Genomic DNA, 249930 nt, shown 5'->3' with positions numbered 1-249930 from the left:
ACCTGGATCATCACGAGCTGTGTTGCTGGAAAGCTTGGGAGATTCCAAACGGTCCACTCGTCCTGGAAGAAGGAAGGCCTCAGAGACACCTTTGAAGAGTACTTTCTGCTTGGAAAGTTAAATTTTGCTCAGCAACGCTGGGCTGGATTCCTCCGTGGTGGGAAGCCCTGGGAAGTGAAGCTGCCTCCCCACTGGGTGTCAGGGCCCAGGTCTTGACACCCCACAGTGTCTTTGCATCCTGGCCTGGAGTGACCCACCCTTCAAGCCCTGGCCCTGTTCATGGCTCCCCGACAGGAGGTTGAGGCCTGTGTCCAACGGGGGGCTGCAGAGATTGGGGGGCATCCCCTGCTCACGCCTGCTGTCCTGGGGACACCATCGCACTCAGTCCCCAGGCTCCCGGGCTTGTAGCCCAAGGTAGCCTGTGCCTTGCAGCCTGGCACGGAAACGGGGGCAGGGGGAGGGGACTCAGCTACACCCTCCAGGCCCACATGCCGGAGACAGCCCCAGGGCGCCGACTGTTCAAGCTCAGAGGTCTGAGGGAGGGGTCGGGAAGGGGAGCCCTTGGGGTGGGCACCCAGAGCTGCCCAGTGGCCAAGGCTGGCCAGTGGAGCGGGTGGTCCGCCCAGTAGCTGTGTGGAGGGCAGGGCCAGGAGCAGGGGGACCAAGCCCCTGCCGGCCCTCCGAGGAGTTGGGAGAGTTCGGCTTTGGCATTGAGGTTAGAGGGAAAACACCCGTAGGGCACAGCATTCAGAAGTCCTGTGTCTGGAGAAAGGCCACCCACCCTGTTGACTCCACATCCCAGTGTCCCTGTTGCCTGTTTATTGTATTTTCCAGAGTTATTCTACAACATACAAGTAAATACATCTGTAAGTACTCTTTTTTAATGTTTTCTCTACAGAAAGGCAGCATAGATCACTTCCTGTTCTGCGCCCTGCTTTATTCCCCCAGTCTGTTTAGAGGTTGTTGTGAATCAGAAGCTGAGCCTCTGTTCTCTTCCATCACTGTGTCGTGTTCCTTGAGGTGGATGTGCTGTCACTTGGGTAACCACCTGTTATTGGTGGGTATGTAGGTCCTTTCCAATCTCAGGTGGGCAGATGCATTAAAGTGAGTTCCTCTGACTGGGATTGCTGGGTCAAAGGCTCTGGGCACTGGCAGTTTTCAGAGCTGTCGCTAAATTGCCCTCTTATAGGGATTGCCTCAATTACACTTTCGCCAGCGATGTATAATATATGAAAATATAGCATTTTTACAAACACTCTGTAGATACCTTGTTTATGGCTGAACAATATTCTACTATGTGGCTGAGGCAGCTTATACTAGCCCATCTGTCCTGGCGTGTGGAAGTTTTTGCCTGTGGGTTTTTTTTGTTGTTTGTTTGTTTGGCTGTATTGAGTGGCTTGTGGGATCTTAGTTCCCTGACCAGGGATTGAACCGGGCCCTGGCAGTGAAAGTGCCAAGTCCTAATAATCACTGGACTGCCAGGGAGTTCCCCCAATGTTTTGATGATAGGAAATCCTCAGGTCTAAGTAAGGGCTGCAGGGGTAGGGCCCACCTTCCAGCTCCTGGGCTGACTCTGGTACAGTCCTTGCCCCAGGTGCCTCCCGGCCCCCCTGCCCCCTGTCCAGTGCCAGTCCTAGTTGCTGGTATTTTTTCCCCAAAGACACATGTGATGAAAACCCCTAGCCCGCTCCTCCTTGGCCTATGAGATGCCTCCATGCCAGGCTGCTGCCCAGAGCCCAGCACTCGAGCCAGACTGGACTGACACATTCTGAGTCCCCAGAACTGGCCATCTTACCTCCTTGTCTTTGCCACACACTTCTCCTGCGTGGATGCCCTTCTCTCTGCTGAACTCCAAAGGGCTCATCTGTCCTCGGCTCCTGCCACCTCCTAGGAAAGCCCCCTGACCTTCCCTCCCTCCATGGGGACTGGAACTAGAACTGGTCACCCCTGAGCCTGGAGACAGGACAGGACTCACGACAAACCAGCAACTTGGGGAGGGTCGAGGCTGGGCTGAAACAGGCTGGTGGGAGCCGGCTCCACGGGGTCGGAGAGCCCCCGAGGACCCTGGGGGTGCTGAGACATGGCAGTCAGGCTGTGTAGACCGACCTGGGATGTGGGCAGGGAGGCTGGGCTGCAGCAACCAGAGCAAGCCAGGGAGTCAGGGGTGAGGCCGAGAGTGGAGGGGTGGGGACGGGCTTAGCCCAGGCTCCCCGGCCTGGGGATCCCCCAGCGTCTGCCTCCATAAGAATAAGTCGCGGGGTAGCTGAGGGCACCATTCCCGCCCATCTTGCCCCTCAACACAGCCAGCCTCAGCTAGGATGCTGGCTGTGCTATATCAGCCCCCCCAGCATTTCCTGGGGACCAGTCAGTCAAATCGAGGTCTCCCCATCTGGAAATCCACCGAAGTCCCCAGGGAAGAGTCCACTCTCTGCCCTCTGAACCCCAAGGCTCAGGGTGGGCCCTGTGGACTCTCAGGTCGGCCTCCAGGGGGCGCCAGAGTCAATCCCAGTGTTAGAAGTTGCCGTTCTCTCACTTTGTGGCCTAAAAAAGGACAGCCCTGCACGGCAGAGCTTGGAGACCCTAGGCTGAGAGGAGTGGGGAACAGGGATGGGTGTGAGGAGGACAGGGACAGGCTTGCATGCTGGGGGGCCCAGGGATCACCCCTTCACCTGCTTCTCACACCTTGGCCTTTGGAGTGTCTGCTGGGTCTGTGTATTGTCAAGGCCACTGGGATGGACGCTACCACGTTGCCAGAATCATCCTCGGGGCAAGATCAGGACCTCAGGCTGCCCAAGGCTTGGAGGCATCCTAAGTCTCCCTGGGTCCCGGTGTCCACACGCACCACCTCCGAGCCCGGGGCTTTGGTGAGGCCGCCCACCCACCTACCTTCTGTTTCAGCTTTTGCTCCATGAGGATCTGGTCATTTCTGCCCCACCATGGGGCAGCCAGAGCCTCAAGTCCATCCGCAGGGTAGAGGCGGCCACAGTGGACTCGCCCCATGCAGGGCATCTCCCCAGGTTGTTGGCCTCCTCACAGCCCCCACACTGACCTGTCCCCTCAATGTCATCTCTGGCATCCCATGCTCAGCAGCCCCCACCCCACATCCTGCACGCCTGCTGTGTCCCGTGCTGCCTCTGCACCTGTCCTGGTGTCCTGGAGGATCCCCAGCTGGAGGCACTGCAGTTACCCCCAGATTCTTGGGGAATCCGGGGCAGAAGGGGCTCACTGACTCAAAAAGGTCACAGATCAGGACTCAAAATCTGCACTGGAGACGTGGCAGCCTTGGCCGAGCCTGACAGGCCTCCCCCCTCCCTCTCCCAAGCTCCGCTTTGTAAGCCCAGCACAGCCAGCCAGCCAGGACCCACGTCTCCGCCATTCACCAGCAGCGTGGCCTTGGGGAGTCCCTAACCTCTCTGAACCTCAGCTTCCACATCTGTAAAATGGAGATGACACAGAGGACCTTCCACCTCAGGCTGTTGTGAAGAGCAAAGGAATAAATGCACATAAAGCCACAGACACGTTTCTTTACAGGGCACAGTGTCTTCCTGGCTGGGGACTGGGGGGTGAGGGGCAGGGCTGCAAGGTCAGCACAGTGTGGAGTAGGGGAAGGCTGACTAGAGGCCAAGGGCACAAGGCCAAGCAACACCTTCTGCCCAGTGACGGGGCCTCTCCTGTGGCAGTTGGCCACCCCGAGCGGTGGACTGAGGGGTGGACGAGTGTGACCCATTCAGGCCCTGCTCCTGCCCCTGGGCACCACCCAGCCTCCCCGAGCTTCCCCATCTGTAAAATGAGGGGAGATGTGCTTGCCCTCCTGGGCAGCCTGGGGCATAAAGAAGGACTGCCTCAGAGGCCGGTCAGCCTGGCATCCTAACCAGAAGGGAGCGAGGCCCAGAAAGGGGGGAGATGGCAAAAAAGAAGGCACGACACCAGCCACTGAAGGAGACAACAGTTAGTGGCTGATGTCGGGCCCAATGGCCCCATGTGCTTAGTGACAGATGAGACACCACTTCCCTGGAATGTGCCCTTCATTCATTTCCCACACAGTCATGAGTCCCAGTTTGCTGGAGGGACAAGCCCTGCCTGACCACAAGGCAGAGTCTGGACAGTCAACACAGCGAAACCCTGGGAGGGGCCGGGAGCTGGAACAGCAGGGCCAGATCCAGTCTGGGGAGGCGGCTTAGGGAGGGCTTCGTGGAGGAGGGGACACAACACCCACCGGGGTGGACCATGATTTATGGGGACCCAGGAAGTTCTCCCGGTATAATGACATGTGGGAAAGAGAAAATGTCATAAAATATAAAGTAGAACGTTTTGATGTGGAGAGAGTGGACGGAAGGACGGAGCTGAACCCCCAAAGCAATCAAGGTGTCAGGCAGTCAGGCGCAGTTTGGGAGGTTTCTGCGGGTGATTCACCTGCCCCCAGCTCGCTGCCCGCCTGCCCCTGGTTCCAAGACTCAGGAAAGAAAGAAAAGGAAAAACACTGAGACCCGGCGCGCGGCCCAGCCTGGAGCCCCGCGGGGGTCACAAGGATGCTGGGAACCCAGACTCCGCCCGGCGTCCAGGGCCAGAGGGCCCCGCTGCCTCCCACGGCCTCGCATCCCGACCCGGGCCGCTCCCACCTGCGCGGCCGCCCGGCGGTGCTGGGGCCTCGGGCTCCGGCCGCATTGTCGCCGCAGCGCCGGCCCCGCCCCGCCTGCCCCGCCCGCCCCGCCGCAGCCCCGGCGGCTCCAGAGCGGAGGTCCGCGCCGAGCGCAGGTGAGCCCGCGGGTCCGGGCCGACTCGTCGGGGACTGGGGGCCTCACCGGGGAGAGGGCAGGCCAGGCAGAGAGCCCTAGCTCTCCCGACGCGCCGCCCGCTCGCCGCCTCGGGGCCCCGCTGTGTGCGGATCCCCTTCCTGGGCTGCCGGTCCGGTGGGGGGACCCGGCCCGAGGGAGCGGGAAGGCAGCTGGAAGGACTTCCCGGGGAGACGGGCTGCACATGCAAAGCAGGAGGTTTGCCTCTAGCCCCGTGGGGGAGGAGGTGCGGGCCACAGCCCCCCGAACTTGAGGGCCGGCTATGGAGCTCAGATGCCGTCCCAGGAAACTGGAAGCCACTGGGGGCGGAGCTGAGCAGGAGCCCCTCGGGTGGGTGTGGGAAGGGCCCACGGGATCCCTGGTGAAGCGTGGGACCCGGAGGAGTGGGGAGCCTGCACCAGAAGAGGCCTTAGGGCTGGTCCGGTGGACAGGACGCAGGCTCCTGTTAGGTGGTCAGCACTCACGGACTGTTACAACTTTTGCATTGGGCAGTTTGTGGACAAGGGACAGCACTCTGCCAAAACTTGGGGTGCCCTCTTGCCATGCCCCTGGCGAGGACCTTTGCCTTGAGTGGGGGCGTCTGGGCCTGCAGGAGGTAGGAGGGCTCCACGCCAGCCTGGCACACAGTAGACCTGGAGAAGGTTCTGTCCCCAGCAAATCTCTTTCCATGCCCAAGGCCCTGGAAGGTCTGAACACCTGGGCACCTGGGAAGGGAGGGAACAGCCTCGACAGGCACCTGGTGGCAAGTTGAGGTCCCACCTTTTCTGGAATCTGTGGCCCAGTAGGTGAGGCCTGAGGCCAGGCAGGAAGGAGGTGGGCAGGGCTGAGCCAGAGGGAAAGCCAGGATCTGGGGAGGGGTCTTGTGCCCAGGTAGGGGGCAAGTGGGCAGGTGGTGGCCAAGTTTTACGGACCTGCCTTGGCAATGAGTGGGGGAAAGAGCATGGGTATACCCAGGTGGCCTTCAGGTGCCACTGCCTCCGCACCTGTGACGGCCCTCTAGGGCAGGTGAGACCAGGTGCTGGGCAGTAGACAGTCCCTCCCCAACCTTTTCATCTGGTTCTCAGCCCCCTTGCTCTTAAGCACCCACCCAGGGCCCTTGCTGGGATCTGGGCAAAACCGAGTGGGCCTCATCCACTTAAACTCCAGGAAGAACTTCTGGGGGAAGCCGCAGGGATAACAGTGGGGTGGACTGTGGGGAGGTCAGTGTAAACAAGGCAGCTACACCTTTGTCCTGGGCCTTCCAAAGTCCAGTCTGTAAGCTGCATGTTAAGGAAGGCTCACTCTGTGGCCTTGAGGGCTCCTTGGCTGCAGGGACCTCTTTGTTGATGGGGTGACCCCTCCCCCAGCCCCATGGCTTGCAGGGTGATACAGGGGCTTCCTGGATCCCTGTCCGTCTTGGAAGTAACTAAGGTGGGAGGGAGGTGGGACACCACCTGGTTGCCCCTACCTGCTGCTTGATCTTGGCAAGCCCTTGGCCCCTCAGTTTCTCCATCTACTGTTGGGCATGACCTCAACATCAGGGGCTTTTGGGAGGAGCAGGAGAGGGGGTGGGAGCCGGAGCTGTGTGCCTGGCCTCCCTTTCCTCCAACCCCACCAGGCCCGGGCTGGCCGCCCACTTCTGTTCACATGGAGCTGGGTTTCCCTGGGGACCAGTGGACTGGCCCAGCCCCGCCCCCATCCCCTCCTGGCCACAGCTCACACTGGGGGGAGGGGTGGAGGCTGGGCCGCCTCCTGGACCCCTGCCCCCTTGCCCTGCCTTCCAGGGCCAGGCAGCCTCCGTCCACTGTTGGGCTGGGAGCAAGAAGCAGTGGCTGCCCTTGGAGAGGTGGGTATCCAGGGCTGCCCACCAGGGTGGGAGCAGGGGGGAGAACTAAATGTTGCCCCGTTGAGGAGGGAGAAACCCCGAGGACCAAGAAGGCTCTGGTCTGCCAAGGTAACCTGGGTTTGACCCCAGGCATGGTGGCCTCCCTGGAGAATGGAGGGTCCCAGGGCTCCAGGCTGCAGGATTTTGAGGGGGCAGCAGAAATCGGGGAGCATTTCCTGGGCCTAAAAGGTGGCTGAGGTTAGGGCAGAGGGGCCCAGGCAAAGGGGGAGGAGAGTGAGGGTGCTGAGCCTGGGGGCCTGGAAGGGAGGTGCCGTCCATGGTGCCAGGTGCCATTCCTCTGGGACCCGGCTCCCATATGCATGAGGGTTCCCAGCTCCAACGCAGCCTCTTTGAGAAGCCCCCCTCTCTGTCTCTCTGTGTCTCTACCCACAGCCCTCATCAAAGCCCTGGTCCCCATAGAGGCTCCTGTCTCCCCGCAGGCAGCTCCAGCTGGGATGGCAGCTCCAGCATCTCTAAGGGCCTCGGGGGGTCCAGCCCCCCAGGGGGCACCCTAGGCCTCCCACAGCCAGCCGCCTGTGTGCCTGCCCCCCACCCATCTGCGGGCCACTCACCATGGGTGGCTGCTTCTCCAAGCCCAAGCCAGGTACCTCCTCTCTTCTCACCCTCTCCCTTCCCCCTCCCTCCGTCACTCGCTCCCTCCCTCCCTCTTCCTGCCACCTTCCTCCTGCCCCTCCCCCTGTCTCCGAAGTAGGTCAGGCTGGGCTGCAGCCTAATGTTAATGCTGTGGGCAGGAGTGGGGGGGCTGGAGCCCTCTTTATTTGGGGCTTAGGGTGCTGGTGGTGGGAATAACAGTGGAATCTTTCTCGGAAAGGGGAAGGGAGGGTTCCTCCTGCTGCTGGGTCGGGGAGAGGAGTATCTCCCTCAGCGCTGGGGAAGGGGGCTCTGGGGACACCCTCAGCCACTGCATGACCCAGGACATGCAAGTTACCCCTCTGAGCCTCACCTCCTCCCCCTAAAAAATAAGCCTGACCTCTCAAAATTGCTATGAGGTGGAGTAGACATGTCCTAGCCCTTTTCACCTCTTCTGACCCCGTGTGACCTTGGGCTGCCTCCTGGGCCTCTCTGGACACACTTCCCCATTTGTAGAGGAAATCCCCAGCCTGCCTGGCCCAAGCAGTCCCAGCCCAGGGCTGGGGGGCGGGCAGGGTGCTGGGGGACGCCTAGGTCTGCTCTCCACTGAGACCCTTGTGTGCCGGCTCTCCCTCCAGCCCCCACTTTCCCTCTTCCCTCCTCACAACACCCGGAAGGCAGGGGTGTGCAGGCCTGACCCAGATGAAGAAACCAAGGCTGAGAGAGGCCTCTGTAGTGCACCCAGGGATCGCCGGCCAGCTCGCCCCAGCTCCCCTTACCTGATACCCATCAGCTGCATTACCTTGGAGCCCATGAGCCTTTTCTCCTTTTCCTGGGTCTGAGGGAGAACTTGCGGGCAAGAGGAGACCCGCGATGCCCTGCCAGGCAGAGGGACCCACCTGCGCCTGCCCCACGACTCCCATGCTGCGGACACCCAGCCCTCAGGCAAATGATGTCCCTTGTCTTGACCCCAGCTCTCTCCCGTCAGAAGCAGGCAGGAGGATGCTGGCTGCCCCATATCAGGCTCCTGTAGGACTGCAGAGCTGACAGGAGGCCCTGGCAGAAGATGCCACCTGTAGGTTCCTTTAAAGGACCCCAAAGGGCTGGTCTGCCTCAGACCCCTAGCTCCAGGACCCCCGGCCCCAGGACCCCTGGTATAGGGCTGGTCACTCTTACCACACCAGGGGCAGTGCTAAGAATTTGAGCTCTTGAGCCCAAATCCAGCCCTGCCTGTTCCTGGCTATTTGGCCTTGGGCAGGTGACTTCACCTCTCTGAGCCTCTGTGTTCTCATGTGTGAAATGGGACTCATAGTTGTGCCCCTGTGCGGGCTAGTGTGCTTGGCACGGGCCCGGCACGTAGGAGGCACTTACAGGGTGTTATCCCCTCTCTGGGGGGCTGGGCTTCCTGTGGGCTGTGGCAGGAGGGCAGGAGCTTGGGCCCCCGGTGCCCATGGTGGCAGGTCTGGGGTGAGGCTTGGGGAATTTCAGGGTGTGGGAGTGAGAGCGTTCTGGCCATGAGAGTTCAGTGAGGGTCAGGAGGGGCCACAGGGAGACCAGAACGAGCAGAAGAGTCTTCTGCAAACTCCTCACTTTCCACCTCACTGGCTCCTGTGGCTCAGAGCATGTTAGAACAGTCTTCCTGAGCCCCCTCTGTGTGCCCTGTGCTCCAGGGGCCCCATGTTCCTCAGGAAGTGTTCCAGGCCAGTCCTTTGTAAGCTCAGAACTAGGAGGTAGTGCAGGTCTCTTGGCATCTGGTCGCCTGCCTTTTATTAGGCCACTAGTGCTACCTAAAGGCTTTCCCTCTTTGTCATGGCAGCCAGGAGGCTCGGAGTTAACCAATAAAACACAGCTACCCAACTTCACCTATTGAGCATGTACTCTGAGTTAAATTTATTATTTCCTTCAGTATCCACTGTCCCAGAAGAGGTAGGCACTGTTCTCTCCATTTTATAATGAAGGCGTCTGCCAAAAGGGGCTAAGGGATCCACCACAGCTCCTGAGGCTCCTGACCTGACGGTCTTCCCCCGTTAGACTACACCAGCGAGCGCCTCGGGGCCTTCTGGAAGGACGTAGAGGATAAAAACAGCCTGGCTTGGCTGTCCTCTGGGACCCTGCCAGGCTGCTCCTGTGAGCTGTCTCTCTAATTCTTCTGAAAACATTCTAACACCATTACATAAAGTGTGGAAAATGAAGGAAAAAACCCACCCCACCCATAACCCCCCACCTGACACAACAGCCTCAGCGTGATGTGTTCGTGGGCCCTTCCTGCCCAGCTGGAATCAGGGAGCCACCTTCAGCCCTGTCCCTTGCGTGCCTGAGCCTTAGGGGAGGTGGCGGGGTGGGGGTGGGGGGCTGGGACAGGAAGGATGAGGGGCCAGACCAGGCGGGGGGAGAGGATGGGCAGGCGTGAGCTGCCCAGCTTCCCAGCTGGGAAGGGCAGGACAGCAGCCCAGGCCAAGGGAACTGCAGGGGCTAAGGCCCGGAGGTGTGAGCCAGGTTCTTTGTTTCTGGAGGGTCAGGTCTGAGGGGGAGGGGCCTGGAGGCTCAGGGGCCTCGGGAGTTAGGAGGGGGCCTCCTGCCCAGGCCTCGGCCCTGGCCCACGCTGTGCCCTGGGCTCAGCTTCCACGCTCAGCTCGCTCCCTGCAGCAGCAGCCCGGGAGGCCGGATTATCACTGCTAAAAATTCTGTTTATTGTTCCCTTCTAATTAGAAAAATACCCCAGGCACATGGTAGGGAATTTGGAAAATGCAGCGAAGTATAAAGAAGAAAATGATAATCTCACTAACTACCCCCAGAGGAGGCCCCACTGGTGGGGGCGGCGCTGTGCCCTCTGCATGCACCACCCAGTTGGGGTTCACCCCCAAGGCCCCTGCACCCAGCGCCTGGCAAATAATGAAGGGTTCTCAAACTGGAGAAAGCAGCTATCTAAAGTTGAAATTATGGTGCATACACTTTTTTTTTTTTAATTTTGAAAAAATTTCAAATCTCTGGAACCCTCGATTCCCCCGTTACCCAGATTCACAGGCCATGAACTGGGCTGCGTCCTGCTTTGGACGCGCTGTTTCTCAGGCCCCAAACGTGCCCCTGAGTCCTCAGGGATGACGCAGTCCTCCATGGGTGCCACACCCTCAAGGTCAGCAAGGCTCCAGCACTGAGTTCTCACCTCCACGTGGATTCCTGGAGAAAGGGCAGCTTCAGGGTTGAATGAGCTTTGTTGTGCCCCCTCACTAATTCTGTTAGGGGAAAAGAAAACACGCAGAAATCAATTTAGGCTCGCCCAGGGCCCCCCTCACCCCCCACCCCCCGCGCCCTGGCTCTGCCTTTTGCTGGTGGTGCAGATGGCTTTCTGGAGGCCCGGGGAAAACCGGCACTCAGAGCTCATTGGGTGGGCCGGGCTGGGGGCTCACCGCTCCCCCCCCCGCCCGCCCGCAGTGGAGCTCAAGATCGAGGTGGTGCTGCCCGAGAAGGACCGGGGCAAGGAGGAGCTGTCCGCCAGCGGGAAGGGCAGCCCCCGGGCCTACCAGGGCAACGGCACGGCCTGCCACTTCCATGCAGAGGAACGCCTGCCCGCCCCCCACCCCTACCCCGGCGCCCAGGACTGCGTGGAGGCTGCTGTCTGCCACATCAAGGACCTGGAGAACGGCCAGTGGGTGCTGGGCCTGGGAGGGGGTGGGAGGCCGAGGTGGGAGGACAGCTGGGAGGCCTGGAAGGGACCCATGACCGGCTCCATTGGGGCCACCGCCTCTGTGGCTCCTGCTGGTCTGGGGCTGCTCTCCAACCTCTGACCTCTGAGGGCAGCCCCTCCCCTCCCAGGATTCGGGAAGTGGAGCTGGGCTGGGGGAAGGTGTTGCTGGTGAAAGACAACGGGGAGTTCCATGCCCTGGGTCACAAGTGTCCACACTACGGTGCGCCCCTGGTGAAAGGTGAGCTGTCGGTGCCCACGGGGGCGGGGCGGGACCTCCCCAACAGGGGCTTGGTGGCTCCCCCATCACAAGGGATGCTCAGCCCCTGCTCCACTGGGCCCCAGGCCCCCGTCTATTAGTGGGGTGTCCTGGGCTGTGGGGAAGGGCCAGTGGTGCTGGATACATGGGTCCTTGGAGAGGAGCTCTTGCTGGTGGCCCAGCCCAGCACTGCCCCCTCCCAGGAGTGCTGTCCCGTGGACGGGTGCGCTGCCCCTGGCATGGCGCCTGCTTCAACATCAGCACCGGAGACCTGGAGGACTTCCCTGGCCTGGACAGTCTGCACAAGTTCCAGGTGGGGCCAGGCATGCAATGGGGTGGGAGCCTGGGGGTGCAGGGGCTGGAGCACCCCAAAGCCCAGCCCTGAGCAACACAGCCCTTGCAGGTGAAGATTGAGAAGGAGAAGGTGTACGTCCGGGCCAGCAAGCAGGTGAGGGGGGGGCTTGGGGCTCAGGCAAAAGAGAGAGGTGAGAAGGGCCTCTGGGCCCAGAAAACAGCATGTGCAAAGGCCCTGTGGTGGGAGGGAGCCTAGCGGGTGTGGCAGGGGAGCAGAGTGAAGGGCTGTGTGGTGGGGATGAGGTGGCACTGGAGCAGCAGGACCTGGCCTGCTGGGATGGGCACAGGGAGCCTGGCAATGACCCCAGCTTCCAGCTGCCCCCCACTCACTGGCCACCCCCAGGCCCTGCAGCTACAGCGAAGGACCAAGGTGATGGCCACGTGCATCTCTCCAAGCGCGGGCCACAGCAGCAGCACCAACGTGCTCATCGTGGGCGCAGGTTGGTGGTGGGTTGTGAGGGGCAGGGTGGGGTGGGGTAGAGGGGGCTCCTGACCCACTGTCCCCTCCGCTCAGGCGCAGCTGGCCTGGTGTGCGCAGAGACGCTGCGGCAGGAGGGCTTCTCAGACAGGATCGTCCTGTGCACCCTGGACCGGCACCTTCCCTACGACCGGCCCAAGCTTAGCAAGGTGGGTGAGCGTGAGCGGGGCCAGGCAGGGCCAGACCCATGTCCCACTGGGCACAGTTAGGTCCACTGGGACCCTTGCTTGCCGCCCCTTGGGGGTCTGGCCAGCTGCCCTCTCTGTTCGTGCCAGGCCCATCTGCAGTGCCCCTGAAAGATCTGGTTTGTTGAGCTCTGTCCTGTAGCTCCTGTGTGACCGAGGCTGCCAGCCCCCAAGACCCCGAGGCCCTGGTCCTCGGTTATAAAATGGGTCAGTGGCCACCTGGTCACTGTCCAGGTGGGGCCGGGCCTGCAGAGGGGTGGGAGCCTGGGGGTGCAGGGTCCTGTCTCAAGCCGGCATCTCCTGCAGTCTCTGGATGCACAGCCGGAGCAGCTGGCCCTGAGGCCCAAGGAGTTCTTCCGAGCCCATGGCATCGAGGTGCTCACTGAGGCCCAGGTACGGACAATGCTGGGGAACAGGCCTGGGGAAGGCTTCATGGGCACCGTGAAGGGCGTGAGGCCGCTGGAAGTATGGGTGTGCTCTGCCCTCCCGGCCCCGCTGCCCAGGCACCAGGGGTGTTCCAGGCCTGGGGGGTCATGGGCCCCAGTGTGAGGGGCCACGGACCGTCTGCTCAGGGCTGGGACTTGGGAGCATTAGGAGGACTTTGAGGGGGAGGTGGTGCCTGAAACTTAAAGGGTCAGGAGGGGTTGCCAGGAAAGGGAGGAAGGTTCATCCAGGTGGCAGAGCCTCGCAGAGGGCCTCGTGGGCGCTGGGCGTGGGGCAGGACCCGGAGGCCTCGCTCTGCCCGGCGGGGTCACAGGTGGTCACGGTGGACGTGAGGAACAAGAAGGCCGTGTTCAAGGATGGCTTCAAGCTGGAGTACAGCAAGCTGCTGCTGGCACCCGGGAGCAGGTGGGAGGGGTCCCCACGCCCCTGCCGGTATTCGGAGGGCTCGGGGTGCCAGGATCCCCTCCCCGACTCTTGCCGTGTCTCAGCCCTAAGACCCTGAGCTGCAAAGGCAAAGACGTGGAGAATGTGTTCACCATCCGGACGCCCGAGGACGCCAACCGCGTGGTGAGGCTGGCCCGGGGCTGCAACGCTGTGGTCGTGGGAGCCGGCTTCCTGGGTGAGCAGCTGGGGGTGCAGGCTGGGCCCAGGGCAGCGATGGCCCTGGGAAGTGCAGGGTGCCAGCCCTCCCTGCCTGGCCCCAGGGATGGAGGTGGCCGCCTACCTGACTGAGAAGGCCCACTCAGTGTCCGTGGTGGAGCTGGAGGAGACGCCCTTCAGGAGGTTCCTGGGGGAGCGCGTCGGTCGCGCCCTCATGAAGGTGAGCCCCCCACTCAGAACCCACCGCCCCGGGCACCCGCCCTGCCCCCACCTGGCTCTCACCCCTGCCCACCCACCCATCCACCTGGCAGATGTTTGAGAGCAACCGGGTCAAGTTCTACATGCAGACGGAGGTGTCGGAGCTGCGGGCCCAGGAGGGAAAGGTGGGCACTTCTCCACCCCCCGCCGCTTTCTGTCCCCTTCCCTGTGCCCGGGAGCTGCTCACTCCCACTCTCCGCAGCTGAAGGAGGTCGTGCTGAAGAGCAGCAAGGTCTTGCGGGCTGACGTCTGCGTGGTGGGCATTGGTGAGTGGGGGGCAGGCGGTGGCAGTGAGCATAGTCACCCGCGCACGCTCGACGGTGAACTTGGGCCAGTCCCTTCTCCTCCCCCAGCCTGTTTGCACTTCTATAAAATGGGGACCCCAACCGTACCCCCTTGGCAGGGTTGTTGGGGGGTGATGGTACCAGCTTAGCCTGGCCCGGCATGGAGGACGCTCCCAGTGACCCCTGTCCAGTAACCCTGCACAGCCGCAGGACACAGAAAAGCCTCTAATTGGTCCCTGCTCCAGCTGAGGTGCCAGTCCAGGGAGGGACAAAGCTGGGAGGTGGCAGCATGGGCTGGGGAGGCTCGGCATGCCAACCCCCACCAGGGGCTTCGTGGAGAGCTTCTCAGAGGAGACGATACCTGAGGCCTGATGGGAAGCCCCAAGGTCTGTGGGGCTCCAAGCAGAGGAGAAGGCACATGAAGGCACAGGGTGTGCCACCTGCTGGGTGATCAGTCTGGGCTGGACTGTGGGAGTGAAGGGCGTGGTGGTGCAGAGCAGTGAGGCAGGAGGAGGGAGGGGCCGGGGAGTGGACACAGTGGCCCCTGTCCTGCCAGGTGCAGTGCCCGCCACGGGCTTCCTGAGGCAGAGCGGCATAGGTCTGGATTCCCGAGGCTTCATCCCTGTCAACAAGGTGGGGCTGGGTGGGGAGGGCGGGCAGTGTGCCGGGCCGGGGGTGGTGGGAGGTCCCGCTCAGGGCGCCAGTCCTACCTACGAGCCCCGGTTCCCTCCCCACAGATGATGCAGACCAATGTCCCGGGAGTGTTTGCAGCTGGCGACGCTGTGACCTTCCCCCTGGCCTGGAGGAACAATCGGAAAGTGAACATCCCACACTGGCAGATGGCTCACGCCCAGGGTATTGCCAGCCCCACGGCAGCTTGGGGTGGGAGGCTGTCCCAGGGTCTCAGCCTTCCCCAGGCCCACCCCCTCAGTTGCTGGCCTTGGGTCCTGCTCACTGGGTCAGCCATTCAAGGCTCTGTGGCGGCCTGTCCAGCCAGCCCCATGCAGGTGGTCAAGGCGGCTCACAGAGACCTCCCATCTCAGACCTCTGTCCAGTGCCCTCTTGACATCCCATTTCACCAGCCACAGCGCCCCACCTCGCTGGTCCCTCCACCAGCCAGCCTCTCCTTTCCTTTTGTCCTCAGAGACACATGTTCTGCAGAATTCCTCACCAACCTGTGCAGTCACCCAGGGAGGGAGAGAGGGGTTTAGTAGAACCCAGGCCAGCTCCCCACTCTCCCCTTTGAGCCACTTGACTGGCTCTGTGAACCCAGCTGCCTCGTGCAGGCCCCTGGGAGGTGGCCGTCTGGGCCTGGAAACCTGGGCTCAGTGGGGACCTGCTGTGCTCTCTGAGGAACAACCTTCCCCCTCCCCTTGGGCGGTCACTGTGCACACCTGGTCTGGGCCCCTCAGCTGCAGGTACAGCCAGTTAGCTGCCTCGGAGGGAGGACGGCCAGACCCCCTGCACCCTCCTCCCTTCCCTCGGCCTTCACGTCATCTGAGCATCTGTGCCTGAAACCCCACTCCTGGTACCAATTTCTGTTCGGGTCCAAGGTCTAAAGTTGGTGCTAGGTTTGAAGGAACCAAAAGCTACTCATCAGCTGAGTATAATTAAGGTTTAACTGGGAGGGTCCAAGGACTGTCACAGACATCCAAATACAGGGGTTCAGAGGGGCCTTGTCCAAACTGGGGAGCCACCCACCCTATTCTGTCTTGGGCTCTGAGTGAGGCTGTCATCCCTGCTTCCCTGGACACTGGTGCCCCATTCGCCCGCCTCCCTCCTCTGACCTGACCTGTCCGGTTAGTTGTCTGTGTTACATCTGAAACGGTCCCGGGAAGCCAAGCCCTTCCAGACCCAGTCCAGGCACTTCATCTTAGTGGCCAGTTTTGGGCCTGGTGTCCTTCTCTGCACCCATTATCTGCAAGCAGCGGTGGACAGTGGGTTGGGCAGTGATTTACCTCTGGGGTGGGGGGGAATAGCCCCACCTGTCAGGCATCCCCAGAGAGCCGGGGCAGGCAGTGGAGGGGTGGTGAGGGCTCGGGGCGGGGCTCTCACGACCCTGGGACCCGCAGGGCGCGTGGCGGCCCAGAACATGCTGGCGCAGGAGGCGGAGATCAGCACGGTACCCTACCTGTGGACCGCCATGTTCAGCAAGAGCCTGCGCTACGCGGGTAACAAGGGGCCCCGGACAAGGGCAGGGCCCAGGTGTGGCAGAGTGCGGAGGCGGGGCTTGGATGTCGGGGCGGGGCTAGAAGCATCCAGGGGGCGGGGCCCTGACGGCTGCAGGTGGAAGCAGAGAACTCCCTGCGGACGGGGCCAGGACCCCCTAAAAGGACCGCGGGGGCGGGGCCTGGGGTCCAGGGCAGAGTTGGAAGGGCACTGGGCGCGGACCCCGTGAAGCCCAGTCCCCTCCTCCCGGCCCGCAGGGTACGGAGAAGGCTTCGACGACGTCATTATCCAGGGGGATCTGGACGAGCTGAAGTTCGTGGCTTTTTACACTAAGTGAGAGCAACGGGGTGGGGCGGGGGCGCGAAGCACCGGGTACTCAGTCCGGAAGGGGGCTCGTCCCGGAGAAGCTCTGCTCCGGAGGAGGGGGCTTCCCTGGATGGTGGGCCGAGTGGCACGGGGGGCAGCTAGGCAGGGGCCGGTCAGGAAAGGGGAGGAGGTGGGGACAGCTCTTGGAGGCGGGTGTTGACACCCTACTTTTACACCGAGGAAAGTGACACAGGTAGAGAGTGGGGATCTCAGGACAGGTTCCAGCCCTGAACCCCACTGGGCAGGAAGGCTGGAGCCTCTATGGGGTCCTGCAGGAGCAGAAGCCGTGCTGGGCGCTCAGGACATTCCTGAGCGAGAGCCTCCCTGGGCCCCAGCTGGACTCGGGTCTCCAAGGACAGGGCAGTCCTGCTGCTGGGCAGTCCTCAGGCTCGGCCACCTCTCCCTGCAGAGGCGACGAGGTGATCTCCGTGGCCAGCATGAACTACGATCCCATCGTGTCTAAGGTGGCGGAGGTGCTGGCCTCCGGCCGCACCATCCGGAAGCGGGAGGTGGAGTGAGTGTGGGCACTGGGTGCCTTGGGGAGGGGGGAGAAGTCCCCCGAGGTGCTGGCTCTAGCTGCCCCCACAGCCCTCCAGTGTTCTCCCCCCCCACCCCGCCCCCCCCCCCATCAATCAGCCTGAGGCTCCCAGGGCTATGGTGTGGTGTGGGGCAAGGGTTGTGGTTTGGGAGAGGGCTGGTTATTTGTGCTCTTGGTGGGTAGAAGGGAAAGAGGCCGTGTCCAGGGCAGAACCAGTGCTGCAGGGAAGGGTTAAGACCCACTGCTTGGGCAGTCACTGAGCCTGGGACACCCCACTGCACATGGTTGAACACAACCATGGGGAAATGCAGCTAGTGTTGCCCCTGGGGACGCCCTGACAGAGTCGTGGGGTGTTGTTCGGGGTCTGAACGACACCGGACACCAGCCATTACCCTCATCCTGGCATGGTGCCACTGGGAGTCACCCTGTGGACTCACTGGCCTACAGAACCCCCCCCCCCACCACCACCAAAGGCTGAGGAAAGCCTGGAGGCCACAGGACGGGGGGGGGCCTCAGACTGGAAACGGAGAACCAAGGGGGGACAGGAATGACACACTCTCTCCCCAGCCTTCTCTGTCTCTCCCTCTTGCCTTCGCAAAGGCTGTTTGTGCTGCACAGCAAGTACGTGTGTTCTCTCCTTCTTCCGAGCCTTTCCCACCTCAGCCCAGAGCCTGCGCCTGGTGGTCTCCCCCCTCTGCCCAAGTGCACATCCCTGCTGGGCACCAGGGCCTCGCACAGCTCCCTGCTGTCTTCAAGGGCCAGCTGCTCTTGGTGCCCAGAGGGGAACCTGCTCCCTTCTGCCCTCACTCCTCCTCCCTCATTCCTGCAGGACTGGCGACATGTCCTGGCTCACAGGGAAAGGATCCTGAGCTTGCACGCAGCGGACTCGGGCAGGCATTTTGGGGCGTCAGGGACAGAGGCCAAGCCTGGGGGGCAGGTGCCAACCTCCAGTTCCCCAGGAGCCCCCAGGGCAGAACCTGAGCCCTCTCAGTGCTTGCCTTCGGCTGCCTGGCTCACCTCCCGAGAGGCCTCAGCGGCCTCCAGGAGATGCTCAGCCCCCAAGACGTCCAGTGCCACTGATGGCTGGCAGTGGAGGCGGGACAGACCCTGCCTCTTCTTCCTCTGGGACTGGTCCCCTGTAGGACCCTGCAACATATTAGACATTATCTTAAAATTAAAACACACATTTGCAGATCTGTGTGACTTCCACTGTAATTGGGCAAACTCTCATGAGGGAGAAAGATGATGAGACAGGCACGACCACAGACCACAGAACGCTCAGTGTCACACCAAGGAAGTTTGGTCTGTGAGTGCCCAGAGGAGGGAGGAACCCCTTTGCTGCCCCCGGGGTTAGGGAAGGCCCCTCAGACCAATGTCTTGGATCTGGATTTTGAAGGAAGGGCACTCCAGTTAGAGGGGACAGCACATGCAAAGGCTTTGAGGCAGGAAGTGCTTCTTCAGAGGTCAGAGGCAGCTCGGGCTTGGCAGTTTGGCGGCGTTGGCCCAATCAGTACTGAGGACCGGGTCCCAAGACAGACCCACGCTTCTCATGGCAGCCTGAGCTTCCTGAATGCCCATTTCGCAGGTGAAGTAGCTGAGGTTCTGCTAGACTAGGACTGAGAATCCAGAGCCTCTGCGCCACGCTGCCTCCCAGCCAAAAGGAACGCCGAGGGGAGACGCGGGGAGCGGGCCGGGGACACAGCAGGAAGGGGATGGTGGGGCGGCCCGCGGAGGCCGCTGCGAGGCCGGAACCCTCCGTCCGGGATCCCGTGCGCGGCGGACGATCGAGGCCGAGCCACGCGCACAGGGCATGCCGGGAGCCGCGCCGGGGAAGTGCGGGCCGGGAGGGGCTGCGGCCGGGGGCCTGCGCGCGCTGGAGGGGGTACAGCGCGCCCGCACTTCGCGGGAAATGCTTCTCGAAAGACTAGGAGCTCGCTGCACAGTCGGGCCCTCAGAGTCACTAGGACCCCAAGGCTCGCCCAGAAGTGAGGGCGGCCCAGAGTGCGCCACCGTCCGGAAGTGCGGCGCCGTCGGTGCAGGGCTCGCCGGGAAATGTAGTCCCTCGGGGGCGGCCCGGGGCGGTGGCTGCACGTCCCGCGGACCTGGTGGCCCATCGGGCGTGGACCCGGCATGGCGGGGCCGGGTGGCTCGGGCGGCCCGATCGGGTCCGGGGCCCTGGCCGGTGGCGCGCGGTCCAAGGTGGCCCCGAGCGTGGACTTTGACCACAGCTGCTCGGACAGTGTCGAGTACCTGACGCTCAACTTCGGGCCCTTTGAGACAGTGCATCGTTGGCGGCGCCTCCCGCCTTGCGACGAGTTCGTGGGGGCCCGGTACGGCGGGGCGTGGGGGTCCTGGGGAGGGGGTGTCTGAGGAGGTCCCAGGCGGGGCGCTGGGGCGGGGCGCTGGGGCGAGGCCGGGCCGCCGTGTCCCAGAGCGGGACCCGGTAATGGCGGGGGGTTGTCCACGGCAGGGGAGGGGCTTCCGAGGGAATCCCGGAGCGGGGTGGCCCCGGGCAGGGTACTAGAGTTAAGTTGTGTTTGTGGGTCTCGAGCTGGGGCCCCAGGTGCTCGACAGGGGGGTGGGAGTGTCAGGGGTCCCCACATGCAGAGTCCTTTGGGGATACTGGTGGAATTCAGGAGTCTCCATCGATCTTGGCAGTTGAGAGGAGTTATCCGACTTCTGTGGCAGCCTCAGTGCCAAGTCTCATTCCTTGGGTGCCCCCAGGAGGGTCCTGGCCTGACCGCCACCCACCCCTCTCTTTCCAGGCGCAGCAAGCACACAGTGGTGGCATATAAAGATGCCATCTATGTATTTGGTGGAGACAACGGGTGAGTCTGGATTGAGGAGGGAGAAGCACAGTGGTGGGGACTGGGTCTCTGCAGCTCCACTGCCATCTCTCCAGATATTAGCTAAGCACTCGGCATCAGCTTCCAAATCAGTGAGGCTCCCTCAGCAGTGCATCCAGCGGGTGGCACACTCAGGACACGGAAATGTCCCTCTTGTTCTGAGTGAGTGGACACAGCCTTGAAAGAAACACATCTGCCATGGCTCCCACCCCTGCCAGGCACTTCTCCTTCCCTGTGCCTCCCTCTGGGCCTCATCCACATGCTCACATGGCAGTTGAGAAGGTTTGGAGGATACCAATTTATTTCCTTCCCCCATTTTTCACTTTTTTAAGGGTTTTCCCACATTTTGCTGTACACTCCCAGCAAACAGCTTTTCCTGACAGCGTATCTCCATCCCACGAACAGTTCCCAGTTAGGTTGTGGCTGGTTTCCTTTGGTGAAATAATGGCCGAAGTGAACCCTTGGTTTGTGCAGCCGCATCCTTCTCCTGGCATGTTTTTCCCAGGAGCTGGACCACCCCAGAGGGAAAGAGCTGTCTTAGCGAGGGCGGGACCACATCAACTGCAGGGTGCAGGCACAGCAGGCAGGCTTGTTCTGCACCAGGAGGGGGGGTCCGGTCTGGTCCGGTCTGGTCAGGGAAGCCTTCCTGGAGGGGCTGATGACCTGAAAGATGAGTAGGAGTGAGCCAGGCAAAAGAGGAAGAGTGTCCCGAGCAGAGGGGTCAGTGTGGGCAACCACCCAGCGGTGGGAGAGCGCAGAACTGTGCTGCCCGGCATCCACTGGGCTTCCGTCCCTCGTCCACCCCTTGATGTGCTCAGGAGAGGCTAGGGATGCCCACCAGGGCTCTGGAGGGTTGGGAGCCTGCTGGATGTGGGGCTGAAGTTGGGCTCCTGGACAGACAGGGCTCAGTTCAGGTTACAGCTTTGTGGTTTGGGGCAGGTGGCTTAAAGCCACCAACTGCACCCTGGTCTCCTCTGTAGAAGGGGGTGGGCCTCTGCCCTGCTTTTGCAGGGTGCTCCTGAGGGTCAGTGAGCATAGGGCTGTGAGAGGCTGAGGACAGAGGTGTCCCTGTGCTGAGGGTGTGGTGTTGGCACACAACTCATCCTGCCCTTGAGTCCTGTCCCTGCCTCTCAACCATAGGCTCTGGCCTGTAGCCCCGGCAGGGCTGGCCTCTGATTGGTGCTGCAGCCATGGTCCTGCAGGATTCCCTGGAGGAGCTGACCTGGGGCTGACACAGTGGGCAAGCCCCCGTGGGGACCTTCAGACTGGGTAGAAGGGTCTCTTGGGCGTGGCCCCTGGCTTCCAGCCTGTCTTCCTCAGTCTCTCTCCCCATGTGCAGCCAGCTAGAGTGTGTTCCTTCTTGAGTCATAACCCTGGGATGGTTCCCTCTGAGTAAAAATGCAAGCCCTCTTGGCAGTTTGTGAGGCCCTGCCCGCGTCTGCACCCACGGCTCCCCTGCCTTTGTCTGTGCTGCACTGGGTGACACCTCTGCCTTGCGGTGTTCTGATTACACCAAGCATCCTCCTGCTCAGCCCCTCTCGCTGGCTGTTCCCTGCTTCCCACCCTTCCTGCCCCTCCTCTAAATCTCCTGTGAGTGAGGCATTCCCCCACCCCTTGGACTAACCGGACCAGCCAGCAGCCCCCACCTCCCCTTCTGCACCTCTTACTGGCTCCATTGGCCCCCAGGGCACACAGATGTTTCTTGTCTGTCTCCTCGGCCAGGGCTGGACCTGTATTCCAGCACCCAGACAATTCAATAAATGTTTGTCACTTGAAGGAATAAAATGAGGAAGAGGCATCTGCCCACAGATGTTTACTGCAGCCTTAATGAGAATCCCCTGAACCAGAAAAGGCCTGGTGTCCAGCGCAGGGCAGTGGGTGGGGACATCCCCCTGGAGTGTTCTGTAGCAGGTGGAGTTTGAGTGACAACTGTGTAGCTAGAAGCAGAAACATTTTCTCTACAATGTGACACTAAGAAACAGGATAGGAATTTGTCTCATTCTAGTTGCAACTTTGTACAGACTGACTGGCTACAAAGATGCTCATGTAGCTGGAGGGGGGGGCAGTACAAATGAGAAAGGGGAGGGACTACAGTCATGCCTCTGCTTCCCAGCCCCAGCCCCCTGGCTCCGTGGCCTCAGGCAGGCCCTTTGGTCTCCCAGGCTGTTTCCTGGAGGCGGAGGCTAAATGAGGCGGCTGGGGTGCTGGGCTCCTGTTGGGTGGACGCCCTTCTCCCTCTTACTGATAAGGGCTGGGTGGTAACGTGCGGGTCTTTTTTTTTTTTTAATTTATTTATTTATTAATTTATTTATTTTTGACTGCGTTGGGTCTTCGTTGCTGCGTGTGGATTTTCTCTAATTGTGGCTAGCGGGGGCTACTCTTCGTTGTGGTGCGCGGGCTTCTCATTGTGGTGGCTTCTCTTGTTGTGGAGCACGGACTCTAGGCGCGCGAGCTCAGTAGTTGTGGTGCACGGGCTTAGTTGCTCCGCGGCATGTGGGATCTTCCTGGCCCAGGGCTCGAACCCGTGCCCCCTGCATTGGCAGGCGGATTCTTACCCACTGTGCCACTAGGGAAACCCTGCTTTATTGTATCTTTAAGGTAGTTATTACATTAGCTTTGCAATAAAGAGGTGGCAGGAAGAGAGAGAAGGCAAGGGGCCTCCTCTGACATGTGAGCCAGCGTCTGCGTCATATGGCGCAGCCTCAGAGAAGGGGCGCTGCAGCCCATGAGTGGGTGTGTGGGTGGGGATTCTGGAGTGGGGGGTGAGGCGTGAGGAGCCTGAGATCATGCTTGAGTCCTGACCCCAGGCAGGCTGGTCCCGCACCAGCTGGGGAGCTTCCTTTGGGGTCACCTCTCTGGTCCCTCTGGCATCAGCTGGTTGCCTGGCCCTGGCTGAGTCCCCCAAACAGCTGCCCCCACCCCCGGGCACAGTGTCCATCTCCCGGGTCCCTGGCTGTCTTTCAGGAAGACGATGCTCAACGACCTCCTTCGTTTCGACGTGAAGGACTGCTCCTGGTGCAGGTGGGTGTCCCCGGTTCCAGCCCCGCTTTTCTCCAGACACGGAGCACCACTGGGGCCTGACTGCCAGCCAGGTCCCGCTCGTGGAGAGCTAGAGAAGCTTCGAGGAGGAGATGACAGCGCCCAGGACTGCTCTTAGTGATCCCCTCTATTTCCTGGCTTCCTTTTCTGGCCTGTGGCTGAGATTGGTTTTTCTGGATCCTGTTATTTAAGGGGATCTATTTGATCCAGCTGTGGGTCCTTCGATTCTGCCTCAGGAGAGCTCTTCAGTCACCAGGCCTGTCTCCTGGAGCCAACAGGGGGACCATGGGCTGATGGGGCGTTCCAGGATGGTCTCTGCTGCTGCAGGGGGCCGCCCAGGGGCTGGCAGCAGCGGCTCCCCTGCCCTCCCTGCCCTGTGGGGCCTATCCTCTGCCAGGAGACCCCACACAGGCAGTGGGCAGCCTGTAGGTCCTGGCTTCCCTTCCCAGCTGTGTGGCCTTGGGCATGACACCTGCCATCTCTGAGCACTACACATTTGTGCCCATCTGCTCCAGTCCAGCCCCCGCTGGGAGCAGCTCACAGCTGAGGAGAGAAAAAGATACCAGGATTAGGAGGTGCTGGGCTTCCTTCTGAGCTGTGCCAGCTCCTTGTGCAGGAGCCCCTTGGCACCAGGCTCTGCAGCAGCTCTGGGCGCTGCTCTCTGGGGTGGGGTCTCACTGCCCCCCTTCGACAGAGGAGGATGTCCAGGCCCAGGACTCACAGTTGCTGAATGTGGCCCAACAGGTGGCATCACCCCTTGCCCAGACACCCGGGTGGTGCTGGATTGCTTTGGAAGTTTATGTGTTGTTTCTCTCACACTTGATTGTAAAATGTGTCCAAGAGTTACAGATTAATTTAAAAGTCACTCTCAAGACGTTATAATTCTTTGTTAAAAATTGCTTAAGTATAAAACTCTGAAAAGGAGCAGCCCCAGGAAAGCAGTATAAACCGGTTTTTAATTCAATAAATAAGATGTGTGGACCACCCATGCTGCAGAATATGGTGCAGCTGTGGGGATGCCGGTGTGGATGGTTCCAGAGTAGCAAGGACATCTACCACATGATTCCATTTAAAACAATTACTCAGACATAAATATGCCTGGGAAAGGTGGTGGGGAGGCACGCTCAAGGTGTGGATGGTGGTTTCTGGCAAACGAATTATACATATGTTTCAGCGCTGTTCTTTTGGTTTTTCTTTATTGGCAATTTTTTAAGGTTTCTATAACGAGACAGGTATTACCCTCAAAATACAAAAGCAAAAAGAAGTTTGGGGGTGAGGGGGGCTTCCCCCTGCTGACACCCACTGCCCCTTCTCCCCCCACCAGAGCCTTCACCACTGGGACCCCTCCTGCTCCCCGCTACCACCACTCGGCCGTCGTTTATGGCAGCAGCATGTTCGTCTTTGGTGAGCGGCCCTCCTCCCATCAAGTCTCAACCATGTGCTGTGCTTGGCCAGCCTCTCCGTGTACTGTCCTCTGAGTTCCTGGGCTGGGTTGAGGCCCTCTCATGGGCCCCTTTCCCTGACTGTCCTGATCTCCTGAGGGTGGAACCGTCTGCCTCTGTGGCCAGGCTGGTGTCCCCCAACCAGGGGCAGGACACGGGGTTCTGCTCATCTGTCACCAGAGCCTCGAGCAGGGGCAGGCAGGCAGGAGGTGCCCCCCAGGGTCAGAGGGGTCCCAGAGTACATTTTAACTGAGGCCAGATCCTGCCCCCACCCCCTGGGTTTGATGACTGATTTGCTGCCTTTGGATGTGGCAGCTTCTCACTCTCTTTACAGGGGGCTACACTGGGGACATTTATTCCAACTCCAACTTGAAGAATAAAAATGACCTCTTTGAGTACAAGTTTGCAACTGGCCAGTGGACGGAGTGGAAAATTGAAGGACGGTGAGAGACTTTGCTGAGACGTTTGGGGTTGTGCAGGCTGCCGCGCTGGGTCTCACGGGGCAGCGGGCCTGGATCAGCTCTGTAGAATTACAGATGAAGAGCCCGAGACCTGGAAGAGAGGGCTGCCCCCATGGCGGCCAGAGCTGGGAGTGGGCGTTAACTGCCAGTCGCTCCTGTCTGCTCCTCCCCCGGCTCTTAGATACCCTCCTTCCAGAGGGTAGAAGGGACAGCTGTACTGCGGATGGCACTTCTCTGGCCCTGTTTTGCAAGCACCCCCTTGATATTGGGTGGGAGCTGGGAGGGGGCTCTGTGCCCTTGGACATGTGAATCCTTGTCCAGCTGCCCCGGCCTCGTGAGTTCAGCCTCTGCCACTGTCCCTTATTCCCAGCGGCCCAGCTGGAGTCCCCAGAGTTCGGGTCAGCAGGTGTGGGCATGGCAGCCCCAGGGCCCGGCGGCACTCGCAGGCTGTGGCCCTGGCCTCGTGGGGCCATGAGGCTCAGATCTGCATGGGGCGGCCTCCCTGCTCACCCCCTCCTCCTGCCCCAGGTTGCCAGTCGCTAGGTCAGCCCATGGCGCCACAGTGTACAGTGACAAGCTGTGGATCTTTGCTGGCTATGACGGCAACGCCAGGTAGGTGGCGGCCCGGAAGTGCACCGAGGCACAGAGCAGCCTTCCTGCGCTGGGGAGGGAGGACTCGAGCTGGGGTTTTCTCAGGAGGGTGGGTGTGTAGACAGGGCTGGGAGAACAGGAAGATGGGCAGGACGAGGGCCACTGAGTGGAGCCCCCGCCCGACCCTCACAGGGAACAGAAGTTCTGGCACCCCTGAAGCCCCCTGGGGCGACTGAGGGGGTGGCGAGCCCACCCACGTCTGTGCAGCTGGCCGAGGATGTGCTGGCTCCACAGCCCCGGGGCCACAGCTGGGTGTCATCAGAGCCAGGGGTCGGGTGGTGGCCCCTCGAATGGCTGGGGTGAGGATACTCGGGCCCACGGTGAGCAGTGACCTGAGTGAGCAGGAGGGTGGCAGCGGCAGGGCTCAGACCCGGCCCGCCTCCCCATGGAGGGCAACAGGGGCGCCTGCCTGTGTCATGGGCCCTTTCCTCCTTGTTGTAGAACATTGGCTTTGCTGTATTTTTCTGATTACAAAAACAGCACACGCTCATTCCCCAGGAATTCAGCGTTACAGAAGCTCCAAGTGCTGCAGGGTTAGTGGTGGCTTCTGTGAGGGCCTCTCCTGGCTCCAGGGGGCCCGGCCCTGCAGGGATTCAGTGCAGCCCCCAGCCGAAGCCCCCACCCTGAGGCCGCTCCATAGTCCCCTGGTCAGAATCCCCCTTGGTGCGTTGTCCTCTGGGAGCCTGCCCTCCTGGCTGGGCCCAGGCCCACCCTGACCGCCAGCCCAGCTGTGGGGTCCCAACCCCTCTGTCCTAATGCAGGTTAAACGACATGTGGACCATCGGCCTCCAGGACCGGGAGCTAACGTGCTGGGAGGAGGTGAGGGGCACGGGGCCGGGGAGGCCGCTTTGTTCCTGGCCTCGCCAGGCCCTCCTGACATCCGGCCCAGCCCTCTCACAGTCCCCGCGGTGGTTACCCAGTGACTACGGGCTCCGAGCCTGTGACTGGTGCAGTTTGGGGATGATCCACCCTTCTTTGGACACAGTGGGGGTGGCTACTGTCGGGGTCCTGGGCAGTGTGTCTAACCACTGCCCTGTCTCAGCTGTAGTGAGGACTTCAGCCCCAACTGTTCAAAACTGGGCCCATTCAGATGGGGGCTTTAAGCTGTTCCACAGAAATGGACCCATGACCCCTCACTCACGGAAGGTTCAGGAGTGAACGTAGCCCTAGCTCAGCAGGTTGGCCCCGGACCAGGAAAAGGGCTCATGGCTTCCCCAACCATGCAGGTGGCCCAGAGCGGCGAGATCCCGCCCTCCTGCTGCAACTTCCCGGCGGCCGTGTGCCGGGACAGGATGTTTGTCTTCTCAGGCCAGAGCGGGGCCAAGATAACCAACAATCTCTTCCAGTTCGAGTTCAAGAACAAGACGTGAGTGCCCTGCTGGTGGGGCCCCTGTTAGCACACCACACCAGTGCCCGGGGCTGCCTGTGTGGGCTCCACACACAGCCAGCACCTTGGGAGCGGGGCCGTGAGGGCCCTTACGCAGCCTGGGCCTGAGACCCCGCAGGCCCCTCGGGGGGTGGCTGCAGCCCAGCATCCCGGGGCCTAGGCGGCCTCCCTCCTTGTCCCAGTGTGAAGACAGCCAGCCACCCCTTCCAGCAGCTGCCTCGCCGGGCAGGTGCCACCCTCCTGCCCTGCCCCTGCTACCTGCTCCATGCTGGGGGATGAGGGTGAGACAGGACCCCATGATGGGCTGCGAGGAGCCAGGCAGGGCTGGTGCCAGGATGAAATGGGGTGGGGGGCTCAGAGCCCAGGTGGAGGCTGCAGGGGAGCACGAACCCCCACCCCATCGCTGGTTCACACGCAGCGTGAACACACATCACAGGTGGACACGCATCCCCACTGAGCACCTGCTCCGGGGTTCTCCGCCGCCCCCGCAGCGGCGCTACGGGCACACCATGGTGGCCTTTGACCGCCACCTTTACGTGTTTGGGGGCGCAGCTGACAACACACTCCCCAACGAGCTGCACTGCTACGACGTGGACTTCCAGACCTGGGAGGTCATTCAGCCCAGCTCGGACAGCGAGGTGAGTGCTGCTGGTCCACAGGTGGGCGGGGCCAGGGCCAGGGGCTCCAGACAGCCAGCAGGAGCAAGGCTGGGACACCCGGGGCCCTCAGCCCTGGACATTGCCCTGGCCCGACCCCGGCCTGGGCCCCTCTGGCCTGTTCTCCATCTTACCACCTATGGGCTAACACTTCATGGCCCAACATTTGCGCTGTGCTGGGGATGTTCTCCCGGGATGCGTGCCTTGACTGCAGCCAGGCTCCCATCTCGGCCGTGCTGGGAGCACCCTCATCCTGTGTCACTTTCCCCCCACACTGTCCCCACAGCACCCATCCCCACCCCAGGCGGGACAGCAGCGGTCTCTGGCCACCTGCCCGGCCCTTGCTGAGGGGCCGTGCACCCGCGTGTCTCCCCCAGGTCAGCGGGGCCGAAATGCCCGAGCGAGCGTCCGCTTCCGAGGAGGCACCTGCCTTGGGCTCCGAGGAGCGGGGCGGCTGCAAGAAGTCCCGGGATGTGTTCGGCCTGGACTTTGGCAGCACCACCACCAGGCAGCCCACCCTGCCAGCCTCAGAGGTGAGGGCCGGCACCCTCGTGCCCACCCCTCACGCCCTGAAGCTGGTCCTGTGATGAAGAGGCCGAGGCTCAGGGCTTACACAGCACGTGAGGCGAGGCCAGGAGCCCATGGCCTGCTGGACGGGCTACATGGGTGCAGCACATGACACCCAGCGCCCTCTGCCACCTGGTGGGGCCACAGGGCCTGTCCTGTCTGCGGGCCCACACAGGCCCCGCCTCCCCCCCACCCCCCCGCATGATTGTGCGGGGGCGGGGGTGTCCTGCCCTGTAGCCCCTCCTTCCAGGCCACCGGTGCCCTTGCCCTCCTTGCTTAGAGCCTGGCCGCGGCCAGGCCTCAGCCAGCCCCGCTGCTGGACACCCCGCCCTGTCCCTTCCCCTCCAGTTGCCCAGCGGAAGGCTCTTCCACGCGGCCGCCGTGATCTCCGACGCCATGTACATCTTCGGGGGCACCGTGGACAACAACATCCGCAGCGGGGAGATGTACAGGTTCCAGGTGGGGCAGCCCGAGCTGCCGGCCTGAGGCGGAAACTGGAAACCAAGCCCCTGGGGGGCGGGGCTTTGTGGGGGCGGGGCTTGTCCAGCGCCAGAGCCGCGGCTGCACCTGGTGGGCCCGCAGCCCCTCTGAGGGGTCGGGCGGTTGGGCCGGGGTCCTCTGGAACCTGAGTGCGGGCGGGGCCGGGAGGGGGGGGCCCCGGGGGGGCCCCCCGCAGAGCCCGTGGGGGGCTGGCTGGGTGGACCCGTCCAGCAGCGTGGTCTCTGCCTGCAGTTCTCCTGTTACCCCAAGTGCACGCTGCACGAGGACTACGGGCGGCTGTGGGAGAGCCGCCAGTTCTGCGACGTGGAGTTCGTGCTGGGCGAGGTGGGTTCCCCTCCTGTGCCCGCTGGCGGCCCCCGCCCCCAGGGTGAGGGTCCCCCGCCCTCCACCAAGGTGTCCCTCTTCCGGCAGAAGGAGGAGTGCGTGCAGGGCCACGTGGCCATCGTCACGGCACGCAGCCGCTGGCTCCGCAGGAAGATCGTGCAGGCGCGGGAACGGCTGACCCAGGTGAGGGCCGCCTGCCGCCTGGGCAGAGGCTTCCGTGGGGTGTTCTTGAGCGCCCCTTCCTCTGCCCACAGAAGCTGGAGGAGGAGGCGGCCCCGGCACTCAGGGAGGGCCCCGCTGGGGCCGCGGGTGGGGCCCGGCCGCCCCTGCTGCGCGTGGCTATCCGCGAGGCCGAGGCACGGCCCTTCGAGGTGCTCATGCAGTTCCTCTACACAGACAAGATCAAGTACCCGCGGAAAGGTCGGCCTGCGCCGCGGGCGGGAGGGAACGGGATGGGGTGTGGGCAGCCCTGCCTGGCAGGGGGCAGCCGGGGTCTCCGAGGCTTCGCCCCGCCTGTGGCTGAGCCACCTCGTTGCGGAGGGAGCCCGGGCCCCCCCCCCCAAAGCCCCGCCGGAGGCTCAGGGGGTTCTTGGGCGCAGGCCACGTGGAGGACGTGCTGCTCATCATGGATGTGTACAAGCTGGCACTGGGCTTCCAGCTGTGCCGCCTAGAGCAGTTGTGTCGTCAGTACATCGAGGCCTCCGTGGACCTGCAGAACGTGCTGGTCGTGTGCGAGAGCGCTGCCCGGCTGCAGCTGGGCCAGCTCAAGGTGCGGGGCGGGGTCCGTGGCAGCCTGTGCCCCCTCCCCGCCTGCTGTGGCAGGCCCGGTGAGGCCTGACCCGGTGGCTTGCGGCCTGTCTGTCCAGGAGCACTGCCTGAACTTCGTGGTGAAGGAGTCCCACTTCAACCAGGTGATCATGATGAAGGAGTTCGAGCACCTCTCTTCTCCTCTGATCGTGGAGATTGTGCGGCGGAAGCAGCAGCCGCCTCCCCGCGCCCCCTCGGACCAGCCTGTGGACATCGGTAGGGACCCACCTGGTCCCCGAGAGCGGTGGACAGGGCGCAGCCACCTTGGGCACAGGGTCCTACCGCAGGCGGCTCAGGCTCGGGCAAGGCACAGACCCGCTCAGCGGGCTGGGTGCCAGGGCGGCATCTCCCAGGCCCATTCCTGGGGGAACACGGGCCTTGTCCAGCGAGTGCTGCCCTGACTGGGACGCCAGGCATGAGGGTCTGCAGCGAGCAACGAGCTGAGGGTCCCATGATTAGTTGCCCAGCTTCTCTTCTAGGTGGGCCCACATCTGGGCCTGGTGAGGGGTGGGCACAGCCCTCAGACGCTCGGCACCTCCCTGTCCCATCCCCACCCAGCCAGGAAGGGACCTCACAGACTCCTTCACCCCCTGGCCCTGGGGCCTGTGCTGCCTCGGCCATGGGCTCCAGGTGACACAGCCGAGGGGGCTCCAGCACTGGGGCAGGAGAGGGCTCAGTGGGCCGAGTCCGGGAGAAGGTCAGACTCCGGGGGGACAGAGCCTCAAGGGCCAGAGTGAGGCCTCTGACCTGGGGGTTTCATTCAGGGGGGGCAACACGGGCAGATGCACAGGAGGCGGTGCCCTGGGGTCCCGCATCCTGAGTCAGAAGCCGCCCTCCGGCTCAGGGCCCCTCTACACCCCCAGGCACGTCTCTGATCCAGGACATGAAGGCATACCTGGAGGGGGCGGGCGCGGAGTTCTGTGACATCACGCTGCTGCTGGATGGGCACCCGCGGCCAGCCCACAAGGCCATTCTGGCCGCCCGCTCCAGGTGGGTGGGGTGTGGCTCGCAGGCGGGTGGGTGGGCAGCTGGGCACTGGTCAACTTGCTGAGGGCCGGCCCACCGTCTGCAGCTACTTCGAGGCCATGTTCCGGTCCTTCATGCCTGAGGACGGCCAGGTGAACATCTCCATCGGGGAGATGGTGCCCAGCAGGCAGGCCTTCGAGTCCATGCTGCGCTACATCTACTACGGCGAGGTCAACATGCCACCCGAGGACTCACTGCATCCTCACCTCTGGGGCTGCCGGGTCATTCCCAGGACAGCTTTGGGCCCTGCTGGCTTGGCCTGGCCAGGCGATTTCCTGAGGACTTCTTGGTGCCCAGTCTCTTCCGGGTTCTCTGGAACAGTCGGTTGGCTGGCTCAGAGAGGTTTGCAGCCAGGAGAGACGGGAGGGTTCAGAGGAAGGGGTCATGGCTCCATGTGGGGTGATTCCTGGCCAGGTCATGTCTGTGGGGGTCTGAACATGGGGGGCCAGGATGCCCTTCAGGGCTCTGAGGCCGTGGATGTTTCAGCAGATGGACATGTGGGTACTTTCCTGGGGAGAGGAACCTGTGGTTTTCTTTGGATCCTGAATGGAGCCTTGGACCCCTGAGTGGTTCAAAGCCCATGTAGAGGCTCTGCCTGGATGGGAGCCCGGCTGTTGTGGTGGGTGGGGACCCCTTGACCTGAGCAAGAGGCAGCAGCCCTGGTTCAGGGCTTCTCCATCCCTGGTGGCCCCCCAGGCGGAAGAGGGCAGCTGGGTGGGAGGAAGGCTCTCTTGGCCCACAGCTCCTTAACCAGCCCTCAGCTACCTGTTCGCGGCGCCCTACTACTACGGCTTTTACAACAACCGGCTGCAGGCGTACTGCAAGCAGAACCTGGAGATGAATGTGACGGTGCAGAACGTGCTGCAGGTAGCTGCCCTGGCCCTGGGCCTCTGTGCCTGCGCGGTGTGCGGGGCAGGGGCAGCGCCTCAGGGAACCTGCCGTTCCAGATTCTGGAGGCAGCAGACAAGACGCAGGCGCTGGACATGAAGCGGCACTGCCTCCACATCATCGTGCACCAGTTCACCAAGGTCAGGGCCCTCCCACCCAGCGCGCTGCCTGCCCCGTCTGCAGGACATACTCCCCTTGGCAGTGGCCTGGGCCAGGTGGGAGGGGCCCTGGCCGCCTTGTGCAGCAGTGGGTTCTGGGGATAACCGGGCAGAGCTGTCCACCCACTGGCTGGTCCTCATCCCGTACTCGTTGGTCAAGCCCCCAGAAGACTCCTTGGCCACGTGGCCCTGGCGAGAACACGGCTCTATCCTTCTGGCCTTTGGTTGCCTCCGCAGGTCTCCAAGCTGCCCACGCTGCGCTTGCTGAGCCAGCAGCTACTGCTGGACATCATCGACTCCCTCGCTTCCCACATCTCAGACAAGCAGTGCGCAGAGCTGGGTGCTGACATATGAGGGCCCACGTGGTGCCGCCCCGCCCTGCCTCGCCCACTGCAAAGACTGTGCTGGCCATGCTCGGGCCTGCGGCCGAGGGGTCGGGTGCCCAGGGCCTCCGAAGGGAGCTAAGTGGGGGACTCCAAACGCCCCATCTCACTGCTGAGGACACAGGTCCCACAGGAAGCGGACGGTGAAGCGGGATCCTGGCTGGCACCCTCTCCCGGGGTGGAGGTGTGGGTGGGAAGCCAGGGCTCAGTGGTGAAGACACTGCAGGAGGAGGCAGGGGTCCTGGCCAGGGCCCAGTGAGGGAGATGAGCCCACCAGGGAGCTGGCTTTGGGCCCCCTACACAGCAGGGACGCAGCATGGCTTGTGCATCCAGCCACTGGGTCATGTTGCCAAGACCCCTCAATGTGGGGGCCGCACAGTACCCTCAGACCCTCATCAAGGTTGGTGTAAGGGTTTCCTCCTGCCACCCAGAACTTGGGTAGATGGAGTCCAACTGCAGGTGAATTTTGAGGTGTGAAGGGCCCTAAGGTCAGCTCCCAGCCTGCAGGGTCAGCCACTGCGGACTGGGCCAGGCATCCAGAGGGGCTGTGGGATCCCACCCACCTGTGTGTGCATGGGGGCCCTGGGCTGCGCCAGAGAAGTCAGAGGTGCCCCAGGCCCGCATCTGTCCCTAAGTATTTATTGTCATAGGCTTGCCTCCATTAAAGCCCCAGCAGTCCTACCTGCAACCAAACCTCACTGCGCAGTCCCCACTGGTGGCTCCAGCCCTCTGTCCTCCTGGAGCTGAAGCTGGGCCATGTGGCCCGATGGCTCAGGATAAGCCAGTCTTGCCTGGTTCTGTTCATGCCAGCAGCTCTCCACCCCCACCCAGGGTGCCCCAGTCACGTAGTGGGAGGGCTGGTGGGAGGAATGCAGGCCAGCCTCTGGCCTCTCCCCACCTGAGGGGAGCCCTGGGGGCCCGGAGCTGGCTCTCCTGGCTCCTGGGCTGCCCTGTAGGCTCCTGCCTGGGCTGGGAAACTGAGGACAGGTCACTGAGTCCTTCCCTGTCCCGACAGAAGGTGCCAAGTCCACCCCAGTGGGGAAGGCACCATTCTGCCTCTCTTCTGGGAACAAGAACCCTTCTGCCCTGGCTGCCAGGAAGCCACTTTGGGGGAAACACAGTCCCTCTCTTCTGAGCCTTAGAGCTCGTTTCCTGCCTCTGGTTGTGCCCCACGTAAACGCAGCATCTGCCACTCCTCAGGCCTTGCTGAGAAGCCCCAGGTGGACATTCTTAGGCAAGGGGTGCTCACCTGTAGGCCCAGCAAGCTAGGAAATGGCCTGTGAAAGGTGCACCTCGGCCGGCCCGCAGGCTTGGGAACCACCTGTGACCCTGCTCCGTGTCCGCCTCCTGTAATGGCCATTTGACTCTCCTGTGCGTAACGTGAATAAATGAAGTTTTACTCCAAGGGCCCGAAAAAGCAAACCCCACAACACAGTGTGGCCTTTTCCAGGACTAGAAAGAATTCAGCGGTGCTCTTGTGGCCGCTGTGGCTGAGGCCCAGCAGGGAGGTCAAGTGTGTGGTTAAGTGCCTCACACACGGAGCTGCTGATCACAGGTGCAGGGAGGCCTGCCACGTTCCAGGTGAACTGAAGGAAAATGAGGACGCAGGCGACGCCAGGACTGCTGCCCACATGCCTGGCCCTCTGCTCCCCACACGCCTCATCCCAGACCTCTGGGGATCAGAATGGTCACTGTGGGGCCCTCACTACTTGCCAAGCATAGCAACCCCAGGTCAGTAATCGCCTTTCTTGTCCGTTTTTCAGATGGGACAGGCCTGGTGGTGAGTGGGGGGCTGACCAGCAGCTGGAGCTCATGCCAGGTCTGACTGCTGGGCAGATTGGCTCTGGGGACGGACGCCTGTTGTTTCCCTGAAAAAGAACTGAGCCTGGCCTGGGTTTCATGGGTGTCTTCAGAGGCTAGCTGGCTAAGTCAAGGCTGTTTCAGGTACCAAGGAAAGGGTGCCCAGTGTTGCCCCCGAACCTCTACTCACACTATCCCTCAGAGAGCCCTGTGGGACACAGAGCTGTACAGTGAGGGCTTTCTGCTCTCCACAGCCAAGGGCTTGGACTCCAGGGCCTGAGCCCTCCAGGCGCTACAGCCAATTTGGGGAAACGGGCCTGGTACCCAGGGGAAGGGCCCCAGCCCCCAGCTGAGCCAGAGAGCAGGGCTTCTTTCTAGAATCCACTTTATTATGGCATCTGGCAGGGCTGGTGGACGCAGCTCAGATCAGATCCTCTCCAGGTGGATACTGAGGGAGAAAGAGGCTGAAGCCCTGCCGGGCGGCCCTCACTCAGGCCATGCTGCTACTCAGCTGCATGGCAAAGTCCTGCACGTGCTCCTTCAGAGTCTGGCGGGCATCGGCCTGTGCCCGCTTTTCCCGTGCCCGCTCCTGCTGCAGCTTGGTCAGCCGCAGCCGCAGCCGCTGCTCCCGCCGCTTGCAGGCCTGCAGCTGGCGCTGGGCCTTGTCCAGGGCATCGAGTGCAGCCTCAGCCCGCCGCTTCCAGAGCAGGGCACTGCCCACCTGGTAGCTGTGCTCATTCTGGATGTAGGCTCCGGCGGGCGGCGGGAGGCGCAGCATGTAGGCCGAGGGTGAGACGGGCCTCGGCTCCAGCGAGGACGGCTGTCGCTCTGGCTCCCGCTCAGGTGAAGGCTGGGTGCTGCAGCCTGCTTCATCTGCCTGGGCACCCAGGGGCCCCAGGAGGTCTGAGAAGGGGCTGCTGAGGCCAGGCTCCAGCCTCCCGGTGGGGGAGGCAGGCAAGGCGGCAGGTGCTGAGGCCTCTTCCACAGGAAAGCAGGTGATGTCAGCAGGTGGAGGTGGGCAAAATGGAGTTGTGGGCCCTCGGCCCTCAGAGCAGCTGGGGGAAGAGAGAGAGACTGACAGGCCAGGCTCAGGGCTCGCTGACCCCACTTCACCAGCTCATCTAACCCCCATCCCTGAACCCACTCCACGGGCTCAGAACCCTGTCCAGCAAGGCTGCTGTCAGGCACCCTAAAGCCCAGTCTCTCAGACCTGGGGTGCAGTGGGGCACCTCCCCCTCCGTTGCAGCACGTACCGCTTCCTGCATCGCCGGAGCCGGCTGACGTCAGGGGTGCCAGGGGGGTAACTGTGCCCCTTGGTCTTGGTTGTTCGACGCAACTTGGAAAAAGACTCAAATATCGTCGGAACTGCTCCCTCCTTCAGCCTGTGATACCCACTGCGGGGGAAAGCAGTCTGGATGAGGTGGAACAAAGCCCTGCGGCCCCAGCCGACCCGCAGGGCGTGTAGCCAGCAGGCCCTCCAGCACGCCAGCAGGCTGTCGCGTTAGCTCTGTGGGAGGTGGGAGGCACCCTGCCAACAATGAGTCTGGGGAATGCCAAGTTAAGGCCCCCACCAACCTCTTCCCTGCAAGACTCCTCAAGAGTTAAAGAGTGTGGAAAGGCTCCACCAGAACGGGGTGGCGCAGCCAAAAGAACTGATTCCGTTTGTGCACTTGTAGGGAGGGCTGGGATTGCAGGGAGCACGCTCTGGCACAGTGATCCCTAGGGGGTGGGTCTCACTGCCCAGGTCTGTCGAGAGAGGAAGCTGAGGTTCCCAGCTGGAGAAACCAGGGCTGCTGCTCCGGGGACCTCCCCACTGGCCGGCCGCCACCCCACTGCCCACGCCCTACCCACTGCCAGCTGCCAGGAGGCTCACCTGATTCCCACCAGTTCAAAGCAGTTCTCCTCGAAGTGCTTGGAGCAGAAGTAGATGTACTCGGACGCCGGGTCCCACAGGCCCTGGCCACTGGGGTCCAGCCGCTGGCAGTTGGCCAGCCACAAGCCCCGCCTTGGATTGTCCTTTTTGGGGAGCCTGCGGGGCCACAAGCCCGTGAGCCCGACGGGAAAGGCCGGCCCCGCTCATGCCGCCCCCAGACCTCGCGCTGACACTGCCTGCGCACAGACAAGGAAGCTGAGGCCTCCAGAGGAAAAGAGACTCGCTGAACATCATCACGTAGGTGAGACTCGAAGCAGCTGGCCCGAGCAGGCTGACCACCCCTCTTCCCCCACCCAGCCTCCCACTCAAGCCCCGCCCCGACCACGGAGGCGCGTGCGCAGTGGCTCCGCGAGGCGGCAGGACGGACGCATGCGTAGGGGGACCCTCCGCGCGCCGGCGCGCACGCGCGCTGACCTGTGGAAAGAGATGCCGCGGTTGCGCGTCTCGCGCGTGTCTCGTGTGCAGCAGCCGGCGGCGGAGCAGTGACGCGGCATCTGGGGAAGAGGCGGGAGCTCGGTCGCGGGCGGCCGTCAGGGCCCGGAGGGGCTTCGCGCCCCAGGCTGCCACCCCGCTGCAAGCGGCCCCGGCGTGGCGGGTCTTCCCCGGCCCGATCTCGCCCGAACCCCGTCCCAGCCTGTTCTCCCGACTCCCGCTTGCGGCACTCACGGTCTCGCCATTGCTGCGCCGCCGAAGTATCGCGAGGTTTGGCTCGCGGCGGAAGTCAGTACCATAGAAACGCGGAAGCGCGCGGCGTTCGCCGAGGGGCGGGTCCTGGAAACTGCAGAGCGAGCCCGGGGAGTGGCCGCGGGGGTCTCTCACGCCGCCCGGGTCGGGAAACGCCTACGACGGGAACGAGCCCGGCGGAGCCGGCGCGCACGCTTCCTGCGGGAGAGGTGCCTCTTCTGGGCCGGGCGGGAGGTTCCGGGGCAGCTCCTCCGGGGTGGGGGCGCGGGAGTGGGTTCGTGCGGGGCGGGGCAAACGCGGCGGGCCCGCGACTCCGACGACCAGAACCGGCCCACTTCCGGCCCCCGAGGAGCGCCTTGGCCGGCGCGAAGGACTACAGGTGTTTAGGCGGAGAGCGCTTCCCGGTTCCCCGCCCCTCACTCTCAAGTCTTTTTCGGGGGGGTAACGCGGAAGCTGACTGCTCTGTGTAGCAAGACAGACGTGCGGATCTGCTGCATCTTTTCTGTCCGGGAGGAACATAGTTTCCTTAGAAATTCACTTGGAAAAGGAAGGTATCTGGCGTGGGAATTTGGTCGAAGTGCAGCACAGGGCAGACTATGCTCAGTACAGAAACTTTAATAGGTAAACACATCTGTAAAGTGACAGTCGGGGGACAGGGGGCCTATAGCCGCGCCCTCGCATTCAGTACTCTTCCCCTTCCTCGGCCTCTGCTTCCACCGAGTCCACGCCCACCTCTTCGTAATCTTTCTCCAGCGCTGCCAGGTCCTCCCGGGCCTCCGAGAACTCGCCCTCCTCCATGCCCTCCCCCACGTACCAGTGCACGAAGGCGCGCTTGGCGTACATGAGGTCGAACTTGTGGTCCAGGCGGGCCCAGGCCTCGGCGATGGCCGTGGTGTTGCTCAGCATGCACACGGCCCGCTGCACCTTGGCTAGGTCTCCCCCCGGGACCACCGTGGGGGGCTGGTAGTTGATGCCCACCTGCCAGAGAAGGGGAACATGGTGAAGTTTATTTATTTTTTAATTTATTTATTTTTCATGGTGAAGTTTATACTGTGGCCTCAGAAATTGTAGGTTGTTTTTAAAAATGGGGGCCGTGTTTAAAAACAGGCCGTAAATTATGCCCTGTAGGAATTGATACTTTGTTTTGTACCAGTATATGCTAACATTTAATATCCTTTGACTTCATATTTTCACTTTGTGAAGCGCTATCTGAAATGGCAAAACTGGAAACAAATGTCCTTTGTGGAAACTAGTTAAATTATCATACACTCCCTACAGTAGAACACTGTATGATCATAAAAAAGAATGAGAAATCTGTCCTGGCATGTAAATATGTCCAAGGTATACTGTATACTTGGTAAAAAGAAAAGCAACTTGAATTCCATTTATGCTTTAAAATACCTGTAGAGTAATAAACACCAGCTAGAGTCTTTTGACAGCTCAGGGAACATCATGCTGGAGGAGGACAAACAACGGGGAGAGGGCTGACGTTGTGACCCCTCCCTGCCCTAGTGAGCAGCTAGCAGTCAGCAGCAGCTGGACACAGCCAGTCTCCAGAAGAGCTGGGATGAGCAGGGGGAAGGGCACAGGGGGTTCTGACTTGATAGAGGGGTGGGACTTGACACAGCGCTAAGGTCAGGCCAGCCAGCCCCTCCCAAGTGGGAGTGCTGCTAGCTTCCGTTTCTGTTTGGCCATCTGTGTGCAATGAGTGGTCTGTCACCTACCTTTAAAGAATGTTCTTTGCCCATGTCGCTGGCCCCTTTCTGTCAACGTCACCCGTATAACAAGAGGTGTAACGTGAATATGCATAGACTATCTCTTGAGAGACAAACAAAGCTCTGGAAGGGGAAGAGGACTTCAGCTTTTCAGCCTTCTGCGTCATTTTAATATTTTGCCACATACACACTTTTATAATGAAAAAACTAAACATAAACATGGGAAAGACTCCTTGACAATAGTGCACCCCTGAGCAAATGGTTATTAAAGAACATATGGTGAAATCACACTCAGACTGACAAAAAGGAACTTAGAGCAATGAGAATTCAACGTGCTCCATCTGAGGGAGAACTATCTTCTGTGGGGACAGAAGCTGTGACTTCCTGTACCTCCTCACGAGACCGGCCTCCCCACTGGCTCACAGAGACTCAGCCAGGAGGGAAAGCCCAGGCACAGGGCACAGCACCCCCCAAAGTGCCACCTAGCTGCGGCTGCCTTGGATGTCCTTGCCTTCCGAAGGTCATGGTGAGATGACTGAAAGGAGAAGTCAAGAATGGAAGGTTTCAACCCCCACCTATAACCTCTGAGGTCTGCAAACCTCTTACGGAAGGTGTAATGAATATTTCCAGATCAGTGAAACCTGTTATAGACTTTAGTCTTTTCTGTGAGTCACTTTGCATCTGTCGGTCTTACACCCTCAGAGATGGTCTGTGTCAGGGTGTCTTGAAGTGGGGCTGACAGAGGCCAGGTGGGTGCAACAACTTGTCTGTAGTCAGAGACAAGCTCTGGCCTTTGCAAATGGGAATAGGATGACACACATATTGCTGCTACTTCTCTTCATTTTCAATCTGCAATGACCCTGGAACGTGCAACTCCCCAAACACCTCAGGAACTCATCAGGGCTCACGAGTGCAGGATCTAGCACTTTTTCTAATGTGGAAGATCAATTGTGAACAAGGACTTTTAATGAAGAAGAGGGGGCAGAGTTAACGATCCCAGGCATGGCGAGGCACTTAGCCTGGTGATCACAGTAGGTCTAACATGTTACTTGGCTTCCAGATACATGTTGCTTTTCTCTGGGTAGACGTTGCATCGTGACACTAAACACGGTTGAAGGAGCCACCTAATTATCAGTGTGATTTTGTGTGCGAGGCAGTGTTCCAAGTCTGGTTTGTAGTAACAGCAGTGAACCACCCTTGGCCCCACAGAAAACACTGCATAATGAATTTAAAATTCTGTCTACAGAAACATAAATGTTGCCTAAAATGCAGTGAAAACTGGTGACTGAAGTAATGTGAAATCTAAAAATCATGATTTCTAACACAAAATGATACCATAGACCCTGACAAGCTTCTTGAGCAAGAGTGGGAAAATGTGGAAGACAGACGTGCTGCAGTCAGACGTCCCTGAAAGCTCCCTCCATCACTCGCTGCCCCTGAGGCTGTTAGATACTAAAAGCTGTCTCAGCCTCAGTCTCTAAACTGTAAGATATTAGTAGTATTAGCCCATGAGTGTTACAGGTTGGTTATAAGAAATAAGGGTACATAAAGTCCTTGCTAAAGATCAAGGCACCTAGCAAATTAATTACTAAACTTGTTCTCCCTGCAGTGCAGCTGCCCTAGAACAGGATACCCTCCACGAAGGGGCAGCACCCCGTCCCAGGATCTGCCGCGGGCGGAAAGGTGAACACGCGTTACCGCCCAGCCTACCTTGAACCCAGTCGGGCACCAGTCCACAAACTGGATGGTGCGCTTGGTCTTGATGGTGGCGATGGCCGCATTGACGTCTTTGGGGACCACGTCCCCCCTGTACAGCATGCAGCAGGCCATGTACTTGCCGTGGCGAGGGTCACACTTGACCATCTGGTTGGCCGGCTCGAAGCAGGCGTTGGTGATCTCGGCCACGGACAGCTGCTCATGGTAGGCCTTCTCGGCCGAGATGACCGGGGCGTATGTGGCCAGGGGGAAGTGGATGCGGGGGTAGGGCACCAGGTTGGTCTGGAACTCCGTCAGGTCCACGTTGAGGGCGCCGTCAAAGCGCAGGGAGGCCGTGATGGAGGACACGATCTGCCCGATCAGACGGTTAAGGTTGGTGTACGTGGGCCGCTCGATGTCCAGGTTGCGCCGGCAGATGTCATAGATGGCCTCGTTGTCCACCATGAAGGCACAGTCCGAGTGCTCCAGGGTCGTGTGCGTGGTCAGGATGGAGTTGTAGGGCTCCACCACGGCCGTGGACACCTGGGGGGCCGGGTAGATGGCGAACTCCAGCTTGGACTTCTTGCCGTAGTCCACAGAGAGCCGCTCCATGAGCAGAGACGCAAAGCCCGAGCCGGTGCCGCCCCCGAAGCTGTGGAAGATGAGGAAGCCCTGCAGGCCCGTGCACAGGTCCGCCTGCGGGACAGCAGAGGCCGTGAGGCCACGCCCGCACGAGCCGTGCCACCGCCCCCACGGGCCCCCACGGGCCCCGGTCACGGCACACTCTTCCTCTGCAGGTTCACTATACGGGTTCAACCCATCCACAGGGAACACGCGTCACACTTAGCAGTTACAGACGTGGACGCACTGCGGCCACACCGGAAAGGAAGACCCTGCACTCATGGTTCTGCTGGGTTTTGCCAAAGTGATGTCCCGGGGAGATCCCGGGCCTCCCCTCCTGTCCAGGAGGCCTTCCCAGGGCCCTTCTCACCAGTTTGCGGATCCGGTCCAGGACCAGATCGACGATCTCCTTGCCGATGGTGTAATGGCCTCTGGCGTAGTTATTGGCCGCGTCCTCCTTCCCGGTGATCAGTTGCTCCGGGTGGAAGAGCTGCCTGTAGGTCCCCGTGCGCACTTCATCTGCAGAGAGGACAGTGTGCCCGAGACTCTAAGGACGGTCGCTGACTCACCGGGATGGCCAGGTCCGGGGAAACCTTCAATTCTACAGGCACGTGCTGCGCCTTGCAGGCCAGCAGCGTCAGCGTCTCACAGAAAAAGTCTCCGTGTGATACACATGCCTTATCTGCCGTTTATGGCTCCGGGAAGGTCCAGTCAACCCGGGGAACAAATGCCAGTGTGGCCAGTTCCCAAAGGCGGGGGAGTGCTCACACCGCACAGGCGGTTCTGCGCGTGCATGTTTCGTTCACACCCACAGCTATACCCGGGGTGTTGCTGAAATGGCCCTGACATACTAGACATCAGCGTGACTTTTGCTGGGCGCCCTCTGTGGCCTGGGTCTCCCGGGCTCTAGGGTGACATTCTGTTGTCTCCTGGGTGGCCGCCACTGAAAGGTGCTCTTTCCTGGCAGCTCCCCTTGGAAACTACCTCGGGCTTCTGATCTGGAGGAACCCAGCAAAGGTTCTGTGCTTCCCCTTCTAAGTCTCAGGGTACCTACCGACCACGGTGGGCTCCAGGTCCACGAACACGGCTCTGGGCACATGCTTGCCAGCCCCGGTCTCACTGAAGAACGTGTTGAATGAGTCATCCCCACCGCCGATGGTTTTGTCGCTTGGCATCTGGCCGTCGGGCTGAATTCCATGTTCAAGGCAGTACAGCTCCCAGCAGGCATTGCCGATCTGGACCCCCGCCTGCCCCACGTGGATAGAGATGCACTCGCGCTGGGAACCAGAACATACATGTGAGGCCCCCCAGCTTCAAGGCAGTTGTCACTATGTGGCACGCAAATGAGACCCAACGTCTTAAATTAATATCTCTAAAATCTTTTGGTTTCTTAAGGTCTTATCAGACATTATTGTCCCATGAGCTTCCAATGATCATTTTATGTCTGAGCATGGATGGAGACACACTTGAACTGTGAATAGGAATACAGCCATCATAAACATCTTCCCAGCGAGACTTCCCTGGTGGCGCAGCAGTTAAGACTCCACACTCCCAATGCAGGGGGCCCGGGTTTGATCCCTGGCCAGGGAACTAGAACCCACATGCATGCCACAACTAAGAGTTCGCATACCACACCTAAGGAGCCCGCCTGCCACAACTAAGGAGCCGGCGAGCCGCCACTAAGGAGCCTGCCTGCCACAACTAAGACCTAGCACAACCAAATAAATAAATAAATAAATAAAACATCTTCCCAGCAATCAATAAAAAACGTTAAAAATTTATACAAAATAAGCAGTCAAGCCATTTTATTTCCACCTAAGGCTGTATTTACCAACCTGATATAAGCAATGGCTTAGAAAAAAAACATGAAGTAACACTTTTCCGTCATTAGACAACAGGTAGCAGAAGACAGTAAGTGATTCCTAAGAGCACGGAAACAAGGCAAGCCCTACAGATGCCCCAGAAGGCTGCTGGGGAGTGTCCAGGCTGCAGCCGAGAGAGGAGAAACCCAGGGATCTCCCTGAGTTGAGCAGAGAGAATCCTGTGTTGAGAGAGATCGAGGCAGCTAGAAAGCCTGGTGCTGGCTTTCTATCTGGAGGAGAGACAGCTGCATGGAGAGAGCTCAGGGAGATCAGCAGGGGGGGCCCCGAGTCCTCACTGTGGGCTGCTCAGCACAGGTGGGGAGGGACCCCTGAGCTCACACCTGCCATGGCAGAAAGACATCCTAACTCACAGAGCACTGGGTAGAGTCCTCAGTAGTGGGGCCAAGTGAGGCCAACCCTAAAGGCTGGTCTGAACCCACTTAAGAAAGCTGAAAAGCAAGCCTCAAAAGGATCAAATTGTTCCCAGGTATACAAATAGCATCCCCCAAAAAGCCTAGAAACAGTTGAAAGAACACCCAATAATGTAAAATTCATGTCTGGTATCCAATCTAAACTTACCATATACACCAGAAAATTAAAAAATAAAACCTAGAAAAGTCAGAAACTATTACCATATGAAGAGAAAAAGCAATCAATAAAAACAGACCCAGAAATGACAGATGATAGAATTAGTAAACAAGGACATTAAAATAACTATTATATATCTACATGCTCAGGAAAGTACAGGAAGAAATGAGCATGATAAGGAGAGACATGTTTGATATAAAAAAGACCTAACTCAAATTGCTAATGTCTTTTTTTATCAATGTCTGAAATGAAAAACACGCTGGATGAGATTAACAACAGATTATAAATAGTCTGTAGTAACTATAAATGAAAAGTGTACTTTAAAAATTGTATAAAAGGGCTTTCCTGGTGGCACAGTGGTTAAGAATCCGCCCACCAATGCAGGGGACACGGGTTTGAGCCCTGGTCTGGGAAGATCCCACATGCCACGGAGCAACTAAGCCCGCGTGCCACAACCACTGAGCCTGCGCTCTAGAGCCCGTGAGCCACAACTACCGAGCCCATGTGCCTAGAGCCCATGCTCCGCAACGAGAAGCCACGACAATGAGAAGCCCACGCACCGCAACGAAGAGTAGCCCCAGCTCACCCCAACGAGAGAAAGCCCGTGCACAGCAACGAAGACCCAACACAGCCATAAATAAATCAATAAATAAATTTATTTTTAAAAAATTGTATAAAAAATAAAAAACAAAAAACCCCCAGCAGATTATATACTAAGAAGATTTGAGAATGATGAAAAAGTTCTGGAAATAGTGCTGATGGTTATACAACATGTAAATGTACTTAATGCTACTGAATTATACACTTAAAAATGGTTAAAATGGTAACTTTTGTCATGTGTAGTTTACCACACACAAAAAAGGAGATACTCAGCAATAAGAATGAACTGTGTTGCAACAACATGGATGAATCTCAAAATAATTATAGTGAGTGAAAGAATCCAAACAACAACAAATTAACTCAATGATCCCATTCATATAAAATCCTAGAAAATACAGAAATGTGGATTAGTGGGGGAGGGAAAGGGGGTGAGGCAGAAGGGAGGATTTACAAAGGGGTACCAGGTAACTTTGGGAGGTGATGGATATGTTCATTATCTTGATTGAGGTGATGATTTCATGGATAATCAAGATGTTAATAAATATTAAACCTTGTCAAATTATACACTTTCAGTGAATACTTTATGTCAAGTATACCTCAAAAAAGAACTAAAATAAAAGGCAAAATGAAGACTTTTTCAGGCATTCAAAAGCTGAGAGAATTAATCATTAGCTGAGAGTAGTAGTCACCACTACAAAAAAAAATGTTAAAGGAATCTCTCCAGGAAGAAGGAAAATCATACTAGATGGAAAATTGCAACTGCAAAATTGGACTGAAGAATGACAAAACTGCTAAATATGTGGGCAAATATAAAAGACTTCATACCATATTTTAAAAATATAATTGAGCCCAGCACTTACTTCTGGATGACCACTTCTGCAAATTGGTGCACACAGACTTTTTACCTGATCTGATGACCAAATTAATGGAAAATGATGCATGATCTAGAGAATGATCTAGGGAATTTTTACATTGCAAATAAACAAGGATATTCTTACCGGAAAAACGAAAGTCTCCTGAGACTCTTGGTGACTGACACTATATTTTATCTGCACACTGAAACAACATACTAATCAAAGAGAAGAAGAAAAATTACTAGAGATTTGATCTCCTTTATAGCTTCTAATAATAAAAAACACTGTATGGGGCTTCCCTGGTGGCGCAGTGGTTGAGAATCTGCCTGCTAATGCAGGGGACACGGGTTCGAGCCCTGGTCTGGGAGGATCCCACATGCCGCGGAGCAACTAGGCCCGTGAGCCACAACTACTGAGCCTGCGCATCTGGAGCCTGTGCTCCACAACAAGAGAGGCCACGATAGTGAGAGGCCCACGCACCACGATGAAGAGTGGCCCCCGCTTGCCGCAACTAGACACAGCCCTAGCACAGAAACGAAGACCCAACACAGCAATCAATCAGTCAATCAATAAATAAATCTTTAAAAAAAAAAATACACTGTATGATCAGTGAACCTGTCAGTTGTAATGGGAAGAATATGTAACAAGTAACTGTGTCACTCACTTGTGATTTTTATCTTTAATAAATTCAGCCATGTGTAGTGTGATAAGATTAACTCTTTACACGTTTAAGGTAATGCTATAAAGTTAAAAACTGAAAAAAAAAATTGAATGTTAAAGCAAAAATAAAGATTTATTATTGTGGGGTTTACAACTCATATAGAAGTAACATACAACAAACAATAGCATAGGACTTCCCTGGTGGTGCAGTGGTTAAGAATCCGCCTGCCAATGCGGGGAACACAGGTTCAAGCCCCGGTCCGGGAAGATCCCACATGCCGCAGAGCAACTAAGCCCGTGCGCCACAACTACTGAGCCTGCGCGCTAGAGCCCGTGAGCCACAACTACGGAGCCCGCATGCCACAACTACTGAAGCCATGCACCTAAAGCCCATGCTCCGCAACAAGAGAAGCCACCGCAATGAGAAGCCCGCGCACCGCAACGAAGAGTAGCCCCTGCTCACTGCAACTAGAGAAAGTCTGCGAGCAGCAACAAAGACCCAATGCAGCCAAAAATAAATGAATAAATAAAATATAAAAAAAAAAAAGTTACTTGAGAATCAGCTGGTACAAGAAGAACACTCTGACCCTTTGCTCCCCTGAAAGCAGGAAACAAAGCTCCCATGGGGAGGCATCCTCCCTATGCCAGGAGAAAGGAGGGCAACATGATCCCTGGAGATAGGGAATTTAAGGCTGAGAAAGCTGCATAAACAAACTTTGTTACTTCTTCATTAACTTGCTAGCCCAAGCAAAAACCCCTTTCTTTCCTCAAATCTTCATAAATTACTGATTCTTTGTCTAAAAAGGTATATAAACAGCCTGCTTTGGTCAATTCTTAGATCCTATACTTATAGGACTTCCATATGTACAAAATTAAATTTGTTTTTCTCATGTTAATCTGTCAATCAGATTATTAGACCACCGAGAAGAACCCAGAAGAGGAAAATTTTTCCTTCCCTGCAAACTCTTCCAGGAAATGGAAGAGAAAGGAACACTTCCCAGCTCATTCCCTGAGGCCAGCATTACCCTGATACAAAAACCAAAGACACTGGACTTCCCTGGTGGCACAGTGGTTAAGAATCTGCCTACCAATGTAGGGGACACGGGTTCGAGCCCTGGTCTGGGAAGATCCCACATGCCTCGGAGCAACTAAGCCCGTGAGCCACAACTACTGAGCCCCCATGCTACAACTACTGAAGCCTGCGCACCTAGGGCCCGTGCTCCACAAGAGAAGCCACCGCAATGAGAAGCCCGTGCACCACAACAAAGAGTGGGCCCCACTCGCCGCTTCTAGAGAAAGTCCGTGCGCAGCAAGACCCAACGCAGTCATAAATAAATAAATAAATAAATAATACAAATAAATAAAAAAAAAAACAAAGATATTCAGTAAGCAAACTACAGACCAATATCCCTCATGAACTTAGACACAAAAGTTTGTTCAAAAATTTCAAATTCAATGACCTAAGCTTCCACCTTAAGAAACTAGAAAAAGAGCAAATATCCAAATTATGCAGAAAAAAAGCAAATAATAACTAGCAGAAATAAACTAAACAGAAAACAGGAAAATAAAAAGAGAGAAAAGTCAATGAAACCAAAACCTGGTTCTTTGAGCTGAACAATCAAACTGATAAGCCCCTGGCCAAACTGACCCAGAAAAAGAGAAGACACAAATTACCAGTATCAGGAACAAAAAAGAGGCTATAACTACCAGGATATTAAAGGGATAAAGGAATATTATGAATTCAACAAGACAGATGAAATGGGCAAACTCCTTACACACACTACTGAAGCTCACTCAAAAGGAGATAACTTGGGGAATTCCCTGGTGGTCCAGAGGTTAGGACTCCGCACTTCCACTGCAGGGGGCACGGGTTCAATCCCTGGTTGGGGAACTAAGATCTCTCAAGCTAAGATCCCGCAAGCCATGTGGGGTGCGGTCAAGGAAAAAAAAGGAGATAACCTGAATGAAGAGAAAATAGGCCATCAAAATGGCCACATCATGAAACAGATAATTCTAAACATGGGTATTATCTTCTCATCATACAATTACGATCACATCCCAGATTTATAATCTCCTAGCCCTTAAGAGAGATGGTCTGGAAGCCTAGAAATTCAGCTTCTAGTCTTATCCTTGAAAGACAAGGGGCCAAATCATAGCTGATAGTCTAATTCTGATTCCAACCAAACTGCAATAGTGAGCCAGAAAAGATTTACCCTTTGAGGCTGGGCAGATTCTCCAGAAGGTACTCAACTTTGTGATGAGGCTCTAGGATGCATAAAGTAGGATTTAAAACAAAATTTCTACTGCTGGAATTCCCATTAAATTCATCTTGAGACACAAACCGTTCTAATACAAAGGGAAGGCATCTGTAATAGACAACATTTTCTCAGAGATCAGTGTAATTTCTTTTAGGTTATCTTCACACCAACTCATCACCACCTCCCCCTCACTAGACGTTTCCTAATTTAGTTGGTTAAACTAAGTACTGTGAACTTAGGCATTTCAACTTGAGAAGACCCTGTTATACCAACAAACAACGGCTGAACAGCTCTTCTAAAAGTATTAACCATGGTATTTTTCTTATTTAAGACAAAGGCTTTGCTAAAAATAACAGCTCCTAAAAAATGATGAAATGCACAAATTTCTTCTAATCCTGAAGCTTCCTTTTATCTGTCAGGTAATAGCAGATACCTTTTCTTTATACTTGTAATAAATCACCTCTACAAAAAAAAAAAATTTGAGCAGCTTGATGTCATGTTGTTCAATAACCAATAAGAGAAGCCTCAAAACCAACTTTTGCAAAGAGAGAATGCAGATGTTAGTGAGTTATTATCTAGTTATTATCTAGTACTCTTCATAGAGTTTGGAAGCTACCACAGTGATGAGAAGAGAACACAGAGGCTGGGATGACATCAGCCTCAGTTAACTGGGAACAAGCAAGACGTGAACCAGGCCAGGTAAAGCCCTGTCAGGGGTCATTCCAGCCTCTCTCCACATAAAGGTGACTGGTTTTAGACGTGCACAATGACAGAGGTGTTGGTTGAGTTCCATTGGTGTGCAAACTATTAATGTAATTAATTCAACAATTAACCAAATCCCTATGACTTGAGGACATAAAAATGGACAAATTAAAGGCAGAAGCCTACCCTGCTGTGGGAAAACAGGAATTCTCATATATGTGTTGCTGATGGAAGGGAATCTGAAACTATCTACCATTCACTTGTGGTATCCAATATACACCTACACCAGTGAGAAACTGTGCAGGCATAGATTCCTCATTGCAACTCCATGCATAAAAGACTGGAAAACATCCACACGTCCAGCGACTCAGACAGGCTGAAGACGTGGAACACCACCCTGGAATACTACATGGTAGTAAACAAGGACACAGGTCTTTGCACGCTGGCACGGAGGGAGCCGGACTGTTTGCACAATGAAAAAACAAGGCACGAGAAAGGGGGGATATAAGCCTACCTATTCCTGTTTGCTTAGTTTTGCTTAAAAAATGGGGGGGGGAGGGGGAATTCCCTGGCAGTCCAGTGGTTAAGACTCTGAGCTCTCAATGCAGGGGGCACAGGTTCGATCCCTGGTGGGGGAACCAAGATGCTGCACGCCACGTGGAGCGGCCAAACAACTCACAACCCTATCTAATGGAGGAAGCAATTTTTTCAGCATATACAGTCTTCTATCACTCTTATTTAAAGGCCTATTTCTGTAAGTGCCCTCATGAGCTCACAGCACAGCTGAGAAAAATGAGAGAGCTCAAGAGCAACCCTTGACCGTTGCCTCGAGAAGGAAGAGTCCAGAAGAGCGAGGGCAGGGGCTGCTTACTGCATCTGCGGAGTGAGCCCCGCGCCTGCCCCTGACATGCACACTCCGGACACTACCCCGCCACCTGGGCTCGTCCCCCAAGGCCCCACTGCCGGTCCAGGCCCGTCCCCCAAGGTCCACCGCCTGTCCAGGCCCGTCCCCCACGGTCCCGCCGCCCGTCCTGGCCCGTCCCCCAGGTCCCGCCGCTCCGTACCATGGTGGTCACCACCTGGCCTCACTACGATCCAACTTCCTCTCAGTCCGACGCCACGCGCCCAACTGCCGACCCGCCGCACCACACGCCGTGTCCTGATTGGCTCGCCAGCCACGCAACTGCCATTGGCTCCGAGCACTTTGGGGGCGGACCCCAGGCCAGGACCCCAATGGCGATTGGCCGGTTCCTGAAAGGGCGAACTCGCTTTTGATTGGTCGTCACTTTGGGCGGGAAATGGCGACCGGAAGGTCTCGTGCTGCGTTGGCTGGAAGCTGCGGGCTGATCCCTGGTCGCTGGGGGCTGACACCTGGTCGCTGCGGGTGAGGGAGGCTCCATAGTTTGTCTGTAAAATGCGGTCTTCCTGCAGAGCTGCGCGGGGTGTGAGAAGGGACAGGGCTGGTAACTGAAAGGGATTTGCGGACTTGGCAGATACCTGGAAAGACTATTCGGTTAGCAGCCTGTTACTGGTGCAGACGTCAGTACCCCCGACTTGCGCCAGAGCATGTTGTGCCAACCACGTGATAGACTCCCAGAAGGAGGTGCTGTGAAGCTGAGGAGGGTAGTTCCGCCTTCAGGAAATGGGACTTATGCGTGGGTCTCAAAGTATCGCGAGTTTTATAAGCAGCCAAGCAGGGTGGGTGGGCAAGGCAGGCGGGGGACAGGGAGGTCCGAAAATTGCAGTGAAGGAGGTGGCTGACCGCAGCCAGACCGGGGGGCCTGGCTTTTGTGGGGTGGGGAGCCAGCTGGCAGCAGAGGCGGGTTGGCTTGGCCATTTTTAGGGGGAGGATGGGGCAGGAGACTCCACAGGTGGTTATTGCAGGAGGCCAGAGAACTACCCACCCACAGACCTTGGCGAAAGGACACAGAAATTCCCAGGTTCCCGGAAGGGGGACTGATATCCTCAGTTCACCACCTTCCCAAGATCCCCCCACTCCTGCTTCTGGTTCATGGGAGAATCTGTGTTTACACCACAGAGAAGAGCCCCTTCTTGGCTCTTCTAAGCACAACCTGAATGAGCTGGAATCTTCGTGGAGAAGGGAGGACCAAAAAGGGGTTAAATAAAGAGAATATAAATAAATACAAATTATTTATAATAATTTATAGACATACATTATATACTAATTTAAAGTAAACAAATTTAAAAACGTAGATGCAAAATGCAGGTTTCTTACCCTGCCTACCACTGCTAGGTCAACAGAGGCCTGGGGTAATGTTCATAGTAGCAGATCAAACGGTCTGGGTTTGAGCAACACACACCACCACCATGGATTCAGTGGGACTAACTTCAGCTCCACTCCTCCCTTGCTCTGGCAGATTTCAGAGAGTGCTATCTGGGGGTTAGAAGGGTTGGGCAGCTAGCTAGGGAAAAACCAGAAGCCCTCCTCTTCCCAGGGGGGTCCAACAGGATCGGTGCAAGGAACCAGGGCCACCCTTGGCCAGAGGGGCTGACAGGAAATGGGGGAGAGAATGCACCCCTGGTAAGGACTGGAACAGGTGGGGACAGACATGACTGCCATTGCCAGGGACGGGGGACATAAAGAAGGAAGAGAGACCACCACCTGGTGGTCCAGTGACTAGGACTCCATGCTTCCATTGCAGGGGACATGGGTTCTATCCCTGGTCTGGGAACTAAGATCCGCAAGCTGAGAGGCTCAGCCAAAAAGAAAAAAAAAAAAGAAGAAGGAAGAGCTGGGAAACCAGTTCATGGTGAGGAGTAATGGGGGTCATTTTGGAAAGGTAATATGCGACAACATGCTGGTGGACTTTGAACGGTGGAATTTGGGCTAAATTTGGCCCTGGGGAGAATAGCAGACTGGGGGAGGGGGCTGCCAGCATGCAGACAAGAGAGGACAAAAGCTGCAGGAGACAGACAAAAGTGGAGGAAAAGATAGCGATGACATGGGAAAAATGTAAGATTTCTTTTGCCCCAACCCCTTCCCCCCCAAAAAGCTCCTGGAAGCTGGGGAGGGCCTGGATACCTGAGATAAAGGAGCTATTTGAGCCACATCACTCGGATGCTAACAGAAAGGGGAGCTCCAGGAGGCAAAAGGACGTAGGGACATCTGGGTCACATGTGGTACGTAGTCTCAGTGACTAAGAGTAGGTGGGAGGGTAATGCCTTTACCTAAATCAAGCAATGCAGAAGGGGCCAGTTTAGGGGGAAACAATGGTCTCCCAACTTCTTAGTCTGTTCCTCTGTGTACCAACCAGAGCAACCAGAGGCTTCATCTCTCTCTGGCCACTCAGCCCTTCCTGTCCCTGGAATTCTTTCTTGCAAACAGTTTGGTGCTTTATCTTTTATTTATTTAGTTTTAAAATATTTATTTATTTATTTATTTATTTGGCTGCACCAGGTCTTGGTTGTGGCACACGGGATCTTCACTGCAGCACGCAGGATCTTTAGTTGTGGCATGCGGGATCTAGCTCCCTGACCAGGGATCGAACCTGGGCCCCCTGCATTGGGAGTGCAGAGTCTTAACCACTGGACCACCAGGGAAGTCCCTTAATCTTTTATTTTTATGACAACTTGATTCACATACCATAATACTCACCAGCTTAAAATGTACAGTTCTGTTTTTTTTGTATCCACGTAATTGTGCAACCATCACCACTATCTAATTTCAGAACATTTAATCACCCCAGAAAGAAACCCTGTACCTGTTAGCAGTCACTTCCCATCCCCCAACCCCCAACCCTCTGGAAACCATTAATCTACTCTTTGTCTCTATAGATTTGCCTATTCATGCAAATAAAATCAGACAACATGTGGTCTTTTGTAACTGGCTTTCACTTAGCATAATGTTTTCAAGATTTATCTGTATGGTATCACCACTTTATTCTTTTTTTTTTTTTTTTGGCTGCACTGCGGGACACGTGGGATCCTACCCCGACCCGTGCCCCCTGCATTGGAAACACGGAGCCTTAACCACTGGCCAGTGGTTTTCCAAAGCAGCTGCACCAACTTACCATTCCCACCAGCAGTGTACGAGGGTTCCAATTATTCCACATTGTCTTCAACACTTATTATTATCTGACTTTTTGACAACAGCCATCCTAGGGGGTGCATCGCACTGTGGTTTTGGTTTGCATTTCCCTAAAGACTACTGATGTTAAGAATCTTTCCATGTGCTTATTGGACATTTGTATGTCTTCTTTGAAGAAATGTCTATTCAGATCCTTCGTGCATTTTTAAATTGGGCTATTTATCATTTTGTTGTTGAGTTGTGAGAGTTCTTTATATATTCTAGATACAATCCCCTTATCAGATATATGATTTGCAAAATTTTTCCTGTTCTGTGGATTTTAATCTTTTCCTTTTTTTTTTTTTTTTTTGGCTGAGCCACGCAGCTTGCAGGATCTTAGTTCCCTGACCAGGGACTGAACCCTGGCCACAGCAGTAAAAGCGCCGAGTCCTAACCACTGGACCACCAGGGAATTCCCTCTTTTAACTTTCTTGGTGGTATCCATTGAACACAAAAGTTTTTAATTTTGTTTTTATTTATTTATTTTTTTGGCCACACCGTGCAGCATGCAGGATCTTAGTTCCCCAACCAGGGATCAAACCTGCGCCCCCTGCAGTGGAAGCGCTGAGTCTCAGCTGGACCGCCAGAGAAGTCCCCAGTTTTTAATTTTGATGAATTCCAATTCATCTATATTTTTCTTAGGTTGCTTGAACTTTTGGTGTCATGTTTGTGGAACCGTTACCTGAAAACTGCATTTCCCCCTTGGTGGGTATCTAACAAAAGACAACACCAAGTCAAAGAGCTGGAGAAGGAAGGATTTATTACTTGCAGCAAGTAAGGAGAACACCAGGGTTATTTCCCAAAGCAGAGTCTCTCTGACCAGCAAAATTGAGGATGACTTAAGCTGAGGGTGCATACATGTTCATGAAGGGGCTTGAGCAGAGGAGAATTCAGCCTAGAATTGTGGCAAAGGTTGACAGAGTCCAGGCTCTAGCTGATTGGATCACGAGGGTCAGAAAAAGTCAACACCGTCATTCCTTAGGTTCCAGTTAATCTGGTTCTGTCAAGAAATTATGTCTGGTTCTCTTCCTTCAGGGACCTCCTACCCTATCTGCCTACAAAACCATTGCCTAATCCACAGTCATAAAGAGTTACTCCTATGTTTTCTTGTAAGAGTTTGTTTAGAGTTTAGCTAAACTACTAGATAACATTGTTGTCTCAGGACCCATTTTGTGTGGCCAGGCAGCCTGCGGGGGGTCTTGAACTGATAATAACCCCTCCCAAGAGTGCATGCCCTAGATAACAGCCTACAGACTCACAGGTAAATAATGTAAGTTCCTGATATGAATTCCTCAACTGTCCTCCTGATAAGCATTCTCTCCCACCTCCCAGGAATGGCCCCTTGTGTGATCCTCAGATAAGCTTGCCAGAACCCCACTCTTTTTGCTTTGAACTGACCAATCCAAACTCAGCCGGAAACCCCAAAGCACTCTACCTGCAGACCCTAATAAAAGCCTGTCCCCCAGGTCCTGCCATGCTTTCTGCCTGCACTATGCCTTAGCCTCCTGGTGTGGCCCCTCACAGTGTGTGGTGTACTTCTTCCAGAACCTGTAACAAACTTCTCTCTCAATTCCTTCCTGGTCTTTTGTGGATCAGAGATTCCTCACCCAACACCCTCAGGGCTCCACTTAACAAATGTTAATTTAACAAAGTCACAACAGCATTTTTATAGTTTCAGCTCTTATATTTAGGTCTTCGGTCAATTTTGAGTTAATTTTTGTATGTCATGTGAGGTAGGGGTCCAACTTCATTCATTTATTTGCATGAGGATACCCTGTTGTTCCAGACTATTCCTTGCCCCATTGAGTCGTTTTGGCACTCTTGTCAAAAATCGACTGGCCATCAGGAGAATAAGAAGACAAGCCACAGACTAGGAGAAAATATCTGCAAAAGATGTATCTGATAAACGACTGTTACCCAAAATATACAAAGAACACTTAAAACTCAACAATAAGAAAACCAGGGCTTCCTTGGTGGCACAGTGGTTAAGAATCCTCCTGCCAATGCAGGGGACACGGGTTCAAGCCCTGGTCCGGGAAGATCCCACATGACACGGAGCAACTAAGCCTGTGCGCCAAAACTACTGAGCCTGCACTCTAGAGCCCGTGTGCCACAACTACTGAAGCCCCCGTGCCTAGAGCCTGTGCTCCGCAACAAGAGAAGCCACCGCAATGAGAAGACTGTATACCACAACGAAGAGTAGCCCCCGTTCGCCACAACCAGAGAAAAGCCCGTGCGCAGCAACGAAGACCCAACACAGCCAAAAATAAAATAAATAAGTTAAAAAAAAAGAAAAGAAAACCAACAACCCAATTAAAAATGGGCAAAAGATCTGAACAGACACCTCACCAAAGAAGATATACAAATGGCAAATAAGAATATCAAAAGATGTTCAACATCATATGTCCTTAGAGAATTGCAAATTAAAACAACAGTGAGAGGGCTTCCCTGGTGGTGCAGTGGTTGAGAATTTGCCTGCCAATGCAGGGGACACGGGTTCGAGCCCTGGTCTGGGAAGATCCCACATGCCGCGGAGCAACTAGGCCCGTGAGCCACAACTACTGAGCCTGCGCATCTGGAGCCTGTGCTCCACAACAAAAGAGGCCGCGATAGTGAGAGGCCCGTGCACCGCGATGAAGAGTGGCCCCCACTCGCCACAACTAGAGAAAGCCCTCGCACAGAAACGAAGACCCAACACAGCCAAAAATAAATAAATAAATAAATAAATTTTAAAAAACCAAAAAAAACAAAACAACAGTGAGATACCACAACACACCTATTAGAATGGCCAAAATCCAATACATTGACAACAACAAATGCTGGTGAGGATGTGGAGCAACAGGAACTCTCAGTCAGTGCTGGTGGGAACACAGAACATTCTGGTGGGCTACCTTGGAAGACAGTTTGGTGATTTTTCACAAAACTAAACATATTCTTATCATATGATTCAGTAATCACACTCCTTGGTATTCACCCAAAAGAGTTGAAAACTTACTTCTGCACAAAAACCTGCACATGGATGTTTATAGCAGATTTATTCATACTTACCAAACTTGGAAGCAACCAAAATGTCCTTCAGGGGAATTCCCTGGTGGTCCAGTGGTTAGGACTCCACACTCTCACTGCCGAGGGCCTCAGTTCAATCCCTGGTTGGGGAACTAAAATCCCACAAGCTGCTCAGCACGGCCAAAAAAAAAAAAATGTCCTTCAGTAGGTGAATGGGTAAATAAACTGTTGTACATCCAGACAAGAAATATTAGCACTAAAAAGAAATGAGCTATCAAGCCATGAAAAGACATACGACCAAAAAAAAAAAAAAAAAAAGGACATAAGACAACCTTAAACTCATAAACTCATATCTGAAAAGGTTACATACTGTATGATTCCAACTGCATGACATTCTGGAAAAGGCAAAACTGTGGAGCCAATAAAAAGATCAGTGGTTGCCAGAGGTTAGTGGGGAAGGAGGGATGAATAGGTGACGCACAGAGGATTTTTACAGTGCTGAAACAATTCTGCATGATACTGTAATGGTGTATATGTGTCATTATACATTCTTCAAAACCCATAGCATGTACATGACCGAGAGTGAACCCTGATGTAAACTGTGGACTGGAGGTGATAATAATGTGTCAATGTAGGTTCATCGATTACACCCAGTGTACCAATCTGGCAGAGGATGTTGATAGTGGAGGAGGCTGTGCATGTGTAGGGGCGGGGGTATGTGGGAACTCCACCTTTTGTTTAATTTTCCTGCAAACTTAAAACTGCTCTAAAAAATAAAGTCTATTTTTTTAAATCAAAAGGCCATAAACTGGCCATAAATTTAAATTGGCTATAAATTTTTAAAAGTTAACTGGACAGGGCTTCCGTGGTGGCTCAGTGGTTAAGAATCCACCTGCTAATGCAGGGGACACGGGTTCGAGCCCTGGTCCGGGAAGATCCCACATGCTGCAGAGCAACTAAGCCCGTGCGCCACAACTACTGAGCCTGTGCTCTAGAGCCCACAAGCCACAACTACTGAGCCTGGGTGCCACAACTACTGAAGCCTGCGTGCCTAGAGCCTGTGCTCTGCAATGAGAAGCCACTGCAATGAGAAGCCCGCGCACCGCAATAAAGACCCAATGCAGCCAAAAATAAATAAATAAATTTATTTTAAAAAAAGTTAACTGGACATATTTTTGGACTCTCAATTCTATTTCACTGATCTATAGGTCTATCCTTATTTCAATAACACACTTTTTTTGTTTTAATATTTATTTATTTGGCTGCACCGGGTCTTAGTTGCAACACATGGGATCTCCATTGCTGCGTGCAGGATCTTCGTTGTGGCATGCGGGATCTTTTGGTCCCGGCGTGCAGAATCTTTAGTTGCGGCATGTGGGATCTAGTTCTGTGACCAGGGATCGAACCCAGGCCCCCTGCATTGGGAGTGTGGAGTCTTAGCCACTGGGCCACCAGGGAAGTCCCTGTAACACACTGTCTTGATGACTGTAGCTTTGTAGTCAGTTTAGAAATAAGGAAGTGTGAGTCCTCCAACTTTGTTCATTTTCAAAATTGTTTTGGCTATTCTGGGTCCCTTGCATCTCCATATGATCTTTAGGATCAGCTTGATAATTTCTGCAAAATAGGCAGTTGGGATCTTGATAGGGATTGCAATGAATATGCAGACCAATCTGGGGAATATACTGCCATCTTGACCATATGAAGTCTTCTAGTCCATGAACATGGGTTGTGTTTCCACTTGTTTAGGTCTTCTTTAATTTTTTTCAATGATGTTTAGTACATTTCCATGTACAAGTCTTGCATTTCTTTTGTTAAATTTATTCTAAGTATGTTTAAAAATAAATTTATTCTTTTTGATGCTATGTAAGCAGAATTGTTTTCTTAATTTCATTTCTGAATAGTTCATTGCTAGTGTATAGAAATGTAATTGATTTTTATTTATTTATTTATTTATTTATTTATGGCTGTGTTGAGTCTTCGTTGCTGTACGCGGGCTTTCTCTGGTTGCGGTGAGCGGGGGCTACTCTTCGTTGCAGTGCGCGGCTTCTCATTGCGGTGGCTTCTCTCATTGCGGAGCATGGGCTCTAGGCACGCAGGCTTCAGTAGCTGTGGCACGCAGGCTCAGTAGTTGTGGCTCGCGGGCTCTAGAGCACAGGCTCAGTAGTTGTGGCACACGGGCTTAGTTGCTCTGTGGCATGCGGGATTTTCCCAGACCAGGGATCGAACCCGTGTCTCCTGCATTGGCAGGCAGATTCTTAACCACTGTGCCACCAGGGAAGTCCCTGTAATTGATTTTTTTATATCAATCTTCAATCCTGTACCTTTGCTAAACTTGCTTATTAGTTGTAATATTTGTGTGTGTGTGAATTCTTTAGGATTTTCTATACATAGGGTCATGTCATCTGTGACTAGAGACAGTTTTCCTTCTTCCTATCTGGATTCCTTTTATTTCATTTTCTCACCAAATTGCCATGGCTAGAACCTCCAGTAAAATGTTGAATACAAGTGGTATTCAACATTCAATACAAGTGAGAGCGTACATCCTTATGTTCCTGATGGGAAGGGGACGCTTTCAGTCTTTCACCATTAAGTATAGCAGCCGAAGGTTTTTCATAGATGGTCTTTATCAGGTTGAGGACAGTCCTTCGATTCCTAGTTTGTTGAATATTTTTTCTGTCTGTTGAGATGATCATGTGGTTTTCGTCCTTTATTAGTATGGTGTATTACATTGATTGATTTTATTTTATTTATTTATTTATTTATTTGGTTGCACCAGGTCTTAGTTGAGGCTCCCGGGCTCCCTAGTTGTGGTATGCGAACTCTTAGTTGCGGCATGCATGTGGGATCTAGTTCCCTGACCAGGGATTGAACCCAGGCCCCCTGCATTGGGAGCACGGAGTCTTGTCCACTGTGCCACCAGGGAAGTCCCTACATTGATTGATTTTCATATGTTAAATCAATTTTGCATTCCTGGGATAAATCTCACTTGCTCCTTTTTATACTTTCCTGGATTCGATTTGCTAGTATTTTGTTGATAAATTCTGTGTCTATATTCTCTCTCTCTCTCTCTCTCTCTTTGTTTTTTGACCGAGCCCACAGCATGCGAAACCTTAGTTCCCCTACCAGGGATCGAACCCATGCCCCCTGCAGGAAGCACAGAGTCCTAACCACTGGATGGCCAGGGAATTCCCATCTATATTCTTTTTAATACGTTTATTTATTTTTATTTTTGGCTGTGTTGGGTCTTCGTTGCTGCTCATGGGCTTTCTCTAGTTGAGGCAAGCGGGGGCTACTCTTCGTGCAGTGCGCGGGCTTCTCATTGTCATGGCTTCTCTTGTTGCAGAGCATCGGCTCTAGAGCACACGCTCAGTAGTTATGGCGCACGGGCTTATCTGCTCCGCGGCATGTGGGATCTTCCTGGGCCAGGGATCAAACCCGTGTCCCCTGCATTGGCAGGCGGATTCTTAACCATCGTGCCACCAGGGAAGCCCCCCATCTATATTCTTAAGGGATATTGATCTGTACTTTTCTTGTGATGTCTTTGTTGGGTTTGGTGTCAGGATAGTCCTGGCCTTGTAGAACGAGTTGGGAAGTGTTCCCTCCTTCTTCTTCATTTTTTGGTGCTTTATTTTCACTGCATCCTCCTGGTGCTCCTCTGTGTAACTGCCTTGCTCACAGGGGTCCCAGCCATACCCTTGGAAGTTTACAGTTCACTGCGTCAATTGCGCTTGGCGTCAAATATCCATTGGGTGTTAGTGCCTATGGTAAGAGCGTTTCTCTGGGTAGATACAAAGTCAGTGCCATGAAGCACTGCACACCACCTCTCAAGGGGTCATCGGTAAGGCCTCTCGGGACCTCCTGTTACAAAACTGCCCAACCCTCTTGGTTTGAAATGCATTTTTCTGGATTTTTGTGGAGGCATTTCAGAACAAGGAACACCTGCTCAGTTCTGTTGAGGCCACATGGGAGAAAAGCGAGGGGGACTTCTTCCCTGCAGGAAGTGGGACCCCATCTGAAAAGCTCCTCAAGACATTATCAGCCAAATAACAGAAGGGAGCAAGGGGGCTGGCTAAGGCAGAGTGCTCCAAGTGGCACCATCTTACCAGGGAGTCCACCATCCTGTCACGAGCCCACTGAACCAGACAGGTGGCAGGTGCCCTTAAAATCCTATTCCACAAACCACATATAAACCTGAGAACACGTACAAAGTTCTGGGAGAAAAGGCTATCCATTTTGGTTTTGGTTTGCTTGGATGGATTGTCATCATTCTGCTGTGAACAAGTAAACACCCTGTCACACCCACCTTTTCATTTTCAAAGAAGTGGCAAGAGCAGGACAAAGACCCCTCAGTCCCAGGAATAAACATGCCTTGTCACGTGATGGGACGCGGGGACTGTCCATGATGTAGGGCCAGGCATGGTGTAGGTGCTCAGTACACCGTGCCTCTCACTGACATCCATGAGTGGGGGGCTGCTGTGGGGTCCCCCAGGGTCCTCCTGGCCTGATGCAGGTGCTCCTTGGCTAGGAGGGGCCCGAGGGGCATCCTGGGCTAGAGGGCTGTGCGTTGTCTCCAGGAGACTGCTTCCTCTTTTGGGGACATTGTCTGTAACAAGAAGCTCAGAACAGCCAGCGTGCATTCTGCCAATTCACAGGACATTCCTAAGCCGGGCACTCTTTCGTCAATGTGTGAGGTGGCTTCCTGCCATCCCACTGTGCGGGGGAGGTCAGGACTGTCCAGGGCCACTCAGCCAGACCTCTACCCTCAGCTTACCACGGCCTGCCTGACTCCTGCGCCCCCACACCCCCAGAGTTGGGGGTGGCTGGATGGTGCCCAGCGGGGTGGAGTGCACATGTGGGGAGGAGGGATCAAGGAGGGTGTCTGCCCCAGTGGAACGCGGGTGGGCTCCAGACCCCCACCCCCAGACCTGGACCTTAACCTGCACCTGGCTGCGAGGCCACTCTGGTGGCCTGGGCTTCCTTATCTGTGAAGCAGACACAGTGATAGGGCATCCCTAGGACCTGGTGAGTTAAGAGGGGGTGGGCTACCTGGGTGTTTGTGACAGCGAGGTGGGGCCCGGTGCTGGGTCTGGTGCCCTGGGGGTTGGGGCGGGCTCTGTGCGCAGACCTCACCCGCAGGCGGGGCAGGCTCAGCGCGCAGAGCGGCAGCGACGGCAGCGGCGACAGTAGGTGGGTCGCAGAGTCCTGCGGAAACAGATTCAGGCCCAGGAGGAGGCGAAGGCTCAGGTACCTGGGGACAGGGTGAGGCGAAACTGGCTCCAGGGGCGGCGGCGGCATGTTGGGGCCGGCAGTGCAGCGCCGAGCCCGGGGATCCGGCGCCACGCCCAGGGCGCCCCGGCTCACCTCAGGTGCGCTGTTCCTCCAGTCCGGCGGGGCGGGGAAGGGGGGAACCGCGATGTCTGGGGCCAGGTGGCCGCCTGGGCTACGCCCAGGGCTGCAGCTCTGCTCCTGTTCCGCGTCCTGGAGGCCTGGCCCAGCTCCCGGGAAGCCTCGGGTTTCCACCTCGCTCTGGGATCCCAGATCACAGAGGCTTGGCTCCCAGCCATGCTCCCTGGGGCTGCCCCCTCCTCACCCTCAGGGTCCACCCCCACCCCCACCCCCACCAACAGGCCCAGATTCGGCTCCACCATGGAGCCCCTGAGGCAGAGAGGGCCTCCCACCCACCCCTGTCCCAGCCCTGCCCTCCAGCAAGCCAGTGTTAAGCGCGCTCACTACCCCTGGGTGGGATCAGAGGGAGAATGGAAGGCTGGGCAGCCTGTCACTCCCCTCTGGCCCTGGTAGGTGCCAGCAGCCGGCTTGGTGCTCCTCTCAGCTGCCTGCAATGGCTTCAGGACTGCCCAGCACTGCCGGCCTGGCGCGCTTCTGCCAGAAGCTGAAACGGCTGAAGCCGCTGGAGGAGGCCACCATGGAGACATCGCTGCAGCGCTGCCTGTCCGCACTGGACCTAACCCTGCTGGGAGTGGGGGCCATGGTGGGCTCAGGCCTCTATGTGCTCACCGGCACCGTGGCCAAGGAGATAACCGGCCCGGCCGTGACCGTGTCCTTCACTGTGGCCGCCGTGGCCTCCCTGCTGGCGGCCCTGTGTTACGCGGAGTTTGGGGCACGCGTGCCCCGCACAGGCTCTGCCTACCTGTTCACCTACGTGTCCATGGGCGAGCTGTGGGCCTTCCTCATCGGCTGGAACCTGGTGCTCGAGTACGTCATAGCTGGTGCTGCTGTGGCCCGCGCCTGGAGCGGCTACCTGGACGCCATGTTCGACCACCACATCCGCAACTTCACCGAGGCCCATGTGGGCATCTGGCAGGTGCCCCTCCTGGCCAGATATCCTGACTTCCTGGCTGCCGGCATCCTACTTTTGGCCTCCACCTTCGTCTCCTGCGGAGCCCGTGTCTCCTCCTGGCTCAACCACACCTTATCTGCCATCAGCATGGTCGTCATCCTCTTCATCATCATCCTGGGGTTCGTCCTCGCCCGCTCACACAACTGGGGCAAGGAGGAGGGCGGCTTTGCGCCCTTCGGCTTCTCCGGTATCATGTCCGGCACCGCGACCTGCTTCTACGCCTTTGTGGGCTTTGACGTCATTGCCGCCTCTAGTGAGGAGGCCCGGAACCCGAAGCGAGCCGTGCCCCTGGCCATTGCCATCTCGCTTGGCCTCGCGGCCAGCGCCTACATCCTGGTCTCCACTGTGCTCACCCTCATGGTGCCCTGGCACAGCCTGGACCCTAATTCAGCGCTCGCTGACGCCTTCTACCAGCGGGGCTACAGCTGGGCTGGCTACCTCGTGGCGACTGGCTCCATCTGCGGTAAGTGGGGTCCTGCCCTGGCCTCCTGGGGAACACATCTCCAGCTGGGCCTCAGTTTTCCCAGTTGTATAATGGACGTGGGAAAGGGCTAATTATTAGACTCCACCCAGGCTTGTTAGCAGAGACCTACTCACCCCGCTCCCCGTTGTACATGGTATGTCGGTCTGGGCGTTTGCTTCCGTGTCCTTTCCTGGACAGAGGTACTCAGCCTTCACCAGATTCCCCAATGGCCTGTGACCTAAACTGAGGTGTCCCACTCCTGGGTTGGGGGAGTGACAATCCTGCACCCCACAGGCACTCAGGCTCACCCTGAGAACCCAGACAGACTCATGCGCATGCTCCCGAGGTGCCCCAGCCATGGCCCCTGGGGTGCCTATGTGCCGTGCTGACCAGCCCCCGCCCTCTGCTGCAGCCATGACCACTGTCCTGCTCAACGGTCTCTTCTGCCTTCCCCGCATCATCTACGCCATGGCCGCCGATGGGCTCTTCTTCCAGGCGTTTGCCTACGTGCACCCCCGGACACAGGTGCCTCTGGTAGGCATCCTGGTGTTCGGGGTTCTCACGGCTTTGGTGGCGCTGCTGCTGGACCTCGAGGCATTGGTCCAGTTCCTGTCCATCGGCACACTGCTGGCCTACAGCTTCGTGGCCATCAGCATTATCGTGCTGCGATTCCAGAAGGCCCCTCTGTCCAGTTCCCCAAGCCCAGCCAGCCCCCGCCCTGCGGCCAAGGAGTACAACTCCTTCTCAGACCACATAGAGCTGGTGGGCACCGAGCAGGTTCCAGCCCCCGAGCCTGGGCAGCTGCGGCCAGCCCTGAGGCCCTACTTGGGCTTCCTGGATAGGTGCAGCCCTGGAGTGGCCGTGGCTTCAGCGATCTGCGTCCTGGTGGCCTCAGCCATCACCCTGGGCTGCGTGCTGATCTTCGGACACTCAGCCCTGCACCTCCCTCGCTGGGGCTACATCCTGCTGCTTCTGCTCTGCGGCATCATGTTTCTGCTCAGTCTCCTTGTCCTGGGGGCCCACCAGCAGCAACGCCAGCAGGACACCTTCCAGGTACCTCCCTCCACTCCCAACACCCACTTGCTGTCAGCCCACCAGCTCCCTTCTCCCCCGCGTCCTCCGCTGCAGCGAGATGACCACGGCTCACAGGCTGGGGAGGCAGCATGCACATCCACCTGTGTCCGCGAGCGGGCCCTGGTCTCCAGAATCTCCAGAGGCAGAGAAAGGCTCTGAGGCCTCTAGAGCAGTTGGGCCCTGGGCCAGCAGCCTCCCCTGCAGCCCAGCCCAGCCCTACCCTTGCCCCTTCAGATCCCCATGGTGCCCCTGATTCCAGCCCTGAGCATTCTCCTCAACATCTGCCTCATGCTGAAGCTGAGCTACCTGACCTGGGTGCGCTTCTCCATCTGGCTGCTGATCGGTGAGTGGGGGGCCAGGCTGGTGTCCTGGGCCGGCTGCAGAAGGAGGGTGAGGAGGGCGAGCAGGGCTGGGACCTGCCGTTCATGCTTGCGCCACCCCTGCAGGACTCTTGGTATATTTCGGCTACGGCATCTGGCACAGCAAGGAGAACCAGCGGGAGCTGCCGGGGGTGACCATCACATGCTATGTGGTTTTCCCTAGTGGCAGCCTGGAGGAGACAGTGCAGGTCGTGCAGCCCCCCAGCCAGGCGCCAGCCCAGGAGCCCAGCAGTCCATGAGAGCTGCCTGCCCTCCATCCAAGGCAGCTCCGGTTTGCGGGCCTGCCCACGCTAGGGGGTCCTTTGGACTGTAGTTCAGGGGCCGAGCTTCGAGTCTTTGGAGCCGGTGTGGCCAGCGCTGGTGTGGTGGACTCTTTGCGCAGTGCCTTCCAGTTTATGACCAACTCCAGGAACCTGGGCAGGTGGGGTAGGGCGGGTGGGGAAGAAGCCCCAGCCTCAGGGATCCATGATAATAACTGCTTAGCCAGCCATGTGGCCTGTGTGTCCATTGTTCTTTGCGGCACTGAGTCCTCACCTGTCCCCAGGAACCACGCGATTGTCCCCAGTGCAAAGCAAAGGTGCAGAAGTTCTGCAAGGGGGAGATGCCAGCCCTGGGACAGCCCTGGGTCGAGGACACTCAGGCCAGTGCCCTCTGCCCTGCTCAGAAGGCGCTATACATACACCCATATGCACCAGGTACAGAGGGGCAGTGTCAGGTTCCCCTCCTCTGGAGGATGGGTCCAGACAGAAGTGCCCGGGCCCCAAGGAGGCCACCTAGAAAGGGCAGCAGAGTTCGGGGTCCCCTTGGTTTCTCCAGAGCATGGCATGTGCCTGAGGCCTGCCTGGGGAGGCAGAGGCACACCCACACAGGCACACACACAGCTTCAAGCACATATCCACGTGCCCGCGCGGCTACTCTGGGGTGCGCACTGTGTGCAGACGGAGGCAGCAGCTGTTTCCAAGCTCAGACCCTGGTGCTGCTCTCCAGCTGCCCCAGGGGATGGGTGCGCAAGAGCCTGAACCTGCCCCAAGTGCCTTCCAGCCCCCCTGGTCCTTGGGGTGGGGTCCCCAGGCCCACCCTGCACTGCCCACTGGTCTCCCAGGTGGTGCTGTGCCCACCACAGGCACCACTAGCTCCCGTCTCTGCCTCTAAGAAGCATGCAGGAAGCTGCTGTCGACAGGCTTTACTCCCGGACCCTGAAGCCATACATCAGCTTTCTTTGGGCCCAGTACATGGGACCCCGCCCCGGTAAAGACCTCAGGGCCATGTTCTCTCACCCTGACCTTTGTGGCCTGCCTCCCCAGGGACACTGCTCTGGGGATTGAGAGGCAGCAGGGACCCCAAGGCTTTGCTGAGGCTCCAGATGCCAGATGGTTCCAGATGCTAGCCCAGCCTGAACCCCAACCCTGCCCTCCCCAGCTGGCCCATGTCACTGCCCCGGCAAGCGGCCAGCATGCCTGGTCACCGGGCCCCGTGAGAAAGCAGCCCCTCGCCTCCCAGGTGGGTACTCCCAAACCCCTGCCGCTGCCCTGGAGCCAAGACAGGGTCAGACCCCTGCAGCCAGTACCTCCCTCCCAGCTGTAGGCTCCCTGCCGCATGGGGAGTTCTCCAGTGGGCAGGACTCAGACCCTGTGAGGATGTCACAGCCAGATCCAGGCCAGCCTGCCGGGGCCTCTGGAATTTGTTTGGGGCATTCCTTCTGGCCACTGGGCTCCACCCGAAGCGAAGGACAGGGCCTCATTCGAGCAGTTGCCTCGGGCTGGTTCTTAGGTGTGTGGCCTTGGGTAGCAGTGAATTCCAGATATACATTCTCCCCACCCCCACAAGTTCCAGGAGGTTGGGCTGGGTGTCACCAAGGAGCACACAGACGGTCCCAAAGGACCCAGTGACCACCAACTCAGCTTCTCCATCCTCTTCTCCCAATCCCAGCCCTCCACAGTCTGAGGGCTGCCACCGGGAAGGGCTGGTGCATGCGCCATTGCCGGGTCCTAGTGGGTTGGGTCATCTGCCTGCCCCAGTATGAATTCCATGGATGACTCCCCAAACTGGGTGGGGACGAGCCCCAGGCACCCAGCACCAGAGCAGCAGAGACAGCCCTCTTGTCAGACCTCTTTCTACCCTGCTCTATACTATGGCAGCACAGACCCTGGAACAGCGCTGAGAGGGTGGGGGCTCTACCTACAATGGGGGTGCTGCCGGGGGAGAGGGCTGGAGTCTGCACAGCCAGTGGAGGGTCTGTGCTGACCACTGGTGAGTGGGCCGCTGCTGGAAGCCCTGGTGACAGAGCTGGGAGAGAGTTCTCCAGACACAGCTGGAGCCCTTGTGACCAGCGCCCTGGGACATGTTCCGCTGCAGGTCTCTGTGCAATAGCGGCTTTTGCTGCTCCCTGGGCAGCACCCTGCCGAGGCCAGAGTCAGGGTAGGGACAGTGTGCCTGGGAGTTGAAGGATGGAATTCTCCCACTCCCTGCCCTGGTCCTGCTGGGGCTCCATCCATGAGGTTCCCAAGGCGAGGCCCCTCCCTTCCCAGCCCCGACCCCCGACAGCAGGGAACAGGCCTCAGGAATGGGCCAGCAAGCGGGGGCCAGGGCCAAGGCTTTGGTGTCCAGCTCCTGGTAGCAGCCCTGGCCGTTGGTACAGGCGCTGGGCCCCCTCTAAGGAGCCTGGGCAGCCAGGTGCAGGGGTGCAGATGCCGGTTTTGTCTGCTCAGGGCTGGCAGTCACCTTTGGAGCTTTTGCCTGCAGATGAGGACAGCAGGTCAGGGCTCAGGCCGACGTTCCCCAGAAGTGTAGCAGAGCCCAGGGGCCAGGCAGGCCGGCAGCTTACCTCCTCATACTTGGTCCTCCAGTAGAAATGAGCTTCTCCATCCACGTACAACAGCAGCAGGTCACAGAGGAAGGTGATCTGGGAGAGGCAGGACTGACCTGTGTCCCGGCCCCCAACCCGCCCTCCCGCCACCTCCCCAGACCTCCCCGCAACTAGACCTAACGTCAGGGGGCTCGGCTGTGCCACTGGATGGGCCTGGGCCCATGTTCACCGAAGCCAGAGGGAGCCCACTTTAGCCAGACTCACCACGCCCAGCCAAGCTGCTCCTGTGCCCAGAGTGATGAACGTGGGGATGAGCCCGAACTTCCCTGCCTGAGAGACCTGGGTGAGCCTCTAAGCCGTGCCTGTCACCCCCCACCCACCCGCCCCTGCCCACCTACCCGCCCAGTGACGAGGATGTCAAAACGGATCCCGTAGAGCTTTAGCAGACTCCGGGCCTCCACACCCGAGGCCTCCCACCAGTGAGTGGCCGTCCTGGGGGCAGGAGAGAGTCTGGTGGCCTGTTCTGCCTGCTTCCCGGCCAGGCTGGCCCTCCCAGGCCTCCATCTTACTCACCCACTGACTCCACAAACCCCCAGCCCTAACCTGAGTCCTGGGTTGTTTGCTGAGGATACAGGGAAAGAGCAAGCAGGACCCGCCTCTCAGGAGCTCCCTGCCTGCTGAGGGGATGGGGCAGAGAGGTCTCTAAATAGACACCTGCAGTGGGGGCGGGGGGAGCTGGGGGGCAGGCCCAGGGCTGTGAGGGTCCAGAGGGGGGAGCTCACTCTCCCCTAGGAACCAGGGAAGGCTTTCTGCAGTGGGGGACACGCAGGTTGGTTTTCCAGGGATCAGGAAGGAGTTCTAGACAAAGCAGCACCAGCGAGAGCACAGAGCTAAGGGGAGCACAGCATGGGTGGGGGCCAGCTCCATATAGCTGCAAAGGGCAGGGGAGGTCAGTGAAACCAGTCCAGGCAAGGTCCGCTCGTGTGTGTGCGCGAGCGCACACGCGCGTGTGCTCGCGTGTGTGTGCATGCAAGTGACGAGGGGACATGAGGTGGCAGAAAGATAGGATCCCACTGGGCAGCAGCAGGGGAAGGTCTGCTTGGGAGACTCAAAGGCATGAGAATAAATGCAATGCAAGTTCCTTGAGTACACCCTGGATTGGAAAATAAAAAGATTTCGGACTATTATTGGCACAATTGGGGAAATTTAAATATTAGATTCATTCTGCCAATGTTAAATTTCTTGAATGTGACAACAGGACAGCGGTCACTTGGGAAAGGTCCTTATTCTCAGGACACCCTGGGGAGGGGTGAGTGTCTGCCGGACATCTGCTCGTTACTTTCAAAGGGTTTGGTTTGAAATCTATCTAAATATATCCAGCTCAGTCTAGAGAGGAGAGAAAAAGCAAACGTGTCAAAATGGTAAAAACAAAAAACAAAAACCCTGGTGAACCCAGATGACAGCTATATGGGTGTTCACGGTACTAATCTTTGAACTTTTCTATAGATTTTTGTAAATTTTTTGATAAAACCTTAAGGGAAAAGTAAAAAAGAAAGCCCCCTGTGCAGTGGAGGGAGGTGCTGGAGGCAGGATGGGGGAGGAGGGGCTGGGGGAGGGGTCCCAGCAGCAGCAGGGGGTGCGGGGTGGAGGGGGTAGGGCTCAGGAGGGAGGCTGGATGGAACCTGTGTTGGGGGTCGTGGAGCTGAGACCACCTCCTCCTTCCCTTGGGCCCCCCTCCCACACACAGCGGGCATCCAGAGTTCTGGGAGGGGTGGTCTGTCCTGGCCGCCACAGGAGGACAGGCAGACGAGAGCCTGGCTCGGAGCAGGTGGGCAGTGGGGGCCGCACCTGAAGTTGTAGGTCCGCTCCTGCAGCTGGAAGGAGTAGTGGGGCTGGCAGTCAGAGCCCCTGGAGTCCAGGTCGCAGTTCCAGTGGACGTGGACGCCCATGGCACCGCCCTGCACACAGCACAGCACTGCTCCACCGGCTTGGGGCCCAGGGCCCTCTCCCAGCCCTCCCAGAACCCTGCCCCCTCCACAGACCCACCAGCAGCGCCAGGTCCTCAAAGACCCCTCCAGCTGCGGCCACGAGGTCCCCGATGCGGAACACAGGGCAGGAGGGGCTGGAGCGCGGGTCGTAGCGGCAGCGCTTGAAATATGTTGGGTCCTGGGTGTCCAAGGCATTGGACCTGAGAGGGGCAGGCAGGGGTCAGGCCAGGCAGGGGACACGGAGGGTCTTCGGCCAGCCAGGACCCCCCCACCTTACTTGGAGAAGTTAAACTTGCTGAAGGTGATGGTGTTTTTGATGAACAGCGTGAAGTTCTCGGCCTGGACCAGCAGGGGCTTCCTGCGGGGTGGGGGGGGCGGGGGGGGTGGGGGGGAGGTGAGTGGCAGGCTCTGTGGTCCTAGGGCAGGGGTGGAGGATTGGGGGGAGACTTACACGGGCACAGCACCACTCTCCACTGGGCACCAGCCCCGGATCTCACAGGTCCTGTGGGTCCCGTTGAACACTACGCACTGGCCCGTTTTTATGCCTTGAAAATGCAAGACAAACTCCAGGCCCTCAAATCTCCATGGGGCCTGGGGAGGGGTGGGGAGGGGGCCGCTGACAGAGAGACGCAGAGGCACCATGTGCACTGGTGAGCCACCCAGGGTCCCACCAGGCCCCCGGAGCCCCCACTCCAGTGGAAGCACTGCAAGGTGGGGGTTGGGGGGGCCGGTTACCGTGGCTGTGGGTCCCTGTCTCCTCTTCAGGACAGTCCTGGTCGGCCCAGCAGCTAGCCAGCGGGATGGAGGGGTGCTAGGGGTGAGAGAGCAGACTTGCCAAGGGCCAAGGGATGCCTCCTCCGTGACCTGCCCTGCAGTCCCCAGGGACACGCCCCTCCCTGCCTTAGCCCCTCAGGGATCCCTGAGTTTGGGGGCACAAGAGAAAGCTGGAGGGTGCAAATGAAAGGGGGGGGCGAACAGCCCCAGCCGGGTAGGGGTGCGATTGCTGTATTCCAAGGCCGAGCAAGACTCCTGCCCTGCTACTTCTGCAGGGGGCAGAAGTGGTTCATCCAGGGGGACTTCCCTGGTGGCGCAGTGGATAAGACTCTGCGCTCCCAATGCAGGGGGCCCAGGTTCAATCCCTGGTCAGGGAACTAGATCCCACATGCCGCAACTAAGAGTTGGAATGTCTCAACTAAGGAGCTGGCGAGCCGCAACTAAGACCCCACACAACCAAATAAATAAATAAATATTAAAAAAAAAAAAGAAATGGTTCATCCAGGCCCAGCTCCTCTGGTCCAATTCAGAGGACAGAACAGGGAAGATGGCAGGACGGTGGGGAAGGTGAGTTCATGCCCGGGCGGAGGTGCTGGGGGCCGACCAAGGGGGCGGCCCTGGTAGGAGGGGCCTGGGAAGTACACAGGCTCCTCCCTTTCCTGCTGGTTCTTCTGTAAAACAGGGACATAGGTGCCTGCACACAGAGTTCTGGGGATCAGCCAAGAGGGGAAGGTGGTGAGCTTTCCGGGGGTCCCAGGCCCCGAAAGGAAGGCACAGCCTCACGGACGCAGTTCTGTAGTTCTGTCCCGGCTGAGGCTTGACGCTGCTGCCCAGGGCACCCAGTTCAGGGGCAGCAGGGGGGACACAGCATCCGGTGGTAAGAAGGGCTCAGGGGCTCTGAGCCAAATGTGATTAGAGGGCAGAGGACAGTGTGGAGCCACCTGCTCTGCCTTGCTGTCCCTACCTGTGTCCTGAATCTGCCCCTCTTCTCCACCCTGGCTGGGCCACCATCTCCTTTGTCCAGACCCCATGGTGACCAACATGGGTCCCCATCTCAGCCTCATCCTCCTCCATCCAGCAGCCCGAATCGTCCCTCCCAAGGCACAGAAGATGAAGCGCCCCTCCCCTGAGCCCCTCTGCGCCCCCCATGCTCCTGTGATCAAGCTCAGCTCCACAGCAGGGCTCTTGGGGCCCTGATATCTTGGGCTCCACCCTTTCCACTCCAGTCCAAATAGAGGCTCCAACCCCACTGAGCAGCAGGTGACCCCAGAGGTGCCTCACCCCATACAGCAGGGGCCTTTGCCCATGCAGCCCCCTCTGCCTGGACAGCCTCAAGATCCTGACTGAGCCTCTGAGTCCAGTGGGAAACCCTTCCTGAGGCCCTGGGCTGGCAGAGGAGGCGCCTCCCTGGGGCTCCCAGCTGCAGCCTCTGCCCCTGTCACAGGACCTGGCATTGTGGCTGGGCTGTCTGTGCAGAAGCTCCTTGGCGTATGCGGGCTGGACTTCTGCAGCCCCGGGGGAGGCTCAGCAGGTTTCTGAAGCTCTAACACTACAGGAAGCACAGTGGGTGTGCTGGGAGGGACCAGATGACCAGGACCCTCAGAGGAGCTGCTCTCAGGAAGCCGGGTGGGCAGATCTGGTGGTCAGTTTCATGGGACAAGCCAGAAGCCGGGACACAGGGCAAAGAGGAATCCCATGGATTCCAGAAAATGCAGAACCATGGCCCCAGAAAAATTTCAGGACAGTCCACACACTGAACAATAAATAGGCGTCGTCTGAGCATTTGGAAAGGGAAGGACATCGTGAGTTTGCCCAGTGCACACACATCACCTCCTCTGAGGATGGGGCCGACCAGGGACTTGTGACATCCCCAGCAACTGTGGTGGGACCAACAACCAGGACTTAGGGGCAGGGACCACACAGTTACTCTCCAGCCCAGCAAGCGATTAACTTTTAGCCTCGATTAAAGAAAGATGTCACCATGGAGGTAGGCTTCCAAGGCTATGTCCTGGTTCCTGACTGTTCAAACAAAATCCACAGCTAGGAAACTGTACACTTAAAAATGGTTAAGATGGTAAATTCTAAGTTACATGTATGTTATCACAATTTAAAAAATTGGAAAAAAATCCACAGCTGGAGAGAAGAGTCAGTGGGCTCTGTGACAGAGGCTGGATCCCTGGGACATCCCTAGGAAAGGGGAAAAGGTGAGATTTCAGGGGGAGGATCTGCATTTCTGGATAAGAAATAGATCTGAAGATGGCAGGAAGACGGGCTTGACCACAGTTGTAGTGAAAAGTACCCAGAGACCATAAGGGACCCTGAGCACAGCATAAGCAGGAGTGTGTTGTTTGTGCACAAAAATGGAAGCTGCCCCAGCACACGTTAATAGAGGCTGTGCGTAGAAAAGGGCTTGCCTGGTTTTTTTTTTGGGGGGGGGGGTCTGCACTGGGTCTTCGTTGCTGCGTGCGGGCTGTCTCTAGTTGTGTCGCGCGGGGGCTACTCTTCATTGTGGGGCGCGGGCTTCTCATTGTGGTGGCTTCTCTTGTTGCAGAGCATGGACTCTAGGCACGTGGGCTTCAGCAGTTGTGGCGCGTGGGCTCAGTAGTTGTGGCACAGGGACTTAGTTGCTCCGCAGCATGTGGGACCAAGGATTGAACCCGTGTCCCCTGCATTGGCAGGTGGATACTTAACCACTGCACCACCAGGGAAGTCCCCCAGCTTGCCTCTTGCTATTATAAGAGCCCACCTGAGCACTGTGCCCCATTCTGGGTGTTACCCTGACAACCTCCAGAGTGCCCAGAGGTGGGATCAGGATGGGGAGGGGCCTGGACACCTCACGGGGGACAGCAGCAAGATATTCTGGAACTAGGGACCCGCTGGGAAGCCCTCAGGCAGCCTTACTTCTGGGCATCTGCCCTGAACTTGTTCTGGCGTCACAAGAAAATTGGTCACCAAGAAGAACACGTTTTCTCCCTAGAAGACAAGTGTCAGGGTTGGTCTCTGCTCCCTGCTCCCATCGGGAGATGCCAGAAGCCGGCAGCTTGGCTTGTGTGGGAAGGGGCCCTGGCCCCATCAGGTCATCAGCCCTGAGCCCCAGGAAAACGCTCTCCAGTGAGGCAAGGGAGGCAGAGATGGGAGGTTGGCTGGGCTGCTGGCCATTTCTGAGGCCATGTCTGCCTCTCACGTTCATTTAGTTGCTCAACCAGAATTTTCCAAGAGCCTCCTGCTTCCAGGCACTGAAGATCCAGGCTAGTGGGGAGGTGTGCCCCTCACTGCAGGCATGGCCAGGGGCCAGGGGAGCCGGACGTAAGCTCTGTCTGGACAAAAGATGACTGGCACCTGTGTGCTGCACACGAGAGCTCAGCGGGTGTGGGGGATGCATGCCCAGGAAGGGGAGACGAGGGCTGGGCAGAGGCAGAGGCAGCGGGCGTGGTGGTGGTCAGGATCTAGAGGGGCTTGGTGGCCACCATCATGAAAGGAAGCTTCCTAAGGGTCAAAGGTAAGGGCTGGCAGGCTCAGCCTGGCTGCCGCATGGGGACCCACCAGAAGACCTCAGCCATCCAGGGATGGCGTGAGCAGTTGTGAAAGCTGTTAAGAAATGGAATGAACAGGAGGGAGGGACGGTAAGGCATCCAGCAGGTCCAGCCTCGGCACTGGTGGATGTCATTGGATGACAAAAGGCCACACTGGGAGAGGGAGATGATTTCTCTTTGGATGTGGTGGGTGTGCACCCAGGAGGCAGCTGTGCTCAGGGCAGGTGGTCACCGGGGTTAGAATTTGGGCATCAGCAGGACACAGGAGGAAACTGAGGTTGTGGACAATCGGGTGGAGGGATAAGTTGCCGGAAATGCAGCATGGGAGGGGCAGAGGAGGAGCACTCGACAGCAGTGTTCCAGGTCAGAGAGGAGGCGTCCAGGAAGCTCCAGGTCCTGGCACCCTGCACCCCTCCGACCCCACCCTCAAGCTCAAACCTTGAGCTCCTAGACACTCCTCTCCTTTCCAGATGCAGACTTTTAATTTATTTTTTTCTTTTCCATTATGGTTTATTACAGGATACTGAATATAGTTCCCTGTGCTATACAGTAGGACCTTGTTGTTTATCCATCCTGTATATAATAGTTTGCATCTGCTAATTCCAAACTCCCAATCCATCCCTCCCCCACTACCCTCCCCCTTGGCAACCACAAGTCTGTTCTCTATGTCTGTGAGTCTGTTTCTGTTTCATAGATAAGTTCATCTGTGTCATACTTTAGATTCCATACATGAGTGGTATCATATGGTATTTGTCTGTCTCTGCCTGACTTACTTCACGTAGTATGATCCTCTTTAGGTCCATCCATGTACCTGCAAATGGCATTATTTCATTCTTTTTTATGGCTGAGAAATATCCCATTGTATACATGTACCACATCTTCTTTATCTATTCCAGATGCAGACTTTGTAAATGCATCCCTCTGGCCTGGCTTCCCGACACATCGCCTCCTCCACACGGAAACCTCTTACACATCCTTGAAAGCCCTGTCCAGACACCACTCCTCTGTAAGGCCCTTCCCGAGCGTGGCCCTGTGACAGCATCAGCACCCCCTCTGGCATCACATGCCTCTCTCGCACACACTTGGTGCAGGGGTGGTATCAGAGGTGCCAGTACCTGGCAGCAGCACCAAGTCACCCACCTGTGGCGGCTTCACGAAGTCAGCCACATCCCACAGCCGGTTCCCCAGCTCCTTGATCTGGGTTACAGAAACCCCTTTGAGTTTGGTGATGACAGAAATCTGGGGGTCCAGGTCCTGCTCCTGGTAGCCTTTTTTGGCGAGGAGGGCCCACCTGAGGAGGCAACAGGCGGTATGGTATGTCCCCGGCACACGGCAGATCTGGGACCACCTGCTCAGTCTCTCCCCCCATACCCTCCAGGCTCCCAGGCCAGCATTCGGGGGCCCCACCTCCTCCCCACCTCATTTCCCACACCAAACACCCTGCACAGGCCAGAGGCTCCGGCCATGCATAGGAGAGCCAGTACCCTCACCAGGCACCCATGGGCTTGGAGATGCCCACCACCACCTCCTTCACCAGCCAATCCCCTCCCCCTGCCCCGCCTAGATCCAGCTTCCTCTTTAAAGACTACCCCGACCCAGCTTAAACTGGTGGTCTCTACTGGGGGCCTTAGTGCTTCAGCTCTCACAAGTGTCAGGGACTACCTCCTGCCGGCCGGGGGCCTCCTGTGCAGGGATGGGGGCCCATCCTGCTCTGTGCCCAAGCCCAACATGGGGCTGGGAACAAGGCACAGGAAAGGATGCAGGTGGGCACCCAAGCACACAACCTGCTCTTACACCCCACTGGCCTCTAGACAGATGGAGAGCCTTCCTTCTGCCCACCTCCTGCCCTGCTCCACAACCACCAGCCCAGCCCCTGAAGAGTCAGACCCTCACCCCTCAGCCCAGCAGGACCAGCCGTGATCCCTCCGGCTAGCACGCCCAGGAGCCGTTCTCTTACCCCACCACGTAGACCATGACCCCCAGCTGCAGCAACCTCTGCAAGGCGCCCACCCGCCAGTTCCGGGTCTTCACGTACTTTTCCGTTTTGTAATCCAGAAGCCCCCAGCCCACCACGGCCCCTGGGGAGCCCATGCTCCCAGATCCTGTCGGCGGCTGGGGCGCGTGAGTCAGCACAGCAGCTGCAGCCACAGCTGAACGGGAGGTAAAGCAGGCGCCAAGCTGGGCCAGGCCAGCAGCTATTAAAGGGACACTCTGGACAGGATTCAGCCTCCACCTCCCAGGCCCAACCCCCAGTTGCCCTGGGCCTCCCATCCGCTTCAGACTCCCTCTGCTGGGCCCCGGGCACGCAGAGAGGAGCAGTCTCTGTCCACTGCCCTCTGGCCTCACCTCCTTGGGGTGATGACAGGTGGGATAGGTATTGTGAGAGGGCGGCATGGGCCCAGAGGAGGACAAGGAAAGCTTTAGGAAGAAGCAACCTCTGAACTGACACTTGCTGATCTTAAGTTCAACAAGCAGCATTGGGGAGGAATGTTCTCGGTGGAGGGAGCAACATATGCGACACTAGAGCGTGTGAGAGCTGGGACCCACAGAATGGGAGCGTGACCCTGGCTCCAGAGAGGAGGTGGCCAGGCCCTGCAAGGTCCCCCAGACTCCTCTGCGACGCCCCCGAGGAGCTGCCCCACCCCCAGGCTCTGGAGTGGAAAGGGGGCGATGCTGGAGCCGCCTACGGCGACGGGAAGACAAGCCCGCCACGCGCCAATCGGTCCTGGCTGCGAGCGGGTCAAAGTCAGCCCGGGCCCGCAGCGTTGTCCGCAGCAACCAACAACTCGGGGTCGCCTGGGCAACTGCCGCCCGGGAGGCTCTCTATTGGCTGCAGCGGGCGCCTGTTCGCCATGCGTCGCATCCGATAGGTCGATGCACCGGAGGGTCCGCCCACATCCCCTGGCCTCGCTCCCGACGCAGCCCTCGCAGTCTCGGCCTCGGTGTCCGCGAGTGCAGAGTGGAAGTAACCATGAGGGGTCCCTGCGAGGGGCCTGGAGAGAAGGAAGAGCTGGAGGAAGGGGCGGCGGCGGCCGCTGGGCGTCCTGCAGGGGTCCCGGAGGCCCAGAAGGGTTCGGACGCGGATTCGAACTCCGACCAGGAGAAAGAAGGTGCCTACGGGCCGTGGGGCAGGCTGGGGCCAAGTAGGCAGGGGACCCCGTCCGGCAGGAGCGCATCCCTCCGTGGACACCTTCGGGGCAGCCGGCGGCCGCTCCAGCCCTGTGCCATCTCCGTAATGCTCCTGGAGGCATCAGGAGTTCCACGATTAGAACAGGCTTCCAGAATGATGTTAAGATGCAAAAATCCTGCCAAACACTGTAAGAAGGGCTGTCCCACCCTGACATGGGATCAGGGCTGGGTTTTCCCAACCCTCAGGAGAAACTAAAGTAATGGATGTATAGAACTTAGAATTGCTTCAGCTTCCTTCCCCATAAAATGTTCATAAAGCGTATGTGGCCTGCAATCCAGCGGAAGAGACAGCATGCACTTTGCTGTCAGACAGGCAGGGTAGGGCCAGGATCAGCTGCTACAAGCTGCATGACTTTGGGGAAAGGATTTGCATTCTCTGAGCCTCAATGTCCTCGTCTGTATGTGGGGGCAACAGTCCCTACTAGCAGGAGGAAATGCCTCTGGAAGGAAAACAAGGCTGCGTAGTGATGGAGGCAGGGGAGGGGTCCACATCCATCTCTGTCTCCTATCAGGCACCCATAAGCTTGGAGAACTGGGCAAGGACACCCTCTACCTGAGGTCTTGCTGGGCCCACAGCGTCGTGCCTGCTTCCTGCTTTCTGCGCCAAGGGAGCACCCCAGAGCTCAACCTGCAGCACCATGGCCTGGGGCCCCAGGTACCCCTGGAGGGATCCTGGGGCCAGGCTTGGAGGGCAAGGACCTGGGAGCAGCAGCCATGGGAGTGGTCCCTTCCTGAGCCCATCCACATACTCCCCGGCCTTGCTCTGTACCAGGCATGTCCCATCCCCCACAATGGGTGACAGGTGGGATCGGGGCTATGACAAAGTTCAGTACAAGGGCTGGGGAGCCTGCAAGGGGCCCCTAACTTGCTGGAGAGTCAGCGAAGCTCCTGGGTGGAGCCTATAAGGAGAAGCAGGTGTCCCTGGGCCTGTGGGAAGGGGAGGTCCTTCCAGCTAGAGAGCACTGAGTGGGCTGAGCCCTGCAAACAGAGCCTGGGTACTGGCTAGCTATCTGGGGCCCTCAGCTCTGGGAAGGGCCAGGCCCCTCAGGCCCCTCTCTGCCCCAGGGGGCCCGGGCTCTGGCTTCTGTGTTGACCTCCAATCCCTACATCAAGCGGCTGGAACTTCGGGACAGCGGGCTCTGTGGGGCCGGCACAGAGGCCCTGGCAGGTGCTCTGAGCAAAAGCAGTATCTGTGGTAGGTGCTGTGCCTGGGACAGGGGGGCAGGCTACCCCCACACCGGGCCTTGTCACCCCCCCGACCTGCTGGTGTTGCTGGGGGCGGGGCCTCATCACAGGGTGGGGAGGGTGGGGTGGAGTTAGACCCTCTGTGGTGCACCCAGTGCTGGACCCCTCCTCTACCCTCTTCTGCTAGCCAGTACCCCTGCATATGTTGTCCTCCCAGTGCCTGAATGCAGGTGGGAGAGTGCGGCACAGAGGGTCAGGGGCCGGGCAGTGCGGGGGGCGGAGTGCTGGAGTTTGTCAGGGCTGGATCCAAATGCCATCTCTGCGGCAGGGTGACCCTGGGCAAGGAGCCAACCTTGCTGAGCCTCAGTTTCCAATCTGTGAAGTGGGCCCAACAATGCCACTTAGACCTTGGGTATGTGGGGAACATATGCTCAGCGGAGCGTCTGCTCACATATGAGCTCCACGCACAGCCACCTGGGCTGTCACTGCCAGTCCCCGGAAATGTGGCAGTGGGGGCTTCTGTGGGTGGGCTGTGTTATGCCAGGCACGAATCATCAGCGGGGTGGCTGCATCTACATCGCAGATGTCCTCCACAGCCCCACAAAGCAGGTGGTTTTAGCCCCTTGACAAAACTCGTGGAGACATGGAGTGGGGGTTGAGGTCTGGGAAGCTGCCTGGGGCCAGAGGGGACCCAGCTGATGGGTGGCAGACTCACCATCCACCCCTGGACAGTCTGACTGCAAGGCCCCTCCTGCTGTGTCAGGCCTGGAAGGTGTGCAGGAGGGAGGAGGGTGATGCCTGGCTTTGGATCCCACCACTAAGGAGTGGTGCCGGCCCCCAAATGTGGACCTGTCGGAGAACCAGCTGGGAGCAGTGGGAGCCCGGGCTGTCTGTGCCACCCTGGCGGTGAACCTGGCTGTGCAGAAGGCACAGCTGGCAGGGAATGGCCTGGAGGAGCAGGTGGCCCAGTATGTTGCTGAACTCCTGCATGCCCACACAGGCCTGAAACCCCTGGACCTGAGCTATAACCAGCTGAATGACCAAGCAGGTAACATCCGGCCACTGGCCAGGGCGACCATGGTGGCACTTAGGTCCATCTTCCTGGGGCAGGGTGGGTGGAGGCAGGCAGGACCACTCTGAGCATCCATGCTGTGGATCCTGCTCCCCCCCCATCCCCGTACAGAACTCTCGGCCCATTCCCCGAATGTCTTACTGCCCACCACTGCATATGCTGGGTGCTGACAGCCACTAGGGATCCAGCCATGAAGTATACTAAGTCCCTGCCCTCAAGGAACACACATTAACAAGATAACTCTCCATAATTATTGTGTTACAAAAGAAACAAACAGGGCTTGATTCTAGAGACGAATGTGGAGCCCCTCCCCGCTTTAGAGAGGTGACCACTGGGGAGGACTCTGTGAGGAGGAGATGTTTAAGCTGAAATGTGCAATGGGGGAGGAATCAGACATGGCAAGACCAGAGGGAGAGCATTTCAAGCAGAGGAACTATTTCCCAGGCACACAGACACCAGTGTGACTGGGCTACTGAGCCAGGAGAGAGGGTCCAGCTGTGGGATGGAGAGACAGCAGGGCCGCAGAACTACACATCATGGCAAAAGGCATGAGGATTTCATTCCGAGTGCTGTGGAAGACATCAGTGGGATTCCTTGATCTTACCACTTTCTCTCATGCCCCAGGGCCTTTGCATGGGCTGGCTGCTTTGCCAGGAACATACAGTTCTACCTGCCTGTCCTCAACCACCCCAATCGATTTTAAGAATCACCTGGGGGCTTCCCTGGTGGCGCAGTGGTTAAGAATCTGCCTGCCAACGCAGGGGACATGGGTTCGAGCCCTGGCCTGGGAAGATCCCACATGCCGCGGAGCAACTAGGCCCGTGAGCCACAACTACTGAGCCTGTGCGTCTGGAGCTTGTGCTCCGCAACAAGAGAGGCCACGATAGTGAGGGGCCCGCGCACCGCGATGAAGAGTGGCCCCCGCTCACCGCAACTGGAGAAAGCCCTCGCACAGAAACGAAGACCCAACACAGCCAAAAATAAATAAATAAATAAATAAATAATAAAAATAAAGGAATTCCTTTAAAAAAAAAAAAAAAAGAATCACCTGGGACCCTGGGTTAGGAATACAGATTCCGTGGCCCTGGGCCTCCTGAACCTCTGTATCCTCTTGGGGGAGATGCGGGTGCATCTGCATTTTAACAGGTGCCCCAGGAGATTTGTCTGATCCAGAAAGTTCGGGGATCACTGTTCTGACTGCTTAGTGTGAGTGGGGGTGGCGCCAGCCTTGGCTTGGGCGAATCAGCCCTAGAGTTTAACTGCCAGAGAGACAGTCTGCCTTCTAAGAAAACTGTTGTGAAATCAGTGAAATTAAAAGAGAAACTCTCCCTGATGGTAAGAATCTGCCTGCCAATGCAGGGGACACGGGTTCGAGCCCTGGTCCAGGAAGATCCCACATGCCGTGGAGCAACAAAGCCCGTGCGCCACAACTACTGAGCCTGCGCTCTAGAGCCTGTGAGCCACAACTACTGAGCCCACGTGCCACAACTACTGAAGCCCACGTGCCTAGAGCCCGTGCTCTGCAACAAGAGAAGCCACCGCAATGAGAAGCCTGCGCACTGCAAGGAAGAGTAGTCCCCACTCGCCACAACTACAGAAAGCCTGTGCGCAGCAACGAAGACTCAACACAGCCACACACACACACACAAAAAAGTAACTATAAAAACATTAGTTCAAAAAAAAAAAAAAAGAGAAGCTCATTTAAGACTTTCAACAAACTAAGGGTAGGCGTCCGTCTGGGCCTGCACGGTCAGAGCGTTAGCACAGGAGAGGCAGTGATGATGGAGGGGCTGGAAGGCAAGGCCCCACGAAGGCTGCATGGCAGGGATGGGCTGTTTCCCCAAGTGGGGATCTGTGGGTGGGACAGACCCCCTTAGGGGTCTCAGTCTCCCCACCTGACCCAAGGCAAGGGTGGCACCTACCTCATGGGTTGGCTGCAGGGGTCATGAAGAACAAGCATTGGAACTACAGGAGGCCGATTCATGGGTATAGAACTTTCTCACCCTCCAGCTGTTCAGCAAAGTGGCGGACCACCGCCCTCCTCTCCCAGCCCTGGAGTGTCTGAGGAAGAGCAACGTACATGTCTGAGAACCAGTGGGTGTCAGACCCAGGGCTGGATGCGGGGTGTGAGCCCCCTTCTCTGGGAGGTTCCTTGGGAGGCAGCCCAGGGAGTCCTCACTGTCCTGCAGGGAGCTCTCCTAGGTGCTAACACTTCTGTGGAACTGGCGGCTGAGCCCTCTGCTCTGGGCATTTCTTCAAACCAGCCTGTGCTGGGTGCCAGCACCATAGACAGGGGTCAGATTCAGATCCCCCGAGGGGCTCCCAAGTGTGTGGGAGAGATGGGCCAGGCAGAGAGGTCTAACAGCCAGAGCCTGGAAGGATGGAAGCACAGTGGACGTGGGGTCCACAGTGGCCCGGCCCAGCCTGGTGGAACAGGCAAGGCTTCCTGGGTGAGGATGAGGAGCTCTTATCCAGGTGAAGAAAGGGATCAGCAGGTCCACACGGGGGGCAGCTGGAGGCTGAGAAGTGGGAGCAGGTCAGGCCAGCTGAGTGTTGACAGAGTGGAAAGCGGGGCAGGTGGGTAGGGCTTCTGCCCATTTTATGTGTGAAATATCTCTCAGCTTTCTTACCCACCCAGCCCTGCTCTTTCCTTTTCTACACCATTGCCTCCTCCCTGCCACAGCTGTGCTGGCCCTGTCACCTCTTGTGTAGACCATGGCACAAGCCATCCAACTGGTCCCCCAACCTCGTCTCCGCCCCCTCCCACCCACCTTCTCTCTTCTTAACGCATCTCTCGAGTGCCCGTCACTCCCACCTCCTTCCACTGGCTTGCCTGGCCGGCCCAGCGCCAGGCCTGTGTGCATTTCCGCAAGCACATCCGCTCCTCCCCGGGTCCACTCTCCACGGTGCCTGCCCACATGCACGGTGCGTCCCTCAATCTTCAAGGTTCTCTCTGCTTTCTTGACCCCCTAGGCAGGGTTGGCCCCCACTCTGTCCCCACACCTCCCTGTTGTGGTCTGTAATAGCTAACATCCCATTAATTTATATTTATAGCTTCTCCAATAAATGTGAATTCCTTGAGGGCAGGGCAGACCCACGTGGGGTTCAACGCCCTGACGCTGGTGTGCAGCAGAGACCCCAGCCCACAGCGGGCATCGGTATCACTTTTTGAAGGAATGAACAGAGTGAATAAAAAGTCTGTCTTGGTGTTTCTGAAGGGGAGATGCTTGGACCAGCCCTGGCAGAAAACACAGGACTCACTGAGCTTAACATAAGCTGGAATCACCTGCGAGGCCCAGGAACTGTAGCCTTCGCCAGGGGACTGGAGGTATGAGGCCTCACCCAGTAAGCCCCTCCAGCCTGTCCTTTGGGGGCAGGTCTCCCAGGGGCCAGCCCCCCATCTTTCGCAGCTCTTCAGAAATAAGCCTTGGATCTTTTCAGCAGAGCTCAAAGAATGTTTCTTCAGGTGATTTTCATTTTCCTGGCTCTACTTAATGACAACATGTGGTCTCCCTGTGCCCACTCTCATGTCACTGAGGGGTCCACAGCTGAATGTCGCACACCTTCTGAGACATCACAGACACGCGGCCTGTGGGGACACTGTGCAGTCCAGTGACACATGCTCACCGCTGGGCAGATGCAGATGCTTCCCTGAGAAGACAGCCTTGCGCCCTGGGATCCCAGCACACACTCTCAAAACACCCTGCCTGCTCCCTTGGGTCTTTGGGTTCGTAGGACTTGGGAGTGGGTAGCACAGGCGCCTGTGATGCTCCCGGTGGCGGCTGCCTCTGTGGGATCCTCCTCAGGGAACGGCAGCCGCTGCCTTGCCCTCTGACAGGGCTGACCTGGGGTCCTGCCCCACAAGGTGACAGATCAGGCTCTGTGTCCCCAGGGCACCCACGAGCTCCCACCCTCCTCCCCATCACATTTCCCTGGGTATGTTTCATCCACTAGCCCTTCACTGGGGTGCCCTCTGGGCCCTGGGCTGCGCTGTGCCTCAGGGGCCCTGCCCTTGAGAGGTCCCCACTCGGGGCGGGGGGGAGCTTGATCATTGTGTCTCTGGGGCCTGCTGCCCGAGGAAGATGGCCCAGTCCTGAGGCTCATTCGCATCCACACCCACCCTCTGTGCTTGCTTCTGGTCTTTCCACTCTGCCAGTCACCATCGTCCAAGCCCCAGGGCTCTCTTCTGGAACCTCTGTGGTCTTCTGCTCTCTGTCCATGCTCTTTGCTCCTCGGGCCTCCTGGGCTCGGAGGCTGGGGACTGGCTTCCTCCACCTTCACATGTGGTCCCATGGGGTTGCTGCTTTGCGTCCCAGGCAAATATCTTCCTGAAGGTCTTGGACATCTCGTATAATGGCTGTGGGGATCCTGGAGCCTCCGCACTGGGGGAGGGGCTCAAGACCAACAACATGTTGGAGGAGGTCTACATGAGGTGAGAGCACGGGGTGCCCCGCCCCTGCCTCCAGGCCTATGGCCACCCAGGGACTGGGGCTCATCTTGCTGCTGTTTACCACTTCGTGCCCAAACCTGCCACACGCACTCATGGTGCGGCTGCAGCCACAGCCCAGCTCCGTCCTTCTCACTCAAGTTCCTCCTTTGTAAGTTGGGACTTGTAATGCCTACTGCGAGACCAGGTGCTGGGAAGTGCAAAAGTGTAAGGCATCTTCAGCAGAGCCTGGTGCGGGGGTGGGTGGGGTGTGTGCTCCACACGAGTTTTCCTCCGTTTCAGGAGGAGTGGTCTGCTCTGCTCAGCACACGGCTGCTGAGGGGGCCTGCCATGGGTGGGCTGCTCCTCCAGGCCCTGGCAGGGTCCCAGGCCTCCTGGGGAAACCAGAGCGGGAGCCACAGCCCAGAGGGAAGGGAAGAGGCAGAGGCCAGACAGGTCGTGGGCTACTGCGGCTGAGCCTCACACCGGGGCTGCCGGAACGAGCTGGGCCTGCCTGCCACTGGCAGGGACATGTGCTCCATCCTGCCCACTTTTCCTCCTTATGGAAGGAGCCATGGCCAGAGGAGAGATGCTGAAATTCAAGGCCAAGCTGGGGTCTAAGTTAGAGGGACATGGGGCTGACTGTGGAGACAGAGTGGCCGAGAAAAGTGCTGAGGCCTGGAGTTTGTGCCCATCAGCAGCAGGAAGAGGTGGGGCGGGAGCTGGGTGGCTGTCATGGGGATAGGTACGGGGTGCCAGCTGGGGCAGGATGCCTGGGAGCACCTGCTGAGTGCTGAGGGCCAGGGAGCAGCAGCTGGTGCAGGAGGTGGGGGGAATAACACTCTAGGTGTGTTTGCTGGGCAATCTCCCTGAACACTGGAGCCTCCGATGAAGCTTTTACACACTGACCTGCCCAGGGCCCCCAGCGTTTGCGTGAAGCTGGACCTGGGGGCTGCACTAGCAGCTCCAGCCAAGACCCTGGGGGCAACCTGGCTCTGCACAGTTGTTTGCAAGGCAGTACCATGCACACGCCTTTCTGTTGCAGCAACAACCGCATCTCTGCAGTGGGAGCCCTGAGCCCTGGGCCTGCAGGTGAACCAGACACTGAGGATTCCTGTTCTGAGTGCTAGCCTGATGGGGAAGGTCCTGGCACAGACCTGCCTGTGCCTGTCCACACAGACCCCTCCCCCACTACATCTCCTCACCCCAGTGGCAGTGGGTACATGGGTCCCAGAGCCCAGGTGGGGCAGGGGGCCCCCCGACTTCCTCCTGCAACCACTTCTTCCGCTTGTCATTCACTCACCCATCTCTGGCCTGACCCAAGAACTCCTTCAGATTCCTCCCCCTCCATCCTTCCCTCCCAGCTGCCCCTCCCCCTCCCCCTCACAACTGGAGTTGTGCTCTGCTGAAGATGGCCGGGGCCACCTGGCTTCCCCTCACCTTCCCCTGCTCTTCCCCTGGCCTTGCTGGAACCCAGGGGCCGCCCAGGTGTTCTGTCTCCAGTGGGGAGGGTGTGGCTGATCACTGAGAGCAGAGAACAGAGAAGGGAGGGAGGAGCAGGCCCACAAAGACCACTGTACCAGCAGCTCTGGGGGCATCCAGCCCTGCGTGGCCCTCAGCTGGCACAGGAGCCCCCAGCAGCACCCCCTTCCCCAGCCTGAGGCTCACTCCTCTCCTAGCCCCGGCTGAAACCCAGACCTCTCTCTAAGCTCTGGGTCCCCATTTCCAGCCACCTGCTGGACCAACCCCCAGATGGGAATAGGCACATTGGATTCTGGGAGTCGAACCTGAACGTGTTGTCCCCCTGAAGGGCTGCCTCTAGGTGGGGGCTCCTTCCCACTGAGTCAGAAGCTGGGGCCCCAGCACAGACCTGCCTGGGGCCCAGTGCTGAACCCTCCCTTTCCACATCTTCCCTCCATCTCACCTCCTGCAGAACAGTGTGGGGAGGAGGGGGGAACGGGGCTGCCTGCTCCTCCTTCTCACCACCTCCTGTTCACCGTCTTGGCCCTTCCTTCCCACCTGCTTCCAGGTGATCTTTCTACACCAGAAACATGCCCCTGCTTTAAATCTGTTGGGCACTCCCCTCTGGACAAATCCAAGCTTAGCGTGTCATTCACAGCATGTGGGCTCTGGGCTCTGCCAGCAGACCCCCCACCCCCCGCCTTGAGGCACATCATTCTCACCCCAACCTGCTTGCAATTCTCCTACCACACAGTGCAATTTCTCAGCCCTGCTTTGATCCTGTGGCTCTTCTTACTGAAATGCCCAGCTCCACCCACCTCACCTGTAAAGCTCAGCTCAGGGGTTTTATCCCCTGCCCACCCTTTACCTCCCAGGGAGGGTTGGTGCACCCGGTCTCATGGCACTCTTCACATTATACTTTTATGTTTCCTTTCCTCTCCTCCCTGCACCGGTGAGTTCTTTAAGGGCGGGGTGTGTCTTGTGTGTCTATGTCTTTGGCTCCCAGCACAGAGTGGGCGAAGGGTGGGGGCTCAGTGTCCATTCCCTTCCTTTCTTCCCTGACTCCAGCCTCACCAAGGGCATCATGTCTGAGAGAGGTGCCTTCTGAGCTGAGGGAGCGGGGCCGCCCAGAGCCACATCAACAAAGATGAGGGATCCCTTCCTCCTCCCTGGGCTCATCGTCTCTCACCTGTGTGTGTGTTTCTCAGGTGTCCAGGAATCCCATGTGAAGTGAAGGCTGCTTTGGTGTTCTCAGGTCTGTCTGGGCTAATCCACTGTTTGCCCTAGAGCTGCTGGATTTTTCTGTAAGAACTTCTCATAAACCTCATCTCTGATCCTCCCAACAGCCCTAGGAGATATAATTTTCCCCATTTTAGAGGAAAAAAAGTGGGGATTAGAGAAAGAGTGCCCAGCGCAGATACACGGCATGGCCACATCCAAGTTCAACCTGGGTCATGATGCCACTCAAACTCGCCTCCCAGCCCTGTGTGGGGTATCACGGTGGTCTCACCTCAGACCCCTGCCTGGGTTCTTCATTGGCCGAGAGAGAACAGGTGGCTTAGGGGGCACAATGCTCACTGCTCACCAATGTTTGGATTTGCAGGTTCAGCTCTTGCAAGGCGGCCCCTCTCCCTGTCCAGTACTGGCTGCAGGTGGATCCTAGCGCTGGAAGATTTACTTGGGGAACTGCACAGGAGATGAGAACGCCTTTTCACTCAATTTTGCCTTTTTAATATAGAAAAAATGTCACTCTTTTCTAAGGTGGTTAAACATTAAGGAGAGAATCCCCAAATACAAATTATGAAAAGAGTCTAGTCACAAATCACTGCTTATCCTACCTCTTTTCTTTTCAACCCAGGCCTGAGTCAAAGCCTTCCCAGAGATGTGTTCACAGTTTCAATCCTTCAGGCTTGGGACAACTAATGCCCTAATAAGCTTCTTTGATACCTTCGGTACATAAGTAAAACAGTCAAGTTCTCAGAAAGTGATAACGTACAGACTTGTAATGGGTTTCTCCTCAGGATATCCATGTGAACAGAGAGTTTAATGACCTCACCAGGTCAGTGAAGGTCATTCTTCCAGGGCTTTGCATAAAGACGGCTGCCCGCAGAGTGGAGTACAAAAAAGAATTCCTGCCCGTCTTCAGACCGTCTGAATGACTGTGTTGTGTAGTTTCCTCATCTCTCCCATCGGCCACTTCAACTTTGAGATGCCTTTCAACACATGAGTCTGCACCGAGTCCCCATGTCAACTGGGTGTAAGTCCTACGGAGTCGGCCTTCATAGTGACTCAGACACTGGTACTAATCGGGGCCTTCCTTTGCTCTCACTCATTCGTGTAACACTAACTTGTATTATATGTTGCACACTGTGCTGGGCATGGGGTCAAAGATGCCCAAACAAGACCCTGCCCTGGAGACCTTTGGACACATTTAAAATATAAGGCGGTCTGCAACTGGCATTCTCAAAGTCAACTTGGGAGAAGGCAAATGGACACAGCCTTTTTGGAAGGCAATTCATCATCATGCACCAAGAGCCTTAAAACTGCCTGTCCTGCGATCCGAAGTTCTGACTAATCTGCTCCACAGAAATCACCAGAGATGCATGGAAAACCGGATGCCCAACGATGCACATGAAAATGCTGTTTATAATATGAAAATTGGAAATAATCTAAATGCCCAATAACAGGGGATTGGTTAACTACAATTTGGAATTCTGTAAACATTAAAAGTCAAGGGTTCGAAGAACATTTAACAATTTGTGAAAATGCACATGACTGATGTTAAGTGAGAAAATCAAGATAAAAAAATCACATGGTTTTTCTGGCAGCTCCTCAAAAGGTTAAACATGGAGTTGACCATATGACCCAGCAATTCCACTCCTAGAGAAATGAAAACATATGTACACACAAAACATCTGAACCATATGAACACAGATGTTCATAGCAGCATTGTTCATAATATCCACAAAATGCAAATACCCACCAACTGATGAGTGGATAAACAAAATGTGGTATACCTATACAATGGAATATTATTTGGCAATAAAAAGGGATGAAATCTGGGGTGATGGAAATGTTCTAAAATTGATTAAAGTAAGGGTTGCACAACTCCACTGACATACTAAAGGTATTTGAATTGTATACTTTAAACAGGTGAATGGTATGGTAATATGAACTATGTCTCATAAAGTTGTTTAAGAGAAAAAGGAATGAGGGACTTCCCTGGCGGTCCAGTAGTTAAGACTCCGAGCTCCCAATGTAGGGGGCCTGGGTTCAATCCCTGGTTGGGGAACTAAGATCCCACATGCCGCATGGCGCCACCTAAAAAAAAAAAAAAGAGAAAAAGTAATGAAGTACTGACACATGTGACAACATGGATGAACCTTGGAAACATTATGCTAAGTGAAAGAAGTTAATCATAAAAGACCACATACTGTACGACTCCATTCATATGAAACGTCCAGAATAGGCAAATATACAGAGACAGAAAGAAGATGAGAGGTTGCCTAGGGCTGGGAGAGGGGAGGAATTGGGGATTGACAGCTAAAGGGTATAGGTTTCTTTGGGGGATAAAAATGTTCTAAAACTGATAGTGGTGGTGGTTGCACAACTCTGTGAATATACAAAAAAACCATTGAATTGTGCACCACTTTAAATGGGTGATGTCTGATACGTGGATTATATCTCAGGAAAGCTATTAATAAATAAATAAATAAATAAAATCATGTTGTTTGGCCCAAATTGTATGGATAACAGATGTATACATGTATATACTAGCAGGAAAAACAAACAATACAACCCTGGCATATTAACAATGTTTGTCTCTAGGTTGTGGCTTTATAGATTTTATTTCCTTTCTGTTTTTCTGCATGTTCCACACTTTCTACTCTAAATATGTGTTACTTTTACAATCAGAAAAATAAATCGTACTTAAGAAATGGCCGGTGGCAGAAGCTACAAGTCAGCTGCGCGCGCTACGGCCTGAAGGAGGGCACCCCCATCCCCAGGACGAGGCCCTAACGCCCTGAGACCTTCGGAGCCGGGAGGTGACTGAGGGTAAAGGCCCCCGACCCCGCGGGATAAGCGCCCCTGAAGCCTGCTCTCCCCGCCCCACGCGGGGCCGCTCCGGACGGCGACCCTCCGGCCTACAGAGCGGTGAGACGACCTCGCGGTTTGAGCGCGGGACCGGACCAGGGGCGGTGGGACCCGACCAGGGGCGGCGGGACCCTCTCCTGCTTCCCCGGAAGACCCTGCCTTACTCCAGCCTGTCGTTACGCGACTGCCCGCGCCCTGAAGATAGGACACCGAGCGCAGCCCAGCCCGGCACCTCCCTCCCCGCCCCGCCCTGCGGGCTCCCTGCGGTGCCCCCCCCAGCGGCGGCCCCCCCCGCAGCGGACAACAGCCAGGTTCGGCTGCGTAGACAAGGTTAAGCCTCCCGGAAGCCGCCTAGCTAGCGTAGACAGAACAGGAAACCGGAGCGCCACTCCCACCTTAAGGCCAAGGTCTCGCGGGAACACCCACCTGCGCTCTTCCTTCGGCGACCCCGCAGCCTTCCCGCCAAATCCACGTCCAATCAGACCGCGCCACACTCTGGGAGTCGCATGCTAGCCAATCGGGAGCGGGATTCCAGACCTTGGCCCGCCCCATGGTGCTCCAGACCAATGGGTGTTGGCGGCGGCGCGTCCTAGGAGCGCGCGGCGCGGCAGCGGCAGTTGGGCGGCTGCAGCCGTTGAGGTCGGAGTGCGGTGGTGGCGCTCACCATGGTACAGCCGGGAGGGCGGGAGGCCTGGAGGCCGTGTCCCGGGCAGAGGGGTGGGGGCCGGGTCTGAAAAGATGCCCCAGGAGCCTCGTGTGGGCGTCCGCCCCCCGATCGCGCGGCCAGAGCAGAGGTTGAAAAGGAGAAACTGCGAAGGCGGCATTCTCGGCCGCGGAGCCACAGTTCCCACGAGTAACAACGTCCGAGTCCGAGAGCCGCGGCAGTTAGCTCGCCTCGGCACGTCGTCCCTGGGCTCAGGGGAGGCGGGCAGTCCTGGCTGCGGTGGTCGGGCCGCCCGGCGCGTGGACAGCGGGCACAGCGGGCAGGGCCGGCCTCCGGGGGTGGCGGGGGGCCGTGCTGGGGAAGGAGGTCATCTGCTGAGAAGGGGACACAGGACTTGGTCTTGAGGAACTTTCAGAGAGGAAATGGAGCCGAGTACAGAAATGTAGACAAACTTCAGCAATCCAGGCGAGGTCGGCAGTACGCTCGCTTTCTGTTGACAGCGAGGAATGACTTCCCCGAGCACTGCAATTCCTTTCATTGTTAGACAGTCAGATGGACGTGGCCTTACAAACCACGGAGCTCCCCAGCCGCATTTTGTAAATGAAGACATTGGGGTATTTCTTCGGATCACAGCTGGCTCTGATCACACTGGGGCTGAGCGAGTAGAATGACACATCAGGCATCCTGTGAAATACAGTGGATCTGGATTCAAAGCGAATAGTGTGCATTTGAAAATGGTGCGGTTGGGTGGATTTCAAAGGACTTCCCAGGGTGCCGATGGAGTCCTCCTCTGGGGGAGTGATTTCGTTGTCATTGGAGATCTTTCCCGAACCGAATGCTTCCCTCTGGGATGATGTTCGGGGATTGCTGCGTCAAGCTGGTCTCTCCTGCTCTGAGATTTGGTGCTTGTATAACAGAAAACAGGACTTCAAGTTCTGAGGACTGTAAGTCAGAATTTAGTGTGGGTGGCACACCTCAAATTTCATGTGATGTCCTCTGTGTATATGTAAGGATGATGTGTCTAAAATCAGACATGTGATTAGGGACTGTAGAGTTACATTCCCGGCAGGAAAGAAATGGTACATTCAGAATAGGTACTCACAGGACAATCTTTAAGAAGATACTATTTATAAAGATACGGGCAGGGTTTAAGGAAACCACCAAAGGACAGTGCAGTATCCCAGCACTTGTGCCATCTGGGAGCCATTAACTCCTAGGCTGGAAGAGGCGAGGGGATGGAGTGCTTATGAGAAGCTCAGAGGGTAGGTTTATGACAAGCGCTGACTGCTGACACTCTGTGCCCTTGTAAAGGAACTCAAGTGACCCAAGGCAGCCCAGCAGGGAGGGAGCCAGGGTCAAGCACCCTGACCACACCTTCCTCTAACCTCCAGCTCTTGCTGGTGCCTGACATTGGCTAAAGCAACCAGAAGCCAGGGGGCACAGTCCACATGGGTCAGCCTCCTTGAGCACAGAGCTGGACAGAGAACAGAGGCTAGACCTAGAGGGGCAGATGAAACACACACAGTGACCACCCATGCTTGGGCCACGGTGGCCTCTGTCCCAGTCCACTTTTCCTTTCCCAACTCTATTACCACTTACCTTATCATTTGGTCAGGACACAATAAAAACTGCTATATTCTTCAGAGAATTACTGTGACTAGCCATAACATGGAGTTTATTATTGACATTATACAGCTTGCAAAATTTTAAATAACCGAATTTTTGTATAGTAGCAAACACTTAGGTTCTGGGGCTAATTCTGGCATTCACTATCAGCTAGGGTGGTTCAGAGCAAGCCAGTTTTCACAGGGATAAAAGGGTCACATAAGCCTCCTGGAAAAGAAAATAAGGTATGAGAAAGCCCCAGACACTCTGAAGCACATACAAACATTAAATTATATTTTGCCTGCCACATAGTGACAACTGCCTTGAAGCTGGGGGGCCTCACATGTATGTTCTGGTTCCCAGCGCGAGTGCATCTCTATCCACGTGGGGCAGGCGGGGGTCCAGATCGGCAATGCCTGCTGGGAGCTGTACTGCCTTGAACATGGAATTCAGCCCGACGGCCAGATGCCAAGCGACAAAACCATCGGCGGTGGGGATGACTCATTCAACACGTTCTTCAGTGAGACCGGGGCTGGCAAGCATGTGCCCAGAGCCGTGTTCGTGGACCTGGAGCCCACCGTGGTCGGTAGGTACCCTGAGACTTAGAAGGGGAAGCACAGAACCTTTGCTGGGTTCCTCCAGATCAGAAGCCCGAGGTAGTTTCCAAGGGGAGCTGCCAGGAAAGAGCACCTTTCAGTGGCGGCCACCCAGGAGACAACAGAATGTCACCCTAGAGCCCGGGAGACCCAGGCCACAGAGGGCGCCCAGCAAAAGTCACGCTGATGTCTAGTATGTCAGGGCCATTTCAGCAACACCCCGGGTATAGCTGTGGGTGTGAACGAAACATGCACGCGCAGAACCGCCTGTGCGGTGTGAGCACTCCCCCGCCTTTGGGAACTGGCCACACTGGCATTTGTTCCCCGGGTTGACTGGACCTTCCCGGAGCCATAAACGGCAGATAAGGCATGTGTATCACACGGAGACTTTTTCTGTGAGACGCTGACGCTGCTGGCCTGCAAGGCGCAGCACGTGCCTGTAGAATTGAAGGTTTCCCCGGACCTGGCCATCCCGGTGAGTCAGCGACCGTCCTTAGAGTCTCGGGCACACTGTCCTCTCTGCAGATGAAGTGCGCACGGGGACCTACAGGCAGCTCTTCCACCCGGAGCAACTGATCACCGGGAAGGAGGACGCGGCCAATAACTACGCCAGAGGCCATTACACCATCGGCAAGGAGATCGTCGATCTGGTCCTGGACCGGATCCGCAAACTGGTGAGAAGGGCCCTGGGAAGGCCTCCTGGACAGGAGGGGAGGCCCGGGATCTCCCCGGGACATCACTTTGGCAAAACCCAGCAGAACCATGAGTGCAGGGTCTTCCTTTCCGGTGTGGCCGCAGTGCGTCCACGTCTGTAACTGCTAAGTGTGACGCGTGTTCCCTGTGGATGGGTTGAACCCGTATAGTGAACCTGCAGAGGAAGAGTGTGCCGTGACCGGGGCCCGTGGGGGCCCGTGGGGGCGGTGGCACGGCTCGTGCGGGCGTGGCCTCACGGCCTCTGCTGTCCCGCAGGCGGACCTGTGCACGGGCCTGCAGGGCTTCCTCATCTTCCACAGCTTCGGGGGCGGCACCGGCTCGGGCTTTGCGTCTCTGCTCATGGAGCGGCTCTCTGTGGACTACGGCAAGAAGTCCAAGCTGGAGTTCGCCATCTACCCGGCCCCCCAGGTGTCCACGGCCGTGGTGGAGCCCTACAACTCCATCCTGACCACGCACACGACCCTGGAGCACTCGGACTGTGCCTTCATGGTGGACAACGAGGCCATCTATGACATCTGCCGGCGCAACCTGGACATCGAGCGGCCCACGTACACCAACCTTAACCGTCTGATCGGGCAGATCGTGTCCTCCATCACGGCCTCCCTGCGCTTTGACGGCGCCCTCAACGTGGACCTGACGGAGTTCCAGACCAACCTGGTGCCCTACCCCCGCATCCACTTCCCCCTGGCCACATACGCCCCGGTCATCTCGGCCGAGAAGGCCTACCATGAGCAGCTGTCCGTGGCCGAGATCACCAACGCCTGCTTCGAGCCGGCCAACCAGATGGTCAAGTGTGACCCTCGCCACGGCAAGTACATGGCCTGCTGCATGCTGTACAGGGGGGACGTGGTCCCCAAAGACGTCAATGCGGCCATCGCCACCATCAAGACCAAGCGCACCATCCAGTTTGTGGACTGGTGCCCGACTGGGTTCAAGGTAGGCTGGGCGGTAACGCGTGTTCACCTTTCCGCCCGCGGCAGATCCTGGGACGGGGTGCTGCCCCTTCGTGGAGGGTACCCTGTTCCAGGGAAGCCGGGCTGGGTCATGGATTAGTGAGCTGGGGGACAGTTCTCATTCCTTCACTGGTGTCTCTAGAACTTCCTTCCTGAGTCATCACATGATACAGCTCTGTGAGCGTATTTTTTACAGAAATTATCTGGAGGAGTTCTTGGGTGGAAAACATAGGTTGATTTAGAAATAAGATGTTTTTTCTTATAGTAATTTTTCTTAGAATAGAAATGTAGGAATTTTCTGGGCGTTTTGGTAGTTTATGGGGATATTTGAACTTGGGGCATTACTGTAAACTGACTGTTGTCTCTGAATTCCACTTGATTCCATCGGCATGTAAAAATTACATCCAATTTAAGTGTCGTATGGAACGTTTGGTTTACAGCACTGTCATGAATCCTTCTGTGGAGAAGTGGAGATTGGGGAGCCTATACAGTGTGTCCTGGGTTGTCCTCAGACCCAGCTTGCTCCGACCTTCCACTGGACACAGGACAGAAACCTTGCACCTTACTTGATTCCCAACCTTCCCTCTGGGAACGGAACTGTGCTTCCCTGAGCCTTGCTCTTAGGGCCTCCCCTGGCTCAGACCCCCGCTGCTGCGGTGGGTTCTTACCTAGGAGTCTGGGTTTCTTCCTCTGGTCCAGGGCTCAGCACAGATGGCCGACCCATCACCTGGTTTTGTGAATGGTTTCATGTGCGCACAGCCGTCCCCGCTTATTGGCTCATTGCTGTGGCAGCTCTTGTGGTGCGAAGACAGGGTTGAGTATCTGTGACAGAGCCCCTATGGCCCAGCAGCCTAGAACGTGTGCCGTAGCCCCCTTGACAGACCCTGTATCTCCTGCCGAAACCTCTGGTCACGTGATCCCTGGTCTGAAGCTTGGACTGCCTCTCCCTTGGTCCCAGTGCTGGGATCTCGATCCCTCCCTCTTACTTAGCGCTCATGTGGGCCGCGTCCATGGCAGTGGTCACAGCGTCAGGGACCTCTGACAGTGTGCTTGTCACTCTGCTATGTGTACACTGTTTGGTGGGAAAGCAGGGGGTGTGACCTGCCTTCGTGATTCTGCCACAGTTGTGTTCTCTGAATCTGCCTGGGTGGAAAAGGCTCAGCTACAGACATTAATCCTCATCTTGTTGAACCCTCTGGAGAAAATAACATATGAAGAATCCCAAGCAGTGTCCCTTCTTAGGGGGAATATAGTCCTATCACCTGTGTACCTATCACGTGTCACAGTTGCTGGGACACAGCCTCTCCAGCAGCTTGGGTGTGAGCCAGGGTGGCAGGCTCTGGGGCTCCTCTTTCCGTTTTCCTTGTCTGGAAACCAGAACCCTGCTTTCCTGGCACCTTGCCTGGCACACAGCTGGGCCCAGAGTACAGGGTGGCCCCAGCCTCCCCGGGTCACCAGCGAGCACCTCCATGCCTTCTGTTTCCACGAACGCAGCCACCATTCCTGGATTGACGGAAGCTTCACGCAGTGCTTTCTCCCCTTCTTTGGCAGGTGGGTATCAACTACCAGCCCCCCACAGTGGTCCCAGGGGGAGACCTGGCCAAGGTGCAGCGGGCTGTGTGCATGCTGAGCAACACCACGGCCATCGCCGAGGCCTGGGCCCGCCTGGACCACAAGTTCGACCTCATGTACGCCAAGCGTGCCTTCGTGCACTGGTACGTGGGGGAGGGCATGGAGGAGGGCGAGTTCTCGGAGGCCCGGGAGGACCTGGCAGCGCTGGAGAAAGATTACGAAGAGGTGGGCGTGGACTCGGTGGAAGCGGAGGCCGAGGAAGGGGAAGAGTACTGAACGGGAGGGAGCGGGCTAGTGGCCCCCTGTACCCCGCCAACTGTCATGTTACAGATGTTTATCTACAGTTTCTGAATTAAACCTCTGTTGTGCTCACCTGGAACATGCTCATCTGTCCACAGGAGCAGGGAGGACCCCTCTGCTGGGCCATGTGGACGGCTGTCCAGCTGCTTGGGCTGCGCTGCTGGGGTGGGTGGACCTACATCTGTGAGGAGCCTCTGCTTATGTGACGTGACCCAAGGGCAAAAAGTCAGTGTTTCCAATCCAAGGTTTAAAAACAAATAATTCTAGGAAAACTGAGTTAGGTTTTTCAATTGAATTTGCCATTTTTCAGGCTTCTTTATTGATGGGACAAGTGGACTAAGGTGTAAAAGCTTAGAATTGGAGTTTGAAAACCTGAGGTCCACGTAAACCTGTAAAACTGGGTCAAATGTGGAAGGTCAAGACATTTTGGGGGAAAGGGTTTTACTGGATTCTCTGTGGCATGCATGACCCACAGAGGGTTAAAAGTTCTAGGTCACGGCCCTTCTGTCCTCAAACCCCTGCTGCACCTGAGCGCCCTGGGAGGGCCTCAGTGAAAACGCAGAAGACCTGGTAATATGCACATTTTCTCACAGGCTCAAAAATGAGGTCTGGGAGGTGGGGTCACTGGTTGAAGTCACTTGGTTGGTTCAGCTGAAGCGTGACGACCAGCACACAGAACTAATTCTAAATCTCTGTGCCTTAATATATTCAAAAGGTAACAGAAGACATCTTGAACAGACCCTCATGTTTTCAAAGAGGTTTATTAGCAACGGGAGGAGCAGCCTGTCTGAGAGGCTGGCAGCCCGCGGTGGGCCCATGCGAATCCTCTTGCTCAGGTGTTGCTCCGCGTGGGGCTCTTCCCCGGCCCGCCCCCCTTGGGCAGCCTGGTGGTGCTGGGCTGGCGGGGCATCCTCTGGCAGGATCCTTCCCGGACGCCGCGTTCTGGCAGCACCGGGCCTCCGCCAAGGGCACCACTGCCTTTGTTTCTCCCTGAGCAGACACAGAACACAGGCATTAGCAACCTGGCAGAGGCCACCTCGCAACACCTATTGTCTGTGTCCCGAGAGCAGTGCCAGGGGCAGCTTGGCGTGTCGACCCCCAGCAACTGCCCTCCCTGTCAGACTGGTGACGCAGGAAGCATGTTAGTCAGGCTTCTGGATTTGGATCTTGGAAGCTCTTCCTCATACATTTTCCTCCCTCTCCCCTCAGTGTTCTACAAATATTCAGGTTCACCGGGTCCTATGACTGGGCTCCTGCTGAGGACGCGCCCTGTCCATGGGGCGGTCACGCTCAGGTGCAGAGCACAGCTCCGGCCACTCCCCCACTGATAACCTGCCAGCTTTAGTCTGTCTTGTGCCGACAGCCAGGAAGGTCTGCAGTCATGCCTGGGCCAGTGCCTGTGGCATCAGCAACAGAGAGGACCCCGGGGGACAAGCGTGCCTGGGCCACAGTCCCTCCCCGCTGGGCCTGCCTCAGCCTGGGCTCTCCTCCGGCCCGCAGCTCTGACCCCCAGCCTCCATCCCGGTTTAGTCCAACAGCCTGCAGTGGGGAACCGGGGGCTCTTGGACAGAAGACATGACAGTTTCCTAGGGGCTTGTTAAGTCGTTTCTGCTCACCCCTTGCCCAAGGCTGTCACCTTGGGCAAGGGGAGGGACCTGCATTTGAGACTCAAGTCCGTGCTCTAATCCTCACACCTAGCTTCTCCCCAGGACTCCTGCAGGGATAGGATGGCCCTTCTCAAGACACTTTCTGGGAAAGTTCTTCCTCAGAGAGCAGGAGGTCTGTGCTGCCTGGCACGAGGTGTGTGTGGGGGGGTGGTGGTGGGTTGCAGTGGCATCAGCTTGGAACCCTGACAGCTTGGGTTTCCCTGGCGTTGCTTCCCCCTCGAGAGCCCGTGTGTACTCGATTTGACAAAAGTGTAGTAGTAACGGGTTCGCCAGTGCCGGGCGGAGTAGACAGGAGTGTGGTAGGGTGAAGCCGGGCCAACTCTGTCCCAGTGACTCCCGGAGACAGAAGCAAAGAGAAACATCACCCCTCATCTCTGGTACAAATGCTAATCTTCTGGTCCCCACTGATTGGTCCTGTGAGTGCATGGGCCCCACCACCCTGCAGGGTCTCCCAATGTGCCAGTGCCCTGCTCAGGCCATGCTTCCTCCTCTCCACCAAGGCTGAGCCGGGCCAAATCAGGTCCGTGGAGCCCATGGCCTAGCCCTGGGTGCCGGGTGCTCCCAAAGCACAGCTCAGGCGTAGCTCCACCGCAAGCAGCAGGGCGGGTCCCAGCTGCAGGCCTCACTTTGAAGCCAGCTTTGCTTTGGCTTGCACATGTGTGAGTTTCCTCTCCCCCTCAGTGTAATGACCAGGGCCCCTCTAGACACTCAAGGATGAGAGGAAACTAGAAAAGAGCAAGTAATGTTCATCTTTAAATCTGATGAGGCCGATAAACCCTGGAAATAAGAAACATGTAACTTTGAGTCATAGAAGGTGTCAAGAAAACTATCTAAGGATGCAAGTAGCCCATTTATCCAGCTCAGTGTGATTCTTAGAACCCTAAAGGAATCACATGCTTTGGGCGTTCTTGGGGAGACCCACTCAGGCCTCATTTTACACGTGGCTGTGGAGGTCAAGAAGGTTTGCAGGGCCCAGTGGACCCAGCAAGGGGCATCTGGGAGCTCGTCAGGCCTGCTCCAGTTCCCTCCTGACGGTAATTAGGGTCTGATGGAATGCAGTGAGGACTGCGGCTGAGCCAAGGGTGACCACAAGCTGTGGTGGGGGTGGTGGGGACATGCTCCCAGGCCTGGTTCCTGTGGGGCCCTCTTTAAGGGTCAAAGACTGACAAGGGTGTCTGTTAAAAACCGTCTGGTTTACCCCCCTACCCCTGAAACCAGCTGTGGCCACTCAGTGTTGGATGCCCCCTAATGAAGCAAATGCCCCCAATTCACCAGCCCATTGCCACCTGTGACTCAGGGGGGCCCCTGAAGCTGGGGAACCACCCAGACCCGGTAGGACCCACTCTGCCATTGACCTTTGGAGTGGCCCCCGGGACCCCTGATCACCCACCCTGAGAGCTCTGCCGCAGAGCTGGGCGGGAACGAGAATTATAGAAAGCCCCAGAGCGCTTTCTCCTGGGTGGTGGGCGCACCCCCTTGTGGAGTCACAGGCCAGATGGCTGCCGAGGCCAAATGTCAGTGACCGGCTGTGAGCCAACACGGAAGGCATGTTGTGTGCGGAGTGGTAGGGGAACGGGTGGGTGAGAAATGAGAGGGAAAGAATACACCACAGCCCTGCTATCTGCAAGGCCGGCTGGCGGGGTCTGGTGGCCAGGATGAGCGGGCGGCCAGGGGTGTGCAGAGCACACAGCAGGGGCTTGATCGGTGCTTCCAGAACAGATACACACAGCACAATGCACAACACGGACTGCACGTGTGCGCTTTAACCTTTAACTCAGCCCACACTTCTGGGGAGGTGATCCCCACATGGACGTGCCTGTGACTCCTCCAGGCACACGGCCCGATGCCATGTTGGGGAGAAGCTCGGCGTGAGTGCTCTGCAGCTGCACTGCCGCCAGAGACGGGCTGCAAGCCACCTGCGTGGTCTTTAGCTTTTTTAAGAGCCATGTTAAAAAGTTAAAAGAAACAGGAAATTGACTTAAATGTTTCAATTAACCCAAACATCCAGTATGTCATTTTAGCGGGTAATCAGTATAAAAGTTATCCGTGAGGTGTCCATTACCTTCTGGTGCCAACGCTCGGGTACCTGTCCTCATGGCTCCGCACACCAGACTCCACCTTATGCTTTCTGGGGGGGGACATCTTTTTAGAATGTGTGGTTTCCCTAAACTTCAACAGCACACAACTGAACCTAACTCCGCGTCCTTACCAAGACAAGCATGACCCCCCTGAGCTCTCAGGACAGAAATGGTGAGCCTGACAGGCCCCACAGGGCACCTGGATGGCCAGGGGACAGGAACCCAGAGAGCCAAGCCCTTGAGTGGGGCTCCAGCCCTTGATCTGGGTCAACCTCACTCCGATTCTGAGGGAAACCTAAGGCCAGCTGGCTCCAACGTTCCCAAACCCCCACCACCAGCCTAGACCACCAAGGTCCCCCACTGCTTACTCTGTGACAATGCTCCTTATTTTCTCTACCCAGATCCTGCCATTAACCAGGTGACCAGAGATCTGTGTGGACAGATGCTATGACATGCAGCCTCAGAGATCTATCTCATTGGTGGCCTCTGCCTCTGGCCTCAGTGTACTCCTGGCACGGCCCCTCATCTGCCCTCTACCTCCACTGGGCATCTCCCCAGGGCCTCAGTGCCCTTGTACCCTGGCTGGTGGCCGCCCAGCCCAGCAGGACCTATGGCCTGAGCACTCAAGGGGAAACGACCCTGTGGGGCCCAGTGCCCCATGCCTCTCCAGTCCCTGGCCCAGGGCTTCCTCCCCACCTCCCATCCCTCTATGCGGTGCTCCCAGCCCCGCACCCCAACACACCCTTGACTGCACCCTCTCCCTCCCTCCCCCCACACCCCAGCTCAGCCCCCTCCCAGGGGCTGCAGCAGCGCACAGGACTCTGCAGCTGGTGCAAGGGCCCTGCCCCCAGCTTGTTTAACGCCTGCTGCTCCAGCAAGGCCGGTGCTGTCCTTCGAGACTGGACGCCCGTCACTGTCGGTATGTCTAGCCACTGGATAGACAGCATGTCCACCTTTCAGCCCCACTGTGCCCTCAGCACTGAGAGCAGGCCTGGCACTGAGCAAGGGAGGGAGTGGCAAAACCCCCGAGTGAGGGGATCTCTCTCCTTTAGTCCCCACGCTCCTCAGGCCCCCTGTCCAAGCTCCAGGCACACCTGGAACAGCAAGGTGGGTGATGTAGGGAGGGGCACGTGGGAGGGTGCAGCTAGAGCTCCCATGGGATTTCACACTCTAACACACCAGCCTCATCGTGCCTGGCAGTGCCTGGAAGGCACCCCCAGCTCAGGAACCAGGCAGTTGAGGGGACCCATGGTCTGATCCTCCAGGCAGCCAGTCCAGGGGAGTGATGGCATCTAAGAGGCCCAGGTGCCTGTCACACCTCAGGCTTTGCTCTCCACAGCACACCACGCTGTCCCTTCCCCGCCCCTTGGGTGTCCTCCTCTGGGCTGGGGGCAGCTCTACAGAGCGCAAGTCTCACCAGCAGAGTTAGCCTTTGGGGACGGGATGTGGGCCTGTCCTGTGAGCACTACACTTGTCTTTAATGAGCTGAGCTGTGAAATTGCGCCCTCAGTCCCTAAGCTGCGAGGCAGGGATGGCCCACTGGGTCCTGCCCTTGCAGCTCAAAGCTGCTCTGCCTTTCTGGGGGCCACAGCAGTTTCCACGGAAACAGGAGAGAGTACCAACCCCCAGAGATAAACCAATAAACGCAACCTGCAAAAGGAGAGAACAGGCAGCAAGAGAACCGGAGGGAACCGGGGGGCCCCGGAGAAAGAGGCGAGTGCGAGGCAGCTGGGCCGTGGAGCAGAACTGGAGAGGCCGCAGGCTGCAGGGCCGAGGAAAAGGAGGGCCTTGCGGGGGGGGTACAGTTCTCGGCAGAGAGAAAGGAGGCCGCTGGAGGTCAGAGAGAGACACAAAGAGAGCAGACAGCGTGCATCAGTGAGGAGGCCTGCACTCCAGTGCCCAAGGTCTCTCAGGACGGGGCCATGGGCGCCCAGGGCCCAGGCACACCCACCCACAGAGCCCAGCTGCCCTCCGCCCCAACGTCAGCCCCTTCTCAGGATGTTTCTGGCTAAGGAGCCAGCCTGGAGGTTCTGCTGCATTTCAGAGGGTTTCTGGAATGGGGAGCAGAAGTGACACCCGAAGCGCATTAGAGCTCCATCATGACACCCTGGTCACCAGCACCTGCTCATCTCCCAGCCATGACCCTCCAGACTGAGGAGGCCCCTCGGGCCTCTGTACCCTGCCAGCCAGGGCTGCCAGGCTGCACCCACCCGCAGCCCAAGGATGGAAGCTTCGCTGTCCAGATTCCTGGGCAGGACCTGGGCCGGGTGGGGTGCCAACAAGGGCACGCAGGAAGGCCTCTGCCGGCCCTGCTCCGTGAGGACTTCCGTACAGGCTATACAGGCCATGAGGACAGGAACCAAACCTGCCTTGTTCCTATGTTTGTGGGATAAAAACGTGAGAGCAGAGGTGGGGAGAAATGGGGGTCGCAAAAGTCCCAGACGAGGTCTAGCCTGCCTGGGTCTCCCACCCTGTGTCCTCCCGATCTGGAAGTGCACCCTCAAAGGTGGCAGCAAAGTCGAAGCTAGGGACGGGAGCCCAAGGGGCCAGACCTTGGATGGGCCCAGCCTGTCCTGGGACAAGAGGAACAGAAAGGCCTGGCCACTCAGGGCCAAGCCCGCGCGGTGCCAGGCGCTGCCCCCTTTCCGCCCCCGTCCCCCTCCCCGCCGCCCGGGCCCGGCTCTGACCTCGGGTCTCAGGAACGCCGGGCGTGGGCAGGGGCGCCGCCGCGGGGTCCTGGGGCTCGCTCGCCAGCCTCTGCCCGCCGCACATGGACTTGAGCATCTGGAAGACTGCGAGGGGCGCCACGTTTAGCTTCAGCAAGTCCACCAGGATCCTGACGAGAACACACGCTGCGGCAGTGAGCCCTACTCGCCCGGTCCGGCAGTCCCCGGGGACCCCGACTACCCCGGGACCCCGCCTCCGCCGGGCGCTCACTTGAACACGTCGGGGTCCATGGCGCCGCCCGCCGCCTGCGCCAGCTCGAACAGCTCCATCTCCTCGGCGCTCAGCACCTTCTTCCGCCGCAGCGCCAGCTTCTGCAGGGCCGCCTCCAGCCCCGGTGGCGGCCCCGGCCCGGGCCCCGCGCCCGGCGCCGCCATCTGCGGACCGCGGAGGGTGGGCGCCGCTGGGTCCGGTCCCCGCTCCGCCCGGCCCCGCCCGGTCCGGCCCGCCGCGCCCCCTACCGGCCCGCCGCGCGCCCCTCTCCCCGCAGCGCCCACGTCATCCGGCGCTCAGACCCGGGCCCGGGCGGCTGCGGGCGTGCGTAAGACCGGGCCCTTGGAGACGGGGCTTCCCCGCGCGCTAGCCGAAGTGGTGGCACGCAGTGCAGCGCGGGCATTCTGTGGGCGCTCAATAAATGCCCTTCCGGCCCCGAGCGTAACTGTTCCGCGCCGACTCCGCGGTAGGGGGCGCGCCTCGAGGCGCTAACGCACCGACACGTCTTCGCGCACGCGCGCTCCTTGCGGAGGATTTCCCCGCTGCGCACGCGCGTTCCGAGGCGGGCCTTCGCTTTGCGCACGCGCCTTTTACTGTGTCAGCCAGAGGAGGTGGCGGCGCATTTCCTGCCAGGCCGGGGGAACGTGACGCCACGCGCAGCTTGATGACGACATTTCGGCGCCGGGTCGCCGAATGGCGGCCTGGGTCCTTGAAACGGGAGACGCTGTGGTTCTTTCAGGTTAATGGTGGGAATCGCGCGCGGTCCGGCCCCGCATCCCGGCGGCCACCCCGAACTTCCGCCGAAACCAGCTCTGTTCCCACGCGAGCCCCGGGCCTCGGGCCGGGCCGGCAGGGCGCCGAGGGCCGGGCTGCGCCCTCCCGTCGCCTTCCCGCGCACCTCGCACACCCCACCCCGGTGGGCCACCGGTTAACGTTCGCTGCGCGCGGTGGAGGAGGGAGAGTCTGGGGCTCAGCGAGCGGTGTGGGGGGAGCGGGGTGGGTCTCGGCCCCGGCCCGACCCGACCCTTCCTCGCCTCCCCCGATGTGGGCCGGCTTTGCGGAGCCTCAGTATCCGCGTCTGTGACACTGGGGCCCCGGTGCTCCCTTCACGGGGCAGTAGTGAGCGGCAGGCGGGAGCACGCCCCGTTCGAAGCGCGGCCAGAGGGAGGCCCTGGCGAGATTGGCGTTGACGGGGCTGCGGCTCACGGGAGGGACCCCGAAAGCGGATTGGAAGCCGCTCCTGAAGGCAGCGGGTGTGGAGGTGGCGGGATGAAGCGGAGGCTGGGCGCACAGCGCAGGCGGCGCGGCGGGGAGAACCGGGGCGGGGAGACGCTGCCCTCTCCCTGAAACACCCTGCTTGGGCGCCTCGGGCTCATTCCTTCAGCCGCTACCTCTGCAAACTTGCTCTCAGCAAGGAGCAGCATTTACTTCATCAGCTCTAAAGCTCTGCCCTTAGCAAACAGTTCAGGGTTTTATGCCGCTTTGATCATTTTGGAGTAGTGCAGTGTTCCCTGGACCACTTGGTTCAGGACTGAAGCGTTTTATTTAAGTCATCCTTAAAACTGAAACCCATAGCTAGTTTAATTAGGAGTTGAACAGTCTCAGTGTTACTGAACTCAGACTCCGCTCCTCCCAGCTCAAAAGCCAATACTCCAGAGACAAGTGTTGGTACAAAGGAAAGGTTACTTTACTCAGAAGGCCAGCAACCGGGGAGAAGGTGGACTGGCGTCCCAGAACGCACTCCGAAGATTCTGCTCAGCCGTGACGGTTTTTAAAGGGAAGAAGGTGAAAGAATCTCAGAATCGAGGCAGAAGGTCAAGCTCTGCATCATTTTCCATTGGGTGCGGACTGGCTGACTCCTCATGAGCTTTCTTCAGATGTTATCTTGCCTGCATGATCTCCTGCCGGATTGCACAGGGAGAAGCTGGGGGTAGAGAGCTAGTCATTCTTTAACTACGTAATTTTTCATTCCTCCTTCTTTTAATCTAGGGAAAGAATCAACAGGTTAAGCAAGGTATTGTGTGCATTCAGTAGAGCATATGTCAGGAGTTAGGTTAAGTGTTGCCTGGTGACCTCATTTCTGTAAGGTTAGAGGCGAACAGAAATGGGCAAACAGGCACGGGGCAAAGGAGCTGCTTACAGATCCCCACTGTCTGACATCATTCCATTTCTGTGGGATTAGGGGCGAAGGCTCATCTTCTGTAACTTCTTCATGCTGACATAGGGCGCCGTATTCTTAGAGTGGAAGATGTCGACATGAGTCTGTGGCATCTCTTTGCTGACAATTTTAGTTGCCTGCTTACTAAAAATTGGGCAGAGCAAGCTACAATTATTTTGATGCCCACAAAGATATAGATTATTATGAGCAATAACGTTAATCTCATTGTCTTGAAGCCAGTTTTTGGAATCGTGCTAGCCATAGATGGAGCAGCTTATGTCATGGCTACTGTCTGGTCATCATGCATTTGGCTTTTTCCCTCTGGTGGCAGTTATAGTATCTGTAAAACAACTCAGGAGTGTGCATCGGACACTGAACGATTCTGTGACTCTCTTGTCTTAATCGTTAGCTGCTTGAGCCTGCTCTTTTGTGACTCAGGGAGACCTGGGAAACTTCAGCTTTTCTACAAACAAGAGGCAGAGGACATGGAGGGGCCTTTGTACAGGGGTGGGGAGTGTGCAGGTTTCTGCTCGATTTCATGGGAAGGTGTTCATAATGCCCAGTGGCAGAGATACATGTCTCCTGTCAACCCCTCAGCTGCCCACACAGCCTCTCCATCCACATACACTGCCAGTTGCCGCATCAGCACTGTTCCTCAGGCCATGGGCAGAGCTGTGCCAGGAAAGCCATCAGCAGCCCATCAGTGGGACTGGCATGCTCCCTCTCTGCTCAGTCCGAGTCTGGATATTTTCAGTTTCTGACTGGGGACACAGAGAGGTGGGATTCTGGAGAGCTACTCCTGATTTTCTGGTGGCCGTTCAAAGGCTCCATTGGCAAAGCTGGCTCGTCCCCTCCCTTCCTTCTCAGAGAGCACAAGTAAGACAGAGGAGATGTGTTCACCTGTCTCTATGAGAGAGTAGTGAGGAGGTCTGTGGGTTTGAGTCTTGGCTCTGCCATTCCCCAGCTGGCTGAGGGCAAGTGATTTTTCTCTCTGCCTCCATTTCCTTATCTGTACTGACCTCGTAGGGTTGTTATGAGGATGTATTTTCTATTCTTGCTTAACAAACTTTGCAGCTTAAAGCTGCATCTGTTGGTTATCTCATGGTTATGTGTCAGAAATGCAGGCTCAGCTGGGTTCTCTGCTTAGGGTCTCTCAAAGCTGAGACCGACGTGTTGGCCAGCTTTGCTCTTATCTGGAGGCTCTTGGGAAGAATCTGCTTTCAAGCTCATTCAGGTTGCTGGCAAGATCCAGCTCTTTGCAGTGGTAGAACTAAGGTCCCCATTTCGTTGCTGGCTATGAGTCAGGACTGCCCTGTATCTTACGGTTCTCACACTTGAGACTTTAATTGTATCTGCAAAACCCCTTCACAGCAGCACCTAGAAGAGTGTTTGAATGACCAGAGACAGGAATCTTGGATGGCTGTCTTTAGAATCCTGCCTGCCTGCCACCGAGGATTAAATGAGAAATGTATGGAGAACCCTCAGAACCAGGCCTGGCATGTGGCAAGTGCCACACAAGCTTAACCAAGTGTTCCCAAGGGTTCCCCGCCACAGACCTGGCTCTGGGGCTGGACCCTGTGGACGGCAGGCACGTAAGCAGCATTTCTGTAAAGCGTGGGCCTTGGCAGTGCAGTGGTGCTGAGCTGTGCAGATATTCTCCTGGCCTTGTGTGTCTTGTTGTGTGGCAGAGGTTGAGGTTTTGTCTTTGTCTCTCCGCAGTGGTCCTCTAAGACGGCCGGTCTGGACCCTGCCCGGGAGGCTGCCATGGCATTCCCCCACCTGCAGCAGCCCAGCTTCCTGCTGGTAAGTGTCAGCTGCCCGCCCGTGTGCCAGGGTGATGGTCGCTCTGCAGCGGAGGGACTTGAGGGTTTTGCCACCGACTTGAAGAACTGTCCGGTGATGATGTTTTGGGGGGATGTGCTGGAAATGACACTGGACTCGAGTGAGAACCCTCAGGCTCAACTCTGCCCTCTGTTGGTGCAGGACCTTGGGTTTACGCAGCTGCTGAGCCCTGGTTTTCTCATCTACAAGAGGAGTTGATTGAAATGCCATTTCTTCAGTCTCCTGGGGTGTGGGGAGGAGCAAGGGAGAAGAATGTACACCGACATTTTCACGTCTTGTAAATCCTTACACGAAAGCGAGGTGTTTTAATGACCGTAACTGTCACTGGTGAAAAACGTAAGGAGGCTGCTGTGCTGGAGCACTAGGCCTGCACTTTTTATAAACCTGTATTTGGAAGGATGTTCTTCTGCGGTGCCCCTCTAGAGCCAGCAGATCCGACCCAGGCCTGCACAGCCGGGTGTCTGCCTCTGACCGAGACACTGTGGACCCCATCCTCGTGTGGAGGTGGCCAGGGCCTTGGATACCCTGGGCAAAGCCCTTGTGGTTAGAAACCTGGCCTTTCCTCCTGATTTTCATCCATGTGCACAGGGCCTTCTTCCCTTAGTGGTCAGGATAGACGAGAGCTTTCCCTCGCCCCTGATCTGGGGTACATTTCCTTACTTCTTGTCCTGAATGTTTTCTGGCTTCTCCGTCACCGGAGTGTTGGCATTTGGCTGAAGCTGTCTGTGGTTTTTGGTCTGCTGCATCTCTGAAGGTAACAGATAAAGGACGTCTTGGGTCAGAGGGCCAGTGACAACAAACGGTAGCTCACAATCACAGGGCTGTAAATGGTGGGTGGTTAGCCCCGGGGGAAACTTCCCATTCACGTGCACACACTCGATGAGTGCTCTGATCTGTGTGGGGTCCCCCCTGGCTGCGGGGCTGACCCAGGAGCCAGCCCCCTGCTTGTGGATTGGATGCGGGTAGATTTCGTTCTCATGATATGCAGCTCTCTGAGGTAACTGGGGTGCCTGACAGAGGGAGCTGGGAGCCAGCCTGGAAAGTCCTGGCCTAGAGAGCACAGGATCCTGGCCTCGCCTAGGGGTGTCCTGTAGGCCCTGGACACACGCACGACCTGATTTGTGAGGTGCTGGGCAGTCAGGCCAGTGGTGTGTCTGACTCCTGCCCGTCACTTGTATTACTGTTTATTTGTTTTTAAAGATTTATTTATCATTTATTTATTTATTTTTGGCTGTGTCGGGTCTTAGTTGTGGCGTGCAGGATCTTCGTTGAGGCATGTGGGATCTTTTGTTGGAATGTGCGGGCTTCTCTCTAATTGTGGCTTGCAGGTTTTCTCTTCTCTAGTTGTGACGCACAGGCTCCAGGGTGCGTGGGCTCTCTAGTTGAGGCGCACGAGCTCAGTAGTTGTGGCGCGCCGGCTTAGTTGCCCCGCAGCATGTGGGATCTTAGTTCCCTGACCAGGGATCGAACCCGTGTCCCCTGCATTGTACGGCAGATTCTTTACCACTGGACCATCAGGGAAGTCCCTGGATTTCTGTTTTGACTCGCACCAGAATATCAGCAAAAGCTGCAAAGCAAATGTGCTCGCTTTATTTTGGTTTCTTGTGTCTCCTAGGCTAGCCTGAAAGCCGACTCTATAAATAAACCCTTTGCACAGCGGTGTCAAGACTTGGTTAAAGTCATCGAGGACTTTCCAGCAAAGGTACAGTTCTGCAGCGTCTCTTGGGGGCGTGTCTCACACACTCCTGGAAAAGCGTTCTCGCAGCCCCTGCCTCCCACCTCTGAGCGCTGCCCTGCGGAGGCCTGACCCCGTATTGCGACTCTCACGTTTGTGACACGTGTAAACATGTGACCACGACCTCGTAGACCAGGCTTTCTCAGCCGTGGGCCTTCTGTCCCACATGGGACACTTAGCAGTGTCTGGAGGCATTTTTAGTTGTCACATGGGGTGGTGCTTCCGGCACCGAGTGGGTGGAGGCCAGGCGTGCTGGCATCCGTCCCCCAGGGCACAGCACAGCCTCCAGGACGAAGACGCGTCCACCCCCAAATGTCAGCAGTGGCAAGGTTGAGCCTTGCTGTAAGTACTGAAAATATGTGTTTACGCCACACCCCGAATCGGCACAGAGTAAGTGCGGGTCAGTCCAGGAGGCCCGCCTGGACCAGGACTTGCCACCAGATGACAGGAAGGTCTTGCCCTGAGGAAGAACGGACGGTTCCACCCTTTTTAATAAAGCTCTCTTCGGGTCAGAAGTTTCTGGCATTTTTATTTTTTACTTATTTATTTAATATATTGATTGATTTATTGGCTGCGTTGGGTCTTCATTGCTGCGCGTGGGCTTTCTCTAGTTGCGGCGAGCGGGGGCTACTCTTCCTTTTGGTGCGCAGGCTTCTCATTGCGGTGGCTTCTCTTGTTGCGGAGCACAGGCTCTAGGCGCGCGGGCTTCACTAGTTGTGGCTCGCGGGCTCTAGAACGCAGGCTCAGTAGTTGTGGCGCATGGGCTTAGTTGCTCCGCGGCATGTGGAATCTTCCCGGACCAGGGCTCGAACCTGTGTCCCCTGCATTGGCAGGCGGATTCTTAACCACTGCGCCACCAGGGACATCACCACTGTGGGGTCTTATCCTCCTCTTTCCCTACCCGACCCTTCTGCTTGCTCCCTGTGGTAGTGGGGGGTGAGGGTGGGTAGAGGCCTGGAAGCAAGTGGCAAGAATCACCCAGAGCATTTTGAACCTTGTGGATCCGGAAATTTGAACTGCGCCCCCCACCCCGCCCCCAGAATTTTTAAATAAACCTTTTAATCATACGCTGGCTTATGTAATGGGGTCAGACATGAAGCAGCCACGCAAGCACAACAAAAGGATCCACAGCTGCTCCTGTGGGCGCCACTGGTCCTGCTGGTCTCCGGGCCAGGGAGTGACGTCCTTGGCCCAGGGCCAGCAAGGGAGGCAGGCAGTGGTCCCCAGGAGCTTGCCCAAAATCTCCCTGCACTGTTGCAGGAGCTGCATGCCATCTTCCCGTGGCTGGTTGAGAGCATTTTTGGCAGCTTGGACGGCGTCCTGGCTGGGTGGAACCTCCGCTGCTTGCAGGGCCGCGTGAGCCCTGTGGAGTACAGCATCGCCATGGAATTCCTAGACCCCGGGTAGGTTGGTCTGTTACTCCAGAGGGACTGGACTTTTTCTCACAGTGATCTCGTTTGCAGTCACTGTTAAGGAACAGTCAAAGCGAGACAGTTCATGGTTCAATTGCCCTGTTTTTGTTGTTCGTGTTCAGGGGCCCAATGATGAAGTTGGTTTATAAACTTCAAGCTGAAGACTATAAATTTGACTTTCCTGTCTCTTACTTGCCTGTAAGTAAGCTGTGGTGGTGAGAGCCAGGCTTGGGGCCGGGTGCCCCGCGCAGTGGCTGCAGTGCTGGTGGGTGGGCAGGGGCCTGCAGGACTGTGACAGTGGCCAGAACGTCATGGTATCTGTTCAGGGCCCAGGAGCCATCACAGATTGGAACTTCAGTGGTTATTTTTTTTTCAAAGGTCATCTGAACTCTGCCAGTGGGAGGGCCTGGTTGGCTCCTGGCTGAGTGGCAGGGCCACGTGACTGGTAGCTTTGTCTTTCTGAGTTTCCAGTCCTGTGGGGGCGAATTAAGGGGTGGCTCACTCATGGGTATGAGAAACAAAGCAGACAGGATCCATCGAGTGCCTGGCTGGGTCAGAGATGCACACAGCTGCAGCCCCACTGTGGCGGGTCTGTATGAGGACGAAGGGACAGAGTCTGCGTGAAGCTTTTTTGCAGAAGCACCGCGCAGAGGACAGCCCTGTTCCCCAGGGGGGTCTGTGTGCTGGGCTCCTCGGCAGCCTTCCCAAGGGCCACCTCTTTCTGTCCACAGGGCCCCGTGAAGGCGTCCATCCAGGAGCGCGTGCTCCCCGACAGCCCTCTGTACCACAACAAGGTCCAGCTCCCCCCAACCGGGGGCCTTGGCCTGCACCTGGCCCTCAGTATCCTTTGTCGGCCCCGCGGTGGGGGAGGCCGGGCAGCCAACACAGAGCTGGGTGGGGAGGCCCGACAACCCTGCCGTTTGCCCCCTGACATGGCTCTCAGATCCATTCGAGTATTACATGTTCTTCTTTGCTTTGAGCCTCATCACTCAAAAGGTACAGAAGGGGTACCTCTGAGCTGGGTTTGCTTTACTGAAGCCCCCGTGCAGGGAGAGGCTGAGGCCCAGGGCTTGTGTCCACACAAAGCAGGGCTGGGCCAGCCGTCGGCCTGCCTTCCTCCATTTCTCCCTTTCCTACTTCCTTTCCCCGGGTCCCCCTCCCTCCAGCCTTTGCCCCTCAGGCCACCCTCACTTAGTGAGGATGACAGGCTGGGGGCAGGCTTTATGGGCCATGTGGGGTGGGCTGGTGCCCCGAGTAGTGGTCAGGGAGGCTTCCTGTAGGAGGTGGCTACTGGTGTGGGCAGGGTGGGGGGATGGGGGGTGCGTGGGCTGGGCAGGACTGAGGGGTCTAGTCAGGCCCTTAGTGGTGGGGGCTTTTCTCCTGGCACCGCCCTGGGATTGCTGGGTCAGCAGCCTGGGGCGGTGCCCATAGCCATGCGCTCACAGGAGTTTTGCTTTCCAGCCGCTCCCCGGGGCCCTCCACGTCCGCACTTCAGACTGCGCCTACTTCATCCTGGTGGACAGGTACCTGGCATGGTTCCTGCCCACAGAAGGCAGCGTGCTCCCCCCTCTCTCCTCCAGCCCGGGGGGGCCCAGCCCCTCACCGGCTCCCAGGTGAGTGGCTGAGATGGCCTGAGCCCACCACTAGGTAAGGCCTGGCCCTTCCTGGTTGGAGGGCATTGCTCACAGGGACAGTGGTGCCACTCCTTGTCTGGAGCATTCGCTTTTTTTTAGGCCTGAGATTCTGCAGCCCCAGCTGAGCACAGGCTGGAGGGCGGGGTGAGGGGGACGTCTCTGAAGCGGGCAGGTTCTGTGGCCGTGTGGACGGGGCCTGGCTCTGGTATGGGAACGGGCCGTGTTCTGCTTGTGGCCGCCCTCTCCACACGCGGCACCCAAGCCCCATGCCCAGCGGTGAGCAGGGTGGTGAGGGACTCAAAGCCAAGAGCTGATTGGCAGCGCTGAGCGAATGGTTCTGGAGAGGAGGGGCTTGTGGGCAGCGCTGAGCTGTGGCCAAGTGAGACTAGCAGGGACCTGTAGACTCGGGGACCAGGCCTTTGCTGAGCCGGGGCCTGCGGTAAAGAGCCGCTGGCACGGGCAGAGCAGGAAGGAAGCGTGAGGCCGGCCTGTCCTGGGGTGAGGAGCCTGTGCTCCTCTGGCCCTTGCCTCACTAGCCCCCGCTCCTTCCCTGGAGGCTGCAGCTCTTTCCTGCAGGTGCTGTTCCCCCACATCTGCTGGCACGTGCTGTGCCGTTACCCCAAACTCACCCCAAACTCGTGTGGACATATGCTCCCAAGGAAAGGGGATGGCGAGGAGGAGTGCGGGGGAGGGGCTGCGCAGGTGTTGCTGACGCTAGGCGGCCTGGGGGGCGGGGGCCAGGGATCTGGGCTTGGGGGAGAACCCGGGTGTGGCCTGGATTCATACCCCCTCAAAGGCAGACTTTAGCTGCCAGGCAGTTTTCTGGGCTGGATTTGATTTGTTTTCACAAAATAATTTCAGATTTTACACGTTGCTACATGTAACAAAGAACTTTCACAGGCCCTTCATCCCTGTTGATTTCCGAGTTGTTTTATTCTGTTTAATCTGTGTGCATTTTTCCCTGGGCCATTTGAGTAAATTATAGACACGATGCCCTTACCTCTTAACATTTCAGGGTGTGTTTTCTGAAAGTGTGTGCATCTCCGTAACCGCGGCCATTTCGTTCAAATCAGGAGGCAGTGTTGCTGCCAGGCCACCATCTCATCCCCAGACCCCACTTGGGTTTCACCAGCTGCCCCACTTGTGGCTGTCACGCAGCTGGGTTCCGTGCAGGGTCATTTCCCGCACGCGCTGTCTCTCTGTTGTCCAGAAGGTCCCACAGCCTTTCCTGACCTTGACAGCTGTTGTGTGCACAGTGGGTCCTCGGGTGTTTCCCATAAGTAGGCCCAGGTTGGGCATCGTTGGCAGGGGCATCGCAGCGGCTGCCGTGGTGCCCGTGAGCCCGCTTGCTGGGCTGAGGGTGATGCCAGGTTTTCCTCCTGTAAAGTTAACGAAGGTCTTTGGGCCTCAATTAGTGAACGGGGGACTTAATGGGAAGATCCACCGAGCCCCCGCTCTTGTCGGCAGTGTCGGCATCCCTCATGGTCTTCAGCCAGATCCATTGTGAATAGGGTGGTTGGCAAACGACGCTTTTCTGATCTCACCAGTCCTGCATTTATCAGTGGGCGGATGTGGATGGAAAATTCACTCTTCTGTTTGTTTATTCACACATAGCAACGTGGACTTGAGGGTCGTTGGACGCTTCCACGGGTTGTACTTGTCGCTGCTGTCCTGGGTTTGAGGCCCAGATTGCCCTGGTCACACCCGTGGGAGCCTGCCGACAGAGATCTGCTTCTGTGTCTCCCTCAGGACGCCAGCCGTGCCTTTTGCGTCCTACGGCCTGCACCACACCAGCCTCCTGAAGCGACACATCTCTCATCAGACGTCAGTGAACGCAGACCCCGCCTCCCACGAGATCTGGAGGTCGGAGACGCTGCTCCAGGTGAGAGCCTGGGTGCCTTCTCTGCTTCTGTTTCAGATAAACTGCTCAGCACCGCCCACCCCAGGGTGCAAGGGCCTAAAGACTGCCCCTTGGTCTGGGGGTGGCTGTCAATTGTTAGTGTCTCTGCTGTGACGTTTAACACAGATGAGAAAGAATTTGCCCACCTGTCTCACCTCTGTGTCACTGGCACTGTTTTCACCCCTGGACCCCCTGTCCACAGAGCCCTATTTTATTGTGGTGACACGATGGCTGCCCAGCCTTTCAGTTTCCAGTGGCTTGGGTCACCCTCTCTGACCGCTACCGTGGTTTGGGAGGGGTAGATAGTAAGCCCTGCTGCAGCAGCGTGTTTAGGGCACTGAATGGGGGGGGCCTCCCCTTGGTCAGCAGGACGCCGTCCCCTCCATGCCAGGGGGCCCCAGTGGGGATGGCAGGCCTGTGTGTGACCTTGTGCGGCTCCAGCAGACCCCAGGCCTGTCTCTTCAGCGCCACCTTGGAGATATTCTGCTGTTCTGATGCTGGATTCCGGGGCTGAGTGGGTCACCACAAGCATGGCTTGTTGAGAGCCTGGAGTATGGATGAGATGGGGTTCTGATTTTATTTGGGAACCGAGGTAAAATACACATAATGTAAAATCTAAGTCTTAACCATTTTAAAGCATATAGTTGAGTAGCGTTAAGTATGTTTACATTGTTGTAATAGGTTTCCAGAACCTTCCTATCCTGTAAGACTGAAAGTCTATACCTGTCAAACAGCAGCTCCTCAGTCCCCCTCCCACCAGCTCCCACACCCACCACCCTGCTTTGTTTCTGTGAATCTGACTCTTCTCGCTGCCTCTGTCAGTGGAATCACACAGTATTTTTGTTTTTAATGACTCACTGGCTTCACTCAGCATAGTGTCTTCAAGGCTCATCCACATTGTAGTATGTGTCAGAATTTCCTTCCTTTTTTAAAGCTGAGTAAAATTCTGCTGTGTGTGGGTAACCATGTTTTGTTTATCTGTCCATCTGATGGACACTTGGGCTGCTTCCACCTCTTGGCTGTGGTGAACATGAGTGGGCAGTTCTCTCTTTAAGACCCTGCTTTCCGTCCTCTTGATTATCTGTTCTGAAGTGGGATTACTGGGCTGTACGGTAATTCTGTTTAGTTTTTTGAGGACCTGCCATGCTGTTTTCCATGGTGGCTGCACCATTTTTCATCCCCACCAGCAGTGCACAAGGGGTCCGGTTTCCCCACACCCTCGGAACACTCGTTGTTTTCTGGGTTTCTGACTGTGGCTACCCTAATCGTCGTGACTGGTCTGCTCTGCCCTGGTGACGTGTGGTGCTGAGCAGCGTTTCACGTCCTTGTTGGCCACGTGTGTATCTTCTTTGGAGAAACGTCTATTCAAGGCCTTTGCCCATTTTTGAATTGGGATCTTTTTTGTTGTTGACTTCTAGGCATTCTCTATGTAGTCTGGATGTTAATCCCTTTTCAGATACATGATTTGCAAATATTTTCCCCCATTCTGTAGGCTACTTTTTTACTACGTATGTTGTGTCTTTTGATGCACAAAAGCTTTTAATTTTCATGAAGTCCAGTTTTTTCCATTGTTGCCCATGGTTTTGGACTTACATCTAAGAAATTACTGTCAAATCCATTGTTGTGAAGCATTCCCCCACACTTTCTTTTAAGGTTCTACAGTTTTAGCTCTTATATTCTAGGTCTTTGATCCATTTTGAGTTGTTTCTTGTTCACGATGTAGAGTGAGGGTCTGACTGTGCTCATTTGCATGTGGGCACCCTGTTTTCTCAGCAGCACATGTTGAAGAGGCTGTTCTTTCCCTCATTGAATGGTCTTGACGGCCTTGTCAAAGACCTTTTGACCAGCTAATGCTCTTTTGCAGGTTTTTGTTGAAATGTGGCTTCATCATTATTCTTTGGAGATGTACCAAAAAATGCAGTCCCCTCACGCCAAGGTATGTTGCTGCCACGGTTTCTCTTCCCGCCTCCCGCGCTGGCCCTGGTCAGCCTGCTGCTGCTTGTCCTTGATTTCAGTTAGTTTCAAGGACTGGCTAGTGGGACCCAGCAACCTGCCATCTCGCCTCCCTCAAGTGCTGAGCAGCAGGCAGGTTGTCTTCTGTGCTGGGCTTGCACCCTGGTGGCTGAGGCCCGTCCTCTCTGGGCCTCCCCGTGCTACTTGCAGAGCCCTCTCCCTGGCAGTAGGAACAGATGTGGTTGTGGTGCTCGTGTTCTGGGGCGTGGGAGCCGTGGGTGCCTTTGGGAGTCACAGCGCCTCCTGCTGTCCTGCTGCGGTGGCGCCCAGCAGACTCTGCCCACCTTGGTGGCCCTGCTGCCCTCCACGTCCTCCAGAGCAGCGGCAGCAGCCCTCCTGGCGGTGGGTGGGGTCTGACGCCCTCCTGCCTGTGGCCTGGGCTGTCTCTTCCTCCTTTCCTCCTCCTCCTCTCCTTTTCCTCCTTCCCTTGCTGGGCAGCTCACATGTGTGCAGAGGCCTGGAGTCCCTGGCCCCCTCCCGGGGCTGTGGCCACAGGGCTGGTCGGGGTAGAACAGTTCTGTTGAGTTAAGGAGAGGTGCTCAGGTGCACAGCCCGCGCGCAAGACTGCAGCGTGCCGCTTCCGTGCAGCAGTTTGCTCCTTAGACTTTGCTTTTGCCGCTGCCAGTCAGAGTCCTCAAGGGCTTCCTTAGGAATTAAGAATCTGTGGGTCACATTGGAACAGTGGCCTGTGCCCTTCCCTTGGTGGTCCTGCTCCCCAGCCCAGGGTTCTGCCGCACGGAGGACTGGGACGCGGCCCCAACACTCCTCTTAGAGCGCAGTGTCCCAGCCTCCGTCCTTGGCCCCGCACAGGAGGAGGAGGAGGAGAACGGGGGTGGGACTGGGAATCCATCCTGGGCCTCTCGCGTCGCAAAGCGCCCACCATGCCCCTGCCTGCTTCCAGAGCGCACTTGCTGCTGCACTTTCCTGCCGCTGCCCGGCGGGCGGGGCTGGCTCCCCTGCGGGGCGCGCGTGGCTTGGTCTTGCAGAGGCTGCTTCGTGGTGTCACCTTCCTGTCTGCACGTCTGTGTCGGGAGCCCGGGGCAGCCCGCCCGCTTCAGGTCTTAGCCGTAGCTCTGCCGGCCAGAGGGCCCTTCCGAGCTGCCGGTCACCTGGGGGAACACCGAGTCCGTATGGGGAGGGGCCTTCCCCCTCCTCCCCACGGTCACAGGAGGGTGAGGGCTGCTCAGGTTGACTTGGGTCGGTGCGGGGGGGGGGGGGAACCATGAAGGCCCCACCAGGTGCCCAGAAACCTTCTGCCATTTGCCACCTGTTGAGGCAGAAAAACAAAACCCGAGGAGGCGGGGTGTGTGGGAAACCGCGGGGTCTGCTTCATCCAAGGCCCCTGCCGTCTGTCCAGGCCTGCCCCATACCACGTGGAAGTCCTTGATGGCCCCACATACCCCTGGGGTCAGTTTGCCGGGTTTTCTGAGTGCAGGAAGTGCAGCTCCTGGAGCTCCCTCGGTGCGGCTGCGGCCGGGCTGGGTCCAGGCGCATGCACGCTCCCTGCAGGCTGCTGTGGGCCCGGGCTGGGGCCTGAAGGGGGACCGTGGGCTCCCCATTTCCTTGCTGAGTGCGGCCGTGCCCCTTCCCGCCCCAGCCCTGCGTGTCTCTGGCTGTGCCCGTCTCCCAAGCGTCTGGCGCATTCCTTCAGGCCTCTTCTGTGTGAAGCATGGCGCTGGGGCGGGAGGCGGGCCCTCACGGGGCAGGACGTGTGCTGGGCCGGCTCTGGCTGCTCTTGGCTGCAGGGAGATAGGGCGGAGGTTCTGGGGTTGGGGGCAGACAGTGTGCCAGCTCAGCTGTCACCCCTGGCCTCAGGGTTCCAGCTGCCTCTGGGTGTGTGTGGCTCAGTGTCTGGGGGCTCCTGGTGAGGTAGAGGGAGGTAGAGGTTGGTCTTCCCAGAATCAGAACCAGTAAGTGTTAGCACCAGGTTAACCATTTCCAGGATGTGGGGCCTGGTGGGCTGGGAACCAGCCCCGTGCACAGAACCTTTCAGGATGCGACTCTGATTGGGTCTTTAACACCTAGGAATTGATTCTATCATGTGCTGATAAATTTCTTTTCCGGATAACCCAGGAAGTCCAATAAATTACATATTTTTCTCTTCTGGGCAGAGGCCTCTGTCTAGAACTGGCTTCTCAAGTTTCTTTACTGAGCTTGGGTCTTCGGGCCTTGGTGACCAGCAGCGTGTCCCAGGGAGGTGCCTGGGCTCCGCTGGGCTGCTGACATGTGCTGCACCCAGTGCAATGGGGTCGGGCTGACCTCAGGGGTTGGCGGGGCCTCCCAGGTGACCTTGCGGGTCTGTCCTCCCTCTGCCCGGCAGCTGGAGGATCACGCCCGGAGGGGGTGGTTGGCGTCTCATTGGCCTGATGCTGCTGGGCTGTGATTGTTTGGATTGTCACTGACTTGTGCTTTTGTTTTTGTTTTTCTTGTCCTTACTTCTGGGCTCCTTCTCACTATTTCTTTCTCTCCCCTCCCCCTCCCCCTCCCCCCACCCTCTCCTCTCGGCTTCTCTGCTGTTGTCTCTCAGCTGGAGGTCCTGCACTACCGACTCAGTGTCTGCAGCGCCCTCCACAGCCCTGCCCAACCCAGCCTCCAGGCCCTCCACGCCCACCAAGTACTGGCCGCTTTCGTTTTGTTCCCTTTCACCCCCGCCCCATGGTTTAACCCCAGAGCTCATGTCCTGCGCAGTAGCCAGGGTCTGGCTGGGGGCCGGCTGGGGTGACCAGAGACCAGTTCCAAGTACAGCCAGGCCCTTCGGCCTGGACCTGGGTTCAGGGTGCGCGGCCACGTGGCTGGGAGTGATGCACAGGACCCCACTGGCTGTGGGGGAGGTCACCGAACCCACTTGGCCAAGCCCCAGGCCAGCCAAGGTGTCGAGTCCTCGGGTGTCTTAGCTCTCCGTGCTCAGCCCCGGTTCGTGGGGGCGAAGTAGTGTGGCCTTTGCAGTACAGGCCTGGTGCTGGGGACTGACCAAGGATGTGGAGGTCCCGGGGCTCATGGGCGGTGACCTTGTAGGGACCGCCGTCTGCTTAGGCAGGAGTGACCAGGGATGGACTGTGGTCAGCGAGCTGGGTGTTTGGGGCCAATGGGGTCGTGAAGTTTGCTGCTCCACGACGCGACCGCTGGGAAGTCTGGGCAGAGACGTGTGTCTGGAGCTGTGCTCACGGCCAGGGCTCTGTCCCCCTCACCCTAGGTGGGGCCACACACCACTGAACTTGAATTTGAGCAGATGCGGCAGCTGCACTGAGGGAGAGAATGTTCCAGAAGGGGTGCTGAGGGCGGGCCACGTGCAGAAGTGGGTGCCACTCAGGCCTGGGCTGGGGAGGGCCTCACCTGGCAAAGAGCAGGGCCCCTGCCTTCACCTCCACGGCGGGAGGCCTGGCCCCGTGAGTGTCCGTGTGCAGCTGTGACCAGGGGCTCCTGTGGGCATTTGGCTCAGGGAAGGGAGGCACTGGAAGAAAGTGCTTTGACTGACAAATGTAGAGAGAAAGTAGCCCAGCGGTGTCCAGTGTGGTTGCTGGGCGTGGGGCGGGGAGTTGCCCCTGGAAACGTGGAGGGCGGGGGCGAGATGCGGTGGGGGTTTCAGTTCCTGGGAACGAGAAAGGGGATAGCTCCCTGGGCAGAGTCACGGCCTGGCACAGAGGATGCTCTGTGGTTTTTTATTACTGTTAAAGTATCCCTTTTTTTTTTTTTTTTTTTTTTGCCAAAATGCTGCAAATCCACCATATAACGACCTAAAAATAGATACATGCAGAAGAACATTACACCCCGCCTCCCACCCCAGGCATAGCGGCCTTGGGGTTTGTTGCGTGGGCCTGTGGAGGCATTTCCGTGCCAGGGAGGCCTGTGCAGACCGTGCCCTGGGCAGCGGGGGGTGCTGCTGGTCGGTGCCCAGCTTCCTGCACACAGGGCCGGGAGCCATCTGCACCCCACTTGGCGTTGCTCACCTTGGGGTGAAGCTGCCAAGAGCACTTCCAACAAGTCTGTCGAGGCCCAAGGGCTGGGGTGTGGGTATGGGGAGCAGGCGGCCGGCCCCCAGGCTTCCCCCGTGCTTGGGGGTCTCAGAGACCCTCCTAGCCTTTGTGAACCGAAAGCTGAGCTCGCAGGACTGAGGGCGTTTGTCTCGGAGGCTCCATGAAGGGGGTTGAAGTGCAGGGAAGCACATGGCAGAGCTTCTGCCCCGGTGGCCATCTGAGGGCGCCATGTGCGGTGCATCCATGGGGGGAGAGGTGGGTACAGCCCAGCACGAGGTACTGACGAGGGCCCTCCCCCCAGGAGTCCTTCATGCCCACCGAGGAGCATGTGCTGGTGGTGCGGCTGCTGCTGAAGCACCTGCACGCCTTCGCCAACAGCCTGCGGCCCGAGCAGGCCTCACCCTCCGCCCACTCCCACGCCGCCAGCCCCCTGGAGGAGTTCAAACGGTGGGTATGGGCTGTGGGCGGGGGGGCGGTCACCTCGAGCCCTCCTGGGACTGTCTCCTCACTGCCATCCTGGCCCAGAGGTGGGTAGGGGCCGCCTGGCTGCTTCTCAGGCTGGCCCGGGAGAGGCCCCGTCTTGCTGCCCCCTCTTCCCCCTTCCTCCCCTATGGCAGGAGAGCAGCAGGCAGCTCGGCGCTGCACCTCACCCCCACCCCACACCACCCCAGCAGGGCAAGGGCCGTGGCCTGACTCCCAGGCCAACAGGGCCAGCAGAGCTGGCTACGCGTGGGCCAGGCCGAGCTGAGGTGCACACAGGAGCCACGCTGGATCGGCCACGTGTGTTGTGTGTCCCTGGAATGTTCTCTAACTTCTCTGAACTTTAGAATTTCCTCTGAGGAATGGGGCTAAAAATAGGAGGCCTTGCCCCCAGGGGGTGCCAGGCTCCCCTGTGAGGTGACGCACCCTCCCCCACAGGGCCGCCGTCCCGAGGTTTGTCCAGCAGAAGCTCTACCTCTTTCTGCAGCACTGCTTTGGCCACTGGCCCCTGGACGCATCGTTCAGAGCTGTGAGTGTTGCCCTATGGCCTTTGCCCTGCGTGTGCAGATGAGGGAGGGGAGGCCTTGGGGGCCTCCGGTGCTGTTCTGCCAGCTGTGACCTTGAACCCAGCTGTCCACACAGGGTGGGTTCCCAGCTTCACGCAGCTGCCCTCCGCTGCACTCAGGGGAAAGCCTGCTGGGTGACCTGTTCTGAGGGGCCAGGTGTCTTGAGGGGGCACAGGCTCCCCCTGCGCCCCCGCCCACCTGAGCGCCAGCCACCTGCCCCAGCTGCATGTGTTTCCCCAGGTCCTGGAGATGTGGCTGAGCTACCTGCAGCCCTGGAGGTACGCGCCCGAGAAGCAGGCCCCGAGCAGCGACTGCCAGGCCCGGAGTGTGTCAGAGAAATGGTGAGCCCGGCCCCGAGGTCCTGCAGGCAGGGGGCCTGGGCCACCCCCTCGTCCCCTGCTGGGACTTGCCCAGGCTCCAGGATTGCTCTCTTGGGGACAACGGGCAGCCCCTGTCCTTCTGTCCCTTTCCCACATGGACTCACATAAACCTCCCCATAGCCCTTCCTCGCCAGCCCTGCAGCACGGCTGCCCCGCCCCCAATGGCCTTGGTCCTGGGAATGGGCCTCATCCGTGGAGGATTCTGTCCTTGGGGCCTCACCTTTGCCCGCTTGTCCTGCCCCCTCGTGTCACCCCCGGCCCCTCCGCCACCATTCGTGATACCTGGGGGAGACCGGAAGCCGGAGAGGAGCCCTGATGTCCGTCCTGTCCGCAGGGCGCCCTTCGTGCAGGAGAACCTGCTTGTCTACACCAAGCTCTTCCTGGGCTTCCTGAGCCGCGCGCTGCGCACAGACCTCGTCAGCCCCAAGAACGCACTCATGGTGTTCCGCGTGGCCAAGGTCTTTGCGCAGCCAAACCTGGCTGAGATGATCCAGCGGGGTGAGGCCCCTGCCGGCCCTGTCACCTGTGCGCTCGCGGGGGTTGCGTGTGTGCCCCACAGGAGGGGAACGGAGCTCTGAGCTGCGTCCCCTGGTGGCTCGTAGTGGTGGCTTTGGGAGGCTGTGGGCCGCTGTTGCGCTCTCCTCGTAGCCACTCCCCTGCGGAGATGGGTGGGGGTGGGGGGACCTCCGAGAGCTGGGCCTGCGCCGTGCGGTCACTGCCCTCGGGGACCTGCGGTGGGACCCGGTGTCCGTGCTCTTGGAGCCGCAGCCAGGCTCGCATCCTGCCTTCCAGGCGAGCAGCTGTTCCTGGAGCCCGAGCTGGTCATCCCCCACCGCCAGCACCGGCTCTTCACGGTGCCCACGTTCACCGGCAGCTTCCTGTCGTCATGGCCACCAGCCATCACCGACGCCTCCTTCAAGGTGAAGAGCCATGTGTACAGCCTGGAGGGCCAGGACTGCAAGTACACCCCAATGTTCGGGCCCGAGATCCGGGCACTGGTGAGTGGTCAGGGCCCTCTGGGCTCTGGCATTTCACACCCCTTCCCTGTCTTGTTCAGTGGAGTCTAGTTTTTTTCTGATGATAGACGTACCGTCTTGGAAAGTGCACCTTAGTCCTTAAAACTCATTGTGTGGAAGCCACCCCTGGGCTGTCGGTGCCATGAGGCGGCCCCGAGCCAGCTGACCACCCACTCGCCCACCTGCCCACCCACAGGTCTTGCGTCTGGCGCAGCTCATCACGCAGGCCAAGCAGACGGCCAAGTCCCTCTCTGACCAGTATGGGGAGAGCACGGCCGCCCGTCCCTTCCTGTCGTGGCTGGGCTTCTACCCTGCGGACACCAATGGCTCTTACCCGGGCAATGACCTGGACGAGATGGGGCAGGACAGCGTCCGCAAGACGGACGAGTACCTGGAGAAGGCCCTGGAGTACCTGTGCCAAGTGTTCCGGGTACGCCCTTGGCCATGCTCACCTCCCCCAGGTGTCACGTGCCTGGGCCCCTTGTTGCCGTTTGAGGCCCAGTGGGGGGGAAGGCCTCCCTCCACCTTGGAAGTGACGGCAGGCGTCTCCCCGACAGCTCAGCGAGGCCCAGCTCGCCCAGCTCACGCTCGCCCTGGGGACCACGCAGGATGAGAACGGGAAGAAGCAGCTCCCAGACTGCATTGTGGGCGAGGACGGACTCATCCTCACGCCCCTGGGCCGGTATCAGGTGAGGCCCACGTCCCGAGGGGTCGGGCTCTCTGGGGCCTTCTGGGCAGCGTGGCCATGGCTCCCGGGGGCTCACCTCCTGCTGCTTCCAGATCATCAACGGGCTTCGGCGCTTTGACATCGAGTACCAAGGGGACTCGGAGCTGCAGCCCATCCGGAGCTACGAGATTGCCGGCCTGGTCCGAGTGCTCTTCCGACTGTCCTCCGCCATCAACCGCAGGGTGAGTGTGGGAGGGAGGGCTGCCCCTCCCCCCCACCAGCCCGCGAGCGGCAGGTGAGAGTGGGGCCTGTCTGTGCTCTAGTTCGCAGGTCAGATGGCGGCCCTCTGTTCGCGGGCCGACTTCCTCGGCAGCTTCTGTCGCTACCACCTCCTGGAGCCTGGGCTGTCGGACAGGCGCCTGCTGAGCCCCGTGGGGCGGGAGCGTGCGGCCAGCCTTGCCCGGGGCCCCCGGCTCAGCCTGCGCTTCCTGGGCAGCTACCGGACGCTGCTGGCCCTGCTGCTGGCCTTCTTCGTGGCCTCTCTGTTCTGCATCGGGCCCCTGCTCTGTGCCCTGCTCCTCGTGCTGGGCTATGTCCTCTACGCTGTGGCCATGACGCTGCTAACCGAGCAGGGCAAGCTGCACCAGCTCTGACTGCGGGCCGGCCACTGCCCCCGGGCACCGGGGAGGCCACTCTGCACCCAACACCTGTCACCTTCGTGCTTCCAGGGGGCGTTTACTTGCAGCCCTGGAACCATCTGAAGAGAACCTGAAAGGAGAGGGCAGGGCCAGGCAGAGAGGTAGCCACGCGGGGCGGGCAGCCTGCCGGCCCTGGGCCTCCCCCTTTCCTCAGCCAGAGGGCCTGCAGGGCGACGCCTTTCTTTTCCTCAGCGTGTGAAGCTCAGGAGTTGGGCCTCCCTGGATGGCCTGCGGCCTCTGCCCTTGCCGCCCTGGAGGTGGGCGGTGAGACCCCAAGATGGGAACCCAGCCTCTGGCTCCAGAGAAGAATCAGCCCCTAAAAGAGAGCCCTAAGAAAATTAGACAGTGGTTCTCCTCTGTTTCATGATTTTAAACCTGATTTTGCTGCCGCGTTTGGCAAAGCTAGGGCCACTGTATTTTCCCAGTAGTTCCAAGTCTGGGCCACATGCCTGCTTTTGAGGAGAGACCCTTCGAGAACACAGATGCCCCCAGGCCATGGAGCAGGTCGTCAGGGCCGTCACCACCTTGTTCCCTGTGGGTGGTCTACAACCAAAGATGGTCAAAAGCATCGTTTTTATCTTCAATCAAGCGCTCAAAGACAGTGATTTTTTGGTAACATTTAAATATCCAAAGTATATGACGAATGCGAGTTCACTGTCAGAAATCCTCACAGCATCTCACACGCGTTTCATTCTACAGATGACGCACCAGGGAGAACTTTTCAACTGAGATTTTTTAAAAGCCTTAGTCTTTGGTGTATTTTTTTAAGTTTTCAAACTGTAGGTATTGGGCTTTGTATTTTGATGTAAACTCAGAGTAGTGGCATTTGGGGCCTGTGACCAGTAACCAAACCAAACTTGTAACCGACCATGGATCTGAATAAACCTGTTCTTGGTCCTGAGTCTTGTGGTGCCTGGCCCCGCCCCCAGGGTGGCCTCCTACATGGGGTCCTCTGCACACTCGGGCTGCGGAGATGCCGCTGGGCACCCGGCGTCCCTCACCATGGGATTCCCTTGGGCAGATGCAAACACGGACGTGGCTGTGATGGGACAGGGCAGCCACTGGCAGGTCTGAGCTGTGAGAACACTGCCTGCGACTCGGTGGGGCAGACATGGCCTTCATACTAAGAGCTAGGATGTTGGGACCCGTGTTGCACTTTCTGTGGCTTCTGCAGGGTTGCGTGTGACCGGGGAACGGAAATGCGCTCACCAACCCACATGGCCTAGCCCGAGTGTTAAATGTCCCCCTTTCCCTGGGCCAGGCAACTGCTTCGGTCAAATTCTATGGAAATAGGAAGTAAGACAGAGTTTCTACAAGTTCACGTTGATAGATTACTGGCTTTTGTTAACAAACTTTGTGAGATGATGGTCTGGGGTCCGCCATCCATGGCACCAGTCCCTGATGACACCTCTTCTTGGCCTCCCCTGATGGACATCCGCCTGCCTGTGAGGGTGGGACCTGCCCCCCCACAATCTCTCCAGGGTTCTTCTCGCCCCCAAGCCTCACTTCACCTACACACCCATTAACCATAGGACAGCCACCTACTGCATGCCACCCTCAGCTGTGCTGGGACACATGGGGGACCTCATGGTGCAGAGTCCAGAAGTCAAAGATCGAAGCAGACACTAAGGTCAAGGAGGGGCCAGCAGACTTCCCTGGTGGTGCACTGGTTAAGAATCCGCCTGCCAATGCAGGGGACACAGGTTTGAGCCCTGGTCCAGGAAGATCCTACATGCTGTGGAGCAACTAAGCCCGTGCGCCACAGCTACTGAGCCTGTGCTCTAGAGCTCGCAAGCCACAGCTACTGAAACCAGTGCGCCTAGAGCCCGTGCTCCGCAACAAGAGAAGCCACCGCAATGAGAAGCCCACGCACCGCGATGAGTAGCCCCCGCTCGCTGCAACTACAGAAAGCCCGCGCGCAGCAACGAAGACTCAATGCAGCCAAAAAAAAAAAAAAAAAGGGGCCAGGGTGCCAGTGGTTGGGCCTGGGGCCTGGTTTTGGGGAGGGTGGTTTGGGGCCCATGGTGCTCAGTGGCTTGCGCCCAGGGAGCTGAGCGGGTGAGGGCGACGGGGACCCTACCTTCACGATGACCCCGAGTTAGTTTGCGGGGCTCTAGCTGCAGAGTAGAGAAAGGCATGGACGGAGCAGAGGCAGAAGTGTCACTGAGCCAGATGCCAAGACGCCGAGGTTCACAGCAGAGAAAAGAGGCCGCCTACCCAAGGGCCAAGGACGGGTATTTACGGGATGAGGCTGAGGCACAGGAGGTGGGGAAAGGTGATTGGAAATAAGAAAATGGTGAGGCAGCCATTCTGTGAGGGACACAGGTTCTGAGGGGCAGTGCCTGGCCTGACGGCACAGGTGGAAACTAAGTCCCGTGACTAGTTTACAATTAAATTCTGGTTCCCTTCCTTCCCGGCTGCACCTACATGGTCACGTTTGCCTCATCAATAAGGAGCAATGCAGGTCAGGTGCCTGGAGCCTCAGCTTCCCAATAAACATCATGTTCACGTGCCATTCTGAGTCATCTTCCAGGGCAAGATGGCCTGTACAGGTTACAGAGACAGAGACCCCCCAGGTCACAGACGATTAAGGTGATGAACCCCAGCCCCTCTATTCTTCCCCTTTAAAAACCACTAAGAGGCCACGTTGCAGTGGGTCTGAGGCCTGCCCCCCCACTCCCTTGCTCGGTGCCCTGCAAACAACATCCTTACTTTGCTGCAAAGCCTGCCGTCAGAGGTTGACTTTCTGCCCGCAGGCACATGAGCCCAGTGCTCAGTTTCAGTTGGAGGGTCGGTGGTCCTAACCACTCACCAGCTCAGCTCGAACTGGACACAGCTGATACCAAGTTCCTGAAGCAACAACTCAAGCAAACGTCTTACCGTTTAGGCTCCGTGCCACTCAGAGGATACGCAAGTTTTCATAAAAACCATTCAAGCGATGCTGCAACTAGAGAAAGCCCGCACACAGCAACGAAGACCCAACGGAGCCAAAAAAATAAATTAATTAAATAAATTAAAAAAAAAAAAAAGCCGCTGTTGTTAAAAAATTGAAGTGAACTTGGTGGGGGCAGGCAGATCATAGGTGGAGTGGATCTAGTTGATGCCAGTCCTCAGGGCCCTTGGTTTCAGAGCTGCAGCAGTGGAAAGGGGGGGGGGTGCTCTCAGCTGCAGGGATGGTGCTGGGGGATGGGGCACATCTAGGGGGGACACACCCGAGGAGAGGCTGCTGGCCCGGCTCCCGGAGGTCAGGCTGAAGATGGGGGTTCTCTCCGTATTTCCCCTCCCCTCACCAAAGCCTCCGGTGGTTTATGCCAACTGCCCACCCCCTCAACTCCCCCCACACCCCGACTTTCACCCCCTGGCCACCACCCCAACCACTGCCAAAGGGTCAAACCCGGTTGCCTCTCAGAGCCCCCGGCTCTGGCCTCCTGGCGGCGCCCCCCAGCCCTGCAGCCCACACTGGACTCACTGTCCTTCATGACCTGTTTCCCACGAGGGATCCAGTAACATCCAAGCATCTGTGTCCTACAGAATGTACTCCGGAAAGCTTGGGGTTTGTGTATCTGAAATCTCCTCCAACAAGACCCGAGCTTGGGGCAGCCAGTCAAGAGGGAGCTGCTGACTCAGCTGGCCCCACCACCCGGAAGTGGCCTCTGACCTCCCCTTCCAGGAGGCCAGGGGCTTCTGCTGGGCTCTCAGGTGGTCTCTGAGGGTCTGCACCCCCTCCCTCCCCACCAGGGGACCTCCGCACCCCCCCAGCCCCCCCTCCCTCCACCTCCCAGGCTGAACTAAGGGCCCCCTCTGTACTCACCCCCACTGGTCCACAAATAAAAGCAAAGAGATATTTCTTGTCACTTGTGTGATGCTGGGCACTTCAAGATGCTGAATAAATAAATACTTGTGACTGATTCTCCGATGTGTATGTTTGCTCCTTGTGGACAAGTATTGTACTTTTTCTCTCCAGCACTGAGCAAGCACATAGTAGCTGCCCAATAAATAACTTATTTTACCTATTATATACACATCCAGCTCCTCACATCTCAGGAGTCAAAATATGAACTATTGGATAAATTAATTTGTACATGAGCAGAAAAGGATTAGGATAGGAAAAGGGGCTCTTCAGTCTAACGTTGAACAAAAATCAATGAGGAAACGCGTGGTCACTGCGTTGAAGGGACCTGTCCAACATTCAGATCATAGACGGACGTATAAGAAAGGGCTAAGGGCTTCCCTGGTGGCGCAGTGGTTGAGAATCTGCCTGCCAATGCAGGGGACACGGGTTCGAGCCCTGGTCTGGGAAGATCCCACATGCCGCGGAGCAACTAGGCCCGTGAGCCACAATTACTGAGCCTGCGCGTCTGGAGCCTGTGCTCCGCAACAAGAGAGGCTGCGATAGTGAGAGGCCCGCGCACCGCGATGAAGAGTGGCCCCCGCTTGCCACAACTGGAGAAAGCCCTCGCACAGAAACGAAGACCCAACACAGCCATAAATAAATAAATAAAATTAAAAAATAAAAAAATAAAAAAGAAAGGGCTAAAACTAGAACTGTCAAGAGAAAACACAGGAGTAAATATTCATAACTGTGAAGTACTCAATGGTTTTTCAGATATGACACCACAAGTGCAAGTGACAAAAATTCAGAGAAATTAAAATATGTACAACAATATACATGTTTTCCCATCATATTACATTTTTTAAAACCCTTTTCTGTACATTGCTTTCCCTGTTCATAAATTGGAAATGTAATAACACTTGCCTTGACCAATTTATTTCAAGGATGAAACGAGATAATGCACAGGAACTCTAGGCTCTTATGTGACTGCAAAGGAGTGGAGGGAGCCACATCGCAGCCCTCAGCTGTGGCTGAAAAGATGGTCATCATTTCCCATGTGACACTTGTTTACTTAAATCAGCAGGTAATTCCAATTCTAAAAATATTCCCCCTGAGAGCCAGTAGGTGAAAACGTTTTCTCCCTGTTAATTGAAGCTCATCTTACGGTGCTGACAATTGGTGCAGCAGCATGAGCCTCCTCTGGGACTGCACACCTGGCCCTTACTGTCACCGGAATAGTCAGCCTGTCCTTGACTTTGCCCTGGAGGGTTAGGATGGCCCAGGAGAGCAAAAATAGGATGAGCCCAGAGAATACTGTGTAGCAATAAAAAACAAAGGCAGGCAGGTCATGGAAGCAACCTAAATGCCCATCAACAGATGAATGGATAAAGCAGATGTGGTACATATATACAATGGAATATTACTCAGCCATAAAAAGGAACGAAATTGGGTCATTTGTTGAGACGTGGATGGATCTAGGGACTGTCGTACAGAGTGAAGTAAGTCAGAAAGAGAAAAACAAATATCGTATATTAATGCATATATGTGGAACCTAGAAAAATGGTATAGATGAACTGGTTTGCAGGGTAGAAATTGAGACACAGATGTAGAGAACAAACGTATGGACACCAAGGGGGGAAAGTGGCGGGGGGGTGGGGGTGGGGGTGCGATGAATTGGGCGATTGGGACTGACATGTATACACTGATGTGTATTAAATTGATGACTAATAAGAATCTGCTGTATAAAAAAATAAAGTAAAATTCAAAAAAAAATAAAATAAAATGCTAAAAAAAATAAAATAAAATAAAAAATAAAAAACAAAGGCAGGAACTCATGAACTCCCTGGAATGTTCTCTAAGACCTGCTGTTAAAACATAAACCAGGGACTTCCCTGGTGGCGAAGTGGTTAAGAATCCGCCTGCCAATGCAGGGGACACGGGTTCAATCCCTGATCTGGGAAGATCCCACATGCCGTGGAACAACTAAGCCCATGTGCCACAACTACTGAGCCTGGACTCTAGAGCCCGTGAGCCACAACTACTGAGCCTGTGTGCCACAACTACTGAAGCCCACGCGCCTAGAGCCCGGGCTCCGCAACAAGAGAAGCCACTGCAATGAGAATCCCGCACACCACAACGAAGAGTAGCCCCCGCTCGCCACAACTAGAGAACGCTTGAGTGCAGCAACAAAGACCCAAAGCAGCCAAAAATAAATTAATTAAAAAAAAACAAAAACAAAAACATAAACCAAGTTGCAAAGCAATACGTCTGTCATGATCCCATTGCACAGAAACAGTTGAAGGCCACTGCAGACAAATGAATCCTACCTGTAAGTATGTAAACACAGAGAAGGATCAGGCAGTGGCCATGCCTCGCTCGTGACAGGGGGCAGGGTGGACTTGGATTTATCTGCATTGTTCGAATCATTTCTACCGAGGAGGATATACTTCTGTCCTTGACTCCATCACATTTGTCTGTTTCTCTGCATGTCTGGTACTTACTAGTGTAATTCAGACCTTGCGGATGACGTGTCATTGAGACTCTGGGTTCTGTTATCATTCTCTGAAGAGTGTTGAATTATGTTCTCTAGGCAGTTGAATTATGGGAAGATCGCCATGGACTTGTGGAGGCTGGGCTTTAAGTTTTATTAAGGCAAATGTATTTTGATTTTTTCCTTAGTCTTAGTGCAAATCCCTTATTTCTAGAACACAGTCTTTATTCCCAAGCTGTGGCCCTTTTGGGGTTTAAATGGAAAACTGAGGCGTTTACCAAGCTTCTCTGTCAGTTTCCGAACTCAATCTCCCCTGGAGTTTGGCCATTTCGGCCTCCAGCTCTGTCTTGCCCTGGGACCTTTGGAATCTTACCCCTACATGTGCATTTCAAGCCAGCCACATACTTGAAGGGGGTTTTATCGCCCCAAACTTCCCAGTGCCCCTCAGTTCGCATCCTTCGCCCTCTCCAGCCGATAAGGCTGTGGCTTCCTGTTCGGGTCTGGCTGATCAGGAGCCCTCAGGAGAAAACAGCTCTCTTTCAAGAGCTGCCTTCCTCCAGTTTCCGCCTGCTTTTTGCTCTTCTCCAGTGCTTTCAGACAGCTGTTTCATGTATTTTGTCCACATTTCATAAAGCACGAGGGTTCTGCGATTATTGGAAGTGGAAATTCTACCTTTTGATTTTTGAATCAAAATCTTACCATCTAAAGTCGTATCATCCTGTAATCGTATCATCTATTCAAAAAGTGAACTATTAAAACACAACCAGTGGGACTTTCCTGGCAGTCTAGCGGTTAAGACTTCGCCTTCCCATGCGGGGGGTGCGGGTTCAATCCCTGGTTGGGGAGCTAAAAGCCCACATGCCTCGGGGCCAAAAACCCAAAAAACATAAAACAGAGACAATATTGTAACAAATTCAACAAAGACTTTAAAAATGGTCCACATCAAAAAATATTATAAAAAGCCAAAAAACCCCACAAGCAGTGAACAAAACTAAATAATAAGACCAGTAAAGGCGGACGATTCTCTGTGGTTTAAGTCAGAGGATACCATCCAATTAAGTCAGGTGTATCACCCAGGCCCCGCCCCGCCGTAGCCCCGCCCCCAAGCACCCAGGCCCCGCCCCCGCCGCACACCTAGTCCCGGGTACCCAAGCCTCGTCCTTCAGGCGCCCCGTCCTGCCCCGGCGCCCCAGCCCCGCCCACTAATCAGCCCCGCCCAGGCCCCGCCCCGTAGCACGCAAGCCCCCTTGGGAGCGCGCCCGTTTCCATGGCGACGCCGAGCTGAGCCTCGGTAGCCGGGCCACCGAGTGGGCGTGCATCCCCGGCGGAGGCGGCTACATGAGCGCGGCGGGGTGTGCGGCCGGGCTGCGGCCCCCCAGCTCGGGGATCCCGGGCTCCCGGGGCGCGTCGCACCCGCGCCTGCCCGCGGTCCCTCCGTACCCCGGGCAGCACGGCGCGCCGGTCGGGCTCAGCGAGGCGCAAAAGCGGGCGCTGGACCTGGAGAAGAGGCTGCAGTTCCTGCAGCAGCAGCACTCGGAGACGCTGGTCAAGCTCCACGAGGAGATCGAGCACCTGAAGCGAGAGAACAAGGGTGAGGCGGGAGGCGGGCCGGGCCTTCCGCGCCCAGACGGCGCACGCAGGCTAAGGGAGGACGCAGGGCCGCAAGCCCCACCCCGGCCACTCGGGGCTCGGCTCCCCGCCCCAGGACCAAAGCCAACTGCGTAGGGCGGGTCTGGCCGCGCCACTCCCGAAGGTAACCCGGCCCGCCTCTCCTCTCCAGGCAGGGTCAGGCGGCCTCCTTTGAAAAACTTTTGTAGAAGTGAAACACACCCCCAAAGTACGCGTATATAGCTCAATGAATTTTCACAAACTAAGCACACCCAGATCCGGGGCCCCAGAACGATCCCTGACACCTGGGTCATCCTGACTCGCCTCTGTCCCCCTGGAGCCCAGGCCCCGCATGTCAGAGACTGCTCTGCTCTGTAGACGTCACCGATGGAGGAATGGGCTCCAGGGGAGGCTCTCACACAGGGGCTCTGGCTCAGGGAGCAGCCAGAGGCATCACCGACCCGAGGGTGACAAGGCAAAGGCTTGGTCCGTGGGGCAGGGTCTCTCGGGGCTCAGCAGGGAGGAGTGGGCAGGGGAACCGAAGCTTCTTTTCTCAGAGTAGCCACGAGGAGAGCCCGTGCTTTGTTTTCAGATCTCCACTACAAGCTAATCATGAATCAGAAGCCGCAGAAGAAAGGTAAGACAGGCCCACAGGTGCCTGATGGGAAGCTACTGCCCTCAAGAGCAGGCCCCCCAGACTGCTTATGCCCATGCAAATTATCCCAGTGGGGAGGGGGCCTGGACAGACAGACCGCTCCCAGCCATGGTCTGGGTGACTTAATGCACCCAAGCACAGCAAGTGCCACTCTTGGGGACCCCCAAGGCCTGAGTTCTGTGCAGCAGGGGCAGTGGACAGAGCAGCTGGCGGGCAGGGCGGTGCCCAGGTTTCCCCCTCCCCAGCCCTGGCCTCACTATCCTGGTGCGCTTTCACTTGGAGTGCTGCCCCAGGCTTCCCTGGCACAGCCCCAGCCCCAACCCCTGGTCCCTTTGGCTTTGGGGCAGGAAGCTCTGGGCACACTCCTCCTTCCAGGGTCCTCCCTATCATCTCCACAGCAACCACGGGGGCATGTCCTCACCTGTGGCCCACTCACCTTGCCTGTCCCCTAGCCCAGCCTGGGGATGACCAGGTCGAGTCTTGGGCTCCCCTCCCCTCTTACTTTTGGGACCAGGTCTGCCATCGGGAGGTGGTCTGAGTGGTGAGTGGTGCCCGCCTGGAATGCCCCAGTCTGGGGTGTGCCCAGGGCTCTCTTCCTGGGAGATACGCAGAGGATGGGGTGGTGGGGGCCCTTCTCCAGTGGGGCGGCACAGCTTCAGCGAGCTGATGTGGGCACGTAGTGTCAGGGGTCCCCGATGGGACCTCGAGAGAGGGCGTGCTCCCCTTCAGGTCCTACTGCTTCTTCTGTCCCCAGCCCCGTGGCCCTGGCTCCCTCTGGCACTGGAGGGGTCTGGGGCTGCCTCACCAGAGTTTGGGGGAGGGCTGGGACCTGCAGAGCCAGGAGGCGGGCACAGGTGGGCCTGGCCCTTCGGCCACGGCAGCCGTGCAGAAGCGCTGGGACCTGCAGGGATGGGAGCCTCGCTGCTGCCACCTTCTGCTGACCCCAAGCGGCCCCCACAGGCAGCATCTCCAGTTCCAGCTTTCAGTCCAACAAGTCCATCTCGAATACAGTGGTGTCAGGTGAGCACACCAGCACCTCTGTGCTCAGGGTCAGGGAAGAGCAGGTATAGACCTCGGGGCCTCCGGGCCTGAAATGGCGAGTGGGGCGCTGAGCCGAATGCTGAAAGCCCACGGTGGTCCTCTGTGGGGCAGACCTTGGGGGAGCGCCTCTGCCAGTCCCCATAGACTTGGGGGTTAAGGGGTAGCTGAGGGACCAAGGAGGGTCCCCAGGTGCCCTGTGAGCTGAAACCTCCAGAAGGGAGCTGAGGCCAGGGGACAGGTTAGTGGGTCGGCTGGAGGGAGGCCTGAGGACAGGCCACAAAAGCAGGACAGGCTTGGCTGCCAAGGCAAGATGGTCAGTGTGGGGCATGAGTCAGGCACAGCATGTGACAGAGGAGCCCCGAGTGGTCTTCACTGCTGCTCACTGTGTCCCTCAGAGCAGACAGGACGCGGGTGGGCTGGCCCTCCTACAGAGCCTGGATTTGTGGCATCTTTACTGAGTGAGGGGCCTCGTCCTGGGAGAGCAGACCTGCGCAGACTGGGCCCAGACCTTTCCTTCCATTTCATTTTGCCCGAAATGGGGTTCAGAGTCAGGAAACAGCTGCTGGCTACCCCACCCCAGCCTTTACTGAGGCCCGTGAGGAGACTGCCTCACAGGGTGTGTGGGGCTCTCCCCACTTCGGCTGCTCGGGGAGCCACCTCCACCACTGCGTCTGCTTCAGAACATTCAGGCACCCACAGGCTTCACCCTACTCCCGCATCTGTGCCTCCCAGCGGCCCTCGGAGGGAGGCCATTACCATCTCCCCTTTACAAAGAGGAAACTGACACAGGGGCGGGGCCCCTTGGATGCATACAGCCGACCGACGCCCAGTGACTGGCCCTGTCTGGGTCTGACCCGCAGCCAACTCGCAAGGCAAGGCCAGGCCCCAGCCCACCTCCTCTAAGAAGCAAGACTCGAAAGCTGACGTTCCCCAGAAGTTGGACCTGGAGGAGGAGCCCTTGGTTGCTGCCCTGCTTCACAGCAGCAGGGTGGACAAAGCCCTCAGGGCACAGGGGCTGGCCAAGTAAGGCTCCGTGAGCCCCACGGGACAGGGTTGCATTCAGCAGGTTCACACCCTGGAACCAGCCAATTGCTTTGCCCTTCCAAACGGGCAGGTCTCCAGAGGGAAGCAAGCTCGTGAAAGCCAGGCTCGCCCATCTGGTGGACCCTGCCTTCTCCCCTCCCCTGGGGGTCCTGCATGGTCCCTGCGCTGACCTGAGCCCGCAAGAGGGGCCAGCAGCAGCCCCTAAAGCATTCTCTCAAAGCACAGAAGCAAAGTAACTTGGCCTCCACATTAGCTTGCTTTTTGCCAAGAGAACCCCGAGTCAGGTTTGGGCTCCACCCTGGGAGCTGTGCTGGCCTCTGGAAGGCCCAGGGCCAGCAGACCAGAGCAGAACCAGTCCCCGGTGACACCTGAGTTCCTGGGACTTCCTGGGAAGCAGCAGTGAGCCTGGACTTTGCATCCGAAGAGGGGACCCTGTTGTCCCCTGGGTAGTGCCACCAGCAGGCCAGGCTCCTGCTTCTCTGCAGTCTTTAGGCTCCCCCCTCCACCGGCACCCTGGGTTTGTGGTCAGGACCGAGGGCAGCCAGGCAGCTCAAACCACATTTGACTCTCCAGTGTACCTTGAGGGGGGAGGAAGTGACGGGCCCGGGTCATGGCCGGCCCCAGAGACCCACCCCCGCCACCGGGTGCCTGGAGCACCCTGGTAGGCGGAAGGGAGCCAGGCCCCCAGTAGGCCTTGGAGACGACCCTCTTCCTCACGCTGGAGCAGGTGCTGCCCCGAGAGGGGGTGTGAGAGATCACCTCCGGCAGGCTGCCTCCGGTCTGCTCTAATGGCTGTTTCAGAGACAAAGTGGAGAGCTCTAATCCAGCAGCCACCTCGGTGGCCGGCAGCCTGCTCAAGGGCAAGCAGGTGCCAGGGGCGCCCCCCTCGATGAGGCTGCCCCCACATCTGTGCAAGCCCGCCACACTCCAGCAGTGCGAAGTGGTCATCCGCCAGCTGTGGAATGCCAACCTCCTGCAGGCCCAAGAGGTGAGGCTTGGCTGCGGGGCGCCCCGGGGCCCCCGCAGCCCCACCCACCGTGCCTCTTCTCCCTGCCTTCCAGCTGCAGCACCTCAAGTCCCTCCTAGAAGGGAGCCAGAGACCCAGGGCTGCCCCCGAGGAGGTCGGGCCCGGTTCTCCCAAGTAAGTGCCCCACGCGGCCCACTGGGTCACAACGGGGCCTGCTTGTCTGGGGCTCACGGCTGACTCGTCCCTCCCCAGGGACCAGGAGGCTCTGCACCCGGGGACCACGCAGCTCCCCAAGGTCGCCACCAAGGGCGTCTCTAAGAAATGGTGAGTCTTATTGGCACGGGAGGTGGGCAGCCTCTGAGCCCAGGGGCCACAGGGCCGGGGAGGGCGTCCGCAGTGACCCCCCCCAACCCCCAAGCCTGATCCTGAGCCGGGCGCCCGTGGCGGAGTGCGCCGTCCTGCCCGCACTGAAGCAGAGCCTCAAGAGCAACTTCGCCCAGCGGCAGAGACGGCTGCAGGCAGTGCAGAGCCGGCGGCTGCACTACTCGGTGCTCTGAGTGCCAGGCCCACGACTGCTCACCCTCTAGGTAGCACTTCCAAAGAATCCTAGTACATTTATGCCAGCCTCACTTCCAGACCAGCCAAACCCACAGCAGATAAAGTACGTGGCCTCAGGGCTGAGGAACTGTTTCTTTCTTTGCTCGGTATTTCTGCACTTACACACACGTGTGCGTTATGAAATAAGCATGAGCCTACCTGTCGAAGACTGGAAATAAAGCTCGTTTCTCCCTGTTGGGAGTCTTGTTCCTCACTGGCCATCAGGCACTGCTGCCCTGAGCACCCCTAGCTCTGCTCCCTGCCATGGGCGGGGCCTGCTGGGCAGTCACCCTGCTTGCTAGGGCCTTGGCGGCTGCCCTGGAAGAAAACAAGCTCCGGGACAGCCTGAACACTCTTCCTGGAGTGCAGGGGGCTGCCTTCCCGGCACATGGGCAAGACACTGTCCTGTGTCCACTGACGAACACGGCTAGTGAGCAGCCCCACCCAGCCTGCCTTCCTCCATGGATGGCTAGAGCCACGGCCACGGGAGAAGGTCCTCTCCTGTACACTGGGCCCCACCCTGCAATGGCCTCACACCACCCCCTCAATCGCCAGAACAGCAGCTTCAGCGCAGACCCTTGCCTGGCAGGACAGTCCTCCTGGCCCAACCGGCCATGTCCTCAGTGCCGATCTCTGCCGCTTCCGCTTTGGGGAGCAGGGAACCTGGGGGTGAACCAGGACAGGCACGTCTGGGCATCGGTGGCCATCCCCAAGGTGGGGGACCTGGCTCAGCCCCGACAGTGCCCCTCACTGGACGGAGGGCCCCTGACTTGCAGAGAGGGGGGACACAGTGACAAATTCATGACAAACACAGGAATAATAAATTTATTATAAGAACCACAGAAGACACGGTAATGCACATACAAAAGGGGGGAACCTCTCATCGCCAGAGGGCCGGCTGGCGCCCCGTCAGAAGCCCTCATCTGTCTGAAGCGTTCTTAAGACGCTAGGTCCCGAGGACAACATCCTAACCGGAGTGGGCCTAAGTGCCTAACCAGTGGGCACAGCGCCAGGAACAAGATCCACCCAGACGCCCCTGCTCCCCGGGTGCCTCCACAGTGCTGAGCAGACTCCCAGGGCTAGAATGAGAAGGATCATGAGGTATGAGGCCCAGCCGGTGGCCAGGGACCCACAGCCACAAACAGACCTTCCCTCGAGCTGCAGCCAGCGCCCCCGGATCCTGGAGCTTCCCTGTGGCGTGCCCCACATGCCAACGGTGGCACGATCTGAACCCAAAACCGTGATCAGGGAATTCTGCATGTTTTAAGGGTTTCCTATGTCCTGCACGTTCCCCTATGGAAACGGTAGAAGGGTTTTCTGGCGCACACACAAGAGGCTCACACGGGACCCTGAGTCCCCGAGAAAGGACACAGGCCCTGCAGAGGCTGCGGGGACAGTAGCCCAAGGAGCACAGGGCCGGGGGCATGCCTGGCTCCTGCAGGAAGCAGCCAGCCGCCTGTCCCAGTCCTGTCCAAGTGTGGGAAATGTTTGGCGGGTCCCCAAGGCAGAAGATAAAAGCAGGAAAGCTAACCTAAGCCCAAGCTCTCTAAGGAAGCCAGCATCTAGAAATGTCCAACACGGGGCCCCGACGAGGCTGCCGGCTGCCCCACGGTCCCTGGAGGGCAGGCAGCCGGAGATGCAGTGGCGGTGGTGGCTAGGCGGCCGAGAGGCAGGCCTGGTGGATGCTCTGGGCCCAGGTGTTGAGCAGGGCCGTGACCGAGTGCTTGTCAGGGAGCTGCAGCAGCCGCGAGGTCATGCACCGGTGCACCGACTGCAGGAAGGGGTTGGCGTCTGCAGCAGAGCGGCGGGCCATGAGCACTGTGCTCTCTGCCAGGACCCTGGCCCGCCCCACCCAGCCCGGGGACGGGGGGTGCCAGCTCCCGCGTGCCAGTGGAGAGCTGGAACAAAATGGTCTGGAGCCTCAGGGACGGCCTCGGGGCCCTTGTCCTGGTCCTCTACATGCCAGCTCTGAGCCTCGGGGGGACTGTCTCCCATCACCGAGGCTCTCTCTGGGCCTGTCACCCAGATGGGTCCCCATGAGCCCAAGCTCCCATGTGTACCCCCAGGTCAGCCTTGAAGAGGCCCACAGGAGCCGCTGGGCCTGCTCACCCCTCATCCCCAGAACACGGCTGCCCCGGAGCTGCAGGGACACCATGGGGTCAAAGACACTTCTCTTTCCATGTGACTGAGGGGCAACCTGCTCCTGCCCACCAAGGAGGAAGGGGAGGAGGGGGGCCTCAGCAGGGTGGGGGCACATGGAGGAAAGCCTGGTGGCCCGTCCTCTCAGTCACCCACCGTACTGCCACTGCCGGTCGATCCACAGCGGGCTCTGGGCAGGGTAGTCGGCAGGCACGCTGAGCTCCAGCGGTGGCACGCTGGGGAGGTCCTTGTCATCTGCAACACACAAGGCTGCACCTGTGACCTGGTTTGCCCCTCCTCATAGCCCTGCTCCCCAACAGCACCCTCCAGGCCCCAGAGGTTCTGGTGAGGCTGCTGCAGAGCCGAGGCCCCTGACTCCCAGGCTTCCCTGTCTCCCCAGGGCCTCAGGTGAGCAGAGTCGCAGCTGGACAGGAGGGAGGGGGCTTCCCTGCACGTGGGGGAGAGGTGAGAGTGTGCAGGCTCAGGGCCCAGCCCCCAGTGTGAGTCCTGGGCCAGGAGCGTGTGGGGACCAAGGACAGCAGGCAGGCTCCGGAGAGGGCCCGGGGCTGGGGGATGAGCAGGTGGTCCTGGGCAGTGGCAGAGCCTGGGGCTGCCAGTCAGGGTTCGTTCTTGATCCAGCCCCACCGCCGGCACTCACCCAGCTTGCATATCAGGTGGACGGTGCCGTTGTTACTGCAGTGAGAAGGGTCCAAGTTCACCAGGAACTTGGGGTCTAGCCGGGCCACCTCCCCCTGGAGCACATTGGGGATGCTCTGCCGTTCGTCCTCTTCAAACCTACGCTTCCGGGTGCACACCACCGGGGCCCTGGGGGAGGCAGCCGTGTTGACCACCCTGGCCAGGCCATGGCCCAGGACCCGCCGCCCGCCGAGCCCTGGGCGGTACGCACGTGATGGGGGGGCCGTGTATGGCCGTCATGGCAGGCACGAACGTGCGGTACAAGGAATGGTTGAAGACAGGTGAGCGGATATTGGCCAGGACGGCGTCCAGGAGTGGCTGGCACAGGTACTGCTGCTTGGTTGGTGGCACCGGGGGCGGTGGGGGCGTGGGCTGGGACAGGACAGCAGAGTCAGCAGCCCACTCTTGGGGAGGCTTTCCAGACCCCAGGTCCTCATCCTCACTCACAGCCAGACCTCCTGGCTCCCCCACCACCTCCACCCCTGCAGACAAGGATGGCTGATCCTGGACACACTCTACTCCCCTTGGGCCTGGCCTTGGGCATAAGAACCCTCACACCTGTGGGGGAAGGAAGCACCCATGGGCCCGCACCCAGAGGCTGATTTCTCCCATGTTTTCACCCCACCCACACTGCAGACCTGACCTGGAAGAGGACTCCTGGGCAGGGTCCCCAGACTGAGCGGCATGGTCCCCTGCCCACCTCTGACTGCAGGCTCCTTCTAGCTCGTGGTTCCGAGTCACTGTGGGGTGAGCCCTGACCTCCCCAGAGATGCCTGCGACCCTACCAACACCACCAGGCCACGGCACCCCACGCACCACTGCCATGTCATTCTTGAGTTTCTCCAGGGCGATCTCACACTTCTGCAGCGTTTTCAGAGGGCACCTATAGGGGAGAAGATGTGGCTGACCCTCCACGTAGGAGGACAGGGAAGCCGGTAGCTCTCACGTTCTCATCCCAACCACTGACCGTCTGGCCTCCTCTGGATGGAGCGAGACCTGAGGCCTGGGCCACCAGAACCCTCCCCAGGAACCCCAGCCAGCCCACCCGCTGTTCCCAGACCCAGAGTCTAAGGCAAGATGGCCCCGCACCCAGGAGCTGCTGGTCCTGGCTGGCAGAACAAGGCACGCATGTGATGGCTCAAGGGGAAGGACAGAGGCCAGGCCCCTGCCCCCGGTCCCGATGACCCCAGTGAGGGCCTGGAGGGCCGTCCATCGCCAACAGGCCCACTCCTCAGTGCCCAGCATTCTGCCCAGATGAGCAGAACAGGGAGGACGTTCCGGAAGGGGAGCCTGGCCTGAGCCAAGGCCTGGGGAGAGGGCAGGAATCCCAAGGCCAGTCCACACGCAGGAGGTGGCGCTGGCTGAGCTCTGGTGCTCAGCAGCCCCACGGCCGGTGGGCAAGGGAAAAGGACATGAGTGCGTGTCCTCTGCCTTCCAAGTGCTTCTCGGACGCCGTCCCAGTTCCCACCCACAGCCAGCGCGTGCGAGCTCAGCTGCGCCTTTTGCAGATGGGGTAACTAATAAACAGTCACTTGCCCAAGGCCACCAGCGAGTCAGGGGCAGGGCTGCAGGTCAGACTGAAGCCCGTCAAGGCCAGCAGCCCAGTGAGGCAGGGCTGTGAGGGCCACAGGGTAGGCCAGCCAAGCAGCCGGGGACCCTCTGTGAGGTGTGGGTGCAGCACCATCCTCCCCCCATAGGCCTGGGGGCAAAGCTCACCGCTTGGAGGGGTCTGTCAGGATGTCCAGAAGGCTCTTCATCTTACTCAGGTCCTTTTTTCTGTCTGGGGCAGAAGGAGGCACTCAGACAAGGGCGTGGATGTCTGCGGGCCCTGCCCCCAGCCCGCCCGCCCGGCCCCCACCTTCGTTCTTGTCGATCTTGTTGATCATACGGCGCAGGGGCTCGATGTACTTGGACAGCTGCTTCAGCTTGTCCAGGTACTGCTGCTCCTCGGCCTGGCTCGAGCCCGCGGGGCTCATGACGGAGCTGGGGTTCACTGCGGGACATGGCCCAGTGAGCATGGCCCCAGCCCACGAAGGGCCGTCAGCCCCTCACCTCGCAGGGCCCCAGACTGTGCCCACCTCGGGTCCGACTTACCAGGCGTGTTCAAAGGTCCTGGGGAGGGGACGCTGAAGTTCTGCGGGGTGCGCGCTGTCACCGGACTCTGGGAGGGCTGCGGCGAAGGGCTGGGCAGGAAGCTGCTGGGGGACGGGGCAGGGCCGGAGCTGTGCAGAGCGAAAGGGAGCGCGGCCATGAGCCTGGGTCTGCAAGCCAAGTGGGGAGGGGCACGGGCCAGGCCTACCTGACGTTGGAGTTGGGCTGTGAGCTGGGCGGGCCAGGCTGCGGGGACGGCTGGGGGGGAGGGGGCATCGACTGCGGGGTCTGCACCTGCTGGCCCGGCGACGGTGACGACAGCATGGTGAGGCCGCTCTGGCTGACCTGGAGGGGGAGGGGCTCAGCCTGCTCACCCGCCCCACGCCCCCCCGCCACCGCTCCCCACTCACGAGCCCCTTCTCTCTCGCAGCCTCGCCACACACCCTGGTCTTCCTCTGATGCTCCACCTCTCAAATACAAACACGGGCACATGCCCCCACCCATGGGTGCCCACGCAAGCACACAGTGACCAAGACGCTGGCAGAAGGGCCGGGCTGGGTGGCCCTCTGCTCCTGGCGGGGGCTTCTGGGCTGGGACGGGACACCCCCAGGTCCCTGCCTCCTGAGTGTGGGAGCCTGTGGGCACGGGAGGCCAGTGAGAGCTGCGCTCTGTGACAGGCAGGACCGTCCCGCAAACCTCCACAAGACCCCTCAGGCCACAGGCAGCCCCAGCTCTGACAGCACCAAGGTCAAGCCCAGCTGCAGGGCAGTGGGGACGCCGCCATCTTGTTCTGTGTCCCACCTGTGCCTGCCTGACGGGAGCAAAGCCTCCCCTTGTCACCCCTGCCAGCATACTTGGCCTGGGGTTCTGCGGTCTGGCAGCCGAGCAGCCCCTGTGGGACCAGCAGACCCCACTGGGAGAGGGGAGAGGGGAGCGGCTTGGCGTCATGCTCCCTTCCCTGCACGGCAGGCTCACCCTGCTCCCTGCAGTCCTCGTCAGGGCGGACACAGCGGGGTCCCCACCCTGCTCTCATCACTAGGACAATGCCATATTCGTCCAAGAATGTGGAGGGAGGAAATCACACACCCAGGACTAAGATCGACGGTGTGTGGAAATAACTACTTTCCACCCAAGAGGCACGAGATGCCAGTTCTGGCAGTGCGGACGGCTCGGGGAGACAGCTGCCCGCCAGCCCTGTGCCCAGCGGCCCTGGAATGAGCCCTGCAGAGCAGCCTTGCCCAGAGCCTGCAGACAGTGCACAAAGGCCCGGCCGCTCGCCACATGGGGACCACCCCAAAGGCCCTGCCAGCTTCACTCAGAGCTTCCCCCACACCCCAGCAACCTCCTGTGCACTGAGCATCACCCCCGGAGCCTGCTTCCTGGAGCCCAGCTCACACCCCACCCTCCATTCCCGGCCTGTCCAATTCTGCAGACTGACTCTAGCCTGCCCCCCTCACTCTGCACACTGAGGCTGGACATGGCACTGGAGCAGGGCCTGCGTGTGTTTACAATGTGAACATGAAACTAAATGAAAACCACCCAGCCAGGTTCCGAAAGGAAGCAGGCTGATCCATGGGAAACAAAAAATCTACCCCAGGAGGATGAGCTGATCTGTGAGGCTAGGGCGGTGCTGACGTCCACGCAGTCCGCCGGGGCAGGGCTCCAAGGCAGAACAAAGGTCTGCGGGGAGACCCCTGGCATCACAGGCATGTCTCACACTCACCAACGGGTCGCATGCAGCAGGCACTGCAAGCCAGGGGTGACCCAGACAGCAGGAGATGCCAACATGACCCCGGCAATGGCTGTGGGTGCGAGGCAGCCCTCATGCAGAGCTGGGAGTGGACAGTCCTGCAGCCACACCAACAAAGGAACTTCCAGGGTGTGGGCCAGGAAGCCGTTCTCCTGTTGTCTGTCGAAACTCAAGCACTGCCTGAAGAGCCCACCACCCACTCCACCAGATGCTAAGTGGGACGTCAGTGGGTGGAGCACGCGCTGTGCTGGGCTCCCCTGCCTGCACCCGGGGTGAGGCTGATAGCACCCAAAGGCCACGGCTGGCTGGCGCCACCCTGCACTTGGGGGTGCCCAGCTGTGAGCCCCGTGGCAGCTCAACAGTGCTCCTTCCAGAGCAAGAGAGGCCCAGAAGCAGTCAGGTGGTGTGAAAGAGGCGCTATTTCTTCCCGGGAGAAACGAAGTCATCAGGAATGAAAAGCTTGACTCTGATCTCTGCAGACTGGTTTTCTGGTCACAGAGCTCCCAAGGTGGAAAGCTGGTTTTCTCTTGACCACAGATCCTAACGAGACACACCGGACGTCTACAGTATTGGACGAGCCAGGCCACGACTCCTCCTCCCAACACACACCCGCCCAGGGAGGCCCCGAGCGCCCCCGCTGGCTGCGGCCATGGTGGAGGGCCCAGTGGGAGGGGAGGGGGCGTGGGGTGTGCTCAGCCCATTCCACACACTGTTCCACACACATCAGGGAAGGGGGTCTGTAATGTGAGAATGACAGCTAAGCTTCCGAATGCTGGAAGAATAGGAAGCAGGAAGACCAAAGCACAGGGGCTGCTGGGAAATGGAGACACATCCTGTCCTGGTTTTCACGTGCTGTCACGGGGTGTGGCTCTCCCGCTGAGTCCTAGTCCAGCCCCCCGCTGGACAGGGATGTGAAGGGGACATCTCTCTCATCTACACGAGTTAATGTCAGAGCCAGGCATACAGAACAGGGTTCACTGATTTTCCTGAAACACCCAAATCCCAAACTCCAGCCCGGGCTGTGAGCCCCGCCACCCATCAGGCCCCAGCACCACCAAGCGCACAATGAGGCCCCCCTCCTCTGCTCTGAGAGGGCCACCTGGGCCCCCATCCCAGCACCTCTTTCACACACCGCAACACTGGACCCCGCGTTCTGAGGTCAAATGCGTGGGCCCCGCACGGCAGTTCTAGTCTGTGTGTCGACCTCCTGGTAGGTGACCAGCTGGTACGATCGAGAGCCTCAAAGTGCCCCCGTGAGTCACTCTGGGAAATGTTAGCAAACAGTCTAGGGCCTGCCATGAACCACTGCTAACAGCAGAAAACCAGAAGTAACCTCAGGATCCGAGAACAAGACAATAATTAAGGACAGCAGAATACGTTCATAAGAGGAACAGCACACAGCCATGGAAGGCACCATTGACCAAGGGACTCTAATTACAGGACAACCTTTTACTTCTGTTGTAACGTGAAAAAGAAAGAAGCCACACACAAAATCCTAGAGAACCGGAAAGAAAAGAGGCCAAGCAGGCTCTCCCGCTTGAAATGCTTCCCTTGCTTATACTCCCCCTCAACCTCCCACCTTCTACAGCCACCACCTGTTTTCCAGTTTTGGGGTCAGAATATCTGTAGCCTTGTCTTGTCCACTGTTGCCACCGAGGTTGCAAAAAAAGGCTGTGAATCCAGAGATTCTCCCTCAGGGGTCTCCTCGCACCCTGGGGACCCCACTGCTGCTAGAACCACACAGTAAGGCAGCCAACCGGCCCCCAGGGACCTGCACGAGCACCCCACATATACCTGCGCCAGACTTGGGAACCCACAGTACGGCCCTGCAGGCAGGGTGAGGCCTCGCTTCCACTCTGCCCAAGGCTGGCCTCTCACTCAGGAGGGGGTGGACACCCCTCCCATCCTCAGAAAACCAAACCTGCTTGCAGGTATGAGTGGTGGCGCCTCCTCCCCACCCAGCTACCCGAGTCCCCACCTGGGGAGAAGAGCCCACGCCTGCCTGAGCCCTGCTGGCTGTCAGCCCTCCGTGCTCCATGAAGGGACAGAAGGTTACAAATCAAGGTTACCCACGAGGTGATCAAGCCCACGGCCAAGCCCCACGCAGGCTGGACTGGGACCTCCAGCAGAAGCAAAGGCATGTGACTACCCGGAAGGGAAGCACAGCCCAGGGGTTGGCATGGGGAATGGAGCGCATCCCCCGCGGCCACTGCAGGAGAGCGATGGGCGCCCAGGAAGCTGCAGGGAGTCCGCCTACCCAAGCGAGAAGCCTACGAACCAGCAGGTGGGGCCTGGACCATTGGAAGACGGCAACTCTTCGGCTGCTCGCTTCCCAAACACCAAGAACTGGGGTAAAAAAGGAAGTTCTGCTTCAGGACGGAAGCTGCCAGGTCAGAGGGCCAAGCCTCCCACTCTCCTACCAGACCTGAGAGGCAGCAAGGGCAGCGGCTTCCGCCGGCTGGGCGGTCACTCCATGCCGCTGCCGCCGTCCCAACTCTGACCACACTCCGCACAGGACACCGAGAGCAGAGAGCCCCAGGAGGCCTGGGGACGAGGCTGGGACACACAGGGTGGTGGCAGAGGAGGACGCCAACATCGTCATACAAGGCCTCCAGCCCTGTCCCAGCTACAGACATGATGTCCGTGGTATGTTGCACATAAGACCACACGTGGGCAAGCTGGTGATGTGGTGCAGTGACCACAGAGCTACCTCCAAACGCCACAGGTTCCCCCAATGGCGTGTTTCCCACGGACTCCAGCCATGTGGCAGGGACAAGGAAGGACCATTTCTGAGCCACCCGCCAATGCTAAGGGAACACACAGTGCTTACCACACGGCCCGGTGCCCCAGACAGGGAGCTCAACGGACTCAGAGAGTGAGCAGGGCAGGAGCCGGCAGGGACACTCGGCATGGCAGCCTAGCGCCGCACAGCACCGGGGTGGCCGGGTCGCCCCTGGGGTCTCACGTCAAGCAGCACATTGGCTCTGTCTAAAGCCAACGCTCTTCTGAGCCAGACTATCAGTGTTGCCACTGCTGGGTGGAGACAGGAGGAACCAAGGCCGGAGACTGGACATAGGTGAGGGGGGCGTCTATGGAGAAGTCATGAGGCCCAGCCTCCCACCCCAGACACCAAGGAGGCTGTGGCCTCTACTAGGCAAGGCTGGGTATCCTCCATCCCATCGACATCTGATTTGCAGAGTGTGGGCATGGTGGACCTGGGCCACATGTGTCACACAGGGGTGAGCCCTGCAAGTCAGCAGGGCAAGGGGCCATGGCACAAGTCTGTGCTGACCACCAGAGCCAGATGCCACCGTCCTCGTGCTCTTCCCAGTTTCTAGAGAGCTACTATCCCTCCAGCCCCATGCTCAGGGATGAGGCAAGAAGAGATCGTGATGCTCTCACCAATGCCCTTTTGGAGGAGAAGGGAAGAGGGAAGATGTGGGGCATCACAGGAGGTGGGAACAGCCTGTGCCCTGTGAAGCCGGGGGCCCAGACATGGCCGAGCGGGGCTGCCACCCAAGGTCCCCAGGGACAGGCCCTGATCCAACCAGGACCCTCGCCATAGCGCGGGGGACATGCACTGGCCGGCGCCTCCAGAGCCTCAGCTCTGGGCCCTCACCTGGACTCCGGGACCCACTATCTGGGAGGCCTGAGCCGTCGGCACTGCTGTCTGCGGTGGCACCTGGGGCTGCACCTGCGGCACCTGGGGCTGCACCTGCGGCTGCTGCACCACCATCGGAGCCCGGACCTGAGGAGGAAGGGAGCAGCAATCTGGAGCCACCAGGGCAGAAGGCAGAGCACCTCCACGTCCGTCTGTGGGAGCCGGAGTCTCTAAGCTCTCCTCGAGAAGGGGGATGGGCTTGCCGCCACTTCCCTGGCTGATGTCCCGCTACTGGCTGTCCCTCATCCCACGGCTCATCAAAAGTGTCCACGCCAGCCTGGCTCTGAGTCAGCACAGCTGAGCCCTGTCTCTCCTGGCGAGACGCCTGCCCCGATGGGACACCACCACACAGCCGTCACCACCAGCTACCGTGGCAAGCAGAGCACGCTGATGGTCTACGAGAACCCCACTCTGAGCCCTGACTCCTCAAAGGAAACCAGGGCCAGCTGGCTCCCAGGTGACAGGTGTGACCCTCCTCAAGACCCTCCCCAGACCTCCAGCCTGCACCTGTGGGGCTTCCTATTCAGCCACTACTCGATTCAGGTGTGGCCCGTGTCCCCACTTCACCCAATGAACAGCAAATAGAAAAGGCCACAAAAACCAAGAAAGTGAGTTGAAAAAACATTTAAATGGCCCCTTGACACAGCTACCCTAACTCAGTATAATATTTTGTCTTTCATGTAAATGTCACTGACTGGTTCTGCTTTTACACAGATGCATAAGACTGAATATAACAGTATTTTTCATCAATACCCCCCTCAAAAATACAGCCATGATCTCTGCTCAGAACAGAACTGGTGGTCAGCAGACCACCGTGGACGCCCAGGGGAGGTGGCACACACACCCTCCCCAACAGTGAGAAGACGGGTGTTGCCGTCCATCTAATCATCCACAATCTTACAATGCCTGTGGCTACCACCGAATCAGCCATGCTGCTAGGAAGACAAGGTGCCACCAGGGAGCAGGGGCGCCGCACACTGGATGCAGCAGCTGGCGGAATGCACGCACCCTTGCTGATCTGGATGTGCGGGCTGGCAGGGGCCAGGGCCACCTGCGTCTCGGTGCTGGAAGAAGAGGACCTGCCATCTACAGCCAGGTCGCCCCAGAGACCGCCGACAGCACAGGAGACGCCAGGAGAAGAGCCCCGGCTGTGCGAGCCCTGGGTACTCACGAGTTTCAGCTGTGGCTGGGCGTACAGCATCTGTCCGGGGAGGGCCGGAGCCTGCGACACCAAAGGCTGCGTCTGTGACTGAGGCGGGAGCTGCGATGGCTGGTTCTGGGCCACCGGCGGCTGGGGCTGCGGTGGTGGCTGGTGGTGCTGCGGGTGATGCAGCTGCTGCAGCTGCTGGGGCAGGGCCTGTGAGGGGGGAGGCTGTGGCTGCTGCATTGGGGGCTGCTGTATTGGCGGCTGGGCCTGCAAAGCCTGCTGCTGCTGCTGCTGCTGCTGTTGCTGTTGCTGTTGCTGCAGCTGCAGCTGTGCCATCCGTTGGAGTTGCTGCTGCTGCTGCTGCTGTATCTGGAGTGGAACAAGCAGCACCCATCACCTCTCCAGCCTTGGAATCCTGCGCTGGGAAGTCTGCCCAGGCTGCTCTCCCGGGAGGCAGAGGGACACCGAGGGCACCAAGCGTGCACCTGTGCCCTGGCCACCAGACGCTGGCCCATCTCTAGGCCTGAGAGGACAAAGGAAGGGTCCAGGGAAGGGTCTGGAGAGCTTGGTAAGGAGTCACATATAGGCGCAGCCCCAGAGAAGCCGGGCAAGGTTCAGCTGACCGCACATCTCCAAAGTCTCTCCAGGGATGCTTGTTTGGTCCCTAGAGTGGTCACAGGACCAGCCTCAGGGTGAGGAGGAAAAGCGGGGCTGAAGATTCACTGTCAGCCCTGGGAGAGGGGCCTCCAAGATCCTGGAGAGGCCTCGGGAAAAGGAGGCATAAGCCAAGGCCTGAAGCAGGTGGGAAAGAGCAGGGGGCCCTTCAGGGCTTCCCTCCCTCAACCCAGAACAGGCCTGACAAAAGACGCTTAACCCGTCAGGGCGTTGACTGCAGAGCATGCGCGTGAGAAAAGGTTTTCTTGTAAGCAGGGCTCCTAATGTGACATGGCCATCCCTGCGGGACACTAGGCAGGGCTCGATTAGTGCAGCGTCCAGACACCGAATACTCAGGGACAGGTCAGGAGGCCTGCGTGTGCTCAGAGGACGCACGCCCATGGGGCGGTCCAGGCCGTGCTATGAGTGGAGGGTAGCCTCACTCTGGCCTGGGCAGACTCTCACATGAGCTGCCTGCACCAGGAGCCACCTGATCCATCCCCCGGCACACAGTAGGCCCACTCCTTCCCGTCCCAGGCTTGTGGGCCCTGGAGAAGGCCAGGGGCCAGAACGATGGCGCCTAGTACCTGCTGCTGGTTCTGATGATGCAACTTGATCAGATGCTGCTGCTGCTGCTGCTGCTGCTGCTGCTGGAGCTGCTGCTGCTGCACCACGGCCTGAAACTGCTGCTGCATGGCGCTCTGCTGCACCTGGAACTGCTGCTGCTGCTGCTGCAGCGCCGCCTGCTGCTGTGCCTGGAACTGCTGCTGCTGCTGCTGCAGCGCCACCTGCTGGAGCTGCAGCTGGGCTGGGGACAGACGGGTCGGGGAACTCGCACTGGGTGCAGCGGGGAAGGCGCCACCCCCGCCAGCGCGGGAGGGACAGGGGTGACGATGACAGGACAGAACTTACTATAGAGTGAATCACGGTAGTAATGAGCAGGAAAGAACAGGCCAGTCAAGAGGCCTGGGACCCAGCAACTAGTGATCTGCTTCCCGTCTCAATGGAACCACCTGCTCTGGACACTTCGTATCAACAGAATCTCACAACTGGGATCTTTTGTGACTGGCTCCTTCCCCTCAGCATCGCGTTTACAAGGTTCACCCACACTGTGGCATGGATCAGTATTCCCTTTCTTTTTGTTGCCAAATAATACTCCACTATATGGATTTCCCACATTTTGTGTTGTCCATCAGCTGATGGACATCTGGGTTGTTTCCACTTTTTGGTAGTTATAAATAATGCTGATACAAACAATCATTCAGGGAATTCCCTGGTGGCCCAGTGGTTAAGACTCCATGCTTCCACTGCAGGGGGCATGGGTTCGATCCAGGCTCGGGGAAATAAGATGCCACAGGCCGCGCAGCGTGGCCAAAAAATTAAAAACAAATAAATAAAAATAAACAATCATTCACAAGATTTTCAGTGATCCGGTCTCTTTTCGGGTGATGAAAATGTTTTAAAATTGATGCCGTGAGTGCACTGACCACCCCTGCACAGTATACTTCCAGTGAATATGGGTACATGAACTATATTTCAATAAAGATGAAAAGGAGGAACACAGAGACACTTTGTACACTTTGCTCAGTTTTCCCCAATGGTAGCACTTTGTATAACACCATAACACAGTCAGAATGTGTGCCCATTTGCCTGAGTGTGTAGTTTAAATTCTATACAATTTTCTCACCTGGCAAGATTCAGTCACCATGGAGGTCAAGACCTGGCACAGTTCCAACACCACAGGAGCCCTTGTGGTGCCACACCTCAGTAGCTACTAAGGTGACCTCCATTCCTAATGACTCTGCCATTTTTAAACCACACAGAAGGACTGGCTCTCTCCTTCAGCACAATTTCTGAAGAGTGTCAGGGTGGGGAGTACATCCACGCAGGACCCATTGTGAGCACATTTCCCACCCACAGGCTTAGATGAAGCTGCTCACTACATCCTTCAACTCCTCTCTAAATTCATTATTTTTGTCTGGTTAACTATCAGTAACTGGGAGGGGAAATTGCCCAACACAACTTTTATTTTCAAGTCTTTTTGCATCTTCTATTTCAGGTGTGTTTCCTGTAAGGATTAAAGAGCTGTACCCTCTCCTTACGTTTCCATTCAGTCTCAGCAGGAAAGCCTATCCCTTCACATTTACTGCAATTACTTACAGTTTTCAACTTATTTGTATCTGTCTTTCCCCTTCTAAGTTTCTCTTCCTCTTTTTTTTTTTTTTGAGCTTTACTGAGGTATAATGGACATTTTTTTTCTCCTCTTCTGAATTCTATTTTGTTGGAGGATTGGGTTGATTTTTGTTCGTTTGGATTTTTGTTTGTCGTTTCTGTCTCATTCCATTTTTTTCCTATGGATTTACAACTACTTCTATTGTTTTAGCAATAACTTTTACAATTTTACCATGCATATTTAATTTAACAAGGTATAAAGTTTATCCACATTTAAACCTCTTTCCCAAATATGAGGACCTTAGAATCCTCTCTAAATATTTTTTAAAGTAGGTTTTACATGCACACAATACACCTGATATCCTTGATATTCGCCCTTTCTGACTCCATTTGGTTTGGTCCCTGTTTATCTTCTTATGCCCACACAGCAGACTTATATTAAGAGGCAGGATAGAATAAAGGCCAGGGGTACAGCTTCGGACCCAGACACCTGGACTCAAATCCCAACTCTGTCACTGCTCTGTGTGCCTCAGTTTCCTCAGCTATACTACATACCCCTACATTGGACTCAGAATTAAAAAATCTATTACAGACCCAAAACAGTGCTCGGAACGTGTGGAGGGTAGCTCTAAGGATTATTTTACAGAGGTAATTTTTGTTTACACCAAGGATTCCCAGCCTTGCCCCTCCTGACACTTTGGGCCAGACAACGCCGTGCTGTGGGGGCTGCCCTGTACACGGAAGATGCTCAGCAGCATCTCTGGCCTCTGCCCACTGGAGGCCAGCAGCAGCATCCCCACCACCACCCAGCTGTGACAGCCAAACTGTCTCCACATATTGCCAAACACCCACCAGGGTGCAAAATTGCTGAGAATCACTAGCTTAGATTTGTGCGTGTTTATGCCCTTATATGGAAAATGTTTCTTCTCCCATTTATACCTGGCATCTTGGGAAAGGATGATCTGAGAGGTAAGAGGAAATGGTAAGGGGAAAAAAAAGTATGCCCTTAAAAAGCTTTTAGTGAAGGTCTCCTCGGCTTTGTTGGCAGCTCTGTGCTCAGGGCTCTAACAACCTCTACTGTCTTCTTGACTCCATCACCGAGTCTGCTGAGTCTGCTTGTCGCTCCTTGACAGAAACGGCTGTTTCTGAGATAGTCTTCTGGCCTTTGGTGTCCTGCTGTTTCACAACAGGTTGGGGCATGGATGCCTTATTTAACCTGTGTGGTCCACTGGGTTTTCATCGGCCATCGTCTCCTCACACCCTCTGTGCTTCCATTTGCACTTAGATGCCCGTCAGACTTCCTGATTTCATCCTCCACGTTTCTCACCCTCCTGTTCCTGAGGCCTCTTCTCTAGGCTACATTCTAGGTAACATCTTCAAATGTAGCTTCTAGTTCACAAACTCTTTCTTCAGCTGTATCTGATCTGTTTATTCATTCACACTTTGCTCTTTCAATGACTTTACTTCTCTTCTCTACAAGTTCTACTTCGTTACTTTTCAAATCTGTTTGGTCACTCCTGATACAGTATCACAGTGCTCGTTCATTTGGAAGTCCAACCTTTATTTTTTTAAGCGCCCCAAGGCCATATCTAACAATGGCTATGTCGCAGGGCGTCTCCACATCTGGTGATTGTTTCTGCTCCTCCTTCAGGTGTGTCTGCTTCCTTCCATGCCTGCTGATTTTGTGTGCTCAATGACTGACCCTGATCTGCAATTCCCACAGGCCTAAACTGGGAGCACTCTCCTCCAATCTGCCCCGTGCTCTGGCGGAGCTGGGGGATGCCAAGGGCCCTGGCACAAATCCTGGACGGAGGGATCCCAGGATTGCTTTCCCCCACCTTGCAGCGTGCCAAGGCGTAGCAGGGCAAAGAGCTGCCCCTACCTTCTGCCAGCCCAACAATCCAAAACACAGTCTACACAGAAGGAGAGAGGGCTCCTCAGCAACAGCCAGAAATACAGCTTATTTTTAAAGTAGGTTCTACATGCACATGATATAAAATTCATCAAGGAAACAAAAAAGTATAGAGTTTAAAAGTATCCTGTACCTCAGCCCCAGCCTTATCCACAGTCAGCAGTGTGTGTTTCCTGTGACTAACCCAGGTCACCTGGAGATGCACAGCAGGCTCTGGGCTGCCCTTTGAGAGTCCTCTGACCCAGGACCTACACTCTGGGGGCGTGGAACTAAGGGCTGAAGCAGCCTTCATCACACAGTGGTGTTTGGAGGTGTCAGAAAAGGGTAGCAAGTACCCATCAGCACTACACTTATTTCAGGTAGACCAGGCCACCAGAGGTCACAGGCAGGGAGGGAGGGTCTCTGTAGAGGTAGCAGCAGGACATGAGAGTAGAGACCACTTCAACTTCCCCTAGTGCCACACAGAAGACCAAGCCCCTCGGAAGCTGAAGACAGGATGTAGGCCGAGGTCGGACTAGGGAGGGTGCAGACAGCCCACCAAAGCTTCGCTGCTGAACTGACAGTCTCAGGAGTCAGATTGCAAGACATTCTAAACTCATACAGCTTAAAACTATTTTTTATTATAAAATCTAAGTCTGTGATAAAAAGAAATTCAACCAGCACACCGGAGTATAACGTGAAAAGGAGCCAGAGCATCCTTCTGAAAGCCGCCCTGCCTCTGTGTGTGTGTGTGTATGAGTGTGTGTGTGTGTGTGTGTGTGTGTGTGTGTGTGTGTGAGAGAGAGAGAGAGAGACAGAGAGACAGAGAGACAGAGACAGAGACAGGTGCGCTGACAAGAGGGGACCCGGGAGCTCGAGATGAAGAACCAACCACTGAGCCAAGCGTCAGACGGCCAGACGTCAGTAAGGATGAGAAATGAAGCTCTGGGAGGAAGGGGGTGTCTGGGGGCAGAAGGTGTCAGTGCAGGAGTGGGTGGGAATGAGGATGCATGTGGCCTCTGAGAAGGGCAAGGCGACTCGGACACAGGGAACCCAACAAAGAACAGGGTGCTCGAGGCCGCGGCTGCCCTCGTCACAGGGTTCCCGAGAGGGACGCGAGACAGAATACATGGGAACACCACAACATGTACACAAGCATTCACAGCAGCTTTAGTTTAACAGCCCAAACTGAAACAACCCATATGTCCTTCAAGGGTGAGTGGATAAGTGAACTGTGCGTGGCCCAGCCACTCCAGGGAACATTACTCAGCAGCGAACAGGAAGGAATTACCAACACCACCTGGAGGCTCCCAAGGGCATTATGCCGAGTGAAAAAAAAGCCAGTCTCAACAAGTCAAATATTGCATGATTCTATTTATGTAACATTCGCAAAATGACACAATTACCAAGGCGGAGAACAGATCAGCAGTTGCTGGGCTTTGGGTTGGAGGGAGGGTGTGATTATTAGGAGGCACCAGGACAGCCTGTTGGTGGTGACGGGTCCACGTGCTGACTCCATTCCACACATGATAAGACCTCACAGAACCACACACATGCACGCGAATGCGCAAGAGGGCATGCAAAGACTGGTCACATGTGAATAAAGTCTGCCTGAGTTGACAGCACTGTCATGGTTTTGGTGATGTACTAGGATGTTTTCGTTGGGGAAGCTGGGGGAAGGGCACATGGGAACTCTGTGCTATTCTGCAACTTCCTGTGACTCTTCAACTATTTCAAAAATAAAAAGTTACATAAGGGGAAAAAAGTACTGAAGCACTTAGCAGTACTAGATAAAAGTCTACAAGCATAAATGTCCATCAAGAGGGTCCTGGGGGACTTCCCTGGTGACGCAGTGGTTACGAATCCGCCTGCCAATGCAGGGGACATGGGTTTGAGCCCCGGTCTGGGAAGATCCCACATGCCGCGGAGCAACTAGGCCCGTGCGCCACAACTACTGAGCATGTGCTCTAGGGCCCGCGAGCCACAACCGCTGAGCCCACGCGCCTAGAGCCCGTGCTCCGCTACAAGAGAAGCCACCGCAGTGAGAAGCCTGCACACCGCAACAAAGAGTAGCCCCCGCTCGTCACAACTAGAGAAAGCCTGTGCACAGCAACGAACACCCAACACAGCCAAAAATAAATAAATAAATAAATTTTTTAAAAAAGAGGGTCCTGGGACAGAGGCAGCCGGCGCTGCAACCCTGCTCCTGGCCCGAGCAGTTGCGCGGAGGGTCAGGCGCCTCCTTCGGTAGGGGAATCAGGATGCGAGCCACAGCCCGGGCGGCCTGGGGCCAGGGCAACCCTGGAAGGGACAGACGGGGCTTCGCGGCTGAGGACACCCTGAGACGGAGCTGTTTCTATCTCGACTACAAAGCACAGCCCCTTGGATGGAGTCCCAGGCCACCCCATCCTCCTCCAAGTCCTCCCTCAGCCTGGGCAAGAGGGCCTCGGTGTCCCTCGCCCTCTGGGAGGCAGAGCAGGCTGAAGCTTCCCCAGCTCCTCTCGCCCCCTCACGACCCCCACCCCTGGCTGGGAAGAGAACGCGCCACCTGTGGAGAGCGCGGCAGGTTCTCTGAGAAGCGTGGTACTCACTCTGCGGAGCGGCCGTGGACACGACGGCCATGCCGTGGGGGGTCATCCCCGAGGTGCCGGGAGGTGGCTGCCCCGAGAGTGGCATCGGCTGCCCCATGGCCCCCAGGCCGCCCATCCCGCCCAGGGGCTGGCCGGGGCCCCGAGCAGGTAGGCCAATGCCGGCTGCTCCCGCGGCGGGCCCGCCAGTCAGGCTCTGCAGCGCGTTCATAGGGTCTGCGGGGCACAGGGTGCAGCGTCTCAGGGCAGTGTCCGCCAAACCGGGCCAGGCTCCGTGGGCCATGAGGCCTTCCTGGGCACACGCTTCCCCCCACCTCCAGGCTCGACACCCTCAGTGTCCCAAATGGTGAGCGGCCGGAGTCCCGGGAGCCCCCCAAGCCCCGGCCCAGCTGCCTGCCACACCCCAGGGGCTGGGACACCTCCTGGGCAGGGAGCACAGCCCACACCCTAGCCTAGCCTATGCCAGGCCCTGACAGACCCTAAGGGATGAGCAAGCCCTCGGTGGCAGGCGGCGGCCCCACCCATCCTGGCCATAGGCCCCTCCTGCTGGGTGAGACATAGCTGGGAATCCAGAGAAAACAAGGGTCAAGGGCTCTTCACAGTAAGCCAAGCCTGGGGCCAGAGAAGAGGGGGCAGGGGCAGATCTCCCAGGGGGGCCAGAGAAGAGGGGGCAGGGGCAGATCCCCCAGGGAGGTTACAAGTCCCCTTGTGCACCAGAAGCCCATCTCTGCTAAGTCTGGGCAGGACCCCACTGAGTAGCAGTTCTCGGGAAAGACCCCTGAGAACAAGGGTGTGTGGGAGGGGTCCGCAGATGCTCGCCAGCTGAGTGAGCAATGCCAGGGCCAGGGGCAGGAGCCAGAGGCTCTTGTTGTAACAGCAAACGGCCACCTGCAGGCAGGTGTGGCCTGGCCGGCTCACCCTGCCACAGAACCGGGTGAACAGACACGTTCTCCTGGCCAAGCACTCTTGATACCCACCCCCACCCCCACCCCCCGGCCCTGGCTGGCCAACAATCGCTGCACAAGCCAAGAGACCCCAGGCAGGTGCAGCCAGCTCGGCCAAGGCAAGCCTGGGCATGCGGCATGTGCCACCGACAGTAAGACAAACAGCCCGCCAGGGTGGCTCCCCGCCTGGCAGTCGGAGTTTAGTTGGCCACTGGGATCTGCTAAACCCCTTCACTGGCAGCTCACTCAGAGAGACCTAGGCTAAATCAACAGGGTTCCCATGTGATAAAACCTTGAAATTAAAAAATAAAAAAGAATAATAATTCTTAACTTACAAAGAAACTTTGTAACTTAAGAAAGTGAATTCATAGTTATTCTCTAAATACTACTACAGATTATTATACTGAGTATAGCATTATACCATACTAGTTCTCTCCCAGAGAGCTCAAAATTTTAGATAATATTCAATAATCGTGTGAGTTTTCATCATCTTTTTTGCGGGAGGAATGGGATGGGGTGGTATCGTCCGACTCCACGGTCACCAGGAGGAGGGTGCCTGGTGGGCCGGGAGCTGGCAGTTCTCAGGAACCCGAGGTCGTCTCTCCGGGAACTTCCTCCTCCAGTAACAGCTTAACCCCAGGCACACGCAGCACCCACCATCCCACTCCTGCTACCCCGCAGCCAAGGTTGGGAAAAACCTTAATTCCAAAAGGAGAAACTCTTACCACTGACAGAAGCTTGTGATTTCTTGTTATCTATATATAAAGAAAAAAAAAAAAAGAAGAAACCAAAGTAAACAAAGTTTTTATGTAACCATATATTTCCACGCTAAGTCAGTGCTAAAGGCATTCGTCCAGAGGACATATGTGTGAATACATGTATGTGTCCCACTCCCGGCAGCGTTGACACACAAGGAGGCCTGGAGCAAGAGGGTGCAGAACCACCCCGCGGTCAGCCTGGGCCCTGGAGAACAGCCCCCAGGTGGAGGCTGGTGCTGGGTCTCCTCTAGTTCCTTCCTTCCCAGGCCAGGGCTCTTAGCACAGGCCCCGAGCCACAAACAAGAGCGGTCCAGGGATCTACGGTGGGCCCACAACACCTCCATTTTCAGCCCACTCTGGTGAGGGAGGCAGCATCCCCATTTTCTGGATGAGGAAACTGAGTCTGTCCAAGGCTGGTTAGAAGCCGGATCCAGCCAGCCCCAGGACAGGCGGGGAACTGCCACAACAGTTCCACCCTCTGCCGGGGGTGAGGCAGCTGTGGACGCCCCCGCCAAAGGGCTGTGTGCACTGGCCGTGCCAGGGCCAGCTCCCAAATGGGCCAGCGAGCCCAAAAGGCCGAGCCCTTGCCAGTATAGACGGGGTCGTGGCCGGGCTGCTCATGCCCCAGGCTTCTAGTGGCGGCTCCTCTTGTTCCAAACACCATGGGACCTTCCCAAACACAGCAAAGAAAGTGAAATCAAGTGAGGTTCATCTTGCTGGCCAGTCTGGTAAAAAGTTAGTGTGGAAAGAAGTAATGGCCCTGCAAGGACTCTGGGGTCCCCAATGTCTCCCTCTGAGATGAGTGACGCTGACGCCACAGCTGTCTCGACAGCCACAGGGAGCAGCCGCCCCATGGACAGGCTGAGTGGGAGGAATCTGCCTCCTGTGGTCACACCACTGCAGGTCGGCAGGAGGCGCTGTGGCTGTAACCCCCCAGAGCGGCCCTGAGCGGCCCTGAGCGGCCCTGACCGGGAGAAGAGGAACTGGGATGCTGTGGGGCTGGGCCCTCACCAGGGCAGGGAGTGCAGGGTGGCGCTGAGAAAGCTGGCCCCAGAAGCTTCCAGCCTGACGGGAACACAGTTAGGTCCAGCCTCCATGGGTCAAAAAAACCATGGATCAGGGAAGGAAGTGTCTATTCCAGGGTGGACTCTGCTTATTCAGGAACTGCCTAGAGATCAAAGCAGCAGTCCTTCAAAAGGGAGATTAAGCAGACAAGCAAAAAGAGCAGTCCAGCCCAGACCACTTGGACACTAACATCTCCATTAGGCCACAATCAGCACGTTTCAGGCTGAGGCTCTGGGAGGATGGGAAACATGGAATCAAATGCGAAGCCATGAAGAACTTCCCGGAAAGCAGGTGCTGTCCACAGACATCCTGCCTCAGGCACTGGGGCCAAGACTGGCCGGCCTCTCGTGGCGACCACAACCACCCAGAGATGTGACGTTTTACTTACGGATGTCTCGAAAATGGATAATGAGCCTGGCCACGAGAGAAAGGTATTCATCCTAAAAGTAAAAACAGGAAGCAGTTTAATCCCAGACGCAGAAGTGAGGCCGAGTGACGCCCCTTCCCACCCTGGCCCTGCTGCGCTCCTCCTGAAGGCAGGGATGGCAGCCATCCCCGTCTGTCTGTCCCTGTCTGTCTGTCCTCGTCCGGCTTGGCTCTACCTCCTCTGGAATCCATCCCTCCAGGAAAGGCCGGCAGAGCTCGGCTACCGCAGAACAACAAAAGGCACAAAGAAACAGAAAACCAAGAAGGTACCAAGACACTAGGAGACGCTGCTCCCCTGCCCTGCTGTAAACGCTGGTGAGGGCCACAGGGGGCTCAGGCACCCGTCTTTCTGCAAAGGGGCCGGCCCAGGGTCACAGGGCATCTCAGAAGTAGACACGGGAGGGCCGCTTTTGTCTTTGCTCCATTTGTACCAAAGTACTTTCGCTTTTCACACCGGCCTGTTGCTTTTCCACTGCTGACGTCATATTTGCATGCAAATCTGGCTGGGCGCCCCGGCTGTGCTTTCTGCAGCTCCCGCTGATCTGAATTCACTGCACAGCCCAGGGAGAGGGCACAGCGCCGCTCAAGGAAGCAGGTGAAGGCCACTGCCCAGGGCCCTCTTGGTTCTCGCTGCGTTTCTGGAACCTCCCAGCAGGGCCTGCCTTCCACCATTTGTCCTCTTTGTAACCAAGGACACTCACTCCGGGGGTTCCGGGGAAATCACTACTGTGAGTTTGTCTTGGGGTCAACGAAGGGATGTTCGTAACTAAAATCTTATTTCAGAGAAGCTGGACCATCTTTCTGGCAAGGCAGGCAGAAAGGGCAGAGCTTTCACCCCGCCTGCTCACTTGACCCCCGCCTAAGTCACCATGACACTGAGTCCACTCAACAGCAGCCAGAGGAGACGACCCCCGCAGCCCAGGACCCACCGCAGGGGACAGCCCGTGAGCCTGGGACAGACAGTGAACCTGCCGTCACGAGAACACCTCCAAGGGAAACACATGAAGGGGGCCTCAGACGAATGTTAACAACATAAGCACACTTTCTAACCCCCATCAACCCTCATTGATCTCAAACTTCACCCACCACTGTTTTCTCAGCCAGGGAATCAGCAGAGGAAAACGTGGGGGAAAGGCTCAGGGAGGCCACGGGGCAGGTACCGAAGGACAGGACACATGGGAAATGTGTTCAACACTCCCCCTCCCAATGCCCCCCACAAATTCCTGGGAGGAAAAGGATCCCGCAGATCACCTGACCAGGCTGGTCCTCGAAGGACAACAGGGTGGTGAGTGGGGCGCAAGGAAAGCGGGGGCTAAAGGAAGCTCTGAAATGAGGTGGCCAAGGACGGGGAGCTTGCCAGGTCAAGAGCTGACGTCTCAGTAAGGCCTTGGCCATCTTTTGGGTCGGAGAAATCTTAAAAGAATTTGTTGAGCTTCTTCTACTTCCATAAAAGGTGAAGCAAGAGGAAGCAGGTTTAAAAAGCAACCAGATCATTAAAAAGTCCACAAACAACAAATGCTGGAGAGTTTGGAGAAAAGGGAACCCTCCAACACTGTTGGTGAGAATGTAAACTGATGCAGCCACTATAGCAAACAGTATGGAGGTTCCTCAAAAAACTAAAAATAGAATTACCATATGATCCTGCAATCCCACTCCTGGGCATATATCCGGAGAAAACTCTAATTCAAAAAGATATGTGCACCCCTACGTTCATATCAGCACTATTTACAATAGCCAAGACATGGAAGCACCTAAGTGTCCACTGACAGATGAATGGATAAAGAGGATGTAGTACATATATATACAATGGAATATTACTCAGTCATAAAAAAGAATGAAATAATGCCATTTGCCGCAACATGGATGGACCCAGAGATTGTTATACTAAGCGAAGTCAGACAAATACCATATGGTATTACTTATATGTGGAATCTAAAATATGATAAATGAACTTATCTATGAAACAGAAACAGACTCATGGACATAGAGAACACAGTTGTGGTTGCCGGGGGTGGGGGGTGCTAGGGGAGGGATGGACTGGGAGTTTGGGGTTAGCAGATGCAAACTATTATATACAGAATGGATAAACAACAAGGTATAGCACAGGGAACTATATTCAATATCCTGTGATAAACCGTAATAGAAAATATACATATGTATAACTGAATCACTTTGCCATACAGGATAAAACACAACATTGTAAATCAACTATACTTCAGTTATTAAAAACAAAAAAAAAACCAAACCAGCAACCAGATATTTTACTCCGACACAAGATACAGTAAATGGGGCTCAGGAGCATGTCCCCAAAGCCCTTGGCACAGAACCAGGACCGAGTGCTCGGAGCCAGGTAGGCACAAGGCACCCATGGTCTGCGCCCACTGAGGCTGCCCACAGCCCGGTGCAGCAGAGGCTCTGGGGACCAGACCAGCATGAGGAGGCCTGAAGGGGACGGAGTGGGGCAGCAACCACCTGACAGGAGAAGCGGGCACAGGGAGTGGTCAGTCACACTGCCACCAAGGGGCGCTCCTGTGGGTAAATACATCACCCAGCACGTCAAGGGTAGAGTGCTTCAGGCCTGCTGATCTGATCCCCCTCTGACTCCCCAGGGTGGCTGCCTTACTCTATGTCTAGACTGGCTTCCCTGGGCGTGAGAGTTCCCAGCCTCCATGCAGACAGAGAGGTTATGACCCCTCTTCTGCTCCAAGGCACCCCCGCTCCAGGACAGTTCCAGAAATGGGCCGAGGAGCGTGTACCTCCCTTATCTTCACTCCATCTTTATCATCTCCCCCTCCTGACAGCAAAAATACAAGCATCCAGGCTGGGTACGGCCAGAGCACAGCAGTGACAGCTCACACGCCACACTGACTCCGGGCCAGGCACAGCTCTGAATGCTTTACAGATAATTAACACACTCAATTCTTCCAACTGCCCAGTGAGGCAGGTACTACTAGCGGGCTGGTTTGCAGGTGAGAAGACAGAAATGTGGGAAAAAAGCTTCCTGCAGTTTATACACTTTGTCTAACCTGTACAAGTCTTGCATGAGGGCCTGACAGCAAAGGTGGAGGACGAATCCCCTCACGGATGTGGAGGGAGCAGTAGGAAGGACACACATGCTCCAGGTAAGATGCCACAGGCCACACACTAGATGCTACACTGTTATACCTTTTGTATAAAACTCGGGGAATCTGAACATGTATATTTGCTTTATATCTGCAAAAAGAAATGTTGCAGATCAACAATCAAATCCCCAGAGGTATCAGGAAGTGGCCCGGAAATGAAACTTCCCACCTTGTTATACATCTTTCACATTGCAAGTATATAATCTTTTACCAAATTGAAGACAAAGCCAAATCAAAAGAAAAAAGTACAGGGACTTCCCTGGTGGTAGAATGGTTAAGAATCCGCCTGCCAATGCAGGGGACACGGGTTCGAGCCCTGGTCTGGGAAGATCCCACATGCCGTGGAGCAACTAAGCCCGTGCGCCACAACTACTGAGCCTGTACTCCAGAGCCCGCGAGCTGCAACTACTGAAGTCTGCGCGCCTAGAGCCCATGCTCCGCAATGAGAAGTCACTGCAATGAGAAGCCCGCGCGCCGCAACGAAGAGTAGCCCCTGCTCACCACAACTAGAGAAAGCCGGCGTGCAGCAACAAAAACCCAACGCAGCCAAAAATTTAAAAAAAAAAAAAAGAAAAAATACAATTCCTAAAAATGCAAAATCAACCAAACATATAAGTTGATATCAAGTTGGCGTCAGAATCATAGGGAAAAGAGTTCTTTTGACTGATCATTTTAAAAAACAAAAAGCAAACAAAACAAAAAAACCATATGTCCTTAGGGGAAGGGGTATATTTTAAGTACACACAGAGCTGTAAAGAAATCTTAAACTTCATTCCACATTTTGTTATTTGCTACTAATATTAGTGCTAATATTGGTCTGTTTATTCTGAAAGTATTTTAGAGTAATTATGCCAATGACATTAGAAGCCAAGATATTCACAAAAGAGAACAGATACACGTTTAAAATAAAAGTAAAACCCTGGGGACTTCCCTGGTGGCGCAGTGGTTAAGAATCCGCCTGCCAATGCAGGGGACACGGGTTCGAGCCCTGGTCCGGGAAGATCCCACATGCCGCGGAGCAACTAAGCCCGTGTACCACAACTACTGAGCCTGCACTCTAGAGCCCGTGAGCCACAACTACTGAGCCTGCGTGTCATAACTGCTGAAGCCTGCGCGCCTAGAGCCCAGGCTCCGCAACAAGAGAAGCCACCGCAATGAGAAGCCCGCGCACCGCAATGAAGAGTAGCCCCCGCTCGCCGCAACTAGAGAAAGCCCTCATGCAGCAACAAAGACCCAACGCAGCCAAAAATAAATAAATAAATAATAAATAAATTAAAAAAAAAAAGTAAAACCCTGTAATTGGAAATATCAATGTGAAATTATGGGGTTTTGAGGTTGTTGTTTCAAAAACATATGACTCCTTAGCTGTTCACAAAAAAGCGCAGAAGCCGTGAGCAGCCCCATGCCCACACTGCAAGCCCCAAGTACCATTTCACCCTTGAAAAGGAACCAGGGCTCCTTAGAGCAACAGCTGATTCTGGGCCAAGATGCAAGCAAGAACAGAATGCTGGGGAAAAGGTGAATGTTAGAAGTGTTTCTGGTGAGGGCTCAGGGGAAAGAGGAATGTGTGATTGGAAACAAGAGCACAGAGAACCCCTGTCATACAGTGTCCGGAAGTCTAGCTGAATCGTACCCTAGTTGAGAGGAAGGCAGACCTTGCAAGCAATGAACCTGGATATTTGGCTGAGTAGACTTCCAAACAAAGTGTGGAAGGTCTGGCCTGCTTTCTTCTTTTTTAAAAAAAATTTATTTATTTATTTATTTATTTTTGGCTGCATTGGGTCTTCGTTGCTGCGCATGGGCTTTCTCTAGTTGTGGCGAGCGCGGGCTACTCTTTGTTGCAGTGCTCGGACTTCTCATTGCAGTGGCTTTTCTTTGTTGCACAGCACGGGCCCTAGAGCGCGCGGGCTTCAGTAGCTGTGGCACGCGGGCTCAGTAGTTGTGGCTCACGGGCTCTAGAGCACAGGCTTAGTAGTTGTGGCGCACGGGCTTAGTTGCTCCGCGGCATGTGGGATCTTCCCGGACCAGGGCTCGAACCCGTGTCCCCTGCATTGGCAGGCGGATTCTTAACCACTGCGCCACCAGGGAAGTCCCCAGGGTTTTACTTTTATTTTAAACGTGTATCTGTTCTCTTTTGTGAATATCTTGGCTTCTAATGTCATTGGCATAATTACTCTAAAATACTTTCAGAATAAACAGACCAATATTAGCACTAATATTAGTAGCAAATAACAAAATGTGGAATGAAGTTTAAGATTTCTTTACAGCTCTGTGTGTACTTAAAATATACCCCTTCCCCTAAGGACATATGGTTTTTTTGTTTTGTTTGCTTTTTGTTTTTTAAAATGATCAGTCAAAAGAACTCTTTTCCCTATGATTCTGACGCCAACTTGATATCAACTTATATGTTTGGTTGATTTGCAAACCTGCATTGGCAGGCGGATTCTTAACCACTGCGCCACCAGGGAAGTCCTGGCCTGCTTTCTTCTTGCTGCTTACAGTGAAATTGAGAGGAAAGAAAGAAACTGAGGGAAGAACCGTTAAGCATAAAGGAACCTGGACTTGGTTTCGGAAATTCCCAGGCTATTCAGATTACAAAGAAACACTAAAATTAGGAGATTCACTGTAGGAATGTGTGCTCTGGAGAGAAGGCTGAGGGTGTGGTTGCACAGACTATGCTAGTGCCAAAGAGATCAGGCATGTGATGAATCCTCTCAGTCGTCTCACAGACGCCAGGAATAGGGATGAAATTACAGGGATGAAACATCTGTGGGGAAACCTCCTGTCTAATGGCATGAATATGTCACATATTCACGGTTTAGAGCGTCATACCAGCAGAAACACTGCCAGTTTGGACTAAAAGGGAGAGACTGGATGAAATTTTAAAAGGGTGTCAGACTCCCAATCCCAAAGTCAACAGGCAGGAAGCAGGCTGGTAAAACTACTGGCTGCAAACATGACCACCGGGGAGAGCCTTGGGCCAAGAGGCCAAAACCATGAGCCCAGAGACTGTAGCCTCCAAGTCTGTGGGAATTTGTCCAGCAGCTACAGGAAACTAATACACTGCCTCTATAGATTGGCCTATTCTGGGCATTTTATACAAATGCATCATACAATACGTGCTCCCTTGTGACTATTTCACTACACTTATCATGATGTTTTCAAGGTTCATCCGTGTTGTACCATGTATCAGTACTTCATTCCATTATACGGCCAGGTAACAGTCCATTATACAGACACACCACATTTTCTTTATCCACTCATCAGCTGATAAACATTTGGGTGTTTCCACTTTCTGGCTATTATGAGTGATGCTATGAGTATTTCTGCACAAGTTCTGTGCATATATGGTAACTGTTTAATTTCTGAGGAATCACCACACTGTTTTCCACAGTGGCTGCTCCACTACACATTCCTTCCAGCAACATATGAGGTGCCAATTTCTCACCAATACTTATCATCTTTTTTTATTATAGCCATCATGAGTGTGACGGTGTATCTCACTGTGGTTTGGATTCGCCTTTCCCTAAGGACTAGTGATACTGAGCATCCTTTCATGTGCTTCTTGGCCATTTGTACTGGGTTGGCCAAAATAGTTCCTTTGGTTTTTAAGTAAAAATAAAGACACATTTTTTACTTTCACCAAGAACTTTATTGAAAAATGTATTCACCACTTTGTTCCACTACCTTCTGCCATTTTTCAGGCAACTTCATAATTCCATCTTCTCAAAACTTTTTACTTTTTTTTTTTTTTTTAATTTTTTGGCTGCATTGGGTCTTCGTTGCTGCACGCGGGCTTTCTCTAGTTGCGGCAAGCAGGGGCTACTCTTTGTTGAGCGGGCTTCTCATTGCGGTGGCTCCTCTTGTTGCAGAGCACAGGCTCGAGGTGCGTGGGCCTCAGTAGTTGCGGCAGGCGGGCTCAGTAGTTGTGGCACGCAGGCTCAGTAGTTGTGGCACATGCGCTTAGTTGCTCTGCAGTATGTGGGATCTTCCCAGACCAGAGATCAAACCCATGTCCCCTGCATTGGCAGGAGGATTCTTAACCACTGCACCACCAGGGAAGTCCCTCAAAACTTTTTATTTTTTTGAGCAAAGAACTGTTCTAGGTGTCTTTTACAGTCTTCCAGGGAATTGAAATTTTTTCCATTAAGAGAATTTTTTAAAGACTGAAATAAATGTAAATCCAAAGATGCAAATGTCTGGTGAATACGGCGGATGAATCAGAACTTCCCAGCCAAGGTGTAACAGTTTTTGCCTGGTCATCAAAGAAACATGCGGTATGGCGTTATCCTGATGGATTATGCGTTTTCTGTTGACTAATTCCGGACACTTTTCATTGAATGCTGCTTTCAGTTGGTCTAATTGGGAGCAGTACTGGTTGGAATTAATCGTTTTGTTTTCCAGAAGTAGCTCATAATAGAGGACTCCCTTCCAATCCCACCATATACACAACATCACCTTCTTTGGATGAAGACCGGCCTTTGGTGTGGTTGGTGGTGGTTCATTTCGCTTGCCCCACTGATCTCTTCCATTCTACATTATTGTACAGTATCCACTTTTCATCCCGTCGCAATTTGTTTTAAAAACAAAACGTTTTCGCTACATTTAAATAGAGAATCACACGTGGAAATATGGTCAAGAAGGTTTTTTTTGCTTAACTTATGTGGAACCGAAACATCAAAGCGATTAACATAACCAAGCTGACGCAAATGATTTTCAACGCTTCATTTGGATATTTTGAGTATGTCAGCTATCTCCTGCATGGTATAACATTGATCGTTCTCAATTAATGTCTCAGTTTGATCGCTATCAACTTCAACTGGTCTACCCGACCGTGGAGCATCATCCAGCGGGAAATCTCCAGCATGAAACTTCGCAAACCACTTTTGACACGTTTGATCAGTCACAGCACCTTCTCCATACATTGCACAAATCTTTTTTTGCATTTCAGTTGCATTTTTACCTTTCTTGAAGTAATAAAGCATAATAAAACAATTTCAAAAATGTTTTTCTTCCATCTTCAATATTAAAATGGCTACACAAAAATTCTCCAATTTTGTAAAGTTTTTTTTAAATGCACACTGATATGACAGCTGTCACAATACAATCTAACAAAATTGTTTTGAATGAAGTTAAAGACAACTAAGCGCTACTAGAGCCATCTTACGGAAAAAAAAGAACGAACTTTTTTAGCCAACCCAATATATCTTCTCTGGAGAAATGTCTATTCAAGTTCTTTGCCCATTTTTGAATTAGGTTGTTCGGTTTCTTTTGTTGTTGTTGTTGAGTTGCAGTTCTTTATATACTCTGATACCAGTCCCTCATCAGATATCATCAGATATTTGATTTTCAAATATTTTCTCCCATTCCATAGGTTGTCTTTTTTTTTTTTTTAATTTATTTATTTTATTTATTTTTGGCTGCATTGGGTCTTCGTTGCTGCTTGTGGGCTTTCTCTAGTTGCAGCGAGCAGGGGCCACTCTTCGTCGCGGTGTGTGGGCTTCTCATTGCGGTGGCCTCTCTTGTTGCGGAGCATGGGCTCTAGACGTGCGGGCTTCAGTTGTTGTGGCACACAGGCTTAGTTGCTCCGCGGCATGTGGGATCCTCCCGGACCAGGGCTCGAACCCATGTCCCCTGCATTGGCAGGCGGATTCTTAACCACTGCGCCACCAGGGAAGCCCCATAGGTTGTCTTTTCACTCTCTTGATGGTATCCTTTGATGCACAATAGTGTTTAATTTTGATGAAGTCAAATTAATCTATGTTTTCTTTTGTTGCCTGTGCTTTTGGTGTCACATGTAAGAAACCACTGCCTAATCTGAGGTCACAAAGATTCATGCCTATGTTTTCTTCTAAAAATTTTACAGTTTTAGGACTTCCCTGGTTGCGCATTGGTTAAGAATCCGCCTGCAAATGCAGGGGACACAGCCTCAAACCCTGGTCCGGGAAGATCCCACATGCCATGGAGCAACTAAGCTCGTGCGCCACAACTACTGAGCCTGAGCTCTAGAGCCCACAAGCCACAACTACTGAGCCCACACGGCTAGAGCCCGTGCTCTGCAACGAGAAGCCTCCACAATGAGAAGCCCGCGCACCCCAACAAAGAGTAGCCCCCGCTCACCGCAACTAGAGAAAGCCTGTGCACAGCAACGAAGACCCAACGCAGCCAAAAATAAATTAATAAAAAAATAAAAGTTTTACAGTTTTAGTTCTTAGGTCTTTGATCCATTTTGAGTTAATGTTGGTATATGGTATGAGACTGGGGTCCCACCTCAATATCATACATGTGGTAATCCAGCAGATGTCCCAGCACCATTTGTTCTTTTCCAAGATTGTTTTGGCTATGCTGGGTCCCTTGAGTTTCCTTAGTATCATTTTGTCAGTTTCTACAAAGTCTGTTAGAAACTTTTCCTCATACTTGAAAAATGTATCAATTCCCAGAGCAGGCGCTCCAGAGCCAGTGTTCTCAGCAACATGGGACCTTTGGTAGTATTGTGTTGTGATTCACGTATTTTAAAATTTTACCCTTATACATTAAAAAATATTTTAAACATACAAAAAATAAATAATAAAACAAATGACAGTGGGTTCCTTACCCAGTTTAAATTAAAAAATAAGATCTAAAGAAAGCAAGCTAGCTCCCCATGCTACCGCTGACTTGCCCCACACCTCGTGTTCTTCACAGCTGAACTGGAGAAAGTCACGAGAACTACATGGAGTCTCTGTACTCTCTCAGCTCCTCAGTACATGCTAGTGAAAACGGAGCGAATGAAAACCAAAGAAGCAGAATTTCTGAGGAGGCCTCCGAGCAAGCACGCCGACGCCGGGTAGTGCAGGAGGAGGCCTGGCTGTCACCCCGCAAACGGCAGAGGGCAGGAGCACAGCCCTGGACCTGTCAAAACTGGCCACACCCAGGCCTTTCTAGCAGGTCTCAGCAGTTGTTCAGAAAATGCTAGTCTTTTCATGCGGTTTGCTGTTTTCACTATACACAATTGTGCTTTTCTCCTCCGACAGCTGTCCCTGATTAAACAGAGATAGCAGAAGATGTATTCGGTTTCAGTCAAAAGGCCAACCCTGGGCTTGCGAGGTCTGTAAAAAGGGCTGAAGGTAGGAGAGAGTCTCCTTCATCAGACGTGCACGGCCTCTTCCCGCTCTCCCCAGGCTGTGCTCTTGCCCTCTTATTCCAGCAGCTGCTTGTGCCCCTCAGCCCTCCTCTAATTAGCCTCCAGGTCACTTCCCAGTTCTGATGCTCTCGGCCTCCTGGTCTCTGGGTTTCACCTTGGCCCCCACTGTGGGGACTCAGCGTTTACCGCTGTAAACCAGAGACATGCACTACTTCTGCATAATACTATACAACGTGCAAAACAGTTGATGTGGGCTTCCCTGGTGGCGCAGTGGTTGAGAATCTGCCTGCCAATGCAGGGGACACGGGTTCGAGCCCTGGTCTGGGAAGATCCCACATGCCGCGGAGCAACTGGGCCCGTGAGCCACAATTACTGAGCCTGCACGTCTGGAGCCTGTGCTCCGCAACAAGAGAGGCCGCGATAGTAAGAGGCCCGCGCACCGCGATGAAGAGTGGCCCCCGCTTGCCACAACTGGAGAAAGCCCTCGCATAGAAACGAAGACCCAACACAGCCAAAAATAAATAAATAAATAAATAAATAATAAAAATAAAGGAATTCCTTTAAAAAAAAAAAAAAACAGTTGATGTGTGTTTAACATATAAGCTTAATTTAAAAACAACCAAGCGATAAGCACATGTTCAGCAATGCACCCAGCTGTAACAAGCCTCTATGCACTGCCGCTGCAGGTGCCGACGCAGAGGTCCCAGGATCCCTGGCTGTGCTCTCATCCAGCAGATGCCAAACCTTCCTGAATCTGCAGAGTACTTAGAGCTGCTATTATTATACCACTCACCACCCCCAGGGAAAGTGGTTTCTGCCTAGGCAGAAAGCAGTCCCACCTGCAGGAATTCAGATGTTAAGAATTAAAGTGGGTGTTTGGGTGTCTTTTGCTTTGCTAGATGGGGGGAAGTAACACAAGTAGCAAAGAGGGTAGGCTCTGACCCCAGACCCCCAGGGTGTGTGACCTCCTGGGCAAGTTACCTGGCATCTGTGTGCCTGAGCCTCCTCGTCTGCAACCTGGGGAGAGCAACACTGTACCTGCTTCACGGGCCTTGCAAGGGGACATCACATCACTTTAGAGGGAGCAATGGGGCCTGGCCGTTAGACCCAGGGCCAGCCCCTGACAGAATGGGAAGAGCTTTAACTCTGGGTGCTACCACCACACTGGAAGCATGCACCAACCAGGCAATTTGGATCTGGTGGTCTTTTAGACAAGAGTGCTCAAAGTTTTCCTTGCCCGGGCTGTATACCAGGCAGCCTGAGGTGCCCATGGGTGACCGGTTTCCTTCAGGGTGGACACCTCTGGACCCACCTGCTTGCCAGGATTCCAAGAGAAGGTTAGCCCCTTCTCCATGACCTCCTCTGCCTCCCGGCCCCTCCTGGAGTCTAAAAACAGAGAAATCACTCTTCCATATCCTTTTCTTTGCTCTGGGTCCCACCTTTTACATTCTTTCACAGTCATTCTAATGGGGTCTCAGGTGGGAGGGGCAGGTAACAAGTGTGCCCGGCTGCCACCTGACTGGAGAGTCCCTCTGGAGCCCCACCCTGGAGGAAAGGTCTCGCTGCACGACGGGGCCCAAGGCTCCATGTGGGGCTTGAGCAGGACTAATAAGCTGGACATCGGACAGCAGTGTCCAAGCAGAAAGTCTGTCTCTAAAAATGACATAGGAAACTTCCCAGACCTCTCTATAAATACCTCTCTTCCAAATAGTCAGGGCCTCCTCTTGAAGTTAGGGATTTAGAACCAGCCTGACCAAAGGAAATGCAACTGAAATTGCTAAGGTGTGGTGTGGGCTGCAGTAAGGAGAGACGAGGACAGTGACGGGGGCTGTTGTGCTGCCAGTCGCCCCCTCGGAATGGAAGGCTTATTCCTTAGCTGCTGGGAGGGTCTCTGTGGTGGCCAGTCTCCAAGATGGCAGCCAACAACCGCTGGCCTCCCTGGATGCACAGGCCGCAGCGCACAGAGAAGGTGGAGGCGACTCCCTCCCCAGACTCCACACTGGCCTTAGGACTTGCTGTGACCCAGCGATGTTCTAGGACTTCAGGGGACTGACAGCTTCCACGTCCCCTGCCTTGAAAGCCAGCCGCTGTGCCATAACGAAGCCCGGGCTATGCTGCTGGAGACACCAGGTGGCTGCCAGCTGAATGTGGCTGCGCCGAGGTCACCAGTGAGACCAGAAGAATGGCCAGCCAGGCAGTTCCAATCACCCCAATCCTGACCCACAGAATCAGGACAGGTACCAACTCATTGCTCTAGGCCACTACATTTTGGGGTAGTTCCTTATAAAGCAATAGCCAACAAATAATACTGGACCAACAAGTTGTGTATTTCGAAAGTTTAAATAATTCAATAAGCCCTCACCAAGGTTCTTATCTCCCAAATATCTGCAAATTATGTATCTAATAAGAGACTTGTATCCAAAATTTATAACGAGTTCTTACAATCTAGCAATAAAAAGACCAACAACTCAATTTTAAAATGGGCAAAGGATCTGAATAAACATTTCTCCAAAGAAAATATACAAATGACCAATAAACACAGTAAGTCATCTGGGAATGCAAATTAAAATCACAATTAGATACCACTTCACACTCATTATGATGGCTATAATAAAAAAAAAAAAACAGTAACAAGTATCGATGAGGAATGGAGAAATTGGAACCTCATACACTCCTAGTGGGAATGTAAAATGGTGCAGCTGCTTTGAAAACAGTCTGGCAATTCCTCAAAAGGTTAAATACAGAGTTACCATCTGATTCAGCAGTTCCTTTCCTAGGTACACAGGAAAGAGAAATGGAAACATATGTCCCCAGGAAAGTTTGCACACAAATGTTCATAGCAGCATTATTATAATAGCCAAAAAGTGGAAACACTCCAGATGTCCATAAACTGGTGATGGATAAATAAAATATGGTACATCCATACAATGGAATATTATTTGGCAATAAAAAGGAATAAAGTACATGTTACAACATGGTTCATGGGTGAACATTAAAAATATTATGCTAAGTGAAAGAAGCCAGTCACAGAAACATATATTTTATGACTGCATTTATATGAAAAGTACAAAATAAGCAAATCTATAGCAACAGAAAGCAGATAAGTGGTTGCTTAGGACTGAGGGTTGAGGGAAAATGGGGAGTGCTGGCTAACGGGTATAGAGATTCTTTAGAAAATGCTCTAGGGAGTACCCTGGGGGCCTAAGTGGTTAGGATTCCGTGCTTTCACTGTCATGGCCCACGTTCAATCCCTGGTCGGGGAACTGAGATCCCATAAGCTGCAAGGTGTGGCCAAAAAAAAAAAAGAAAAAAGAAAATGCTCTAAAATGGATTGTGGTGATGGTTGCACAACTCTGTGAAGATCCTAAAAGACCACTGAACTGTACACTTTAAATGGGTGAATTGTACAGTATATGAATTAGAGTTCGATAAAGTTGTTATAAAAAAAGAATATAACGCTTACCATTTTCTATGTCCACAGCACGAGCCCGCCCACCTCAGTGCACGGGCTTCTGCTGCTCGTCCTCCACCTACTTGTGCTCACAAACACATGCTGGTGTGCTCTGACCTCCAAGCCCAGGCTGTACACACGGTTTCTGTTTTGGAAGCTGTGCTCTCCGGCCAGTCACCTCTACCTTTCCATTTCAGAAAATGTTTACCTCATCTAAACACTCAGACCAGGCTAAGTTTCCCCAACGGACCTCTGCACATCTTGACAGTTGGTTTACCTAAACCCGGATCCAACCATAAATAGCATCTGCTTTTGATTCTTTTTTTTCCTCTTCTTTTTTTTAAAAAAATTTATCTATTTATGTATTTTTTTTGGCTGCGCTGGGTTCTTGTTGCTGCGTGCGGGCTTTCTCTAGTTGCAGTGAGTGGGGGCTACTCTTCGTTGCAATGCGTGGGCTTCTCATTGTGGTGGCTTATCTTGTTGCAGAGCACAGGCTCTAGGTGCACGGGCTTCAGCAGTTGCAGCACACAGGCTCAGTAGTTGCGGAGCGCAGGCTCTAGAGCGCAGGCTCAGTAGCTGTGGCGCACAGGCTTAGTTGCTCCACGGCATGTGGGATCTTCCCGGACCAGGGCTCGAACCCGTGTCCCCTGCATTTGCAGGCAGATTCTTAACCACTGCATCACCAGGGAAGTCCCTGTTTTTGATTCTTGACACACAGTAGGTCTTAGAGCTCCAGCACCACGCTCGGGCACCAGGTGCTCGGCAGAACTGGTGCAGCAGACACAGCCCGCCCTGCAAGAGCCAGGTAACCCAGACAAGCCGCTTGCTTCTTTGTGCCTGTTCTGTTTCATTTCTACAAGCAGCTCTACCCCAAGGCGAGCGCACAGATGACAGGAGGTGGTCACGTGAAGCCCGTGGCGATGCCCAGTTCACGCAAGAGCTCACACAGGAAACCTGCCCCAACCACTCCACCTGTGACGTTCCTAAGCCTCGTCCTCACCAAGGCCTCACCCTCCACGAGCATCACCTGCATCATTTAACAAAAGGGGACAGGAACACTTCCAGGCCCACCTGTCAGGGCCCTGACCCCCAGGAGGGCTGAGCCTGAGGACAGAGCGGTTCTTACTCAGAGCACTGTCCACAGGGACCACCGGGGCCCGAGGGAGCGCCCTACAGGATTCACGGGAGCTGACCATGAATGGGGGTGCCAACAGCAAGGTCTGGGGTCGGAGGCTGCGCCTGCATCCTGGATGCCCACCCAATCTCCTCCCGCACCTGTACCACAGACACAGGATCTTCCCGCAGAGTGCCACCCAACAGTGAGCAGCCACCCCGTCCCCATGGCCTGGCACCCTGCCCTCCAGCAGCGTCCCCACAGGGGGCCACCCCCCAGGGCCTTACCCGGGTCTTGGCCTTCAGAAACACGTGGCTCTCCATGTCCTTGCTGGATTTACTGTGGGCCACGCCAGCCTTCCTCATGGCATCCTCTCTGGAACACAAAGGAGGAGAGATGTTGACACAGGCTCCCTGGCCAGCAGGCCCACACAGCAGCTGCCCGGGGCCCACAGGTGTGGCCTGGCCCACCAGCCTGGTTGAGGCCGAGGAGAAGCACAAAGGGAGGGGCTCTCAGCACAGCAATGAAAGGCAGCTGAGTAAAGGAGAAGGCGGGCAGCGCCACGAGAAGGAAGGAACAGGAAAGGCGGTCACCATGAAACAAAGCAGCCACCCAGCTTGAGCGGGCAGAGGGGCCAGGCCCAGAGGCTGCTCACAACCAGCACATTAAACAACAGGGCGGCCAGCCGGCCTCCATTTCCTGCCCTCTGCGTGACCTGAGCCCCCACCCAACTCTGGCGTCAAGAGGAGTGGGACCCTTACTCTGGAAGCCTCCTCTGGTGGAACAGAGGGGCCATGCCAGTCACCTCTCAGTCCCTCCCAAGGCAAAGGTCCCTGTGTCGGACATGCAGGTCCTCCCAGCGGGACCAAGGAGATGAGCCCGACCTCAACAACTTCCAGTTGAGGGCAAGAGACAGACCACACAAATGCCAACACATGCATGGCAAGAGACGGAATGTGAGCCCAGGTTTTCATCACATGATGCTCTGCTGCACACGGCTAAGCCCGAGCTCCTCTGGGTGGTAGCACACATTCCCCCCCCACCCCACCCCCGGACGAAGGTAAGGACAGGTGAGCATTTGTTAGAAAGGAAGGAGCACGTCAGGCTTGGGTCCCCCCAGGCCTGGACCCTCTGCTCACAGCCCGCCTTCTTCTCCGCAGGATGGGTCTCCCGGCCTGTCTTCCCAGCGCTGGGCTCACTGATAAAGATGCCCCTCCCCCCAGGGAATCCAACAAGTCTAGTCCAGCTGGTGCTGGAAGGCTTTCTGATGGCTCCAAACACACACACACCCCGGGTACTGAAAGAGCATGCACATGGGCTGCAGGACCACATTTGTGATCCCAAGAGAAACCCCAGACAAGAGACTAAATGCTAAGAGATGGACAAATCTGTACTAACGTATAAAGAAAGATAAAATGCTGCTGAGCCACCACACTGCCAGATTCCACACGTGAGGCCAGAGCCCCCACCTCCCGCCTGCCTCCCTGAGCCTGCACCAGGGCCAGGAGGCAGCAACGGGTTCCCACTGGAGAAGCATCCAGAGTGGAGCAGACGCTCGCACGAGGGGACGTGTGACCAGGATCAAAGAGAGGCAAAAGGAAGGATGCAGGAGAACAAGGCGAGACCCTGACAGGGCAGGGGGACCCGGCACGCAGGGGCTGAGGCCAGCAGGGCAGGCGCCCCACGCGCGGACGTGGGTTCTGAGTCCTAGAGCATCTCCGACAAGTGACTGAGCAGACCTGTCTTCAAGGGGGGGGTCTCCCCAGCGCCCCCATCCCTCCTCCAACAGCCGTGTGAGGTTAACCCTGCCACAGAGGCTTGCCCGAAGCTGAGGGCCACAGAGCCGCGGACCACTGGGGCAACCCTGAGGACAGCGGTGGACACGTGAGGGGGCCGTGACGGCTGGCGGCTGGTTGGGAGGAGGCCCCAGGAGCCAGGTGAAGCGCAGAGAGGCCAAGAGGGCGCAGAAGGCCCTGCGCCACGAGCAGCAGACCTGGGGGCTTGGCCAGGCGCCTGGCTGGTGACAAGTGGTCCTCCGAGCTGCTGGCAACAACTCTGAAGGGGGCAGGCTTGCAGGCCCCCTGCAGACACTGCATCTTGCCCGCAGCAGAGACCCTGGCACGTCCGCAAAGACAAGACAGACCTGGGCTTCGTGGTGGAGGGACCTCTCCAGGCCCGAAGACACCGGATCTGCTGGAGCAGGAGCCCTGGCCTGTCGTGGTCAGGGCAACGCCACAGACGATGGGGACGCACGGGCACCGGCTGTTAGTGACTCAGAGCCCGAAGAGCATCGACTACACAGGAGGCCAGAAACAGGTGTCTGTGGACAAGCAAGAATGGAACACAAGCAGCAGGCAGCAGGGCCTGGGTAACCACCCAGCTCTGCCTGGTGGTCTCAGCGTGCTTGTGCTCATTGTGCTCAGGGAAGGGGTCTCACAGCAGGGGCGGGGGGAAGGCTCTGCCAGGAGCACCAGCCACGTCCCCACTGCGCCCGCAGCACCGCCCGAACAGGAGAACTGACAGGCGTCCTGAACACTGTTCTCAGTTCTGCAAACCATACTGTTAAAAATGTTCTTGCTCTTGGGACCTCCCTGGCAGTCCAGTGGTTAAGACTCTGTGCTTCCACTGCAGGGGGCACAGGTTTGATCCCCCGTCAGGGAACTAAGATCCCACATACCGTGCAGCACGGCCAAAAATTAAAAAAAACAAAAAAACAAAAAACGTTCTTGCTCCTGTTTCCAGTCTGCAGATGATACTCCATAAAATAGAAGATGAGACAAAAAAGGAAGCAGGCAGTTCTGCTGTTCTAATCCTCCGCTTTCCCCAAGGAAAGGGCCTGTCCTGTCATTTTCGGCCACCTCAGCATTTTGTCAGAGGCGCCGTCCACCATGAGCCCACGACGTACTGCATCTCACGCGCCTGCACAGGTGCCGGCTCCCTCGGCTCCCTCCTTCGCACTCAGGACCCAGGGCTCCTGGGCCTACGCCCCCAGATAACAGGCCCCTGCTGGCGACTGTCAATAAACGCAGTCAAACTAGCACAACCAGGGCAGAGGGAGAGCCTCAGAGCCCCGGAGGGAGGAACGTGAGCACGTGGTCTGCCCCACAGGCGAGACCCCGGCCACAGGTCCAGTACCTTGGCGGCCGTCAGGGAGGTATCAGTACCATGAGAGACAGAAGGGCTGTCTGCAGGCCACTGCCTGGGCGGACCAGCCCTGACAAGATGATTGGGGGCTGAGAGCATGCAGCCCCCACTGAGACCCAGGCTCCACAAGGCACCTGGGGGTGGAAGAGGGTTGGGGGGGCTGCCCCTGCTCCACAGCCACCCGTCTGCCAGGCAGAGCTCCACTGGTCTCTGGTCCAGACCTGACCCACCACCCAGGCCCCGTGAGTCCCGCACCTGGAGCCCAGACCCCACCTGCAGTGACACACCAAGAAAACACCCAGCAGCCTGAGCTCTGTGCCCCGCAATGGTCCAGACGGGATGCCCGGGAGCCTCCTCTTCACTTCCCGATTCTGAACGCCATTCCCTGCAGTTCAATCCTCACCGCATGTCACACCGCACCTGTGGCCATCCCTGTGGTGGCCTCTGTCTCCAGGCCCCACTCCCATCCCCACCCCCTCTGCCAGCTCCCCAAGCCTCTGTCCAAGTCCGTGTCCCGCCTGCCTCAAGGGCCTCCCTCTTCAGCAGCAAGGGAGGCAGCCCGTCCAGCGAGAAGCCCCCTCCCCTCCCTCACCCACTCTGCTCATTCTCCCAGGGCGGCTCTCTCCCTAGCCCTGCCCGCTGGGCCCTCCGACCTTGTACTTACGCGGCACCCCTACTCTCTGCCTCACGGAAACCCTGTGGTCACTCTGACCACACCCATGGCACCTCCTGTGGAAATCGCTGGCTTCCTGTCTGTCCCACGAACACCTGGAGGACAGACCGTGGCATCCACCTCTGCGTGCTGCAGGAGGTCATCCGTGTCAATTTTTTGTAACATGAGGGGTGGCGACACCATGTACTTTGACGAACACGACATGCAGAACCCAGAACTGCTGTGGCAGGCTCAGGGGACACCAAGCCTGGCACAGGCACGTCCCAGTGGTAGAGGCCAGGGGGCTTGGGGAAAGGCCTGTGCTGGGCAGACGGACCTGGCAGAAAGCAGAGAAGGGAGGGCCTGGGCTCCGATCACTTGTACAGAACACACAGACCGGGGATCAAGTTCCACCCTGGCCACTGGCCAGCTCTGGGTCCTGGAGGCACTCCACCCCCAGGCACATCCTCTCTATAAAGGATGCTCAGAAGGGACTGAGCCCAGGATGAAGGGCGCTAGGACAGGTCCAGCCTCAGCACACCTGCTCCTCCTCACCTCCGCCCTGTCTCCAAAGTGGGAAACTCAATTTGTCGACTGGAGTCCAGTCCTCATCCCCGACATTGGAATCTGCAGAGGAAAGGCAAACACCCAACCCACTGTGTGTCCCTGGGCAGGTGTGCCTGTACGTAAGCTCAATGTGCGCTCAGGCTCCCGTCTGCCCTCGCTGCCCACCGCCCCCACCCCCGCCAGTGATCCCCAAGGGAGGCGCCACCTTGAGGTGCCTGTGTGTCTTCTCCTACAGAAGGAGGACGGTGACAGTGCCACCTCACGGGGTCGTCCTGAGGATTACAGCAGTAACATCGTCAGGCACACTGGCACGGGAAGCACCAGGGTGTTAAGGAAATCAGTCAGAGAACAGTCTCACCTGACTCTCCCACCCATGTTCCCTTCTCTCCTGACCCCACCCTCCTCAATGCTGCCTCCCCGGGTCCAACGGAGGCTGAGTTCCCAGGATCCCAAGCTCCTTGGCTCTGGACCGGTGTCTAAACTCCTGGCCTCAGGTGGACGGGATGCCCTCCACCCACCCAAAGACTTTCATTCTGCCCAGAGGAATCTTCCCCTGATTTGAGAACCATGACACCCGTCAACCAACTGGCCTCTCATGGATGGAAGTTTTTGCCAGCCCTGCCCCACCCTCGAGGAGAAGCTTCCTGGTGAAGTACCGCCTGTGTGTGCAGTCTGTTCACCAAACTGGGACAGGAGGCTGCAGCTGGTGTGTGCAACCCTTCAACCAGTGTAAGATCCCAAACCACAAAAGTACCGGAAGACAACAGGAGGGCAGTTACATACCCAACATCAGGAGGAGGAAGGCTTTCCTAAGCACATCACCCAAAGTAAACGCCAAAAAGCGGAAAAGATTTTACCAAATGGAAAACAGATTCCTCCCACATTTTTATCAGCCACCAACCAGAGAGATAAGAAAAAGGTATCTGAACCTCAGCAGCTCAAGCCCTGCCCTGACGTCTGAGGAGGGGTGCCGAGGGCAGCCCCCATCCTACTCTCAGCCAAGGCCTGTGTGTCTAGGGATGAGCTCCCCACACTTGTGGCACAGCCCCAGATGATGTTTGTTTGGTAAAGCACAGCTCAGGTCAGCACAAGAGAGAACTGTCCCACCCTCCCTAAATGCCAGTTGGGCCCATGCATCCCACAGATGTGGCCAGCCCAAAGCTTCTGTGCCTGCCCAGTGCCAAGGAATTCTGGGAGCCTGCCTCCAGACGAGACAGGAGGTGAAGACAGACCAGAGGAAAACAAATCACCACACTGGCCCTGAGAGGGAAACACAACTTTGACAAATTCTCACTACATCTATGGGTTTCGTATTTTCAAGTGAGAAAGGACCTATATTTCCTTTGGTTTGTCCCCCAAAATATTATACTCTCTGAGGCACCAAATTTTTTAAAAATCGGGAATTTGTTTGGAGAGGAGGATGATAAAGGATCAGTCAGAATAAAAAAATACACGTTCCAGGACTTCCCTGGTGGCGCAGTGGTTAAGAATCCGCCTGCCAATGCAGGGGACATGGGTTCAGGCCCTGGTCCAGGAAGGTCCCAAATGCCGCGGAGCAATGAAGCCCATGCGCCATAACTACTGAGCCTGTGCTCTAGAGCCTGCGAGCCACAACTACTGAGCCCACGTGCCACAACTACTGAAGCCCGCGCGCCTAGAGCCCGTACTCCGCAACAAGAGAAGCCACCGCAATGAGAAGCCCACGCACTACAACGAAGAGTAGTCCCCACCCGCCACAACTAGAGAAAGCCCGCGCGCAGCAATGAAGACTTAACACAGCCAAAAACAAATAAATTAATTAAAAAAAAAAAAAAAGTTTCCAATGTAAGGTCTGGCACTCTGAAAAGAGGAAACCCATCTGCAGAAGAACAGAACCATATGATGGGTGAGGTACTAGCTTAAGTCATAATCCAAATACGTTCCTTGCAATAATTTCATTTTAAAAATAAAATTAAACGAGATATGAACCTCCAGGTTGGAAAGGGGAACTGAGCCTGCGGGTCTAATTTCCAGTTGCCTTCACAGTGCCCCGATATGAGAGTGAGCAGCCAACCAAGGGCTCCCAGACACCTAACATGGCAGATAAAGACCCTGTGAGAAACTCAGCAGGAAGAAGAAAACAGAAACTATCTTAGTATCCAAGTAGATAAGACATAGCATCCATTTAACAAGAACAAGATGCTATAAAACCAGAAAAGTCAGATTACAAAAAAAAAAAAGTTCTTACAAATAAAAGCCTATTAGATGTTAGCAGCAAAGGGTCAGAGATAAAATTGAAGAATCTCCCACACAGCAGAGCTAGAAGACAAAGAGATGGAAAACAGGAGATAAAAGAGATGGAAAACAGGAGATATAAGATAAAATAAAAAGAGGGTCAGAGATTGGTTCATGATGGCGGAGTAGAAGGACTTGCGCTCACTCCCTGTTGCGAGAGCACCAGAATCACAACTAACTGCTGAACGATCATCGACAGGAAGACACTGCAACTCACCAAAAAAGATACCACACAACCAAAGACAAAGGAGAAGCCACAATGAGACGGTAGTAGGGGCGCAATCACAATAAAATCAAGTCCCATAACTGCTGGGTTGGTAACTCACAAACTGGAGAACACTTATATCACAGAAGCCCACCCACTGGAGTGAAGGTTCTGAGCCCCACGTCAGGCTTCCCAACCTGGGGGTCCAGCAACAGGAGGAGGAATTCCTAGAGAATCAGACTTTGAAGGCTAGCGGGATTTGATTGTAGGACTTCAACAGGACTGGGGGAAACAGAAACTCCACTCTTGGAGGGCATACGCAAAGTAGTGTGCGCATCAGGACCCAGGGAAAGGAGCAGTGACCCCATAGGAGACTGAACCAGACCTACCTGCTAGTGTTGGAGGGTCTCCTGCATAGGCGGGGGGTGGCTGTGGCTCACCATGAGGACAAGGACACTGGCAGCAGAAGTTCTGGGAAGTGCTCCTTGGCGTGAGCCCTCCCAGAGACCGCCATTGGTCCCACCAGAGAGCCGGGTAGGCTCCAGTGTTGGGTCGCCTCAGGCCAAACAACCAACAGGGAGGGAAACCAGCCCCACCCATCAACAGTCAAGTGGATTAAAGTTTTACTGAGCTCTGCCCACCAGAGCAACACCCAACTCTACCCACCACCAGTCCCTCCCATCAGGAAACTTGCACAAGCCTCTTAGATAGCCTCATCCACCAGAGGGCAGACAGCAGAAGCAAGAAGAACTACAATCCTGCAGCCTGTGGAACAAAAACCACATTCACAGAAAGACAGACAAGATGAAAAGGCAGAGGACTATGTACCAGATGAAGGAACAAGATAAAACCCCAGAAAAACAACTAAATGAAGTGGAGATAGGTAACCTTCCAGAAAAAGCATTCAGAATAATGATAGTGAAGATGATCTAGGACCTCGGAAAAAGAATGGAGGCAAAGATCAAGAAAATACAAGAAATGTTTAACAAAGACCTAGAAGAATTAAAGAACACCTAGAAGAATTAAAGAACAAACAAACAGAGATGAACAATACAATAACTGAAATGAAAAATATACTAGAAGGAATCAATAGCAGAATAACTGAGGCAGAAGAACAGACAAGTGACCTGGAAGACAGAATGGTGGAATTCACTGCCACGGAACAGAATAAAGAAAAAAGAATGAAAAGAAATGAAGACAGCTTAAGAGACCTCTGGGACAACATTAAACACAACAACATTCACAATACAGGGGGTCCCAGAAGGAGAAGAGAGAGAGAAAGGACCCGAGAAAATATTTGAAGAGATTATAGTTGAAAACTTCCCTAACATGGGAAAGGAAATAGCCACCCAAGTCCAGGAAGCGCAGAGAGTCCCAGACAGGATAAATCCAAGGAAAAACATGCCGAGACACATAGTAATCAAATTGGCAAAAATTAAAGACAAAGAAAAAGTATTGAAAGCAACAAGGGAAAAACGACAAATAACATACAAGGGAACTCCCATAAGGTTAACAGCTGATTTCTCAGCAGAAACTCTACAAGCCAGAAGGGAGTGGCACAATATATTTAAAGTGATGAAAAGGAAGAAACTACAACCGAGATTACTCTACCTGGCAAGGATCTCATTCAGATTCGACGGAGAAATCAAAAGCTTTACAGACAAGCAAAAGCTAAGAGAATTCAGCACCACCAAACCAGTTCTACAACAAATGCTAAAGTAACTTCTCTAATTGGGAAACACAAGAGAAGAAAAGGACCTACAGAAACAAACCCATAACAATTAAAAAAATGGTAATAGGAACATGTATCAATAATTACTTTAAACATGAATGGATTAAATGCTCCAATCAAAAAACACAGGTTCGCTGAATGGATACAAAAACAAGACCCAGAGCTTCCCTGGTGGCGCAGTGGTTGAGAATCTGCCTGCCAATGCAGGGGACACGGGTTCGAGCTCTGGTCTGGTAAGATCCCACATGCCGCGGAGCAACTGGACCCGTGAGCCACAACTACTGAGTCTGCGCGTCTGGAGCCTGTGCTCCGCAACAAGAGAGGCTGCGATAGTGAGAGACCCGTGCACCGCAATGAAGAGTGGCCCCCGCTCGCCGCAACTAGAGAAAGCCCTCGCACAGAAACGAAGACCCAACACAGCTAAAAATAAATAAATAAATAAATTAATTAATTAATTAATTAAAAAAAAAAAAAACAAGACCCATCTATACGCTGTCTACAAGAGAACCACTTCAGACCTAGGGACACATACAGACTGAAAGTGAGGGGATGGAAAAAGATATTCCATGCAAATGGAAATCAAAAGAAAGCTGGAGTAGCAATACTCAATATCAGATAAAATAGACTTTAAAATAAAGAATGTTACAAGAGACAAGGAAGGACACTACATAATGATCAAGGGATCAATCCGTATTATAAATATATATGCACCCAACACAGGAACACTTCAATATATAAGGCAACTGGTAACAGCTATAAAAGAGGAAATCGACAGTAACACAATAATAGTGGGGGACTTTAACACCTCACTTACACCAATGGACAGATCATCCAGACAGAAAATTAATAAGGAAACACAGGCTTTAAATGACACAATAGACCAGATAGATTTAATTGATATTTATAGGACGTTCCACCCAAAAACAGCAGATTACACTTTCTTCTCAAGTGCACATGGAACATTCTCCAGGATAGATCACATCTTGAGTCACAAATCAAGCCTCGGTAAATTTAAGAAAATTGAAATCATATCAAGCATCTTTTCCAACCACAACGTTATGAGATTAGAAATCAATTACAGGGAAGAAAATGTAAAAAACACAAACACATGGAGGTTAAACAATACGTTACTAAATAACCAAGAGATCACTGAAGAAATCAAAGAGGAAATCAAAAAATACCTAGAGACAAATTACAATGAAAACACGATGATCCAAAACCTACGGGATGCAGCAAAAGCAGTTCTAAGAGGGAAGTTTATAGCAATACAAGCCTACCGCAAGAAACAAGAAAAATCTCAAATAAACAATCTAACCTTACACTTAAAGGAACTAGAGAAAGAAGAACAAACAAAACCCAAAGTTAGTAGAAGGAAAGAAATCATAAAGATCAGAGCAGAAATAAATGAAATAGAAACAAAGAAAACAATAGCAAAGATCAATAAAACTAAAAGCTGGTTCTTTGAGAAGATAAACAAAATTGATAAACCATTAGCTAGACTCATCAAGAAAAAGAGGGAGGGCTTCACTGTTGGCACAGTGGTTAGGAATCCGCCTGCCAGTGCAGGGGACACGGGTTCGTGCCCTGGTCCGGGAAGATCCCACATGCCGCGGAGCGGCTAGGCCCGTGAGCCACAACTACTGAGCCTGCGCGTCTGGAGCCTGTGCTCCGCAATGGGGGAGGCTGCGACAGTGAGAGGCCCGCGCACTGCAATGAAGAGTGGCCCCCGCTCGCCGCAACTGGAGAAAGCCCTTGCACAGAAACGAAGACCCAACACTGCCAAAAATAAATAAATAAATAAATTATTTTTTTTAAAAAGCTCCTAGAAGAAAACTTAGGGGAAAAAAAAAGAAAAAGAAAAAGAAAAAGAGGGAGAGGACTCAAATCAATAAAATTAGAAATGAAAAAGGAGGAGTTACAACAGACACTGCAGAAATACAAAGCATCCTAAGAGACTACAAGCAACTCTATGCCAATAAAATGGACAACCTGGAAGAAATGGACAAATTCTTAGAAAGGTATAACCTTCCAAGACTGAACCAGAAAGAAATAGAAAATATGAGCAGACCAATCACAAGTAATGAAATTGAAACTGTGATTAAAAATCTTCCAACAAACAAAAGTCCAGGAGCATATGGCTTCACAGATGAATTCTATCAAACATATAGAGAAGAGCTAACACCCACCCTTCTCAAACTCTTCCAAAAAACTGCAGAGGAAGGAACACTCCCAAACTCATTCTATGAGGTCACCATCACCCTGATACCAAAACCAGACAAAGATACTACAAATAAAGAAAATTACCAACCAATATCACCGATGACTATAGATGCAAAAATCCTCAACAAAATACTAGCAAACAGAATCCAACAACACACTAAAAGGATCATACACCATGATCAAGTAGGATTTATCCCAGGGATGCAAGGATTCTTCAATATACGCAAATCAATCAATGTGATACACCATATTAACAAATTGAAGAAGAAAAACCATATGATCATCTCAATAGATGCAGAAAAAGCTTTTGACAAAATTCAACACCCATTTATGACAAAAACTCTCCAGAAAGTGGGCATAGAGGGAACCTACCTCAACATAATAAAGGCCATATATGACAAACCCACAGCAAACATCATTCTCAATGGTGAAAAACTGAAAGCATTTCCTCTAAGATCAGGAACAAGACAAGGACGTCCACTCTCACCACTATTATTCAACATAGTTTTGGAAGTCCTAGCCACAGCAATTAGAGAAGAAAAAGAAATAAAAGGAATACAAATTGGAAAAGAAGAAGTAAAACTGTCACTCTTTGCAGATGACATGATACTATACATAGAGAATCCTAAAGATGCCACCAGAAAACTACTAGAGCTAATCAATGAATCTGGTAAAGTTGCAGGATACAAAATTAATGCACAGAAATCTCTTGCATTCCTATACACTAATGATGAAAAATCTGAAGCAGAAATTAAGGAAACACTCCCATTTACCACTGCAACAAAAAGAATAAAATACCTAGGAATAAACCTATCTAAGGAGACAAAAGACCTGTATGCAGGAAACTATAAGACACTGATGAAAGAAATTAAAGATGATACAAACAGATGGAGAGATATACCATGTTCTTGGATTGGAAGAATCAACATTGTGAAAATGACAATACTACCCAAAGCAATCTACAGATTCAATGCAATCCCTATCAAATTACCAATGGCATTTTTTACAGAACTAGAACAAAAAAATCTTAAAATTCGTATGGAGACACAAAAGACCCCGAATAGCCAAAGCAGTCTTGAGGGAAAAAAATGGAGCTGGAAGAATCAGACTCGCTGACTTCAGACTATACTACAAAGCTACAGTAATCAAGACAATATGGTACTGGCACAAAAACAGAAATATAGATCAATAGAACAGGATAGAAAGCCCAGAGGTAAACCCACGCACCTATGGTCAACTAATCTATGACAAAGGAGGCAAGGATATACAATGGGGAAAAGACAGTCTCTTCAATAAGTGGTGCTGGGAAAACTGGACAACTACATGTAAAAGAATGAAATTAGAACACTCCCTAACACCATACACAAAAATAAACTCAAAATGGATTAGAGACCTAAATGTAAGACCAGACACTATAAAACTCTTAGAGGAAAACATAGGAAGAACACCCTTTGACATAAATCACAGCAAGACCTTTTCTGATCCACCTCCTAGAGTAATGGAAATAAAAACAAAAATAAACAAATGGGACCTACTGAAACTTAAAAGCTTTTGCACAGCAAAGGAAAACATAAACAAGACGAAAAGACAACCCTCAGAATGGGAGAAAATATTTGCAAATGAAGCAACAGACAACGGATTAATCTCTAAAATACATAAACAGCTCATGCAGCTCAATATTAAAAAAAACAAACAACCCAATCAAAAAATGGGCAGAAGACCTAAATAGACATTTCTCCAAAGAAGACATACAGATGGCCAAGAAGCACATGAAAAGATGCTCAACATCACTAATTATTAGAGAAATGCAAATCAAAACTACAATGAGGTATCACCTCACACCAGTTAGAATGGGCATCATCAGAAAATCTACAAACAACAAATGCTGGAGAGGGTGTGGAGAAAAGGGACCTCTTGCACTGTTGGTGGGAATGTAAATTGATACAGCCACTATGGAGAACAGTATGGAGGTTCCTTAAAAAACTAAAAATAGAATTACCATATGACCCAGCAATCCCACGACTGGGCATATACCCAGAGAAAACCATAATTCAAAAAGACACATGCACCCCAATGTTCATTGCAGCACTATTTACAATAGCCAGGTCATGGAAGCAACCTAAATGCCCATCAACAGACGAATGGATAAAGAAGATGTGGTATTTATATACAATGGAATATTAGCCATAAAAAGGAACGAAACTGGGTCATTTGTAGAGACGTGGATGGATCTAGAGACTGTCATACAGAGTGAAGTCAGTCAGAAAGAGGAAAACAAATATCGTATATTAATGCATATACGTGGAACCTGGAAAAATGGTACAGATGAACCGGTTTACAGGGCAGAAATAGAGACACAGATGTAGAGAACAAACGTATGGATACCAAGGGGGGAAAGTGGCGGGGGTGGTGGTGGTGGTGTGATGAATTGGGAGATTGGGATTGACATATATACGCTAATACGTATAAAATGGATAACTAATAAGAACCTGCTGTATAAAAAAATAAATAAAATTCAACAACAAAAAAAGAGAGTCTAAGGGCCAGCTTTAAAGACATGGGGGGAGAGTGCATACAGGGCATGGAGGAAACAGGACTCCCTGGGAAATGACTGAAGGGATTTCCCCTGAAGCACCGCCGTGAGTTTTGGGAGTAAGGCAAGACGCCCTAAAGCTCACCGAGAGGAGAAGCACCAGGCCAGCCCCGGAGACAAGAAAGCAGCAGGAGAGGCTTCTCAATCCTTGAGGAAGCACCTCTGCCCTAGAAGTCCACATGCATCCATACTGACATGGCCTCCCTGGAGCCCCTTTCCTGGAAGCTCGTAGAACAAGGCAGTGAACCAAAAAGAAGAAAACCCAGGATACAGGAAGCAAGAACCCCAACACTGGAGCCCTGCAGGAGACAAGCCCCTGAGAGGGCCTCACCCCCGAGGCCTCCAGAAGGGAGGTGCGGAAGGACAGACAGCCCAGCAGCACCAAGCTTGTGATAACTGCACCGAGAGGTGACTGAAGACAGGGGAAGACTCAGCCGCAGGCACACAGAACTCTAGGCACATTTCTAAGAAGGCACGTTTTTCCCAGGGAGTGAAAACCATCACAGTCTGCCACTGTGTTCGGCTGTGAACGTCTGTCCTTGTGGCCCTAAACATTAGCGTTCATTACCCATTTACCCAGAAGCTGAAACACTGGTGGACAAGGGAGAGGCAGAGATAACAGCTGTGTTCCCAGAGAAGGTCAACAGATAATCATAAACTCATCACCGTGATGACCCGTGCACGTGAGTTAGAACCACGGACGCCGGCCAGAAAAGAAAGCCCGGAGTCAAGGGGAGGACACGGGGAGTCAAGGGGAGGACACGGTGAGTCAGGACCACCGCAGTCTCTTGTAAGTCATATCAGTCCTTGACTTTTAAAATTTATGCACAAATATTAGTTCGATAAAAATCAAATGACAGGGACTTCCCTGGTGGCGCAGTAGTTAAGAATCCGCCTGCCAATGCAGGGAACACGGGTTCGAGCCCTGGTCCGGGAAGATCCCACATGCCGCAGAGCAACTAAGCCTGCGAGCCACAACTACTGAAGCCTGCGCGCCTAAAGCCCATGCTCCGCAATGAGAGAAGCCAACGCAATGAGAAGCCCACGCACCTCAAAGAAAAGTAACCCCCACTCGCCGCAACTAGAGAAAGCCCGCGTACAGCAACGAAGACCCAACACAGCCAAAAAAAATTAATTAATTAAAATAAATAAATTTTTTAAAAAATCAAATAACAAAATGCACCTAAAGAGTGTGCCACCGACTCTGCCATAAAGAAATATTCAAGGAACGCCAGCTATGAAGAAAGGCCTTCCTCGCCTTTCTATGCCTTCCCTACTTAGTCCACGCAGAGACAGGAAGCTCCGCTCCATCAGCAATGCCCACACCCACCTGCCCCAGCATTCTGCAGTTCTCCTTGGACCCCTTGGCCAGAGTGTGGTCAGAGGCACCGACCCAAGAGGGGCCATCGCACACCGCCCCTCACGGGACAGGCAGCTTCCCTGGGGCTCAGACAGCCGACGGGCGGTCTTCTCTCGAGCCTGCCCCAGCACCCAGGTGGCTTCAGCTCGGAGTCAGGAAATGAAACACAGATGGTTTAGTCACCAACTGTAACCAGAGCAAACTACCTGTCCTTAACTCAGGGAGCCTGCTCCACCTCACTGCAGCTGGAAGCCTGTTTGCCAAACTACATCCCAGACTGCGACCCCTTCCTGTTCTCTTTCTCTTCACTTTCTTATCGGTTTAATTAAGCTCTCCAATTTCTGCTTGCAAGATTTCTCAACCCTCGACGAATTAGATCAATGAAAGAACGACACCTAAAGAAGCTACCGCTGCTCTTAGAAGCATATGTCATTATTTAAGCTACAGAAGCTACACAAGTTTCATCATTTTCTCCATTCTGCGGGTTTGACCACAACAGAACCAGGATGCTGGAAAGACCTCTTGATCCATCCAGGCAGTGGCCTCTGGGCTCCAGGCCTTGGACCACTGTGGCTCCCCAGGTTCCAGCCCTGAGCGTGTCCCACTCACCACTGGGCAACCATGTGGTAAGGACAGACTCTACCAACCCAAGAGCTTATTAAAATGCTTATCTCACATGACTTTGTAAAATATTTGGGGGGAGGAAAGCCCTATCTTCCAGAGGTCTGCACTCGAGTCCCAGCAGTGAAAATCATACGGTATCTGGGAAGTGACTGAAGATAGTCCAGGAGGGGGTGGAAAGGGATGGGTGAAACACTGGCCATATGATGCTAACTCTCCAAGTAGCTGGGAGACCATACTTCCATTATCCCTACTTCTGTGAATGTTTGGAAAAGTCCATAATGGAACTTTTAACAAGATAGGAAATAAAAGGGTTATCTCAAGCACACAGGATGACTGTGCAGAGATGCCTGAAGGAGGCTCACTCCCAAGAGTGCCCTGCAGTGGGGCCCTCTGGGCCATCACACGGGGAGCAACCATGCACTCCGAGTTGGGTCTCCCTCGGCCTAGAGAGCTTGGGCCTCTGGAAAGTGGGAACTGATTAAGTCTCACAAAACCTGCTCCCATAACCAGAGGTCGGTCCAGTCCCTCCCCACCCAGACAGAGCCAGACTATGTGGAAGAGTCTCGTCGGCCAGAAGACTCGCTGTGTCCAGCCTCATGTGAACCTGGGCCATGGGCACACAAGTCCCAGCCAGAGTCCCCTCAGGGGATGAACCTTGGTGGTGAGAAAGCCACCACTCAAACTCGAACTCAGAGTCTAATTGCACTTAAGAAACATGGGTCTGTGTGTGTGTTGGCATATTTAAAATACATACACATCAAGTCATATGCCCAAAGAAACAGGACTGGAGGAAAGAGATCAAAATGTCAGCAACAGCCATCTCTGAGCAGAGAAATCACAGAAAATACCCTCCTGTTTTGAAATCATCTGCAACGTTATCTGAAGAGAATGAAGTACCGCACCCACCAGCCCGGAACACACTGACAGAAACAGGAGGTGGAGACGGGCTGGCGCTGCCAGGACTGGCTTCCCTGCGCCCACATCCTCTCGCTCCGCTCCACCCACATGCCCCTCGGGGCCCCAGCGAGGCGCTCCTGCAACTGACGCTCTTCCAGGTCTGCTCCCTGCTTCTCCCACAGGCAGCTGGACTTCTCTCCTCCAGAGGGTTGACACCCCACACACCCTGCACTTCATCACCCTGCACTCACCTCTCAGAAATTAGCACAGGATCAGGGCTCGCCTCCCTCACACGGTCACCCAATTCTGCAGCTTCCTTCCTGACAGCTCTCTCCCTCCTAAGCCATCCCTTCCATTCCTACTGTCTCTGCACCCGGTGGGTCAATCTGAGTGCGCATTAACAATTAACAAAGTGCTTGTTATGAAGGCAGCTTCCTTGACAACATCGGATGTTGGCAAAGATGTCAACAAGGGCAACTCCCCCACGTGGCTGGTGGGAATGTCAACTGGTATCACCTGGGAAAATCATTTTCCAGACGGTGCTGAAGCTGAAGGCCACCCCCGCACCTGGTCAGAGCCCAGAGAGCAAGTACTGTACTCACAGGAGACAGGACCCAAAGCAGCCCTGGTGCAGTGTTCACACAGCCAACAACTGGAACTCACCCCAATGTCTGTCAAACGCACAACAGGACAGTACGGGGTGGGGAGGGGGGCGCGGTCATGCAGTGGAATAACGGCATGAATAAGAACCTGCTGCCTACGAGGACAAACGTCACACACGTGACTCTGAACGGAAGAGCCCAGACCCAGGGTTGCAGAGCTTGGGATTCCAGCGACAGGAAATTCTGGAACAAACGTCTCCATGGCCCGGAAGTCAGGAGAGTGGGGCAGGGGCTGCACCGGTTGAAGCACAGGGTGCTGGACCTGTTCAGGATGCAGTCTGGGCAGCTGGCGGGCATTTTAACGGTGACACGTGTCCTTGGGCAGCTCACTGCATGGGTGGGCTTTACTTCAATACAAAGAAACACTATGGGAGCCTGGTGAGGGCCCCTGAGCCCGGCCCCAGGACCTGCCCCAGCCCCACCCTCAGGTTTGGACTCCAATGGTCTGGGGCCTGAATTCCAACCCCGAGCCCCTGGCAGGGATTTCCTGCTGCACAGTCTCAGGCCTGAATCCTCCCTGCCATGACTCACAGCAACCCGATGGGTGTGAAGGGCCTGCGGTGGCCCAAAAGGGCCTCTCAGGGCAAAGCTGGCATTCTCTGCACTTTATATCAGGGGCTCCAGCCCACACCCAGCAGCCAGATCACTTCCTCACACAGCACCTCTGATGAGGATGGAAAGGAAGTTGGAAAGAGGGAGAGAACAGGAGACAGTGGGGATGGGAATGAGCCATTTCTGAAGCAACAAGCACTGCCCCCACACCCCCAGGAGCCTGCACTGGAAGGAGCAAGGGGTGCACAGGCTTCAGAGAGCAGGAGCCCCCAGGCAGGGCCTTCTGCCCCTCCCCGCCTTGCCACTCCTCTCCCGGACTGGATGCCAAGTGGCTGAGCACAAAGGCTGACCTGCAGCCAGGCCACACCTCAGCCCTGGTCCCTATCCCCCTCCCCACCCCTCCGCCTGAGTCCCAGGCAGAGCTGCGAGAAGCCCACAGGGCCAGGGCGAGGAGGAAACCATGTCCAGAGGAGGGAGCCAGACAGCACCCAGCTGCTACTCGCCAAGCCTGAGCACAGAGCCATGTGAGAGAACCGGTGAACGGAGGGAGAGCACGCCAGAGCACTCTGCTCTGTCCCTGCAACTCTATGTCTGAAACGGTCTCGGAAAAAAAAGCTCAAAGTAAGGTCAAATGTCTCCTCCAAGGACTCACTGCCCCAAATAAGTTACTCCACCTGGATACTTAACTCATTCAATCAGGAACGGTTATTAACAGGCCCCGCCTAGGTTAGCAAGAGACTCCTTATTTTTTTTTTTTGGCCACTGCAGCTTGAGGGATCTTACTTCCCGGACCAGGGATTGAACCTGTGCCCTCAGCAGGGAAAGCTCGGAGTCATAACCACTGGACCGCCAGAGAAGTCCCAAGAGATACCTTATTAAAGTGGAGGGGAACATCCCTCTCTCACGGGGTTGTGGTTTCAAGATGATTATGCCTGGGCTCCTAATGCATCCTCCTCTGTCTCCGGGATCAGGTACTCATTCGCTTATCTGTTAAACAGAACCATCTAGTAACACCCTGGACTCCCCTGTCTTTAGATGAATGTCTCAATCAAAAAAAAAAAAAAAAAGGCTCAGCATTCCTTTCCACAATGCTCCCTGCAATTACCCTGCATCCCTCACCTAAGACAAGGCACCATGCTAGGAGCTCACTGGGATGCAGAAGTGTATGACCAGGTCCTGCACTCAACAAATTTATAATACTGTTGGCAAGGCAAAAAAAATAATAATGAGTGTAAAAACAGCAAAAAAGAGTTCATCTGTTCAGTTCATGCCAGGATGCATCCAACAAGGGCCCCACAAACTCAAGAGGAATTAGGGACCACTGTAGGCTGAGCCATCAGGGGTCATGAGGAGGGAATGAGGCCAAGACCAGACTTCCGACAGGGCAGAGAAAGAACGACAGAGGGCAAGCCAGCCGTGACTGCAGCCAGAGGGCCTGACGTGCAGCAGGAGTGTCTGGCTGGGGCTCTCCCACCAGCACAGAGGGAGGGTCAGCTGGAAAGGTTAATTTCAGATGGAAAGCAGAATGCTTCTTAGCAGGGGTGGAAAGAACGGCTGTGCTGGCACCTGGCCCAGGTGACGGAGGACACCCACCGTGACACAAAGCACATGGCGACTTTCCACCTTATGGCAGCTGCCTGTGACCACGGCTCACCTCCTCCTCATCTGTAGACAGGGTCTACCTCTCCTTCAAAAGATTTCTGATTACGAAAGAAATACATGTTTACTGTTAACAAGCGACGCACATACATATATATACTAAAAATTACAAAGAAAATTAAAATCACTCAGATAACCAGCCAAAGATGTCTATTTAACAAACTCAGCCTGTACGCCATGTTCCACGGCTCCTGAGGATGCCAGTTTGCCAGCATCCCTGCATGCGCAGTGCTATGACTTTCTCCAACTCTGAGGTGAAGGCCCATCAGGTTGGCCCACCGTCACTCTTGGAGAGGCAGGAATCAACTCTGATTCAGAAACTCTCATAGTGTCCCTGCCACGAGGGGTTCAGACCAGGGCAAACAAGTGTTCAAACAATTCAGATGCAAACCGGTAACAGAGCATGGGTAAAGAGAGGGGCATGGTGGGTGGCTGGGTGTTCTGGGAGGGCGAGTGGGATAGGACTGCAAGCGCTCAGCCACGGGAAGGACAGGTCTCTCAGGCAGGGGAACAAGCAGGAGGCAGGGTGACCAGGTCAAGAACGGGGCTCCTGTGAGGATCTGGGGCAGCCTGGCACGGTGGGGGCAGCAGGCAGGCGCAGACCCTGGAGGAGGGATCCCGGCTCAGAGCTGAATCCATAGGCTGCCATGCACACATTCTGGGCATCAAAGTGACTGGAGAAAGAGGGTGGAGTCCGTGAAGCAAGAGCTGACAACTTGAAGCTGAGTGGTGAACACACAGGCATGGGGTCTTTAAACTACTCGGCCCTATGATCCACATTGAATTTTTAAAAATCCAGCAGAATTCCTTTAAAAATCGACCCTCTAGGTACGTAACCAATATCACTGCCCTGAGGAATGCTTTTCAGGGGCAGGTACCCCTTGCCCTTCATGACCAGGGCAGGAAAATAATCACGTGGTCACGGTCCTTCCCACCCCAGAATGACCACCATGGGTCCTGGACCAGCCATAGCCACCAGGTCAGGAATGGCAGTAACAGCTGGAAGACTTCTGACCAGGAATGGACGTAAGGGATGCAGCTGGTAGGGGAGTGGGGTCACCTATGAAAGGATGCTGGTGTAGCTGGGGACTGGCTACAGCCTGTGCAGAGGCCAAAGATCAGCCGGGGCTTGCGGTGCTGTGCCAGCAGTGTTGTGCCAACTGCAGCAGAGGGGCCTGCCACCCTTTGGGGCCCAGTGACCCATGGGGAGTTGCTAAAACTGCCAACAGGATGCCTACCGGCAGCAGCTCCTCCAGCGGGCTCTCTCGGTGCACCTGGCTTGGGTTAACTTCCAGGGCCGTCTCCCCGCTTCCCCAAAAGAGGCGTGACCACTCTTTCAGGTGAAAAAGTGGTTTGCCTCTCCAGTCCTGCTACGGTTCAGCAAGCACTCCTCTGTGACACGCATCCATGCCTCAGTTTCCTCACCCTACACGGGAGTAACAAGTGCGCCCGCCCACTCTCAGGGCCAGCACAGAGGCTGTGGGTGAGCCAACACGACAACTCCTAGAGCAGGGTGCACAGCACACTCCCATGTTTCAGCTACTGTTGTCGCTGCTGTTGAGAAAACCCTGGATGACGGAGGGCTCCCATCCCCTCATGTCACTGTCACTCCTGGCCTGAGGCAGTAGAGCCAAGGGTCAGGACTCGGAAGTCAGTGTCTCACCAATCACTTTCTAGTTTCTTCGCTGGGACTTGTGGTGACCAGACAGGGCCCCTGGCCTCGGGGCACGGACATTCTGGAGGTGGGCTGTACACAGACATCAGCCCAGTCACGCGGATGACAACTGGGCTATGAAGAAAGCGGTGGGCTCAGCAGCTTCCCCGCTGGAGAACAAGGGCCAGAGTCACACCAGGGAGGCACAGGGCTGCTGGGAGGCCTGGGTGGGCTAAGCCACAGAAAAGGGTCGGCCAAAACTCAGTGGCTTCTGCCCGTGAGAGGGACCACAAGCCACAGGCAGCATCCGGACATGCAAGTTTCAGGACACTCCCCGTCCTTCTGAAGACCTCTCCAGACCCTTGGAAGTTGCTGTTTGGTTGTCTGTTCTCTTCTGCTTTTTTGCTTTGTTTCATTTTGTTTCTGGCTAAATAGCACTCGACTTTCTCCTTCTGGTCTAGGCTGAAATCTCCACACCTCCTAGGTCCCCGACCTGGAGCTCACACCTCCCTAGGGGGCCTTGGCAGAAGAGGCAGCTGACCAGTCTGCCCTCACTCTGCTCCACACTCCCTCAGCCCTTCGTGGCCCCTGACTGGAACCCTGATCAGGGCTGCCCTCCCCCAGGGTGTCCTCCCCTTGCGATCTGTTCAGCCCAGCAGACATTTACTTACTCCACGCCTAAAGATGCAATCTGCTGTACTGAGGGGTGGGAGGTACAAAAGTCTCAAGACTAAGATGGGAAGAGATGATCAAGGTGGTCCTTTCATGTATTCACCGTTCGCCAACCCCGTGGCATGCGAGGCGCTGCTCACTTCTCACAAACGCTTGTTCTCCGGGAGCTGACAGACCAGACACGCGTGCTCAACACTAACCCAACACCCCAGGAGGCAGGCCCAAGGCCCCCAATGACCAGTTCGGGGGCTCTAAGGGGGGCTGCTCCTGTGGTCCTGCAGGGAAAGTGGATGTTCCACAAAAAGCCCATCTGAACCCACCAAGAGTTTCACAACTACCCTCCCCAGAGGCTCCTGTGTCATCAATCCCCTAACCAGACTCAGAGGTTCCACCTTCACTCCCCAAGGCTCCTTCTCCTGCCAGGGCCTGGGGAGGGGGTGTCAGGGGACACATCACTGAGTCCCGAGCCCTCTGCTAGAGCGCGAGTGGAGGTCTCTTCCTTTTCCCTCCCACCACCCCTGTGAGACAGACTGGAATCCTGCCTTCGCATGGATGAGGGAGATGACCCAGAAAGGTGACGTATCCAAGGTCACTCAGCTCACACATGGAGAAAGTGGGTGTTCCCAAGCTTCACAATGGATGCTGGCGCAGGTAATGAAGGCCACTGTCGTTGAGAAGGTGGCACACACAACCCCCAGGAAAATACCTACTCTTGCACTCTTTAGCAAGTGGTTTATAAGCCAGGTGCCATGCTTCACAGGATTGGAGTCTTAACGGGAAACTCAAAGGGGCTGAGATACAAGATATCAGGGGGTGACCCACTTTACGCAGGGTGGGCAGAAAAAGATCTTGAGTATTTGATATTTAAGCAGACATGTCAACGAGGAAAAGGAACTAGTCATGAATACAGTGAGGGGAAGTCTACCCATTGTGGAGTATCTTAAATACTCGATAACAAATTGTTTAAAGGGAGAGAACAAAGAAAGAATTTGGAATGCTCAAGAAGCTGAAAGACCAGAGAGGGTGGAACGGGGTGGGGGTATGAGAGGAGGTGGCTAGGCCAGGCTGGGGTGGGGGGGGTGGGGGACATCTGGAGCTCTGTTCTGACTCTGAGGACAGTCACTGATGGGTTGTCAGCAGGGCAGTGGCGAGTGAGTGGAGGCAGAAGTCCGGGGAGGCCCGGAGGAGGCAGAGGCAGTGCAGGGCTAAGAAGAGGCTGCACTAGAGTCCCTTCAAAGGCCCTCCTAACCAGCCCCAACTCCAAACTGCTTTTCCTCAGTTGAAGCCAGGAGCCGTTTATTCAGCCTATTCTCTCGGGAGCTACTCAAGAGAACCAGGTGAGGACAGGGAGCCGGCTCTCAGATGCTTCCCCTCCCACTGAAACTTCCCAGGTCTTTGCTTGGCTTCCCTCGTTCAACTGTAAATTACCTCGGTTCAAAACATTTCCCAAGGGACGTCCCTGGCAGTCCAGTGGTTAAGACTCCGTGCTTCCAATGCAGGGGGGCACAGGTTTGATCCCTGGTCTGGGAACTAAGATCCCCCACATGCCGTGTGGTGCGGCCAAAAAAAAAAAAAAACAAAAAAAACATTTCCCAACTCGGCCAACTTTAAACAACAGCATAAACACTGGAGAAAGTCAGAATTAACAACATGTCAGGTATCCTGACCTTTTTTAATGCTGTGAACACAATAAATCAAGGCACCAAGAATCACGGCTTTCAAAGTGAAACCTGGAGGGAAAACAGACAAATCTGAGAACTGAGAACACCCACATGATGTCAGGCAGAAAGCCTCTGAAACTGCTCATCCCAGTGGTGGCAGGCGGAAGGGCTCCCTAGAGTGCCCAGGCCTTAACCCCGGAACACGCCAACAGTAGATGCAGAAGGGCCTTTCCAGATGTAATTAAGGTTATAGATGTGAAAGTAGGGACATCATCCTGGATTATCCAGGTGGGCTCAATCTAATCTGAGCCTTTAGTAGAGAATTATTTTCTCTGGTTGAAGGCAGAGAAATGGGGCAGAAGAGCCCACCCTTGCTGGAGGGGGCCACATAGAAAGTGTGACAGAGAATGGAGGCAGCCCCTGGGAACAAAGACTGACCTCGGAAAGGCTAACAGCCAGTTAGGAACGATTTCGCCTCAGTCTTCCATCTCCATGGAACTGAATTCAGCCAACAACCTGAATGAGCTTGAAAGCAAACTACCCCAGAGCCTCCAGGAAGAAATGCACCTGCCAATATCTTGATTTCAGCCCTGTAAGACCCTGAGGAGAAGATTCAGCTGAGCCCACTTAGACCTCTGATCTACAGAAACTGTCAGATAATACACCTGTGTTGTTTTTAAGCAACACAGTTTGTTGGCAGCAACAGAAGAGTAATACCCAAGCAGTAATCTGGCAAAAAAAAAAGAACCCAGTTTCTCTAGAAGCAGAAGGAGGCTGAATCAAAAAGTACTCAGTCGGTCCTCTTCAATGGCCCCCCCAGCCCTCTGACACTCCCCCACCTGTCCCGTTTCCTTTGGTGGCAACTCATCCTTCCCGTCCTTAAATTTTGGGCTCCCTCAAAGAGGACTCTCTGCCCTGGGGGCCTTTCTTACAAGAGCCCTTAAGTGGGTCAATCCTCAAGATTTCATCGATTGGTAACTCCAACATTCACTGATTCTGCAATATCGGCACAATTGTCCCCAGACGATTCCACCACAGGGCCCGGAGCCTAGCTCTCCAGTCCCCACTGCCTGAACTGGACTGAGAGCTTCCCTGCCTTCCGCCCCACTTCCTTCCTTGCACACTGCTGCACCCCACCCCCTCCATCCAGTTAGTCATCAAGGACCATCTGCGCTCGCTCTCTGCTTTCTCTGGAATCGTCGTCTTCTTTCAGTTTCTACCACTGCCTAATGCAGGCCTTTAGAATCTCTTGCCTGACTAGGTCATTCCACAACCATTTTATGGAGCGATGTGATACACAGTGCTCTAGCAGGGGGAATACAGGCATGAAAAACGACAGGTCCCCAGACCCCAAAAGCTCAAAACTCTCATAATGGGCCTCACTGGCCTCTCTCCTCTGTTCTTGATCCATCTCCGGAGACTAAGGGGATCTTCCCAACTCTGGTATCTCACCACCTCAAAGCAGGCCCCATGCCAAATAGAGGCTCATCTCCCCAGCACAGCACTCCCACCGCTAACGGGTCAGCCCCCGCTGGCTCTCCTTGCACGATCATCTCCTCAAACCCCAGAACTCAGCCTAGCACGAGGTCCTCCACGCGGTGGGCACTCACGCTACCCACTCCTCAGCTTGCAGTGATGGCCCTTCACACTCCTACTTATCATTCTGGGGCTCAGTTTATTCGCCGCCTACTCCCCAAAACTGCTTCTGGCCTGCTCAAGCAGACTGTCAATTCCAGTAGGAGAAAGCCTGCCCTGTAACTGCGCCTTGGCTGCGGCGCGTCCCCCAAGGTCAGGGGCTGATCCCCGCCAGCACAGCCCGCCGGTCCGGCAAGCCCGGTAGAAGACATTAAACCAACACGCAGCCGGTGCGGAGGAGCGGAAGCTCCGCGCGCGAAGCCCAGGACGCCCGGCAGCTCCTGCATCGATGGTCTCAGCAGCTGAGACTGAAGAGGAGGCACCAACCCCAGCTCTTCACTCCCACTCCCGACCGAAGGTCGCTTCCTGACAGCCTCTTCCTGCCACCCTCCGGCGAAGTCCACGGGGGGGAGGGGGTCACCCGTAGATTCTCGCCCCCACCGCCCCTTCCGTCCACCCCCTCCGCCCTCGCCCCGAGGCGCTTTCTCCGAGGAGGAATCGCAAAGCGCCCACACCTGCAGAAGCCGCCACTGGCGACCCCGGCCTCCTCCGTCCGCAGTGGGGCGCAGAGCTAGGGAAAGGTTGCCTCCCAAGCACACAAATGACGAATGAGAAAGCTCAGGACGATGACTCAGAAGCCGGGGCTCGCCGGCTGGCAGAGTTCGGCCCAGGAACGCTAACCCGCGACCGCGGCGGCCGAGACCGAAGGGGACAGAGGGGAGGGCCGCGCCCCGGTACCCCGCGATCCGGCGCCCGGAACCCCCCGGGGTTCCGCGAGGAGGGCTGAGAGGAAAGATGAGGAGGGGAAGGCTGAGGGGAAGGCCGGGGGTCGCGCCGCCGCCCCGGCCCCTACTCACATTTGGCTGACCAGCTTCTGCCGGAAGGCGGCGCTCCGCCAGTCGGTCTCCTGCCCCGAAACGTCCATGCCGGTGCCCCGCTCCCACCGCCCGCGGCCCGCTCGGCAGCCGCCGCCTCAACCGCAGCGCCAGGCCCAAACCCGGAAGCCGTCGGCTGCGTCCCGGCCGCGCCGGAAGCGGAGCGGGGATTGTGGGAACTGAGGCGCGGGCGGGGGCCTGTGGGAAATGGAGTCCGCGGGCACCAGGGAGCCCCACCCCCGCCGCGCTCCCAGCCGCCCGAGACTGACGGCAACTGCACCTCGTCGAGTGCCTAGCCTGCGACCCTACTGTGGGCTGGCCCTGCAAGTCCAGGGGATCCGCACCCCTCGGGGAGGCCGCGCGCGGCCGCCCGCTACCTGAGCGGATGCCGTGGAGAGATTGTTTATCAGAGATTTATCAGCCACCTGCTGTGCCCCTACTGTGTCCGCACGATCCGGGCCCTACTTCCCGGAGGCTGCCTTCCAACGCCGCATCCCAAGAGGGACCAGACGATGCTTCTCTCCATTAGACTTTTGGAATCTCATATCCCACCAATGGCTATATTTTGTAGGGGTTGGAGATGTGAGGAACCCAAACCACACTGTTAATTTTTAGACACAGTCTTTCCTGTTTGGCCCAACAGGAGAACACCTTCCAGATGCTCGCCGACAGCGCACAAACTTGCTGAGTGGAGGAGGCAGGGGAGTTGGGGGCAGGCGGGAATGGACAGGGGGTGAAGCCTGAGGATACTTTTAGGAGGATAAAAATTCTGCCAGACTGAACCTATGGGGCCTTGTCTGTGGCCCTGCGGAGGGAAGGCAGGTGACAGAAATCCTAAGCCCAACTTAGGTCCACAAGTACTAAATAGACAATCACCAAGATGGGCCTCACAGAAAGTGAACTGGCACCTACTGATGCCTAATAAGTGCCTGGCCCAGGAGGGGCTGTGTCCACCCCGTGTCCCTGAGCCCCAGGCAGGAGTAGGGGGTGGGAGGGAGGGATTGGGAGAGGAGGGAGTGAGCAGGTTCCCCAAAGGGGCCCCTCTTGCCCTCAGGTTTCAGGTTTTGCATTGATAGGAGAGCTGTTCACAGCTTCAAACTTTTTGCTCTCATTCTTTCTAAAATAATTTTTTAAAATTCTGTCCTGGGAATTCCCTGTCTGTCCAGTGGTTGGGACTACGTGCTTTCACTGCCAGGGCCCGGGTTCAATCCCTGGTCGGGGAACTAGGATCCCACAAGCCACGTGGCCGCCAAAAAAAAAAAAAAAAAATCTGTCCCTAGGGTGATCAACTTGTCCTGGTTTGCCCAGGACTCTCCTGGTTTTAGCTCTGAAAGTCCGTGTCTTGACGACCCCCAGGCTGACCAGAATGGTTCATCACCCTGTCTCTATCCCTCTTGCACATTTAATAAAACAGATCTAATGCACATACCATATAATTCACCCTTTTAAAATTCAGTGTTTTTTGCTATAGTCACATAATCATAAGGTTGTGCAACCATTACCACTGTCATGAACATTTTTAAGTTGACCTATAAATGTTTCTCTGTGAATCACTGGAAAGGTATAACTGCGGTGTGTCCTATATTGTATTTGGACTTCAGAAGCGTTTTGTTATTTAAATCCTCAGCCCTGCAGATTCCATTTACCAATTTATGGAAAACTTTGGTCTTACAATTCCATTGGCAAAGCCAGCCCTCACTGTCAAATCCTTAGACCCTTGGGGCTTTTGGAAGAAGAGGATGGACATCACATCCAACTCAAGTGAGCTTGTTAACGGGGACCCCAGGACACCTCTCCCTATTCTGCACACTGGTTCTTTTTTTTTTTTTTTTTTTTTTTGGGAGTGCGGAGTCTTATCTACTGCGCCACCAGGGAAGTCCCTGCACTCTGGTTCTAGGAAGGTGGAGAGAGCACGGCACATAGATTCACAGACAGACTGACAGACAGAGGCCCTGTTAGGATGTGATTTCTTTTACGTTATGATTCCTACTCATCGTGTATGAAACCTAAAGGATTTAAGGTATGTTAAGCTAAGTTTAGTAGTTCAAAATGGAGTCACAGTGGCCAATGTGAATTTCCATATTAGTTGTTTTGAAACATCACTAAAGAACTGGGAGTGTCTGTGATAAACTGAGAGTGTTACTTTAGATAAGAAAGCTGTATGTCACTGGAACAGAAGGAGCAACTGATAAAGGCGAGATCCCCTCCCCTGGGCATAACCGTTGCTCCTTAAAAAGAGACCACCAAGCTGAGTAACTCAGAGTGTTCCAGATGGAGGCTGCCAGAGAGCTACTTCCCACTCTGCTTATCCAGAGACCCATTGCTGGACTGGAGACCCTGCTTGTGCAGAGACGCCTCCTTCCTGACTTCTCCTCAGAGTGGTTTGTGACCCTCTTTTCCCTACTTCAACTAACCTGTGTCGTGTGCTAATTGTGTGCAATAAGCTGAGTGATTCATGAATTAAATATTGGCTATGGATATTGTATGTCTCCAATCCAGTGATTCTTTCCTGTCCTTACTGTTGGGCCCTGAGACAAACAGGTCCAGAATGTTGTCAAGAATTTGTCATCAGGATAAACTTAAGTGCTACACCCTTTGGTGTTTGTTCCAGTCTTCTATTTCTACTTATCCCTTCCTCTGGGGCCCAGAGGTGGTGATACCTTGGTTAGAGTTTGGATGGTGACGAGGAAAAGAGAGGTAGAGACAGCTACAGACCTCTTGGCCTTGGGGAGAGAGGGAGGCCACAGGAAGGTTGATCCTGAAATGGACCTGCATGGTTTAGACCCTGGGGAGGAAATGATGGAGGAAGCTGAAGCTGGCCAGAGGTGTGACTGTATCCCACACCACTTGGGGCGGGCCCCTGGCTGGGCTAAATCTCTGTTCTGCTGGTTCCTGAGGCTACCTTGCCATAGCTGGACCCTGTCACTGGCCACACATTTGGTGGACACCATCCTGGGCCCTGCAGGAGGCAGGAGCTGGAAGCTTCACAGGTGGAGGAATATTCCCCCTAGAGAGCACTGCACACCCTCGCAGAGGCTCTGGCTCTCTCCTTCCAGCCTCACATAGGGACCCCTCTGATACCCCTCCTCACTTTGGTGCTCAGTCCCTGGAAGGTGCTGACCTGCCCCTCCTGAAACCACACACCTCAGATGGGATTTGAACCCAGCCAAAACTCAGATTGGGACTCAAACCCACTGTCTTTTAATTGAAATCGCACACCTGGTCTCAGGATTTAACAAAGCTCAGGTTCTTTATGTCTCAGCGCAGAAGGAATTCAGCAAGAGGCAAAGTGATAGGTGAGAAGCGGGTTTATTTAGAGAGATACACATTCCATAGGCAGAATGTGGTCCATCTCAAAAGGTGAGGGCAGCCCCCAAATATGCGGTGGTTAGCTTTTATGGGCTGGGTAATTTCATAGGCTAATGAGTAGGAGGATTATTCCAACTATCTTGAAGAAGGGGCAGAGGTTTCCAGGAAGTTGGCTTTTTATGGTCAGCCTCGGAACTGTCATGGCGCCTGTGGGTGTGTCATTTAGATGCTAATGTATTACAATGAGCGTATAATGAGGCTCAAGGTCCACTGGAAGTCGAATCTTCCACCATCTTAGACCTCGTCGCTTCTAACCAGTTTTTGTCCTGTCCTCAACGGCTATGTCATTTTTTTTTTAAAGGTTGTGCCCTGCCCGCTTCCCTCCTGTTTCACTTCCATCCCAGCACCTGCTAGATGTAACCCATCTTCTGTGTTTGGCCTGGAGCCTGCAATCATCTATGAGTGTGGTGTTGGGGGTCAGTTATTGCTTCTAAAAGCAGCACACAGTAGAAACTTTAGAAAGGACCAAACATTATAAATCCCATCACTGAGGCAGCCAATGTTCATATTTAGGTAAATTTCCCCCCTCCCCCACCGTTAGTTTAAAAAATAAAACAAGTCATGAGTTGGATGCCATCTGAATCCTGTATTTAAACTTACATCATAGCAGAAGCATTGTCTCAAGTATTAACAACTCTTTATTAACCAGAATTTTAATTATAATTTAAAGTATAGAACTACATCATGGGCAAATCTATATACAGACAACTGTAATGGGTGTAAAATACACACAATTTTAACAGCAAGATCATATGCCAAGGGCTTCCCTGGTGGCACAGTTGTTAAGAATCCGCCTGTCAATGCAGGGGACACGGGTTTGAACCCTGGTCCGGGAAGATCCAACATGCCATGGAGCAACTAAGCCTGTGCGCCACAACTACTGAGCCTGCGCTCTAGAGCCCGCGAGCCACAACTGCTGAAGCCCGGGCGCCTGGAGCCTGAGGAGAAGCCCGCGCACCGCAACAAAGAGTAGCCCCCGCTCACCGCAACTAGAGAAAGCCCATGCGCAGCAACGAAGACCCAAAGCAGCCAAAAATAAACAAATAAAATAAATAAATTAAAAAGAAGAAAAAAGATCATATGCCAATCTGAAATAGGAGGGAAGGGGGCAGGGCACAACCTTTAAAAGAATGACATAGCCATTGAGGACAGGACAAAAACTTGTTAGAACCGACGAGGCCCAAGATGGTGGAAGATTTGACTTCCAGTGGACCTTGAGCCTCATTATACTCTCATTGTAATACATTAGCATCTAAATGACACACCCACAGGCACCTTGACAGTTCTGAGGCGGACCATCAAAGGCCACAAAGTGGGCTATGGCCCACTTCCTGGAAATCTCTGCCCCTTCTTCAAGATAGTTGGTATAATCCTCCCACTCCTTAGTCTATGAAATTACCCAGCCCATAAAAACTAACCACCTGGGGGGCTTCCCTGGTGGCACAGTGGTTGAGAATCCACCTGCCAATGCAGGGGACACGGGTTCAAGCCCTGGTCCGGGAAGATCCCACATGCCGCGGAGCAACTAAGCCCGTGCGCCACAACTACTGAGCCTGTGCTCTAGAGCCCGTGCACCACAACTACTGAGCCTGTGCTCTAGAGCCTGTGAGCCACAACTACTGAGCCCACGTGCTGCAACTACTGAAGCCCGTGCACCTAGAGCCCGTGCGTGCTCCGCAATGAGAAGCCCGCACACCACAACTAGAGAAAGCCCATGTGCAGCAGCAAAGACCCAACACAGCCAAAAATAAAAAAATAAAATAAATAAATTTATTAAAAAATAAAACTAACCACCCCATATTTCAGGGCCTCTCATCTTCTGAGATGGCCCACACTCTGTCTGTGGAGTGTGTATCCCTCTAAATAAATCCACTTCTTACCTATCACTTTTTGTCTCTCACTGAATTCTTTCTGTGATAAGACATAAAGAACCTGAGCTTCCAAAACAAAGGCGGGGGGGGGGGGGGGGGGGAGGGGGGGGACGACTTCCCTGGTGGTCCAATGGTTAAGGCTCCATGCTTCCACTGCAGGGGGCAAGGGTTCGATCCCTGGGCCCTGGTCATGGCTAAAAGAAAAAAAGAGTGATTGCTACATCACAGCCCCTAGATTACCTGCTGCAGGTCATCCCACAGAACCGATGCAGCCCGGTTTATTTATGGACACATGTTGCAGGAGAAGGGGGTGTGAGAGGATGGTCATGTCCCAGGAATCGGGCGAGTCCCTGGGACTGGCTGCCAAGTGAGGGTCCTTGGCTTCGTGCAGGAAAGAATTCAGGAGTGAGCCACAGTAAAGTGAAAACGAGTTTATTTAGAGAGGTATACATTCCATAGACAGAATGTGTCCCTCTCAGAAAGGGAGAGTGGCTCCGGGCTGTGGGAGTGGTTAGTTTTTAGGGCTGGGTAATTTCAAAGGCTAAGCAGGAGGATTATTTCAATTCTTTTGGGGAAGGGGCGGGGATTTCCAGGAATTAGACCACTGCCCACTTTTTGGCCTTTTATGGTCGGCCTGGGAACTGTCCTGGCCCTGGTGGCTATGTCAGTTAGCTAATGTATTATACTGAGCATATAATGAGGCTCAAGTTTCACTGGAAGACACACTTTCCACCGTTTTGGACCTAGTTGGTTCTAACCAGTTTATATCCTCGATGGCTGTGTCATTCTTTTAAAGGTTGCGCCCTGCCCCCTTCCCTCCTGTCTCACATCCACTTTGGTTCTGCTTTTTCACAATTGAAAATAGGCCACAGTGAACATCCTCCACTACGCTGTCTCAATTCCATCTGGGGTATTTCTCCAATGTAGATACCCAGAAGTGGCATTGTTGGCTTGCAGAGAGCCACTGTACATTTATTTAAATGTTAATAGCTACTACCAATTGTTCTAGGTATCAGTTATCTAGTGCTGCTGCATAAGAAATTACACCACAGCCAAGTAGCTTAAAACAACAATAATAAACATTCATTATCTTCCACCCTTTCTGTGGGGAATTCAGGAGAGGTTGAGCCAGGTGCTGGCTCAGTCTCTCTTGAGGTTCCAGGCAGATGTTGGACTCCTTCCAAGGACCACAGTCCTCTGACGGCCTGGCTGGGGTGGAGGATCTGCTCCCAAGGCAGCTTGCTCCTAGCTGGCAAGGAGGTGCTGATTTTGACAGAGGTCTTGGGTCCATGCAGGCCTCTCCTCAGGGCTGCTTGAGTGTCTTCATGACATGGTGGCTCATGGCCCGCAGACAGAGCAAGACAAAAGGTGCAATGCCTTTTATAGTCACACACGTTTCCTTCTGTCTCATTCTGTCCCTTAGAACCCGTCACTAAGTCCAGCCCGCATTCAAGGGGAGGAAGGGAGATTGGGTTTTACCTTTTGGAGGGAGGAGAGTCAAAGATTTTGCAGGCATGTTTTTAAACCACTCTAAGCTCCAAATTGGCTGTTCCAACTTACATTTCCATCAGCAATGTATGTACTTTCCCACCCTCACCAACTGCTGCTTCATCTCCCCCTACTTTATATTTCGCCATGTTGATGTTGACAAAGACTCTCCTTGAGCAAACTTTAGTCAGCTTCTCTGAGCGCTCTTGACTAGGCCTCCGCTGTGGCACCTGTCCCCTTCTTGGCCTGCCTAGCCCCGCCTAGGCAAACCATTCTGCCCAATCAGTTCAGGGAGAATCCCCCCCACCCTTGAAGTCTGATCAAGTTCCTCATCCCCCACTCTGGATAACCCCATTGGGCCAGTGTAGTAAGAATCCCCCATCCTTGATGTCTCAAGTTAATAGTTTTTTTGGGGGGCCCCACCGCACAGCATGCGGGATCTTAGTTCCCCGACCATGGATCGAACCTGTGCCCCCTGCAGTGGAAGCGCAGAGTCCTAACCACTGGACCGCCAGAGAAGTCCCTCATGTTAGTAATTTTACATCCAACGACCCCCTCAGTCTGCTCCTTTGCTTCACATCCCCAGCTATCTTTGCTGTATCCAGAGTTGAGCCTGAGCTCTCCCCTACTGACAACCCCTGATTGCAATAGTCTTCCTGAATAGTCTTTCTTACTGTTTTAACGAATGTCAGAATAATATTTTCTTTAACAGTGTAGGAAAATGTGGTGTAGCATTTGCATTTCCTGAGTATTAATGTGATTGAACTCTACTTCCTTTGTTTACACCCTCTGGGACTTCCTCTTCTGTGAGTTTGCAGTAAAGATCCTTTACCATTTTTCTGGTTGGTTGACTTTTTTTTTTAAAATAAATTTTATTTATTTATTTATTTTTTGGCTGCGTTGGGTCTTCGTTGCTGCATTGGTCCTTTCCTTCAAGATGCTTTCCGCTGTGTTGAGACTTCAAATCTTCCATTATCTATACCAGCCCTTTTATTTTTTATAATAAATTTATTTATTTATTTATTTTACACAACAGTGCTCCAGTTTTTTTAAAAAATTTATTTATTTATTTATTTTTGGCTGTGTTGGGTCTTTGTTGCTGCACCCGGGCTTTCTCTAGTTGCAGTGAGCGGGGGCTACTTTTTTTTTTTTTTTAAATAAATTTATTTATTTTTTATTTATTTATTTTTTATTTATTTATTTTTGGCTGTGTTGGGTCTTCATTTCTGCGCCTGGGCTTTCTCTAGTTGCAGTGAGTGGGGGCTACTCTTCGTTGTGGTGCGTGGGCTTCTCACTGGGGTGGCTTCTCTTGTTGTGGAGCACGGGCTCTAGGCGTGCGCGCTTCAGTAGTTGTGGCTCACGGGCTCGAGAGCGCAGGCTCAGTTGTTGTGGCGCACGGGCTTAGTTGCTCCGTGGCATGTGGGATCTTCCTGGACCAGGGACTGAACCCATGTCCCCTGCATTGGCAGGCGGATTCTTAACCACTGTGCCACCAGGGAAGTCCCTATATCAGCCCTTTAACCAGTCTCTCTGCTTCTGATTTCTCTCTACTCCAATTCCCTCAACTTGTATTTACTTAGCACCTACTGAGAGCCAGGCCAGCCCTGTTCTCGGTGCAGGAATACAGACATGAAGGAGCGGATAAAGCTCGTACCCTCAGGGAATGGAGGATTTGCTAGGAAGCAAACACATCCCTGGCAGTACACCCCACTTCTGAGGCCTCCCCCACCTTGCCATTCCTCTCCTTGTGAACGTTACTGTGGGGGAACCACAGACTTGATCCAGGTGGATTTTGAGATGATGGTCCCTCCAGCTTAGAGAATACTGGGGCATGTCCTCTCCCCTGAGTCCTGGCCAGTGGCCCCCCTTGCTCCTGACCTCCTCCCCTCACTCATCCGCATGCTCCCCATCCGTCAGCTCCTCTCTCCTACCCTGGAGGTGTCCTCCTTCAGTCTCTCCCCTCACACTGTCGTCCCATCTGTCCTCTAAGAGGTTGGGCCTCTGAAGCCTGTCTTCCTGTCCTCACCTCCTTTCACACCTCAGTCACTGCAGGCTGGCTTCTGCCACCCCGAGGAAAGGCCTCCCCTACCCCGGCCCCATTGGGCCTTTGAGATGACTCCTCCCCTGTCCCCCTTGGGTGCCCCAGAACACCATTGTGCTCTGCGCTCAGCCCACCCTCCTTTTCCCCACACCTGTTCTGACTCGGTGTATCACCTCCAGAAGTGCATGACTCCCCCAGAAAGGCCCTCAGCTGGACATCTGCAGCCTCCTTACCGTCCTGGGGCGATGGTGGGTCTTGTCTTTCCCTAAACCTGCTCCTGCTCCAGGCTCCTTGTGACAAGGGTAGCCCCACTGTCCACCGCCATGTCTTGGGCTCACCCCTCCTCACCCATCACTCCCCGGTACTGGGGAACCTGCCTCCCTCCCCAAGTTTCCAGCTAGCACTGTCCTTTGACCTCACTCCCTGTCCACCTGAGGCCACAGCTTCCCTGATGCCCCCTCCAGTCCAGTCTCTGCAACAGGTGCTGGCATCTGCCGCCCAGGCTGAAGGCTGAAGGCTGCCTTCAGGGCCACATCCATCTCTAGAGGTCCGGGTCTGGTCTCTAACTTTCCCTTCAGGCTCAGAAACTCCTGGCAGCCTGCCAACCACTCGCTTGGCTGCATCTGTCCTCCATGCCTCTGCTAACACTGTCCCCTTCCTGGAATGCTTTCCCGCTCCCCAAAAGTCCTCATCTGTTACACAGCTGGAGGGTTACCACCTCCGTAAAGCCCTCCTGGAAGCCCTCTCCCATTGGGAACCGCCGCTCCTCGGCTGGCCCTGTCTCCGAGTCCTCTTTAGAGCCACACGCAGCTGTCTACGCTCAGCCAGGACAGTGCTTCTCTTTCACTTACTTTCTCCCTCTTCCACGTTCGCCCACCGTTCTTTTTAACCTCGAGCCAGCCCCAGCCACATGCTCCTCCACAGCTCCCCACCCTCCGGACGCGGCCATCACCCATGAGCCTCGGAGGATGGGGTCCTCTGGGGGTGAGGCGGAGAAAAATGAACGCAAGAGCCGCCGGTTGGAGTGGTGGGACCCGGCTGCGAGCTGGGGAGCGGATTTACTCCAGAACCTCAGGAAAACACCTGTTCACACTGGCGGTGTTTTATGTCCCTGCCAGCATCCAGCAGGGGGCGGGCGACTCAGGGGACCGCGAGGGAGGGACCGAGGGGAGGAAAGAGGAAATGGATTTACAGGGCCCCACCCTCGCCAGAACGCATTCCTTCACGTCCTCCTTCATGTCCTCATTCTTTTTGCGTTCTTCCGCGCCCGGCGCCGGGGTCGGGAAGCGCGCGGAGCCTCGGCCTCCAGGGAGTCTAGCCTCCGCCGGGCCCCGCCCCCCGCCCCGCCCCACGCCCCGCCCCGCCCCTGCCAGGGCCACGCCCTCCGCCCCGCCCCGCCTCGCCTCCGCCCGCGTCCGTCCGGCGCCTGCGCAGTGCGGCCACGTGACGCCCGAGGCCCCGCCTCGCGCGCCCCGCCCCGCCCCCACGAGTGCGGCCTCAGCGTGCGGCGGCGCCAGGTGAGCGGCAAGCGCGGGCCGGCGGGGATCTCGGCGCGGGGCCGGGGCCGGGCTCGGGGCGGGCGCGCGGGGCGCGGGCGCGGAAGGACGCGGGCGGGGGCGCGGGCCGGCCGCGGACGGGGCCGGGGCGGGGGCGGCGGCCTGAGGCGAGCTCGCGGCCTGACGTGGCGGGGGCGGCGGGCGGGACCCCCGGGCGCGGCGGGGTCGGAGCTGAGGGGCCGCGGGGACGCCGGCGTCCGGGCCTCGGGCGAGCCTGTCGCCCCCGCGGGGCCGCGGCCCCGGCGCTACGCCGGCGGCCCTGCAACAGGCGGCCGGTCGGGCGCCGTTCCCCTGGCGCGACCTTGGACCCCGGCATGCCAGCCTCGGCCCCTCAGCCGGCCCAGGCTCGGCTCCCGCTTGCTGCACGGACGGACCTGGACGGACCCCGACGGCCCCGGCGGCCGCGCTGTCAGTGTGACGCCTCGGCCCGGAGCGCCGGCCGCTGGTCTGCCCACTCCCACCCCGGCCCCGAGCCCAGCGCCTTCCGCCGGGGCGCGTCCCTGCCCCGCTCCGGCCTCCGCGCCGCGATGGTCCAGAACGCCTCCCATCCTCACCCGATGCGGGCCGTCCCCTGGGAAGTGGGACCCCCTTTCCCTTTGTTGCAGACCTTGCTTCGTGCTGCCAGGGACTGGGCTCCGTGGAGGGCAGACACTGTTTGGGGCCCTGCAGAGGACTGAGGGTGCCTACTTAGTAAATTGTGTTGAGATGAACATTGTTCAGAGATGCTTCCGACTCTGTCATCCATGAATTCATGAAAATTCATTTTACGTCCTTCAGTTTGTATCTACTTGGGACATAAAGCCTCCTTCCTGCTCCCTCCAAAGCTCTGAACTGAACAGCACTGAACGCAGGGCCTTGCTTGCCATGACTAAAATCGGGGACGTTATGGGGCCGAGGGTAGTTAATCTAGGGAAGGGCTTCATCATAGAGGAACCTGGGTAAAATGAATAGGAGGTCGAGGGTGCCAGAGAGTGAGCCCCCAAGAACATTTTTTATTTCAGAAAAACAGGCATGGGAAGGGAATCGCAAAAGATGTGCAGCATTCCACTTAATATTTTATTTTTGAAATTTTATGAATTACCAAAACGAAGTTACACTGTGAAATGGTGTTTTTCATCTAAGTCAGCAAAGATTTAAAAAAAAAAACGCTATTGGTGTGCTAGACAGTGGTTGCAATCCGGTTCTCATACTTTGCCCGTGGAGAATAAATTGGTACAACCTCTATGGAAGGCAATTTGGCAATATCTATTGAAATGTCAACTACACATTCAAATTAAGATGATCCAGCAGTTCTATATCTAGTAAATGTTCCTCATTTAACTGCTACATATATGGCAGATCTCAGTGACTTTCAGTGCAAAACTGTTGTCAACAGCAAACAATTGAAGGAAACCCAAATGTCTCTCTGAAAAGGATTGGTTAAATAAAATATGGTTATACATACAATGGACTGTGGGTGGGATACGAGGTTATCATGTGTAAAAGCTAATAAAAAGGGGGAAATTTTGTTCTACAGCTCTGCCTGCAAATGCATAGGTGCTACCTGGAAGGGTGACGGGAAAGTAGAATAGCTTCCTCTGGGAGAGGATCTGGTTAGGGGGCATAAGTGGGAGGGAAATTTAAGTTTCATAATACAGTATACCTTTCTGTTTTATAGTAGAATCTATTTTTCATTTTTTCTTTCAAGGGTCCAGTAGGGGATTGAAAAAGCACACTTGGGGAGGGGATAGTGGAGAAACGTGAGGTGGGGAAGGAAGATGTGGCAAGTGGTTCGCTGGCTGGCAGTGCTGTGGCCTGGAGAGTGCACAGCTCGACCCCACAGCTCGGTGTAGGACTGGCTGCCCCCTGACCCGGCGCAGCCAGCTGTCCACAGTCACTTGTGGTTGGCTTGGAGTGCTTGGCCAAAATGTGTTTGCAGTAGCTGGTTTTACTCATGGGGTTTCTGAGGCTCCTGTTCAAATCAGTTTGCATTTTTTTGAACATATTGACTTAATTATTAGAAGTTAAGCTTGAATTTAAAAGACGATGCAGACAATCTTGAATGTACCAAATTTACTTGAAGTTACAGTGCTTGACTCTCAAAATCTCGGTAAAAGAAGGTAGGGCCTGGAACCCTCCCCTGTACCACCACCTAGGCCTGTTGTCTTTTTTATGCATCCATTCCTGTTGGGGGGGACGACCCAGTGTTCTTTCCCAATAGAAGAGAGGAAGAGCCCTTGAGAACCTGGTCTGTGCTGGTGCTTTGTGTTCGTCCTTTAGGAAATTTGAGAATGCCCCGAGGGGCTGGGTGCTTGTAGTCCCCTTTTCTCATCTGAGGGGCTTGACACTCAGGTTCACCACACTGAGTCCACCGTGGGGCTGGGTTTTCTGCCTGGGTCCGTCTGTCTTTAGAACCCTTTTGTTTCATGGCGATGCTGAAGCACATAAAATGGAAAGGAGAATCTTGGCAATGAAGGGACACAGGTCAGGAGGAAGAAGGCCCTAAGTTTGGACAGCAGTGGGAGGGGAGAGGGAATTAGAGGTTTGAGACCACGGGGAAAGCACAGGTGAGCAGGAGGGTGGGACCCGAGCAGCTGGCCAGCCCTGCACAGCTGGCGCTGCCTCCCAGGCTCATTCCTCGCCCCTGTGTCTTGGCAGCTGACAGCCGCGGTGCTGAGGTTGGGAGCGGTGGTCAGGATGGCGGAGGAGCAGGAGTTCGCCCAGCTCTGCAAGTTGCCGGCACAGCCCTCCCACCCGCACTGTGTCAGCAACACCTACCGGAGCGCACAGCACTCTCAGGCGCTGCTCCGGGGGCTGCTGGCTCTGCGGAACAGCGGCATCCTCTTCGATGTGGTCCTGGTGGTGGAGGGGAGGCACATCGAGGCCCATCGCATCCTGCTGGCTGCGTCCTGCGATTACTTCAGGTGAGTCTGTGTAGTAAGGTAGCAGGGATGCTGGCTCCACCAGGTGGACGCCTTGGCACCCCGGGCTTCTCCTGCTTCTGGCTGTGCGGGCAGAGGGGGCTCGGTGTCTGTTTTTCTATCAGCTGCCCCATCTCTGGGGCATGTGCTCCCTTTTTTTGTTTGTTTTAAAGGCGGTATGCTTGGCTTTACTTATAATATTGTATTTACTAGAATGAGTTTTCTACTATAAGTACAGTATCTTGGTGTGAAACAGATTTTCTTTCTACTTTACTCTGGCTTCCCATCATCTCATTTAAAAAAATTTCAAATCTATGGAAACGTTGAAAAGAATAGTATCACAAACACCTGGACACCAGTTGTTACCATTTTGCCACATTTGCTTTCACTGCCTTTGTAACACACGCCTTTTTTAAAAGACGTTATGATGCTTTATGCCTTAGACTTTTCAGCCCCACCCAGTGTTCTTGTAAAACCGTCAGGAAGCCCATACGGGCCTGGGGACCTCTGTGGGGGCTGAGGCGGGTGGTCGGTACCGTATGCATGTCGTCCACACAGCTACGTGATGTGGAGTCACTCCGTTCGCACCCTCACCTGGCCATCCACCTCCCGCTCTCACCTCCTCATCCCTTAGGCCTCGGCCTCCCACCCTCCCTGTGGGTTCTGTGGCCCCTGAGTTTCTCATGACCTCCTACGTGACGCCAGCCCAGCCCTGAGCACATTGGGCAGAGCTGGTGCCACCATCCCACTTGAAACCTGAGACCGTCTATTCTGTCTCCCATTCTGTTTGGTTCTTCTTTTTTTTTTTTTTTTTTTAAATTTTTACTATTTATTTGGTTGCGCCGGGTCTTAGTTGCGGCAGGTGGGCTCCGTAGTTGCAGCTCACCAGCTCCTTAGTTGCAGCATGCGGGCTCCTTAGTTGCGGCATGCATGTGGGATCTAGTTCCCTGAACAGGGATCGAACCCGGGCCCCCTGCATTGGGAGTGCGGAGTCTTATCCACTGCGCCACCAGGGAACTCCCCTGTTTGGTTCTTTTGTCTTCAAGGCTCATCTTTTAACTTTAGGAACTAATGAGCAAAATATTTCTTTATGGTTAAGTGCTTCCTGTTCTCCAGAAGGAGTTTATGGAGAGGGTGACCCAGTGGTTAGTGGTGCCTTGGAGCAAACATGTCCAGGGACAACAGTGTCCCGTCAGTTCATGGGGATTCAGCTTTTACAAGCTTTGAGAAGACAGGGCAGTGGGCAGGGCAGATTTTTGTGGGAGGCCTCAGGGCCCAGAAGGTCAAGCACTGGAGTCCTCCTGGCTTAGGGCCTCCTGGACACACCGTCGAAGCCCTTCAGGCGGAGCTCTTCTCCCCACGCAGGCCATCCTGTCACTGTCACAGTCATGGTCCTCTTCCTAAAGGACAGTTACTGGCGCCACCTCTCCCTTCTTGGTGGAAACCTCCTGTGACTCCCCACATCCTCCAGGAGCGATTCCTGGCCCTTTGGCAGCCGCTTCCAGCGGGCCTGTCCTGGGAGGTGTTCCCCTCTCAGGCCCGGTCACTGTGCAGGATGACACCCCCTCCCACTGGGACCAGGGAGAACCCAGACTCATCTCTGGTATGTGCATTTGAAATGATGATTTCCAAGCTTTAGCGGGTTTATTTCCTTATTATTCATTTCAGTTATTGACTCAGTTTGAAATGATGAAGGGTTTTTCCCAGTGAGGCTGGTGAAGATATCTGATGTGGGCAGGGGTGGAAGGAAGGGCTTTGGAGGGCAGTGGGCCCATGGCTGGGCCCTGTAGGGGACGCCCTGTGGGGTGTCTGCCAGGTGCTGAGTGGTGTCCAGCCAACACACGGAAAGCTGTAGTTCCTTATGGATCAGAGTGTGTGAAATGCTCAGTGAGACCTGGGCACGTGGAGCAGTAGACCCCCGCCTGCTGGGCCTTGTTCGTGGAAAGACAGTTGGTTCCATGTTAGGAAACCTCTCTTCCAGTGCGAGGCCCTAATCAGCCTGAGGCGACCTGGCGTGTGGCCATCTACAGACAGGTCAGCAGGCATGTGGTCACATCCAGCATCCACTGCCACAGCTGAAACGCTGCTGGAATAGGAAATCGTGGAAAGCACCACTTTATCCCTGCCCTCCCACCTCACCCCCATGGTAACCATTTATAAACGTTCCTTATCATCCACACTGTTTTCCCTTGCAAATCCTAGTTCATAATACTCAAACCTCAAAGCTCTGATACTCAGAGTTGTTTTGTTTTGTTCTAATGTGTTGCTAAAACTTATCAAGTGTCCTCTGGAAGTCTCCCAGAGCTGGTTTTTCTGATTGATTGATTGATTGATTGATGCATGCATGCATGCATGCATGCTGTACCGGATCTTAGTTGTGGCATGCGGGATCATAGTTGCGGCACGTGGGATCTAGTTCCCTAACCAGGGCTCGAACCCGGGCTCCCTGCATTGGGAGCATGGAGTCTCACCCACTGGACCACCAGGGAAGTCCCTCCTGGAGCTCTTTTGTTTGTGGATAGCTGTCCAATCTGTCCAGTCGTTGATCTTTGAGGGGGGAGGCAGAAGTTGGATTCTCCTACATTGCGAGCTTTTTGAAAATCTAAGTTTGGCAGAAATTCATTAAACCACGAAACCCGCCCTGAACTGATATGAGGGTACTTTTATATGTGTCCTACTTAGCATGGGTCTTTGTACATTTTGATTTGGAAATATTGAGGTGTTTGGATTTGATTCAGACCCTATGGGGGGCAGCATGACATCATATGTGGCACAGATAAGGGTTTCTCCAGGTGAAACGTTCTGAATTCTGAAACACGCCTGACCTTGAAGGTTTGGAAGAGGGGTTGGGGGCTGGTACAAGCTGGCACAGGAAATGTTCTCCCCACGTCATATCCTAGGCAGCTCATTGGCACCTTGTGACATCTGGTTATGACATCCTGGCAGTAGAGGTGGCCCGGGTTCTCTTTGTGGTCTGTGCTATCTGTGCCCGCCTGCTGGGGACTTGGTGAACATCCTTTTTCAACAACAAAAAAAACCCCTGTAGAATTTAGCATCTTAACCATTTTTAAGTGTACAGATCAGTAGTGTTAATTTTTTTTTTTTAAATAAATTTATTTATTTATTTGTTTGTTTTTGGCTGTGCTGGGTCGTTGTTGCTGCTCGCGGGCTTTCTCTAGTTGCGGTGAGTGGGGGCTCCTCTTTGTGGCGGTGCGTGGGCTTCTCATTGCAGTGGCTTCTCTTGCTGCAGAGCACGGGCTCTAGACGCGCGGGCTTCAGTAGTTGTGGCACGAGGGCTTTAGAGCGCAGGCTCAATAGTTGTGGCACATGGGCTTAGTTGCTCCGTGGCATGTGGGATCTTCCCGGACCAGGGCTCAAACCTGTGTCCCCTGCATTGGCAGGTGGATTCTTAACCACTGCGCCACCAGAGAATTCCCTGGATCACATTCTGTAATTCTGTTTTTCATTTTTTGAGGAACCCCATACTGTTCCACAGCAGCTGCACTAATTTACATGCCCACCACCGATGCACAGAGGTTCCAGTTTCTTTAAATTGACAAGACAGAGTCTAACAGAAAATGGGCAAAGCATCTGGACTGTTTGGAAAAGAATATAGAAACAACTGTTAAACCTGTGAAGAGAGCCTCTGTCCCGTTGTTTACAAGATTTCTCCCTCGCCTCCTGGCAGTTGGAGCGGCGTCTTCCTCTGGTTCTGAGGGTGTGGGGGGCAGGCTCCCCGCGCACTGGTGGCGCTACCTGACAGGCCGTGGGCAGTGCCATCCAAGTGCGTGTGTATGAAACTCTTTGACCCAGCAGTTGCTCTCCTGAAATTAATCCTGGCGTTCACATGAGCAACAGCTCGTGGGCGCAAAGCCATCCACTGGGTGAAATAACGGGAGATTGGAAGTAGCCCAGGTGGACCCCGGCAGGAACGGTTAAATCAGTTGTGATCGCCTTTACAGAGAGGGGCAGCGCTGTGTGTACGGATGATCGGGGCCTTTTCCAAGGTGTCCTGTGAAGTCGAAACCAGGTGGGGATTAAGGCGCGGGCACTGCCTCTGGGGATAGTGCCACCCTGGGAGGGGGGCTGGTGACCAGAGCACCCTTTCGTGTAATTTAGGTCTTGAGAGAGAGAGAGAGAGAGAGAGAGAAGGAGGGAGAGGGAGAGAGAGAGTGTGTGCGTGTGTGTGTGATATAAAATGTAACAATAGCCACTCTGTCATCTCCGTGTTGCTGTCATATTTCAGCCCAGATTCCTCCCCTGACTGCCAGCCTCCTCCCTCCAAACACCTAACTGACACCCCTGCTGGGATGCCCTGGGGCGCCCACAGTGTTGGAGCCATGATGGGACTCCCACTGCCCTCTCTCACTCCGGTCCCACCAAGTCCCTTCCTGCCCAGCCTGGGTTCCTCCTGTGCTCTCCTGGGTTCCCTCCATCGCTTGTTCTCTCCTCTCGGCCCCAGGGTGGTCTCTACTCCAGCTCCCCAGCCATGTGGCCTCCCCAGTCCTGCAGGAGCCTCCCTGCCTCTGCTCCAGCCTCTCCACTCTGGCCAAGGAGCCCAGGATCTGAAGTTCCTCGGCTCAGGCCTGTGTACGACTCGACAGCACCTCATTTGCCTTGGTTTTGGTCCAGACCCTGCCCTGCCCCGGGGGTAGCAGGACCTGGCCCAGGCTCACCTCCTGCCTCTTCCTCCTCGCCCTGCCTGCCTGCCTGCCTGCCTGCAAGCTCTTCCTGGCCCTGGGCCCTGGGTGCCTGCCACCTCCACTTCCTCATCGTGGGCCCTTCTGCCATCGCTCTCCACCCACTCTTCTCCCGTGCTGGGCACTCCTCGGTTAGATGCCCTGTTGTGGTCCTTGACAGTGATTCCACCACCGGAAGTGCCCTGTGTCTTCGTGTCTGTCCTCTGGCATTAACTCCATGCACGTAGGGATCCTGCCGCTTCACTTTACTGTTGTCGCATTGGCTCTGTGCACGGTTCCTGGCGTTTAGTGGCTGCTGGGTACGGAGCTGCTGAGCGGAGGACTTTCACTATTTGTTTCCCATTCATTTATCCTTTCACCGCGTGCCCTGGGCTGCGGCTGTGGCCCAGGAATTGCACAGGTGGACGCAGCAGAAAGCGTGCTGGACGTGGTCCTGCCCGCAGAGGCTCATGTGCGGCTCCTGGGGCACATTAGATGGAGATTTCCAGAACAGCTGCCAAGCTTGGTCAGGAGCTGTGGGCGCTTCCGGGTGCCCCTCCTCTGTGGCCTGGGCTGGCTTCCTAATGGGTGTAACCCTGCCATCTCCTTTCTTCCCTTTGCAGAGGCATGTTTGCTGGGGGGCTGAAGGAGATGGAGCAAGAAGAAGTCCTGATCCACGGCGTGTCCTACAACGCCATGTGCCAAATCCTGCATTTCATTTACACGTCCGAGCTGGAACTCAGCCTGAGCAATGTCCAGGAGACGCTGGTTGCCGCCTGCCAGCTTCAGGTGAGGCTCCTGGTCTGAGTCAGGCAGAGCCAGGCTCAGACGGGTCCCGGGTGCCTGCTGGGCAGTGGTGTGAGGGTGGGCGGTGAGCCCTTTGCTCTCGAGAGTGTCGGCAGGCTCCTTGTTTGGCTCAGAAGACAGCTTTTCCCTCGTGTCCTGAAACTGGAACGAAGTCTTATGCCGAGTTCCTTATCCTGACCTTTTATGAGGTCAGAGCACGTCTGGAGCAGTAGGAAAAGCTGCCTGTTTGGGGGTGTCTGGAGGCTCCCCGCATGGCGGGGCCCTAGTAGCCCCGTGCCTTTACCCTCAGTGGCGGGTGGGCAGGTGGAGCTGAGCCAGGGCGGCCTTCACTCAGGAGAAGTTCCCTCTTTTAGTCAGAGAGCTCCTCTGTCCCCATGTCCTGTCCCCTCATTGCTGCTCTGGGGACCACACTTACCTCCAGTAGCCAGCCGCCCCCAGAACCTCTCCCCCGCCCCAGCACACCGCACACTGCCTTGCTCCCTGCACCGTGTATCCCACGGCCACTCTGCCAGCGCCCGGCTCTCCTCTGTGTCCACCTTCGTCCTCTGGGTCCACGTCTGGATGAGTCGTCCTTGTGAATGTGACCGTGTTCTCTGTTTCCCTGCCCTCACCTCTGTCCCGGCCTCCTTCTCTCTGTTTCTTCCTCCCAGCTGGGCTCTGCCTTCTGCTGTATCCGTCGCGCACACCAACACCAAACCACCTCCCCAAACCCACCCCTCTCCCTCTGCCACCCACTGGCTCAGAGACCTGCTGCCTCCCCTCAGACCTCAAGGCAGAGCCATGGCTGGTGCTTGGGGCAGCCCGGCTTGGTTTTGTTTTATTTTTAACATACTGGGCTTCTATGCAATGTTGTTTGTTTGTTTGTTTGTTTTTTATAAATTTATTTATTTTTGGCTGCATTAGGTCTTCCTTGCTGCGCGCGGGCTTTCTCTAGTTGCGGCGAGCAGAGGCTACTCTTTGTTGCGGTCTGCAGGCTTCTCACTGCGGTGGCTTCCCTTGTTGCAGAGCACAGGCTCTAGGCACGTGAGCTTCAGTAGTTGTGGCACGTGGGCTCAATAGTTGTGGCTCCCGGGCTCTAGAGCGCAGGCTCAGTAGTTGTGGCGCACGGACTTAGTTGCTCCGCGGCATCCAGGGCTTGAAGCCATGTCCCCTGCATTGGCAGTCGGATTCTTAACCATAGTGCCACCAGGGAAGCCCCGCAATGTTGTTTTTAAAGCAAGTTTTACTTGGCGTAACAGTTCCAAGTCCACAGGCCCACCGGGTCATGTTTGTTCATGTAGCCAGTGGCTGTTGGTGGCCTGTCCCCCATGTGCTGTGCCCTTCGTGGTATCCCCAGGGATGTGGATCTGCGTGTCGGTGAGACCGTATCCACTGGGTCACCCCAAGCAAATGAGTTCCCTTCTCTGGGCCTCTCGTGGGCCTCCTGCACGGGGCAGGCCAGGCAATTCCTTGGTGAGATTCCCTGCCAGAGGTCCCTGCTCTGAGACAAGGATGAGGGACCTTGACCTTGCCAGGGAGGGCAAGACAGTCCCTGGTTCTCAGGAGCTGCTCCTCAGGCCCACTCAGGGCTGTCAGCCCTCACCTTCCACCCAGAGCCTGGTGCTCAGCTCCTGGCCTGTGAGAGGTCAGAGGTAATATTTTAGGCAGAAGAGGCCAAGCAGAAGCACCTGCTCGGGAGGAAATGGATGGTCGAGTGAAGACCCTCAGGACCTAAGGAAGCAGCACGATGGAGACGTTCCTGGTGGGGGAGACACACGCCTGGCACTTTGCAGGTTTCCATTCAGCCTTCAGCATGTCACCTGGCAAGCACCAAATGTCTAGAACCAGAAAAAATAAAAAGACTTTAAACATTTATTAATAAGCTTCAAATTCCAGCAGAATTAGTCTACTTGTAATGAATTTGTTGATGGTGCTGGATAAGAGAGGGATTCCCATTTTGAGAAATTCTAAAATCCAGTTTTCCTGCAGAACTTAGCAGCCCCTGAGCAGCCTTCCCGGGCCCTTGCCTTGCCTCCTGGGTTCTTTGGTTACCTAATCGCAGGGTGTCCTCGCCTCGCGGCGTGGTGGCTGTCCTGCTGCTTCCACTTCTCTGGAGATCCCGTGCTTTTGATTCAAAAGGCAGCTGACGTGTGTCGGGGTCCACCCTGTGTCAGGTGGTTCCTCGCCACGTCATCCCTGTTTTATAGATGAGGAGGCTGAGGCTCAGAGACCACCTCCAAGCCCAGACTTAAGCCCCGAAGTGCTGTGAGCCTCGGGCATGTCCAGTGTGGCGGGGAGTGGGGCCGGCAGAGCCTGTGAGCCCCACCCGCGCCTCCACGCTGGGTCCTGCACCCAGACGCTTTGCCTGGGCTTGAATGGGTGTGTTCTGTTCACAGATCCCCGAGATCATCCACTTTTGCTGTGACTTCCTCACGCCCTGGGTGGATGAGGACAATATCCTTGACGTCTACCGGCTGGCCGAGCTCTTTGACCTGAGCCGCCTGACCGAGCAGTTGGACGCCTACATCCTCAAGAACTTCGTGGCCTTCTCGCGGACTGACAAGTACCGCCAACTGCCCCTGGAGAAGGTCTATGCCCTCCTGAGCAGCAACCGCCTGGAGGTGTCCTGCGAGACGGAGGTGTATGAGGGCGCCCTGCTCTACCACTACCCTCCGGAGCAGGTGCAGGCTGACCGGCTCCCGCTGCATGAGCCGCCCAAGCTCCTGGAGACCGTGCGCTTCCCCCTCATGGAAGCCGAGGTCCTGCAGCGGCTGCACGACAAGCTGGACCCCAGCCCCCTGAGGGACACGGTGGCTGAAGCCCTCACGTACCACCGGAACGAGAGCCTGCAGCCCAGCCTGCAGGGCCCACAGACCGAGCTGCGCTCGGACTTCCAGTGCGTCGTGGGCTTCGGGGGCATCCACTCCACGCCGTCCACTGTCCTCAGCGACCAGGCCAAGTACCTGAACCCGCTGCTGGGGGAGTGGAAGCACTTCACCGCCTCCCTGGCGCCCCGCATGTCCAACCAGGGCATCGCTGTGCTCAGCAACTTCGTGTACCTGATTGGAGGGGACAACAATGTCCAGGGCTTCCGCGCCGAGTCCCGCTGCTGGAGGTAGGGGCCCTCGGCCGGGCGGCTGCCCAGAGGGTGGCTTCTGCCAGGCACGTGCCACTGGCCAACGCAGTTAGCCTCTTGAACAGGTCTGCACCCGTTCTGTGGGTGCAGGTTGATGGGGAGAACATGGACGGCGGTGAGATGAGGAAGGGGGCCTGTGATGCCTCCTCCCGCTCTTGTCCCCCCTCCTCAGAAACCCCCTCACCCCTCAGCACACCCCACCGTCTTGTGGGTGAGGGGCTGGGAGAGGGTGTTGCAGCAGGAAGGAGGGGACCAGGCCTGGGAGCATGGCCACCTTGCCTCTCTCTGCTCTCACACCCCTGGTCCCAGCTTCCCCTCGCCTATCCGCTTAGCTCTGCTCTCGTAACCGCACAGGCTCCTGGTGGAGGGTGGCTTCCTGTCGCCCTGCTCCCCTGAGTGCACAGTTCTCAGCCTGGGGGGCAGGGAAGGCCCACAGGCAGTGCTGAACCTCAGACCAAATCCCCCCCACCCCCCACCCCCCAGGCCCTGTCATCAGCCGTGTGCTGGGTGTGAGGCCCCAGGGGAGGCCGTGGTTTCTGTCAGTCTGCGAGGCTGGGATCCCACAAATCCATTTCATTGGTCAGAGCAAGGGAAGTGGGGCAAATCCCCATGGCCTCCACTTCCAGGAGGTTTCCAGGGCCCCCTCCTCTGTCCTTTGGTTTGATCTTAGGGTGCCTATGGGAAGTTTCTGCCCCCCACAAGCTGAAAGATGGCACTGCAGAGAGAGAGGGGTTGCCAGCTGTTTCTGGCAGCGGTGAGCTGAAGCCAACTGCGTTCCTGTTCCTGCTCTGTCTTGGGGGTGGGGTCAGGCCTCGCTGTGCCCCTTGGATGGGAGCCTGGGGACCCCAAGCCAGGAGGAGACCCCCGTCTATCGGCCTCGTCTGCTCTCCCCACCCCAGGAAGTGATCACTTTTGTCAAACTGGTGAGACCCAGAGCTTGGCAGCTCTTTGTGGTCAAACGGGAGGGGGCCCAGTTCAGAAGGGAGGAAACCATGCCTTCATCGTCTCCCTGACCTGACGCGTCCTCGGGGGGCGGGGGGGTGGTGGCGGTCCCAGGTTCAGGCCTCCCTCCTGCCAGGCCTCAAAGGGCTGCCACTTCTAGCTGGAGGGCCAAGGCCAGATCTTCAAAGCAGACTCTCCAGAGTCTGTCCTGTCATGAGCTGCTGACGTCTGTCTTTCAAACCCGGTCTGTTTCCCTTTTGTGAACGTGTGCTGTGAGACCCACCAGAACTCTGGAAGGTGCTGGTGTCAGCCTCCGTGATTGACAACCACAGCCTCAGACTCCAGTCGGAGGTTGGGTCACTGTGGCAGGCGGGGTCAGGGACACCTGCCGGGCAGGCTGCGGTGCGGAGCGGCTGGTGAGCTCTGGGGAGACCCCGGGGTCTCATCTCTACAGAGTGAAAGTTTCATTCATCTCCTGCTGGACTCTTCACACTGCCAGGTGGATCTTAATTTGAGTTAAGAGTCTGGTTCTCTGCCCTTTCCTCTCAGTTCACCGCCCTTAGAATCTACAGGCTGTCAGAATATAAGAAAACAAGATTTTGCAGTAAATTAGCATTTGCGTTTTGAGGAGTTAGGGACTTAACAGGTTTGTAGCATGTGAAAAAGTAGTTCTGTCGGAGCACGTTGCCTCCGAGCTATGACACTTCTCTTTTCTTTCCTTGATAGCGTCTGTGTCGCCCACGTGGCTAGGGCACCTTCCCACAGCTGCAGCTCTGCACCCCTACCCGGTGGTGGCCAGTCCATGTTGCCAGATGCCCCGACCCTACATAGAGTGATAACTTGTTTTTGTCCTTAGGCATTTTCATGACTATTAATATTTTAGAGTATGTTTCAAAAAATGTTTCTAACTGTAATGGACTTCATCAATAATCATGGGAAGGCTTAAGTCATGGAAACACGCGAGAGCAATCACTAAGTTTAATAAGGCCTCAGAACATTCTCATGCCAACCCTAGGTTTCGCCTCTGAGTTTGCAGTAGGATGGTCCAGAGTCAGCATTAAAGTGACTGAAGGATTTGAATCCTTATATGCAATAGTTTAGTTTATTTCTATTAGGAAAAAAATATTACTTGAGGACTTATTCTGACAAAGTGGAAAATTAAACCAATAAAGAGGAAAATGTGGGATATAGAACATGATGGAGAGATAAGAAATCAGCAAAACTGTGGTTATGTCTGAATTATTGACGTGTGGTGTCTGTATGTATGTGTTTGTGTATGTGTGTGTGTTTCCTTAACTGACACCGCAAATCCAGATGAACCCAGCCCAGGGAGCTGTGAGGGCAGGAGGCCAGAGGAAGCATCTGGAGGGACTCGTCTCCCTGGTGAAAATGGGGCAAAAGAGACGCATGTGAAATGTGAACAAGCCTTGTGCACAGGAAGGCTGTGGGAGGCGCCTTCCTGCCCTGGGCTGCCTGTCCCAGCTGGACCTCCACCTGGCAGGGCCCGTTCACTCGTTCTCAGGCGCCCTCCCGGCCCTGCTCTCTCCTTCTGTCACTTCTCCCCGGCACCTGTCCTTATGTGGAGACTTGGCTACTCTGCTCCCTTTGGCGTGTTTCCCAACCTACAGTGGAAAGGGGGGCCCTGGGTGCCAGTGCCAAGAGCCATGGCTGGTCCACGTTGGGGGCAGTGATGTTTGTTGAGTGACTGATTCCACTGCTGGTGACCTCGCCCCTCCTTCCCTTCCCTGAGCGGACAGTGCGTGATCTGCCCTGAGCTGGGTGCACCACCAGGTTTGGGAACACAGACATGGACCACGGTCCTTTAAGGAACCCTTGTCACGTGACTTGACCCTCATGATCCCTCATGGTAGCTTTTCTAGGCAGGCAGCATAACCCCGTTGGGTGTGGAGCTGAGTGAACGTCGGGACAGTAAAACTGATGGCCAGATGTGCCCAGACCTGGGTCTGTGTGGCCCAGGTGCCTGTCCTCTCTCTCCCTTCGGCCTGTTTCCTGTATTCTCGGCTGACAGGGAGGGGCTGCGGCAGGAAGAAGCTGCTGTCGAGTGCACTTAACTTGTTTTGGGGGTGAAAGCTGAAATGGGGGCATCTGGCACAGGCCAAAGAAAACTGCTTCGGAGCTGGTCTTAACGGTGGAGAAATAAACACTTATCAGAGAGAGGCTGTAAGTGTGCAGGGGCCATCGAGTGAGGGGGCTCCAGAGGCCGGCGCTCAGCTGCTGGTGCCAGAATTGGGGGCGGGGTTGGCGAGGAGCCAGGGGAAGGGTGGACGCGGTCGGGGAGGAGTGGGCTTGGGGCCTCGGGCTCACGGGCCCTGGCCCTCGAGGCTCTGTGGTCACCTGTGTCCACTCAAACAGCACACTGGCCTCATGCCCAGCAGGGTGTCAGGCCTGGGGCCTGGAGAGATGGGGCAGGGGGCCAGCCTGGGGCAGGGGCTGGGTCTGGGCTTTGAAGGGCTTCAGCTGCTGGGCTCAGGCATGTGAGGATTCGGGTGTGAGCAGGGGCTTGGCTGGTGAGCGAGGGGTGGGATGTAGGGAGCCCGGGGGTCCACGTGGGAACGGTGAGCAGCCGGCTGGAGGTGGCAACGGGTATTAGCAGTGTGAGAAGAGAATATGGGGTGGCCGTGGGCCATCCTGGAGTGGCCGAGAAGACCGGGCTGAAAAGTGAAGCCCTCTGGAGGCAGGAGAGGGCAGGGCTGGGGGGAGGAGCAGCTCCATGCTGGGGGCATAGAGGAAGCTGTCACATGGGGGTTAGGCTCTTTTACGAAGGTTGATGGGGTGAGGTGAAGGCAGGGCTGTGACGGGGACAGCTGCGTCCCCTTGAAAGGGGCGTGGAGGTGGCCCTACGTCAGGAGAGCGAGCTTTGGTGATAGTGCTGGGCTCAGCAGAGGTGGGCTTCTCTCCCCTCCCCTCCTCGCGAGCCTCTGTCCTGGAATCCCGCTGGGGAGGGCGGGAACTGCACACAGGAGATGCGCAGGCAGTAGGGGGTGGGGGTCAGGCGGGCTGTGATGGGAGCCTGGCGACCAGCCTGAGGGAGTGCTGGCTGGAGGCCTGGAGGCTGTTGTGCCCAGTTGTCCAGTCGAGAGGCCATAATTGGGGGCGTTCCTGATTGAGAGCGGGGCCATGGGGATTTTGAGGTGAGACAGGTGAGATCGAGGTGGCTGTAGGAACAGCCATTGGGCAGCTTGGGGTGGACAGTGGAGGGTCTAGAAACCACCATGAGGTCACAGGTGGAGGGCCTGGCGCTGTGGGCTGAAACCCAGAAGGCTCCAGGCCCCACCCTCCAGGCTGGGGGAGGGGCTGCTCAGTGACATGCTGTCCTCTGTCCCCACAAGGTACGACCCGAGGCACAACCGATGGTTCCAGATCCAGTCGCTGCAGCAGGAGCACGCCGACCTTTGCGTGTGCGTCGTGGGCAAGTACATCTACGCGGTGGCTGGTCGCGACTACCACAATGACCTGACCGCTGTGGAGCGCTACGACCCTGCCACCAACTCCTGGGCCTATGTGGCCCCGCTCAAGAGGGAGGTAAGGAAACCCCTCCCAGGGGGCCCTTCTTCGGCCGCGTTGCTTCCTGGGCTGTGCGGAGGGAGCGGGAGGCACGGCCAGGGAAACCAGCCGATGATCAGAGCCCTCTTCCCTCCTTGGACTGTGCCCTAAGATTGGGGTGGGGGACTCCTGAGATTGAGCCAGCCGCCTCGGGAGAGACCCCCTTCCCCAGAATTCCACCCCCGTCTGGGTCTCGCCACCTTGGCCCCGGGCAGCTGCTTTAACCCTGCAGTCAAATGTGGACAGAAGCCTTCCCCTTCTCTTCCTCAGCACAGCTGAGATGAGCTGGAACAAGTCCAGAGATGTTGTCAAACCTGAGGGATGCGAGAGGCAGGGCCCAGAGGCCTCAGACCTCCCCCACAGCCCCCCCCGCCCCCCGCCCCCAACCAAGGACGGGGCCTTCAAGAAGCCAGAAACACTTTAGAAGTTATATTTTACATGTTTTTTTTTTTTTTAAATCATGTGTTTCCTACACAATACTTTGGTTTGTTTTAGCTTGAAGATGTGAAAAATACGTCCATTGTGCAAAAGTGATGCTTTAAGGGATGTACCTCTCTCACCTTATGGGCTTGCGGTGCTGCGACCCTGGCCCCCAAACCAGACATGAGACCCCAGGGCAAGAGGGGGCCTTGCTGGTCCCTGGTGCACCCCGGGTCCCAGTGCCTGTGAGCACCGCTGGGCACCCTGACTCCCCCAGCGGAGAGGATGGGTCTCCTCCGGGCTCCGCTGCACTGGCCTCGAGGCCTTGGCAGGAGCTACTGCCTCCCTGACCCTCTTTCCTCCCCTCCCCTCCCCTCCTTACCTTTCACCCTTTCCCGAGCCCCAGGGCCTTAGACTCCAATTTCGGGAGCCCAGGGGTCTCCCTGACGGGCCCAGCTCCTCTCCACAGTCCGCGAGGCTCCAAGGAAGGCCAGGGGCTCCCACCGCAGTTCCTCCCAGGCAGGAGAAGCCAGCCTGCCCCCTGCTCCTTGGCCTCTTTGGGGAGGAAGCCCCTCTGGAGGGCACTCCCTGCCTGTTTTGAAGAAGAGGGCAGGTTTTTCTTGGGAAAGACCAGGGGTCCTTGAGACCTAGTGGGCGGGGGTGGACCCTGAGCTCTGTCCTGGAGGGGAGTGGGGGAGGGGCTCCAGGGGCTCTTTGTCTGGACGGCGGGGAGGCTGCACCTCTCAGCGTAGCCACAGAGGGGCAGCCTCAGCCTTCAGTCAGCTTCTCCCTGGTGTCCAGGTTCCTAACTTCCTTCATCCATTCGTTCCTTCAGCAGCTATTTATTAAGCACCTTCTGGATACCAAGTCCTGGGGATCCAGTGGTGATAAAAAGTGACCAAGGTCCTCCCATGGTGTTTGCAACTTAGTGGGAGAGACCACTCTCAACCACTGTACAGATGAGTAAAGGACCTTGAGGGCCGAGCTGAGCGGTGCTTAAGGAGGGGTTCCGGCAGGATGGACCTCGCTGGACTGTTTGGGGAGGGTCCGTCTGAGGAGATGTCAGTGAGACCAGGTCCACGGAAGACAGGCAGCCATTGGGAGAGGCAGGAAGGACCTTCCAGGCCGGGAGGAAGAGGGGAAGCATGGGGAGTGCATGTGAAGAGAGGGTGTTAGGGGAGCAGGGCCAGGGCACTTGGGTGGTCTGGACAGAGGCGAGGGTGGTATGGGCTGTGGTGGAGGCTGTGGGGGACGAGGGAGACAGGCAGATTCAACGTGTCACTTGGAGGTAAACTGACCAGACTTGCTGATGGGTTAGGAATGAGAGGCCATGGAGACTCCCAGGCCACCCGTGTGAGCAGCTGGGTGGTGGCTAGGCCGCTCCCCCGGAGCACAGGTGGGCTCGGGAGTGAACAGGAAAGGAGGGGCTTTATGTGGAAAGTGACAAACATGAGATGCTGGGGACATCCGGTTGGAAGCCAGGCTCGGGGAGGTCAGCCTAGAGATGGAGATGGGGGGTGCTGGCCATGGGCGGGGTGATCGGCTCAGGAGCAGGGGCGGTGCCAGGCCAGAGGAGGAGCAGAGAGGCAGGGAGCCCGTGGGTCTGGAGATGTGGGTGTGCAGCCACTGCAGAGGCCTTCAGGGTGTCTGCAGGGCCTTGGGTGGGGCGGGGCGGGGTGGGGCGGGGCGGGGCGGGCCCTCCCTCCCTCCCACCTGTCTCTCATGGTCCCACCCACGTGGCATCCTTAGGAACTGGTCACTGATGTGCCCCCAGTGGACTGAGAGCTCCCTGCCCCAGCAGCGGGCAGAGTCCTCCAGTCAGAGGTTCTCTTCTGCACGGCCCAGACCTGAGCATGGCCGTCCCATGCTTTTGGAGGAGAGGAAGGAGGTCTCAGCAGAAGCCCTTCTCTGCTCACTTAAAAACCTTCCCAGAGAACTTGCACCTTCAGAAAGGTAGAGTAGATGTGTCCTTCCTGGTTCCTTCTGCTCAGTACAACACAGAACCCTGTACGTTATGTGTAAAACAAACTCAGAGGACTCAAAAAGGTTGAAAGAAGATGGCAGACCAGCTAGGGATCTGGGGACCTGAGGATACCTTGGTCTGAATGAAAATGAAAAGACAACATGTCAGGATTGCCCTGGTGGTCTAGTGGTTAAAAATCCACCTTCCAATACAGGGGACTCGGGTTTGATCCCTGGTCGGGGAACTAAGATCCCACATGCCGCAGGGCAACTAATCCCATGCACCACAACTAGAGAGAAGCCTGGGCGCCGCAACGAAAGATCCCACGTGCCACAATGAAGATCTTGCATGCCGCAACTGAGACCCAATGCAGGGCTTCCCTGGTGGCGCAGTGGTTAAGAATCTGCCTGCCAATGCAGGGACATGGGTTCGAGCCCTAGTCCGGGAAGATCTCACATGCCGCGGAGCAACTAAGCCCATGCGCCACAACTACTGAGCCCGCGTGCCACAACTACTGAAGCCCATGCTCTGCAACAAGAGAAGCCACCACAGTGAGAAGCCCACACACCGCAACAAAGAGTAGTCCCCGCTCACCGCAACTAGAAAAAGCCCGTGCTCAGCAACAAAGACCCAACGCAGACAAAAAAAAAAAGACCCAATGCAGCCAAATAAGTAAATAAATTAAAAAAAAAAAAAAAAGACAACATGTCAAATTTTGTGGCACCCCAGCTAAAGCTGTGCTGAGAGGGAAATTTGTAGCACTAAAAACATACATTAGGGAAGGAAAAAAAAATCTTAAATCAGTAATCTAAGCTCCTCCCTCAAGAATCTAGAAAAAGAAAAATAAGAGCAGAATAAAACCCAAAGCAAGCAGAAGAAAAGAAATAATAAATACCAGAGCAGAAATCAATGAAGTTAAAAGCAGAAAAACAGAGCAAGTCAGTGAAACAACTGGGTCTTCCACAAGATCAATAAAATTGACAAACTTCCAGGAAGCCCGACAAAGAAGAAAGAGAAGACAATTTAAAATATCAAGAATGAAATGGGAGCATTACTGCAAATCCTGCCGACGTCAAAAGGATAATAAGGGGACACTGTGAACAACTCTACGTGTGTAAATTCGACAACTTAGATGAAATGGACCAGTTCCTCAAAAAACACAACCTACTACGACTCACACAAGACTAAGTAGAATTTGAATAGGCCTATACTTGTTAAGGAAATGATTTGCAGGCCTAGATAGTTTAACTGGAGAATTTTACCAAGCAGTTAAAGAAAAGTTAATACCAATTCTGCATGATTTTTTTCCCAGAAAATAGAAGAGGGGGAATACTTCCCAGTTCATCTTCTAAAGTTAAAATTACCCTGATACCAAAACCAGATAAAGACAGTCCCCCCGCAAAAGAACAAGTCTGTCATAGATGCACATATGTATGAATATTCTTAACTAAATATTAGCAAATAGAAGCTCCTCTCCCCGCAAAAGAAATTCATGACCAAAGGCTGGTTCCATATTTGAAATTCAGTCAGTGTAATTCACCATATTAAAAACCACATGATCATATCAGAGCAGAAATAGGATCTTATAATATTTTGCATCCATTCATGATCAAACTCTCACAAAGTAACAATAGAAAAAAATAACAGAGAAGAATTACCTCGACATGATGAAAAGCATGTACAAAACTCCCACCACTACGTTATACTTACTGGTGAGGACTGAATGGAATGCTTTCTCCTAAGGTAAGGAACAGGGCAGAGATGTCTGATCTCACCAGTCTTATCACAGTCCTGGAGGGTGTAGCCAGTGAAATAAGGCAAGAAAAGAAAATAAAGGCACGCAGGTTGAAAGGAAGAAATAAAACTGACTCTACAGATGACAAAATTGTCAAAAAATCTAAATGTACACCCCCAAATTCTTGCATTAATAAGTGAGTTTAGCAAGATTGCAGGATATGATATAAACATATAAAAACCAACTGTATTTTTGTATACTAGTAATGACCATGTTGACACTGAAATTAAAAATACAACACCGTTTACAATTGCTCAGAAATGAAATGCTTAGGTATAAATCCAACAAAACATTTTTAGGATTTATATGCTGAAAAGTATAGGTGCTGATGAAAGAAATAAAAGAAGATGTAAGTAAATGGAGAAACATATGTTTATGGATTCCAAGACTCAAAGATGTCGGTTCTTCCCAAATTGATATATGGTATACAGCACAGTTCCTATGAAAATCCCAGCAAGAGTTTTTGTAGATGTAGATAAGATTCTGGAATTTACATGGAAAGGCAAAGGATCTAGAATACTTCAAGTAACTTTCAAGAAGAATAAAGTGGGAAGACTCCATCTACCTGTTTTTAAGACTTACTACGTATATACCTGATACAGTAATTATGACTGTGGTGTTGGCAGAGGGATAGACCCGGAGATCAGTGGCACAGAATGAGAACTCAGAAATAGGCCCACAGAAACATGCCCAGCTGAGTTTTGACAAAGATGCTAAAGCAGTTGAATGGAGGAAGGATTACCTTTCCACAAGTGGTACTGGAGCAACATCTATAGGCAAGAAAATGGACATCGACCCAAGTCTCACACCTTACACAAAAATTGATTCAGAATGGTGCACGGACTTACATAAAATACAAAACTCCACAGCATTTAGAGAAAGTAGAAGAAAGTATTTGGGGTCTGGGGCTAGGCAGTGAGTACTTAGACTTGACCCCCAGAGCATGACCCATAAAGAGAAAAAATGATAAATTGGACTCCATCAAAATTGTAGACCTTTGCTCTGCAAAAGTACCTGTTAGGAGGATGACAGGAAGCTGCAGCGTGAGAGAAAATGTTTGCAAACCAGTACCTGGCAGAGGACTAGGATCTAATATGTGTAGAGAATCCTCAAAACTCGTTGGGAAACTCACAGGGATCCGCTGGAAAGAAGGCAGAAGACGGGAGGAGATGCTTCAATGGGGAGGATGTAGACGTGCAGTTAGGGGATGCAGACTGGACGCCACAGCGGGGAGACCGCCTGTTGAGCGGCTGAAACGGCAAATGTGACAGTACTAGGTGCAGTTAACTTCCAACTGCCATGTGACCCAGCAGTCGCCATCCTGGACATTTACCCCAGAGAAACAAAAACTTCTCTGAACACAGATACTTACAGCAGATTTATTGGTAACAGCCAGAAACTGGAGACCAGTCAGATGTCCTTCCACGGGCGATAGGCTCACCAAACAGGCAGGTACACGGTGCAGAGCATTACTTGGAGTCGGAGAGGAACTCTGGGTCTGCACGTCGACGTGGGCGGCCTGTCACGGAGGTGACATATCACATGATCCCATTCAAGCCACACTCTGGAAATGACAACGTGGGGAACAGGTGGTGGTTGCCAGGGACTGGGGGGTGGGGAGTGGATGTGACTGTAAAGAGGGAGACAGAAATGTCCTGTGTCTTGATGGAGCCGACGTCAGCACCCAGGCTGTGATGTTGTGCTGAGGCCCACAAGCTCTTCCCCCGGGGAGTCAGGGTGAAGGATGCGGGGTGGTTGTATTTCTTACAATTACATGTGGATCTACACTTACCTCAAGATGAAAACTTTAGTTAAAAAAAAACACCTCCTCAGATGCCCACCATTGATGGGAGAAGACCTAGCCCCATGGTGTGTTTCCTGCCCACTGCTCTGTCCCTTGCCCTTTGCCCCATCCACCTCTCCAGCCCCTTGCTGTGCTACCCACAGCCTGGGTGTCAGTGACCGGCCCTGTAACACAGGCCCTGGGGCTTCCCGGCCCTGCAGGACATCTCTGCTGCAGAGCACACAGGCACAGCAGGAGGCCCTTGTGGGCTGTGAGAGGGGGGCCTGGAGGCAGTGGGGCCGGCTGGGCAGAGAGGGTGTGCCTCCCGGGTGCAGTGGAAAGCAGGGGTGAGGTTGAGGACCAAAATCCAAAGTAGGGGGTGAGTTTTCTCCCATAACTAAAGACTGCTGTTTGTTTGATTTTGCATCTCACTTTTGTGCTCACCAGGTCACATCATTTGTTATTTGCAAACAAGCAGATTTTTTTTTTAATTTATTTTTATTTTTATTTATTTATTTTTGGCTGTGTTGGGTCTTCGTTCCTGTGTGCAGCCTTTCTCTAGTTGAGGCGAGCTGGGGCTAGTCTTCGTTGCAGTGCGTGGGATTCTCATTGCGGTGGCTCCTCTTGTTGCAGAGTGCAGGCTCTAGGCGCGCAGGCTTCAGTTGTTGTGGCGTGTGGGCTCAGTAGTTGTGGCTCGCGGGCCTAGAGCACAGGCTCAGTAGTTCTGGTGCACAGGCTTAGTTGCTCTGCGGCATGTGGGATCTTCCCGGACCAGGGCTCGAACCCATGTCCCCTGCATTGGCAGGTGGATTCTTAACCACTGCGCCCCCAGGGAAGCCCCAAACAAGCAGATGTTGAAAGTGGAGTCAGGGGTGGGGGAAAGGTGGAGGCGACCAAGGGCCTCACTGAAGACAAGGCTTTGATTTCCTTTGGGTCCCCATGCAGCTCTCACCTTTAGGGGCAGGGGAAGGACAGAGATTCTGTTCTTCCTCTTGTAGAAGCCCAGCGTCACCTCTGGGCCCTGAATCATCTTCCACTGGGAAGAGGTCAGGTGGGGGACAAGGACGGTGTGCCCAGCGAAGATCCAGTCAGACCGTGAGGAGGAAGTCGGCAGGGCTGCACACACACGCGCGCACACACGTGCACGCACACGCACACCCCCGGTTCTCCCGGCCCACAGGTGTATGCCCACGCGGGTGCCACACTGGATGGGAAGATGTACATCACGTGCGGCCGCCGGGGGGAGGACTACCTGAAGGAGACCCACTGCTACGACCCGGGCAGTGACACCTGGCACACGCTGGCTGACGGGCTGGTGCGGCGGGCCTGGCACGGCATGGCCACCCTCCTGGACAAGCTGTACGTGGTCGGGGGCAGCAACAACGACGCGGGCTACAGGAGGGACGTGCACCAGGTGAGCGGCGGGGTGCCCGCCTTCCACTTGTCACCGATAAAAATTGCCGTGTGGGGGGTTTTCCCTTGTAACAGACTATTTTTTAGAGCAGTTTTAGGCTCACAGCCAAGTTGAGCAGGAAGATTTCCCGTGTGCCCCCGGCCCCCACACACCAGGGCCTCCCCAGGCTCAGCATCCACCAGAGGGTGTCATTGTTATAACCGATGACCCTACACTGGCCCGGGGTCACTCCTGGTGATGCATATTCTGTGGGTTTAGACAGATGGCATGTATCCACTGTTAGAGTATCACACGGAAGAGTTTCACTTGTCTTTATTATTATTAAAAACTTTAATTACATAAAGTTAATGTAACCACATTGCAGAGCTTTGAAAAAATGGAGAAGGGTGAAGAAAAACTCCCATAACCTGGCCCTGTGCTACTAGCTTCAGCCCTCCTACCTGTGCGTGGTTTCCACTTAATTGTACTCAAAGAGTATCATCCCATTTGGCTTCTGGCTCAAGTTTGTTGTGGGTGTGTCTTCTAGTTTGATGACCACCCCACCCCCACCCCACCCAGTGGCTGTGCAGAATTCCATCAAACTGTTGACGTATGGGTTGGTCAAGTTGTGGCTATTCCAGGTAACATTTCAAGTAATATTTGCTTTATAGAGCTTTTGGGTATTTTGGGGTATTTCCTGAGGTGAGAGCAGTGGTTCTCTAAGTGTGGTCCCCCGGCCAGCAGCACCCACATCACATGAGAACTCATAAGAAATGCAGATTCTCTGGCCCCTCCCAGACCCACCGAGTTGGAAGTTCCTGGGTGGGATCCTCCAGTGTTGAGAACCATTGGGCTCTAGCGTTTTCGTTTTCTATTGCAGCCGGGACAAATCACCACAAATTCAGCCACTTAAATCAACACAAGTGTGTTTACACGTCTGTGGCTCTCACCAGACGACAATCCAGGGGTCCTTCCTTTGTGGGGCCTGGGGAGGATCCACATCCTGCTCACCTAGGGTGTCGGTGGAGTTCATTTCCCTGTGGTTGTAGGACTCAGGTCCCGATTCCTTGGCTGCTGTGGGCTGAAGCCCTTCTTGGCTTCTAAAAGACTCCACATCCCCAGGGTCAGGCCCTTTCCTCTTCTAAGCCAGCAGTGGCAGCTTCCCCTCCCTTTTCAGCCCCCATCAGACCTTCCCTTTTGTTTCCAAGGGCTTGTGTGACTAGGTGGGTCCCCCCGAAAATCCAGGATAACCTCCCATCTCCATGTCTCCACCCTAATGAGTCTGTAGGGTCCTTCTTGCCATGTAAAGTAATACAAGTCCCAGAGATCTGGGCACAGGCTCCTTTGAAGGCCATTCCTCCTCCCGCGGCTGGAGAACCGGAGGGGATCATCACTGAGTCAGAGGGTAGCGTCCGAGTGGCTCTTGATAATTTTGCACATTGCTGTGCTGGCTGGTCAGACAGGCGCACAGCAGGGCAGCTTCACCATGCCTCCACCAGCCCCGGGCTTGTGCCTTTTCTTCCCCAGTGGCTGCTGGTTAACAGCTGACAATTTGTCTCTGACGTTTTATTTTGCATTTCTTGGATTACTGGTAGGCTGAACATTTTCCCATGTATTTGTTTACTGTTTGGAGTAATTTTGAAGAGAAGAGATTTTTTTTTTTTTTTTTTTTTTTTTTTGGCTGCACTGCATGGCTTGTGGGATCTTAGTTCCCCGACCAGGGATTAAACCCAGGCCCCAGCAGTGAAAGCACCGAGTCCTAACCACTGGACTGCCAGGGATCCCCCAAGAGAATGTTGATGGTTATCATGAGTTAGCAAGCACCTGTTTACTTATTTTATCTGCACCTCCCCCATTGCTGGGGGCGCATGGGGTCTGAGTCTTCAGCTTCAGTGGTGGAGGGGAGTGAGCTGGCACCCCCAGGCCAACTGGGAGACACCCACACGCCTGGGGCCACAGGCTGGCTGAGGGGCCAGGGTAGGGGACAGAGTGTCAGCCTGGCCCGAGCCCTTCCTCCGGGGGGTGCGTTTGCCCACATCCCCGCTGCATCCCTCAGCCTCGTGTGAGCCTGGGGCCTTGCCTTGCAGGTGGCCTGCTATAGCTGCAAGTCCGGGCAGTGGTCATCCGTCTGCCCGCTCCCAGCGGGGCACGGTGAGCCCGGCATCGCCGTGCTAGACAACAGGATCTACGTGCTGGGTGGCCGCTCGCACAACCGGGGCAGCCGCACTGGCTATGTGCACGTCTATGACGTGGAGAAGGACTGCTGGGAGGAGGGCCCGCAGCTGGACAACTCCATCTCGGGCCTGGCGGCCTGCGTGCTCACCCTGCCACGGTCCCTGCTCCTTGAGCCGCCCCGCGGGACGCCTGACCGCAGCCAGGCCGACCAGGACTTCGCCTCTGAGGTGATGAGTGTGTCTGACTGGGAGGAGTTCGACAACTCCAGTGAGGACTAGGGTCCCAGGCCAGGTGGGGGGTGCGGGGGGGTGGTAGCTCCCAGCTCCCCCCACAGTACTTTGCCCTGGAGCACTTGACCCCAGGCTGGCAGCGGCCTTCCCTCCCGCCACCTCCCATCGGCAGGTATTTTTGGGGCCCTGCAGACCTGTGGCTGTGGATCACCCCACAGTGGGAAACCTTCGGGAAGGGCTCGGCCCCCTGAAGTTCACCGGGCTCTCTCCTCAGCGGGGACGGGCTGTGCCGCCACCAGCTGTCCTGGCCTCCCTGCTCCCTGGTTCTGGTCCCTACTGGGCCGAGAGGGCGCCCTTCTCCCAAGGGACCTGGGGACTGGCCCCTGGTGAGGGAGCCAGGGCACATCTTGTCCCTCTCGTCGGCAGGGAGGGGGCGGGCTGAGCCCATCGTCTGCCCAGCAGCTCCCGGGGCTGGAGAGGGAGAGAGATCCATCAGGTTGCCTGAGGCTGATTCTGTAAAATGATGCCCTGTAGCTGGGCTTTTCGGACCCCATGTTGTTGATAAATGAAATAAATCATCTTACACGAGGTGTGTATTGCTTTCCTTTGGCCACGGCCTCACTTCCTTTCACAGCCTGTCCAAGGCTGCAGCCCTGGAAGCTTGGTTTCTGGGGGGCAGAGCTGTTGGGGGCAGTGGGAGGCCGAGAGCCCACCCCTAGGCTAGAAGGGTGTCACCAGGACGCCTGCCGCAGTCTGATGACAGGTGGTTGCCCGCCCACTTGAGCATTTTCCCTGGTGAGGACCTCTTCTCTGAACTTTAGTCCAGTCCCAGGTGGCCATCTCAGCCCCAAGTAAAGCCTAGCACCTGGGGAGGGAGAGAGAGATGCCTGGACCTGCCCACCTCCTGCATCTGAGCATGTGGCGGGGAGGGGGTTCTGCATTTCCTCCAGGTGAGTCTCCAGGGCCATGCTCCTGCAGCAGGTGGGACCTGTGGGCGGGCAGGGCTTCCAGCACCAACCTCACTTCTGCACAGCCCAGCCTCCACCTGAACACCCCCCCTCCTTTGGGGTCCTCATACCACACCCCCTGCAGACCCCTAGGCCCGGGGATGGATCGGGATGAACCCCCAGTGCTCTGTTCTCTGTTCTTTCCCGGCTACCTGGGACAGCTGGGTCTTTGTCCCTGTGCCTTGCCTAGAGCCTGCTGCCCTGGCGCCCTGCCATGGAAGAGGGGGGCAGAGGGACGGTGTGCGCTCCTTGGTGGGAGGAAGGGCATGGGGGGTGCAGGCAGCCAGCTGCTCTGGACTCCTTTGGGGGTACCCTAAAGACGGGCATGGGGGCGAGGCAGTCGCTGTGTGTGTGACTGCTGTCTTGGGGCCCAGGTACCCCTGAGGAAACGTGCCCTACTCCCTAACCCCACGTGACATCATGCACTTACACTTCAGGTGGCAAGCCCAGGGTTGACCCTGATGGTCGCTTCCAGTGGGACAGGATGACCACTTATCCAGTGTCATCCTCCTGCTCCCAAGGGTGAGGTGTGGGAATGTGCGTTTGGAGTAGGAACCCAGCACTTCCTGTCTCTGCCAGCACCTTGCAGGCCAGGGCTGCAGTCCCTGCAGACCCCAGAGGTTCCTGGGAAGGAGAGCCAGAAATGTCCGCCTCCGCCCCCAAAATGTGTCCGACGTTGCTGGCGCTATCTCCCCACCCAGACACCAAGGCACAGCTTTTGCAAGAGACGTCTGGTCTGCAGTGGAGGCGGGGAAAGGTCTGTGAGGCCCCACAGGGCATGGGGTGGGGTAGACATGAGCCCTGGAAGGGATCCTGAGAGCTGGGCAGCAGCCTAGCCCTGCCACTGTCCGGCCTAGCATTCATCCACCGCCAGCAGCCCACCAGCTCCTGCCCCTGGGCCCAGGCAGCTGGCTCGCCAGCTTGGCAGGCTTTCAGGCCCTGCGTTCAAGCCTTTGCTTCACTCGTGGCTCATCCCTTTCTGTGTGCAAAATCCTCACCCTTCAAAGTTGGCCTCCCCCAGGAAGTCATCCCGGCCAGAACCGGTCGGCCCAGGCTCCTGGCTCCCACGGTCTGCATGCTGGTCAGTCATATGGGTGCCTATGAACCCCCAGCTTCCTCAGCCTGGTATTCACCTGGCACAGGCTGGGCAGACAGACGATCGTCCACTCCACCTGCACTCAGTCTCCCGATGGAGATGTGGTGGTTGGTACAGACGTGGGCCCTGCCCTCAACACCTGAACTCACCATCAAGTGCAAGGTGGCTGCGACAGGACACAGGTGGGGGGGCTGTGGGTCTGAGACGAGGCTGGGGACGGTCCTGTCCTGTGGGCACCAGACACAGGTGGTACACGGATGGGGTGGGTAGAGATTTGTGACATTCAGGCATTCAGGTGGTGCCCCCACAGAGGTGGGGCTGTGGGGCGGGAAGCAGCTCTGGGGGGAGATGAGGGAGTTTGAGATGCCTGTCCATGAACCCAGTCTAGCTAGGGTGATGCCTCTAAAGTCAGGAGCTGGGCGGACAGTGCAGCCACACAGACCTCTGCTGGCCTCCATTGCTGGCAGCCAACGGGGGTTCCATGGGAGGGGCCCGGGCACTGCTGAATTCAAGGCCATGGCCAGGCAGAGCTGCCCAGAAGTGGTTGGCCTTTTTACTTGTCCCAGAGAAGTGTTTGCATTCATGACCACATGGGTGCAACTTCCCTGCCACCCTCCCCAACTGTGCCTCTGTCCTGCACCAGCATGGCTCAGGGAAGGGCCCTAACCTCCGAAGCTCCCTCCCATCCCAACTTCTGCTAGCCTGGTGATGCCCACAGCCTTGGGCCTTTCAGTGGCCCTTATTCCAGGCCCCCTCCTCCAGCCCCACCCTTCCGGATGGAGCCCCCGCATAACTGAGGCAGGACGCCACCTCCCCTCCTCAGCAGCTGCCCTCTCCCTGCCCAGGCCCTTCCACCAACTCTCAGGTCCTCAAAAGCCCAGCTCATCTTTTCGGGGACCTGTCTGCCCCACTTTTTGTTCCATCCCCAGCCCTGCCCGCCCTGCCCACCCTATGGGCCTGGGGTTGGGTCTGACCCCTCTGCTTCCTGGGCCCAGGGTTCCTCTTCCTCCTGGTCCCCCTAGGCCCTCCTCACCCCCTTTCTCTGCTGCCCCTGCTCTGCTCTGTGCTGTTACCCCACCCCTCCCGATGCAGGAGCTCCCATGACTCCAGCCCTGACTCCACCTTCTGGACTTTCTCCTTGGTGCCTAGCAGCCTCCAGCCCATCGTCACACCTTGACAGCGGCTGCAGGCAGGGTCTCAGTCCCGGAGCTGTCCCCCCACCACCACCATACCGCCTCCCTCAGCCTCCCCCACCTGCCTTTACCTCCATATTCTCTCGCAGAGCCATTCTGCTCCCGGCATCTCTCCAGTCTGTTTCTACAGGGCCCCCTTCACCCAGGCCTCTCTGGTCCAGACCGAGTCTACTCACAGGCCTCAAGCATCCGGCTCCGCAGTCGCTGCAGGCTTTGATTGCGCCCGGCGCTCGGGAGGCGCTGACCACACAGCCGGACATAGAAGGGCCTCACGGGGGGAGCAGAGGCCGGCTTGCAGCCTTGACCTGGCGGTTCCGAGGCGCCGCTGGCCAGGGGGCTTTCGTGCGTCGCGCCTGGCCCCCACCGGCTTCCCGCCCCGGGCCTGGCCTCGCCGGGAGCGCGCAGGGGCCGCTTCTCTGGTGGGTGTCTGGGGAAGGGAGGGAAAGGCAAGGCGACCGGTGATTCCTCGGGAGGGCCCCTTCCAAATTCACCCCCAAGTTTGCGCGCGGCCGCGTGGGGGCGGGGGCCGCGCGGAGGGGCGGTGGCGCGGCCGGAGGGTGGGGTCTGGCGCGCGGGGCGGGCGCTGCCGCCTGGCCGGCCGCGGCTGGCCCTGGATCAGGGAGCCGATGTGGAATTTCCTGCCCGGCCCGGCGCCCCTCCTGCCGCCCCCCGCCCGGCCGCGCACTCCGCTTCCGGCCGCTCTCGCTGCGGCCGCAACCGCGCCCGCGCCCGCCCCGCGCCTGCCCCGCGCCGCATGGAGGGCGCAGGGCCCCAGGGGGCCGGGCCGGCGCGGCGCCGGGGAGCCGGGGGGCCGCCGCCGCCGCTGCCGCCGCTGCTGCTGCTGCTCTGGCTACTGCCCGGCCCCGCGGCGCCCCAGGAGCTGAGCCCGCGCGGCCGCAACGTGTGCCGCGCGCCCGGGTAGGAGCCGGCCGGGCTGGGGGAGGGGGCCGGAGGGACGCCCGGGGCCGGGGGGAGGGGACGCCCAGGACCTCCCTGAGCCAAACGCGCGGGCCCCTCGGGCCGCCCTCGCCGACGCCGGCTCCGCTCCAGGCCGAGCCCGGGCGCCGGGCCACGACGGTGCGTCCGAGGATACCCCGGGCGAGAAGCGGGCGAGGGTAGAGCGGAGGGCAGCGGACGCCCGGAGGGCTGACACACGGGGTCCGAAATTTCAGACCCAGGAAAAGGGACCCTTGGGCCGGATTGTGAAGGCCGCAAGAAGACGGGAAGCGCATTCCAAGCCCATGGCATGGCATGTGCAAGCGCCCAGGCACACGAGTGTGGCTCGAGCCGTGATGGAGGGAGGGTGAGCGTCCAGGAGAGATGGAGCGAGGCTCCTGAGAAGAGGGAGCCGCGGAGGTCTTGAGGCAGGCGAGTCGGAAGGACAGATTTGTGTCTTAGAAAGAGCGGGCGCGGGTGGGAAGAGGGTGGTAATGGAGGTGGGCGTCGAGGAGCCTGAGCTCAGAGTGGACCAGAAGCGGGAATAGAAAGGACAATGACGTGCGCCGGCATCGGGAGGATGGGGGACTCCCGGGTGGGGATACGGGGTGCAGAGGGGCGGCGCAGAGGTGGGCGCCACGAGGAGCCGGGCTGGGGAAGCCAGTGTGGGACAGGAGGGGACAGGCCCTGCCGGAGGGCGCCGGGCCCAGGACCTTGCGCGGAGGGCGAAGAGCGCAGGCCAGGACCCAGGAGTGGGCGCAGGAGTCGGAGGACCCGGTCGGTCTGTCAGACGCCACTGCGAGGTCAAGGGCATCTCCGCGCCGGGGCGAGGAGCCGGCGTGAGGGGGTGCCTTGGCGCGGGCGGGGGGCGCCAGGCAGGCGGGAAGCTGGAGAAGCATCACGGGCTCCTGGCGGGTGCGGTGGGGGCGCCCTGGGCCGCAGGGCCCAGGGAGGCCGCGTCTGGGGGCAGGCGGTCGCGGCAGACAAGAGGCTGTGAGGGGCCGCGCGGGGTTTCCGAGCTCGGATCCCGAGGCGCGCAGACCCCTCCCCGCTGCGAGCCCCGCCTCTGGGGCGGGGGCCGGCCTGGCCCGCCATCTGCTTCACATCGACGCCGCCGCCGCCGCCTCCCGGGCCTCCCGGGCCTCCCCGGCCCCAGGAATGCAGCGGCTGTGGCGGGCGGGGCCGCCTGGAGAGGGGGAGGGCGCGATCGTCGCCGGCCCTGTCCCTCCGCCACGGCCCTCCTTTCCTGTGGGGGTCCGTGCCGGCGGGTGCGGGGGGAATCCGATGGCAGGCCAGAGCTGTCCGGAGCCTGCTCCACTCCGCCTCTCCCCGAGATGTCCCATCACGCGGCCTGTTCCAGTAGCCAAGAGCCTGGGTTGGGTTTCAGATCCTGGTGCCACCTCTCCCCATCTGAGTGGCCCCGGGCACAACGCTTAACCTTTCTGGGCCAGTCCATACTCCTGTCCAGTGGGGTTGGTGGTGGTAGAGGAGGAATGACTGTGATCCTGTGTGGAGCTGGTTAATGGGAAAGACGGCACTCCCCCATCCCCCCCAGGGTCTGGACCATCTCTTCATTACCTTCCCAAGGCTGGGCCTTGCCAGGCTCCCACTAGCGTTCCCTCCCCCCGGAGTCAGGAGGACTAGGGCAGGGAGCAGCTCTCAGTCAGTAAAATCCCATACACTTACTGTGTGCAGGCTTCTTGTTGGTGCAGGGATACAGCTCTCCTGTGTGGAGGAGACACAGCAAATCATCTGACATCTGGCAAGGGCTGGGGAGGAGGTGTTCAGTTGGGGGGAGACCCAGTGGGAAGTGATGAGTGAGAGAGGCCCGTGGGAGAGGAGGCAGAGCAGGGTGGCGTCTGGGGCAGGGCCCTGAGTGCAGAGGGCCTGTTGGAAGCACAGGAAGGAGCCCTGGGGGCTGGGACGGGGATGGTGGAGGAGAGGCCACAGGGCGATGGGAACCCCCGTGGGCTTTGCACAGAAGAGGGGCAGGATGTGACCTGGGTTGGCTGTCAGGTGGCAGATGAAGTGGAGCAGGAGGGCAGAAGGTGGGAGAGAACCAGGGAGGGTGAGGGTGGCTCTCACAAGGTTGGGCGGGGGACAAGTGGCCTGTCCCATCCTACATCCAGTTTGGAAGGTAGAGCTGGCATGTTTCTCAATTGATCCACTCTGGGAGAGAGCAGAGTCCCCTCCCAACCTCCCAGCCTGGAAGGACAGTCTTTACCCGGAGATGGAGAAGACTCGGGGTGGGGGGCGCTAGTCGGGAGGAGGGCCCCCCTCGAGGCCTCTGAAGCATTGTCAGTGTCTCGATGGGACCTAGGGAGCTTCCCCAGGGAGCTAGAGTGGACAGAGCAGGGGAGGGAGGCAGGGGGTGGGGCAGAAACCAGGGGAGGGGTGCCCAGGGGGGAAGGAGGAGAGTGGGGCAGGCATGGAGTCCCAGGGGGCGTGGAGGCAGAGGAGCTTCCTGTCTGGACGGGAGAGAACGGAACAGACACTGGCACAGTGAGCAGGCAGTGCTCTTGGGGAGCTTTGCCGAGGTGGCTTGGGCAGGTTCAAGATGAAATTTTAAATCACCGCAGCTTCATTTGCAGTAACAGTGATCTATTACTGCTGAGGGGGCAGCCTGCAGCACAGCCTGCTTGCTGAGCAGCCTGGATTGACACCCCAGGGTCCTGCCCTAGTGTAGGAGCTACCCCTGCACTGGGCCATCTTTCTTGTCATCTCACTTTCATAAGATCTGGGAAAATGGGCCTGCCAACCTAGCCTGGCCTTTTCTGCCAGCCCGTCCCAGAAGGAGAAGTCCCACAGACTCATCCTCCACGTGGGCTCTGTCCTGCCGGGGAGCAGGCTTGTTAGCTCTGTTGGGTGGGGCCTGGGCACCAGCCATGCTGGGGGGACCAGGTGAACTCAGGGACTTCCTAGAGCCTGCTCAGCATGGGCTGGAGCTCACAGCACAGCCTCGGCTGAGCTCATAGTTTGTGCTGGACACATCTTGACTCTCTTAATCCTCCTGCCAAACCTATGGGCCCCATTCTACAGATTTAGCAGCTGGAGCTCAGAGAGGTAAAGTTCTGTGCCCAAGGTCACACAGCAAGTGGCAGACCCAGGCATCCAATCCACCTTAGTGTGGCCCTAAAACCAGGCTCCCAACCCGATTACAGAGCCATGCAGCCAGGTCGTCTAGGATGGAAGGTGGTCAGTGTTCCTGGGCCATCCCAGCAGGCCATCTGGTGAGGCTGCCTGCAGGAGGGACCTCTACAGAGGCTCTCCATCCAGAGACCTGGGTTCAGACTGGCAGAAGAGGCAGGAGGGTGATGGGCCCTCGGACCTGGGTCTCCCTACAGATGGCCATCTTGGAGCCCCAGGACAGGGCTGGGTGGGTGGGGACAATGGGGGCCAGAAAATCCAGGCCTGCTTAGTGTTCCTGTCTCTGGTTTCCAGTTTTATTTGTGGAAAATAAGCTGGCCCATTCCTTGAAGTTTGGGGTTTTATGGGTCCTGTTCCCCAGGTCCCATATCTTTGGCCCAAAGGAGAATCCAGCCCTTTCTGGGAGAGGGGGCTCCCTTGGAGTCCGGGGGCCCCATCCAGGGTGTGGTGATCATTTCGAGCTGGGAACGGTTGGGGGGCATCTTCTGAGGGGTGTGATATGGGGCAGCTGCAGCCTTTCCCTTCTCAGGCCATCCCACCCCCACCCCAGGGTCCTCAGGCACCTCCCACCTCCTCCCACCACTACATCCCGGTTCTAGATTCACATCCTTCCCAAGAGGCCCTCTCCTTTTCTCTGAAGTGTGAATGGTGGCTGTGTGCCTTTTGCATTTGGCTGAAGTTCTAGGTCTAATGGGACCCTGCAGAACTGCAGCCTGAGTGTCTGTTCCTTCTCAGCCTCCTTTGCCCCACAGTGTGGGCACACCCCACCTCAGCCCTCAAGGCCCTCACCAGTGGCCATGGCTTCACTTGGGCAGGGCCTCCAAACCTTTGTGCCTACACACCTCATCAGCCCAGGGCTTGGGCGGCTGCACCACCCTGATATGGGACACAAATTTTTTACCTCCTGTACCATGTAAAGCCAAATAAAATTAAACAAGATTTTATGAAATTTCACGGAGAGGACATTCTAATGTTGCCTTCCTCCAGCCCAAGTCTCGCCCTGGTGCTCTGCAGCCCTCAGTTTTACTCTCCTTACTCAGATGGAGGACTCCCTGGGTGTACCTTGCCCCTCCCCAAGTGGACACCTTGCTGTGTCCACCTCGCTCAGAGGCTACCTATCTGCTTTGGTGCACCAGTTGGGCATCCAGATGTGCCCACCCGGCCAGCCAGTCCTGGCACTGTCCAGGTCACGTCATATCTGGATCCCTGACACCCATCTGGCCAGACCCCCACCCCCAGGGATGCCCTAGACCTCTATGCCTGAGCAGGTCCTGGAGGCCCAGGGACCTTTGCCCCACCCCCACCTCACTGCTGCCCCTTCTGGGACATGTGGGTGGTCTCTTCTCTGGCCTAGTGGATGGGGGAAGAGGGCACAGATCAGGAGGAGTGGCGAGACCCCTTGTAGAGGGAACTGGGAAGTTCTTGGAGGTGGTCTGCCATCTGCCGCCTCCCAGTGTCCGTTCTAGAGGGCTGGAATTTGTGTCTTATTCGCATCGAGTCTCCCGAACCTACAGCAGTGCCGGGCACACAGCAGGGCCTTGCTAACCACCTCCCTAGGGCAGGGTGGAGGTTGCTGGGGGACCCAGCGAGGACTAGGAGTGGGTCCCGAGCTCAGGCGCCCTCTCTCTGCCTGCAGCTCCCAGGAGCTCACTTGCTGCGCTGGCTGGAGGCAGCAGGGGGACGAGTGTGGGATCGGTGAGTAGGGCACCCTGGGACTTGGGCAGGGGGCGGGGTCACGGAGAGGAGGGTTAGTGTGGGGGCTGAACTCGCAACAACTTGGGCGCGTCTCGTCCGCAGCTGTGTGCGAAGGCAACTCCACGTGCTCGGAGAACGAGGTGTGCGTGCGGCCGGGCGAGTGCCGCTGCCGCCATGGCTACTTCGGTGCCAACTGCGACACCAGTGAGCGCGGATTGTGGCGGGCACGGGGCAGTGGGGCAGGATCCCAGAGATGGGCGGGGCCTGAACTGGAGGCGGGGCCTGTGAGTGGGCGGGGCCTGAGTCAGGAGCGGGTCCCCGGGGGCGGGGGGCTGGACGCGGGCAGGTTCAGGCTGGGTCTGGGCCCCCTCTCGAGCACCTGGGCCTCCCACCCTCTCCGCTCGCTCTGCAGAGTGCCCGCGCCAGTTCTGGGGTCCCGACTGCAAGGAGCTGTGTGTCTGCCACCCACACGGGCAGTGCGAGGACGTGACGGGCCAGTGTACATGTCACGCGCGGCGCTGGGGCGCACGCTGCGAGCATGCGTGCCAATGCCAGCACGGCGCGTGCCACCCGCGGAGCGGCGCGTGTCGCTGCGAGCCTGGCTGGTGGGGCCCACAGTGCGCCAGCGCGTGCTACTGCAGCGCCACGTCGCGCTGCGACCCACAGACGGGCGCGTGCCTCTGCCACGCAGGCTGGTGGGGCCGCAGCTGCAACAACCAGTGTGCCTGCAACACGTCGCCGTGCGAGCAACAGAGCGGCCGCTGCCAGTGCCGCGAGCGCACGTTCGGCGCGCGCTGCGAGCGCTATTGCCAGTGCTTCCGCGGCCGCTGCCATCCGGTGGACGGCACGTGCGCGTGCGAGCCCGGTTACCGGGGCAAGTACTGCCGCGAGCCTTGCCCTGCCGGCTTCTACGGCCTGGGCTGCCGCCGCCGGTAAGCGCGGGCCCCGGCCGGGGAGGGAGAGGAGGGGCAGGCGCCGAGGGAGCCGGGGTGAGGCGGCCCGGACCCCGCCTAGCCTCCCGCCCCTTCCCCAGATGCGGCCAGTGCAAGGGCCAGCAGCCATGCACGGTGGCCGAGGGCCGTTGCCTGACGTGCGAGCCCGGCTGGAATGGCACCAAGTGCGACCAGCCGTGCGCCACCGGCTTCTACGGCGAGGGCTGCGGCCACCGCTGCCCGCCGTGTCGCGACGGACACGCCTGCAACCACGTCACCGGCAAGTGCACGCGCTGCAACGCGGGCTGGATCGGTGACCGGTGAGCAACCCGTGTCCGCCCCAGACACGCAGCCCCCAGCCGGCCTCCCCCGATTGCCCTCCGCGGAGGGCTCTGTGGGCTTAAGGGTCGTTTGCCCTGTTTCCGCTGACGCCCCCTCCCCGCGTTCCGAGGTGTGAGACCAAGTGCAGCAATGGCACCTACGGCGAGGACTGCGCGTTCGTGTGCGCCGACTGCGGCAGCGGCCACTGCGACTTCCAGTCGGGACGTTGCCTATGCAGCCCGGGCGTCCACGGGCCCCAGTGAGTGCCCGGGGACCCAAGGGGTTTGAGGGGTCTGTATCCGGCACTGGGCTCCAGCCAGACCCCAGGTGCTGCTGCGTTGGCCGACCAGGCGGGACCCAGGCTTGGCCCCTCAGCCTTGGCCCCCATACTTCAGCTAGGGAGCGACAACAGGCTCTTTGGGGCAGTTTCCTGCCCTGGGGTGGAGCCGGCGCTCGAGCGGGATCTGGCGACCAGGTCAGCCTGTGGCCAGTGGGCTCCTTGAAGGCTGCAGGGCTGAGGTGACCCGGAGATGATGTGGAATGAGCAGGGACCTCCACGTACAGCCAAGGGTCTCGTCTGGCAGCCCCTTTTTCCCCCACAGAAGAGTCAGCCCCAGCAATGGGCACTGCGGCCAGTGTCCACGACCCGTCCCCCAGACTCCGTCTCGCTGGAGTGCACACATTTGTTTCCAAAACATTGATCGCTCAGGGTGTGCTGGAGGTGGGGGTCGGCTGCAGTCCCCAGAGAATGGAGAACCCGGGGCTGGGGCTGGCTGGTCGCGGGGGCGAGGGCGGGAGGCGTAACCGAGGGCCGCTTGGCGCTCCCAGACCCCACGCCCCTCCCTGACCTCGCGCCCCCGCAGCTGTAACCTGACTTGCCCGCCCGGGCTCCACGGCGTGGACTGCGCCCAGGCCTGCAGCTGCCACGAGGACTCGTGCGACCCGGTCACCGGTGCCTGCCGCCTGGGTGAGTGGGTGGGGGCGACCCGGCGGGGGCGCGGGGGCTGCCGGCACCTCGCTGACCCTGTGACCCCCACAGAGACCAACCAGCGAAAGGGCGTGATGGGCGCGGGCGCACTGCTCGCCCTGCTCCTCGGCCTGCTGCTCTCGTTGCTCGGCTGCTGCTGCGCCTGCCGCGGCAAGGACCCCGCGCGCGGGTGAGGCTTCCAGGTCCCTCCCTCCCCCAGTTCCAGCCGCGCGGGGTCTGCAGCACGGCGCGCCCTTCCCGGCCCCGCCCTGGGGGGCCCCGCCCTTCGTTAGCTCAGGCCCCGCCCCCCCTGAGGTTCTGCTCCCGTGGGCCTCTCCCGGTCTTAGGCCCCGCCCCTCCACTCAGGCCCCGCCCTCCCTGTGGGTGGGCTCCCACGGGCTCGCCCCACCCCTCTGGCACAGGCGCGGCTCCGCCCCCTCGCTCAGACCCCGCCCCCGCAGGGAGCTCTCGCTTGGGAGGAAGAAGGCGCCGCAGCGCCTATGCGGGCGCTTCAGCCGCATCAGCATGAAGCTGCCCCGGATCCCGCTCCGCAGGCAGAAGCTGCCCAAGGTCGTAGGTAAGGATGACGTAGGTAAGGAGTCTCCGAGGAACACCCCCCGACGCAGGAGGCTGCTGGGAAATGGGTGTGACGGGGTCGGTGTAGGAACTGCGGGGCCTTGAGTGTCGATGTGGGGGTGTAGGGAGGTGCGACCAGGGGGAGGAAAGAAGGAATGTGGATTCAGGGGTGCCCTGGAGGAAGGCAGGGGTCCTACGTGTGCGGGCAGGTGTGGGCCCTGTCTCGGTGACTGTGACTGCATGTGTGGTGTGGTGGAGCAGTGTGGACTGGCCATCCGCGGCCGTCAGGCCCCCGCAGTCTGCGGGAGTGAGTACACTGTCAGTCCTGATGCGAGCCGCAGGTGGACGCGGGCACCTGTGAGTGGGAATGCCCTGCCACAGGAAGACCCGCCCCTGGCCCGGATCCCCAGCTGTGCCCTGGGTCTTTCCTGGAAAGTGGGCAGGCTGGTCCCTCGGCCCCCACCCTACCTCAGGACGGGGCTGGGTGCGGGGCGGTGCTGCTTCTCTCCTGCCTGCACTGACTCACACCGGGGTGGAGTCTCTCTGCGTCTTTCCCACTTGTTTCCAAAGATGAGGGGGATGGGGAGATGAAGTCTCCTGGGAGGTAAAGATGCAGACAGCTGAGAAAACCCCTGGGCCCACTCAGCAGAGTGGGATCTATGGGCACAGATGTGGGGGCTGGAACCCACATCCCATTTGTGAGAGGGGGACAGGCTGGCCAGCCTCTGGGATTCCCCGGTTGTGGGGTCTATGTCTGTGGAGGCCGTGCCTAGGGGTGCAGCCTGCTGAGATGGCTGAGCCAAAGGGTGGCTTCACCACTGCACATTTGCATTCAAAAACTGCTGCAAGACAGGGTCTGAAGCGTGGCTTGGAGGCCCTGATGGCCTCTCCCAGCCAGGTGCTCTCTCTTTTCCCAACTTTCGGCCCGACCTCGCTCAGCTCCCTGGCCGTACACTAGCCTGTTGAATTGCCTGTCCCACCCACTATCTTGGGGTAGGGCTGGCTTGGGTCCCTCCATCATTTGTGGCAGGAGGGCTTGCAAGGGCACTGGCTGGGGCAGGCGGGGCCCCTGGCAGCTATGCCTCCCTCCTTCCCCAGTGGCCCATCACGACCTGGATAACACGCTCAACTGCAGCTTCCTGGAGCCGCCCTCGGGGCTGGAGCAGCCCTCGCCATCATGGTCCTCCCGGGCCTCCTTCTCCTCCTTTGACACCACGGATGAAGGCCCTGTATACTGCGTACCCCACGAGGGTGAGTACCCCTCTGCTTGGCGTGAGGACCCCTCTCGCTCTGACCCAGTGAAAGGTTCCAACTGAAATATCTATGCTCTGAGGGACAGGCAGCATGGGGAGGAAGGGCTAGTGATGCTGTTAACTGGGGGGTGGATACACAGTTGAGGTTGCAGAGTGGGCTTCTTTGCTGCCCAGCACCAGACTGGGGTAAGGTCTGGGGAGGTAGCCACAGCCCAGGTTCACTTCTGGGGAGACCAGGCAGAGAAAATTCCGGGCCTGGGGAGGAGGTGGCAGAGGAGACAGGAAATGGGGTTTGCAGGATATGGGGACACACTTTCACCTGAAGCCTTGGCTCACAAACATCAAGAAGCAGCCTGAATAGCTGGGCTTCTGGCCTCTCTCTTCCCCAGACCATCCCCGTGAATGACCTTGGGCAGGTGACTAACCTCTGAGCCTTAGAAGGCCTTTCTCTTAAAGAACTATGAATCGAGGGTCAAATGTGGTGATGGTGGCCCCCCAGGCTGGGGATGTGGTAGGGGAGGGGTGCGAGTCCAGGCCGAGTTGGGGCTGCAGCCCAGGAATGAGCCCCACTACCCCAGCCCTCCGCCCCCGGGGCTCTGAGCTAAGTTTGTGGTCAGTGCAGTGAATGTGCCAGGCATGTCTGGATGCCACGGAGACTGAGCGCCAGCTGGGGCGGGAAGAGGAGGGGAGGTGGGGCGCCAGCGAGGGTTTGCTCTTGGAGGCTGGAGGGCCAAGCTCTTTCCGGAGGAGGTGACCGCCCCGCTCTTCCCTTGTCAGAGGCGGCAACCGAGAGCCGGGACGCGGAGGCCCCCACCGCCCCAGCCCCTGCCCTTACCCCTGCCCCTGCCGAGGCGCTGGCTTCGTCCCCTGCACCGGTGACTACGCCCGCGGAGGAGGCCACGCCCCTCCGCGCGTCCTCCGACAGCGAGCGGTCGGCGTCGAGCGGGGACGGGCCCGGTGGGGCGCTGTATGCGCGTGTGGCCCGGCGCGAGGCCCGGCCGGCCCGGGTCCGGGGCGAGGCCCGAGGCCTGTCGCTTTCGCCATCGCCCGAGCGCAGGAAGCCGCCGCCGCCCGACCCCGCCACCAAGCCCAAGGTGTCCTGGATCCACGGCAAGCACGGTGCCGCCGCCGCGCGTGCGCCGTCGCCGCCACCCGCGGGCCCCGAGGCCGCTCCCAGCCCCAGCAAGAGGAAACGGACGCCCAGCGACACGTCGGCGCGGCCGGACGAGCCCTGCAGCCCCAGGGCCCGCGACCCGACGCCGCGGCCCCCGGGGCTGGCCGAGGAGGGGCCGGCCCTCGCCGCACCCTCGCCGCCCCGGGCTCGGGCGCGTGGCCGTGGCCCGGGCCTCTCAGAGCCCACGGACGCTGGCGGTCCCCCGCGCAGCGCACCTGAGGCCGCCTCCATGCTGGCCGCCGAGCTGCGCGACAAGACTCGCAGCCTGGGCCGCGCCGAGGGGGCCGTGGGCACGCAGGGCCCCCGAGAGAAGCCGGCGCCGCCGCAGAAGGCCAAGCGCTCGGTGCCTCCCGCCTCGCCGGCCCGCGCACCCCCCGCGCCCGAGGCCCCAGGGCCCGAGAAGGCGGCAGCGGGCGCGCCCGGATCCGACACCCCCCGAAAGAAGACCCCCATCCAGAAGCCGCCTCGCAAGAAGAGCCGGGAGGTGGCTGGCGAGCCGGGCCGGGTGGGCGCGCCCACCCTGTAGTAGGGCGGCCCCGCCGTGCCTGCAGCTCCCCGGCTTAGCAGCGCTGCTTGCCACCCCGCGTCCCGTGCGCGCCCGGCGTCTCCCGCGGGGGCCCCAGCCCAGAGCAGCCTGGCGGGAGGCTGTGTCTCACTGGCTCAGGCCCAATGGCCCTCCAGGATGGGGTCCCGCGCTCGGGCAGGAAGCCCCATCCCAGTGGCTAAGGCCTGAGAGACGCTTTGCTGGCCCCTCCCTTCCCATGGCCTGCCTGTGGAGGGCTCCCACCAGCCCGGGTCTCAAAGGCCAAGGGCAGGAGGGCTCTGCCTAAAGAACACCTCTCACTGGCCAAGAGTGCCTTGGCTGGGTCACCTTCTCACTGGCTGAGGCCAGAAGCACTTCCACCCTGGCAGCTTCTCTCTGGCCAGGGCCTGGCGCCTCTGGCTGGAGGTTCCCTTCTGTGACCCTAGCCAGAGGCAACTTCCACTGGCCGAGCCCCAGGGCATCTGGTTGACCGTAGCCTGGGGAGGAGGGCTGGTCTCTGCTCCTCAGGAGGCTTAGCTGTCTCCCCACCCACCCCAGCCCCACCCATGCTCTCCCAGCCCCAGCCTCCCCAGCCCTGGCCCCTCCGCTGTCGAGCTGGTTTTGATGGCCTCCCACCACCCCACATGCCTGGGAATCCGAGGGGCAACTCCAGTGGCCTGTGGAGACGTATTTATAGGCCCCCGGCAGGGCTGCTCCCACCCCATCCGGGTGCCCCAGGATGGGCTCCTCCCGGCAGGGGCTTGGCCAAAGCTTTCTTAATAAAGTGCCTTTTTTCCCCCCGTGCTCTGACTGCTTCCTATCTGCTGGGCCTCTGACAAGGATGTTCCCCCAAAAGAAATTGCGCCAGGACCCCTCGACCCAAGTGGAGCCTGGGAGCCCAGGTGTGGGTCTCCCAGGACCACGTTGGAAGTGGGTCATGTCCATCTGCCCATCCTTCACCTGTTTATCAAGTTTATTGGGCACCCACCTCGGCCCGCCCCATCCTGGACTGGCAACCTGGGATGAAGGGTGTGTAGGAGCAGATAGAGTGGCACCCTTGGCTACGAGGAAGGAGCCGGGGCGTGGGGCTGCTTCTGCCCTGCACCTTCCCCACTGCCCACTGCTGTTACACTTGGGGCCTCGAGCTGTTTGGTGTGGCTGGGGTGGGTCAGAGGCTGGGGCCAGGGGGCAGCGGGCCACGGGCACAGCCTCCAGCCGGGCCGCATCTGGCACAAACAAGACAGTCTGGCACCGCACAGAGCCCCACTGTCCATCTCAATGGGCTCCCTGTCCTCAGCCGGAAACTCTCCCGGCCCGAGAGGTGGGGGGAGGGGGAGAGCCCGCCTGGCCCAGAGCCCTGGCTGGCCCTGCTGGCAGTCCCCCCCACTCCCCTGCTCCCCCGCCCAACCTCAGCCTGCTCCCACTCTGGCCTGGCCTTCTTTCTGTGGCCATTTGTCCTAATGTCTTCACTGCTTCTGGCCCTCAGGATGGCCTTACAAGTGACCTTCCTGAGCTCCAAAGCCTCACTTTTCTATGGTGTCCGCTGTCCCTCGTCCATCTGGGCTCCTCCCATCTCCCTGCCTCTGCCTAGCAGGCCTTTTCCTCACCTTTTGCTGCCAGCTCTTTCGATCAGGAGATTCTGCCAAGATTCTCCATTCATCTCCCCACCCCCGCCCCGCAGGCCCCAGCACGACCAGAGTCTGACCAGTGCTGGCAGCTCAGGGATCTCACCTGGCAAGTCTCTTGCCCTCTGGCCAGATGCCACGTGGAGGTAAACATCAGTGACATGTACAGGGGCTGAGCCACCTGAGTGGAGATGGCCTCATGGCACAGGCGGGACATCCGGCGTGGCTCCCGTGGCCGTAGTCCCTGCATCTGGCCTGCTCAGGCAGCACGTGGAAGGCAGGCTCCCTGTCCCCGGGGCACGCACCTTCCCTCGAGCCAGCTGGGCACCCTCCCAGCCGTGGCCCTGCGCCTGGCCAGCCTCATCCCTTCTGGCACCAGGCCATGCTGGCTGCCGGGGCTGAGAACACAGGCTTAATGTCAGCCAGGAGGGGCAGCTGCCCAGCTGGGCTCAGCAAGGGTAGGGCAGTGGCTGAGGAAGGTGGTGGAGGCAGTGAGGTGGTTCGGGCCACAGTCTTGCCGTGCACCCCCCACCCACCATGTGCCACCCTGCCGCTCCCCAACCCCCGAACCCCTGCTCCAGTTTGCCTGCTCCCTGGCCTGGATCAGCACCGTGGGGCGACCAGAGCTGTCGCATCGGCCAGGCCTTTCCTGGGGCCCCTCCGCTGCCTGCTCTGGGAGCCTCCAGGCACCCAAGACCCTGAGCTTCAGGAGGCCCTCTGTGTGGGTGCCTCACAGAGCAGGAGCACCTCCCGTACTTCCGGCAGCCAGCCCTGCCACCCTGGGGGCCAGATGCTGTGGCCTGGAGACCAGGCAGAACCTGGCCCAAGAAACCCCCCAGGATGATCCGGTAGCCACCTGGAGAGGGAGCTGCTGGGACCCCCTCCCCACCCCCATAGGCCTGCAGCAGTGCCAGCTCCCAGGGCAGGCGCCACAAAAGGGAACCGCAGCTGCTGGAACCTCCGTTGCCATGGGGACAAGGACCACAGGACCCACATCTGGTAGCGATTGAGGAGGAAAAATTATGAGTCGTGGAAAACGCAAATATTTTTTGTAGCACAGAGCACAAAGGAGCGGGAGGAATGTGGGACTGGAGAAGGCCTGAGCCCTGCCGGCTTTCAGGCGGGGACGGAGAACACATCACACAGAGGCAGAGCTACACCTACACACACACACACACACACACACGCATGCACACAGATGCACAGTCGGACACACACACTGAAACATACCCACACCTACAACCAGACCCAAAGAAAAACAGAGATACTCACCACCAGTACACTCACCCCCCCGGACG

At 56.3% G+C, this 249930-nt stretch overlaps 13 protein-coding genes, 1 long non-coding RNA gene, 1 other non-coding gene and 1 pseudogene across 25 annotated transcripts; 9 read left to right on the top strand and 7 right to left on the bottom strand.

The window, feature by feature from the left end:
• Window positions 1-10586: 10586 nt before the first annotated feature.
• Window positions 10587-18175, top strand: AIFM3 (apoptosis inducing factor mitochondria associated 3). Its single transcript, XM_061169107.1, is given in 19 exon segments — window positions 10587-10894; window positions 11062-11171; window positions 11393-11502; window positions 11593-11983; window positions 12058-12170; window positions 12513-12599; window positions 12964-13055; window positions 13139-13269; window positions 13355-13470; window positions 13562-13633; window positions 13711-13774; window positions 14349-14425; window positions 14530-14674; window positions 15865-15963; window positions 16219-16294; window positions 16737-16836; window positions 17466-17486; window positions 17695-18044; window positions 18046-18175. Coding segments are annotated over 19 exon segments (2592 nt in total).
• Window positions 18176-18926: 751 nt separating this feature from the next.
• LZTR1 (leucine zipper like post translational regulator 1) lies at window positions 18927-33406 on the top strand. The gene is made up of 21 exons (XM_061169108.1): window positions 18927-19195; window positions 19631-19693; window positions 22676-22732; window positions 24075-24154; window positions 24527-24635; window positions 25182-25265; window positions 26066-26123; window positions 26531-26670; window positions 27128-27329; window positions 27725-27880; window positions 28263-28373; window positions 28647-28739; window positions 28827-28922; window positions 28994-29159; window positions 29339-29508; window positions 29606-29762; window positions 30410-30536; window positions 30619-30768; window positions 31334-31439; window positions 31520-31600; window positions 31856-33406. The coding sequence occupies exons 1-21, from the start codon at window positions 18996-18998 to the stop codon at window positions 31970-31972; spliced, it is 2523 nt and encodes an 840-aa protein (XP_061025091.1). The 5' UTR covers window positions 18927-18995; the 3' UTR covers window positions 31973-33406.
• Window positions 33407-34169: 763 nt separating this feature from the next.
• Window positions 34170-36452, bottom strand: THAP7 (THAP domain containing 7). Its single transcript, XM_061170530.1, has 5 exons — window positions 36401-36452; window positions 36149-36228; window positions 35675-35830; window positions 35055-35195; window positions 34170-34856 (listed from the first exon to the last, which is right to left on the bottom strand). The coding sequence occupies exons 2-5, from the start codon at window positions 36226-36228 to the stop codon at window positions 34292-34294; spliced, it is 942 nt and encodes a 313-aa protein (XP_061026513.1). The 5' UTR covers window positions 36401-36452; the 3' UTR covers window positions 34170-34291.
• SLC7A4 (solute carrier family 7 member 4) lies at window positions 35859-63754 on the top strand. 3 transcript variants are annotated; one of them, XM_061170527.1, is made up of 5 exons: window positions 35859-35975; window positions 60866-61887; window positions 62300-62940; window positions 63196-63304; window positions 63408-63754. In XM_061170527.1, the coding sequence occupies exons 2-5, from the start codon at window positions 60906-60908 to the stop codon at window positions 63578-63580; spliced, it is 1905 nt and encodes a 634-aa protein (XP_061026510.1). In that variant the 5' UTR covers window positions 35859-35975; window positions 60866-60905; the 3' UTR covers window positions 63581-63754. The 3 variants fall into 3 exon arrangements, with proteins under 3 accessions (XP_061026510.1, XP_061026511.1, XP_061026512.1); XM_061170528.1 differs by lacking the exon at window positions 35859-35975 and adding an exon at window positions 36464-36627; XM_061170529.1 differs by lacking the exon at window positions 35859-35975 and adding an exon at window positions 60227-60310.
• LOC133075147 (tubulin alpha-3 chain-like) lies at window positions 37100-60714 on the bottom strand (annotated as a pseudogene).
• Window positions 51462-51534, bottom strand: TRNAG-CCC (transfer RNA glycine (anticodon CCC)). The gene has a single exon. It is a non-coding gene; the product is annotated as a tRNA-Gly (tRNA).
• A 2239-nt stretch (window positions 63755-65993) lies between the features above and the next one.
• P2RX6 (purinergic receptor P2X 6) lies at window positions 65994-74536 on the bottom strand. The gene is made up of 12 exons (XM_061169246.1): window positions 74400-74536; window positions 73583-73733; window positions 71811-71882; window positions 68871-68946; window positions 68587-68680; window positions 68413-68493; window positions 68194-68335; window positions 67996-68105; window positions 66546-66639; window positions 66412-66477; window positions 66166-66243; window positions 65994-66077 (listed from the first exon to the last, which is right to left on the bottom strand). Exons 1-12 carry the CDS (start codon window positions 74531-74533, stop codon window positions 65994-65996), a joined length of 1182 nt encoding a protein of 393 aa, XP_061025229.1. The 5' UTR covers window positions 74534-74536.
• An 877-nt stretch (window positions 74537-75413) lies between these two features.
• LRRC74B (leucine rich repeat containing 74B) lies at window positions 75414-79976 on the top strand. Its single transcript, XM_061169245.1, has 5 exons — window positions 75414-75552; window positions 76144-76286; window positions 76697-76826; window positions 77817-77927; window positions 79939-79976. Exons 1-5 carry the CDS (start codon window positions 75414-75416, stop codon window positions 79974-79976), a joined length of 561 nt encoding a protein of 186 aa, XP_061025228.1.
• A 627-nt stretch (window positions 79977-80603) lies between these two features.
• On the top strand, window positions 80604-94250 carry LOC133075333 (tubulin alpha-3 chain). Its single transcript, XM_061169504.1, has 5 exons — window positions 80604-80624; window positions 90503-90725; window positions 91261-91409; window positions 91705-92385; window positions 93954-94250. Exons 1-5 carry the CDS (start codon window positions 80604-80606, stop codon window positions 94248-94250), a joined length of 1371 nt encoding a protein of 456 aa, XP_061025487.1.
• Window positions 94251-95016: 766 nt separating this feature from the next.
• MZT2B (mitotic spindle organizing protein 2B) lies at window positions 95017-101465 on the bottom strand. The gene is made up of 3 exons (XM_061169389.1): window positions 100957-101465; window positions 100707-100855; window positions 95017-95264 (listed from the first exon to the last, which is right to left on the bottom strand). The coding sequence occupies exons 1-3, from the start codon at window positions 101118-101120 to the stop codon at window positions 95107-95109; spliced, it is 471 nt and encodes a 156-aa protein (XP_061025372.1). The 5' UTR covers window positions 101121-101465; the 3' UTR covers window positions 95017-95106.
• Window positions 101466-101569: 104 nt separating this feature from the next.
• On the top strand, window positions 101570-122332 carry SMPD4 (sphingomyelin phosphodiesterase 4). Of its 8 annotated transcripts, none has more exons than XM_061168911.1 (21): window positions 101642-101695; window positions 102593-102797; window positions 104834-104917; window positions 106572-106658; window positions 107952-108094; window positions 108226-108301; window positions 108835-108943; window positions 109047-109099; window positions 109565-109716; window positions 111487-111619; window positions 113502-113573; window positions 116178-116264; window positions 117926-118071; window positions 118543-118633; window positions 118911-119011; window positions 119385-119548; window positions 119843-120048; window positions 120263-120496; window positions 120624-120755; window positions 120847-120975; window positions 121057-122332. In XM_061168911.1, exons 3-21 carry the CDS (start codon window positions 104879-104881, stop codon window positions 121384-121386), a joined length of 2484 nt encoding a protein of 827 aa, XP_061024894.1. In that variant the 5' UTR covers window positions 101642-101695; window positions 102593-102797; window positions 104834-104878; the 3' UTR covers window positions 121387-122332. The 8 variants fall into 8 exon arrangements, with proteins under 8 accessions (XP_061024891.1, XP_061024888.1, XP_061024892.1 ...); XM_061168910.1 differs by lacking the exon at window positions 101642-101695 and adding an exon at window positions 101782-101872; XM_061168908.1 differs by lacking the exon at window positions 102593-102797 and having other exon boundaries at window positions 101570-101695.
• Window positions 122333-129092: 6760 nt separating this feature from the next.
• Window positions 129093-133767, top strand: LOC133075143 (coiled-coil domain-containing protein 74A-like). Its single transcript, XM_061169244.1, has 8 exons — window positions 129093-129345; window positions 129955-129999; window positions 130978-131037; window positions 131931-132081; window positions 132904-133090; window positions 133164-133224; window positions 133309-133393; window positions 133488-133767. Exons 1-8 carry the CDS (start codon window positions 129093-129095, stop codon window positions 133624-133626), a joined length of 981 nt encoding a protein of 326 aa, XP_061025227.1. The 3' UTR covers window positions 133627-133767.
• A 710-nt stretch (window positions 133768-134477) lies between these two features.
• Window positions 134478-196244, bottom strand: MED15 (mediator complex subunit 15). 2 transcript variants are annotated; one of them, XM_061170421.1, is made up of 17 exons: window positions 196079-196244; window positions 170746-170833; window positions 155611-155662; window positions 154125-154154; window positions 152459-152671; window positions 146392-146612; window positions 145175-145519; window positions 143962-144090; window positions 138801-138937; window positions 138596-138723; window positions 138360-138494; window positions 138218-138281; window positions 137318-137384; window positions 136713-136873; window positions 136464-136630; window positions 135962-136060; window positions 134478-135457 (listed from the first exon to the last, which is right to left on the bottom strand). In XM_061170421.1, exons 1-17 carry the CDS (start codon window positions 196144-196146, stop codon window positions 135321-135323), a joined length of 2241 nt encoding a protein of 746 aa, XP_061026404.1. In that variant the 5' UTR covers window positions 196147-196244; the 3' UTR covers window positions 134478-135320. The 2 variants fall into 2 exon arrangements, with proteins under 2 accessions (XP_061026404.1, XP_061026405.1); XM_061170422.1 differs by lacking the exon at window positions 143962-144090.
• LOC133075943 (uncharacterized) lies at window positions 172703-174820 on the bottom strand. Its single transcript, XR_009697430.1, has 3 exons — window positions 174796-174820; window positions 174267-174591; window positions 172703-172752 (listed from the first exon to the last, which is right to left on the bottom strand). It is a non-coding gene; the product is annotated as an uncharacterized LOC133075943 (long non-coding RNA).
• A 10074-nt stretch (window positions 196245-206318) lies between the features above and the next one.
• KLHL22 (kelch like family member 22) lies at window positions 206319-232775 on the top strand. The gene is made up of 7 exons (XM_061169199.1): window positions 206319-206382; window positions 209059-209324; window positions 214624-214789; window positions 217183-217901; window positions 222215-222407; window positions 229570-229803; window positions 231870-232775. The coding sequence occupies exons 2-7, from the start codon at window positions 209098-209100 to the stop codon at window positions 232233-232235; spliced, it is 1905 nt and encodes a 634-aa protein (XP_061025182.1). The 5' UTR covers window positions 206319-206382; window positions 209059-209097; the 3' UTR covers window positions 232236-232775.
• A 3462-nt stretch (window positions 232776-236237) lies between these two features.
• Window positions 236238-247807, top strand: SCARF2 (scavenger receptor class F member 2). The gene is made up of 11 exons (XM_061170067.1): window positions 236238-236401; window positions 241203-241261; window positions 241364-241465; window positions 241674-242193; window positions 242295-242513; window positions 242645-242773; window positions 243378-243481; window positions 243554-243671; window positions 243943-244058; window positions 245156-245308; window positions 246088-247807. The coding sequence occupies exons 1-11, from the start codon at window positions 236238-236240 to the stop codon at window positions 247008-247010; spliced, it is 2607 nt and encodes an 868-aa protein (XP_061026050.1). The 3' UTR covers window positions 247011-247807.
• Window positions 247808-249930: the final 2123 nt, after the last annotated feature.

The sequence above is a fragment of the Eubalaena glacialis genome, chromosome 15 (assembly GCF_028564815.1).
Source record: "Eubalaena glacialis isolate mEubGla1 chromosome 15, mEubGla1.1.hap2.+ XY, whole genome shotgun sequence".
In the NCBI taxonomy this organism is placed as follows: domain Eukaryota; kingdom Metazoa; phylum Chordata; class Mammalia; order Artiodactyla; family Balaenidae; genus Eubalaena; species Eubalaena glacialis.
The sequence above is the reverse complement of the archived record's forward strand: the minus strand, read 5'-3'. Positions and strand labels throughout refer to the sequence as shown.

Excerpts from the sequence above, each read along its gene's own strand:
- THAP7 (XM_061170530.1), bottom strand. The coding sequence starts at position 36,228 with ATGCCGCGTCACTGCTCCGCCGCCGGCTGCTGCACACGAGACACGCGC. Across the intron at positions 35,831-36,148 it reads CGCGGCATCTCTTTCCACAG|GCTCCCCAAAAAGGACAATC; the intron begins GTCAGCGCGCGT and ends GTGGCCCCGCAG. Across the intron at positions 34,857-35,054 it reads CTCCGGCGATGCAGGAAGCG|CTGCTCTGAGGGCCGAGGGC; the intron begins GTACGTGCTGCA and ends CTCTTCCCCCAG.
- KLHL22 (XM_061169199.1), top strand. The coding sequence starts at position 209,098 with ATGGCGGAGGAGCAGGAGTTCGCCCAGCTCTGCAAGTTGCCGGCACAG. Across the intron at positions 222,408-229,569 it reads TGGCCCCGCTCAAGAGGGAG|GTGTATGCCCACGCGGGTGC; the intron begins GTAAGGAAACCC and ends CCCGGCCCACAG. Across the intron at positions 229,804-231,869 it reads ACAGGAGGGACGTGCACCAG|GTGGCCTGCTATAGCTGCAA; the intron begins GTGAGCGGCGGG and ends CTTGCCTTGCAG.
- LRRC74B (XM_061169245.1), top strand. The coding sequence starts at position 75,414 with ATGAGGGGTCCCTGCGAGGGGCCTGGAGAGAAGGAAGAGCTGGAGGAA. Across the intron at positions 76,287-76,696 it reads ACCATGGCCTGGGGCCCCAG|GGGGCCCGGGCTCTGGCTTC; the intron begins GTACCCCTGGAG and ends TCTCTGCCCCAG. Across the intron at positions 76,827-77,816 it reads GAGCAAAAGCAGTATCTGTG|GCCTGAAACCCCTGGACCTG; the intron begins GTAGGTGCTGTG and ends ATGCCCACACAG.
- SMPD4 (XM_061168905.1), top strand. The coding sequence starts at position 101,621 with ATGACGACATTTCGGCGCCGGGTCGCCGAATGGCGGCCTGGGTCCTTG. Across the intron at positions 109,100-109,564 it reads TGAGCCTCATCACTCAAAAG|CCGCTCCCCGGGGCCCTCCA; the intron begins GTACAGAAGGGG and ends TTTGCTTTCCAG. Across the intron at positions 120,976-121,056 it reads CCTCCGCCATCAACCGCAGG|TTCGCAGGTCAGATGGCGGC; the intron begins GTGAGTGTGGGA and ends TCTGTGCTCTAG.
- MED15 (XM_061170421.1), bottom strand. The coding sequence starts at position 196,146 with ATGGACGTTTCGGGGCAGGAGACCGACTGGCGGAGCGCCGCCTTCCGG. Across the intron at positions 138,938-143,961 it reads TAGTGGGTCCCGGAGTCCAG|GTCAGCCAGAGCGGCCTCAC; the intron begins GTGAGGGCCCAG and ends CTCCCCCTCCAG. Across the intron at positions 136,061-136,463 it reads CCACCTGATATGCAAGCTGG|ATGACAAGGACCTCCCCAGC; the intron begins GTGAGTGCCGGC and ends TGTGTGTTGCAG.
- SLC7A4 (XM_061170527.1), top strand. The coding sequence starts at position 60,906 with ATGGCTTCAGGACTGCCCAGCACTGCCGGCCTGGCGCGCTTCTGCCAG. Across the intron at positions 62,941-63,195 it reads GCCAGCAGGACACCTTCCAG|ATCCCCATGGTGCCCCTGAT; the intron begins GTACCTCCCTCC and ends TTGCCCCTTCAG. Across the intron at positions 63,305-63,407 it reads CTCCATCTGGCTGCTGATCG|GACTCTTGGTATATTTCGGC; the intron begins GTGAGTGGGGGG and ends CCACCCCTGCAG.
- LOC133075333 (XM_061169504.1), top strand. The coding sequence starts at position 80,604 with ATGGCACAAGCCATCCAACTG. Across the intron at positions 91,410-91,704 it reads TGGACCGGATCCGCAAACTG|GCGGACCTGTGCACGGGCCT; the intron begins GTGAGAAGGGCC and ends GCTGTCCCGCAG. Across the intron at positions 92,386-93,953 it reads GGTGCCCGACTGGGTTCAAG|GTGGGTATCAACTACCAGCC; the intron begins GTAGGCTGGGCG and ends CTTCTTTGGCAG.
- MZT2B (XM_061169389.1), bottom strand. The coding sequence starts at position 101,120 with ATGGCGGCGCCGGGCGCGGGGCCCGGGCCGGGGCCGCCACCGGGGCTG. Across the intron at positions 100,856-100,956 it reads ATGGACCCCGACGTGTTCAA|GATCCTGGTGGACTTGCTGA; the intron begins GTGAGCGCCCGG and ends TGTTCTCGTCAG. Across the intron at positions 95,265-100,706 it reads CGGCGTTCCTGAGACCCGAG|GGAGAAACAAAGGCAGTGGT; the intron begins GTCAGAGCCGGG and ends GTGTCTGCTCAG.
- LOC133075143 (XM_061169244.1), top strand. The coding sequence starts at position 129,093 with ATGAGCGCGGCGGGGTGTGCGGCCGGGCTGCGGCCCCCCAGCTCGGGG. Across the intron at positions 129,346-129,954 it reads CCTGAAGCGAGAGAACAAGG|ATCTCCACTACAAGCTAATC; the intron begins GTGAGGCGGGAG and ends CTTTGTTTTCAG. Across the intron at positions 133,394-133,487 it reads AAGGGCGTCTCTAAGAAATG|CCTGATCCTGAGCCGGGCGC; the intron begins GTGAGTCTTATT and ends CCAACCCCCAAG.
- LZTR1 (XM_061169108.1), top strand. The coding sequence starts at position 18,996 with ATGGCGGGGCCGGGTGGCTCGGGCGGCCCGATCGGGTCCGGGGCCCTG. Across the intron at positions 28,923-28,993 it reads CGCGGGAACGGCTGACCCAG|AAGCTGGAGGAGGAGGCGGC; the intron begins GTGAGGGCCGCC and ends CTCTGCCCACAG. Across the intron at positions 29,160-29,338 it reads GATCAAGTACCCGCGGAAAG|GCCACGTGGAGGACGTGCTG; the intron begins GTCGGCCTGCGC and ends TCTTGGGCGCAG.
- P2RX6 (XM_061169246.1), bottom strand. The coding sequence starts at position 74,533 with ATGGGCTCCCCAGGGGCCGTGGTGGGCTGGGGGCTTCTGGATTACAAA. Across the intron at positions 73,734-74,399 it reads GTCATGGTCTACGTGGTGGG|GTGGGCCCTCCTCGCCAAAA; the intron begins GTAAGAGAACGG and ends TTGCCTCCTCAG. Across the intron at positions 66,640-67,995 it reads GAGCGGACCTACAACTTCAG|GACGGCCACTCACTGGTGGG; the intron begins GTGCGGCCCCCA and ends TCCTGCCCCCAG.
- SCARF2 (XM_061170067.1), top strand. The coding sequence starts at position 236,238 with ATGGAGGGCGCAGGGCCCCAGGGGGCCGGGCCGGCGCGGCGCCGGGGA. Across the intron at positions 236,402-241,202 it reads AACGTGTGCCGCGCGCCCGG|CTCCCAGGAGCTCACTTGCT; the intron begins GTAGGAGCCGGC and ends CTCTGCCTGCAG. Across the intron at positions 241,262-241,363 it reads GGGGGACGAGTGTGGGATCG|CTGTGTGCGAAGGCAACTCC; the intron begins GTGAGTAGGGCA and ends TCTCGTCCGCAG.